The sequence below is a fragment of the Capricornis sumatraensis genome, chromosome 3 (genome assembly GCF_032405125.1).
Source record: "Capricornis sumatraensis isolate serow.1 chromosome 3, serow.2, whole genome shotgun sequence".
Classification (NCBI taxonomy): Eukaryota; Metazoa; Chordata; class Mammalia; order Artiodactyla; family Bovidae; genus Capricornis; species Capricornis sumatraensis.
This window is the reverse complement of record NC_091071.1, coordinates 179238694-179472500: the sequence shown is the minus strand read 5'-3', so window position 1 is coordinate 179472500 and position 233807 is coordinate 179238694. Positions and strand designations below refer to the sequence as shown.

General features: G+C 59.1%; 1 protein-coding gene across 10 annotated transcripts; it reads left to right on the top strand.

Annotated features, from left to right (window-relative positions):
- Positions 1–64617: 64617 nt before the first annotated feature.
- ARHGEF10L (Rho guanine nucleotide exchange factor 10 like) lies at positions 64618–212409 on the top strand. 10 transcript variants are annotated; one of them, XM_068966878.1, is made up of 30 exons: positions 64618–64660; positions 92706–92781; positions 101013–101221; positions 107922–107928; positions 108424–108445; positions 114850–114938; positions 116556–116639; positions 121345–121514; positions 126604–126720; positions 130001–130109; positions 132679–132785; positions 135648–135725; positions 136856–137035; positions 137359–137475; positions 138707–138799; positions 139545–139718; positions 145248–145393; positions 147489–147503; positions 147726–147907; positions 151237–151352; positions 151782–151909; positions 153201–153301; positions 160560–160681; positions 165859–165945; positions 167512–167738; positions 169898–170052; positions 182101–182249; positions 201111–201285; positions 209789–209911; positions 211282–212409. In XM_068966878.1, exons 2-30 carry the CDS (start codon positions 92748–92750, stop codon positions 211818–211820), a joined length of 3855 nt encoding a protein of 1284 aa, XP_068822979.1. In that variant the 5' UTR covers positions 64618–64660; positions 92706–92747; the 3' UTR covers positions 211821–212409. The 10 variants fall into 10 exon arrangements, with proteins under 10 accessions (XP_068822979.1, XP_068822978.1, XP_068822983.1 ...); XM_068966877.1 differs by lacking the exon at positions 64618–64660 and having other exon boundaries at positions 92449–92781; XM_068966882.1 differs by lacking the exons at positions 64618–64660; positions 126604–126720 and having other exon boundaries at positions 92449–92781.
- Positions 212410–233807: the final 21398 nt, after the last annotated feature.

Genomic DNA, 233807 nt, shown 5'->3' with positions numbered 1-233807 from the left:
TGGAAGGAAAGTTATGACCAACCTAGACAGCGTATTGAAAAGCAGAGACATTACTTTGCCAACAAAGGTCTGTCTACTCAAGGCTATGGTTTTTCCTGTGGTCATGTATGGATGTGAGAATTGGACTGTAAAGAAAGCTGAGTGCCAAAGAATTAATAATGCTTTTGAACTGTGGTGTTGGAGAAGACTTTTGAGAGTCCCTTGGACTGCAAGGAAATCCAACCAGTCCATCCTAAAGGAGATCAGTCCTGGATGTTCATTGGAAGGACTGATGCTGAAGCTGAAGCTGCAATACTTTGGCCACCTGATGTGAAGAGCTGACTCATTGGAAAAGACCCTGATGCTGGGAGGGATTGGGGGCAGGAGGAGAAGGGGACGACAGAGGATGAGACGGTTGGATGGCATCACCGACGCGATGGATGCGAGTCTGAGTGAACTCCCGGAGTTGGTGATGGACAGAGAGGCCTGGCGTGCTGCAGTCCATGGGGTTGCAGAGTTGGACAGGACTGAGCGCCTGAACTGAAAGGGTAGACATGTGGCGCTTAGCACTTGCTGTATAAAGGTTTTGCTGCTTCTGCAGAGTTTAACTTGGTTATTTAAGCCTCATAATGGTTCTATGAAGTCGATGGTCTTTTTATCCCGCTTTCCCAGATGAGAAAGCTGAGGCACCGAGGTCGGAGGCTTGGCCAGGGAGAACGCCCCTCTGGTGCTTCCAGACGTTTCTGCTGCCCCAGAGGCAGGCCCTGGGCTCCAGCTGCTGTGTGTCGTTTGGGGAACTGTCCCCGGGAAGAAGGGAAGTGGCGAAGGGCAGGGGCTGCTCTTGTGAGTTTCTCTCCCCTTTGTGCTGCCTGTGGTTCAGTCCTGCAGACTGCCACTGCAGCTGCTCTGCCCAGGCACCTGGCTGCTCGGGACGGGAGGGCGTGCGGGGGCCCGTCCCGCCACCGCAGCCACCGTGGGCTTCACCCCAGGGTGGCATTTCTTTCCTCAGTTAGAAGTCTTAGACGGTGGCTATACACATACATAAAACATAACACTGACCATTTTAAGCATTCTGATTTTTTTAGAAATGTTTTGTTTTTCTGGGCCTCAACGAGCCGCTTGTGGGATATTGGTTTCCCGACCAGGGATGGAACCCAGGCCCTCCTCGGAAATGAGCGTGGGGAGTGCTAACCGTTAGACAGCTGAGGGGTCCCCGCGTTAACCATTTTGAAGTGTTCAGAGCAGCAGCGTCGAGTTCAGTCACATTGTTGAGTAACCTGCACCACCAGCCATCTCCCCAACTTTCGCGTCTTCCCAGACTGAAACTGCAAACCCGCGAAACAGTAACGCCCGCCTCGGGCCACCTTCCTTCTACATTCTGTCTCCGCAGCTTTGACTGCTCTAGGACACTCACGTAAGTGGACGTGATGGACAAAAAAAAAAAAAAGTCATTTTGAAATATGGAGAGGACGCAGAGATCACTGAAGCGAAGAGCGGGGAGAAGGACGTGCGATGAGCCGCCCCTGTGTACATGTGTGGCCGCTCACAGCAGCAGTTCCTGGGAGCCATCAGAGCAACCGCTGCGGTGAGTCGACTGTGCTTTAGAAGAAAGCAGCAGCACTGCTGTGCTTCATGGCAGGGGCTCTAGCACGCTGAGGGCGATGCGAGATCAAGGGGGCTCCTGTGGCTAAGACGCCATGCTCCCATTGCAGGCGACTCAGTCTCGACTCCTGGTCGAGGAGCTAAGATCTGGCACGCCAAGCAGTGCAACCAAGAAAAGGTGGGGAATAAAAAGATCATGAACTTGGCACGGCCTGAGACCAGACTCGGTGGACTTAGTTGAAGACATTTTCCAGACCTGTGAACGGGGAACCTCTTTCCTTCCAGTTTTATGGAGATGTAACTGACATACATGGGCTCCCCTGAGAGCTCGGTTGGTAAAGAATCCGCCTGCAATGCAGGAGACCTCAGTTCAGTTCCTGAATTGGGAAGATCTGCTGGAGAGGGGAGAGGCTACCCACTCCAGTGTTCTTGGGCTTCCCTTGTGGCTCAGCTGATAAAGAATCTGCCTGCAATGAGGGAGACCTGGGTTCGATCCCTGGGTTGAGAAGACCCCCTGGAGAAGGGCTACCCACTCCAGTATTCTGGCCTGGAGAATTCCATGGACTGTATAGTCCATGGAGCCGCAGAGTTGGACACGACTGAGCGACTTTCACTTCATTTCCCGATTGACATACAGCGCTGGGTAAGTTTAGGGTGTACAGTGTCATGATTTGACTCGCATCTGTGGGACTTTAACCAACCAGCTGCAGACCCAGGGCCTCGCTTGGGCGTCTCCATGGTGGTGCTTTTCCACGGTTCTCCCGTGAAGCACTGCGAACCCCGTTTGTGGCACGGAAAGCCCCTGACTTCACACTCAGAGACCCACAGGCTGTGTCTCTCCGCCGCCCCGCCTCCCCTGACCGGCCAGCTAGTGACTCAGCCAGGCAAAGACACCTGATATCCGGGCCCACCTTTTGGTGGGTGCTGAGCCGATAGACACAACCAAGCCAAAAATTGGGAAGAAGGATTTATTCCTCAGAGCAAATAAGAAGAACCCTGGGGATCTCTCCCAAAGCAGGGTCTCCCCAAACAGCAAATTTGGGGACGTTTTAAGCTAAGGGTAGATGCCGATGCATGACAGGGCTAGAGTGGAGAATTCAGCGCAGAATTGGGGCGAAGGTTGACAAGAGTCCGGGCTCAGCTGGTTGAACTCGGCATCGTCCCATCCTCTACCTGGTGGGGGCCTTGGCTCCCGCAGAACGTGCCCATGTATCCTTATGTGGGGCCTCCCTGGTGGTCCAGTGGTTAAGACTGCACTCTTCCACTGCAGGGGGCATGCCTTTGATCCCCGGTTGGGGAAATAGCATCTAACAAGCTTCTAGGTAAGGTCAAAAAAAAAAAAAAAGACGTGTTATTGTGTAAATCCCTTGAGGAACCGGGCCTGCCCCGAGGCTGCCCTGTTGCTTCTGGCCGGCTCCTCCTTCATTTCTGCATTCTCTCCCTTAAGAGCTTTAATTACTGGGATGGGCTCCTGCGCTAGCACCGTGGAATGGCTTAGGCCAAGATGGGTTCTCTCATGTCAAGAAAGCCTTTCCTGGCTCTCTTTGTCCACGGAACTCCGCTACCTTACCTTCTTACAGTAATGTCTTCCCTCTGAAGAGCTTTATTTTTAAAAACTGAAAGACAGCCATTTTGGCTGGTTTTGTTGTGGTGATGACCTGTGAGAGTACATCAAGGAGCAGCGGCTGAACCTCAAATTCTCGTTGCTCCGGGGCTGGGCCCTCAGAAAGCAATTTAGTTCCTGCCCAGGAGGGACCCAAATGCCAAACACAGATGGATCAGGGGCCCAGAACAAAGCTGGCAAACAAAGGGCAGCTGTTTTGAGAAATCATCATAATTAAAGCTACCATTTCCTGTGCTTTTTCTAGGAAATGTTGAGTACTTAGCACACATTATTTTATTGCAATAAGGCATTGTTCCTTCCGGGAGACAGAAGCTCAGGGAGGTGAACTGATTAAGGTAAGCTCACGTTTGGTAAAGAGAGATAACGATGGTAATGATGGTGACTGGTATGGATCGGGCAGTTACTGGGTGCTGGGCTAAGTTTAATGTACTACATGTGCGTGTGTCTGCGAAGCCCCTCAGTCGTGTCCGACTCTTTGCGACCCCATGGACTGTGGCCCACCAGGCTCCGCTGTCCATGGGATTCTCCAGGCAAGAACACTGGAGTGGGTTGCCATGCCCTCCTCCAGGGGTTCCTTCCCAACCCAGGGATTGAACCGGGGTCTCCCACTTTGCAGGCGGATTCTTTACTGTCTGAGCCGCCAGGGAAGCTGTATGTAGCATGCGTGTATCCGTTATGGGTATATGCGTGCATGCACATGCCTGCTCAGTTATGTCTGAGCAATCCCATGGGATATGGCCCGCCAGACTCCTCTGTCCCTGGAATTTCCAGGCGAGAACACTGGAGTGGGTTGCCGTTTCCTTCTCCTGGAGCAGGGAGGGCCTCTCTCAAGCAGCATCCGTGATCCTGGGGGGCTCTAGGACTTGACCCTACGTCCTCCACACCACCGGTAGTTAACCTTTGGCTCACCCTGACCCCTGACCTCTTTGCTGAGTCTAAAGCCTTCCCTCTTCCCAGCCACTCTGTACTTGTATAACACTATCCATTTGTGTGTGTGTGTATATATATATTTAAATCTATCTATTTATTTGGCTGCCTCGGGTCTTTGCTGCACTCAGGATCTCCCTTGCATCTTGCAAGATCTTTCCTTGTGGCCCAAGGACTCCCCAGTTGTGGTGGGCAGGCCTGAGAATGCGGGGGCTTCCATAGTCGCAGCTGGCGGCTTAGGCTGCTGTGTGAGATCTTCGTTCCCTGACCAGGGATCGAACCCTCATCCCCAGATCGCGAGGGACCACTGAACCAGTGGGGACGTCCCAACACTGGCTGTTCGTTCTGGGCGGACCTGAGTTTGACCTCAGCCTGGAGCTGGGATGGGGGCCTTCGGGATTGGCTCCTCCCCCTGAGAACCGCGGGTCCTCCTGACTCCACCAGGGGCGGCCCCTCCTTTCCCAGGGCGGAGAGACGCTCTCTGGACAAAGCCTGAGAGACGGGCCGGCTCCTCGCACGTATTTGTAGGTTTGGCCACAGTCTCCACGCGTTCGGTATGGTGGAAAAAAGGGGCCCCATGTGTGAATTTTACACCTGATCTCTCTTTTTAAGAGCAGTTTCAGCATTTTTTGGAAACTGCTTTTTCTACCTTCCAGTTCATTCGTGCCAGCTGGGAGATTAACCCTTTGCTCTCCCATCCCTCTCTTCCTCTAATGGAATCCTTCCCTCCCTCCCTTGCTTTTCTCCTTAAGACTCTCTCCACCAAGGGGACGTTTACATGCAGTGAAACGCATCGGTGCTGAGGCACAGTCTGATCAGTTTTAAAAAATTTTTAATTGGAGGATAATTGCTTTACGGTGTTGTGCTGGCCCCAGCGTGAACAGCGTGAATCACCTATGTGTCGGTCACTGTCGTGTCCGGCTCCTTGTGGCCCATGGACTGTAGCCCACCAGGTTCCTCTGCCCATGAAATTCTCCAGGCAAGAGTACTGGAGTGGGGAGCCGTTCCCTTCTCCAGGGGGACTTCCCGACCCAGGGATCGAACCTGGGTCTCCTGCATGGCAGGTGGATTCTTGACTGTCTGAGCCCCCAGGGAGGCCCCCGACCGACTGTAAGTACACATGAATACCCCCTCTCGAGCCTCCCTCCCGCTGCCCGCTACCAGTCCAATCAGTTCTGACAGTTGCATATGACAGGGTAGGTCTCACCCTTGTCAAGGCATGGACCGTGCCAGTCACTCCAGAAATTCCCTCTGTTCCTTCTCTTCCTCGTGCACCTGGAGGAGGACTCTTGCCAGACGCCTGGCCAAACACCTGGGTGGCTCAGCGCCTGTTCTCCAGGGTCCTGGGGCGAGGGTCCCCCAGCGTTAACCTTCACCAAGCTGCCTGGATTCAGACTGGGGACCCAGGTAAGGGGAGAGAGGCTAACGAGAGATAGAGAAACAGCCCAGCAGAGGGCTTTCCTGCCAAGTGGAAGGTGCCTGGAGGAGGCCTGGAGCCCAACCCATCAGGTGTGCGTGTGCCTGCGTGTGTAAGACCTGGGCACGACGATGCACGCGGCTGAAGAGGGACTGCCCCAGACACGGTTCAAAGCTGTGAGGAGGACGTCCCTGGGGTCCAGCTGCTACGACTCCGTGCTCCCAATGCAGGGGCCCAGGTTCCGTCCCCGGTCAGGGAACTAGACCCCAAATGCCGCCATGAGGCTGCTGGAGCAGGCGAAGAAATGAATGTCAGAAACGATGGTGGCAATGGGGAGAGACTATCGCAGTATGCAGAGGGAATGAATGACCTCGACTCTGAATGCATCACAGGTGGGGTGGGAGGGGAGGGGAGGTGGTTTCAGGAGTGGGTTTATAGCCAAGGAGCGGAGTGAGGCAGGCCAATCGGTTTTCTTTAACAGTGACCCCTACCAGGACGGGGAGGCTCCCCTGATCACTCAGGACATTTATTTGCGCCGGCCCAGGAGTATTTCCACTAATGGGAGAGCAGGCGGCCCTGTATGTAAATTATTTGGGGGGGTGGGAGTTGGGAGGTAGAGATAGGGGAGGGGACGGGGGAACGCAAAATTAAAATGTAAGCAGTGTTCGGAGTTAAGGTGAATATCTGAGGATTAACTTGATCTGAAGGGGAGCAGAATATCCTACCCCCAAATAGGCCATTTTGGCATATTGATTATTTTGAATGAAACTTATTTGAGAAACAGCCAGTGCAAGAAGGACACTCTGCCTTTCTCGGTCCCCTGAGAGAAGGAAATAAGTCTCCCAGGTGGAGTGTGCTCCCTCAGCGAGGAGGGCCAACGGAGGCATCTTATCGCAGGAGGGAATCCAGGGCTGAGAAGGCGGTGTAAAGAAACCTTGTTGGGCTTCCCTGATGGCTGAGCGGCAAAGACTCTGCCTGCAATGCAGGAGAGGCAGGTTCCATCCCTGGGTTGGGAAGATCCCCTGGAAGAGGGCACGGGGTCCCACCCCAGTGTTCTTGCCCGGAGAATCCCATGGACAGAAAAGCCCAGTGGGCTGCAGTCCACAGGGTCGCACAGACTCGGACATGCCTGAAGCGACTGATCGCGCGCGCATAAATGAACCTTGATGCTTCCTCACTGGTTTATCAGCCCAAGCCCAAGCTTCTGGGTCTTGTCCGTCCTTCCCAAGCTGTTTCTTTGTCTAAAGGTATCGAGGCTTCCTGCTTCCGTCACTGCTATGAGTCTCATACTTTCCTGAGTTCCTGTACATATGAAATTAAATTTGTCTTTCTCCTGTTCATCTGTCTTATGTCAGTTTAATTATCAGACCCGCCAAAGAACCTAGGAGGGAAGAGAGGAAAAGTTTCCTTCCCTACGCGTGCTTCCCTTCCCTTCTTCCACCTGTTGGAAGTACTCCTTTGACCGTTATTTATGGGGCCGCGAGCCACGCACTGTTCTGGCACCAAGGATGCGGCAGTGGCCGATGCAGAGACAGGCCCTGCGCTCACGGGCTTCCGTGTGTCGTGGGGAGATGGACGGCGTGCAGGCCCTGGTGGCTGAGCGGTGAAGAATCCACCTGCAAAAGCCTGCCAATTGCAGGGCACATGGGTTTGATCCCTGGGTCAGGAAGATCCCCCCAGAGAAGGAAATGGCCACCCACCTCAGTATTCTTGCCTGGAAAATCCCATGGACAGAGGAGCCTGGCAGGCTACAGTCCACGGGGTCACAAAGAGTCGGATAAGACTTGATGACTAAACAAGGAGAGACAGTAAACAAGATAAAGACGTGACTTGTGACCTGACTGAGGGAAGGCTGCTGCTAGTGCGAGGGGAGGAGGAGTGCCGTGTGGAAGGGTTATAGTTGCAGACGGGGCTGCGCAGGGACGATCTCGCTGGGAGGGAGACGTCCTGGCTATGGAGCTGGCCAGGAAACAGAAGGATGCCTGTGGGAAAACACTGCGAAAAGGGAACAGGAGGCACCAAGGTCCTGAGGTAGGTGCGTGCCTCCTGTGTTGAGCATCCACAGTCAAGAAGGCTGTGTTGTTGCGGGAAGGGGGACCCCCCTTCCAGGGCCCGAGAGGGGGTTCTCCCGCCAGGCTCCTCTGTCCATGCGATTCTCCAGGCAAGAAGACTGGAGTGGGTAGCTGTTCCCTTCTCCAGGGGATCTTCCCGACCCAGGGATCCAACCCGACTTCCTGCATTGCAGGCGGATTCTTACCCGTGTGAGCCTCCAGGGATGCCCGGGAGATGCAGATAGGTCATCTAGGGCTCTGGCATGTACTCTGAATGGCAGGGCAGCTCCTGGAGAGCACTGAGCCGAAGACGGACATGCTTCTCTTATCTTTCAAGTGGATCCCTTTGCTGTGTTGAGAAGGGCTGACAAAGGTCCACACAGTCAAAGCGATGGTTTTTCCAGCAGGATGTGAGAGTTGGACTGTGAAGAAAGCTGAGCACCGAAGAACTGATGCTTTTGAACCGTGGTGCTGGAGAAGACTCTTGAGAGGCCCTTGCACTGCAAGGAGATCCACCCAGTCCATCCTAAAGGAAATCAACCCTGACTATTCGTTGGAAGGACTGATGCTGAAGCTCCAATACTTGGCCACCTCTCCGAAGAACCGACTCATTAGAAAAGACCCTGATGCTGGGAAAGATTGAAGGCAGGAGGAGAGGAGGGCAACAGAGGATGAGATGGTTGGATGGCATCATCCATTGACTCAGTGGACATGAATCTGAGCAAACTCTGGGAGACAGTGAAGTGCAGGGAAGCCTGGCGTGCTGCAGTCCATGGGCACAGAGTCAGAGGCACAAAGGACTAGTCAGAGTCGAACACGACTGAGAGACAGAAGGGGGTCGGCAGGGAGATCAGTTAGCAGACCGAGGTGAAATCTAAGGAAGGGCCGCGCACAGGGAAGGTGGTGAGAGAGGGTCGCCTGGAGATGCCGTTGGAAGGTGACACCGTTTGCGCTCATTGACTGCAGGGTGCGGGCGAAGAACAAAAGGATGTCGGTGGAAACACGGAGTCCTTGTCATCAGCGGGGAGGGGAGCCCCGCCCGGTGGCAGCAGGTTGAGCTGGGGGGGTAAGAGGAGAAAATTGGAAGAGGGACCCTCCTGGGAGCTCAGTTTGGGACCTGCTGGTGTGAGATGCTGTTGGACACCAAGTGGAGAGTTTGAGCAGGCAGCTGGCTCTCAGAGTCCGGGGCTGGGGAGAGGCTCAGAGGTATAAACATGTGAGTCATAGCTTCGGCGTAGGCACACTATTTAAAGCCTTGAAATTACGTAGGAGCTTCAAAGGAATAAAACCTCGGATAATAGCATTGGAAAGCGTCTCAAAGTTCTGCCCATCTGATGCTCGAGTTTTACAAGGAAAACAGTGGAGCCCAGAGAGGGGAGGTCCCTGGCCTCAGGCCACACAGAGAGCTGATGGCGAAGCTAGGGATGAGGCCTTGGCTCCTTGATTGCTGAGCAGAGCCTCTTTCCCATACCCATCTGTCACCGCACTTTTTATGATGGAAAAGGTTCCCGGCCTCTAACCCTTTGCCGTTTCACTTCATGGCAGAGCTCAGGAGGTCATCAGAGAGCTGAGATGCTAAGATGACCCCTTACAGCCACCTGGCAGGTGGGGGACGAGGGACTTCCGACCCCTGGTCCAGCGCCCCTTGTTCCCCAGCCCCTTCTGTGCCCCCTCCTGCAGGAAGCCAGCTGTCCCTCGTGCCTGGACCATCCCTGGCTCTTCTCCGTCCTCTGCTCATCTCACCTCGCACTGGGCTCCGGGTCTCTGTCCCTTTATGTCTGTTTAGTCTTGACGAAGGTTCTCTCCTTGGCCAAACTCTGCGCGGGTTCCTCTGAGCTGTCCTGTCGCGTGGGTCTGACTTTGGGCTTGCTTCTGCTCTGTCCTGCTTTCTCAAGAATCCTGCCAAGTTAGTTCAGCCAGGATCTGCCCCTGATGTCTGGTCACCCCTGACATCTGACTGGGTGCCTCTCCTCCACCTCCTCCCGCTGATGTCACATCGCCCTGACCCGCCTTCAGCAGGAATCCTGCCAGGTCTGTGTCATTCAGTGGTTTATAACAACACATATACATTAGGCTTTTCTCCTGCTCCTGGCACAGAGCTCTAAAACCCTCGTCATTTCTTATAAAAGAGCCATGGGGGCATCTTTTGTTATAATATTTACTTTTGTTACTTAGTTCCTGAAATATTGAATAGCTCCAGAGGAATAAACCCTGAAGGAATTGCCCACTCAGTACTCCTGCCTGGAGAGTCCCATGGACAGAGGAGCCTGGTGGGCTACAGTCTACTGGGTCGCAAGCGTCGGACACGGCTGAGTGACTAAACCGCCACCAGCTGGATAAAGGAAATGGATGTCTTTTGTTGCTCATAACGAGCTCCTTTCAACCCATACCTGACTTGATGTTAATAAGGTGGCTTTTGGAAAGCCCCTAAGGACGGGGGCTGGTTGCCAGGGACGCCAACTAAGATTAGAAGGTTGGCACTTTCAACCCCGCCTCTCAGCGCCCCTCCTGTGTACCGGAAGGGGAGCGGTTCAGGAGACTGAGTTCACTTCGCAATGGCCAGTGGTGGAATCAGGTATGTGTGTGTCATGACGCCTCCATAAAAGCCCAGGAGGGTGAGGTTCAGAGTTTCTGGGCTGGTGAATGCAGGACGGTGCTGGGGTCGCGGTGCCCCCTCCTCATATCTCGCTTTCTGCATCTCTTCCACTGGGCTATTCCTGACCGGTGTCCTTTTATAATAAATCATCCAGCTCCAGGAGCTGGTGATGGACAGGGAAGCCTGGCGTGCTGCAGTCCATGGGGTCGCAAAGAGTTGGACACGGCTGAGCGTCTGAGTAACAACAACATAATAAATCGGGCGCCTGGTAAGGAACGCGTTTCCCTGAGCTCCGTGAGCCATTCTAGCCAATTATAAAACCCAGGGCGGGGCTTGTGGCAATCTCTGATTTATGGTCTGTGGGTCAGAAGCACAGACAGCAACCTGGACGTCAGTTAGTGTCTGAAGTGTGTGTGAGTGGCTTTGGGTCTGAGCCCTTAACCTGTGGGATCTGATGCAGATTCTAGGTGACCAGTGGCAGGGTGGAGTTGAACTGGTGGGCTTGAAGCTGGTGTGGGAGAATCGCGTGGTTTCGGATCCTGCCTCCCACTCCCAACACACACACCCCACATTTGGTGAGAGTGCAGAAGTGTTCAGAGTATTGTGTGTGTGGCTGGGGGGTGTAAGGGAAAACAACAGTGGGTTTTTTCTTTATAGTCCTGAATCCCCCCAAGCCCTGCTGCTCCCTCTTAGGAATTTTCTATCCTCAGACCCCACCCCCCGCTCCTTGGCTATACGCTCCCACTTCTGGTTGTATTCTGAGTTGAGAGTTGGGGGATTTCTTCCTCTTTTAGTCACTAAGTCGTGTCTAACACTTTTGTGACCCTGTGGACAGTAGCCCACCAGGCTCCTCTGTCCATGAGATTTCCCAGGCAAGAATACTGGAGTGGGTTGCCATTTCTTTCTCCAGGGGATCTTCCCGGCCCAGGGACTGGGCCCAGGTCTCTTGCATCTCCTGCACTGGCAGGCGGATGCTTTACCACTGAGCCACCCGGGAAGGCCTGTCTTGCAGTAGGCCCTGAATAAAATCTGCCCATCTGTTCTGTAACAGGTGCTGTGCAAATGCTTTCTTTTACAGGAGGAGCCGTCTTGTAGGCAGGGTGTCTGTGATGATCTTGCAGGAATAACCCCCCAGGGGCGGGACCCTGGTGGTTGATCACGTTTGTAAACTGCACGAGGCCTGGCCCAGCACCGGGGATGTGTGAGTGGCCCCGAGAAGATTTGGAAGGTCGACCTGCCCAATCTGGTGGTCCACATTCATGCTTTTGGGGTGACATGTCTGTAGCCACTGGTGAAGGAGGACGTGTCCAGTAGCCTTCTCTGTCCCTCAGGCCAAGGCTTGGGTGTGAGATAGGCATTTGGGGGTATTTTTTTAAATTGGAGTATAACTAACGTATAATGCCGTGTTAGCTTCTAGTGTACAGCAGAGTAACTCAGTCACACATATTCTTCCTCACTGTGGTTCCTGGCAGACGAGGGACGCGGTTCCCTGTGCTCTGCGGCAGAACCCCTTTGCTTATCTACCGTGTGCGGTCCTGTCGTGGGTTAGCAGCGTCTCTGCTTAACCCAAACTGCTCCTTTATGCTCCCTCACCCGCCTTCCCCTCTGGCAACCGTAAGCCTGTTTGCTGTTTGTGAGTCTGTTTCTGTCTTGTGAATGCATTCATTTCTGTCGTGGTTTAGATCCCACACATGGGGAATAGCTCATGCCGTCCGCCTTTCTCTGTTTGACTGGCTTCACTTAGTGTGATAATCTCTAGGTCCATCCATGGGGCTGCAGATGGCATTTATTTCATTCTTCTTTACGGCTGAGTAGTATTCCTCATCTGGAGGAGGGCATGGCAACCCACTGCAGTGTTCCTGCATGGAGAATCCCAGGGACAGAGGAGCCTTGTGGGCTACAGTCCGTGGGGTCACAGAATCGGACATGACTGAGCAACTAAGGGCATACTATATACACATCATATACTTCAGTTCAGTTCAGTTCAGTCGCTCAGTCCTGTCTGACTCTTTGCGACCCCATGAATCGCAGCACGCCAGGCCTCCCTGTTCATCACCAACTCCCGGAGTTCACTCAGACTCACGTCCATAGAGTCAGTGATGCCATCCAGCCATCTCATCCTCGGTCGTCCCCTTTTCCTCCTGCCCCCAATCCCTCCCAGCATCAGAGTCTTTTCCAATGAGTCAACTCTTCGCATGAGGTGGCCAGAGTACTGGAGTTTCAGCTTCAGCATCATTCCCTTCAAAGAAATCCCAGGGCTGATCTCCTTCAGAATGGACTGGTTGGATCTCCTCGCAGTCCAAGGGACTCTCAAGAGTCTTCTCTAACACCACATTTCAAAAGCATCAATTCTTCGGTGCTCAGCTTTCTTTACAGTCCAACTCTCACATCCATACATGACCACAGGAAAAACCATAGCCTTGACTAGATGGACATTTGTTGGCAAAGTAATGTCTCTGCTTTTCAATATACTATCTAGGTTGGTCATAACTTTCCTTCCAAGGAATAAGTGTCTTTTAATTTCATGGCGGCAATCACCATCTGCAGTGATTTTGGAGCCCCAAAAATAAAGTCTGACACTGTTTCCATTGTTTCTCCATCTATTTCCCATGAAGTCATGGGACCAGATGCCATGATCTTAGTTTTCTGAATGTTGAGCTTTAAGCCAACTTTTTCACTCTCCTCTTTCACTTTCATCAAGAGGCTTTTTAGTTCTTCTTCACTTTGTGCCATAAGGATGGTGTCATCTGCATATCTGAGGTTATTGATATTTCTCCTGGCAATCTTGATTCCAGCTTGTGCTTCTTCCAGCCCAGTGTTTTTCATGATGTACTCTGCATAGAAGTTAAATAAGCAGGGTGACAATATACAGCCTTGACGTACTCCTTTTCCTATTTGGAACCAGTCTGTTGTTCCATGTCCAGTTCTGACTGTTGCTTCCTGACCTGCATACAGATTTCTCAAGAGGCAGGTTAGGTGGTCTGGTATTCCCATCTCTTTCAGAATTTTCCACAGTTTATTGTGATCCACACAGTCAAAGGGTTTGGCATAGTCAATAAAGCAGAAATAGATGTTTTTCTGGAACTCTCTTGCTTTTTCGATGATCCAGCAGATGTTGGCAATTTGATCTCTGGTTCCTCTGCCTTTTCTAAAACCAGCTTGAACATCTGGAATTTCATGGTTCATGTGTTTCTGAAGCCTGGCTTGGAGAATTTTGAGCATTACTTTACTAGCGTGTGAGATGAGTACAATTGTGCAGTAGTTTGAGCATTCTTTGGCATTGCCTTTCTTTGGGATTGGAATGAAAACTGACCTTTTCCAGTCTTGTGGCCACTGCTGAGGTTTCCAACTTTGCTGGCATAGTGAGTGCAGCACTTTCACAGCATCATCTTTCAGGATTTGAAACAGCTCAACTGGAATTCCATCACCTCCACTATCTTTGTTCGTAGTGATCCTAAGGCCCACTTGACTTCACATTCCAGGATGTCTGGCTCTAGGTGAGTGATCACACCATCGTGATTATCTGGGTCGTGAAGCTCTTTTTTGTACAGTTCTTCTGTGTATTCTTGCCACCTCTTCTTAATATCTTCTGCTTCGGTTAGGTCCAGACCATTCTGTCCTTAATCGAGCCCATCTTTGCATGAAATGTTCCCTTGGTATCTCTAATTTTCTTGAAGAGATCTCTAGTCTTTCCCATTCTGTTGTTTTCCGCTATTTCTTTGCATTGATCGCTGAGGAAGGCTTTCTTATCTCTTCTTGCTATTCTTTGGAACTCTGCATTCAGATGCTTATATCTTTCCTTTTCTCCTTTGCTTTTCGCTTCTCTTCTTTTCACAGCTATCTGTAAGGCCTCCTCAGACAGCCATTTTGCTTTTTTGCATTTCTTTTCCATGGGGATGGTCTTGATCCCTGTCTCCTGTACAATGTCACGAACCTCATTCCATAGTTCATCAGGCACTCTGTCTATCAGATCTAGGCCCTTGAATCTATTTCTCACTTCCACTGTATAATCATAAGGGATTTGATTTAGGTCCTCCCTGAATGGTCTAGCGGTTTTCCCTACTTTCTTCAATTTAAGTCTGAATCTGGCAGTAAGGAGTTCCTGATCTGAGCCACAGTCAGCTCACCTCTTCTTCATCTATCAGTGGGCATTTAGATTCCACATCTTGGCTTCTAGCTGCTGTGCACACCGAAGTCATGTATCTTTTTGAGTGAGAGCTTTTCCAGATACAGAGTATAGGAACTTTCACCTCTCATTGTGAGTAAGCCCAGATCAGCTTCCCCTCTCAGCGCCTGGCCCTTTGCTAAAGAATTTTCCTCCCCACTTAGCACCTGTGATTTGTCGTCTTCCTTGGGCCCATGAGGAGCTCTCACTCCCGTGCTTGGGCCACTGCGGGCGTTTTGCAGACACTGCGGGCACCTGGGCCGGCAGGGTTTGTCGTGGGGCGGTCCTGTGCATTGCAGAGCACTGAGCAGTGACTCTGGGCTCGGCCCACTAGACGCCAACCGCACCTGCTCTCAGTTACAACCGCCGAACTTGTCTCCAGACTTCGCCAGCTGTTCCCTGAGAGTAAGAGTGCGTCCTCCTCCACTTGAGAACCCCGGAGTCACTGGGAAGAATTGTTTTCAGCTGTGGGAGCAGGAAGGGGGGTGGTGTGGGGCCCCTCCGGGGGAGGTGACCAGAACCAGATGTATCGCTCTGACCGTCGCTGCAGCTCACTTGCTGGCCATGTGTTTTGTATCTAGAGGGGCCCCAGAGACTGCTTTCCCATTGTCTTAGAGGTGCTGGCAAATTCTGAGAAGGACCAGACTCCTCCGCGCAGTGAAAGGTGATGACACATGTGGGATGTCTGGATTAGTGAGAGGAAAGGGCCGCTTCCTCAAAGGGAAGGGGAAGAAGGGGAGTCTGGGTTCTGATCCTGGCCCAGCTCTAAATGGCTGTGTGCCTTCAGGGCAGTCACTTCACGTCTCTGAGCTGCGAGGATCAGGTGCACCCAGGGAGGAGAGGTGCCCAGAGGAGTGTATAGTCAGCATTGGTCTGCCCAGGAAAGGCAAATTCCCCGTTTTAACCCTGAACGCCGCCGCGCGTGATGGCCGGGCTTCCTAATAGCTTTGTGATGTTGAACTGTGTAAAACCGAAACCAAATGTAAGGATCCTCTACCCAGTGTTAGGTGTGAGGGTAAGTGAACGGTCGGTACTTAACGCAGTGCGAGCTGCAGCGGGGGCCAGGACATCGCCTCTTTCCAGGAAGAAGAATCGAAGAGCCGGAAGAGCGCCCGAGAGCGCATTCAGTGACTTCGTGGTTCGTGCTGAACTGACTCAGATGCTCTCGGAAAATTTGATGTTTTCTTAAAAACATCGGGGGAGATGAAGGAAACCCTGATGCACAGGGCAGCTTTTAAAGCAAGGCTGGACAGCTAAGTTCCCTGTCCTTTGTTAGCAGCGTCGGCCCAGTGAACCCGCCTGGGCCCCTGCAGACCCCTAGTGAACAGGTCTATGTTACTAGGGTGGAATGGGGTTGGAAATCGCACCCAGGTTTGCAGGAGGCACAGTGACCATGGAAAGACTGGAAGTTGCTTTGAACGGGACCAAAGAGAAAATAACAGGTTACTTCTCTCTTAACTTGACTAATAGCGACTGAGAAAAGTGAGCCAGACCCACTGAAGCATTGGTCACCCGGGGAGGCAATGGCAGCCCACTCCAGTGTTCTTGCCTGGAGAATCCCAGGGACAGGGAGCCTGGGGGGCTACAGTCCATGGGGTCGCAGAGAGTTGGCCGCGACCGAAGCGACAGCACAGGGCTGATCGGTTTGAGGCTCTTTTCTTTTTGGGCTCGGACTGGACGGGCCAGTATCTGCTTCTGGGGAGTCCCGGATTTGAAGATCTGAAAGAGCCGGATTCTCTCTCCCTCCATGGCGTTCTTTCTCCCTCCTCCCCTCTGTCTTTCCTTTCAAACGGAATTTTATCTGTTTATTTGGCTGCTCCGTGTTTTAGCTGAGGCATGCGGGATTTTTAAGTTGTAGCATGTGGGATCCAGTTCACTGACCAGGGATCGAACCTGGGCCCCCTGCCCTGGGAGTTGGGAGTCTCAGCCACTGGACCAGCAGGGAAGTCCCTTCTAATTGAAATAGAATTAATGTACAATGTTGTGTTGGTTTCAGGTGTACATCAAAGCAATTCAGTTCTATATATGTATTTATATACATGCACTTTTCAGATTACTTTCCATTATAGGTTACATTACCGGATGTTGAATATAGTGCCTTTCGCTGTTCAATCACTCCTTGCTGTGTCTCTATTTTGCGTATGGACGTGTGTATCTATCTGTTCATCCCACACTCCTAGCCCCTCCCTCTTCGCCTCTCTTTTCCCCTTGGCTACCATGAGCTTCTCTTCTATGTCTGTGAGTCTGTTTCTGTTTGGTGCATAAGTTCATTTGTATTAATTTTTAGATTCTACCTATGTGATATCATATGGTATCCATCTTTCTCTGTCTGACTTACTTCGGTTAGTATGATAATCTCAGGGTTTATCCACGTTGCTGTAAATGGGAACATTTCACCCTTTTTATCACTAATCTTCTAACATATATATATATATATATACACACACACATATATGTGCGTGCGTGTGTGTGCGTGTGCGTGTGCATATATGTGTGTGTTAGTCTCTCAGTCATGTCTGACTCTTGGCTTCTCTATGGACTGTAGACCGCCAGGCTCCTCTGTCCACAGGATTCTCCAGGCAAGAATTCTGGAGTAGGTTGCCATGCCCTGCTCCAGGGGATCTTCCCAACCCAGGGATCGAACCGGGGCCTCCCGCCTCGCAGGCGGATCCTTTACCGTCTGCGCCGCAGGGAAGCCGTCACCGCAGCTTCTTAAACCGATCATCTGTTGACGGGCACTCTGTTGTTCCCACTTCTTGACTGCTGCAGAGAGCGCTGCTATGACCACTGGGGTGGGACCCCGCTATTTTAAGGACAGGGAGACTGAGGGGAGACGAGGAAGGAGGTCAGGGCCGCGGCAGTGGGTGTCGTGATGGAGGCCACGTTCCAGAGTTCCAGACCGGCTGCTGGGCTTGGTCCTTGGGGTGTCGCAGCGGACCCCCGTCCTTCACCTCTCGTCCTTCACCTCCCGACACAATCTCCTCACCTTTAGGATGGGCGCGTTGCTGCGGCTGGCTCTTGCTGGAAGCCTGTAGGCGAGCTGCCCTGCCCAGCAATCCTGAGCAGCAAACGTCAGCATATCAGGAGCCCGCAAAACCATGGCTCAAAGCCACGTGGCCCTCAAGACTCTGTCCAGACAGTTCCTCCTCTGGGCTCACCTGGTTTTGAAGGGGATAAGAAACGCAGCCAGGGATTGGCCATCCTCAGGGATTGCTCAGAGCAGCGGTTCTCAAATCTCAGCATCACTTGTGGTGGGTGGTGTGAGGGGGGGGGAGCTTATTTGGTAATCTGCATTGCTAGCAAGTTCCCAGGTGACAAGGTGCTGCCAGCCCCCCCGGCTCATAGACCAGCACGTTCTCCAGATGGTTAACAGCCTCCTGCAAACCTGTGGCTTCAATTCTACCTGCTTGGCCCAGCTCCTGGCCCCGCCCCCTGCCTACTCTGGCCTGGGGTTCCTCTTCTGTCCTTACGTGTGGTTCTTATCTTTCTGGACTCACTAATACCTTATCATTCTGTAAGGTAACAGCTCAGATAACATTTTCAGCTTTTTAAAAGAAATCATGGTCAGGATGGCCTATGCTAATTGCCCTGGCCAATTAAACCTAAATTGTTTTGGCCTCCTGAATCAGGCTACCCCATTGCTCTATGCAGATCACCTTCTTCAGGAAGCCCTCCAGGACTGCTCAGACCCAGCAGGTGTTTCTTCTGAGCTGTCTGCTTACCACTCTCATAAATGGGCCATTTCCTCTGAGGGGACTGTGGATCATGTCCATATTATCAGGGCAAGAAAGATGCATCCCCAGTCCTCTTGGCGTTCTTTTCATTTCAACCAGCAGAGGGCGGCTCAGTACCACAATTCTACCCAGCTGGGTTCAGCCTTGAGGGTGAATAACCCAGACCTTCCTGTCCTCAGAAAGCCTTGAAGCAAAGGGCAGGCGTTGAGACGACCTGGTTATCTCATCTGTGGTTAAGTGCCGGGACCTGGGTCTGGACATTTCTAGCGGTGTGATCTTGGGCTTTGTGGCTCACCCAGCTGGCCCTCAGTTTTTCTCTGTAAATCGGCTACAGTAATGCCCCATGGAAGTTTTTGAACACTGAATAGATTGGTCACATGGCTTGTTTAGCCCAGAGCCCGAGTCAGGCTTAGCACGTGCACAGGTGACCATGGGCTAGTGATTGCACCTCTCTGCACCTCAGTTTCCTCATCTGTAAAATGGGGATAATTCAAACTACCCCCTTGTGGACTACCGGCCCAGCTCCCTTTATCATTGTTATTGATGATGATGGTGGTCAAGCCTCGGTATTTAACTGTTCCGTTGTTGCTGCTTGTGGCTCCAGATTAAAGGCTGTCCCACCCGCTTTCCTGGCTCCTCCTGCTCTCCCGGAGCCGTTTCTGCTGGTAGGGGCAAGATCAGCACCCCAGCTCTTCCTGGGAAGAGTCTACTGAGTTCCTGGTGTGCGCTGGGGCGCCAGTTGGCATCTGGAAACTTGGATTCCCTGAACGTGGCTGCAGCTCAGGGCAGCAGTGTGAGTCCGGGATGATCCAGGGTGCCCCCACACCCACCCCACAGAAACCGAGCCAGCCCTGAGCCCCTGAACCGGCCCTGCTCTCTGTGAGGGGCCGGGGGGCGGGAGCAGACAGCTGGGGGGTAGTGGCCGGGTCAGCTCTGCAGCCAGCGTGGGAGGCAGGGGGAGCCTGGACCTCCGCTCTCTCTCTCTCCGTCCACACGGTGGGGACGATATGTCCTGTCTTCTCCCTTCCTTTCAGGGCAGGCTGGCGGAGCGACATCCTTGTCCAGATGTGGGGGAAAGCCCAGTCTAGAGCAGCTGACCTGGCTTTGCACCCTGGTGCCAATGAGCTATGTGGCGCTGAGCAAGCGGCTCCAACGCCCTGGGTCTGTCTCCTCACAGTGAGGCTGGGGGACTGAAAATGGCACGCATGTGTTGTGTGTGCTTGCTTTGCTCTCGATGTTGTTATTATGTTAGAAGCCACATGGCCTCCTGTGCAATCTTCAGTTAAAGAGGACGAGGTCGTGTTCCCCAGGCCAGCGCCTGGGCCTCCAGCGGTGTCCACTGCCCTTTGTTTACAGGATTTCCCTGAATCCTCATCGCAACATCATTGTCCCGGTTTATGGATGAGAAGACTGAGGCTCCAGGAGGCGGAGTGACTTGCTGAAGAGCCACATGTGCAGAACCAGCTGACCCCGGGGTGGGGGAGAGGGCCCGGGGCCCGGCGCAGTGCCTCCCCGGGGGTGGGGGAGAGGGCCCAGTGCCTCCCCGGGGGTGGGGGAGAGGGCCCGGTGCCCGGGCGCAGTGCCTCCCCGGGATGGGGGAGAGGGCCCAGTGCCTCCCCGGGGGTGGGGGAGAGGGCCCGAGGCCTGGCGCAGTGCCTCCCCGGGGGTGGGGGAGAGGGCCCGGGGCTCAGGCACAGTGCCTCCTCGGGGGTGGGGGAGAGGGCACAGTGCCTCCCCCGGGGTGGGGGAGAGGGCCCAGGGCCCGGGCGCAGGGCCTCACGGGACTTGCCCAGCCCTGGATGCAGCCCCATCCTGCCTGTGCTGCTCAGTTCAGTGCTCAGCACCCATGGGCGCCGTCCACCGGGCAGACCCCTCTGGTGAAACCTGGCCCCAGGGTTGTCCCTCTGGGCCACAGCAGCGGCCGACCACTGACTTCTGGGAGGAAAGCTCTGTAGCTGGTAATGATCCATAAATGCCCACCCCTGGCCTCTTGGGAACTGGTTCCCCTCAAGCCTTTGGCTTCGGTCCCCCCTCTGACTTGCTTTCTATTTCTGCAACGTCTTGAGTGTGCCCCAGCTGTTTGTGCTGTGAATTTTATTCCCAGAATGGCCTTGAGCTTGATAGAAGAGAGGCGCGGTAGGAATCTAATAAATGCATGGGTGGCCAGGCAAATAGATGTGATTGAGTTGTGCCGCTGAACCTCTTAGGAGGGGTCAGATCCTTAGAATACTGTTCGAGGGCCTGAGCAGGAAAGGGAGGAGGCACGAGTTCAGCACTTGACTTGAGCCGAGGTTAAGAGACAAGACGTGCTTCCCTGTGGCTCAGAGGGTGAAGAATCCGCCTGCAACGCAGGAGACCTGGGTTTGATCCCTGGGTCAGGAAGATCCCCTGGAGAAGGGAATGGCAACCCACTCCAGTATTCTTGCCAGGAGAATCCCGTGGACGGAGGAGCCCGGTAGGCTACAGAGAGTCAGACATGGTGGAGAAGCATTCAGTTTCACTCAGTTTAGAGACAGGTTGGCATAATGTTGAAGTACCAGGCCTGCATTCAAATCCTGGCCCAAGAGGGCCGCCATGCTTTGATTCCTTCTTGGTGTGGATCAAGTTTACACTCCTTGTCTTAACCTATGCAGAGTGAGGGCACGTGGCTGCCGAGCCAGGGTCTCGGGTCTTGCCCCCTGCATGTCCTCTCTCTCGGACCTCTGTAATCTCCACCTGAGACCAGCGTGTGCTGGAGGCCGGGGCCATGGAGAGCGGCCCGAGACAGGCTGCTCTAGACCGGAAGACGGCAGATGCAGGAGCGAGTCGAGTCTAGCTGAGATCAGGCTTGGTGCAGGAGCCCTGCTTCCCTGGCAGTCCAGTGGTTGAGACTCTGCTCCTCCAAAGCAGGGGACACAGGCTCGATTTCCGGTTGGGGAACCAGGATTCCACACGCTGTGCAGCGTGGCCAAAAAACAATGACAAAACAAGCCACCTCCAAATCCTAGCAACTGAAAACAAGAAAGCTCGGCTTTCCACTACTTGTTGATGGCCCATGGGCTGGGGCTTGACGCATCTTGGCCGTGCAGAGACCTGGGCTGCTGAGGTCCCCGTTCTGAGTGGTGCTGAGCCGGGCACGGTGCCGGGACTCAGAGTCTCAGCTGGTGACGGAGCGCTCAGCCCAGAAGTGACGTGCGGGGCGCTCACAGCTCAGGGGCCCCACCCACCCAGGGGTCAGGAAGTGATCCTTCTTAGCAGGAGAGAGCCGGAAATATTGGCTGAACCAAGGTCGTCAATGGTGGCTATTGTTTCCTGCTCTTCAAGGCCAGGGAGTGGAAAAGTGGAAACAATAAGAGAAGCGGTGCTAATAGCAGCTCTGTTTACTGAGAGCCCGCTTCACGCCAGGCACTGTGAGAGGCCAAACGCGTGTCATCAAGCCCTCACTTCCACAGTGGAGCACGCGGCTCCAGGAGCCACACGGCCGGCCTGGGGCTCCAGGCTGGTGGCGGAGCCTGAGTCCAGACCCAGGGCTCTGAAGCTCACTGTCTTTCTAGCAGACCGTGTGGCCCCTTTTCAAAGTCCCCAGAGGTTGACCAAGGCGCATTTGAAAGAATGCCCAGAGGTTAGGCAAGGGCCAGACCAGGCTTCCATAAACAAGGCTGGCCAGGCAAGGCTGTCCCTGGGCTCCCACCAGTCGCCATCAGAAACCCAGAAAGCGCCTGTTTGTGCACTTTCATTCCCCTTGCCCCTTCCGGCTTCGCAACACACTGTCTCTCTGAGGAATTCCAGATGAGCCCGGTTCAGGACTTTCTTACCGCATTGGACTGAAGGCAGGCTCCTCCCCTTTGCAGAGCTGTTTGTAACAACTGTCCTCAGTTACCACACTCCCGTGCTGTTCGCCCGTGGGTGTCAACTGCTTCATGAGCGTTTTCTTACGGAAACCTCTCTGCAGCCCTGTTACCAGCTCCATTTTACACAGGTGGGATCAGAGGCTCAGAGAGGTTAAGTGTCCTGCCGAGGTTGCCCAGCTGGTGAGGACTGCGGGCCCGGCGGCCTGGCCCCACAGCCTGTCTCTTCTCTGTTTTGGGGACTGTGCTGGGCCCTTGCTGCACTGCGTGGGGCTCTCCGGTTGGGCTTGAGGCTCTGGAGCATTGGGGTCAGTAGTTGTGGCGTCCTGGCTTAGCGGGCTCCAAGGCACACGGGATCTCGGTTCCCTGACCGGGGACCACACCCACATCTGCCCTAGAAGGCAGATTCTTAGCCACTGGGCCCCAGGGAAGCCTCCTGACACCCTCACTTTTAACCGCTAAGAGGGCTTTAACGTCTCTGAACTCCTCTTCCCCCAAACACACATAGCCCCCAAACCTTCACGGCAGAATGCAACCGTTTTGTGATGCTGACCGGCTCAGGGACTTGGACAGGTACAACAGGGAGAGCCCGTCTCTGCTCTGTGCTGTCTGGGGCCTCGGCTGAAAGGCCTAAAGCCCAGGCTGACTCGAGAGCAGGCTGCTGGAATCGTCTGCTGGCAGCTGATCCCGGCTGAGACCGGGGTTGTTGACTCCCGACCTCGTTGTGCAGCTGGGGCTTCCTCACGTCGTGGCAGACCTTTGGTCTCTGTCTCACGTGGTGGCTTCAGGGCTGAGTGGGAGCTAACAGGACGGAGGCACACGCCCTCGTCTGAGCTGGCAGAATCACTTCTGCGGCGTTCTGCTGGCTGCGCAAGGCTGCCCAGATTCAGGCGCAGACCCTGTCTCTCCACGAGGGGAGTCAGAGCACTTGTGGGCATGTTTACAAGCTCCACGTGGCCTGGCCGTGGAAAGCTGGGACGGTGAGTGTGGAACCCTAATGGGGCAACGCAGACTCGGGTTAGCGCTGACCTCCAGCAGCCCATCACTGCTTCTTGGCCAAACAAAATAAAAATTTTCCCCCTATTTATTTATTTAGGCTGTGCGGGATCTCAGTTGCCGCGCACAGGCGTTTCTAGTTGTGGCACGAGTGCTTAGTTGCAGTATGTGAGGCCTTCGTCCCCTGAACAGGGATTGGACCCTGGCCTCTCCACTGGGAGCCCGACTCTCAGGCAGGGGAAGCCCCTTGGCAGGGCTCTGGGGCGTGCTGGTCCGGGAGGACATGCTCCTGGTGGCCAGCAGGGGGCGCCCAGCAGCCCTTGGCGTCCCCAGGTTAGCGGAGGGCAGGAGAGGGCGCCTCTCTGGACGCTCTGCCCCCACTGCCCAGCAAGGAGCTCTGGCAGGGACCCCAGCTGTGTCCACACCCCTCCCTACGGACCCCAAATGGGCTGTAACTGGTTTTCCTTGCTTCTCACCGGCTGCGCCAGCTCCACGAACCCCCTGGGGCCGCAGTCCAGGCGGGGCTCCAGCACTGGCTTTGCAGCCTGGCGGGTCACGAGCTGGGACAAACCACACCCCCGGTCTGGACTTCGGGCTTCCCCAGAGGCGAGGCCGAGGCGGCTGGGCTCCGTCACCCTCTGGTTTCCAGGACTCCAAGGAGCACCTGCATTTCTTAGGGGAACGCTCCCCTCCCAAGACCCCTGCAAGCTCCTTGGGGACAGATGGTGTCGTCTAGACTCCGGGCAAGGCATTATCCCGGGCTTCAGTCTTCTCATCTGGAAAATGGGGATGTCATCTGCCTCAGGGAGTCATCGGGAGGTGGACAGGTTTACAGAAGCCCTGGCACCTTAGTGGATGGTCACTGACAGCTTCCTGCCTTCTTTCGTTCCTGCAAGAAGAGCCCAAGGAGGCAGATTCATGAGTCACGAGTCCCCTCGGGTCTCCTGGGGGCTCGGGGAGAGTGCGGATGTTTGAGTGCCGGCCGTCACAGTGGCTAGACACAGAGTTCCAGGAGCAGGCCTCCCGGACTGCCTTCCAGTGGTTCCAAGGATCTGAGGGAGGTTGCTGAGAATACCTCTTGTTTTTACAAAATGACTTGCCCTCCCAGGCCTGTGCCCACGGCCCCCTGTGTGGGTATTATCTTGGATGGCAGGTGGGCATCAGGCCTAAGGCCCACAGGAGACACTGAGGTCCGGGGAAAAGACTGGGGACTTTCCTGGAAGCATTAACAGCCAGCCTTCCTGGGAATGGGCACCCATGATACATGGAGAAGCTCATCCTCCAGCCGCGAAGGGCATCGCCGTTCGTGGAGGGTGAGGAAGCCCTCCCTGCCATCACGGCTCTGCCAGATGGGAGCCCGAGTCGCTGGGGCTCCTGGAAATTCCTGCCTGCTCTCCGCCCCCGCACTGCCCACCCCTGGAGGGTGGGCCTTGCTCATCCTGGTCTCTCCTTCCTGCCCCCCCAAGCTCTCCACGTCCCCAGGCAGGGCTGGGGCAGCCCCAAGGGTCTCAGCTTCTCTTTGTCGGCGGCTGACGTTTGCCTGCAGGGTGGAGCTAAGTGTCATGAGACTCTAGCTGAGAACCTCTCTTGGCAACAGAGGTCACTCATCTTTCTCGCCGTCCCTTCCTCCCAGGTTTGGGCTGTGACCCCGAGGCCTGTTTGCAGGTTTGAAGACACAGCGTCAGTTCTTTCTCTTTGGCTGTCCCGGCTCTCAGTTGCAGCGTGCAGGGTCTGGTTCCCTGACCAGTGGTCGCACCGGCCCCCGACGCTGGGAGCGCAGACTTGTAGCCACTGGACCACCAGGGAAGTCTTGCGGCATCAGCTTTTGGAAACACAGCCTGTGGCGGCCGTCCAGAACCAGGGGCTTCAGAGGCAGAGGGGAGAGCGAGGCCTTGGGGCGTGGAGTTGCCAGGAGGGGCCACTTTTCAGGGAATCGGCCGTTAAACTTCTCAGGACTCGGGGAGCCTTGCCTTGGGTGCCACAGGCCTGAGGGCTGAGCGCCGTGTGGCACTGCAGGTGCCAAGTAGGCTGTGATGGCACCTGGGGGCACCCTGGCGGCTCAGCCCTCCCGTGGCCCCCTTGCCTTACCCGTCCGCTGTACCTGGGCAGCCCTTCAGTTTCCCTGCGCTGGGCCTCTTGCCTTGCCTGTCTCCTGCAGTAGAGAGGGGCTGGATCCTCCCTTCTGGGCCCAGACAGTTGAAGAGATGGCTCCAAATGGCAGTGCCACCAGCTTTCTGACCTGGCAGACTGCCCCCACCTGGATGCCACTGTCCAGACCCCAGCCTGGGATGGACCTCCGTTGGGCTGACATTTGCCAAGTCAGGCCCAGACTGAACAAAACAGAAGCTTCAATCCCAACTCTGCCTCGTTCTGTCTGTGTGACCGCAGGCGAGACTCAGATCTTTCCGAACCTCAATGTTCTCATCTGCAAAACGGGAAATACACTAACGAACCTAGACCAGGTCGTGGGGGTGAGTCCGGGTGGCACGGTGCTGGGGGCGGGGCAGGCGCTTGGCAAATCCAGCTGCTGGGTTCTGGCCCCTGCAGCTGCCTGAAGCTGAGGCTTCCCCACTTGTGCCCCACCTGGAGCCTCCCGCCTTCTTGTCAGTTCAGGACAGTCAGTGTCGACGGGGCAGCTGAAAGCCTGAACTCCAGCGGGAGACGTTTAATCCATTATGCGCATTTGTGATGAACTGACCTGAGACTTTCAGTGAGTCTGTTTAACTAACAGGTAAGAATCATCTGGGGCTTCCCAGGTGGCAGAAGTGATAAGAAGCCACCTGCCAATGCAGGAAATGTAAGAAACGCGGGTTCAATCCCTGGGTCGGGAAGATCCCCTGCAGAAGGGAATGGCCACCCACTCCAGTGTTCTTGCCTGGAGAATCCCATGAAGAGGGGCCTGGTGGGCTACAGTCCACGGGGTTGCACAGAGTCGGGTGCGACTGAGCGGCTAGCGCGCACACACACACTCACACACACACACACACACACACACACACACACGCATACTCTTTTTCTCTTATAGGCTATTACAAAATCTTGAGTATAGTCCCCTTTGGTATATAGTAGGTCCTTTTTGTTTAAATGTTTTATATACAGTAGTGTGTATATCCAGTGTTCTTGCCTGGAGAATCCCAGGGACAGGGGAGCTTGATGGGCTGCCGTGTGAGGTCGCACAGAGTTGGACAAGATTGAAGCTACTTAGCAGCAGCAGCAGCAGCAGCAGCAGTGTGTATACATTAATCTCAAATTCCTAACCTATCCCTCCCTTCTTCCCCTTTGGTAACTCTAAGCCCGCTTTCTGTTTCTGCGAGTCTACTTCCTTGTAAGTTCCTGTGTATCTTTCTTTCTTTTAGATTCCATACGTAAGTGACGTACATAAGTGTCTTTTTCAGTCTGGCTTACTTCACTGAGTATGATAATCTCCAAGTCACTTTCTCAGATTTCTCACATTTATTTTTAATTCACTCAGTGTTACTTAAAGCCCTGGGATGTGCCTGGCTGTAGGCTAACTGCTGAAGTGAAGTGAAGTCGCTCAGTCGTGTCTGACCCTTTGCGACCCCATGGACTGTAGCCTACCAGGCTTCTCCATCCATGGGGTTTTCCAGGCAAGAGTACTGGCGTGACTTGCCATTGCCTTCTCCAGGGGATCTTCCTGACCCAGGGATTGAACCTAGGTCTCCCGCACTGCAGGAAGACGCTTTACCCTCTGAGCCACCAGACTGCTGAGGGTACTGGTAAACCAGACAGGTGGGCTCCTACGTTCATGAAGTTTCAGCAGAGTGGAGAGCGCAGACAAAACCTGAGCAAACACAGGGACATTACACACTGCTGCTGCTGCTGCTAGGTCGCTTCAGTCGTGTCCGACTCTGTGCGGCCCCGTAGACGGCAGCCCACCAGGCTCCCCCGTCTCTGGGATTCTCCAGGCAAGAACACTGGAGTGGGCTGCCATTTCCTTCTCCAATGCATGAAAATGAAAAGGGAAAGTGAAGTCGCCCAGTCATGTCCGACTCCCAGCGACCCCATGGACTGCAGCCCACCAGGCTCTCCGTCCATGGGATTTTCCAGGCAAGAGTACTGGAGTGGGGTGCCATCGCCTTCTCCGACATTACACACTAATAGTTACAAATTGCAACAGTGCCTTGGACGGAACAAACTCCTTTGCTTACTAAAGCTTAAATAATCCAAAGGTAAGTTTCAGCCTAGCCCATGGAAGGTTTTCCTGGGGCATTACAATAAAAATGGTGATAAGCACGGCAGCGTCCATAGACATCAGTGGCTGGCTAAGGTTAAGTACGTCGGTGAGTGCTTTACATAAACGAGCTCACTCACTCCCTATGATGGCCCTCCTGGTCGAGTGTCATTATCCCCATTTTACAGATGAGCATACCGAGGTCGAGGGGTCAAGTGAGTTGCCCAAGGCCACACGGCTTGCTGAGGAAGCTGGATTCCAACTTGGGCTTGTTTGACCCATCGCTGTTGTAATTAGACTCCACCCGTGCGGGCTGGCCGGGCCTCCTGCCACACTGTTAGTCTTGCTGGGCCTGCGCAGGGAGCTCTAACGCTGTGTGGCCGGAGCACTCGGAGAGCGACAGGCGAGAACTGACCCTGTCCCCTCCCTTGAGGACGAGCTGGGAGAGGGGACGGCAGGGCAGTGAGACCTGCGGTTGCTAATGTCCAGGCTCGGTCCAGAGACTTGTCTCTCTCTGGTTCTTGGCCCCACTGTGTGGCTTGTGGGATCTCAGTTCCCCGACCCGGGACTGAACACAGAGCGCCTGCATTGCGAGTGCGGAGGTTTGTAATTTTAATTTGAACTGCACTGGGCTTTGCTGCTGGGCGCGGGCGTCCTCCAGCTGTGGGCAGAGGCTGCCCTCCAGCTGCAGAGCGCAGGCTTCTTCCTGCAGTGGCGTCTCTTGTCGCAGAGCTCAGGGGTCTAGGGCCCGCGGGCTCCGCAGTTGCGGCCCACAGGCTTAGCTGCTCCGTGGCACTTGGGGTCTTCCTAGACCAGGGATGAAACCGTGTCCCTGGCATTTCCAGGCAGATTCTTAACCATGAGATCACCAGGGAACCCAGAGTTCAGTCTTAGTCCCTGGGTCACCGGGGACGCCCCAGAGGCTTGTCTCTCAACAAATGGGAGCAAATGACGTCCGTTTCCGAGATGCACCATCCTTCCACCTGGAAAAGCCCACCTGGCCTCGAATCTGCTCGCAAAACCTGGGTGGAGACGATGGGGTCGGGAGAGGGAGCCCCGGCGGGGCATCCACGCAGCCCCGACAGCCAGCTTGTCTCACGGCCTCGACCTTCCACCCTTTCAAGGCTGTGGGCAGGTGGTTTAGGAGGACGGGAAGCCAGTGTGGAGGAACCCAGGCTCAGAACCTGGGCTTCCCGCTTCTAGTCTGCTCTGCCCTCCACAGCACCAGCCCTCTTCTCCTCATGGATGAGAGCCTGGGCCGTGGAAATGAAAATAAACCTAGACTGAAATTCCAGCACCCGCCCTAGTTGTGTGACTTTCGGCAATTGGTTCACTTTTCTGAGCCTCAGTTTCCTCATCTTTCAAATGGGCATAATAAGCTCCGCCTCTCAAGCTGTTTGAGAGATTAAATGAGATGGTGTATGTCAGAGTATTTCACCCAGCTCCTGGTTGGCTATGTAGTCTTAGGCAAGAAGCATAAAACTGAATCCTAGTCCCCTGGGAACATGGGGTGTTGGCATGTCCCCAGCTGATGCAAACAGCAGAACAGAGCACGGTCCACAAATGTTCTTTCTCTGATTTTAACTCGTGAGTGCTTCTCAGGCAGCGCTGGTGGTAAAGAACGTGCCTGCCAACGCAGGAGATGTGAGTCTGGAGTTTGATCCCTGGATTGGGAAGATCTCCTGGAGCAGGAAATGGCGACCTGCCCCAGTGTTCTTGCCTGGAGAATCCCATGGACAGAGGAGCCTGGTGGGCTACAGTCCATAGGGTCGCAAAGAGTTGGACACGACTGAGCGGCTTAGCACACACGTGAGTGCTTACCCCTGTGGGAGATGAGAGACTATTGTGTCTTCAACTCGGCTGTTGGAAACGTCCCAGAACCTGCAACATCACTTTGGATGTGCTCAGCAGAGGCACATTCATCCTCTGAGGGTGGGTCTGGTGTTTGGAATTAGCAAGGAATCTTTTGGACCCAAGGCTGCTGACTTTGGGTGGAGATTTGAACTGGGAAACGCTGACAAGGGAAAACTGGAATTAAAATGCAGGGGGTGGGGGAGGGGGGAGGGTGGAGAAAGAATTTCTTTCAGGGAGGGCTGTGGATCTAATTTAAGCAGTTTTAAAATAAATGTGTGGAGGATGGTTCTCTGATGGGTCAGGAAGAGATGCTTGGGTTATGTAGGCCTTTTTGGGGGCTGACCTTGAGCAGAGGATGACGCCCCCCCAGAAGTAACTGTCCCCTGATATTTGACCAAGATCCTTTCATTTGCAGGTACAGAGCCCTGCGAGAGTGCGCTTAGGCAAAAAAGGAACATGTATTCTGAGAATTCAGGGGTGTCTTAGAAACCCAGAGAGCCTGGCCTTACGGGAGCTGAGACCGGGAACTGGACAGGGGCTGGGAACCCAGGCAGCACCACCTGTCTCTACTCCTATGGTCTCTCTCTGATTTGAGTCTGTGGTGAAATATGTGTAACATGGGGCTTCCCAGGAGGCTGAGGGGTGAGGAATCTCCCAGGAGGCTGAGGGGTGAGGAATCTCCCAGGAGGCTGAGGGGTGAGGAATCTCCCAGGAGGCTCAGGGGTGAGGAATTTGCCTGCTGACGCAGGAGCTGCAGACGACGTGGGTCCAACCCCTGGGTCGGGAAGATTCCCGGAGAAGAACATGGCAACCCACTCCAGTGTTCTTCCTGGGATAATCCCATGGACAGGGGAGCCTGGTGGAGTCCTTGGGTCATAACTGAGTGTGCACTCGAGCATGGGCAACATCAAGCCTGTTTGTGTGACCATTTTGAAGTGCACAATTTAATGGCCTCAGCTGCGCTTGCAGCGTTGTGTGGCCGTGGCCACCGTCCATCTGCAGAACGATTTTCATCGCCCTTGATGCGAGCTCAGCGCCCCTGAAGAGCAGCTCTCCGCCCTCCCCATCCCCCAGGGACCACCGTCCTACCTTCTGTGAATTCTCCTGTTCCCAGTCCTCCATGGAAGTGGCCCCATGATAACACGACCCTTTGTGTCTGGCTTATTTCACTTAGCACAACGCTATTGAAGTTCATCTACTTTGTAGGTGTGGCAGAATTTCATTCCTTTTTAAGGCTGAATAATACGCCAGTCTATGGATGGGGCCACATTCTGTTTATTCATCCATCCATCTGTAGACATCTGGTGGTCTCGGCTTTTTGGCTGTTGAGAAAACACCCAGAGCATTGTCTCATCTCTGCTCCCCCTCTGCGTCTGGGACTGGGTTTCTCAGCGTCGCTGGGCGCGTGGCAGAGGGTGGCCGCCCTGCAGCATGTGAGTCAAAAGTGCTCAGTTTTGGCCTCCAGTAGAGACCCGGTTCCAAATTTCCGAGGCAGAGACTGTGAGTGTTGGGTGTGTGCGCCGTGGGGTTTCGTGGTGACAATGTGGAATCCATCCTCGGGAGCGGGGAATGGTTCTGAGAAAGGAAATGGGAGTTGTTGGGGACTGGGCCAGAGCGCACACAGACGGAAATGTCCCCACTTTGATGAACCTATCTGGAATTTAAAAGTCAGAAGACTCAGAAAGATACTGCGGTAATTTCTGCATACTGAGGCTTATTGTTTGTGGGGGGGTCTCTGTAAGTCACCCTGGACACTGGTTAGGCTGCCAGCTTGACCTGGCCTGGGGGCCTGCTTGCCTTGGAGGCCAGTTGGCTGCAGGTGTGGGAGGAGGGAGTCTACCCCAGCTGCTCGGGGGCCGGTGGTCGCTGATCCAGCCCTGACTCCACTTCAGCACCCTCACTCATCCTTCGGCCCCTCAGTAGAGTGACTTGTACCTTTTCCAACTTCCGTTTTGTGAATAGGAGCCACTGACTAATTGACATGGGGCACGTCTCTTGAAGGGTGGCTCAGCAGGAAATAACCCGCCTGCAGTGCAGAAGGTGCGGGAGACGCGGGTTCGATCCCTGGGTCGGGAAGATCCCCAGGAGGCGGGCACGGCAACCCGCTCCACTCTTCTTGCCTGGAGAATCCCATGGACAGAGGAGCCCGGTGGGCTGCAGCCCACGGGATCACAAAGAGTCGGACACGGCTGCAGTGAGTGCGCATGCACTCGCACACGTCTCTTGACGTTGAGAAACCTCAGCTTCTTAGTGACACAGTGGCTGATGACCCTGTCTGTTTTCTTTAGCTGTTGCTGCAGGCGTCACGTGAAACTGATCGCCACGGGGCAGGGGTGCTCCACCCGGCAGTCGGTCCCCCGGGGGCACCTGGTAACATCTGGAGACACTTCTGGCTGACACACCTGGGGGAGTGGGTACCGCTGGCATCAGAGGAGCTGCTAAACATTCTGCAGAGCTCAGGACGGCCCCCACAACAAGAGTTAGCTGGTCCAGCATGTTCGCCTCACCACGGCTGAGCAACGCTGCTCTAGAGCCGCGAAGACTCATTCATGCAGCAAGCCTTTTAAAATATTTTTCTTATTTACTTATTAGGCTGTGCTGGGGTCTCAGCTGTGGCACTCAGGAACTCTAGCTGTGGCATACACAGTCTTGGGCTTCCCTGGTTCCTGGAGTGCAGGAGACCCAGGATCGATCCCTGGGTCGGGAAGATGCCCTGGAGGGGGGCATGCACCCCACTCCAGTACTCTTGCCTGGAGAATCCCATGGACAGAGGAGCCTGGCAGGCTACAGTCCATGGGGTTGCACAGAATCTGATACGACTGAGTGGCTAACACTTTCACTTGCATTTTGCACACTCTTCGTTGCGGCCTGTGGGATCCTGACTGGGGATGGAACCTGGGCCCCCTCACTGGGAGCACAGAGTCTTAGCCACTGGACCACCAGGCAGTCCCTGCAAGCCTTTCTGAGCATCTTTCGGTGCTGGGCTCTGACGGGGGGAGGAGGGAGGTTGTTGAGGCTGTAAGAACGGGAAGGACCCCGCCCCTCCCTACTGTGGGGCAGGGCAGAGGGTCTGGCAGGTAGCGGGCACTCAGATTCTGTTTTTAGCCTCAGTCGGTGGAAAGCTTGGCATGGGGCTGTTTAGAGCCTGCACAGATGGCGGCGCAGACTAGGGGTAAAGGGCTCGGAGGGGGCACGGGGCCTTTGGAACACTGGATCAGCGAATAAATCAGCTGCTGTGGGTGAGCACAGCCCATGTCGGCAAACAGGTGCTTCCAAGTGCCGCCCTGCAGCCTCGCCTAGCAGAGCGTTGCTTAGGAAACCGGTTACCATGTTGATGGCAGAAAGCAAACCTCCCTGAACTTCTTGAGGGACCAACAGTTTGGGAAAAAGAAGTGGAGGTGAATTCATTGAGCGTTTTTCTGGACTCATGGCTTTTCCTCAACTAATATTCAGCCCCTCCTCGGCCACTGGGTCTTGGAGATGGGCTGGGAGAGGAGGGGCCAGAGAGGCAGGGGAGGAAGTTCCAGAAGACGGGTGTGTCGGGGGTGGCTGCTCGGGCTTTCAGACAGAAACACCCGGAGCAGCCCTGGCCTCTCCCATCCTCTTTCCACGACCCTTGGTGCTGCCACTTCTGGGGGACGAGGCTGCTCTGCTGGTGATGAAGGCCGTGCCCTCTGGGGTGGGGCTCCGGGGGTGAGGACACAGCTTCCTGGTGGGGCAGCCTCTCCCGGGCCAGCCTGAGGGAATGTGCTGGAATGGAGGCAAGGGGCGTGTAGGAGACGGTGCCTCCTGTCTCAAGACCCCAGATCCAGAATCAGGCCTTCCCAGCCCCAGCCAGGCCCGCCAGCAGGGAGAGCCCTCCTCTTCTGCACGTCTGCGGCAGAAGGGCCTTAGCTTTTGCTCGCACTTTAAGTCCAATGATAATAAGGAAGCTCTAGCCGTGGAGGCTTCCCGCTGCCCCCAACACCGTCCTGCGGGCTTTCATTCTGCATTAGTCCCCTTCCCGCCTTACAGCTGGCTCCCGCTGGACGCGAGCCCAGGCCGGCTGACTCTGGTCCAGAGGTGGGCAGCCTCCCGGGGATCCAGTGGGCCAGGCCTGCTTACCCTCTCCCATGGGGCAGGAGTTTTGATCCTTCTTGGGTTTGCTGAGCCTTTTGTGCCCCAAGCCTCTGTGCTCACCAGAGGCTTCTGCCTCTGTCCGCCCATGATTCAAGATGTTCATCTAGGGACTTCCACAGGAAATTATTCATCGAGTGGAAAGAGCAAAACCCAGGGTTTCTGTTCTCATCCTCTTCATCGTCTAAGGCGGGGATCGGCAGGCTTTCTCTGCAAGGCCAGGGAGCAACTGGTTTTGACTTTGCAGACCCTGTTCTCTCTGTCACCACTCCCAGTTTTGCCTTTGTCTCTCCAAAGCCTGCCCAATGTTTTGAAGAGCCAATGTGCATGCCCCTGTTTCGATAAAACTTTATTTACAAAAGCAGGTGAAGGGCCGGATTTGGCCCAAGGTAGATTGCCGGCCCCTGATCTAAGACCCCGGAGCCTTGACTGTCAGTGTCCTGCAGCAGAAGGTGGAGAAAGGTCCAGCTCAGGTTTGGAGTGAACTGCAAGCTGTCCATGAACACGTTACAGGCAGGGGCTGGTCTCCTTTGAGACCCCCTTCCTGGAATCTCAGGAACACACAGTTGGGGCAGTGTTTGTGGTTAGGTGACCTTTCCCTCGATGACCAGATACTCATGCTGTTCATCAGCTCAGCAGACGTTTGACTAAAACCTGGAAAGTGACTGACACGGACAGTGAGAACGCAGCCGGGGCCAGCCTGAGCGTGCCGTCCTGCTTTCCGGAAAATTCATCCCCTGTTGGTCACCATTTAGTCTATCGGCTTGCAGCCGGGACTCGAGAGCCTCCATTCCTACAGAGTTTCACGCAGTTCTCACGGGCATGCTGTCATAGCGGGACTATTACAGCTGTTGCAATTGACCAAGGGCAAACAGGCTCGAGAGACGGGCATGCAGCTGGAGAGGGCAGGGATTCAAACCCGAAGTGCTTCGACTTGAGAGTCACGCTCCTGCACGCGCCTGTGGCCTGTGCCCCTCTCCAGGCACGCACGCAACTGCTGGGGCCCGGCCCTTCTGCTCAGGCCCCCTCAGAGGCGGCCTCCTGCCTGCTCACGCCCCGCCTCCCTTCTCATCCTGGCAGCTTCCTGGTGCTCCCAGCTCTGCCCAGTCCTGCCCTGCCCTGCCTGGCCTGACTCAGTCTAGCTCTTCCTTGTGGGCTGCCAGGGGCCGCCTCCCGCCCGCCCGCCCTCCTGCCCGCCCGGCAGGTCTGGCAGGTGAGTGATTCATGCACCTGGGCCCACTGCACACCCCGCGCAGGGAGCCAGCGGACGTGACCTCCAGGCTCTGGCCAGCCCAGCCAGCCTCTGCGACGGGCGAGACCCTTCCCTGCTGCCGGGGACTGCGCCGTCACCTGCGCTCCCTTCTTCCTCAGTCGGAACTGGACTGCACAGAATCCAGGTCAGGCTTTCGGGCTGCAAGCATCTTGGCCTCTCGCTGAGTCGGAGCAGGATGCTCTGGAGGTCACTGGGTGTGTGTTTCGGTCTCTGCTGCTGTTGACACCCCTGGGCTCTGGGCTCGGGGACACCCCGCTCCCTGGCAGGTGGCGGTGGGGCTGGGAATGGCTGGTGCTGGACTCAGGGAGGAGGACTCTGCTGAGGGCCTCAATGGACATGACTCACGTCCTCAGTGGGTCTGTGCCCTCTCCTGCCTCGTCCCATCCTGGCCGCCTTAGCAGGGAGCAAGGCACTGTGTGTAGTTTCACGGGGGCGATTTCATGAGCTCGCAGTTGGAAGCCTTTTAAAGGTCACCCCTTATGGTCAGGTTGAGGGGAAGCCTGGCCTGCATGTGTGCGCAGTGGGAACCTTCCCCAGCTCCCTTCTTGGGGTCAGAGTGTGACCCTTGTAGCTGGATCCGATCTAGTTCAAAGGCATCAACTGCCTGCTGGGCAACCTGGGGTCGAAGGGGAGGCAGCGACTGCAGGCCACACCGCGGTCGGGGGCAGCGTAGGGGCCGGACATGCCCCGGGCAGCGCCTGCTCCTCTGTCTGTGCCCTCTCCCGCCTCATCCCATCCTGGCCGCCTTAGCAGGGAGCAAGGCACTGCGCGTAGTTTCATGGGGGCGATTTCATGAGCTCACAGTTGGAAGCCTTTTAAAGGTCACCCCGGCAGCCTGGCCCCGAGTCTCTGACAGGTGGCCATTCAGCCCCTGCTCAATGATCTCCGGCTTTGGAGAGCTCACCGTCTTTGGAGGCAGCCTTTCATCTGCGTACGCACTGTCCGCCGAGGGCTAGCATCACACTTGCTGGGTGCTTCCTTTGTGCCAAATGTTTTGCTGAGGGAGTTACATGGATGAGCTCATTTAGTCTTTCCAACACCCCATGAGGTAAGTCTTATTATCATCATCCCTGTTCATAGCTGAGGAACCAGGCCCAGAGAGGTTAAGTAACTTACTCAAGGTTTCCCAGCTTCAACAAAGGGAGCTGAGATTTGAAGCCAGACAAGCCTCGTTCCAGAGGCCAGCTGACTCCTCAGCTCCATTTCTTGGCCGTGGCCAGGCGATGAGGAGGCTTCCCAGGGCGGGAGTCACGCTGAGCAAGCATGGGGAGGCTGAGGTTTGGCCTGGGGGCTGCAGACGACTGGGATCTCTCTGGCTGACCTCTCAGGGGAGGGGTGAGGCTCAGAGTGGCGAGGTGACCTACTTGAAGCCTCAGAGACGGCGGAGAGTCAGACCCTCCCCCCGACTTCAACAGAGTGTACACCTCCCCAAGCCAGCCCAGAAGATCCTGGTATGTCCGGATGCTCAGGGCTGTCTGCGTGAGCCTGCCTCCCTGCGTAGTGGCCCTGAACCAGCGTCTCTTGAGGCTCATTAGGGGACCACCCTCCCTTCCATCCCCCTGAGCACTGAGCTCCCGGGCATCAATGCCACCCGCCCTCCCAGCTGGGTCTCCTCAGTCACTGGGACTGTAGGGGCTTCAGGGGGCGATCGGCCCTGCCCCATTCCTGTCCCCCCACCTGGGAGGTGAGGAGAGCCCCTGGTGCCTCCTTTCAGGGCTGGGACAGTCACACGGGGAAGAGGCCCCCAGGGTAACTCCTTTCTGTCCTCCCGCCTGGCCACAATAAGAATGGCAAGCAGTGCTGACTCCTGGGCCTGCCACCGCGGCTCCGTCTCCACCTGTCCACCACTTACCACATGCTACGCTCTGGGTCAGGTAGCCCCCATGTCATAGCTTGCTCAGGTCTGAAAACCCCCATTTGACAGATGAGGAAGCTGAGGCTCAGGGAGGGGAAGTCACTTGCCCAGGGTCGCACAGCTGACCAATGGCACGGAGATCAACAGCAGAAGGTGGAAAGCTCGCATCCTCCAAAGTTGCGTGCTGCGTTCACCGGGCAGCCAGGGCCAGGGTCCGGCGTGGTCGACTTCAGATTTCAAGCTTCTCCCACGTGGCACCTCTGGGCTGGGCTGTGCTGTGGCGGAGCTCGAGAGCCGAGTTCTGGCCGTGTTCTGCTTCTGAATAGTACAGGACCTGGGGCGAGCCACCCAGCCTCTGGGGGCCCGGGTCACCCCTCCCTGGGGACAGGAGCTGGTCACTTCTTTCCTGCAGATTCACTGAGGACTGCGGATTGAAGTCACGGCTGAGAAAGCCTTGCACACCTGGACACAGGGAGCTCCTTGGCGGCCCAGTGGTTAGGATTCGGGGCTTTCCCTGCCCCGGCCCCGGTTCAGTCCCTGCTCAAGGAGCTGAGGTCCCTCAAGCTGCACAGCACGGCCACAAACAAACAAAAAACGAAGCAAGCAAATCTTGACCCAATACCCATGCAGAGAGTGAGTGTGAGGACAGGTGACTCCCTCAGCTGCGTCTCCCAGCCCCACTGTGCCTGGGGCAGCCTCGCCGCTGAGTTCCCACAGCTGCCTCGGGGTGTGGAGCACAGGCCGGCTCTGCGGCAGAGGAGCCGAGACTCAGGGCCGTGGAGCCGCAGGCCTGGCAGGCGGGGCAGCCGGGCTTTGTCCCTGGAAGCGAGCCCCCATCACTATGAGAGGCAGCTCCTGGGGAGGGGGTCTCCTGGGGTGCCCGGGCCTACCCTTTGGTCTCAGGAGATCAGACTCGCCGAAGCGGTCCGGGCGCTTAGGGGGTGGGCCTGGGCAGGCAGGCGGGGGGAAGGGGGGCGAGTGAGATGGATCCCTGCTCAGGCCTCTCCCGTTGGGTCGGCCCTTCGGCAGAATGAGGGGGACCACCCTCCCCCATCCTTCCTGCTCTCAGGGACAGAGGCGGCTCTTGTTCCAAGGGGACAGGAGAGGAGGGAGCTCTCCTGAGCCTTCCAACCTGCCCTGCAGGGAGCCCCAATCCCGCCTCCTGGCCTGGCTCAGCCCCTGCAGGGAGCTGGGAGGGGGGCCGTGGGGTTGGGTTGCCTTCAGCCCACTTCCTCCCTCCCCGCCTTTCCCATCCTCTGCTTCTCCTCCTGAGCGGTGTCGTCATTACATCTGATAAGCAGCCCTCCGTTCTATCTGATAAGAGGGGTTCCAAGGCCCTGGCCTGTTTCAGACTGCTGGGGGGCGGGGCACCCCAGGCTCGGAGCCAGGAGGTGGCCGCTGCACCCACTCCACTCGTCAGGCCCGGAGCCGCCTTGAACAAAGCCTTTACCCTCTCTGGGCCTTGGTTTCCCCTTCGGTGAAAGGAGGGGTTTGGCTTGGAACATCCCACAGGGCCCTGCCAGCCGGAAAGGCTCTCACTTGCTTGAACGGGAGCCCTGAGGGGCCGTCCGAGCTTCCTGCCAGCTCTCCCCAGGACCCGCGTGGTCCAGGGAGCATGTGGACATGGGGGCCGCTCGCTTCTGACACAAGGAGGACCCGAATGCGTGTGTGTGCGCTAAGTCGCTCAGTTGTGTCCGACTCTTCGCGACCCCAGGGACTGCAGCACGCCAGGCCTGCTTGTCCAACACTATCTCCCGGAGCTTGCTCAAACTCATGTCCGTTGCGTCGGTGATGCCGTCCCACCATCTCATCCTCTGCCGCCCCTTTCTCCTCCTGCCCCCGGTCCCTCCCAGCATCAGGGTCTTTTCCAGTGAGTCGGCTCTTGGCATCGGGTTGGTTATATGTGTACACGCAGCTGGTTCGCTTTATGTGCAGCAGAAGCTAACCCGACAGTGTGAAGCCGTTACGTGTGCTGTGCCTCTTTGCTCAGGTGTGTCCGACTCCTTGCGGCCCCGTGGATGGCAGCCCACCAGGCTCCTCTGTCCATGGGATTCTCCAGGCAGGAGTACTGGAGTGGGGTGGCATTTCCTCCTCCACGGGAGCTTCCTGACCCCGGGATCGAACCTGCATCTCTTGCGTCTCTTGCATTGGCAGGCGGGTTCCTTACCACTACCGCCACCTGGGAAGCCCGCCGAGGACCAGAGTGCACTCCGTCGAAACCCTCTCCCACTCTGTCCCGCTGGATTTCTGGAATAAACCCAGGGTACCAATGTTTGTCTGACCACAGGGGAGGGGCTGCCTGAGGCTCTTCCCATCTTGTTGTTTGTAGAAAAAGTCTGTCCTTTGGGGTGAGAAATTGGGTTCAAATCGCAGCGCCGTCCCTCCTGACGGTGTGACCTGGGGAGAGCTGCACCGTCTCAGCTGTCACATCTGAAGGGAAAGACGATGACACGGAGCTCACTGAGACCTCGCGAGGGCTGTGAGTCCTCCCAGGCGGCGCACTTGACCCGAGAAGAGCAGATGCTCACTGAAAGGGCGCACCTGTTCCTGGCACCACAGCCGTCTGGCGCCTCGTGGCTGCAGCACGACAGGATGCCTCGGGGCGCGTCCGGGGCCTCGATGCCGCATTCCCTGCAGGCGAGCAGGTGTCTCCAGGTGTGACAGCGTGATGAGGCCCTCCTTCTGGTCTTCCTCTTCCTCCTTTTTTTTTTTTTTTTGTATTTGTTATTGGAGCAGAATTGTTTTGTGGCCTTTTCATAATGTCCATGGTGTTCTCACGGCAAGAACATTGGAGCGATTTGCCATCTCCACCTCCAGTAGACTGCGTTTTGTCAGAACTCTTCACTATGACCAGTCCGTCCGTGCACAGCATGGCTCATAGCTTCGTTGAGTTATGCAAGCCCCTTCACTGCAACAGATCTGTGATCCATGAAGGGGTCATGAAAGGTAAGAGAAGCTATGGCAAACCCTGAGAGTGTATTAAAAAGCAGAAACCTCACTTTGCCAACGAAGGTCCCTAGAGTCGAAGCTAGTTTTTTCCCAGTAGTCACGTACGGATGTGGGAGTTGGATCATAAAGAAGGCTGAGCACCAAAGAATTGATGCTTTTGAACTGTGGTGTTGACGAAGACTCTTGAGAGTCCCTTGGACTGCAAGGACATCCAACCAGTCCATCCTAAAGGAAGTCAACCCTGAGTGTTCACTGGAAGGACTGATGCTGAAGCTGACGCTCCAATACTTTGCCCACTTGATGTAAAGAGCTGACTCACTGGCAAAGACCCTGATGCTGAGAAAGACTGAAGGCAGGAGGAGAAGGGGACGACAGAGGATGAGATGGCTGGATGGCATCACCGACTCAACAGACATGAGTTTGAGCAGGCTCCGGGAGTTGGTGGAGGACAGAGAGCCTGGCGTGCTGAATCCAGGGAGCTGCAAAGAGTCTGACATGACTGAGCGACTGAACAACCACGTAACTGTTTCTGGTGTTGTGCTCGTTTCTGCTGTGTGACGAAGTGAGTCAGCCACACGCACGCATAGACCCCCTCCCTCCCCCCCTCCCCGCTCTCCAAGCTGAGCTCCCTGTGCTTACAGCAGCTCCCCACTAGCTGTCTGTTTCACAGGTCAAGGCCACTTTCCAGTTCACCGCCCCCCCCATCGTGCTCCTCTTCCTCTTTCTTAAAGCTGCTCTGGAAACTACAAAACTGCGTAATAGTGGGGAGGGGGAGCCTGCTGCACAGCGGCCTCAGCCCACGTGTGGCTGACTCAAAAGACTGATCAGAATTCACACGGTGTGAGGACCTGTGGGTCAGGGTGAGATCTCAGTTAACTAGAGAGCAAGCCACCTACAGCTCAAGGCTTCTGGAGGGGGCTCCTGCCTTCTGAAGACAGCACCAGGGCAAGGGTTCGGGCCACCTTTGCTCAGACCCCAGGGTCTGGCCCAGCTCTGTTCCTCAGCTCAGCCCTGGAGCCACAGGGCGGGCAGCTTACCGCAGAGGGCACACTGCGTGGCGGTCCCTGATTCAGAGACTCGGGCTTGGGGATGGAGCGGATGGAATTTCCTGGCCATTGGTGGCTTCTGGGAAAGAGGGAACGTGCCTGGTCAGTTCAGATAGTCGCTCAGTTGTGTCCAACTCTGCAACCCCATGGACTGCAGCAGGCCCGGCTTCCCTGGCTGTCATCTCAAAACTCATTACCGAAAAGATAGTTTTTCTCCCTTCCCCCAAAGATCAGCATATTCTTCTCCGCTTTTCCTGGGATCCTGGCCAGGGGATTTTCCAGTTAGCAGAGAAACCACATCCACCTTCCTCCTGCTTCACGGAGGGGGTGAGCGGCTGGAAGTGGAAGAGCGACTGTCCTCCAGCTCTTCTCCTCTGGCTCATCAGCTGCATTCAACCCTCCATCGTCCATCCACCCATCCACCCACCCATCCAAAGGCCGCTTCCTGAGGGTCTCTCTGTGCTGGACACTGCACTCTGGAGATACAAATCTGCAGAACAGACATCCTACCCTTCGGGAGAGGATGGCACGGCAGGGGTGACAGACGGCTTAGAGAATTCAGTGCCTGGGCAGCTACATGGCCTTATCTGTTCATCAGTTTCCCCAGCTGTTGCATGGGATGGCCATAGTCCCTACCTCCTGGCATTACTGTGGCGCTCTGATGAGATAACACACGCAAAGAGCTGGCCCAGTGCCTGGCATGGAGTAAGATGCTCAGTAAGCGTTAACCGTGAGAACGATGCTCATGAGCGCGATGAAGGCAGTGATGACTAAGCTCATGGGAAACAGTGCCTGGCACTCACGTGAGCAACTGTGCACATCCGTGAGCTGTTCTAGGCAGGCTGGCTTTCCTTGGTGGCAGCAGCAGGGAACAGGGGAAGGTAAGCAAGGGCAGGACCCAAGCCAGCTTCTCAGGGTGGGGCAGCCCATGAGTTAGTCATCTCAACAAAGCAGCCATAAACGCTGGCCATGCCACCCGGTGGCGGGGGCTGGGGGTGAGTCTGAGGGCTTCTCCAGGAGCTGGAGCCAGCACAATTGCCTGTCCGGTTGGTCCAGTTAGGAGTTGCTTGTGAAGCACCTTAGGCTGAAATCAGCCAGGAGCTGGAGACTGCCTCTGCAGGGCTGGGGCAGACTGTCTGGAAAGCTCCCAGAAGCTGAAAGGGGGCCGGGCAGCCAGGGCAGCAGAGGCGGGGATGAACCCCAGCGCTGCAGGCTCGGGGGGTGGGGTGCCGTGGATGCTGTCCCAGGGAGGGCAGCAGAGATGGTCAGGAGGTCCCGGGGTTCCCCACGGGGCTGACGGGGGCTGAAGATGGCAGTCTCACTCACTGCTGTACCCCCAGCTCCTGGAACAGAGGCAGGAGGATCTTAGGCACCTAACTGGGGAGCAGACTCGAATGCACGCTGTATGGTCAGGCCACCCAGGATGGTTGCTGTCTGGCTCTCCGAACATCCCTGGCTTGACCCGTCCCTGCTTCTCCTACCCCTACTCACATGGCTGACTTTCCTCTCACTCACAGAGCCTAATCTGTCCACGCCTACATACTTGTCCCCTGGCCCAGTTAGTGGCTGTCCTAATCTTCAGATCAGAACATCTCCACCATCACTGAACAAAGAAACTGAGGCTCAGAAAGGGGAAATGCCCCTGGCAAAGGGCATGCGGGGCGTGATCCTCTGCTGGTTTCTGGGTCACCGGTGAGCCATCCTGACATCAGTTCCCCACTAACTAGGAACCTCTCCCTCTCAATCCGCGGGGAGCGAGACTGCAGCAGGTACTGCCTGCCGTCAGCCGCACACAGCGGGGCGCTGCTCCAGGATCCTGCTTCGGACGTCTGAGATCGCCCATCTATTAAGCCATTAATGTTTGTCACTGACTCTGGGCTCTTTCTCTGGTCTTGAGGCTGGGCTGGTACAGGGCTTCCCAGCCTGTGGGGTGCAGCCCAACACGCGTCACGACTCTGTTGGATGGTCTGGTTTAACCACCAAGCGGGTGTGCCCATAGGAAGCAGTGATCCCGGAATCCACAGAAGTGGGTCAAATCCTAGCACCCTACTTACCAGCTCTGTGGGGCCGTGAACAAGGCATTCCCCTTTCTGAGCCTCAGTTTCTTCATCAGCAAGACAAGAATTGCAGTGTCAGCCTTGAGGGTGGCTAGGAGATGGTGAAGGGATTTAGAAGTGACGGCTGTCGTCCTCTTCCACGCATCTGGGGTGACATCCGGAGCTCTGAGTTAGGACCGTGGGACTGGGCTCGTGGGGATGGAGTGTCTGCCGAACCCCGCATTATGAAGTCTTGGGGAGGTGTGGTAGCTGCACTCGGATGGACCCAGAAGCCATCGCTTGCTTGTTGTGTGACCTTGGGTGGGTTGCCTACCTTGCTGTGCCTAAGTTCCTCATGTGAAAAAAAGGGGACCTTGAAAGCAGCTATTCCAGAGCGTTCTTGCAAGAGTAATTGGGGTCATATGTGAAAGGCACAGGGCCTGGCATAGCTCGGTAAAGGGGGATTTCCTGCTCTGTAAAGGGAGCTAGGTTTATCACTGGTGGCGTTGGTGGGGGAGTGGGGTGAAGGGGCTTGGTGAGCATGAATGTGAGGCACACGAGGGGCTCTGGTCTCCCCTGAGGGAGGGGCTGGGGTCTGCCCCTGCTGTGTCGGGAGTCCCAGCCCGCTGTGTCTCTGCTGGCAGAGCCGTCCTGTGAAGGCTCTGAGGTCCCAGATGTCCGCTTCCAGGCAAAACCCTGAGAAACGCAGTGGACTTCATCCCTTGAGGGACCTTAGCCCGAGCCCACAGGGAATGGGGCAAGGAGCAGATTTTGAATTTAAACCCCAGCTCCTCCACTCTGCCACGCTGCGACCCTGGGCGAGTCACTTAACCTCTCTGGGTCCATGTCCGTATTCACAGAACTGGACAAAGCCATCTTCCTTGCAGGGTTCCCTGGAGGCCGTGCACACTGTGGGTTCTATGTAAAAGGGAGTGATTTGTGCAGGCTCCACAGAGGGCGAGGGAGTAGCTGCTGATGGACGCTGGGGCTGGTCCAAAAATCCAGTCTATGGAACTCCTGCCTGCAGCTTCTGTTGCGCTGCTAATGGGAGTTTATGTGAAGGACACAGCGGGATAAGGGCCCATTGTTCCGAGTGGGGACAGTTTTATGACTCTTAGAAAGTGTCTTTCATCTGGGAGACCAGGGAGCGTATGGAGCCTCCCAGCCCTGGGCGGTGAGACTGGGGGGTGCTGAAGGCCCTGGGGCCGGTGCCAGGCCACAGCCACGGTCAGGCCCTCCTGCTGGCATGGGCCGAGGCCTCCCTGGAGTGTCACCGTGGCCTCAGGCTGCCAGCTGCCACGCCTCCCTTTGCCCAGGCCCGGGACCATCTCTCCTGGAGACCTGCTGTCTGGCCCCTAGTCTGCAGCCCGGTCTGCAGAGGCTGGAGGCTCACAGGTCTGCAGGGTTCCCTCTGCTCCCTCCGTCAGCTGCCGGCGCCACAGCCTCTTTATGCTTATGGCAGCTTCTAGAATAGGCCTTGGACTCTGTCTGCTGTCAGCTGACCGGCAACTCTCCCTGCCTGGGAGGCTCGCCTGGCCCCCAAGCCCTGGGCAGGGGCAGTAACCTGATGCCAGGAAGCAAAGACCTTGTCTCTCTGTCCTTTCCGACTCCTTGGCCAGGGGCCAAGCAGAGAAACCCAGCCTCCCCTTGGCTCAACAGACAGCCCTGCGCTCTGCCTACTTCTACCCTGCGGAGGCTGCAGACAGCACAGCGAGCGGATGGCGCTGGCTGCCCAGCTTCGAGCTGCGGGCACACGGGGTCTATGGGGTCTGGACTGATGGGCAGAGGGTCTCTATGTGTTTCTAGGTGCCTTTGGTGGCCCGGTCTGGCACTTCCCCCTTTGTCTTTTCCCTTTTGGGCGATGAAGAAAGGCTAGAGCAGGATGTTTAGATATGCAAATTGTCCCAGAATCCCCGCTCATCGTGCAGCAAGACAGTGGCCATAGGCAGTGGGCACCAGCCGCCTTTTATGACTGGACTAAAAATCCACTCAGGTAAGTGCAAGTGAAGTGTGTCTGTGGGGGTCTCTGTAACGACCCCAGTTGCTGGGATGGACGTTGAAGGCTAAGACAGAATATCAGTGTGCCTCAGTTTCCTCATCTGTAAACCGGGGATAAAAGTCCCTGCTTTATAGGGTTGCTGTGCGGGTGAAGGGAGTTAACACATGTTCGCCGATTAAACAGCGGCCAGCAGAGAGTGCTAGGGAAGTCCGCTGTTACTGCTGCCGCTGCTTTTGCTAACGCTAGCTGATCTCTGTCTCCCTGTCTTTTCTCCAACTTCACTCTTTTTTTTTTTTTTGCCTTTGCTGTGGCGTTTCTGGTCTCCCAGAACCTCAGCTGGAACTTGGCTGAGGTTTGCTGCGGCGTGAACGCGGCCCTGGCTCTGCCCGGCTTTCAGGCTCAGCGCCCTGCGGTCATTGGACTGACTCTCTCTCAGCTCCGCAGTTAGGAATTCCTGGGTGAAGTGAGCTGATTGGCCCCGCTTTGGTCAGCTGTCGACGCTTTGACCCAATCAGGTGCTCCGGGAAGGAGCGGGGCGGGGGCTGGGGTGGGGGTGAGGGCCTGTCCCCGCACGTGGCTGCGCATGTGTCCTGCCGCATCGAATCCAGCCTCTTCAGAGGCTGAGTTGTAAATTTTTATGTGAGTTGTAAATGTTTGGCAGGAATATCATGAAGTGGTGGTGTGTCTTTTTCACCGAATCACATCAGGAGCCTCATGATGTCCAAATGTCCCCAGACTGGTCATGTTAACCCAATCAGACCACTGGGTGAGGAGGAGTCTGCCCAGTTTCTTTGCCGTAAAGTTGCCCTTTCCCTCTTTGCAGTTAATAACTATTTCATGGGAAAGTACTCTGGGTATGCAAATAGCATTCCTAGCTTTCAATTTATTCATTTACTTATTACATCAGTGTGGACTCTCGGTTTCCTACTGTGTTTAGTAGAACATGAATCGTTACAATTATTACTTATTTCAATGCTTAAATTGCCCTCGGTTTGGCTAGTGGAGGTCTGTCTTGTCAAAGCTATGGTTTTTCCTGTGGTCATGTATGGATGTGAGAGTTGGACTGTAAAGAAGGCTGAGCGCCGAAGAATTGATGCTTTTGAACTGTGGTGTTGGAGAAGACTCTTGAGAGTCCCTTGGACTGCAAGGAGATCCAACCAGTCCATCCTAAAGGAGATCAGTCCTTTGGAAGGAATGATGCTGAAGCTGAAACTCCAGTACTCTGGCCACCTCATGCGAAGAGTTGACTCATTGGAAAAGACCCTGATGCTGGGAGGGATTGGGGGCAGGAGGAGAAGGGGACGACAGAGGATGAGATGGCTGGATGGCATCACCGGCTCAATGGACATGAGTCTGAGTGAGCTCCGGGAGTTGGTGATGGACAGGGAGGCCTGGTGTGCTGCAGTCCATGGGGTCGCAGAGTCGGACACGACTGGGCGCCTGAACTGAACTGAGCTTGGCTAGTGGAGCCTCTTCTGAGTTGGTTTCTGTGCCCTTTTGCTGTGTCCCCATCACTTGTTGAGCAGTTTATTAATTTCTGGCCCAACAGTATGCTTCAGGCACAGCTTGTTCTTCCCCTGGAGTCAGTCATCTCTCCAAGGAGCTTTGGTCTCTTTCAGCAGAGAGTGCTATTTGGAATCCATGACCTGGCTGCAAAGTGTGTTCGTTGCGACTGGGTATCCCTGCTCCCAGGCTCTTTCAGGGGACAGAGCTCTGATCTCACACCAAAACTTCCAATTCCAGTCTAACACCACAGAATTCATTCTACTTCTCTCCCTTTTCATATTTGTCATTCCTTTAAACAGGGTTTGAAGTTTGAACTCTCGACTACCACTACACTAGGCTGTCTCTCATCTCTCATCAAAAATATTATATAGGATAAGTATGCTTATGATACTGTGGTATCAAATAGCATATGTATCTAATTCTGTCAGTGAGATGTTGAAAAATCTGTTAGACTGTGTTAGATCAATCCTTCAAAATCCTACAGGATTCAGTTCAGTTCAGTTCAGTCGCTCAGTCGTGTCCGACTCTGCGACCCCATGGACTACAGCACGCCAGGCCTCCCTGTCCTTCACCAGCTCCCGGAGCTCACTCAGACTCATGTCCATCAAGTCCGTGATGCCATCCAGCCATCTCATCCTCTGTTGTCCCCTTATCCTCCTGCCCTCAATCTTTCCCAACATCAGGGTCTTTTCCAGTGAGTCAGTTCTTCACACCAGGTAGCCAAAGTATTGGAGTTTCAGCTTCAACATCAGTCCTTCCAATAAAAATTTAGGATTCCTTTAGGATGGACTGGTTGGATCTCCTTGCAGTCCAAGGGACTCTCAAGAGTCTTCTCCAACAACGTAGTTCAAAAACATCAATTCTTCAGCACTCAGCTTTCTTTATAGCCCACCTCTCACATGCATACATGACCACTGGGAAAACCATAGCCTTGACTAGATGGACATTTGTTGGCAAGGTAATGTCTCTGCTTTCTAATATGCTGTCTAGGTTGGTCATAGCTTTTCTTCCAAGGAGCAAGCGTCTTAATTTCATGGCTGCAGTCACCATTTGCAGTGATTTTGGAGAACAAGAAAAGAAAGTCTCTCACTGTTTCCATTGTTACCCTATCTATTTCCCATGAAGTGATGGGACCAGATGCCATGATCTTTGTTTTCTGAATGTTGAGCTTTAAGCCAACTTTCTCACTCTCCTCTTTCACTCTCATCAAGAGGCTCTTTAGTTCTTCTTCACTTTCTGCCATAAGGGTGGTGTCATCTGCATAACTGAGGTTATCGATATTTCTCCTGGCGATCTTGATTCCAGCTTGTGCTTCATCCAGCCTGGCATTTTGCACGATGTACTCTGCATAGAAGTTAAATAAGCAGGGTGACAATATATAGCCTTGACATACTCCTTTCCTGATTTGGAACCCATCTGTTGTTCCATGTCCATTTCTAGTTGCTTCTTTACCTGCATACAGATTTTTCAGGAGGCAGGTCAGGTGGTCTGGTAGTCCCATCTCTCTAAGAATTCCCCCTGCCATCTCTTTAAGATAGAAAGGAGCAAAAGGGTTATTGTGCTTTTACAGGCACTGGGACTGATGGGAGGGGCTGAGGGTCCTATGGAGAGTGGGGGGCAGCACCCCCTGCTGTCTGTGTCCAGCCTTCTGGACGTGGGTGTCCATCACCCCCAGCGGTTGTTTTGGGAGAACTTTGAGACTACCTCCCTAAGAAAAAGAGCTGTTCAAACTGTCCTCTCCCTTACACCAAGGGCCAGAAAGTGGTAGCTCAGGAAAGTCATTTCCTTCTCTACCTGAGCCCCCGGAACCACCTCCAGCTGCGGCTACGCCTTTGACTTCAGCGTGTGTGTGTGCTAAGTCACTTCAGTCATGTCCAACTCTTTGCGACCCCATGACTGTCGCCCACCAGGCTCCTCTGTCCTTGGGATTCTCCAGGCAAGAATACTGGAGTTGGTTGCCATGCCCTCCTCCAGGGGGTCTTCCCCACCCAGGGCACAAACTGGCATCTCTCACGTCTCCTGCACTGACGCCACCTGGGAAGCGCCACCTCAGGTTCTTTCCCCACAAATGCGGGTCTTGCCTTGCAAGAAAACTAGAAGGCATTGAGGGGACGGCTCAGTGCATCCCAGCTCCCTTCAAGATGCCTGTCCTACTCAACAGGGACAGCAGTGTTATGGAAAGAGGTTTCATTTTGGTAAGAGATTATCCTCATTCATAATCAAAATGTGACCCAGCATCTCTTAGAGAAGGGTCTGTGATTGGTTTGATGGCATGGGAAATAAGAACCAGCTGCTTCACTCACACTCTCTCATTTATGCTGCCTGTGCAGAGGCGGCATCTAGGCTTGGGAAGCCCACTTTCCCATCCACCCATTTCTTTCCTGATCTGCTACAAGGCTGGGCTGATGGCACTCGGGCTGGGCTGGGAGGCAGAGGCAGGAGCCCCGGGTTCTCACCCTCGCTGTGTCGTCCGTTTGCTAAGCGACCGTGGCCAGGCCGCTGAGCTTCTCTGGCCAGCAGAAGACAGCGCTGTGCCCTGGTCCTCCTCCCTCGCCCGCTCGGCAGTGGAGCCCAGGGAGAAGAGTGCCATCCCACCCAGATGTAGCATTCGTGATTATGCTTACACAATGGATCCTGCACCACCAGAATGCTCGGCGAGTGTGAAATTTTGGTTAATTGAATGTTCTGGGACATGGAAACAGTCCCAGAAATCCTTTTTGTTCCTTTTGTGGCTATTGAAAGCCACTCGCTCATCTATTTAGCAAATATTTGCCTCGTGCTTCCGCTCCATCGGGCTCTGTCCCAGGTGCTGGGGACTCCAGCCTGAGAGAGGCAGCAGGGTCCCCGCCCCTGAGGGCTCACACGCCGGGGGAGGCCATGGGGCAAATCCCGCACGAAACACTGCAGGAGGGCGAGGGGGAGGCGGTAGGGCGCGATGGGAGCCCGGGAGCCCCGTCTCGGGCTCTGGAGAGCAGATCCTTGAGAAGGTGTGGTCTTTTGGAGAGCATCCAAAAGCCAGTGTCTTGCGGGGCGGGGGGCAGGCGGGGGGATGCGGTGTGGAACAGTACCGGCATCCCAGGCAGGAGGAACGAAGGCAAAGGCCCAGGGAGATGCCTGCCCCTTTGCTCGTGCTCGGAGCCCGGCGTGGCAAGTTGGGCAGGTGGGAGAGAAGGGGTGCGCACGTGTCAGGGCGGGATGACGGAGACAGCGAGAGCGCAGGATTGGCCTGGCCTGTGCCTGCCCGGTGGCTCAGCTGGTAAAGCACCTGCCTGCGGCGCAGACCCGGGCTCGATCCCTGGGTCGGGAATATCCCCTGGAGAAGGAAACGGCAACCACTCCAGTATTCTTGCCTGGAGAATCCCATGGACAGAGGAGCCTGGTGGGCTACAGTCCAGGGGGTCGCAACGAGTTGGGCACATCTGAGCGACTACTTCTGGGGCCTGGCCTGGCCTAGAAGGGGAGGGCTGGGGGCTCATTTATTCTCGAGTATGTGTCTCCATGCTGTGATTGTCTTCTCATATAAGTAGAACATAGAGAGAAAATGAAATGAAAACACTAATTCACAGAGGGGTCAAGGTCAAAAGGGTGACACAGGGCTGGGAGGGACGGTGACAAGTGGAAAAACGCAGCTCTTTTTATGGGGCCCCGGCCCTTCGGGGCCTACAGAGTGTGGCCCAGGGGGCCAGGCATCAACAGATCTTCAGATGTGTTAAGAGAAGCCAGCAATCCAGCAACTTATGGGAAACCTCTCAATTGTTAAATATTGGGAGCTAATTAACAACAATAACAGAATCACTGTGGGCAAAACAAAATGCTTCTGTAGGCTGCATCTGTTCTACGAGCTGGTAGATTGCAATGCTGGCTCCAGAGGGTTCTACTGATAAGGGTCTGAGGGTGCTCACTTGGTGTGCTTCTAACCTCTGCCGGGTTTTGGGGACACAATGGGAGCCTGAGGTATGGCCTCCACCCCCAAGCTTGAGTCATAGCTCCCCCCAAGACAGTTCAACTGCCCCGGAGACAGTTCAAGTCAGTACCTGCCCAGAATCAACTAACAGAAACAAAAGTGCTAGCGGAAGCAACTAACCAGAGGATGAAGTGCTGGAGAGCTCAGCGGGAGAGGTGGTTGGGGAACAGGGGCCATGTGGAGAGGCGTCCTGGAGAAGCTGGGCCTTCTGTTAGATCTGGGAAGAGGGTAGGCTTCAGTGCAGCCAGACATGGGACAGCTATTCCAGACCAGAGGACTCAAGAGGGCTCAGGCCCAGGAGGGAAACAAGCCAGCCAGAGAGGGGATTGGAATAGGTCTGAACGGTTGTGGATGCAGGCCCGAGGGCTTGTACTGGTTCTTTCTGTGCCAGCAGAATCCGAATGTCTAAATTCTGGTCCAGGGCTTAATGTCATGAGCTCTGCGGTCACCTGATAGACACCTGAAGATGTCCTTGCCGCTTCTCTCGCATTCCGGAAGCCTTCCTCCATTGTTTATTTGTCCCAGGAACGGACAATCCAGAAGTGCGGGGGGCCTTGCCTGTTTCACTCCACGATGTCTTCTGTGCGCCTAGAAAGATGTCTGGAAACATAATAGTGTTAGTCGCTCAGTCGTGTCCAGCTCTTTGCAACCCTGTGGACTGCAGCCTGCCAGGGTCCTCTGTCCATGGGATTCTCCAGGCAAGAATACTGGAGTGGGTTGCCGTTTCCTTCTCCAGGGGATCTTACTGACCCAGGCTCTCCTGCATCTCAGGCGGATTCCTTACCATCTGACCTACTGAGGAAACCTGGAACATAGTAAGTGCTCAACAAATATTAACTGGCTACACACTCTGAGCCGTGTTGCCCTGGGCCTGGGGGTTAGGATGACTCTGTGAACAGCTCTTAAGACAAGCTCTATGGGGTTTATGTTCTCGTGTGGAGGCGGACAATAAACAAGCGACCCCAACAATGAGGAAGATGATTTCAGAAAGCGCAGACTGGTGTGGCCTGTCTCCCTTGACTGCAGAGGCCTGTTATCTGTGTCTCCTCCTTGTTGAGGGGGCAGGGCCGCGGTCTCTCTGGTTCCTTGTTTCATTCCTAGCCCCTAAGACTGCTGCTACTGCTACTGCTAAGTCGCTTCAGTCGTGTCCGACTCTGTGTGACCCCACCAGGCTCCCCCGTCCCTGGGATTCTCCAGGCAAGAACACTGGAGTGGGTTGCCATTTCCTTCTCCAATGCATGGAAGTGAAAAGTGAAAAGGAAGTCACTCAGTCGTGTCCGACTCTTCGCGACCCCATAGACTGCAGCCCACCAGGCCCCTAAGACTGGTGCCTGCCAAACAGGGAGTAGTTAAAAGAAAAAAATAGTGCTTTTTTTTTCCCCCCTCTGGTTGTTTGAATGAATAAACACAGGCCAACACAGACTCCAGCCTGCATAACACCTGTGCCCTCTGGAGGCTGCAAAACTCATCATTATCAACCCGAGTAATTGCTGATAAGCCTGAGTGTGAATTTCTTTGCAAATAGGGAGGTTGCAGGGCAGTGTTTAACAACAGGAATAATCTTAATTAATGGCCTGATAGCTGTAATTAATTGCATCATATCCGGAGGTGTCTTTGGATTTCTGAGGGGGAGTAACTAGTGTTTGGCAGCTTTGGGAGCTGGAAGGGAGCGTTGTGCTAGGATCTCGGGTCTACCACTTCCTTGCTGGGTGGGCTTTGCCAAGTCACAGCTCCAAGCCGCGGTTTTCTCGTCAGGAAAATGGAGCCACATGGCAGGCTGGATGCTGAGCTCAGAGCCCTCACTGCCTGCCGCTGCCAGTGCTGTGGTCCTGAGGCTGTTACCAGAAACGTGTGCAGGGCTGGTCGGAGCCCTCAGGAGGCCCCTCTGCGGCTGAGACTGGATGGGGGCCATCGCAGGTCTGCCTTCTCGTCTGGGGCCAGCCCGGGCATCCTCACCCTCCGGGGAGAGCCCGGGGCAGACTCCTGGAAGGAGGAGAAGCAAGAATGGGCGCGAGAGCCCTCCCGGGAGGCCTGGGAGGGCGAGGCGACGCGCGGTGAGCGGTGAGGGAGTGGGGCCCTGTGTGACCGGGGGGGGGGGGGGGGGGGGGGGGGGGGGGGGGGGGCTCCGCGGGCGGGAGGGGTGCAAGCCGCGCGGCCGCGGGGGAGCTCCGGGCGCGGCTCGGGGCGCCCGGCGCGCAGGGGTTAAGCGGTGACCTCAGCCGCGGCCGCGCGGGGGGCCGGGGCGGCGCCGAGCGCGGGGCGGCGGCGGCGGGAGCCGGGCGGCGTGGCCTCGCGGCGGCCAGCGGCGGCGGCGGCGGCGGCGCGGGGCGGGGCCGGCCCGGCCATGGGCGCCCGCGGCCGCCGGGCAGCTGAGGCGCGGCCGCCGGCGCCTTTGTGAGCGGCGCGGACAACAAAGGCCGAGCGGTGAGTGAGCGCGGCCCGCGGCGGGCCACCCGGGCCGTCCACCCCGCGTCCCCGGGGAGCCGCCCGCGCGTGGCCGGGCGTGTCTCCGCGCGGCTCCGGGCCTCTGCGGCGGCTCCGGGGGCCGCGGCTTCTGTCTTGAGTGTGGGCGTCAGCCCTGGGTCCTGCGGCGCCGGCACCCCCGAGCGGGCTCCCCCGCGGCCGGCTCTGGGCTCCCCGGGCGTCCGGCCCTCCTCACAGCCCCGGCGCGGCCTTTGTGCATCAGCGTGTGCGTGTGGGTGTGCGGGTGTCTGTGTGAGCGTGTGTGTGTCTGTGTGCCTGTGCGGGTGTCTGTGTGAGCGTGTGTGTCTATGTGCCTGTGTGTTTCTGTGTGTGTTTTTTTTTTGTGTGTCTATGTGTGTGTGAGCGTGTGTATCTGTGTGCCTGTGTGTGTTTTATGTGTGTGAGCGTGTGTGTCTGTGTGTGTCTCTGTGTGTGTCTGTGTGTGTGTCTCTGTGTGTGTCTGTGTGTGTGAGTGTGTCTATGTGCCTGTGTGTTTCTCTGTGTGTTTTTTTGTGTGTGTCTGTGTGTGTGTGTGTGTCTCTGTGTGTGTGAGCATGTGTGTATGTGCCTGTGTGTGTTTTATGTGTGTGAGCGTGTGTGTCTCTGTGTGTCTCTATGTGTGTCTCTGTGTGTGTCTGTGTGTGTCTGTGTGTGTGTCTGTGTGTGTGAGCGTGTGTGTTTATGTGCCTGTGTGTCTCTGTATGTGTCTATGTGTCTGTATGTTTTGTGTGTGTCTCTGTGTGTGTTTCTGTGTCTCTGTGTGTGTGTCTCTGTGTGTGTCTGTGTGAGTGTGTGTGTCTGTGTACCTGTGTATGTCTCTGTATGTGTCTATGTGTCTGTGTATGTTTTGTGTGTGTGTGTCTCTGTGTGTGTCTCTGTGTGTGTTTCTGTGTCTCTGTGTGTCTCTGTGTGTCTCTGTGTGTCTGTTTGTGTGAGCGTGTGTGTGTCTATGTGCCTGTGTGTGTGAGCGTGTGTGTCTCTGTGTGTGTCTCTGTGTGAGCGTGTGTGTGTGTATGTTTTGTGTGTGTATGTCTCTGTGTGTGTCTCTGTGTGTGTTTCTGTGTCTCTGTGTGTGTCTCTCTGTGTGTCTGTGTGAGCATGTGTGTCTGTGTACCTGTGTATGTCTCTGTATGTGTCTATGTGTCTATGTTTTGTGTGTGTGTGTCTGTGTGTGTATGTGTCTCTGTGTGTGTGTCTCTGTGTGTGTGGCAGGCTCTGTGGGGACAGCTCGGGAATTCTCACTCGCACCCAGCGCTTCCCTCCCTCTGGTTCCCGCGGGCCTTTAGGTCCTGCTGTCCCTGTGGTTGGGCTCCCCGCGCACCGGGGGTCCCGGGATTGGGAGGGGTCAGGGAGCGCTCTTCTTGTTTCTGCTCGGGCCGGCCTCTCCCACCCTGGAGCCCTGCCTGGAGGCGGAGCAGGGCGGCCTCCTGGAGGAGGAGAGTGTGGGAGGCAGGCGAGGACGTCGGGGCCGCGGGGAGGCCGCGGCCGGAGCGCAGTCAGGCCTGGCCTCCGCTGGAGGCGGAAGACGTGTGTCCGGGGTGGGAAGGCGAAGACCAGCCTGCTGGGCCCCCGGGCTGGTCCTGACACGGAGGCGCCCCTGACGCAGCGGGGCCAGGGGGCGGTGCTTCCTCCCTGTCCCAGGCGGGGACCCTGGGCAGGGGGTCAGGAAGCCCCCGAGGCAGGGTCCTCGGGCCATGCGGGGCGCGGTGGTGGGGAGGGGTCCCTGGCGCTGAGACTGGCTCAGAGCCCTCGGCCCTGCCGGGGCTTCCGTCGGGGGGCATCCCGCCCCTCTCTGGCTGCTGCCCTCCGCTGCTCCCCAGACGCCGGGACAGAGGGCAGGCCGCGCGGCTCGTGAGCGCTCAGCCCTTCCCTGCGGGCCCTCTGTCTGTCCTCCCAGCACGGTGCCCCAGAGCGTCCGGGCTCCGGGGATGTAAGCCGCGCACCTGTGACTGGGGTGAAACCTCTCTCAGGGGGCTCCAAACCCTTCCCCCGGCGCGCGAGGCCTCGGCGGGGGCGGCGCGGGGGCGCGTCTTTCTCACTCCGCTGCCCTCCGGCCTTCCCATCAGGGCTCCCGGCTCCTGGCTGTTGCCTCTCTCAGGAAAGCTGGTCCCGTTCTCCCCTCTTCACGTCTCTCTCAGGGTCCTCCTCCTCTCTGGGCAGCAGAATTGCTGTTGGTGGCGCTCATAGAGCCCGCACTGTGGCCGAGTGGGTTTTTACCTGCCCTCCGCCCATAGACCTGTAAGCCGACGAGAGCAGCGTCCAGGTCTGTCCTGATCAGCAGGCCTGCCGCACAGGAGGTGCTCAGTAAACCGGTGCTGATCACAGGGATCACCAGGAACTGATGGTTCCTAAATTGTGCTGTTTCTCAGTTTAGCTTTGAAGGAGTGTGGGGATTCCACTTGGCGGGCTTCCTGGGGCCCTGGTACCAGGTTCATTTAAGAGGAGGGCCCACTAGGTTCCCTGGTGGCCCAGATGGTAAACAATCCGCCTGCAATTCGGGAGACCGGGGTTTGATCCCTGGGTTGGGAAGATCCCCTGGAGAAGGGAAAGGCTGCCCACTCCAACATTCTTGCCTGGAGAATCCCATGGACAGAGGCTACAGTCCGTGGGGTCGCAGAGTCAGACAGGACTGAGAGACTAACACTTATTTAAATAAACGGTAAGCCAACAGATAAATGAATAGATCTTTATGGAGCCTGGTGTGTGCCAAGTGCTGGGCTAGCTGGTGCGCATGGGTCATCTTTTAAACAGTGGGAAGGAGCAGAGTGGAAAGAATATAATCTTAGATTGGTTTTGAAAAGATAAAGTGGATGATACATACCGCGTGTATGCGTATAACAGTAGCTTAGATTTACGTTGCTCTTCCCATGTACTCTCTCTCTCTGTTTCTGCAACTGCTCCGATAAGTTAGGCAGTGAAGCTGCTCACACCCATTTTACAGGTGAGAAAGATGAAGCTCAGCGTTTAAGTGACTGCCGAAGGTCACAGTTAGTGAAGGACTCAAGCCGGGGTCTTCCTGACTGCTCAGGCCTTGCTCTCTTCTGCAAGCTTGTCTTTAGTTCCTCTGGATTCCCGTCTGCTGTCTTTGTCCTCAAGACCGGGAAAGACAGTCAGACTCGTAGACAGGGGAGGGGCCCAGAGTTCTCCTGCCGCCCCCATGGGCCGCCCGGGCCCAGCTCAGCTCCTTCCTTGCCTTGTGTCCCCAGAGAGTTCCTTGGTTTCTCTTTGCCTTGATGGAGGGCGTTAGTGTCACTTTCCACTGGAGGCCTAGTCTGATGAGCTCCCAGAGTGGCCTGTCCCCACGCAGCCTGTGCCTGGCCTTGGGTAGTCGTGTGCTGGACTCAGTTTGTACCAAAGTGCTAGAGCCGATAGCTAAATTTTAGCATTTTGTGAGCTGGGCTGTTAACTTGCAAGTTTATAGTATATAGTAAACTGGCTGTAGTGTATAAATTTATACTTAAATAAATTATCCTGAAATCAAGGGTAATAAATACTCAAACTATAGTACTTCCTCATTATTTCAGTTTCTATTATTTGTGTTTGTGGTTATCTGTATCTTTTGCATGTATACATGTTTCTCTCTCTATATATATAGATATATATAAATATATATGATATGTATCTATGTATATGAATATATATATATAAATATATACCTATGCAAATTTCCCTCAACTTACGATGGGTCCTGATAAACCCATAGTCCTTTGAAAATTGAAGTTGAAGGAATTCCCTGGTGATTCAGTGATTAGGAGTTAGTGCTTTCACTGCCAGGGCCCAGGTTCCATCCCTGGTCGGGGAATTAGGATCCTACAAGCCACATGGCATGGCCAATAAATAAATAAAACATTAAAAAAGAAGATATCATAAGTCAAAAATGCATTTAATACACCTAACCTACATTATAGCTTCGCCTCACCTATCTTAAACAGGCTCAGAACACTCCCATTAGCCTATAGTTGGGCAAAAGCATCTAACACAAAGGCTGTTTGTCATAGAGTGTTGACTGTCTCATGCAGTTGATCGAACACTGGACTGGAAGTGAAATGCAGAATGGCTGTCTGGGTGAAGAGTGGAGGTAAGCGTCTGGGCTGTTTACCCTGGAGACCGCGGGTCTGGCCGGGAGCGGGGGCGTGCTGCCCTGCCCCGCATCACTAGAGAATGTTGTCCTGCACACACCGCCAGCCGGGGAAGAGGCCCAGGCTCAGAATTCCAAGTGCAGTTTCCACTGAACGTGTATTGCTTTCACACTGTCGTAAGACTGAAAAATTGTAAATGGGGCCTTCGTCGGTGGGGGCTGTAACGTCTACCCAGCCGCTGCCGCCCGTCTCCTCCCAGCTCTGGGCTCAGTGGTTCGCCTTGTAGCTTGAAACTGGCCACCGTGAGAGAATTGGATGGAGCAGTAAAGAACCCACCTACCGAAGCAAGAGACGCAAGACACCTGGGTTCGATCTCTGGGTGGGCAAGGTCCCCCCGGTAGGAAATGGCAACCCACTCCAGTGTTCCTGCCTGGGGAGTGTGGGCGGAGAGTTGGACACGACCGGGCGACGGAGCACACGAGTGTTTACAGCACAGAAGCTGGGGACACTGGAAATCAAGCCGCCCCTCCTTCCCCCTCTGGAGAACCAGGGGTGAGACATCCACCTGCATGCCGTGTGGCTCTGGCAGGGGCTCCCCGGGCACAGCCCCTCCCTGGAGCTGGCATTCTGGCGTGGCGACACGCCATGGTCCTCACAGGAGCAGAGTGAGCATGGCAGCTCACCCCAGGGCGGGGTCTGCCGGGATGGCAGGGCTACACTGAATAAGTGGCCCTCAGATGAGCTCTGTACTTCAGACACTGAGCACTTACCTTCCCAGGCACGTGGGATACAGATACGTTTCAGTTGAGAACCTGCTTGGCCACTGATGGGAAAACCACACTCAAGACAGCCCAGGTATCTGGGAGGCCAAGCGGCTGGCGCGCCCGAGAGGCCGTGGCCACGCTGAATAGCTCGGGGCTGGTGAAGGCATCATGGCTGGGACGCAGGTGGCTGGCGCTGCCTGGGGCTGGCTTTGGCAGCAGTGGGCAGGACGCATCCGTATGGAGTCAGGGGCAGAGCAGAATCAGACTGTCGAATGGGCAGGCTGTAGCTCTTGGACAGTCTGAGCGCCCTGGCTGGGAGAGGGGTATGTGCCCAGCTACATACAGGAGGGTGTGCAGAGTGCGGCAGAAGAATGGGTGGGGAGAGGCAGGGGTCTGGGTGGAGGGAATAGCCAAGGCTGAGAAGCATGAGCTATTGGAAGCTTAGTGAGCTAGGACTCAGTGAGCTAGGAGTCTGCAGGGCTTGCGACAGAGCAGGGCAAGTCCTGAAACTTTCTCAAGTCTGAGCGCCCAGCACCATTGGGGTACCTGCAAAGGAACCCGCCACACCTCCCCTTCCAGGGGCGTCCTGCTCTGTGGGTCACCCGCTCCCCTCAAAGTCTTCAATTTGGAGGTAGTTTCTTGTTATTCCCTAAGCTTGCTGCTACCAAGCATCTGTGGCTGGTGGACTCTTAAAAAAAGATTTCCATTTTAATATCAGGCTAAAAAAAGACAGAATTGGGAAGGTGTGTCTGCTTCCTTCTGTTCACCCCAAAGATAAAAGGAAGGGTATTATTAGGTTATTATTATTATTATTATTAGTTAGGTTATTCAGTGCCTTTTTTTTCGGTTTCAACTTGTGCCATGCGGGATCTCATTCATTGTTCCCTGACCAGGGATTGAACCCAGGCCCGGGCACTGGGAGAGCAGGGTCTTAGCCGCTGGGCCGCCAGGGAAGGCCTGGTTATTCAGAGCTTTTGATTGCTCTGCTGCTCCTGCCCTTCATTTAGGCAGATAATCAGGAGCTTGGATTTTAAAGACAACTCAGGCTTATATTTTATGGAAGACATTTTTCATGCATCGATTCATTCAACTCCCACACTGAGCTTGCCGGTGGGTACCATTACTTCATCTTATAGATGAGGGAGTGGGTTAGTTGCTCAATCATGTCCGACTCTTTGCAACCCCATGGACTGTAGCCTGCCAGGCTCCTCTGTCCATGGGGTTTTTCAGGCCAGAATACTGGAGTGGGTTGCCATTCCCTTCTCCAGGGGATCCTCCCATCCCAGGGATCGAATCCTGCATTGCAGGCGGATTCTTTACCATCTGAGCCCCACAGATGAGGAAACTGAGTCTTAGAAAGGTTGAATGACTTTCCCAAGGCCACAGCGTAAAGGGCAGGTGTCAGACCTGGTGGGCCCTGAGCTCTTCCTATAGTCCCGCTCTGTTCCGTCTCCTTTCTCGCTTTGAAGAAGGGAGGCGGTGGAGACTGACACACGTCTGCACTCTCACACACCCTGCCCTTCACTGGAAGGGGATGTGTGTCTTCTCACCCACATAGCTGTGTTCATCACCCTGCAGTTTAGGGTCAAGGCCTGGAACAGAACTCGGTGCTCAGAGGGACCGCTAGGCCTGGCGTCTGGAAAAAGCAGATAATAACGACTGGTATTTTGGAGAGTGCTGATGGCCGTAGCTCTTACTGACGCGTGGCAGGCTTGGCGGTGGGCACAGGGCTCAGGGAGCTCGTTCCACCCTGACGAGTGGGCTGTGTCCTCAGCTCCCCTTGCAGCTCGGGTGGGTTATCTCACCTGCCCAGAGGATCGGACGCAGCCCTGGCTCTCACCCCTGTACCCTGGAGCCATGCCACTCTTTTTGGGGCCTGGCCCAGCTGTGCCCCCGAGGACCCCTGGCAGCGGGACGCACACACGGTGGGGACTCGGGGCAGGTGATGGGTCGCTCGACCAGAAGTACAGGTTGTGCCCACCCTGGGTCAGAGTCTGCGCCGAGCCACAGGCTTCACCTTTCCCTGACCTGCTGGCCGCAAGCAGCCCTTCTGCCAACGGGTTCATCTTGCCACCAGCCTGCTAGGAGGGCGGCTTGGTCCAGGCCTCCCCGCTGCCTTCGTGCAGGGACAGCCCTGGTCCGGGGCAGGGTGGGTGGCTTGGGATGACCCCTGTGCATGGCTGTGCTTGGGGCTTGAGGCGGGACGGTGTTTCTGGGGCTGAGCCCCCTGCTCCCCGAGAGCCTGGCCCCCACAGGACCCCCGTCCAGCGGCTCCTGATTGGGCGCGTCTGCAAGTCCAGCCCTGAGCGGGAGGCAGGAGCCGGCTCCCTTTGCTGACCTCTCTGCACTGTTTGAAGTGGCAGGCTTGGCGTGAGCTTTAAAAATGTGGGCTTTTTATTCAATTTCCCTACGAAAACAATGGTTTAAATTAAGTAGAGGAATAACGGTCTCTGGAAAGTGAAGAAGAATATTCCTGAACCCAGACATTACTCAGAACCTTTGAATTTCTTTTAAGTCAGGGTTTATTTTACTTTTAAATCATGCATGTATTATGTGACCATTGACGAAAACTTGGAGAGTTCAGGGAGAAGACGTTTAAAGTCGCCCTTTGTTGCGCCTCCTGAAGACAACCTCTCTCAGCACCGCGGTGTGCGGCCTTCATTTCTTCAGCGGTTCACCTGCTCAGTCGGCAGGTGCCCCTTCAGGACCCACAAAGGGCTGGGTCTGTGCAGGGCAGTGGTGCCCTGCTTCCCGCCAGGCCTCTTTCTCTGCCGCACCTGTGTCGGCCCCTCTGTATCGGTTTCCTCGTCTGTAAAGTGGGGTCACACAAGCATGCTGCTCAGGACCGTGCCTCGCCCCCACCTGAGCCTGGCAGGGTTGCCCGCCGTCGCCACAGTGAGAGGACTTGCCCTTGTGGGTCTTCTGTGCTGGCGGAGGAGGCAAAAGCCAGAGAAATCGAACAAGGCAACAGACTGAACGGCGTGTCATGAAACTAGCACCGCGAAGGGAGCAGTGTGATAGGGCGGGGGTAATGGGGGCGGGGATAATAGGGGGCGGGGATAATGGGGGGCGGGACGGGGATAATGGGGGCGGGGATAATAGGGGATAATGGGGGCGGGGGTAATGGAGGCGGGGATAATGGGGGGCGGGGCGGGGATAATGGGGGATAATGGGGCGGGGATAATAGGGGGCGGGGATAATGGGGGAGGGGATAATGGGGGCGGGGATAATGGGGGGCGGGGATAATGAGGGGGCGAGAAGGGGCTGCCTGTGGGACGAGTGGTGCAGAATCTGTCAGCCCGAGGCGGTCAGGGGGCCTCTCTGAGGGGAGGCATTTAAGCTGAGTCTTTTTTAAAAAATGTTTTATTTTCAAATTTTGGGCCATACCACGTGACAGGTGGGATGCTAGTCCCCAGGTCAGGGATTGAACCGTGCCCCCTGCATTGGGAGTTTGGAGTCTTAACCACTGGACCCCTGGGAAGTCCCCAAGCTGAGTCTTGAATGACAAGGGGACCCCTCCCCCAGCACAGAGCAGAGAGAAGTGTTCCAGGCAGGGGCACAGCAGATGCAAAGGCCCCGAGGCCAGAATGATCGGGCTGGTTCGCAGCAGGCGAGGGGAGGGAGCAGTGTGAGAGGCCATGGAGGGTCCTTCTGATCACAGATCATGGCAGGAGATTGGGATGGTTAATCCAGGTGCAACAGGAAGCCGTTGGCAGTTTGTTTCCCTTTAGTTACCCGTGAATACTTTATTAAAGAAATATGATCCCCAAGATTTCAGCTATTAACAGCACTGGAAAGAATTTTACCTTTTTTCAGATAATTTATTCAGAAATAAACTGAGTGCCTATGACATGGAAGCTCTGGGGTGGGTGCTGGGGGGTGAGGGCCTCACGCACGGATGGGAAAGGGGAAGCCCTGCCTGCAGGTGGCCGTGTGCCCCCAGCCGTCCCTCCAGCCCTCCACGGCCCGCTGGAGCCTCCTGGGCTCCGACGTACCTCGGGGAAGGGCCCTCTGGCTGCAGGAGGAGAACCGGCCCAGGGGCCGGGTGGACTTGGGCCCAGGAGAAGCTTGAGCGTGGCCGGGGTGTGAGTGGAGGCCACGGGTCTGGAGAGAAGTTGTTGCATTCAGGTTGCTTACCAGAAAAAGAGTCAGCTGGAATTTCTGGTGGGTTGGTCGTGGGGTGGTTGCCGCTTCCCTGGTGGCTCAGACAGTAAAGCGTCTGCCACAGTGTGGGAGACCTGGGTTCGATCCCTGAGTCAGGAAGATTTCCTGGAGAAGGAAATGGCAACCCACTCCAGTATTCCTGCCTGGAAAATCCCATGGACGGAGGATCCTGGTAGGCTACAGTCCATGGGGTTGCAAAGAGTTGGACACGATTGAGCAACTTCATTTTCCTTGGTCATGAGGTGAGGGAAAGAGAGAAATCAAGAGGAGTCCAAACTTCTAGAATCTTCTTTTGAATGTCTAGGTGGATGGTGATGTGATTAAAAAAAGGTGGTTCAGAGGAGGCTGGAAGCATAGCTTTGGAGAATCCAAGAATCTAATTGGGTTCAGATTTGAGAAACTGGCTGAAAATTCCAGGCGCAACGTGGGGGCCCCTTGCTTGGGTGTCGGTAGCATAGAGATGGTGCAGGTGGGACCATGCAGGGGTCAGGGGGATCCTGGAGGCTGGGAGGAGGCAGCTGGGCACTCCGGGAAGGGAGAGTGGGGTGTCCAGGAAGATGGCACGATGCCTGGGACCTCCGCAGCGCAGAGCTGGTGGTTGCCAGGGCTGCAGGCTGTTGAGAGTGCAAGTCAGACCAGATGGAAGCACAGAGGCGGTGTGGGCCTGTATTGCAAGAGCACCTTTGGAAGACTGATGGGGCTGGAGTCTGAAGTGGGAGTGGGTGAGGGGCCAGGAGGGGACCAAGTGTCGAGATGCTGGCCAAGCAAAGAGGGGTTGGGAAAAGATGTCCCGGGGGAGGGAACTGGGGAGACCCAAGGGAGTGGTTTGTGCTGGGGGCCAGGCCTGCTTCAAGAGGGGACAAAAACAAAAAAACTTGTTTTTTAACTTTTTGGCTTCACCCTGAAGCACGTGGGATCTGAGTTCTCTGACCAGGTATCCTGGTCGTGCACTAGAGGTTGCAGGCTTAATCACCGGACTGCCAAGGACGTCCCCAGGAGCCTGTTCTTTAGGCAAATGAGAGAGGGTGGTCCCCGGTGTGACGAAGCAGGGGTGGTGGGCTGAGGCGCTGGGCCCTTGATGGGAGTTCAGTTCAGTCGCTCAGTTGTGTCCAATACTTTGCAATCCCATGGACTGCAGCATGCCACGCCTCCCTGTTCATCACCAACTCCCGGAGTCTACCCAAACTCATGTCCATCGAGTCAGTGATGCCGTCCAACCATCTCATCCTCTGTCGTCCCCTTCTCCTCCTTCCCCCAATCTTTCCCAGCATCAGGGTCTTTTCAAATGGGTCAGTTCTTCACATCAGGTGGCCAATGTATTGGAGCTTCAGCTTCAACATCAGTCCTTTCAATGAATATTCAGGACTGATCTCCTTCAGAATGGACTGGTTGGATCTCCTTGCAGTCCAAGTGACTCTCAAGAGTCTTCTCCAACACACAGTTCAAAAGCATCAATTCTTTGGTGCTCAGCTTCCTTTATAATCCAACTCTCACATCTATACATGACTATTGGAAAAACCATAGTTTTGACTAGATGGACCTTTGTTGGCAAAGTAATGTCTCTGCTTTTCAATATGCTGTCTAGGTTGGTCATAGCTTTTCTTTCAAGGAGCAAGCATCTTTTAATTTCATGGTTGCAGTCACCATCTGCAGTGATTTTGGAGCCCAAGAGAAGAAAGTCTCTCACCGTTTCCATTGTTTCCCCATCGATTTGCCATGAAGTGATGGGACAGGATGCCATTATCTTAGTTTTCTGAATGTTGAGTTTTAAGTCAGCTTTTTCACTCTCCTCTTTCACTTTCATCAAGAGGCTCTTTAGTTCTTTGCTTTCTGCCATAAGGATGGTGTCATCTGCATATCTGAGGCTATTGATATTTCTCCTGGCAGTCTTGATTCCAGCTTGTGCTTCCTCCAGCCCAGCGTTTCTCATGATGTACTCTGCATAGAAGTTAAATAAGCAGGGTGACAATATACAGCCTTGACTTACTCCTTTCTGTATTTGGAACCTGTCTGTTGTTCCATGTCCAGTTCTAACTGTTGCTTCCTGACCTGCATACAGATTTCTCAGGAGGCAGGTCAGGTGGTCTGGTATTCCCATCTCTTTCAGAAGTTACACAGTTTTCCATCCCAGCTCCTTGATGGGACAAGGGAGATGGGGTAGATTTGGATTGTACAGAAGGAAGGTTGGAGACAGTCCCAATGGACAGCCTCATGTTTCTCAATAAAACCTTGAGCGGAGGGTGGTGAGGTCAGCCCACCAGGACTGTGAGGGTGAGCATGGGCAGGGTGCGGGCCCCCCGGGAGAGGTCATTCTGTAGCCCATGAAGGAACAGGCAGAGATGCCTCTGACCCCCGTTGTGTGGCGAGAAGGGAGCAGAGAGGTCAGCGGCTGGTCTGAGATGGCTCAGTGGGGCTAACCCCCGTTCCCTGACTCCACGGGGTCCATGTTCTCCGGGTGGCAGATGAGGGCAGCGTCTGAGCCGGTCGGGAGGGTGGTGTCCAGGCGCTCGGAGGACCCTGCGGCAGAAGCTCAGCGCCCCGTCACGCCCCCCTCCCACTTGCCTTCCCCAGAGGTCAAGTGCAAGGAGCCCCCTTTTCCTGCCAGACCGAACTCCGCCCCCCGGGGGGACTGACTCCCCGAGCCCTCACCATGGGTGAGCTGCGGGTGCTGTTCTGTGCTAACTCTGCAGGGGCGGGGAGAGGCCCGAGAGGTGAGGTGCCCCGCGGCAGGGGGTGAGGGCACCCGGCCAGCGAGCCGGCCGCCTCCCCCCAGGGCCACCCAGCTTGCAGCGGAGGACGCCGGGGCTCAGGGTCGGTCACTGTGCTGCCGCTTGCTTGTCCTCGCCTTCCTCCCGCCTGGCGCGTTTGTGTCCGACACTTACCAGGAGCCGGGTGCTGGGCTCGCAGCTAGAGATGAGCGAGATACGGTGATCACGTGTCTGGGGCGGGTGTGGGGACAGGAAGGTAACTGATGGTGGGGGTGCGCCTGACCCGGCAGAGGAGCTCAGGGAACTACCCCGCGGTGGGGGAGACCCGCAGAGGAGCTCAGGGAACTACCCCGGGGTGGGGGGGTGCTGGGCGGAGCAGGGAGTTGGTGAAGGAGAGGAGGTGGCCCCGGTGTGCTCAGGGGCTGGGTGAGTGCACTGTACCTCCCGCCTGGCAGAGGAGGTGTGGCCCAGGGCTCCGCCTGAGAACCCACCGGCTCACTAGGAGCTCACAGTTCAAGAGTTTCAGTCTGGGGAGGGACGTGATCAGTGTGCTCAGAACTTTCTGTCCTGGGTGGAGACTGCCTTGGGAGGAACAGGCGAGGCCAGGGAGGCCTCAGGGCTGTCGCAGGCTCTCTGACTTGGGTCATTGTTCGGACTCTGCTGCCTCCTCCGTGCTTCCCAAACTCTGTTCACTTCCCTTGACTAAAGAGGTTCCTGAGACGCAGAGAGGTTAAGCAACTTGCCTGAGGCCACACAGCATGGCAGGGCACCCAGGTACTGGTTCCTCAGCCGGAGTCTCAAGGGTGGAAGCAGGTGGTGAGTAACTTGCAGAGAGGGGCTCGCCGGAGTGCCACGGACCATCATCATCCGCAGGCCCCCTCGTGCCTTTAAGTGTTGCCCTTTGGCGTCTCAGAGGACGGGTGGTGCCCCTGGGGGGCCGGGGGAGGAGCTGGGTCACTGCTGGTAGCTGGGAACCTGCCTTCCCAGTAGCCGGAGCCGTGTTTAAGCAGTTTCATGGGGCATTGGCTTCCTCCCCAGTGAGTGATTGGAAAACTCTCGGGCTGGGCCAGGTCATGTGAGGCCTGCAGGGGCGGGGGCGGTCTCAGGGCGGAGGGGGCTGGGGGCCCCGGCTGTGTATTACTGATGCCAGGAAGAGGCCTCCTCCTGGGGGCGGGGAGACATGGGGAGGAGGTCCCAGGGCCTGGTCACTTGGGGCAGCTGTCTTGGCTCTCTGGAGTCTTGCTTTGCCCCACCTGTGAGGCAGGGATGGTACTAAACGTGCTTCCAAGGGAGTGAACACATAAGCAGTGTTTGCTGAATGTGCCAGGCCGCACGCATTGTCCTCTTTTGGCTCTCTGTGGGAATCTTTGCAGGTTTGTAGGGTTATTATCTCCATTTTACAGATGGGGCAGCTGAAGATCAGAGAGGGTAAGTAATTTGCCCAAAGTCACACAGCTCATCAGTGACGGAACGTAAACCTTGGTGTGCCTGGCTCTGGAGCCTCCCCTTGAAGCCCCTCTGGGCCCCATCAGACTTCCTTGGCAAATTGCCTGATGGAGACCCGAGGGGCTTCTGCTTTCTGGCCACCCCACTTTGGGGGCACCCCAAATCTGGTCCAGCCCCTTGAGCTTTATCACAAGGCCTCAGAGCCCCAGTGGCCCAAAGCCCCTTGGTCGTCATTTCAGGAGCTTCCCAGGTGGCTCAGCGGTGAAGAATCTGCCTGCCGATGCAGGAGACGCGGGTTCGATCCCTGGGTAGGGAAGATCCCCTGGAGAAGGGAATGACAACCCACTCCAGTATTTGCCTGGGATTCCATGGACAGAGGAGCCTGGCAGGTACAGTCCACGGGGTCACAGAGAGTCGGACACGACTGCAGGACTAAACAGCAGCATCATTTCACAGCCACTTGGGGGCAGCATTTCAGAGAGTCTGACCCTCTGCTCTTTCACTGCGCAGGGCCTCAGGAAGAGCCCTGGGCTGGGAGCCCAGCACCTGGGTTCTACTCCCACCCCTTCCTCAAACCAGCCAGGAGAGCTTGGGCAACATTTCACCCTACCCCTGACTTCACCCTCAGCCTCAGTTTTCTCTTCTGCAAAACGGGCAGGTGGAGACTCTAGGGTCTCTTAATTTACAGGTGTGAGGTTTCTGGTTTCCGGGTGTCTGCAACAATCAGGCGTTTGCCACTGTCCTCCTACTCCCCATTCTCTGTCCCTTGAGGGGAAGGGGGGACTGGATTGAGAAAACCTCTCAGGGAGCCGTATAGTTAGATAGCGCTTATGGTGTGAGCACTGACGGGGCACCGCTGTGTACCTGGCCCGGAGTGGGCCGCTTTATGTGTAACTGAGCGGCAGGCTCCCTGATACCGCGGAGCTGGGTGTTATTGGCTACGCTGCAGATGTGAAAAGTGAGGTCTAAAGAGTTTGGCTGGCTTTCCCGAGGGCCACACCATAGTTACCTGCATGCGAGGGCTGGACTTAAACGCCCAGGGGCAGCGGTGGGGGTCTGTGGGGGATCGTCTTGCCTCTCAGCCCATCATATGGAGCTTTGGGCAAAACCTGCCCTCTGGGTCCCACCCTGTCCACCCACCCTGGAGCAGTGGCGATGGGGGCCCGATCTGCAGACACTCGCTGGATGAGTCACAGTGGAGATGTTGACGGGACCACGTCCGGGAGAGCAAAACCGTGCTTAGTCCGCTGTTGGCCAGAGCTCAGCCTCACGGGCAGCCCGGCCCTGGAGCGCAGGCCGCGACCGTGTACAGAGCCCAGGGAGAGCTCGGGGGCGGTGGGGGCTGAGGGTGGGACAGTGGGGTTTAGGACTGGAAGGGCCTTCTGGGATTATCCAGTCCCCTCTCCTGATTTTACATACGGGTCGTCTTAGCCTGGAGAAGGGCTGTGGCCTGCCCCGGGTCCCACAGCCAGTAGCGGCAGACCCAAGAGCCGCAGAGGAGTGGGAAGCTGGATTCGCCGCCGCACCTCCTGGGCGAGCTCACAGGGGTGACTTCCTCCTCCCACTTCCCGCCCCCTGTCCCCCCATCCCCCGGCCTCCCATCAGAAGCCCTAGAGCAAGAACAATGACAGTAGATGAGGGATCTTTTTTTACTAAGGATTTCCGCTGCAATTTTCTTTTTAAAATTGGAGTATAATTGCTTGGCAGTGCCGTGTTAGTTCCTGCCGAACGGTGTGAACCAGCTGTGTGCACACACGTCTCCGTCTTCAGCCTGCCTCCCGCCGCCCCGCCCCACCCCCAGGCCACCCCAGGGCTCCGCACTGAGCTCCCGCGTGGCGCAGCAGCCTCCCGCTGGCTGCCTCCTGCGTGGCAGTGCGCATGGTTCGGTCCCGCCTCCCCGTTCGCCGCCCCCTCCCCTCCCCTCACTGCGTCTGCGGTCTGTCCTCTGTCTTGCTGAGAGGAACCCTATAAGCACGCTGGGTGCCCTGGGGACCCTGGAGGCGGCTGCAGGCTCACCCCCCCACCCCCCAGCCCTGTGACTTTGGGCAAGGCCTGTAATCCTCTCGGCCTCCAGCTTGCTTCATCTGTGTCACGATTTAAGCAGACTCTGGAGTCCTAGCGCTTTGATTTCTGCTCTGGTGCTTCGTGGTCTGACCACCGAACACGTTTTTCCTTTTTTTGCAGTAAGACTCTATTAGCGTATTTCAGGACACAGGTGTTCCCCCAGAGCGCTTGTGCAGACGGAGAAACGCTGATGTCGGTGGTTTCCCAGGACAGTTTAAACTCAGGCCCTGTGGACTGATGGCTCAGTTTGGGGAGCCTCCCTACTGAGCTTGATAATGTGACCCTCTCCCGTCTCCCTGGGGTCCATACCAAACTGTTCCTGCTCCTTCCATTCTCTGAGGCCCCCTCCTCCCTGGAGCACAAGGCGCTTTATCACCATCCATGGTGGAGACGGCAGGAGTCTTCCGAGTAAAGCCATGCTGTCTTCCAGGGGCCATAGGGCTGGCTGAGGTGCTCCGCTCACCCGGAGCAGACTTGGAGAAGGGGAGGCAGGTGGCCAGGCCGTGGGGAGGCTGGAGCGCGGGCCCCTGGCTGCCGGGCTGGCTCTGCCCCTCACTCGTTGCTGACCGTGGACAAGACGCAGGCCTCAGTCCCCACACCTGTGCGATACGTGGCTGCGTACAGCGCTTTGCTGGTCCCCCGCAGGGCTGATGCTCTGAGCAGTGGGCGCACTTGTTGTTTGGTTTTTTTGACCATATGGCACGCAGGATAGCGCCCTGACCAGGGGTCGAAGCTGCATCCCCTGCAGTGGAAGCACGGATTCTTAACCAGGGAAGTCCGTGGGAGTGGGCACAGTTGGTACCTTCCCTTGCTGGGTTCTTGGAATCATCCAAGATGCCCTGGTTTTCTTTTTTTGACCGCGCCATGTGGCTTGCAGAATCTCGCTTCCTGGATCAGGCATTGAACCTGGGCCCAGAGTCCTAACCACGAGGCCACCAGGGAACTCCTAAGATGAGCAGATGGGAACTTTTCTCTCTCAAGATGTTAGATGTGCCTTAAGGTGCCGGACGCAAGCAGGTGCCCTGAGCACCCTGGGGACCGGGAGTCAGTAATTCTCATACGTTCGTGCCGCCATCGCCCCGACAGCCTGCAAAGAGTGCCCATTCTTGAGCCTCACCCCAGGAGACTGTAAGCTTGTAGGCTGGGGTTGGACCTTAGAATCTACATTTTAAAAAGTCCCGCTTTCATTCAGGTTGTTCTGAAGTCAGTAGTCCAGGGGCCACACTTTGAAAAGGGCTGTTAGACTCTCTGAGTCGAAGAAGACTTAGGAGCCTGACAACCTGCCAGGCGTAGTGCTGGCTCCGTGTGACCCTTCCCTGGTCACAGCCTTCAGTCACCAGCTACTCTGCTTCCCACAAGCTCGCATTTCCCAAGCCTGGCCGATTATCAGCATCTCCAGGAAGCTTTAGAACAAAATGTGAATTCTTGAGTCTAGCAAGAGAGTTCCAGAAAAACATCTATTTCTGCTTTATTGACTATGCCAAAGCCTTTGACTGTGTGGATCACAATAAACTGTGGAAAATTCTGAAAGCGATGGAACTACCAGACCACCTAACCTGCCTCTTGAGAAACCTGTATGCAGGTCAGGAAGCAACAGTTAGAACTGGACATGGAACAACAGACTGGTTCCAAATAGGAAAAGGAGTACGTCAAGGCTGTATATTGTCACCCTGCTTATTTAACTTAAATGCAGAGTACATCATGAGAAATGCTGGACTGGAAGAAACACAAGCTGGAATCAAGATTGCCGGGAGAAATATCAATAACCTCAGATATGCAGATGGCACCACCCTTATGGCAGAAAGTGAAGAGGAGCTAAAAAGCCTCTTGATGAAAGTGAAAGAGGAGAGTGAAAAAGTTGGCTTAAAGCTCAACATTCAGAAAACGAAGATCATGGCATCTGGTCCCATCACTTCATGGGAAATAGATGGGGAAACAGTGGAAACAGTGTCAGACTTTATTTTTTTGGGCTCCAAAATCACTGCAGATGGTGACTACAGCCATGAAATTAAAAGATGCTGATTCCTTGGAAGAAAAGTTATGACCAACTTAGATAGCATATTCAAAAGTAGAGACATTACTTTGTCAACAAAGGTCCGTCTAGTCAAGGCTATGACTTTTCCTGTGGTCATGTATGGATGTGAGAGTTGGACTGTGAAGAAGGCTGAGCACCGAAGAATTGATGCTTTTGAACTGTGGTGTCGGAGAAGACTCTTGAGAGTCCCTTGGACTGCGAGGAGATCCAACCAGTCCATTCTGAAGGAGACCAGCCCTGAGATTTCTTTGGAAGGAATGATGCTAAAGCTGAAGCTCCAGTACTTTGGCCACCTCATGCGAAGAGTTGACTCATTGGAAAAGACTCTGATGCTGGGAGGGACTGGGGGCAGAAGGAGAAGGGGACGACAGAGGATGAGATGGCTGGATGGCTTCATGGACTCGATGGACGTGAGTCTGAGTGAACTCTGGGAGTTGGTGATGGACAGGGAGGCCTGGCGTGCTGCGATTCATGGGGTCGCAAAGAGTCGGAGACGACTGAGTGACGGAACTGAACGGAACTGAACTGAACCCTTAGCGATTCTAACCCAGCAGATCTTGGCTGGGATCAGAGGTCACCGTGTCTAGAAAGCTCTCCAGGTCTTTTTTTCAGTTGCTTGTCATTCTCTGATGCAGTACTCTAGGCCCAGGGAGGTGTTCAGGACGTAACTGTTAGGTCAGACGTGGCCTCGGACACCATGTCACGTGTGCCACAGCCTGGTGAAGGGGCAGAGCCATCGCATAGGGATGTTCAGCCAGATGGGAGACGTGTCTAGAAAACGACTGGGTCAGACTAACACCTGGGCAAAGCTGGCTGTTGCTGCTGTCCCGTCGCTCAGTCATGTCCGACTCTTTGTGACCCATGGGCTGCAGCACGCCAGGCTTCCCTGTCCTTCCCTATCTCCCTGAGCTTGTTCAAAGTTATGTCCATTGAGTCGATGATGCCATCCAACCGTCTCTGCCTCTGTCTGGCCTCCCTGGTAAATTCCAGATTGAAGCAGAGTCCTGAGACCAGAGGTCTTGGGTCACTACTTGTGGACCCCTATCATTTTTCATTCACTTGTTATTTTATCTACCCATCCATCCATCCATGCATCCATCCATCCATCCATCCATGGATCTACTAATCCACCTGTTTCTTTACCCATCCACCCATCACTCTTGAATCTCTCCCATGTGCTGAGGGCTGCACTGGGCACCGGAAGGACAGATGTAGAAAGCACTGTCTCTGCCCTCAAGGAGCTCACTGTCTGGTGGGGGAGTCAGAAAACAAAGCAAATGATTGCAGTCTGGAGTGTTAGTCTCTCAGAGGGGTGAGTGGCTGGCTCCCCCAGTGGGCCTCTTGGAAGATTTCCCTGAAGTTGGTTTGTGTTAAGGTGCAGAATGTAGACGGGCGGGTCCGAGGCAGATGACACAGGGCACAGCTTCCAGGCCGAGAAAGGGTCGGGGGGAGGCAGGTCAGTCTCACGTCTGCAGGCGCCTCCCTCGGTCCCGGCCTCCCCTTCACAGGCCCACACTGGTCTCCGGGGCCTTTTGGAAATGGGTCATCATCCGAGGGGCTTGGAGTCTTCAGAGCTGGCTGCTGCAGGCAGGGCCTCTCACTCGTCTGTAGGGTCATGGGAGGGGCCTTCCTTCCCCCACCAGCCTGGGCCTGGGGGCCTGGAGGGACTGGGGTCCATCACCCCTCCTGGCCCAGCTCCCTACCCCTCCCACTTCACGTCCCCACTTGGTTTGAGTTCTCAGGGCTGAGTGATTCGGGCAGGCCTGATGCCCTGGAAGATTTGGGTCATAAGCAGGTGAATATTAACCACGGAGTCTACTCCCAGGGAAAACCTGTTTGGGCTGGCTGCCTGGAGGACCGCCAGCTGAGGGGCGGGATGGGCAAGCACCCTCCAGCGGGGGAAAGGGCAGGCGCTCCGTTCCCCATGACCGCGCTCGCCTGGCGCTCCTGTCCCGCGGTCAGCAGCGGCGGTGTCTGGGGAGGAAACCGAGGCACAGCGAAGGCAGGAGGTCTGCCTCGGTCTGAACAGCCGGGGCGGGGGGGCCTGGAGCTGGGCCGGGAGGGTCTCCCGGCAAAGCCCTGCTTTCCACACTGGGCCCCCAGCGGTTTCTCCACTCCTCCGGGGCCACGCCACGGTGCTGAGGTTTGCTCTCTGACTCCGCTGAGCCGGGGCCTCAGGGTCTCCTTTTGCCAGGTGGGGGCAGGCTGGCATGGGCTCCCTGGCAGGCAGGGCCGGGCCCAGGACACCTGGATGCAGTGATTCTGCAGGTAGAATCCCAGGGAGCTCTTCTTTGCAACGTACAGAGTTCTTCTGGGGCCTGGGCATGGCTGTGGGACTGACCGCCCCGCCAATCACCTAAGCCTTCTCTGGGGGACCCTGTGCAAAGGGGACACCCAGGCCCCCCATCCCTGTCCCCCGGGAGCTGACCTGCAAGCAGGAATGAGGACGTAGGGTGGGGGCTTCAGGAGCTGGTCTTGCTAGCTTTGTGAGCACGGGCAGTGCCTTCGTCTGGCTTAGCTGCCACAGCTCCCTCTGAAAGATGGGAACTATACCTCGTGCCTCATCAGGCCATTGTTGGGGTGGGGTGAGACTGTTCCCAAAGCTCCTGGTGTAAAGTCGGTGCTCAGCTGCGCACCCTCCTCAGGCCCTCAGGGGGTAGTCTTCTCAGGCTGAGAGTGACCCACAGGTCTGAGAGGAGCTTCCTGGTGAGGCTCGCAGCCCCGGAGCGTGAGGTCGCCCTGCAGGCATTGGGGATGGTGGTGGCTCCGCACTGGGACGGGGGGATGTGGGTCAAGCTTTGTCCAGGAGGGAGCAGGAGGCTGCCTTTGGCTTGGCCCTCCCCCACCAGCCCCGCGGGCAGTAGCAGCCCCAGACCCTTGGCCCTTCTCCCAGACCAGACAGTCAGAGCGTGGGAGAGGAAGTGACTTGTCTTGCGCTGGTGGGAGTTGGTGGCAGAGACAGCCCGACCCCTCGCCCAAGGCCCACGGGTCCTGACACTGCTCTGTCAGTTGCTGGGGCCGCGGCCCCCGGGCCTGCCCCAGAGCCGGCTGAGACCCGGATATTCTGGGCCGTGTGACTCACAGGCTGGCCCTGCCTCCGCCAGCATGCTTTGGGTATTCCTTTCTTTGCTTTTCCTTAGTAAGGTTTCCCGCGGTGCTCGCCCATGCTTTCTTGGGGCCTGGAGGGGCAGTGGCTTCACCCCGGGAAACGTGTTCTGGGGGGGCTGCTGGACGGCCTGGGCTCAAACCTGGGGACGTTCGGAGGGTGGTGGGCTCTCTGTTCTCCAGCTGCCTGACTTGGGGCAGGTCACTGCGCTTCTCTGAGCCCCCGCTCTCTGGCTTGGTTCAGTCCCACCCACATTCATTGAGCCGCTGTTGGCTGCTAGGTGTGGCGCTAGGCCTTTCGGGTAGAGCAGCAAGCAGACTCAGCCGCGGGGCTCTGGGAGCCTCGAGAGAGAGCGGCCCGTCCCGTGGGGACCGGGCTGGTCCATCCGGAAGCGCGCGTGAAGCCCCTCACCCAGCTCCTGGTTTTACTAGAAGCTCCGCAGTCCAGTGAGTCCGAGTCTGAGTCTGTGCCAGTGAGAGCAGTTGCTGGGCTTCCTTGTCCATTCCTGTCACTTGGATTTCACACTTGTGAGCAGGAAAGCGCAGGACCTAATTCTGGAGGGACAGCCTCGCTCGTCCATGCACGTGGGCAGTGTGAGTCAGCGTCCCGAGGGTGAGCTGAACCTGCCGTGTTCCTGCGTGTGCCCTGACCTTGGCGAGGAGGACGTGCGACCCAGGTCACATCGAAGGCCGTTCACCCCCTGGCATGTAGTGGGCACCCAAGAAGTGTTGGCTGAGCTAAAGAGGGGGACCATGGCAGCCTGGGACACCTCCTAACAATTGACACTCGGAAGGAGGGCCGGCTTATGAGTGTCCATGCAGCCGGGAGGAGCCTGTCCTGGGAAACTCCCCAGGGCTGAATGAGGGCAGGTTCATCCCTTTCTAACGGGAGACCACCCCGGTGGCTCGGACTGTAAAGAGTCTGCCTGCAACGTGTGAGATCTGGGTTCGATCCCTGGGTCGGGAAGATCCCCCGGAGAAGGAAGTGGCAACCCGCTGCAGTATTCTGGTCTGGAAAATCCCATGGACGAGGAGCCTGCCCTGAGGGGGTCCTGCCTGATGTGTGGTGGTCCTCCCCCCAGCAGAGGGGAGGGTGCTGGCTGGTACCCAGCAGGCACAGTGGGGCCTGAGTCACGGCTGTCCCTGCCTGGGGGCCTGCTCTGGTACTGGGCTGGGGGCTTAAGGGGTGAGGGTGAACCCCTGAAGCTGTCTGCCTTCAGCTCCCAGGTGGTTCCTGGCGAGAATGTCACCCGAGACTTACTGTTTGTGTCCTGCTGCCTTGGGAGGGGCCCGCTTATTGAGGCTCTGCTGGGGACAGCGTGGCTAGACCCCTCGCTGGGGCCTTGGCGGGAGCACTCTGTCCACCGGTCCCCCAGCTTCTCCTCTTGACGTGCTGCCCGTGGGGGCCCCGTCCCATCAGCGCCCCCCGAGTGGGGTCCTCCCGGTCCCACCCGCTCACCTGAGTGCTTCCCAGACAGCAGGGGAGCCCAGTGCAGGGTGCCTGCTCGAGGCTGAGGGATGAAGGTGTGACTGTCCCAGGGGTTCGAGGCACAGCCCTGCAACCAGGTGGCCGGGGGTCCAAGCCAGGCTCCCCCGTGTGTTGGCTGTGTGACCTTAAGCCCTTTTCTTACCCTCTCTGTGCCTCTGTTTCCCAATCTGTAGAATGGGAGTGCTAAAAGTTCCTCTCTCGAAAGGTTGTTATAAAGATTGTCGTGATCACAGGACTGAAGGGCCTGGAGTCGCTCTGGGCCCTTAGCAGGAATGACTGCGTGTCAGGTGCTCCTTCTGGAACTCGCTCCTTGATGGCGCCGGGCCTAGTGCCTGGGCCCTGGATTCCACCCACTCAGCTCTGCCTGCAGGGGTGAGCTCCTGGGCCAGGTCGCTGGAGAGAGGCGAGTTGGGGCCGCAGAGGGGCCCCCGACTCCTGGAAGCCCCCTTCCGCCTCCCTCCCTCCTTCCCTCCTGCTCCAGGGCGTGCAGACATGAACTGTATGTGGTTTCCCTCACTGTTTCAAGGACCATCAGCCCCCCGTCTGTGTTCAGGGCCACTCCCAGGAGTCCCCCAGGCCCCCAGGTCTCCCCCGCAGAAGCCCCCCGTCTGCTTTCGACCGTGGGTGCCCAGTCGGTTCACCTTCCCCTGCTGGTCCACGAGCTTCGAGTCTCGGGGCCGCGTCCGTCTTTCTCACCACCGTGCCAGCCCAGCGGGGCTGCACCTGCACGCAGCTCGCTGAAGGTGCTTGGTGAGTAAGCCGTGCACCTCGGCGAGGCTGGGGGTCGGGTGGGGGGCCTCGCCTCTGGCCCGGGACAGCGCTCCGTCTGGTGGTTTGTTCATGAAATCAGTGATGGCTGCGAGGTACCAGAAACAGTGCTGGGCGCTGAGCCCGGGATGGGTAAGGCACGGTCCTCGCTCTGAAGAGGCTGCCCTCTCTCCCCACTTCCTGCCCGCTGCCCACGTCCTGTGTTCCGGATGCCATGCCAGGTGGTGGAGGCGCACGGAGACGCAGGCCGTGGTCTCTGCCCCGAGATCCACGAAACGGTGCAGGTCCTTTGCAGACTTGGAGCCTGGTCTTACCCGCCATGGAAACTGGTGGCGGAGACTGGTCTCTGTGTCCCTGTGACTGATAGCAGTAAGGTGACCCAGAATTAACAGGCCAGGGTCTGCTCTGACCCTCAGAGGACTTGACCAGACGCCCCGTGACCAGGGGTTTCTGCCTTGGCCCCGTGGACGCCGGAGCCGGACGATTCTCTGTTGCGGGGCTGGGCTATGCGGAGCATCCCTGGCCTCTGCCCTCTGCATGCCACTCGCTTCCCCTGCCCTCCCAGCTGTGCCAACGCAAATGCCTCGAGATGTTGCCACATGTCCCTGGGGGGCAAAGTCATCCCCGTGGAGAGGCACTGCCTTAGCTGGATCCGTGAAGCTGTAATTGTGTAAGCCAAATGGAATGGAAAATTTGAAATCCAATACTGCCTCCCTCCAAAACAAGCAAAAGAGGAAAAAAAAAGCGCCCACAACATCCCGTATTCCTTGGGTTTGGCTTAAAATCCAAACATCCGTTGGGAGGTGGGAGGGCCCTTGGAAGCTGGAGCAGCTGTGAGCTTCGCCGCCTCTGGGGAAATGGGCGGGGCCATTGCCAGGCCCGGTCCTCCTGTTCTGAGCAGCTGCGATGTAGGGCAGGCCATCCAGTAACCACGTGGAGTTCATGGGACCAGCATCAACCCTTGGAGAGTTGAATTGGAATGTTGGACTATTGCCCTCAGTCTCAGCTTGATCAGTCGTGTCTGACTCTTTGCAACCCCATGAATCATAGCACGCCAGGCCTCCCTGTCCATCACCAACTCCTGGACTTCACTCAGACTCACGTCCATCAAGTCCGTGATGCCATCCAGCCATCTCATCCTCGGTCGTCCCCTTCTCCTCCTGCCCCCAATCCCTCCCAGCATCAGAGTCTTTTCCAATGAGTCAACTCTTCGCATGAGGTAGCCAAAGTATTGGAGTTTCAGCTTTAGCATCAGTCCTTCCAATGAACACCCAGGACTGGTCTCCTTCAGAATGGACTGGTTGGATCTCCTTGCAGTCCAAGGGACTCTCAAGAGTCTTCTCCGACACCACAGTTCAAAAGCATCAATTCTTCGGCACTCAGCTTTTTTCACAGTCCAACTCTCACATCCATACATGACCACTGGAAAAACCATAGCCTTGACCAGACGGACTTTTGTTGGCAAAGTAATGTCTCTGCTTTTCAATATGCTATCTAGTTTGGTCATAACTTTCTTCCAAGGAGTAAGCATCTTTTAATTTCATGGCTGTAGTCACCATCTGCAGTGATTTTGGAGCCCCCAAAAATAAAGTCTGACACTGTTTCCACTGTTTCCCCATCTATTTCCCATGAAGTGATGGGACCAGATGCCATGATCTTCGTTTTCTGAATGTTGAGCTTTAAGCCAACTTTTTCACTCTCCTCTTTCACTTTCATCAAGAGGCTTTTTAGCTCCTCTTCACTTTCTGCCATAAGGGTGGTGTCATCTGCATATCTGAGGTTAATGATATTTCTCCTGGAAATCTTGATTCCAGCTTGTGCTTCCTTCAGCCCAGCGTTTCTCATGATGTACTCTGCATATAAGTTAAATAAGCAGGGTGACAATATATAGCCTTGACGTACTCCCTTTCCTGTTTGGAACCAGTCTGTTGTTCCATGTCCGGTTCTAACTGTTGCTTCCTGACCTGCATACAGATTTCTCAAGAGGCAGGTTAGGTGGTCTGGTATTCCCATCTCTTTCAGAATTTTCCACAGTTTATTGTGATCCACAGTCAAAGGCTTTGGCATAGTCAATAAAGCAGAAATAGATATTTTTCTGGAATTTTCTTGCTTTTTCGATGATCCAGCGGATGTTGGCAATTTGATCTCTGGTTCCTCTGCCTTTTCTAAAACCAGCTTGAACATCTGGAAGTTCATGGTTCATGTATTTCTGAAGCCTGGCTTGGAGAATTTTGAGCATTACTTTGCTAGCATGTGAGATGAGTGCAATTATGCGGTAGTTTGAGCATTCTTTGGCATTGCCTTTCTTTGGGATTGGAATGAAAACTGACCTTTTCCAGTCCTGTGGCCACAGCTGAGTTTTCCAAATTTGCTGCATGTCAAGTGCAGCACTTTCACAGCATCATCTTTCAGGATTTGAAACAGCTCCACTGGAATTCCATCACCTCCACTATCTTTGTTCGTAGTGATCCTAAGGCCCACTTGACTTCACTTTCCAAGATGTCTGGCTCTAGATGAGTGATCACATCATCATGATTATCTGGGTCGTGAAGATCTTTTTTGTACAGTTCTTCTGTGTATTCTTGCCACCTCCTCTTAATACCTTCTGCTTCTGTTAGGTCCATACCATTTCTGTCCTTTATCGAGCCCATCTTTGCATGGAATGTTCCCTTGTTATCTCTAATTTTCTTGAAGAGATCTCTAGTCTTTCCCATTCTGTTGTTTTCCTCTATTTCTGTGCATTGATCACTGAGGAAGGCTTTCTTATCTCTCCTTGCTATTCTTTGAAACTCTGCATTCAGATGCTTATATCTTTCCTATTCTCCTTTGCTTTTTACCTCTCTTCTTTTCACAGCTATTAGTAAGGCCTCCCCAGACAGCCATTTTGCTTTTTTTGCATTTCTTTTCCATGGGGATGGTCTTGATCCCTGTCTCCTGTACAATGTCACAAGCCTCAGTCCATAGTTCATCAGGCACTCTGTCTATCAGATCTAGTCCCTTAAATCTATTTCTCACTTCTACTGTATAATCATAAGGGATTTGATTTAGGTCATACCTGAATGGTCTAGTGGTTTTCCCTACTTTCTTCAATTTCAGTCTGAATCTGGCAATAAGGAGTTCATGATCTGAGCCACAGTCAGCTCCTGGTCTTGTTTTTGCTGACTGTATAGAGCTTCTCCATCTTTGGCTGCAAAGAATTATCAATCTGATTTCAGTGTTGACCATCTGGTGATGTCCATGTGTAGAGTCTTCTCTTGTGTTGTTGGAAGAGGGTGTTTGCTATGACCAGTGCATTTTCTTGGCAAAACTCTATTAGTCTTTGCCCTGCTTCATTCCATATTCCAAGGCCAAATTTGCCTGTTACTCCAGTATGAAAAGGCAAAATGATAGCATACTGAAAGAGGAACTCCCCAGGTCAGTAGGTGCCCAATATGCTACTGGAGATCAGTGGATAAATAACTCCAGAAAGAATGAAGGGATGGAGACAAAGCAAAAACAATACCCAGCTGTGGATGTGACTGGTGATAGAAGCAAGGTCTGATGCTATAAAGAGCAATATTGCATATGAACCTGAAATGTCAGGTCCATGAATCAAGGCAAATTGGAAGTGGTCAAACAAGAGATGGCAAGAGTGAATGTCGACATTCTAGGAATCAGCGAACTAAAATGGACTGGAATGGGTGAATTTAACTCAGATGACCATTATATCTACTGCTGTGGGCAGGAATCCCTCAGAAGAAATGGAGTAGCCATCATGGTCAACAGAAGAGTCCAAAATGCAGTACTGGATGCAATCTCAAAAATGACAGAATGATCTCTGTTCGTTTCCAAGGCAAACCATTCAATGTCACGGTAATCCAAGTCTATGCCCCAACCAGTAATGCTGAAGAAGCTGAAGTTGACGGTTCTGCGAAGACCTACAAGACCTTTTAGAACTAACACCCAAAAGAGATGTCCTTTTTATCACACGGGCCTGGAGTGAGGTCTCAGTTAAGCCCTGGTGTTCTCCTCCACCCCGCAGCGCACACCCTGGTTTTTAACGACGGATTCATGTGCGTACGTGTCGGTCTTTGCGACCCCACAGACTACATCCCGCCCGGCTCCCGTGTCCATGGGGTTTTTCAGGAAGAATACTGGAGTGGTTGCCATTTTCCTCCAGGGGATCTTTTCCACCCAGGGGTTGAACCTGCATCTCTTGGGTCTCCCGCTTTGCAGGCAGGTTCTTTGCTTGCTGCACCATCAGGGAAGCCCACAGTGATGGATTTATGTGACTGTTAAGCATCTGCCTGCCTGTGGGGTTTGTGGACTTCAGGGAGGCAGGAACCGAGTTCCCAGAACCTTCGTGGCACCTGGCATGCGGTCGTGCTGGGTCAGTTTTTGTGGAATGATTAGGAGACACTGTTGGGTGGATCCAGGAGATAAAGCCTGGCTTTCCTGGGAATGTCCCTGGTGGTCCAGTGGCTAAGCATCCGCCTCCCAGTGCAGGGAACGCTTGTTAGGGAACTAAGATCCCACCTGCCTCGGGGCACCTAAGTCACAACAAAGACCCAGCTAGGCTGAAAAGAGAAGCCTGGTTTCCAGCCCTGCCCTTGAACACTGTTAGGTCCCCAGAGGAGGGCACGGGGCCTGGAGAGAGGTCTCCTGTGTGGGGCACACACGAGGAAGGGGGACCCTTCATCACTCTCTTCCCGGCTTGCCTTCTCATGGGAAAGGAGATGCTGTCTCCGCCCCTGACTGAGACCTTGGCCACAGGACAGACCTCAGGTGAACCTGGCGAGGGGCTCAGCCTAGGCAGGGAGTGCACAGGCGTCTGTGCTGGCATCCACCGTCCATCCCCCAGCCCACGCCAGTGTGGCACTGTGGAGCGCCTGTTCGGTCTGCTGGCTGCAAGCAGGGAGGAGAGCGCTGGATCTTGCCTTCCCAGGTCTGTCTCTTCCCACAGGTCAGTTGAGGAAGCTCCTGATATGGTGTCAAGTGACAGGCATGGGCAGCCGTGGCGGGGGGAGTCACTGTGAGCTTGTTGCCTGGAGGGGGCTTGCTCTCCCTGAGTTTAGCATTTGGGTTCGAGCAAGGAAAGCAGCCTGGTATGTGCGTCTCTCTGCAGGCCGGGGGCTTTGCATAAGGCCAGCGTCCAGGTGGCTGGACTGTCTCCCTGGCGCCGCACACTGGGTCCTGGAGGTCGCCGTGTTTTGCCCCAGCTGAGGAGACTCAGCGCCGCTGCGTCTTCTTCTTCCCTGGCTGCGACCTCTCTTTCTGGAATCTGGACCTTTTCTGTTTGGCTGTGCCTGGTGTTAGTCTCAGCACACAGGGTCTTTGCTGAAACACCCAGGATCTGCACTGCAATGCACAGCATCTAAGTCCCTGACTGGGGATCGAGCCCGGGCCCCCCGGCCCTGGGAGCAGAGGCTTTCTTAACCACTGGGGCACCAGGGAAGCCCCTGGAGTCTTGACTTTGAAGGGGGCAGGTCGCAGGTGGAAACTCCGTGGAGCCGAGTATTCGCCTCAGGCCGGGCCCAGCAGTCCCTGAGCCCGTCAGTGGGCAGCCCTGGCTCTCAGTGGGGTCATGGCCCAGTCAGACGCTGCGAGAGGGGCTGCCCCCTTCTCATCTGGCTCTCACTGGCCCAGGAAGGCTCCCGATGACAGTGATGGGGAGGGCCCGGGGACCACTCAGCTCTGCCTGGGACCCCTTCCTTGTAAATGGGGCTGCTGGCCAGTTAGAGGGAGGTGCTCATTCATTCACTCAACAAACATTTGTTGAGCACCTACTGAGTTCCAGGCTCTCCTCAAGGCATTTTATGTGAATTATTATCTCAGTTACTGTTAAAGTGTTAGTCGCTCAGTATTGTCTGACTCTTTGCGACCCCATGGACTATAGCCTGCCTGGCTCCTCCGTCCATGGGATTTTCCAGGCAAGAGTACTGGAGTGGGTGAGTGAGTGAGTGAAGTCGCTCAGTCGTGTCTGACTCTTTGCGACCCCGTGGAGTGTAGCCCACCAGGCTCCTCTGTCCGTGGGATTTTCCAGGCAAGAGTACTGGAGTGGGCCGCCATGCCCTCCTCCAGGGGATCTTCCCGACCCAGGGATTGAACCTGGGTCTCCTGCATTGTAGCTGGATTCTTTACTGTCTGAGCCACCAGGGATATCTCATTCAATCCTTATGAAAGCCCTGTGCAGTGGGATCTTTAGAGTTTTCCTGTGGGAGAGGAACCAGGGAGAGACTGGTGGAGTAGCATCTCTGTCATAGTGAGGAAGTGACGGGCCGGCCGCTGTCCTGCCGGGGACTTCCGGGTGGTTCAGTGGATCAGACTCCCACTGGGCAGTGGGCGGGCTCGGAGCTCGCGCGGCGCCCCGCGCCAAGGGCTGTGAGGAGGGGCACAGGCATCCTCTGCGGGGCGGGCTGCGGGCTACCGGCAGCGTCTGAGCTGCCCCGCCCCCTAGGGGTCCAGTCACAGGCCTGCTGAGCACCGCACGGCTGTGCTCAAAGCTGAAAACGAGAGGACTGGTGTTTGGGACGGTACCCCCCCCCCCCCCCCCCCCGCCCCGGGGTCAGAGTCCGGGCTTTGACTCCCTCCCAGGACAGCAGGCTTCAGGGCCAATCTGTTTCACGGTTGAAACCACCTCCTTTCCCGCCGAGCTCCTCCAGCCCAGCCTCCTCTGCTCTCTGCCCTGAGCCCCAGGCAGCCTCTGGGAGGCGAGACGTTCACCGCAGGGGTGTGTGGCGATGGATCCCTTGGTCTGTTGAGGAAGAGGCAGCCGCTACAGGGGACAGACGTGGCCGGACGTCTCCACCTGGGGCTTCATCACGGATCGGCCTCTGATGACCTTGACTGTGAATGGATCTCTTTCCGTCCCTAAGCCTCAGTTTCTTCCTCTGTAAAATGGGCTGATTCCGTCCCTTGTGGGTGCCCCGCCCCCTTTAGAGCTTTTCTGTCCCTCCCTGGCAGGTGCGGAGGACAGGGAGCTCCTGGAACACACTCACGTCTTCCCTGCGGGAGGCTGTGGCACACAGTTAAAGGGGCGGCTTGAATCTCAGTGCTGCGCCTTGGGGCTGAGGCCTCTGGGTCCCCTGGAGCTCCGCACGGGGCATTTCAGGAGACCCCAGATGCTGCCCAGACAGCTTGCCTCGCCTTGCCGCTTTGCTGGGGTGGGCTGAGCTATTTTTTAGCTCCGAGTTCTGCACGAGTTATTTCTTCCTGCCCAGAGCTCTCTCTGGGATAAAGTGACAGCCTCTTCGCCGAGGGAGGCAGAGCTTGGGGCAGAAGAGGAGGCTGGAGCCAGGGTGGACCCCTGTGGGCCGCTACCGGGAGGCTCCCTCCACGCAGGCAGACTGCCCGTGGGGGCTGTGTGACCCTTCGCGGGAGAGCCGGGCGTGTGCCAGGGTCCCTCACCTGCCCGCCAGAGCAGCCGAGGGCTGCAGCCACGGCCGCCTCAGGGTCCCGTCCCCTCTCCCAGCCACGTGCTCTGGACTCACCGGAGCAAGAACCTGGTCTTTGGGGAGCGAGTTGGTAACAATGGTCCCGCCCACTGCACCCCTCCTCTGATCACCGCCCGGGGCTCTTCCCAGGTGGGTTTTGGGGAGCCGCCTCCTTCATGGCTTGGCCCTGAGTCTGTGCAGTTCTCTGGGAGGGGCCGTCCTGGCTGAGGCTGGGTTCTGCCGGGCCTGGCGTGCGGGCCCCTGGGCCTCGGCTGCCTCCTTCCCGCCCCTGAGGGTGGAGGTGGGGCAGGCCTCGGGGCTGGTGTGGACTGGCCTTCCCTCACTCACGAGAAAGTGTGTGTCGAGGTCTGCTGTGTGCCAGACGCTGCTCCAGGGCCGTGGATAGAGCGGTGGGTGTGAACGATGACGTCACGTTTTGGTCAGTGCAAGCAGCTGGATGTATAGACGCCTGGAGGGTTAAATACCACGAAGACGAGGAGGGCAGAGGCCGAGGACACGGTGTGCTGTGGGCACGCGTGTGCTGTTGGAGAAGCGGGTGCTTGGAGGGCCTCTGACAGCGGCTTTGGAGCAGAGCCCCGACGCGGTGCAGGAGGTGCTCCTGGGTGTGACTGCGGAAGAGTGTTTCGGGCAGAGCAGCCAGCCGGGGCAGGGCTGCTGGTGGTCCAGTGGTTAGGGACCCACCTGCCAATGTAGGAGACACCAGTCTGCTCCCTGGACCGGGAAGATCCCACGTGCCACGGAGCAAGGAAGCCTGGGCCCCACGACGATGGGCCTGTGCCCGGAGCCCGGGACTACAGCTGCTGAGCCCGTACACCCTGGCGCGCATGCTGCACAAGGGAAGCCACCCCAGTGGGCAGCCCGCACACTGCAGGGCAGAGGCGATCCAGGCGGCAGTGGGGACCCGGCACAGCCAGGAACAAGCAAGCAAAGCCGTCAGCGCGGACGCCCTGAGGTAGGGCGTGCGAGAGCCTGCACGTGGCCCTGGTGACTCTGGAGGAAAAGCTGTGGAGAGAAGTAGGGTTTTCAGTCAGGGAGGGCGGGGAGGGACTCATCAGGTGGGGTCTTGTAGGCCAGGGTGAGGAGTCCGGTTTCCACCGTGAATGAAGTAGGCATTTGAGGGTTTGAGCAGAGGAGTGACTCGGCTGCTGGTTGGGAACAGAGTGTGTCGGGCGAGGGGTGAAGGGGGAGCAGGAGGCCCGTCAGGGGCTGTGCTGATGGCCCTCAAGGTGATGGTGCTTTGGAGGGGGTGGTGGAAGGGGGAGTGGCCAGGAGTGGTCAGATTCTGGACGCATCGGGAAGGCAGAGCCACCGAGGTTGGTGGATGGGAGGCACGCAGGTGTGAGGGGCAGAGGAGCCAGGGCTGGGCCCGAGGGGTTCAGCCCACGCCCGCGGCAGGCTGGAACTGCCGCCAGCTGAGCTGGGACGCTTGGGAGCAAGGAAGGCAGGTGTCGACCCTGGAACGCACATGCTGAGTAGGCGCACTTCTGGGCAGAAGTCTGGAGCTCCTGGGGAGGTCAGGCTGGCAGTGTGACCGTAGAGGTGGTCTTTAAAACCATAGAAATGGGATGTTCCTGGTGGGCCAGTGGCTAAGGCTCCAAGTGGCCCAGTATCTGGAGGTCCTTGGCCCTTTCTGCAGCTTGGACCATCGATCCTTCGCCACGTCCAGTTCTGTTAGCTTGGAGTCAGACAGACCCAGACTGGAGGCCTGGAGTCAGTCCCCTCCGCTTCCTGGTCCCACCTCGTGTTTCCTGGGCGACTTCGGGAAAGTTACTTCCCCAGTCTGAACCTCAGCTTCCCCATCCATGAGAAAGACCTTTTGGTCTTCCCTGGTGGCTCAGATGGTAAAGAATCCGTCCACAGTGAGGGAGACCTGCGTCTGATCCCTGGGTCCCGAGGATCCCCTGGAGAAGAGAAAGGCTGCCCACTCCAGTGTTCTGGCCTGGAGAATCCCGTGGACTGTATAGTCCCTGGGGTCACAAAGACTCAGACACGACTGAGTGGCTTTGGCTATTCACTTTTTCCAGCCTGGAAATGCTCTGCTGACGGTATGATATTCTAGAGCCACGCTGGTACTGCATTGCCCGCGAGGTGGGCTTTGGGTGGGGAAACTGAGGCGCAGAAAGGTGAAAGGGTGGTGCAGAGTCCATGCTTCCATGTGTGTGTGCGGGTCCATCGCGTGGGCCGCCCAGGATGTGACCAGGGACCCAGAAGGCTCCGATCGGCAGTTTTTCTCCTGGCCCTTTAGCCTGGGGCCTCCTGCCTGGACTGGCTTGCTGGGGACGAAGGGGTTAATGTGCTGGAGGCAGAGGTGGGGGGGTGCCTGGAGGAGGAGGAAGGGGAGAAAGAAGGGGAGAAAGAAGGGGAGGGGCTGTTCTGGGGGCTGTGCTGGCTCTGGTTTCCTAGCAACAGCCCCCACGAGTCCCTGCCGCCAGGGGCCTGGTGCGATCCTCTGCCCGGTGGCCCCCTTTGGGTGGCTGTGGAGGGGAACTGCCCCCCACCGGTCCTGCCTGGGGATCCTGGACCCGGAGCGCGCCCAGGAGGTCAGTGCAGGGAGAGGGGACGCTCACCCGGGGCCGAGACAGGGCCTCCATTGTCCGAGGCCCAGCCACTGGCCAGCCTCACCCCTGCCCGCGGCAGGAAGCCCACTGAGCGGCCTGGTGCCCAGCGGGCAGGGAGCGGAGCTGGCGCTGCTGAGCCTCCAGCACTTGAGGCTCCTGTCCGTCACCCCTGCCCTCAGCCACAGTCCGTCTCCGTGACGCCCAGTCCGCGCTGCTCTCCCGTGAGAGCCGCCCTGCGCCTCCCCGCGCACAGCCCAGGGACTCGGCTCAGAGCATCTGTCTCTCTGCCCCCTTTTCCTTGCCTGTTGTGGGAGCCCAGTTGGGCAGGGAGTCTGGTGCACGGCAGAGCTCAGGAGATACCCACGATGACCACTTCCAAGGCGATCGCTGTTTGATCTCATGGGTGGCAAGGGTCCCGGAGGTCAGGCCGGGCGTTCTTGCGTTTGGGCAGCCTGGCCTCCGTGGAGCGATCAGCAGGACGGGGCAGTGGAGCCCCGGGAAGGGGCCTGAAGTCTGTGAAGGCCCCTCGGGCGCCGTCAGACGTCTCTCCTCCTGGACTGGCGTCTGACGGGCGACGAGAAGCAGAGGGTGAGTGCCTGCCTGGGTCTAGCCGGAAGGGCAAGCTGCAGGTTCAGTGTCTGGAGCTGGTCTCTGCGGCCTCAGCGGAGCGCGGTCCACGCATCTCATCGCGCTCTGTCCGGGGCTCTGAGCCCTGGACGTGTCCTTGCTGTCGCCCCGCCGGTGTTTTCTCGGCTAAGCCCCTGTCTCTCCAGAGCCCCCGTGAGCCAGCGCCCTGCAGCTGGGGGAGCTGCGTGCGTCATCCTCCCGGCCCTGGTCCTTCTGGGCAGAGGACCCCTGGGGGAGCGGAGGTCGCCTGCCAGGCCGTGGCCCTCTCCCGGGGCAGGGGCGCCCCAGCCCCCGGGCTCCTTGGTGAGGTGCCCTGGGCAGATGCAGGTCCTCGGCTCTGTTCAGTGAGTGCGTCTCCACAGTGGCCTGTTTGCAGGCCCTGCTGCAGCCCCTGAGAGGAAAGGAAGCGGCCAGCCTAGACAGGGAGACAGTTCCGACAGGGCAGCAGGCGTCCCACGGTCAACTGTGCTCCTTGGAAACAGCCTTTCTCTGGCGGCACACGTGAGCTCCCAGTTCAGGACTGCGAGCCGGAGCGCAGGGCTGGGGGCTTTCTGGCCACACCACGCGGCACGTGGGGGCCTGGTTCTCTGACCCTCAGCCCCTGCCTTTGAAGCGTGGAGTCTTACCTGCCGGACCACCAGGGCAGTGCCCCCTGCAACAGGCCTTCTCAGTGTCCTTTAGAAAATTACTGTGACCGTGCTGGTCTCCGCTGCCGTGTGCGGGCCTTCTCTGGCGTGGTGGACTGGGGCTCGTCGCTGCGGCCCCCAGGCGTCTCCTTGCCGTGGTGCATGGACTCTGGGGCGTGTGGGCTCAGAAGCTGTGGCTGAGCTGGGCTTCGGTGAGTGGGCTCAGGAGTCGTGGTCCAGGGGCAGTTGCCTCGAGGTATGTGGAATTTTCCTGGGCTGGGGATCAAACCTGTGTCTCCTGCCTTGGCAGGCGGACTCAACCGCTGGACCTCCAGGGAAGTACCCCCTCCCCCAGCAACACGCACAGGTATTTTTCTAAACCAAGCTTGGGAACCACTGCATAAGATGAGTCTGCGGAGGCCTCGCAGAGGAGCAGAGTCTGGGTTTTAAAGGTTGAGTAGGAGTTTGCCTATTGGCTCTGAGAGATCTCACTGGAGGGAATAAACAGACCGAGCAAAGACCCGGAGACACAGAACAAGTGGGCTCAGGGATGAGCCTGAAGCTGGAGCGCTCAGGCCAGGCCTGGGAGCTGCTGAGTTGGCTGGGAGTTGGCGGGTGGGGGCGTGGTGGTGGGGGTGGTGGGGGGGTGGGGGGTGGGGGGGGTGGGGGGTGGGGGGGTGGTAGGGGGTGGGGGGCGGTGGGGAGAGGGGAGCAGGGGGAGTTGGGTTTCATTTTGAGGCGACAGGGAAGAGCCTGAGGGTGTGTACTTCGGGACAGTAACTGTGACGGCAGAGTAGGGGGTGGGCCAAGCTCACAGCTGACAAGGGCTGAAAGCAAGCATGGCCCCTGGAGGGTGTGGCTGCAGCAGGGCCCTCCCATCCCATCCCAGTCTCACCTCTGGTCCAGCACTTTCTTCCTGGCTTCCAGGAGATGGACCCGGTGCCTCTGAGGCCAGAGTTGGCGGGGAGGCCAGGCCAGAGCCTGGCCCTTGTTTGGCTCTGTAGGACGGGCTGGCGTCTCCCCTTCCTCTGGAGAGTCTGCAGCCCACCCTCCCCTCCCCAGCTGCACTCTCCCTCCAGCGTCCAGCCTTCCCGGTCATCACCCTCCTGGCCTGATTTGTGACGATCAGAGAGGCTTGCTTATATGTTTCTCTCGGCCTCATTCGGGCGAGTGGACTGGAGTGGGAGGTGGGAGATGGCCCAGTGCTACAGAACCCGCCTGCCGGTGCAGAGACGTTAGAGACCTGAGTTCTACCCTGGGTCGAGAAGAGCCCCTGGAGGAGGGCATGGCAACCCCCTCCAGTATTCTGGCCTGGAGAATCCCATGGACAGAGGAGCCTGGCGGGCTACAGTCCGTGGGGTCGCAGAGCTGGACACGACTGAGCGACTTAGCACGCACGGCCAGTTTCAAGAGCTAATGAGCAGGGCCCAGTGCAGGCAGCCCAGAGGATGACTTCCTGCTGGGCCTCTGGGTTGGATGGACCTTGAACTCTAGAGGAAGGGCAGGCTGACGAGGCTTTGCTTAAATTAGAGCCTGGGAGACACCTGCTGTGGCGAGCAGGGCTGTTGAGGGTGGAGGCAAGTGTGAACGCGGCTGCTCTCGGGGTTCCGGTCGCTGAACCTGACCTGCTTGGTGGGCACACCCGGAGCCGGGCTGGCCCTTTGCTTCTCTCTCTGCCTGAATGAGCTTGAGAAGCGCTGCCTGGTGGCTTCTCTGGCGGTCCAAGGGCTAAGACTCCAAGTTCCCAATGCAGGGCCCCAGGCTTGATCCCTGGTCAGGGAGCTGGATCCCACGTGCTGAAACTAAAGATCCTGGTGCTGCAACAGAGACCCGGTGCAGCCAATGAAAATATTAACAAACAAAACAAATATCAACAAAGCACAGCCTGCTTCTGGCCGTGCTGTGCGGCGCCGCCAGAAAGCGCCGTGTGCAGGGCGGTCTGCGTGCCTGTCCAGTGCTGGCGGCCGTTTTGAGAGAGCGATGACCCCCAAGAGCAGAAAGTCTCCTCTGACCCGCCCACCCACGCGGAGGGCTGTGAACGGCACCATGGCGACGGTGGCCAGGAGCACCGAGAGCTACACCCACGAGCGCCGCAGCCCCGGGGTCAGGGGCGCAGGTCTCCGCGGGGCGGGCAGGGGGGAGAGGCTAGATTGTAACGGTGGCGAGTGGCGGAGCTGGGGTGTGACCTCTGATCCACCAATGGGTTCCACCCTTTCCGCGCCACCTTGAGGCCACTGTCTGCTCCGACCTGTGATGTTATTTAGCCTTTCTGAAAATGAGAATGCTTGGGGCGTCCCTGGCAGCCCAGTGGTTAGCACTTTGGCTTCCATGGCGGGGGCTGGGGGCCTGATCCCTGGTCAGGGAGCTCAGAGCCGAGATGCTCACGGTCAAAACACCAAAACGTGAAAGAGAAGCAATACTGTAACAAATTCAATGGACTTTAAAAATGGTCCACATCAAAAAAATCTTTAAAAAATGAGAACGCTTATCTTCATCTTCCCTGCTTGTAATGCTCGCTGTAGAAGAGCTCCAAACTTCAGAAGAACGGACGGAGAGTGGGGAGGAAGCCTGCGGAGCCCTGCACCCTAGTGAGCACTGCTCACGCCCCTTGGTGCACTTCCCCCTGCCCCACCCTCCCTGCGCTTTAGGGGAACCCCTGGATGTGGGCCATCCGAGCCACTCTTGGTTTTCAGTCGACTTCCCTCCCCAGCCAGGCCGCCTCTTCTGCCAGAGACCAGCCGGCAGGAAGGTTCTGGGTCGCTTTTCAGAGAGAGGCTCGTTTTAGGGGCATCACAGCACATTTCTCCTGGCTCAGCCTCCCTCCCTGAAGCTTCCAGGCCACGCGCAGCTCAGGGGAGACCTTGAAGAAACTAAGCAAGGCACTAGTCAAGCAGCCCCACCTGCTTCTTCCACACGCTCACACCCATGCCCCGCTCCTGGCCCTGCCAGCCTGTGGCGTCCTCTGAGCGGGGGCTGTCCTGCCCACTTTACGGAGATGTAGCCCGAAGCCCTGGGGAGCCAAGGGGAGGCCTGAGGTCCCACCGCGCAGATGAGGTGGAACCCCGCCTGTAGATGGGTCTGACTTCGCCCAGGTCCCCGCAGCTTGAAGCCCTCGGGTTCCCCCCGAGCCTCCTCCAGGGTCTCTTGTGCTCCTGGGGTGTGGAATCCAGACACGTGGTCCCAGTCACTGGTTCTGTTTTGGTGGTGACATCAAGAACGGGCATCTTGGCACCGACCGAGACTGCCAGGGCTCTGAGGCTGAGCTCGGGTGCTGCTGGGAGTCCCGTGGGTGAGGCACCAGGACCCCAACTTTATAGACGAGGACACTGAGGCTCAGCTCACCTGCCAGTGGGGAAGACACTTCCAGGCTGGGTCCCAAGGCAGAGCTTAGTTGTCACAGCCTGTGCCCTGGATGCTAATGACAGCCGAAGAATGGTGGGTCCCAAGGACCCTTCCAAGAGTGTAACCTGTATTTACTCTTAATTTTCTTGAGGACCCCACGAAGTCGGTCCTTTTTAATCCCCATTTTGCAGATGAATAAACTGAGGCCCAGAGGTGGTGTTAAATAGCTCATCCGAGTATGATAGCCCCTGAGCAGTGGGGCCTAGGCGGTATCAGGTAGCTAGCCTTGAACTCTGTGCTGACTGCTGTGCCAGGAGGGTCTCTCACAGGGCCCCTGGCTGCTTGAGCCTGCCCTCCTCACTCGCTCGCCCTGAGCCCTGGCACACACGCACAGAACGGTCGCCGCGGGCTCTGGGTGTGATGGGGGCTTGGTGGCGTGTGTCCTTGCCTGGGGAAGAGAGAAGTGAAAACAGATGTCTGTTTGGCTACTCGAGTTAATCATTGCGCCTTGGGCTGTGTGCTAGGTCGCTTCAGTCGTGTCCGACTGTTTGCGACCTTATAGACGGTAGCCCGCCAGGCTCCTCTGCCCATGGACTTTCCCAGGCAAGAACACTGGAGTGGGTTGCCATTTCCTCCTCCAGGGCATCTTCCCAACCCAGGGATCGAGCCCACATCTCTTAAATCTTCCCCAATCCTTTGCTGAGAGTTTTCAGCGTGGGACTGAAAGACGCAGTCACGCACTTTGTGGAAAGCAGTTGGCTTTTAATCAGAATGGAAAGTGCAATTCTCTGACCCAGCCCATCCCGCCTAGGAGGGTGCGCCACAGGTTCATGCATCCATGGCTCAAGGCCAGGTGTGTGGAGAACAGTTTATAGCATCAAAGCCTGGAAACAACCTCGGCGTCCCCTCCGGGATTATGTCAGTCGCGGGAGACACCGCCCCCAGCACTCTGCAGGCATTAAGATGCGAGACCGATGCCGATGCGCCTGCTGTTCCGAAGTGACCCTGGAGCTTCTCCAGCAGAAGCAGCAGTTGCTAGGGCTCCTGGGCGACGCATTGGTCGAGTCTGCCGTCCCCCTGCGGCGGTTGCGGGTTCAGTCCCTGGTTGGGGGGCTCCTGATAGGTCCCCACATACTGCACGTGGCCAAAAAGGAGGAGCTGCTGAGGGAAGTAAACCAGACAGGGAAAGACAAGTATGTCGTGTCACTCATGTGAAGTCTTAAAAAACTGACACAAATGAATTTTTTAACAAAACAGACGTAGACGGCAAACTTACAGTTATCAAAGGGGAAAGCGGGGGTGGACGGCTAGATCAGGGGTTTGAGACTGACGCGCTACTGTGTGTAAAAGGGGCTTGCCCGTGGCTCAGGGGCAAAGAGTCCGCCTGCGCGCAGAGGACAACGCAAGAGGCGCCGGTTCGATCCCCGGGTTGGGAAGATCCCCTGGAGGAGAAAATGGCTACCCGCTCCAGTACTCTTGCCTGGAGAATCCCATGGACAGAGGAGCCTGGTGGGTCACAGTCTGTGGATCGCCAAGAGCTGGACCCCACTGAATTGACCTACGTGCACGCACGTGTATTAAATACATAAACAGTCTGTATAGCACAGGGACCCATTCGATATTGTGCAAAAACCTATAATGGAGAGAATCTGGAAACGAATAGATATGTGTGTGTGTGTGCACACACACGTGTGCCTGAGTCACTTTGCTGCACACCGGAGCATCGTGAATAGACCGTGTGTGTGCTAAGCCGCTTCAGTCGTGTCCGACTCTTTGCAATCCCATGGACGGTAGCCCGCCAGGCTCCTCTGTCCGTGGGATTCTCCAGGCAAGAACACTGGAGTGGGTTGCCATTTCCTCCTCCAGGGCATCTTCCCGACCCGGGGATCGAGCCCACGTCTCTTAAGTCTCCTGCATTAGCAGCCGGGTTCTTTACCCCTAGTGACGCCGGAGAAGCCGTAAATAAACTAAACTTGAGTTTTGAAAAAAGTGGTTGTACCACAGGGAAGGTGCAGTGTGCTTCCTTCTGTATGAAGCAAGGCATCTGCACAGATGGACAGGCTGGTGCACACACGGCATAGTTCCGGAAGGATTCACAGAAACGTGTAACGGCGGTCACTCCTGGGGAGTCTGAGAGACTGACTTCCATTGTACAGCCTCAGCCTCTGTGTTGTTTGGACTTTGAGAGACAGTGGACACGGTGGTTATATAATGAGCACACGCGGGGCTCCATGGACTGGATTCATGCCCTGGCTCTGCCGGTCACCAGCTGTGTGATCTTGGGCTACTTCACTTATCCCCTCTGGGCCTCATTTTTGTCCTAATTTGGATGAATAGATATTAATATTTGTAAAGCGCTCAGAATAAGGTCTGAGGTATAGTAGGCACTGCATAGATGTTTGCTATTATTAATCAATTGCTATTTATGTGCATTCTATTTTTATTTAGAAAGCCAGCTATTGTAAACAGAGGCTTTAGGGTTGGAAAGGAAAATAGGCAGGCAGCCAGTCTGCAGCAGGCACTGATTAAAAAGGAGGGTTTGGAGCTTTCCCTCCAGGGTTGAGCCCCTCCTCCTCAGGGACTTCTAGACAAAGTGCCCCCAGCTCAGACTCAGGGGTGCAGAGAGGGAGTGGGGAGAGCTCGGGCGGGGCACGCCTGGCAAGGTTGCTCCAGGGCCCAGGAAGCCCAGAGGAGGCTCTGGCGGCTCGGTGGCGGGCTCCTCCACTGTCAGGCCTGGAGATACTGCCCCCTGCTCCGAGCACTTGGGGTCCGCCCCGATCTGGAGCCACCTGCGTCCACGAAGCCCTTTCCTTCCCTCACACCCACGTGCCCACCGGCCAAGCTCGGGGGCAGCACAGGGGGAGACGAGAGAGAGTGGACGGCCTTCGGTGGGGCCCGTGGGGCGGGGGTGGCTCTGGGGCACCCATGGTGACCAGGCAGCCAGGCGCAGGAAGCGTCCGGCCCACGCCTGTGACCCTTCAGGCTGATCCGGTTCTGGAACGCGGGGGCTGAGCACGATCCTGGCATCCGAGGCTGGAGCTCCCCTGCTGGCCAGAGGGGCCACCTGCGAGCCCAGCTTGGCGGCGTGGGCTGGGCACAGGGAGGCCTGGGCCGGGTGGTGGGTGGCCGTCCTGCAGCTGCTGGTCTCTCTGTGGGTTAATGATTCACCGTGCTTGCGCCGTCCTGGGCTCCCGAAGCTGCTGGGAAATGGGCTGAGAGCGGCCGGCTGGCAGGCACCCGTCGGTCGTGAGCCGGTGACCCCTCTCTGTGGCTGGAACTTTGGCCTTGAACGCCCTCTAATCAGATTCCTGGCCTTCTTTTCACAGGCGAGCGGCTGGACAGTGCTGGTCTGAGCTGGGCCCCATCTGATGGCTTCCTCCCGTCCTCCGCAGGCTGCCGCAGGTACGGTCCTCTTGCCCAGCGTCCACCCAGGGCCTCTGACCCTCGGTGTGGATCTGGCCCCACGGGCGGTTAGCTGGATGCCTTGGGCCAGTGGCCTCTGCAACAGGGAAATGATAGGAAGTGGGCTCTGGGCAGGGGCTGGAGACTCTTCGCCTGTCCACCTGAGGGCCCCTGGGGAGATGAGCAGAACCTGGGACTGTGGCGTCGTCGGGGGTAAAACTAAGAACTGAGAGTAGGAGGTAGGGGCTGGGGGCGCTGCCCATCCATCTCCATCTGCTGAGGTTCCCAAGCCGGGCCGTCTGGCCGTGGTGGGGTGGCCAGAGTCAGCAAAAAAAAAAAAAGGAAAAATACATACTTATGCTGAAAAAAAATGTTTCATAGAAATTCAGTTTGATGTCCTGTATTTTTACGTGGCGATCCTAACACTGGGGGCTTGGATGGTGCTGGTAGATCTGGGCCCCGGAGGAGCTGGGCTTGAGGCCGTCTGTCCCACTGGGCCCAGCCTCCCGTCCTCTCGTTCTTCCTGGGGGACGGCCGACGGCAGAATGGTAACGAGCAAGGGCTGCTTCTCGAGTCCAACCAGCCCAGCGGCTTGGTGTCTCTCTGGCTGTCTCATCGCCCACAAGCGCGGTGTTAATAACGACAGCCTCTTCCGTGATTGCAGGGTTTAGGTACAGGTGGGGCTCCAGCGTGTGCTAATCAATGGCTCACTGCCTGGGAAATGTCATCACTGGGGCGTTGGCAGGACCGGCTGCCCGTGCCCCGCTCTGAACCCCGGGGCCGAGCCCAGGAGGAACCTCTTCCCCCTTGAACCTCCGTGTCCTTCTCCGCAGGGTAGGGGACCAGCATGGTGGGCCCGCCTCCTCCATAGCGTGGGCTGGCTTCCTGGGTCCCGGCCCCCTAGACTCGCTGGGGGCTCACTGGGGTTGGCTCTGCGGGGAAGGGGAATGTCCAGGAACATCACAGGTGTGTGTGGCTCCGCCCAGCCCTGCCGTCTGTCTGTCTGGGTGGGGAGAGCGCAGTTCAGCTCTCAGTCACCCAGGGACGATGGGCTGTCTGACTTTCCTTCTGATAAGGCGCCACGGCTGGTTGCCTGGGTCTCAGGATCCTGGGAACAGCGTCTGGGGGAAAGGGCATTTCCTGATTCATGGTTCCAGGATGTCCCCGCTCCCCGTCATCAGCAGCCTGCACCCTTTCTCCTCCACACCGAGGGGCCAGGCGTGCAAACTGAGGGCAGAATTACCTTATGATGAAATCAACTCAGTTTCATTAAGCAAGCATTTGGTGGGTGTATCTGATGTTACAGGCTGACATCTGGTTGAAGCAGGCTCTTGGCCACTCTTTCCGATTCTCTGAGTGCTTCGCACCGTCTTCCCAAATAAATTCACCCCCGCCTTGCAGCCGTGTTCTTACCCCGTCGTCCTCAGTCGCGTCTCCGCTCTGACTGGGCCACTCACTGTTGCTCTCTGCTCCTGCTGTGGCCCCGGCCGCCCCCCAGCCTGAGCCTGTCAGGCCCTTGCTCACCCTCTCGGGCCCCATACAGGGGCAGCCTGGTGCCAGAGCTGTGCCCCAGGCCCTGGCGGGCTCAAGCCTCTCCTCTCTGTAGCACTGACTCAGTCTTCGGGGTTTTATGTTTTCCTCTGGTCAGACCTGCCTGCCTCGCCCTGCAGTGAACTCCTTGACATTGAGGGACTGTGTCTCACTTTTGTTTCAATCTTCTGGCCCAGGGGCTCCTGGGAACAGTTCACTGGATGCTGTACAATCTATATGGTCTGACCAGCCCATCCTAAAGGAACTCAGTCCTGAATATTCATTGTAAGGACTGATGCTGAAGCTGAAACTCCAATACTTTGGCCATCTGATGCGAAGAACTGACTCACTAGAAAAGACCCTGATGCTGGGAAATATTGAAGGCAGGAGGAGAAGGGGACGACCGAGGATGAGATGGTTGGATGGCATCACCGACTCGATGGACGTGAGTCTGAGTGAACTCCGGGAGTTGGTGATGGACAGGGAGGCCTGGCGTGCTGCAGTTCATGGGGTTGCAGAGAGTCGGACACGACTGAGCGGCTGAACTGAACTGAACTGAACTGAACGATTGCTGGGCTGACCGAAGCTATTTGCTTTTTTTTTTTTTTAATTTAGTGTTTACTTGGCTGCGTCGGGTCTTGTTGCGGCGCGCGGCCTCTCTGTCGTGCAGGCAGGAGCTTCGGTTGTGACGCGTGGACTCTCTCGTTGTGGCGACTGGCTCGGCCGCGTGGCGCACGGGCTTGGCTGCTCTGCAGCGTGTGGGAGCTTGGCTCCCTGACCGGCTCCCTGCACCTGCTGCATCGCAGTGTGGATCCTTAACCGCTGGGCCACGAGGGAAGTCCTGCTGTTTGTGCTCAGCTGGCTCGGTAAAGAACCCGCCTGCCAATGCAGGAGGCCCAGGAGATGCTGGTTCGGCCTCTGCGGGGGGAAGATCCCCTGGAGGAGGGCATGGCAACCCACTCCAGTATTCTCGCCTGGAGAATCCCTTGGACAGAGGAGCCTGGGGGGCCACAGTCCATACGGTCACAAAAAGTCAGACACGACTTAGCAACTCAACCACAACAACAGCAAAGAGAGAAAATAGAAAAGTAACCTAAGTCCCTGGACACAGCCTGGGGGCTGGGTCGCCTGGGGCTGGGCCTCGTCTGTGGATAGGGAGGCGGCCTTCATCCCACCTGGGGTCAGAGCCTGGGCTCTATGACTCAAAGCAATAATAACAGTCATCACGATGACGACTGGGGCTTCCCCGACGGCTCAGTGAGTAAAGAGGCCGCTTGCAGTGCAGGAGACACAGAAGATGCGGGTTTGATCCCTGGGTTGGGCCGATCCCCTGGAGGAGGCAATGGCAACTCACTCCAGTACTCTTGCCTGGAGAATCCCCCGGCAGGGGAGCGTGGAGGCCTACAGTCCAGAGGGTCACACAGACTCAGGCGCGACTGAGTGAGTGAACACAGCGACAGGGGTAACGACACGACAGTGCTGATGAGCAGAGCCGCGGTCCTGAGAGGCGCTCACGCTCAGCCTGCGAGCCCCGGGCTTCCGGGTCGTGAGAGGCGCTCGCGCTCAGCCTGCGAGCCCCTGGCTTCCGGGCTGCCCTAGTGTGGGCCGGTCCATCCTTCCTCCCAGCGCTCTGTCAGGCAGTTACTCTTGCTGTTCGCATTAGACGGACCGGGAAACTGCAGCCTGAGGGTGAGATAACCGGCTCGCACCCAGCAGCCAGTATATAGGAGAGCTGGGGTCTGAACCCAGGCTAGTCACTGCAGGGATGCAGGCTGCGTGCAAAGGGAATCCTTCCCACCATCCGCCCAGCGGACTCAAGTGGGCAGGACCGTGGGCCCTGAAGCCTCCTTGGTCAGGACAGGTCTGACTCTGGTAGTCCAGAAATAGTCGTGGGCAGGGACTTCGTGGTCACTTATTCCAGTATTTTTAAAAATAACTTCCTGTATTTATTTGTTTTCGGCTCTGCTGGATGTTCCCGGCTGTGCGGGCTCTCCTCTAGTTAGTAAGGCGAGCCGAGGCCTCTCCCAGGTTCTTGCCTGTGGGCATCTCAGTTTTTAATTGTATTTTATTTTCTTTCTTTACGGCTGTGCTGGTCCTCCCGGCTGTGCGGGCTCTCCTCTAGTTGAGGCGAGCCGAGGCCACTCCCAAGTTCTGGCCTGTGGGCTTCTCTCTCTCTCTTTAAAATTCTATTTATTCCGTATTCACACCTGTGCTGGTCCTCCCGGCTGTGCGGGCTCTCCTCTAGCTGCGGGCACAGGCTCCTCCCCGCAGCGGCCTCTCTCCTGGCGGAGCACAGGCCCCGTCCAGCTTCAGCAGCTGCAGGTGCAGAGGCTTCGTTGCCCTCTGGCATCTTCCCAGGCCAGCGGTCGAGCCCCTGGCCCCCGCGTCAGCAGGCGGACTCTCAGCCACGGGACCACCTGGGTGTCCGGGCTCCTCGCCGCAGTGGCTTCCCGGGTCGTGGAGCGCCGGCTGCAGGGCGCCCAGCAGCACGTCAGCAGTGGCCGGGCAAGGGCTCAGTGACTGGGGCCCCCGGGCTCCCGAGCACGGGCTCAGTAGCTCCACGGCACGTGGGATTCTCCCGCACCAGAGACTGAACCCATGTCTCCTGCACTGGCAGGCAGGTTCTTCGTCACTAAGCCACCGGGAAGCCATATTCCAGTATTTTTTAAATCATTTATAATCGCAGCCCACAGACCTGCCGATAGGAGCGTACGTGTGTGTTCACCAAGTCCTTATTCCATGCCTGTCATGTGCTGGGCACAGTATCAGATGCTGGGAGTACACAGTGACTGAAACACCCGCCCTCAGGAGGCGTGCGCTCTAGTAGCGGAGACAGACAGAAAGATGGGGAAAAGAACATGCCACATGCTGATAAGGGCCGCAGAGATAAGGAAAGTAGGCAAGGCGCCTCAGGAGCCCTAGCTGTCACCGTGGGCAGCTCTGGTCCCCTGGAAGCCTTGGTGGGAGGTGACAGGTGGTAAACAGACCTGGAGGCCCCCGAGGGCGGGAGACACTCCCTGGGGCAAGGGCGGCCTGGACCCCAGGACTGAGGTGCAAAGGTCCCGAGACAGTAGCAGAGCGGCCGCTGGCGTGGCCCAGCAAGGAGGGCCACACGGCTGCAGGGGAGTGAGCAGGGCTGAGTGTTGGGAGGGTCTGCGCTACAGACCGTATGTGTGTGTGTGCTGAGTGCATAAATCCAGAACGGAAGGGTCGACAGCAGCCTCCAAAGTAAAGCCACGTGTGAGTTTATTAATAGCATGGTGGTGGCTGAGCCGTCAGGTCAGGTCTGACTCTTGCTACGCGATGGGCTGCAGCCCGCCAGGCTCCTCTGAGTGCAGTCCTCCGGGCAAGAGTCCTGGAGTAGGTTTGTCGTTTCCTTCTGCAGGGATCTTTCCAACCCAGGGATCGGACTCGGGTCTCTTGTGCTCAGGCGGGTCTCCCGCGTCGCAGGCGGATTCTTTACCGACAGCCACTAGGGAATTAGTGTTATAAAATTTTAAAAAAGATCTTCTGTAAGCAGTTCATAAAGCAAAAAGCTTCCCGGGAGCCCCCTAATTGATTTTATGACCCACCAGTGGGTTGAGAACCGTTTGAAGGTTACTAATCTGGCCTCTGGCACAGCCTCTGGATCTCCTCCTGAATTCAGCATCACGGGACCAAGAGTGCAGGGGCTCAGGAGAGACTTCCAGGAGGCCACTGGGCTGAGCGGAGGGTGGGAAGCAAGGCAGACCAGGGTTCAAACCTGGCTCCCCACTTTCAGCTGGTGACTGGGTGCTTCGCCTCACCTCGAGAAATCTCTGTGGCCTCGTGTAAAGCGGGGGTGGTTGGGAGGCTTCGGCAAGAGTCCCGTGGGCTCATCGCAGGCCCTGAGTGTCTGCTTGTCCGCCGCTGGGGGAGGAGCTCGTGCCCCTGGCCACGTCACCGCCCAGAGGAGTCCACCCCGACGGCCTGGGCCTTAGGGACCCCCCAGCTCCCAGGAGCAGGGGCTGCATCCCCGCCTCCTTGGTCTTGTTTGGGTCATCACCCCCGGGAGTCAGGGAGGTGGGGTGAGCCCCGGCTTTCTGCTGTGCTCACACAGCGGAGGAAGGGGCTGCTGCTTTTTCTTCTTTAAGATTTTTTTTGATGTGGACCATTTTTCAAAATGTTTTTATCGAATTTGTCACAATATTGCTCCTACATTTTTATGTCCCCCCCCCCCCCCCCCCCCCCGCTTTGGTCACACGGCACGTAGCATATTAGCTCCCTGAGCAGGCATCGAGCCCACACCTCCTACACTGGAAGGCAAAGTCTTAGCCACTGGACCGCCAGGGAAGTCCCCGAAGGGGCTTCTTGAATTTCATACACTTGCACCTGAAACATTGGGCTCTGGAAACCCCCCCAGTCACTGTGGATTTTTGGGTTTTTCTGGTCAGAGAGACTCCCAGAATCTGGTAGGCCCATCTGTCCATCCGCTGGTCTGTCCACTTGCCTCTCTGCTCCATCCACCTCCCCACCCACTTGCTTATCAAGGCATCTATGGACAGCCCTGTCCTCAGGGATCTCGGGCTGGGAGGGGCCAGAAAGTACGATAGGTGTCATTGTGTAACACGGGGGCAGTGTGCCGAGAGCTGGGGCAGTGTGCCAAGAGCCACGCATGCTCCAGCGCTTCTCCACTGGGGGCAGTTTCGTCCCCCAGGGGACATTTGGCTGGCAATGTCTGCAGACACTTTTGGTTGTCACAGCTGGAGGGCAGAGGCCAGAAAGGCTGGTACACCTCCTGTAGCGGCCCCAACACAGAGACCTCGCAGCCTGGGCTGAGAAACCCTGACCTACATCTTGGGTCACATTCATGGCAGCTTTATCAGGTAGGTGCCCTTTCATCCTCTGCCTTACAGGGGAAGAGACGAAGGTTCAGAGAGGTGAAAGGCACTCGGACAGGACCCGGCGGGCCCAAACCTCATGCCCTGAACTGTGTGACGGGTTGTGAGCGGGCTGCTCAGGGCAGCCCAGGGGTGATCAGCTTTAGACTTAACCCAGTCGCTCTGTCCTTGGGTTTTAGAGTGCGTTTGGACGAGGTAGCTTGTTCAGTCCCTAAGTCGTGTCTGAGGTTTGTACGAGCCAGGGAGATGGGCTAAATGAACACTTGAGGTTCTGTTTGGCGTCAGATTCCAGGAAAGAAGTCTTCCAAGGAAGAAGACTGGGAGGCCTCGGCCAGATGAAACGGATGGGAAGGCGAGGGCTTGCGATGCCCTTGAGGATGGAGAGTCCATTTCTTCACCCGTTTAGTGAAAGTTTCTGAGTTATCTCTGTTAGTTGCTCAGTCGTGTCAGACTCTTTGTGACCCCATGGACTGTGGCCCGCCAGGCTTCTCTGTCCGTGGAGTTCTCCAGGCAGGAATACTGGAGTGGGTTGCCATTTCCTTCTTCCAGGGATCTTCCCGACCCAGGGATCAAACCTGGGTCTCCCACACTGTGGGCAGATTCTTTACTGTCTGAGCCACCTGGGAAGCCCCAGATTCTACTTGTTGACTAAGAAAAAATGCACAACTTAGAAACTGAGAACTGTGTTTTACTTGGAGGACTTGCTGAGGACTGGAACCCTGCAGGACGCTCTCAGGCAGCTCTGAGGATCTGCAGAGGACAGTGAGGAGCCAGGATGCATGGGAGTGTTCGCAACGAAGACCAGGGCATGAGACCCTCAGAAGATCACTGTTCAGGAAAACCAGGCCCCTCAGGCTGATGAATTCAGCACTTTTCAGTGTGTGAGAGATGCAAGAGGCTGGGCTTGTCGACATCACCTCTTCGGAGTGCGCTTCAGCTCTCTGCAGCCGCGTCCTGGTCTTTCCCCCGAATCCCCCCAGGGCGCCATCCGGTGCCGCACATCTGATGCCCTGATGGCTGCCGCACGCTTTGTTTACCCACCTGGCTGGTGACGTTCATCTACATACCCCAGGCCGGGACCTGTCCCCTTCAAGGGGGCAGAACAAATCGTCACACATGTTCCAGGAGCAGATGAAGAAACCAGGAGGCAAAGACAGAGAGTGGATGCGGGCAGGGGGCCGTCCCTGCCCGAGTTGAGCTTTGAGGGACGACGAGGCAGACCTGGCCCCGAAGGGTGTCTCCCAGGAGGGAGAAGCAGGCTCTGAGGCCGGGAAACCCTCCAGGCTGGGAGCGCGGCCCCCAGCCCCGCCGCAGCTGGTCTGTGCCCTGGTACCCCAAACTGGCTGTCTTCAGGCTCCAGACACTTCCAGACAGCTGCTCCCTGCCCTGTGCACGCAAAACACAGCTCAGGGTGCCCAGCAAGCCTGGCTGTGCTCATTTGCATGTATGCAAAATGCACAGATGGAAATGCACATGTGGAAACACACCCAAAGGTGTGTGCCCGACCCCCCGCCCCCGGCAGATGCATTTACGAACTCCCGCTTGCTTACAAAATAGGGAAATGGAAAGCAAGAAAGTCAAAGGCCCCCTTGCATTCGAGCCCAGATGCACTCACCTCGGAAGCTTGTCCCTGCCCTCCGCCGACTGCCCGTCTGTTTAGAGTCCTGACCCAACCCCAGGCCACTCAGGAGACAGGAGAGCCCCTTGCCCTCACGTGGGTTTGATCTCGTCCCTGGGACCTGCCCTCACTTGGACCCCAGCTGCTCCCCACTTGCAGCCGTCTCTCTGGACCAAACACAAACGCGGAGACCCTGCCACGGGCTAACTCCTCCTTCCTTCCAGGAGATCGACTGCTTCCCGGAGGCCCAGGCCCCTCCCCCGAGGCGGAAGAGGACCCTGGCGAGGCCTTTGGGTTTGACGACAGCGAGGATGACGAGGACATCAATGCCGGCCCCGCCGTCCCAGGCACAGCGCAGGAAACGGAGGCAGACACACCCCTGACCCACTTGGACTCCGCCCCCGTCGCCGGTAAGGTGCTCTGGGAGCCTGATGTCTTCACGGCTCAGGGTCTGCAGGACTCCAGGGGGCTCAGGGCCGCCTGGAGGCTTCCAGCTCCCCGTGATGCCGCCTCATGCTGTCCCCAGGACGCGGGGACCAAAGAGAGACCGCTGGGCGGAAGCTGCGTCCCGTCGCCTCCCTTGGGCCCTGGAGATTCCTAGCATGCCTGCAGCATCTGGTGCGCTCTCGCATGGCGAAAATGGAAGCGACTGGCCGTTGGTCGTGCTTCGGGGACAGTTACTGCCCAGGGCTTGTTTCTCCCAAGCTCCCCCTCCCCGCAGCTCCTTCCAGGGAGTCACCCCAGCCGGAGCAGCCTCTCCCAGAGCCCTGTGGGCGGGAAGGCCCCGATAAGACCCGTGTGAAACCAGCCTCTGTCCTCAGGAGGGACTGAGGACTAAACCAGCAGGAATTTCCTGCAGGCTTGGGGGCAAGGAGCTCCTTGGGGAGCTGAGGGTGGGGGCAGGCAAGAGCTGGCAGGGGGACCAGTTCTGGTAGAATGTGGGCTGTGGCCACAGGGTGGGGTCCGGCAGGACAGGCAGGGGAGCTTAATGACAGTGTGGGGCTGGGGGAGGCCGGGGAGGGGGTGGGGTGTGCTGAGTCCCTTGGGCCGCCGGGCTCATGGATGCTCCTCTTCACCTCCCGCAGACCTAGAGCCCAAGCCAGAGCCCGCACGGCCTCAGACACAGTAAGTGAGCCTCCTTCCTTTGCTTTGGCGGCTGGGAAACGGGGAGAGACTGGGCGGGAGGTGTGAGAAGGGGTGGAGCTGGAGCCACGGGGGCTCAGGGCAGTCCTTGGCTAAGGACCTACTGGGCCAGAGGGGAGAGGTCAGTCCTGAAACGTGTTACTTTTTCCTTTATTTTCCCCACAAGCCTGTGAAATAGAAAGCAGGTCTTGCTCCACACCCTGGCTTTGTCCTTTGCCAGCTGTGTGTCTGGAAGGAGTCACAGAAACACTCCAAAGTCAGGTTGTGTGTGTCAGTCACTCAATTGTGTCCAGTTCTTTGGGACCCCCGTGGACCGCAGCCCGCCAGCCTCCTCTGTCCTTGGAGATTCTTGAGGCACGAATTCTGGAGTGGGGTGCCATTCCCTTCTCCAGGGGATTTTTCCCGACCCAGGGATTGAACCCGGGTCCCCTGCGCTGCAGGCAGATTCTTTACCATCTGAGCCACCAGGGAAGCCCCCAGAGTCACACTGTTGGTAAGCAAGATGGAAGCAGTGAAGTGTCCCTTCCGCTGGGCTGTAGCTGGGAATTAACAGGCCCGCTGGCGTGGTCTTTGCCGTCGCTGTGTATTCTGCTCGCTTTCCTGTGACTCGTCGGGGACTCTGCCCCTCTCCGCCTGGGAGCCTGCCTGAGGCAGGGCAGCCTGATGGCTAGAAGTCTGGGTGTTACGTCATCCTCTGGGCCCAGCGCTGGCCACAGTCCTGGTGTCAGTCTCAGTCTTCCAGGCCTTGGTTTTCTCATCTGTAAAGTGGGCCATTGTCGCCTCCACAGAAGAATGAAGACCTGTTGGGTCAGACAGCCGGAGACACTGCAGGCACCCAGTCGAGGCAGTTTTACCACTGTTTCGCCTGTGGTCTGGGCAAGTTGGACGGTGCCTCTGGGGGTTGGGGGCCATGCAGCCCAAGGCCTCTACGAGCTCTGGTCACAGCTGCTCACTACCAGACTTTGGGGGCCTGGGGCTTTAGAGAGTCCTTTCCCCTGGCAGCTCAGATGGTAAAGAATCTGCCTGAAATGCGGGAGACCTGCGTTCAATCCCGGGGTCAGGAAGACTCCCTGGAGAAGGGAATGGCAACCCACTCCAGCATTCTTGCCTGGAGAATCCCATGCACAGAGGAGCCTAGTGGGCTACAATCCATGGGGTCTACAGTCCATGGGGTCACAAAGTGTGGGACATGACTGAGTGGTCACACTGCTAAGGAAAGCCTCAGTGGTTGATGGCCCCGGCATCTGGGACCTTGAGTTTAAATCCTGGTTGCTTGGGTTGGGAGGTGGGCATGATCTGAGCCTCCTTTTGTTTTCTGGGAGTGAGCTGAACCTGGGGAGCTGACCCTCAGGCAGGTGTTGCCAACCTGGAGGTGCAGGCTGTGGCCGGGAGCCCCTGGAGCCGAGGCAGTTCTGGATGAAAATTCAAGCCTAGGGCAGCTCATTTGTGCTCATCTGCCTGTTGGAGTGGGTGGCCCCGGGAGGGTTTCTGCTGGGCCTGCCCCTATGTGACTAATTACGTCCAGAAGTAGGAGCCAGGCGCTCCTCCCTGATTGGAGACCTGAAATGAATCAGTGCTTCCGCACTGGCCTGGCAGTCCCTTCCTGGGTGACCTCCCAGGGGTTGTGTCCCTCCAGGGTGAGCCAGGTATGCAGCCACCTGGAAACTCCATCTGGGCAGGGATACAGACACGCCCAGGTGGGACACAGGAGACGGGGTGCTGATGGGGAGGGGCTGGGGAAGGGAACGTGAATTCACCGGTGGAGAGAGGGAAGGGGTCTGTGTATACAAGGAAGCCGCTGAGCGGGCACGTGTGTGTGTGTGTGTGTGTGTGTGTGTGTGTGAAAGAGAGAGAGAAAAGTGGTGTGGGCAGCCAGCCAGGGCTCCCCTCCCAGGGGGCTGGCTCTTGGCTTTTCTCCGGCCACCCTCATTCCCTGGTCTCTGGGTCAGGACGCGGCTTTTCTCCAGCCACCCTCATTCCCTGGTCTCTGGGTCAGGACGCGGCAGCCCGGCCTGGCCCTGCCCACCTCCTCAGTGTGTCCTGGAGGCTTGGTGACGGTGGCCAGAGCGGGTGTCTGGCCGGCACTGGCCCCACCCAGGGGCCTGGTCGCAGCGGCCCCGGAGCTGGTGCAGTTCTCTGTCGAGATGGTCCAGCAGGTCACCGGGTTCTGGGCAGGAGCCCAGCCTCCGCTTTACCCACCACCCGCCCTCCACCTGCTCCTGGAGTCAGCCTAGCCCCCGTGAGCACCAGCTCCCGGAGCTTCCAATCCTCCCTGAGCGCTTCACCAGCCGGGTGGCTCTGCGCTGCCTGTGAAGGTCTCCGAGCCCCAGTTTCTGCCTCTGAAAGGTGGAAATGGCATCCTGAGGAATAAGAGGCTGGTAGGGGGAAGCACTCAATAGCCACACCGTGTTTGCTCCTGCCCTGCTCCCGACCAGCCTGGATGTTCCCAATGCCATGGCCGGGGCGCAGAGGCCCTGTGCACCATGCCGCTGACTCCTGGCTGGGCCTGCAGCGCCAACGGCTGTGGGGGCGCCGGTGGTTAGAGACACCGCCTGTCCGCGCAGGAGACGTAAGAGACACAGGTTCCACCCCCCCGGTCGGGAAGACCCCTGGAGGAGGGCATGGCAACCCACTCCAGTGTTCCTGCGGGAGAATCCCATGGACAGGGGCCTGGCAGGCCACAGTCCATCGGGTAACAAAGAGCCAGACACAAGTAAGGGGACTTAGCATGCATGTGGGGAAGCATCGCTTTGAGATCCCTCACTGGGGCAAACACTCACGGCCCCCGCGGAATGTTGACATCACTGGGAGTCCTGAGACTTCCAGTCCAGCCCCTTCTCTGCAGACCCAGAGACCGAGGGGCGGGCCTGCCCCCAGGCGGCCAGGGAGCCTCCTCCTCCAGAGTCTCTGCTGCTCCCAGCTTCCCTCCCTCCCTTCCTGGTCTCCGTTCACTCAAGCTCCAGCCCCTTCTCGGGACGGTGAATGTCCACTCTGGTCTCCTCTGGGAGAAGAGCCAGTCCAGATTGCTTTCCTTTGTTATCCGAGAGAAAGGGGAAAAAATTCTTGATTTTCTTCCTTTTCAAAAAAAATGTACCCCAACCTAGTCACTAAGCAAACATTGCTTTGAAAAAAACCAAACTCCTGAGCGGAGGACATTTCACCTCTTTTCACTGCGTTTCCTCCACGGTCCCTGCCCCGAGGCTTGGAAATGGCCTTGGGCTCTGCCTGGCTGCCTGCCTGCCCTCTGGAGCCGCGGGGCTGCCTGACTCCTGAGCCCGTTAGAGTCACTGCCCCCATCCGGCCGGGCTGCTGCCTCAAGGTGAGGGAGGGAGGCAGGCAGGGCCACTCCTCACCTTCCGCATCCCAGGCGGGAGCTCGGAGTGTGAAGTGAGGCCTGGAATCCGGGGTTCCAGGGCCCGGGAGCTTGGTTCTGAGCCTCACGGAGCTGGCCTCAAGTCTCACCTGTTACTCGCCAGCTGTGTGTCACTGGGAAAGTTGCTTTCTGAAAGTTCTTTCTTAATCAGTAAAACGGGGGTGATAGATCGGTAACACGGGGATAATTCTGTGAGGTGCACGTAAATCAGCGTTTATTCGGTGCTGTATCCTCCTGGCACGTGTTGGCTGCTCCAGACGTATTTGCTGCTTCCAGGTCCTGGTCTGAATGTGATGTTAGGGAAACTCGTGGGGGTCTGCCTCAGAGGAGTCAGCAGCCCTGGGTCTGATCCATCTCCCTGACTGTCCTACAGAGGATCACAGCTGGGCCAGCTGGGCCTGTGTTACGAGGACGCCTGGGGCCGCCGGGGGCGTCCGGTGACCTGGGCAGGGCCACTGGGTCCATCTCTGGCCTTGAGGCCCGAGGACTTCCCGGTCCCTTCACCTGGAGGGGGGGCGTTGCCTGCTGGAGGCGGCCAGGCTGATGGGGAAGCAGAGTTGAGGGCATTGATGCCACTGTGCTGTGCCAAGGCCCCTGGGGCGATTTCAGGGTGGTCCCCGCCTCAGTCCAGGGGTGAGATGGCTGACTGCGTCCACCCTTCACAGTGCCCGGCAGGCTGCGGCCGCCTTCTCTCTCCACAGTGGGCCATGCTGGCAGATGGCAGCAGCAGCAGCAGCTGATGACAATAGTAGTGACGGTGGTGACGGTGTTCACTGCGTACCCGGCACCAAGCTCAACGCCCAGTCCCATTTACGTCTCCCCTCTCTCGGAAGTGGCCAGTTTCTCACCCATTCACACGTGGGGAGAGCTGGGCTCTGCCCCCCGGGAGTCAGACAGACCTGGGCTGCAGATGGATTGTGCCCGTCCATTCACCAGGGCTTCTCCGAGCAGAGGCCAGTGTTCGACCATCACACTGCCCGCAAGGGTACACTGGCGACTCCGGGTCCTCGCTCAGGACCCCAGACCTTGGTTCTTGCTGGGGGATGTGGCCGGCTCCACATGGACAACCCCCTTCTGTGCGTGTTTACTGGGCGTTAAGAACTCTGCTTCCTGTGAGAGCTGACTTGACCTCTCTGAGCTCTCGGGAGAGTAGTTTTAAGCTGTCACTGGAATGACACATAGACCCCATCTGGGGAGCCAGGCAGAGTGGCCTCGACTCTGCCTGTGTGCGTCTGTGTGGGGCCCTTCCCTTGAGATGGAAGCAGTCGGGCAGCCCTCCCCTCTGGCCCACACGGGGTCCTGTGGTGGTCGCGGGTGGGGTCTCTCCTGCACGGTGGCTTCGAGGTGGGGGTGGGGGTATTTTGCTTGCTGCTTGGTCCTCACGGCTTGGCGCGGAGCCAGTCCAGGGCCGGGGCTGAAGGGATCCCCGTGGAATGAACGAAGGTTCCGATGGGCAGAGGGGCAGGTAGGGTCTGCAGGGCGATTCTCAATGTCTGTGAAAAGGAGACCGAACTGCGGAGGCAGAATCTCTGAACCAGCGGGGCGAGGACGGGCCAGCGGGAAGGCAGGCCTCCAGCGGAGGTGCCGGCCTGGCCGGTGCTGTGGTGTCAGCTGCCTCCCGGAGCGCTGAGCTGCATGTCTGCCGTGTGCTATCTCACCTCCCGGTGGCGCAGCCCCAGGCAGTGGGGCCACTCCTTGTGCCCATTTTGCAGATCAGAGCTGAGGCTTAGAGCACGGAAGCAGTTTGCCCGAGATGTCGCTGGTCAGTAGCGGGGCTGGAGCCGTCTGACTGCAGAGCCATCCGTAGTGGAGCTTGTGGGGTCGGCCTTTCTGGTGCACTTTGAACCCCGTGAACTCAGGGGTTGCTGGCTTCCTGTTTTCCTGGACGCAGGCTGCCTCTCACCCCCGAGCCCTCTGGATTTGTTTGCTTTTCTTGCCGGGTTTCACTGCCGTCCCCACAGCCCCCCGTGGCCTTGGCATTTCCTGTTGGCTCCGGCCTGGCTACAGGGACTCAGTGGCTCCCAGGGGCCCTGTCCTGCCCCTTCCTGGCTTATCCAGACAAGATGGACTGTGTTGCCCACGGGCTGGCATCACCTGGGTGGGCCCAGCGGGATCGCGAGGATTCCCATGCGGGGGGCGGGGCAGGGTCAGAGAGGGATCGAAAGATGCTGCGCCTTGGCTTTGAAGACGAGGAGAGGCCACGAGGCAGGGCTGCTCCAGAGGCCAGAAGGAGACAGGGAGCAGACTCCCCCTAGAAGCCCCCAAGGAGCCGGCCCTGCCAGCACCTTGCTTCTGCTGGTGAAACGCTCTGTGGGCGCCTGACCTCTGCGGCAGCCAGATAATGCATCGGTGTTGTGTGAAGTCGCTAAGTTTGTGGTCATTTGTCACAGCCGCAGTAGGAGACCAGCGCGGCAGCCCTGGGAAGAGGGGCTGATCGTGGGTCCCCTTGTGCAGCCCCAGAGAGGCGCCCGCATAGCTCCGAGGAGCTCGAGCAGCCGGTGGTGGCGTTGGGTTCACAGCCAGGGGGTGGGGGGCGGGCAGGGGCTCTATCTGTTCCTCCTCCGGAGCCCCCTGCCCACCCAAGTCAGCTCTTCAGCTCCGTCCTCCACCCCTCCAGCCTGCCTGTCTGTACTGAGTGCCTGCCGCGTGCCAGGCACTGTGGTGACTAAGGCGGATAGGGCTGCCCCCGGGGGGCTGATGGGCGGTGCCTGGGTGCGTTTATCACCTCTGGAGCCGTGTAATAATGGCCTGCACGTCTTCTGCACGTATTACTCACCAGGCCCTGTTCTAAGAGACTCGCCCCCCTCCATTAATCCTAAAGACACTCTGGTGGGGGCTCTGTCATCCCCGTTTTATAGGCACAGAGAACACACATCATCAGCCTGAGGTCACGGAGCTGGGAGGAGGCAAAGCCTGGGTGGCACCCCTTCAGCTTCCAGACCCTTCCAGCATGGAGCTCTGCGCTCCCGCAGGGATCTGGTTTTGATCCCACCCGCCCTCCACATCCCGGGACCTGGTCGTTGTCTGATCTGCCTAAGCTTCCGTGTGGTCCCTGTGAAGCGGAGGCTGGATGAGACGTGAGGACCAGACGCTGTCAGCGAGCTGCTCACCTCACTCAGCGTCTCCGAAGGGTGCGGGTGTGTCCGGGGCGGCTCCAGGCCACCGAGGGACCCTGTGCCGGCCAACATCCAGCGTTCCCTGGGATGTTTGCCTCCTCCCTTTCTTTCTCTTAATTTCTGTTTTTGGTGATAGTTGTGCATATTTATTATAGAAAAGTTGGGAAGCACAGAAAATGGCACACTAAGAGCAACCTTTAACGCTGCCACTGTGTTCCTGCTCAGCTTCTTTGCTTTGTCTATAAAGCGCGCGCACACACACACGCGCGCACACACTCACACACACACACGCGCGCACACACACACACACTCACACACACGTGCACACACTCACACGCACACGCACACACACACACGTTTTATGGGCCCACAGTTTTATTGCGCGTGCTGTTTCCCGGCTCACCTGTTGATCTAATTACAGAGGGTGAGCGTTTTCCCACGGGAAGCTGTCTTCAGCACCCCACAAGGCTCTTGGCTTGCTAGGGGAGCTCTGTCTCTCCAGGGTGTGACCTCAGAGTGGACGTCAGGGAGGGTGAGGGTGCCCCCTTGGACAGAGGCTGGGTCTGTGCAGTGGGACCAGGGTCGAGTGTTGATGAGGTTCCCCGGGGGTCTTGGTGCTCACCCCCAGTGAGGGCTGTCTTATAGACACCACGTCGGGGGCCCCTCCTCCGACTTCCCTGGGGGTTCTGCCCCGCTCTGCTCATTCCATAAGTGGATGTGTGACCATGTTAGGGGGGTGGCACGGGACAGGTGGGCCCAGGACCCTTCCGTATGTGAGGGGTGGCCGGGCTGCAGTGTGAAGAGATGAACGCGTGCAGGGACCCCGTGACCAGAGGGGGTGGAGGCGGGGAGGGGAGAGGGAAGTGGTGTCCTGGGTGTTTGGGGGACTTATCCTTGCCAGATCCTCTGCCGAAGTTTTACAGGCCTTCTTCACCTACTTCTTCTTGGAACCCTAAACGGGAGGTACTGCCGCCCCATTTCACAGATGTGGAAACCGAGGCGCAGACTGGGGCTAAGGGCTGGACGTGTGTTATCACTCAACCCTCACGGCAGGAAGCAGGGCAGCTGTCCACCGTCTCGCGCGGCAGCTCCGGGACATTAAGCCACTGTCCTGGTCTGCAGCCATGTGGCGGAGCTGCAGTCTTATCCAGGGCTGATGGCTCTGGAACGTGTGTCTCTTCCCCCTTAAGTCTGTAATTCCCCAGTTCTCAACCCTGTCGGCACATTGGAGCAGCAGGGAGCTTTAAATATACAGATCCCTGGGCCCCTCTGGACCAACAGGACAGAATCTCGGAGGCGGGGCCCCGAGTCTGCATCTCAGAGGAGCTTCCCAGGGGACTGCAGTGGGAGCCTTCTGCCCAGGTGATTTCCAGGGGCCTCCTGGCTTTAATGTGCTACACGAACGAGAAAATGGCCCGGGCTGACATCTGGCAGCAGGCTTCACCCGGGCCAGCTGGGTTTGCCTTTCTTCTGCGTCTCTTGGATTTCGGGACCGTGGGAGTGGTGCTGCTGGAGGGGTCTTTCTCCAGGGGGTGATGCTGGGAGTCGGGTGTCCGGCAAGCCCCGCCGCCCCAGCCCTCCCTGCCGTCTGCTGCAGACTGGGTTTGCTCGAGGCCTTATAAGGCTTATGTTATTCTGGTCCTTTCAATCCCCAAAGGTGGAATTCTTTCCTTTTTCATATTTTTCATACCTTGTCCTGAAAAGGGCTTCCCTGATAGCTCAGTTGGTAAAGAATCTGCCTGCAATGCAGGAGACTGCAGTTTGATGCCTGTGTCGGGAAGATCCCCTGGAGAAGGGAAAGGCTCCCCACTCCAGTATTCCTGGGCTTCCCTTGTGGCTCAGCTAGTAAAGAATCTGCCCACTATGTGGGAGACCTGGGTTCGATCCCTGGGTTGGAAAGATCCCCTGGAGAAGGGAAAGGCTCCCCACTCCAGTATTCTGGCCTGGAGAGCAAAAGGCATCAGGAATAGTGTGTGTGTTTGTGTGTGTGTGTGTGTGTGCCCAGCCAGCCAGGATCCTCAGATCGTACTGATCTTGGGGGTCTTCTCCCTGACAACTCACTCTGTGTAGCCTCTGGGAAGGGACCTTGGGAATCTGCTGAGCAACTGGGCCCACCAACAGTGAGGCTGGGGTCACTGCCATTCTCAGAGTGGGGCTTCCTGCCTTTGAAATAGGCTGGGAGGGACTTTCCTGTGGTCCAGTGGGTAAGCCTGGTTAATGCAGGGGGCCTGGGTTCCATCCCTGGTCAGGGAACTAGAGCCCCATGCCACAACTAAAGATCTTCAATGCCCGGTGCCCCAGTTAAGACCTGGTGCATCCAGATAGATTTTAAAAATAATAAATAAATGCATAAAATAGGCTGGGGGGGCAGGGGCATCTGTCATCACTGAGTGTCCCCTGAGTGAAGGGGCTGATGGAACGGGGTGGCCAGGACAAAGCAGGTCCCTGCTGTCACAGGACACTCACTCCCCTCGTCCCGGGCTTGTCCCCGGAGAGAGAGGAGGTGGGCTCAGAAGGTGCCTTGAGCTCCGCGGTGTCCTCCTAAGTCTGAACGCCGCCATCAGGGGCCTGGGAGACGGCTCTTACCCGTCCCGCCTCCTCCTTTCTGCCCAGCCCTCCTCCTCGGTTCCTCTCTGTGGACTTGGCTCCTCTCCTTGGCCTGCAGGTGACAGTGGCCTCACCTTGTAAGACGGTGTCGTCTTAGTAGCTGGCCTTTCTGCACCTGCAAGCCGAGAGGCATTAGACGTGCAGGAAGCTCAGATAAGGGCGAGATAATTGGCCTCTTATTGCTTCTTTATGGCTCTTTCATTATCTGAAACCTTTGGGGAGGCCCCAGGAGGAGTGTTTGCCCGCAGGGAGAATTAGATTTTCCTGCCAGGCAGCAGCGGGGAGGGGTGGCCCTGGGTGGGCGCAGGGTGGGTGGGGCATGGCCATGGCAGGCAGCCAGAAAGGCCAGGGCGGGTGGAGGCCCCCAGCCTCATCTCCTGCCATGCCCACTTGCTTCCCTCGCCTGGGGGGGGGGTGTCTTCCCTCCCCCCGCCTGGTGTGGGGGCAGCAGAGCTGGGGTCCAGGACAAGACTTTGCAGGTAAATGGCAGCTCTGGCGCTTGCTGGTCAGGTGATCTGGGGCAAGCTAACTGCCTATTCTGAACCTCGCTTTTCTCACCTGTAAGACGGTCGCAGTAGGACACGCACGTGTCCTCAGGCATTCTGCAGAGCCCTGGGTGCAGAGGAGATACTCCAGCGTGCAGGGCAGGGGGGTGGTCTGTAGCCAAGCCTGGGAAGGCCTGTCCAGCCACGGGCACCGGCCTCTTCCCTCCTTAGGGGCTCCTGGTCTCTCTGCTTCCCTGGGACAGTCAGGGTGGGCGTGAAGGTGACTGTCAGAGCCCCGCTTCTCCACCCAGGAAGCCAGGACTGGTGGCTTGGCAGCTGCTCAACAGAAGCCCGAGTCCAGACCAGCATCTCGAGTTGAGCCAGTGGCTCAGACCTACGCTGTCCTGTTCAGGGGCTACTAATCACATGTAGCTATTTAAATTACTTAAAATGAAATGAGATGAAAAAATAAGTTCACTGTGTTTGGTAATGTGCAAAACAGAGGCTCATATTTCCAACCCCACCGTGGCTTTTAGTATGTCATAAAATATTTCCAGATCCATTCTAAAGCCGTCTTCCAGATCCATTCTAAAGCCGTCTGCCTTCACCCGCAAATACCCACATCCGTTCTCGACGTCACCTTTTGAAATTACCCAGGGCCTTCTCCCGTGTCCTGTAGTGGAGACGCCTTGGTGCTGGGTGTTACGATTTCTCCGGGATGAAGACTTGAACTTGTGTCTCTGACTCTGTCTACGCTGAGTGCTCTTTCTCTCTTTCTGAAACAATGGGCGGGAGAGTAGTCGAGCAGACTCAGTGGCCTTGTGACAGCGAAGCTGTGCTGTCGGTGAAGGCCTGGTGAGAAGAACGCAGACTCTGCAGGTGGACAGCCCAGGCTGCAGGTCCCAGCTCCCTCGGATGAGCCGTGTGGAGCCATTAAGACATCAAGAGGCTCAGTTTCCCACCTTAGAGTGAGGATCACGCTGCCTGCCTCACATGCATTCCTGCGAAACGAGAGGCGCGGACATCGGTGACGCACAGCGCCTAGCGTGAGCTTCCAGGTCGCTCGTCGTCATGGTTACCACTCAGCACAAACTGTTTTTTAAACTTCTTATTCTGCATCGGGGTAGAGCCCGTTAACAATGCTGCCATAGTTTCGGGTGAGCAGTGAAGGGACCCGCTCATACGTAAGTTTGTTCTCTAAGTCCGTGAGTCTTTCTGTCAAAACAAACTCTCAGGCCAAACTCTTGTGTTGGGTTCAGCTGGAATGGTTTGGTTCCGTCTGAGCTTATCTGAGTGGCTGGACGCAGCGCTGTGAGGCCATCTCCAGGTTAAGAAGGCTGTTAGGGACCAGGGCTCAGGTGGCTCCCTCCAGACCAGCCCTGGCCCATCTTGACCTTGACTTGCCGCTGACAGAAAGCGTTACCCCAGGGCTGACACGTGCCCCTCACCCCCCGGGGTGACTGCTCACTTCTGGCAGCAAAACTGGAGTTGAGATGCTTCTCCCATAGTGCCGGAGCTTAGGCCTGCGCCGTCCTGCTCGCGGGCCGCTAGCCACGTGTGGCCGCTTAAAGTTAACCAAAGCGAAATAAACGAATAGTTAAGCTCCCTCGCCACGCGAGTTCCACAAGCTGCCTTCCGCGTGCTCCGCAGCCACGAGTGGCTCCCTGGCCAGCAGAGACGCGGCATGTCCCATCGTCACAGCCGTCTGCCCTGTCACCTGAGACGCAGTCCTGAGGGCCCAGCTTCGGGACCCAGCAAGCTGGCTCCACTGTCCGGCTCTGCCACTCGGGGGCCCTGTGCTCCTGGGCAGGCTCCTCTGCCGACCCCTGCAGAGCAGGAAGGATGCCAGGATCTGCCGAGAGTCACTGGGAAGGCGAGGCCAAGGGCGGCCAGCGGGAGGGGTTCTACACCTGACTCTCCCCCCCCTCCCCCCCTCCCCCCCTCCCTCCCTCCCTCTCTCCCTCTCCCCTCCCCCTCCTACCTTCTGGGTGGCAGATGTGGCTTTTTTTTTTTTGAGCATGGGCTTTATTTTATTATTATAAAATACTTATTTTATTTACTTTTGGCGGTGTCAGGTCCTAACTGTGGCCCACAGGCTGTTTTTTGTGGCACAGGCCTCTCTCTAGTTGGGGTGGGCGGGCTCGGTGGTCGTGGCCCGTGGGCTTAGTGGCTCCTCGGCGTGAGGGATCTTAGTTCCCCGACCAGGGATCGAACCTGTGTGCCCTGCACTGGACGGTGGGTGCTTAATCCACTGAGCCACCAGGGAAGCCCCCGGAGCTTGGGCTTTTAAACAACCCAGGCAAACCCTGTCCACCTTGGGGTGGTTTCAGGTTTGCGGAGACGCCGCGAAGCAGGCAGAGCTGCAGATACCCCCCTCCCCCGCCTCCCCCATGGCTGACGTCCCCCACGACCACGGGCTGCGCGTCAGAACCAAGAAACCAGCGTCGGCTCCTCACCCCTCCCCGGACTTGTGGCTGCACCGGAGCCTCACCCGTCCCTCCGCCTGCGCCGCTTGTCTGTCCCAGGACCCCACCAGGGCTCACGCGGCCTTCCGCCACCGTTCACCCTGCTCTGCTCTGTGACACTTTTTAGTTTTTCACGATCTTGAGAGAGTTGAGGCATAAGGGGCAGGAGTTTTACAGAGATGCCCCCAGCCAGGGTTTGTTTGGCGTTTTTCTCACGATTCGCCTGGGGTCATGGGCTGGGGGCCGAGCCCCGCGGGCTGAGCACCCTGTCGTGTCATCTCCGGGGACGCGAGGCCTGTGCGGTGTCCCTGGGGGTGCTCAGCTGACCACTCGCCCCCGCTGGACTCCGCTCTTCCCCACTGCGTCCCCTTGGCTTCTTTGCTCCAGGAAGCGCATCTCTGGTCCAGCCCATGCTCAAGCGTGTGTGGGGATGAAGCCCCGCTCTCTGTGTGCAGCCTTTTGAAACTTTGCAGGTCCTTGTCATCCACATGCATCCCCACCCCCAGTCATAGCCTCCGTTTTGTATGCGGAGACTGGGGACACGGAGATTCCCCCTGGGTCTGCCCTGGATGAGGAGAGTCAGGGCGCCCTGGCCAGGAGCACATCTGATCCTTGTCAGTTATCACTGTGAATACATTTGACCTTTATGCTCTTGTAAAGCAGCAGTCGGCTTTGCAATGCCTTCTAAAGGTGAGGACGCCAGGAGGGGAAGGGGTTGTCCGTGGCCGACCCAGCCCTGGCCTCCCCAGCCTTTCTGACTCCCGGCCTTGGGGGTGAGTGGCCCTGTCACCTGGTGAGGAGCTGCCCGAGGCTTCGAGGAGCCTGCTGTCCCGCCCTCCTGGCTCACGGCCCTGTTTCTCGGCCCGCAGGAGGCCAGCCGCCGTGAGCAATGGGGACGCCGTGGACGCAGCTTTCTCCGAGGCCCAGCGCTCCAGCTGGAGGCGGAAGAGTTCCCGTCGCAGTAAGTGCCCCTCCCCACCCTGCCCCCCAGGTCTCAGCCCCAGGAGGCTGGTGCCAGGAGAGGCCCCCTTCTCTAGGCCGAGGAAGCTGATGTGGGCTCACGCTCCCGGAGGGGCTGTCCTCGCTACGTGGCTTTGGTGGCAGCTGAGGCAGACGGGCCACTGCCCACCCATGAGACTCGCCCCTTTTGCCACCCTGGAGCCATGGTCCCAGAGTAGATCACACACCCAGCTGTCCATCTGTCCCCCTCCCCCACAAGCTCCTGCAGGTCGATCTGGGCAGCGGGTGTTCCCCAGTGCCCAAGACGAGGGGGTCCCCCTGACAGCAGTACCAGACACATGGGTGGGTGCTTACTGTGCAGAGGGCAGGTGCCAGGAGGAGGGTGGGAGCTGAGAGAGCCCACGAGGCCTGAGGCAGAGTGCAGAGAAGCAGGCGCCAGGGCCAGAGTGTCCAGGTCGAGGGCAAGGGGAAGCCTGGCACCAGGGAAGCAGTGAGCCATGGTGTGGTGGAGGGGAGAGTCTAGGAGTGAGCAGGGCCCGGTGAGGCTGCCATCTCCCCAGGTCCTCCCAGGGTGCGTGGGGAAGGCCTTGGAGGCCCTGCTTCCTGAAGGCGTCAGAGAGACAGCCATGTGGCCACGTCTGCATTTCAGCCACATCACTGATACTCTGGGAGAAGGGAGTGGGCTGGAGGCTGTCCAGGGGAGGCAGGTGACGTCTGGAGCTAGGGACCTGGAGAGAGCTGGGCAGGTCTGAGGGCCACTTGGGAGGCAGCATCTGTGTTGGTGGGGAGGGGGCGGTGAGGGTCCTACAGGGCTTTGGGGGCCCTGTGACCACAGGAGGCAACTGTCCCTGGAAGGCCTGTGGGGTGAGGACAGGCTCCCCGCAGGGGTGGGGGCTGGTTTTCCAAAGCCTGTCTCTGCAGGGCTGCATGTCCCTAAAGAGGGCAGAGACTGGGCACACAATTTTAGGGGGCAAGACCTCTGTAAATACTCTTTCGGGAGCTGCTAACATGGGCAGGGTGTGTGCTCTGCCCTGCTCACAGTCTACCCAGCAAAGTGTTAGGAGAGTATCATGCTCATTTGCTGATTTTTTTTTTTAACCAGTCAGGACCCCACTGGCTGAGTTTTGGGGGACTGTCCTTAACCCCACTCTCCAAATCCCATCATCCCCTGCTCCCTGCCATCCCGTGTATTCAGGGTGGCTGCCTTGCCCTCCCCCACCGCTGGGTACCAGGTGACTCCTTTGGGGCAGTCCTGGGGGCCTGGGCGGCTGAAGAGGCTTCCGGGGCCCGGCCCGGGGCTGGGTCCGCTTAAGGCTCTCTGCAGGTGCCATCAGCCAGGTGCGCAGGCCTGCTGAAGCAGGCGGGGCTTCCGCGGCCTCTGGGAGGGCTCCTTGGAGGCCTTGGGGCGGGAAGAGGCAGCTGTCCCAGTCTTCCGAGAGCAGTGGCCGGCGGGGGCTCCCCAGGGGCCGGGCTGCAGGCTGCTGGCCCGTCTGGGCCGCGGGGACGCGGGCAGGCGGAGCGAGCTGCCGGCTGGCGCAGTCCTGATGTCAGTCTGGCGGCCGCCTCCCGCCGGGCGCCACAGCCTCATTCGTGCTCCCTCCCTGTCCTTCTCTCGCAGTCGAGCGGTTTACTTTCCCCGCCCTGGAAGAAGATGTGATTTACGACGACGTCCCCTGCGAGAACCTGGACTCCCAGCAGCCGGGTAAAGCCTCTTCTCTCTGGACAGAGTGGGGGACGGAGAGGGGAGGCGGGGCCTGGCGAGGGTCTCCTCTTGCACTTCCTCCCCGGCCCCACCCAGCGCATGGCCCCTCCTCCCTGTTTTTAAAAACTGCTGCAGTCAAACCAGGAAAGTGGGAGACGGCTGCGGGCTGGCCGGCCTGGGGCGGGGCTAGGGCTGCATGGGCAGGGCTAGGGCCTCAGGGGGCGGGGTTATGACTTCAAGGGGAGGGGTTAGGGCCAAGGGGGCGGGGTTAGGGCTCCATGGGGGCGGTATAGAGCTTCCAGGGTAATAATATTGGGGCTTCAAGGGGCGGAGTTTGGGCTTCTCTGGCCGGGGGTTGCTGGGCTGTGGATACCCGACTGTGTCCGATTCTTTCCTAAGTCGTGTCCGACTCTTTTGCAACCCTTATAGACTGTAGCCGTCAGGCTCTTTTGTCCAGATTTTCTTGGACAGATTTTCCACTGGAATGGGTTGCCCTTCCTTCTCCGGGGGATTTTCCAGACCCAAGGATCGAACCCGTGGCTCCTGCCATATTTCCAGCATTACAGGCAGATTCTTTGAGCCACTGGGTTCTGTGGATCCCCAGGCAAGTCATTCACTTCTCCGGGCCTCCATTCCTCCTGAATATGGGTTAATAGTTCAGACATCCCAGGTCTATTGGAAATGACAGATTGTTAAAGCTGAATGCAGCAGGGAAGGCCTGGGAAAGCCTGGGCCCTGCTCTGGAGACAGGCCCCTGGTGGGCTGGGAAGGCAGGGAGATTGTGGCCACAGAGGGTGCGCAGGGCAGAGGAGGATCAGTCTTGCTGGCACAGGCCTGCATGCTCATCCGGCTAGAGGGAGGACTATCCAGGGAGGAGGGGTGTTTAACATCCATTCACCATGAGAGCATCTTTGCTTGAACACGCCGGCGGCTCTTCATGGTTTATCTCATGTAATTTGGTTTGAAACTTTGACTTAGGCCGTGTGTGTCTGTGTGTGTGTGCGTGCGTGCATGCATGCTCAGTCACTCTTTGAGACCTTATGGATTGTAAGCCGCCAGCTCCTCTGTCTGTGAATTTTCCAGCCAAGAATACTGGAGGGAGTTGCTATTTCTTACTCCAGGGGATCTTCCTGACTCAGGGCTCGAACCCACAGCTCTTGCATCTCCTTCACTGGCAGGTGGATTCTTTGCCACTGCACCGCCTGGCAAGCCCCCTGACTTAGGGCATCACTTCCTATTCTCCAGTGTTGCTCCCTCCAGAGGCAGGGCTGGGATTTGAGCCTGGGGCATTCGGACTCCAAGTCCAGTGTCTGTGCCTTCACTCCAGAGGATTTGGATGGCGTTTTATGACAGATGAAGCACAGTTGCTCCCCCTCTTCAATCACCCTGAGAGATTGGTTGGGTAGGGCCTGTGCAGTCACATCAGAGAGGGTTAAGCCACCAGCCCCAGATCACAGAGCCAGAATTCAAGTAGACATCTGTTTGGTCCTGCTTTTTCTACGACACGATTCTGCCTGTCTTCAGCGGCTCCCCATCTCAAGCCCCTGCATTCGAGGAGCTCCTAGTCTGACAGGGGCAACCGTAACCATGCTGGGGCAGCGTCTGGTCCAACAGGAGAGCCGCAGAGGCAACAGGACAAGGCCCAGGGTCCCCGGAGGCCCACTCCTGACGCCCGTCCCAGCACCCGGGAGGCTGGGCCTGTGACCCATGCATCCACTTAGCAAGCTCATCCCTGGAGGAGCCCGGAACCCTTTCCTGCTTGTAGCTCTCTCGGATCTGGAAGAGTGGGAAAGGATGGCTATAGGAAGGTCCCAGAGCCGGGAGAGCTGAGTGGCCTGAGGCCACTATTTGGCCCCTTTGGGCTGTTCCCTCCTGAATCCAATCAAGCCAGCCATTACTTGGTCACAGTCTTTGCTGGGCACCCCTGTGTGGGGATGTGGCATGTCCTGCAGTTTACTCTGAGATGGGCAGGAGCAGGTGGCCTAGAGCCAGCTCCAAGCCTGAAACTCAGGACCGGGGTCCATGCCCTGGGACACCCGCTCTCCCTCAAGGCTGTGGCCGGTCCTCAGCAGGTGCACCCCACAAACAATGCTCTTATTGTGGGCGTCATACCTGCTGAGGCCCAGCACTGACCTGTGTGGCCTGTGGGCTCAGTGGGCCCTCCACGGGGAGGGTGTCCACTGGGGTGCAGACCACACAGGCCAGGGGACACACAGCCCTGGGTTCTTACCTGGGTGCTGCCATTGATTCGGGCACAGGGTTCTGTGCTTTGGGCGTCGGCTTCTTCACATGAAATCAGAATATCCTCTTGACCTTGTAGGACTTCGGGAAGGGTGGCACCACAGAACTTCTGCCTAACCTCTCGGGCCCCATTCGATGCATCTGTAAAACTGGGCAGTACTAGCTTCCTCCTGGGGTTCTCGTGAGGATACCACAAGGGGGTTGGTGTGGAGCCCTGAGTGGGTGGCGATAAGTGCTTTGAAACAGAGGCCGTGATCTTGAGCGTTAGTGAAGCCCGAGGCACCGGCTGGGGCCGGAGGTGGGGAAGCAGACCTCTGTGAGGTCCCTGAAGACTCAGAGATTTGGTGACTGTGTCTCCACTGGAGATAGTGTTTCTCAGTGAGCCTGGGGATCGTGAGCGTGGCCTCTGTGGAAGGCAGCGTGGTGGATGGATGGAGCCCCCTTCCCGCTCACTGCCTGACTTGGGGCTCCATTGATCTCATTTGTCTGATAGAAAGAGGTGGTAGTTCCCGGCCCCAAGGGCCACTGGGAGGACCTGGCATGTAGTTGTAGGTGGCCGGGGCCAGAAGGAGGGCAGGTGGGTGCCTCGTGGTTCCTGCTCCGGGCCGCCCCAGGAACCGAGCTCTGCCCCTTGGCTCCTGGGTCGTGGAGCCTCTGCTGCAGTAACCGGACAGTCACCCCAGGAGAGGCCACAGCCTGGTCTCCAGCCGCTAGACTCCCTGGAGACATTGGGCACTATTATCTTTTGCTGAAAAAATAGCTCTGTGCCCCCTCCTGATCCTGGGACCAGAGTCTCCAGCTAAGCCCGGTGTGTCTGTTCTGCTCTTTGGCTGACAGTCTCTCCAGAGCCCTCACCCCCAGCTGCCCTGTGTGGGGAGGTGGAGGCTTGGGGGTCAGTGCGGAGACACTCAAGCCCACCCAGAGCCCCCATGAGTCAGGACCAGCTGCTCTTTGCTGGGTGCCTGCCGCGTACCAGGCTCTTGGCTGAGGGCTTTTCATCCCTGTTTTTTATTTCCTTCACCTTTCAGCTTATTATCCCCATTTTGCAGAGACAGCTCTGAAAACCAAAGTTCTCAGCTCTTCAGTATGTGCGGTTTCTGAGCAGATTTTTTTCTTTTTTAAATTTTAAACCCGTTCCAGTGCTCTTTCTTCTGAGCTGACAGCAAGCATTCTCACCTTCGTGCAGTTTTGGGAGTCTGGTCTCACTTCTGTGTGGCCTGTGGTTTAGCTATTCTCCAGGCAACAGCCCAGGACGTGAACCCCGTCAGTGAAGTGGAGGCTAGGCTGGGACCCTGCGTTCTGGGCCCAGGAAAGTGGATTTCCCTTCTTGGAAGCAGCGTCTCAAACCCGAGTTTACAGGGGCCACAGAGGGCCCTGATGGTGCCTGTGCCTCCAGGCCAAAGGACTCCGAGGTCTCTGTCTCCCAGTTTCCCGCGAGTCGGTGGAAGAGGGAACACTCCTGGATGATGGGCCAGGCGCGCCCCCTACTGGGCCTTCATGGAGCCTCACGGGGAACTCAGATCTGGGGCGAGGGACCCCAGTCATTCAATGGTCCAGACCGTCTTCACTGCCCGTGTCCCTCCCCCCAAGGGTGCTGGGGCCAGAGTTGAGGGCCTGAGTCAGGACTGGGTCCTAGGTCTTCTCTTTTCCACTAAAAAAATGCCAAAGAGGCCCAGAATGAGCACTCAGATCCTGGAAAGGTGATGCCAATAGTGGGAAGAAATTTGTTTTTTTAACTTTCATTTTCTACTGGAGCAGAGCTGATTAACAATGTTGCGTTAGTTTCAGGTGTGAAGCAAAGTGGTTCAGTTACACACGCGTGTGTACCTGTTCTTGACCACTTTCTGTTCCCATTTAGCTTATTAAAAAGTGTGGAGCAGAGTTGTCTGTGCCATAGCGCTTCCCAGGTGACTCAGCGGTAAAGAATCTGTCTGCAGTACAGGAGACGCGGGTTCCATCGCTGGGTTGGGAAGACCCCTGGAGAAGGAAAAGGCTACCCACTCCACTTTTCTTGCCTGGGAAATCCCATGGACAGAGGAGCCTGGCGGGCTACATAGTCCTTGGGGTCTCAACGGGTCGGACACGACTCAGGGATGGAGCGCGGACGTCTCTGCTGTGCAGTAGATCCGTGCTGGTCACCTGTTTTAAATGTAGCCGTGTGTACATGTTCCAGACTCCCATTCTGTCTCTCCCGCCAGGAGGACGCTGTGGAGCCTGTTGTGTGCCAGGCGCATTTCTTGTGTTTTCCTGCATTTTTCACGCCCTTCTCACTCTGCGGGATGGATGTTGTGTTCTCCTTGCCCCCCGCTTATGGACCAGGAAGCAGAGCTAGAGATCCACCCTGACTGCCCCCACCCCGCTGCCTGCACGCACCCCCCCCACCCCCACCCCCAAGTTCAGAAACGGGGTCTGCTGGGCTTGGCCTCGGGACCTCCGCTCACCAGCCTCGTCTTTTGGCCAGCAGAGGCGGAGAGGAACCAGCCCTACGAGGATGTGCACCAGGACAGGGCGCCCCGGGAGCCGGAGGACCTAGGCTGGAGCTCCAGCGAGTTCGAGAGCTACAGCGAGGACTCAGGCGAGGAGGCCAAGCCAGAGGCAGAGCCCACCAAGCACCGAGTGTCCTTCCAGCCCAAGGTGAAGGGACGGGGCATCTGCGGGTGGTGAGGGCCAAGGCTGAGACTCGTAGCTGAGCCTCAGTGACTCCCAGGAAGGTGTTGGGGGGAGAGAGCAGTGGCGCGGGCATCCTGCGACAGGAAACGACCCACCCACCCGTATTGCTGGCTGGCCACAGCAGCCGAACTGAGAATGGGCGTGGCCAGCGCCTGTGCTGAGAATGGGCGTGGCCAGCGCCTGCGGCAGACCCGGCAACTGATAAGGATGCTCACGAGCTCAGATCCGGCTTCAGAGTCCTCCTCATCGCGGCGCTTGGGCAGCCTGACTGATGGATGAGAGCTGACACGTGCATAGTGGAGAAGAGCCGCCTGCCAGTGCAGGAGACACGAGAGACGCGGGTTCCACCCCTGGGTCGGGAAGATCCCCTGGAGAAGGGCATGGCAACCTGGAGAATCCCAGGGACAGAGGAGCCTGGCGGGCTACGGTCCATGGGGTCGCACAGAGTTGGACATGGCTGAAGCGATTTAGCACGCACGTGGATCAATTCAACTCTGCTTCTCAGATCAGTCCTAGACCCCATAGCCCTCTGCCCTGGGGAGGTGACCAAGTGGGCTAAGACAGCCACCAGAGGACTTCTTTTCCAAAGCCTTTCAAAGTGCCAGCCATGAGCTGGTAGCTTCTGGTGTTTCCTTCTGGAACAGTTCATTCTGCTGACCTCACGGAAGCAGCCACGCAAGCCAAGAGGGCGGACTGCCTGGCTCCTCCACTCTTGTGACAGCCGTGCCCACCATCTGTTCTGCGCTGCTGCTGTGCGGTCCCCAGGCTGTGTCTGACTCTGTGTGACCCCATGGACTGGCTGTAGCCTGCCAGGCTCCTCTGCTCTGTAGGAGCCACTGAAAGGCAGCCTGCATCCATGCTGAGATTTGGGATTTAATGGGAGCCACTTCGCTGAGACAGGCCTGCCTGACCAGAGGTGACTGGGTCCCTCGCAGGTTCCTTTTTGGAAAAGACCGGGGCAGGCAAGTGGGCTGAGGTGTTAGCGAGTCCTGCCCACAGGGAGGGCAGCGACCAAGGCAGGGTCCTCAGGCCTGGGCTGGATTATGAGCGGCGTCCAACTCCATGTTCCAGAGGGCCTCCCACCCCTTTCCCAGTTTGGGGATGCCCTGGGGGAGAGGGGTGCAGGCCAGAGCAGCACCCACACCTAGGAGTCTTCAGACAGACTTTACTCAGATGAAGAGAGCACCCCCGTCCTCGGGAAGCCAGGGCCTGAGCAGGGGTCCCCTGGGCCCCTGTCTCCTCAGGCAGATTTTACTCAGATGAAGAGGGCGCCCCCGTCCTCGAGAAGCCAGGCCTGAGCAGGGGTCCCCTGGGCCTCGGTCTCCTCAGACAGACTTTACTGAGATAAAGAGGGCACCCCCGTCCTCAGGAAGCCAGGCCTGAGCAGGGGTCCCCTGGGCTACGGTCTCCTCAGACAGACTTTACTCAGATGAAGAGGGCGCCCCAGTCCTCGGGAAGCCAGGCCTGAGCAGGGGTCCCCTGGGCCTCGGTCTCCTCAGACAGACTTTACTCAGATGAAGAGGGCGCCCCCGTCCTCGGGAGGCCAGGCCTGAGCAGGGGTCCCCTGGGCCACGGTCTCCTCAGACAGACTTTACTCAGATGAAGAGGGTGCCCCCGTCCTCGGGAAGCCAGGCCTGAGCAGGGGTCCCCTGGGCCTCGGTCTCCTCAGACAGATTTTACTCAGATGAAGAGGGCGCCCCCGTCCTCGGGAAACCAGGCCTGAGCAGGGGTCCCCTGGGCCACGGTCTCCTCAGACAGACTTTACTCAGATGAAGAGGGCGCCCCCGTCCTCGGGAAGCCAGGCCTGAGTAGCGGTCCCCTGGGCTCCGGTCTCCTCTTGGCTGGTCCCCACGGCAGAGCCACAGAAAGCGGCCTTGCCCTCTTGCAAGTTCAACCACCAGAGAAGGCGCCAGAGAAGTCGAGCATCTCTGGCGCCTCTTAGGGTGCGGGTGGGGCCTGGGGGCAGGAAGACCTGACCCAGGCTCCAGGAATCCGTGTGCTCTAGAGGAGATCCAAGTCCAAACGGTTTGTCAAAAATGAAGGAAAACAGGCCTTTTTGTGAACATGAGCCCACGTTCCTCTGGCTGCCTGCCCGACGCAGGTCGGATTGGATGGGCCTGATCACAGGAGGCTTCCAAGGGAGGCGGCTGGGAGCCGGGGGGCAGGAGCCGGAGGAGAAAGGGGTCCCTGGTGGGAGGAAAGGCCCAGGCGAGAGCTGGGGAACGGGCCCCTTCCTGCTTCTGCCCTTGCAAGGTGTGAAGCCACCGCGCCCCCAGGGGAGCCTCCTGAGAGGAGGGTGGGCCCTGTGTGCCCAGTGTGGCTGTGGAGAGTGCGGGCAGGTGGGACTCCAGGCCTGGGCCAGCCCTTGTCCTCAGCCTCTGGCTGTCCCTCCGAGTCCCCCGTGGCCGTGTTCCTGGCCCCCTGCCTTCTTGCTGGGGATCAAGGGGAAGCGTCGGGCTCTCTTCGTGCAGGAGGCTAGGGATGTGGAGTTTGGCCTCTCCCATGGGCATCGGGATCACAGTGGCAGGTGGTTGAACTTGCAAACGCTGGGGCCTCACTCCCAGCTCCAGGGCTGGATGGGGCCTGGCCACCTGCTTTTTAACAGCCCTGGGTCCCCAGAGGTGGCCGGGGGCCCACAGAGCGCTCTGAGAAATGCTGGGAGAGCCCTCAGCTTGGCCTGGCCACAGGTGGGCCCTGAAGGCCTGCCTGTGGACCCTTGTCCCGCACACCCTCCAGCTCTTCCTCAGCACAGATGGTAGGGCAGCATTCTGGCAACTTCTCACCGCGAGGCCTTCTTCCCTGGCCTTGGGCCCGGCCCACCTCCTCCCTGAAGAGCAGGTCCCTGTGGATGGTGGAGGGCTTTTCCTCTGATAGCCACCTCTGCCCAAGAGACCCCCAAGCCCCTCCTGAGCTGCGGGGGCGCGTCTGCCCCCACACCTCACACGGCAGCTGCTGCATGTCTCCAGGGCCCTCTGCTTGCCTGCGTGCTGTGCGCTCTGGGGCCTCGGGCAGCAGAGATGGCCTGTGTTGAGTCCTGCCCTCGGGGCCTGGCGGGCCTGGCACCCTGTGCAGCTGTGAAAGGGCCAGGGCAGCCCCTCCTGCAGGGGTCTGGCCAGGCCAGCCCTCGGCGGGCGGACTGTTGCCGAAGAGAATGACTGAGGGTCTGCAGCATGACTCCCAGAAGCCCCTGACCAGACCTAAGTGGAAGCCTGCTCGCGGTTCGCGAGGGCCACGGTCAGCGGGAGGTGCCTTTTCCAGCTGTGAAGTGAGCTGCACTGCACGCTGTTCTGACTGGGACTTCTTCATAATTAAGATGGCCGTGGTCTGGCCGTCAGAAGCCTGGGCAGCAGAGCGTGCTGGGAGCTCAGCTGGTTGACTCCCATCTGGCCACTGCAATTGACCTAGTCCTTCTGACCCTCGGGGTCAGAGAGGCGGAGGTCCGGGGCCTTCATGACTGTGTCGCGTCAATCTTTTTTGCAGATAAAACAGGACTCCAGTTTTTTTGGAGTCTGAGTAACTCTCAGGACTTTCCCCGTCCCACTACTTCTTTGCATATCAATAGCGAACCTTCGCCCAGTGTGGTACAGCTTACGGAGCAGTTTCATTTATTGTTCCTGAGACCTCAGAGTGGTTGGTATCATTTGCTTTAAGAGTCTCATTAAAAAAAAAAGAGTCTCATTTTGTTAGGATCAGAGAACCTAAGCAACAGAAGCTCAGAGAGGTTAAATGACGTGGTGAAGGCCACGCAGCCCGTAAGTGGTAGAAGTCCAACTCAGCATCACATTGGGTTGGAAAGAAAATACCGTGTCCATTCATTCATCCATCCGTCCATCCGTCCATCCAACTGTCCATCCATTCAACAAATATTGGGCACTTAGTATTTGAAAGACGGTCCAATAATACCAGCTTCCATTCTTTTGAACACTCACTAAGCTCTAGGTTCTGTCTGCTTTGTCTGTTTAACCTTAATGATACTATGAGCTGGTTCCTATGGCCGCTTTACCTGTGAGGAAGCTGTCACTCAGCGAGGTAGAGACTCTGCAGCTGTTAGGCGGGAGCAGATTTGAAAGCAGCCTCCCTGCCTCTTGCTCAAGCTTTGGGTCCCTCTGCTCCTCTGCTTTCCCCTAAGCTCCAGTCTTGCTCTTCTCTGCACTTTGCCAAATGCAACCCTTGCTCCTGCAGTTCACGCATTTGAGTGGCTGTCTGTTCGCGCATCTCTGTCCATCTCCCCAGGTAGTATGAAGCCAGTCAGCCCCCTGTCCTTCCATCCAGTCGCCCGCCCCCCTGCCCCGAGCTGCTCCTCCCTCTGTCCGTCCACCCTTCCTCTAAGTGACCACCCAGTTCGTCCTAGCCCTTAAGAACCCAGAAACCAAATGTGCACATCCCTTCCCAACCTCACGCCCAGTGACGTCACATCGGCAGCCTGAAACTGTCCAGGGCGCGCGTGTTTGCACCATGGAAATACGACAAAGCAGGGCGCTTTTCCTGGAGAACCACTGGTTGACTGTTCACCAGCAAAGCACTGCTTCCGTCCACTCACTAATCCATCCACGTTTTTATTCATTTATGAGTGTCCGTCCGTCCCTCTACCCGTTTGCCCAGCTGTAGAATCATCCATTCATCTGCCCATCCATTCATCTGTGGGCCTGTCCATCCACCATCTGTCTGTCGCCCACCCAGCCAGCCACCTACCACCCTTCCATCTCAGAAACTCACCAAGAGCTTCCTATGTCAGGAGCCCCACTCTGGGCCCCCCGGATGGGGAGATAACGGAGACACAGCCCCTGTCCTCTGAGCGCTGGGAAGGGGCCTGGGCTGTCCGCCCCTGCCGCCCCCAGCTCCTGAGCCCCGACCCCCAGCTGGCTGGCGTGTCAGGCTGGACGCTGCTGCAGCTGACCCCGGCAGCAGCCCACTGGACCCAGGCCCCCGTCCCGCTGCCGCCAGCTGTCTCTCCGCGGCCTCACCCGAGTCTCCTTTCTCCTGTCGCTGTGTCTGCCCTGCTGCCTGCCCCACCCCTCACCTGCTCCTTCTGCTTGGCCGCCCGGGGCTCCAGCTTTCTCCAGACCTGACTAGGCTAAAGGAGAGATGCGTCAGGACTAAGAGAGACATCCTGGCTCTCAGAGTCGGGGGCAGAGACATGCAGGAGCTGAAGCACAAGTGCGACTGTAAGGTACTGTCTGCCTGTCCCCCCTAGTCCTGGGGCGCCGGGCCGCAGAGGGTGGGATGCCGCGAGCCCCGGGCCCTGCTGGCGCCTCGCACCCGTTGCCTTGGCTGATGCCGCCGGCCGGCTTGCTCCTGTCCACGTCCTCGCCTTTCTTTCTCTCCACCCTTCAGTGACCCCTTATCCATCTATGGGAATTCCTGGGTGGGCTCTCAAACTTCAGCGCCCTCAGAATCCCCTGGGTGCTTTGAAAAACACACATTCCTGAGCTCCACCCACGAAGAGCCTGGTTCTGCCAGTCCAGGCCGAGGCCCGGGAATCTGCAGATGGGATGACTCTGGCTAGGTGGGTCTGGGTTACACCTTGAAAAGTGTGACTGTTGGTGATGTTTAACATTCCTCTCCCTCTGAGCCATTCAGAGAGCTCCGGGGTTAGGAGGCCAGAGCGAGAAGCCTCAGCACCGCTTCTCAGCTGGGACTCCTGCCTCAGCGTGAGGGGGATGCTGCTGACAGCGGTGGATTCTATTCACTGAGCAGCTACTGTGCGCCATGGGCCCTGCAGGCCTGGATCTGAGTCCCAGTCCTGCCCCTGGCTCACGGTGTGGTCCCAGGCAGGCCTCTTGATCTCTCTAAGCTTCAGCTTCCTTGCCAGTGAGATGGTGGCAGTGAGAGAGCCGGCCCCCGGGGCGGGGGGGTGGTGAGCTCAGATCTGTCTGCTGCTCGGTGCTGTGCTGGGCGCTGGCCCAGAGCTCAGAGCGTGTTGACTGAGGGTACGTGTGTGTCTGACCCTTTTCTCCCCGGGCTCTCGGGAGGCCGCCATCCTACCGCTGCTCTTTAGTGTCAGTGAGGCCGGTGAGTGGCTGGTGGTCACAGCAGCAGTCAGCTGCTGAGCTGGGACTAGAGCCTGGGTCTGTAGGAATCAGAGCCTGCTCGCCCTCCGTCCTGTGGCCTAGCCCATTCCTCAGAACGGGAGGCGTCGCTGGAGAAGGGAGAGAGGCGCTTTAAAGTTTGCAGGTCCCGTATTCGGAGCCCCTCTGGGAGCCCGTCCTGGGGGCGGGGGCAGGTGTGACTTCTCAGGGAGCCTCAGCCCAGCGGTGGCAGAGAGTGTGTGGAGGGCGGTGTGCAGGCCAGCGTGCTCTCCCGGCCTGTCCCATCCTCAGCGCCGTGCGATGGTGGAGGGCGGTGTGCAGGCCAGCCAGCGTGCTCTCCCGGCCTGTCCCAACCTCAGCGCCGTGCAATGGAGGGCGGTGTGCAGGCCAGCGTGCTCTCCTGGCCTGTCGCATCCTCAGCGCTGTGCGATGGTGGAGGGCGGTGTGCAGGCCAGCGTGCTCTCCCGGCCTGTCCCAACCTCAGCGCCGTGCAATGGAGGGCGGTGTGCAGGCCAGCGTGCTCTCCCGGCCTGTCGCATCCTCAGCGCCGTGCGATGGTGGAGGGCGGTGTGCAGGCCAGCGTGCTCTCCCGGCCTGTCCCATCCTCGGCGCCGTGCGATGGAGGGCGGTGTGCAGGCCAGCGTGCTCTCCCGGCCTGTCGCATCCTCAGCGCTGTGCGATGGTGGAGGGCGGTGTGCAGGCCAGCGTGCTCTCCCGGCCTGTCCCAACCTCAGCGCCGTGCAATGGAGGACGGTGTGCAGGCCAGCGTGCTCTCCCGGCCTGTCGCATCCTCGGCGCCGTGCGATGGTGGAGGGCGGTGTGCAGGCCAGGGTGCTCTCCCGGCCTGTCCCCCGAGTCGGCCCGGGTCGCCTGTCCTCAGCGCCGTGCGATGGTGGAGGTGGCAGGTTGACCCAGTAGATTGATGCCTCTTGCATGTTTGCCCGTTGCTCTTTTTTTTTTTTTTGCCCAGGAAGAGCTTCTGATGGTTCCCCCAAAGACCGCTTTGGGGATTCCTAGGGCAGCCCCCGCGATGGCTCTCTGCTGAGACAGGAACTGGGCTCCTGGACCAAGGCCTCCATCTGGGAGTCATGACCCCCCAGAGGAGGATGGGCATCTCTGTGCAGTTTCTGGGGTCAGCGTCTGTCTCTCTCATTAGATTCTCACAGGCACGTGTGGTACCCCCACCATCTCTCCAAAAGGCCAAGAATCGCTGCTCTAGAGTCAAAACATTTAGGTGCAGGGAGGGGCCCGGGAGCTTCCCTTCCCTCCCCAGCACTACACCCCTGCTGGCTGTTGCTTATTTCCAGAGAGTTGGCTTGTTCTGAAAGCCTGCAGCCTCAGCGCCTACTGGGTGTTCAGCAAGCCTTCCTGGCCCAGACCCTTGAGAAGTGCCAGGGCCCCTACAGTGGGGACCAGGAGATGGTTTGGAGGATGGTGATAGTGAGGGCAGAGTACAGGGCCCCCAGACAAGTGCTTCCCACTTGCAGCAGAGAGCTTCAGGGAGGAGGCGGTTTCCTAGAGCTACGCTGTCCATTATGATGGCCACGTGGCTCTGCATGTTTAAGTTAATTAACGTTAAGTATCACCAGGACTTGAGGTCCTCCATTGCACCATTCAGCTCTCAGGTGCCCAGTGGTGACCTGTGGCTGGCAGCTGCCTTGTTGGGCAGTGGGGTTGCCCTGCAGAGACTTCCAGCACTGGCCACGTGTTGGGGAAGTGGCCTTGCTGGGGGTGAGGTGGCCGGGCTGAGGGGACAAGGCAGTGGGTTAGGGGAGGTGAGGCTGCCACCCCCATCCCTCCCGGGCCTGTGCCCGCCCTGGGAAGCTGTGCCCGGCTCTGTGGCGCCCAGCCTCCCCGGTTCCCAGGCAGAGGCTTAGCAGAAGCGTGGCTGTCTGGGCGGGAGAGGGGGAGGGGGTGCCCCCAGTGGGTGGAGGGAGCCGCTGTGGTCGTCGTCAGCCCTGAAGGGAGCCCGGGCACTTGTGCCGCCCATTACTGTCCGTTCAGTCCTCAGGCCCTGGTGGGTGTTGGGGGAAACTGAGGCTCAGGGAGGTTGAGTGTCTCGTCTAGGGTCGGGTGGCCGGGGGGCGGTGGGGCTGGAACTTGAACCAGGCCTAGAACTCCAGGCCTTGAGGCTTTTCCCCAGTGTTGCACCATGTCCTTAACTGGACCCCCAAGGGAAGAACCTGGGTGAGGAAGTCCTCTTGCCCTAAGAGGGTGATCCCAGGGAGACCCCCCCACGACGTGAGCCCCCTCCCAGGAGGCCTCGGGGCGGCCCCGCCCTTGGCCTCAGCTGCCGGCGCCCTGGAAGGGGGTAGGCTCCGGGTTCCCTGTGTATGTAGCCCGGGCCAGTGGCCCTGGGTGGTGGCGAGTGTCCCCAGGCCTCCTCCCGCGTCCCTGATGAGCCCCTCTGCCTTTGCCCAGATGACCCAGCTCATGAAGGCAGCCAAGAGCGGGACCAAGGACGGGCTGGAGAAGACGCGGATCGCCGTCATGCGCAAAGTGTCTTTTCTGCACAGGAAGGACGTCCTGGGTAAGGCGCCGGGGCAGGCTGGGCCAGCAGGCACGCGGGGCGAGGTTACCGGGTGTCCGGGCTCCTCTGATGGTGGGGCCAGGGCCTGATCCCCACAGGCGCCGGCTTGCTTTCCAGGCTCTAGCAGACGGGCCCTGTCTCTCCTGGGGACCATGGGCCTCTCCCTTCAGCATCCCTGCCCTCAGCCTCCTGCCTCTCACACTCACCTGGCCTCATCATTGTTTTTTTTTTTTTTCAATATTTATTATTTGGCTCAGCTGGGTCATCCCTCAGTGGCATGAGGGATCTTCATTGACTCATGTGAGGTCTTCCTTGTGGCGAGCTGGGTCTTTTTTTAGTTGCAGCTCTGGGAGCTTTAGTTGGGGCTTGCGGGATCTAGTTCCCTGCCCAGGGATCAAACCCTGCTCCCCGGCCTGGGGAGCACAATGTCTTAACCGCTGAGCCAGCGGGGAAGTCCCTCCCGACCTCGTCTTTGAATGTGGCTTTGTCCATTCACCCGTCTCTCCACCAGCCAGCGTTCATGGAAGCCCTGCTAAGTGCCGTGCTCCAGGCTGAGTGCAGGGACACTGTTAGATGAGTTGTCCCCAGGAGCGCCCGGTACAGTGCAGGGGGCAGGCGTGCAACAGGAAGTGGCAGCTGCTCAGTGGGGCACCATGGCGAGAGTGTGGCGAAGTGAGTCTGGAATGTGGGAATGAAAGATCCGGGCTGAGAGCAGAGGCGAAGCAGGCCCAGGTCTCTCGGGCAGAGGCACAGGGTGGGGACGGGCACTTCTGGCCGAGGAGCCAGCGTGGGCGACGCTCCGGAGGTGGGGAGAACGAGACATTCAAGAAGTCAGCATGTGCGGAGTGTCTGTTGGGGTGCCAGGCACCCTGCTAAGAGCTTTGCGGTTTCTCATTCAATCCTTATAAGCACCAGAGCAGTGCAGAGGGCTGTCTTGTTCCCACCTGGACATGAGGGAACAGGCACAGAGTGGGTGAGTGTCTTGCCTGGGGACACACAGGCGTGGAGGGGACGGAAGAGGCTTCCTCTGGCTGGAGTGAGGCTCAGGGCCCCGTGAGCACGGGTGTCCACGCCAGGGAGGATGGTGAGGCTCTGCACCCTCCTGAAATCTGCACGTGAGCCTCCTATGCCTCGGTTTCCTCGTCTATACGTTGGGGCTGATCGGGTCTGTATATCGGGGGACCTCGGGGGGATGACCGAGCGGTGCGTGGGGAGGACCCAGCACAGCTGCTCGCCCCTTGCGGCAGGCCTTCTTCCTGGCGGAGCCCCAGAAAGCAGGCGCTTGGTGCTGGGACAGCATCTTGGTGACCTGGCTGCTGCCATGGTGCCACGGCCTCCTGGCCGCGTGATCTTGCCTGGTCCTTCCCCTCATCTGTGAAACGGGCTTAATCCCGCCACGGCATGTGCTCGACTGCAAGCTGTGCGGGGAGCCCCGGCCCCGATCAGGGAGGGAACGCTGGGCTGGGGAGGCCTTCCACATCCGGAGAGGCCTGGAGCTGGGACGGGGCGGGCAGGCTGGCTGGCCGGAACGGTCCCTGGTCACCCTCCCCATCCCCGGGCCCTCCCCACCCCGCCTGCAAGCCCAGAGCCTTTCTTAAAGTGACCCTCCCACCAGAGGCGTTATTAATAGCCACGGCTGGCTCGAATCACCGGCCAAGAATGTTCCCCCGGGGCGCGTGGGGGAAGAGGAAGCCGCGGGCCGGACGGCCGGGCTGGGTGCGGGGCCGGGCCCAGGGGGCCATGTGGGCCGGGCAGGGGGCCCTCCCCCGCGCCCACCCCCCTGCGGCCGGGCGCGGCCCGTCCTCCTCCTCCTCCTCCATCTCCTGCTCAGGTAAGGCCCGCCAGCCTGTCCCCGCCCCGCCCCGGGCACCTTTCCTCCCGCTTCCCCGGTGCCGCCTCCCGCGGCCCCAGTTGCTGACCCGGCTCCCAGGGCCACAGGCTGCAGGGGCCCGTGTCTCTGGGCCCATGTCTGCCGCTCGGGGCCCCGTGTCCCCGGGCCCATGTCTGCCGGTCCTGGGCCCGCACTCTGCCTGACTCTGCCTCTCCGCCCGAGCCTCTGTCTGCCGGCTCTGCCCTTTGAGAGCCGCCCCCACTCGCGTCCGCGTCCTCTGCTGGACTCCAGCTGAGCCTTTTCCCTTTTGGATCTCTCTTTTGGTGGGGGGGAAGATGAAAACACAGAGCCAAACTGCTTGTTCTCACAGCTTGCTTTCTTCCCTCTTTTCGGCGTCCAGAAGAAAACTATTTTTAGTGCCTGGTGATGGGGACATGGGCGGCCTGGCCTTTGGCAGGCAGAAGCGGGCGGGTCTGAGCAGGGACAGGGACTCGGCAGAGTGGGTCCTGAGAGTTGAGCCCCTGTGGCCTTTTCCCCCCCTCGCTCCACTGCGCCTCACCTCTGTGTCTGGGCAGGCTGTTCCCCAGAGGACGTGAGCAGGGCTGGACCCCCGAGGCGCTCTGAGGAGCTGCTCGTCCCAGGGCCCTGGGCTGCGGCGGGGGCGGCTCCGGCTCCTCGAGTCTGAGCAGGTGCGTCCTTCTCGCCCAGCATGTGTCACTAACCCAGCTCCCTTTGCAGGTGACTCGGAGGAGGAGGACATGGGGCTCCTGGAGGTCAGCGTTCCGGACATCAAACCCTCAGCCCCGGAGCTGGGCCCCATGCCAGCTGGCCTGACCCCGCAGCAGGTCTGTGGGGGTGCAGGTGTCCTCAGGGGGTGGGATGGCGGCTCCCAGCCTGCTGCCCGGGGCCGCACCCGTCTGGGTCTGGAAGGGGAGGTGATGGTCAGTGGCAGAGCCCAGTTGGGCAAGGGGCCTCCTGGGACCCCACTCGACCTGCCACACAGGCTGCCCACAGTGGACCCCGTGGGTCAGCGCTGCCATGCCAGGTGGGGCGGGGCTGCCCCTGGCACCCTTGCTGCCCAGGCTCGAGGCAGCCAGCACAGCTCCTGCAAAAAGAACAAAGGTGTTGGAAGAAATGGCTGCAGTCAAGAGAGGGCTGGGCAGCACCGAGCTCACCCAGCTCAGAGGGGACCCTGGGGGCGCCTGGACCCCCGCCTGCCCACCTGTCATCAGCTCAGACCCCAGAGTTGCTGCAGGTTTCCCAGGAGCCTGGCTCTTGGGTGGTGTCTTCTTTCTCCCGGAGGGTCACATCGAGATCGGGGCGCCTGTGCCCTGGGGCCCCACGTGGCAGAGCCATGACTGAGGTCCTCTCCATGGCTGGTTTTCCCCTCTATGAGGCTGGGAGGCGACCCTGCCTCCCTCTGGTCATGAGGGCTCTGGGCAAGACGCGCTGGGGCAGCAAATGCATCGAGCGATTGGCCGGGTTGGCGTTGGCAGGACATCCTGGTGTTGCACCCCTTTTGAAAATGAGAGATTTGGCCACACTTCTTGTCTCGGGAACCCGTCTGCCTCCTTCCTTCCCTCTTTCTCCTGCTGGGGCCCTGGCAGCATCTGGGCGGTGGCCCCCAGCCTCCTCCCTGGTGCAGTGAGTCACCGTCAGAGTTCAGAGCCAGGCGGGACCCCAACCTGCTCGCCCAGCAGCCGGGCTTCCCCTTTCTGGTGTCGGCAGGGTCGGGAGCCTCTTGCATTTCTTGGAGCAGCGATGTTAGTTGTTCTAGCCAGTGGCTCTCAGCGGACTTGATTTTGCCCCCAGGGGACATTTTGCCATGTCCGGCATGCTTTGGTGCTCACAGCTGGGGGTGGGGGCCCCTGGAGTCTACTGGAGAGAGGCCAGGGGCGCTGCTGGCCACCCGCGGTGCATAGGACCGCCTCCCACGTCAGCAGGCGGAGGCCGAGGGTTGCTCTGGGCACCCCTGGGGACTGGGAGTCCTGGACAGAGCGTCCGTTTGCGGGGCGGTGGCCTGGCTTGTCACACAGCCAGGGCGTGGGGGGCACAGTCAGGCCCAGGCCAGGCAGGGCGGTGGGGAGACAGGCACAGGGTGCCCCAGCATGGGGAGGGATGGTGGGGGGCACCTGCACCACCGCACTCAGGATGGCTTGGGGGCGCGCTGGGGGTCCCCTCCTGGGCTAAGGTGGGCAGGCTCCCCCCTCAGACACTGCTCGCCTATGACACCTTTCATAGGCCCTGTCCCAGCTTTGCTGCACAATGGGGTCACCAGGGAGGCTTTAAAAAGCCCCGCTAGCCAGGTGGCACCGCAGAGCAATTCAGTCAGTGTCCAGGGACCCCCGTGTGCAGCAAAGGCCCCGCCCCCGCCCCCACCACCGTGTGCTGCCGTGTCTGCGTGAGGGCTTCCTGAGTGGGTGCTGGTTGGGCTGCCCCCGGGGAGGCGCTGATTTGGGCTGAGATGGGCAGAAAGGGGAAGGGAAGGGCTGGGATGCTTAGCCTGAAGCAGAGTCCACTTGAGCGGGTGGGGGGACATGCTCAGGACTGTCTTCTGGGAGAGGGGTTGGTTAAGGATCAGATCTGTAAGTGGCGGGAGCTGAGATTTCATTTCCGTCTAAGAAAGAGCTCTGTACAAGGGTGGTCCAGAGACGGAGGAGGCCTCCCGTCCTGTGGGGGAGCATGGTGGTTCCCCATCCCTGGATGGGCGTGCAGAGGCCAGGCAGGACCCAGGAGTCCCTGTGCCCCCGGACCACATGCTGCCATCTGGGGAGCACGGGCACCTGTCTGGGGTGGGTGGGCAGGGGCTCTGGGAGGTGATGCCAGCTGCCAGGCTCCAGTGGGCCAGGAGTGGCTCTGGGAGGTGGTGCCAGCCTGCCAGGCTCCAGTGGGCCAGGAGTGGCTCTGGGAGGTGGTGCCAGCTGCCAGGCTCCAGTGGGCCAGGAGGGGCTCTGGGAGGTGATGCCAGCTGCCAGGTTCCAGTGGGCCAGGAGTGGCTCTGGGAGGTGGTGCCAGCCTGCCAGGCTCCAGTGGGCTAGGAGTGGCTCTGGGAGGTGGTGCCAGCTGCCAGGCTCCAGTGGGCCAGCCTGCCAGGCTCCAGTGGCCCAGGAGGGGCTCTGGGAGGTGATGCCAGCCTGCCAGGCTCATGTGCCAGCTGCCAGGCTCCAGTGGGCCAGCCTGCCAGGCTCCAGTGGGCCAGGAGGGGCTCTGGGAGGTGGTGCCAGCTGCCAGGCTCCAGTGGGCCAGGAGGGGCTCTGGGAGGTGATGCCAGCGGCCAGGTTCCAGTGGGCCAGGAGTGGCTCTGGGAGGTGGTGCCAGCCTGCCAGGCTCCAGTGGGCTAGGAGTGGCTCTGGGAGGTGGTGCCAGCTGCCAGGCTCCAGTGGGCCAGGAGTGGCTCTGGGAGGTGATGCCAGCCTGCCAGGCTCCAGTGTGCCAGCTGCCAGGCTCCAGTGGGCCAGGAGGGGCTCTGGGAGGTGATGCCAGCCTGCCAGGCTCCAGTGGGCCAGGAGTGGCTCTGGGAGGTGGTGCCAGCCTGCCAGGCTCCAGTGGACCAGGCGTGGCTCTGGGACAGACAGCTTCCTGCTGCTCCGCTGGCTCTCGTGATCCTCTCCCCATCTCCTGGTGCCCCGCCCACAGCCGGTGCTCGCCCGGGCGCCCTTGGCACCATTGGCACGGGTGCTGACTGACTATGCTCTCTGCCTGACCAGGTGGTCCGGAGGCATATCCTCGGCTCCATCGTGCAGAGCGAGGGCAGCTACATGGACTCTCTGAAGCGGGTCCTCCAGGTACGACTCCTGGGGCTTCAGGATCCCCGCGAGGGGCATGTTACAAGGAGTGTTTGGAGGCTGTGGGCATTTTTCAAGGGAAGGAGCCAAAAGCCAGTGTTTCTGTGGGGCCAGCAGGACCTCCGAATGGGGGACACAGAATTTCAGGTGCCTTGGTGCTCACGGGATGACTGGGTTTTCTGAAATGACGTTGGGGTTCAGTGAGATGAGGTCTGTCCCGTGGCGCTCAGTTGCGTCTGACTCTGTGGCCCTGCGGATTGCAGCCTGCCAGGCTCCTCTGTCCGTGGGATTCTCCAGGCAAGGATACTGGCATGGGTGGCCATGCCCTCCTCCAGGGGATCATCCTGCTCCAGAGATCTGACTCTGGTCTCCTGCACTGCAGGCAGGTTCTTTACCATCTGTGCCCCCAGGCCTGGACCTGCGACTGTGGGTCCTCTGGTGCCTGGGAGAAATCCTGCTTCCTCGTCCCTCTGGGATCCGGGGGAGGGGCCACAGCTCCCCACCGTCTGGGGGCTCCTGGGGTGGCGTGTCGGCCTCACCCCCTCCCTTGCCATCAGAATGCCCAGGAACTGCTGAGTAGACCCTTGCATGGCCAAGGTGTGCCGGCCTGGTCTATTTAGTTTACGTTCCTGAAACAGTGACTCCGGGATGTTGTGGGCTGTCTGTAAGGACCCCGGGGAGGGCATTGTTGGGGTGGGAGAATGCTCCGATCACTCCCTTCCCCTGCCGAGTGTGGATCCCCAGTGGAGGGGCCCAGACCCCGGGCAGGTGGAGACAGGCTGCCCCGTGTTTCTGTCAAAGCCGGCTGGAGACCGTGGCTCTCGGTCTCGCTGTGACGCCGCTGCCACTGCTGGCAGACTGGCTCAGCTGTGGGCGGAGCCGATCCGCGCCAGCCCCTGGGGCCTGCCTCCGTGGCGCCCCCTGCAGGCTGGCGTCTCCCCCAAACCCCAGCTTCCGCCGAAGTCTGCGTGTGGGCTGTGGACGGTCGAAAGGCTCAGGCGTGCTGCGTTCACGGAGACCCGTCCAGGCGGGGTGCGGAGCGCGGGCTGAGTGCTCCGCTCGGCCGCGCCCGGGGCCCTGAGGGCCGTGGCGGCGGCCTCGGGGCGCTCACCCGCCTGCCGCCGCCGCAGGATTACCGCAACCCCCTGATGGAGATGGAGCCCAAGGCGCTGAGCGCGCGCAAGTGCCGCGCGGTGTTCTTCCGCGTCAAGGAGATCCTGCACTGCCACTCCGTGTTCCAGATCGCCCTGTCCTCCCGCGTGGCCGAGTGGGACGCCACCGAGAAGATCGGCGACCTCTTCGTGGCCTCGGTAGGCGTCCCCAGGCCCCCTCCCCGGCCCGCCGAGGCGCACGCCGCCGCCCTGACGGGCGTCTCCCTGCTCCCCGTGTCCACGCCCGCGGGGTCCGAGGGTAGCAGCGCCCCTCCCCGGCACCATCGCCTCCCCCCGAGACCTGGTGTCTGCGCCTCTCGCGCCCTGTCCGCTGCCCTCACTGGGTGACAGGTTTCCTGACCTCCAGGGTAGCCGAGACCCCCGGGAGCGGAGGGCTGTGGCTGCGGGGAGGGTGGAGGTGCTCCCCGCCCACGCCCTCGCCTGGATGTGACCCTCCCTGGCGGGGCCCACGCCTCTTTCAGTTCTCCAAGTCCATGGTGCTAGACGTGTATAGTGACTACGTGAACAACTTCACCAACGCCATGTCCATCATCAAGAAGGCCTGTCTCACCAAGCCCGCTTTCCTCGAGTTCCTCAAGGTGGGCCTGAGGGCGGTCTGGGGCTCCTCCCAACAGAGCCCGGCCATGGCGGGGGGAGCGGGGGCGTGGAGGGGTGGGGAGGGCAGTGGGGGGCAGGGAGGCCTCTCGGGAGGGGGGTGCTGTCCACCCTTTCTCTGGTCCAGGCGCCTCTTTTCTTTCCTCTGGGGCATCCCCAGTCCCACGGGAGATGAGCCCCTGCTCCCCGCCCCCTAAGGGGGTGGTCGAGAATTAGAGGGTCTGTAAGCCGCATGGGATCTGAAGCTTTGACAGGAAGAAGGGGGCCATGACATCTTGCTGGTGGGGGCTGGGCTTGGGTGGGTGTTCAGGTGGGACTCAGTGCTGCGGGGTCCTGTGGAGAACAGGCTATAAAGGACTAAAGGCCTGGGGTAGCCATGGGGCCACGTCCCCACCCCCTCCTTGTTGCACAGTCATGATTCAGACGGAGACCCTGCCCAGCAGAGGACACAGGTGGGCCAGGACCCCCAGCCTCAGAAGACACACCCACAGTCCAGATCCCAGAGGAATGGGGGGCTTTCTCAATGGGGTGCCACCTGTCGCGGGTCCTGGGGGGATGGTGGGGTTGAAACAGGGAGACGGGAGAGTGTCTTCCAGGTACCAGGGCGGTGGGCAAAGGTCAGAGGCAAGTCCAGCTGGATCCTGGGCACGGGGTGCCCGGGAGAGAGGCGCAGAGCCTCTGAGTTCAGTTTGAGTAGATCCGGGCCTCAAGCCCAGGGCCTGGGATGTCATAGTGCACGCAGTGGGGTGCCGCTGAAGCTTTGGGTGGAAGCGGAGGCAGGTGGGGACGTCCCTGGGTTGCAGGGGCCGTGTCAAGGTGGCAGGTGTGTGGGTGGTGTGGTGGAGACAAGCGATACCCAGGGCAGTGAGAAGCCCCATGCCCACCCCGCCCCGGGACCGGGCCCGTTCACCTTACGTGGAGGGAAAGGTGGTCTCAGCTCCTTCCAGAGGCCTGGCCTCTGGAATAAACGGCTGAAGGTCCTAGTTATTACGCTTTTGGTCCAGAGACCTTAATGCGCTGCTCCAGGCCCCCGAGGGTGTGGACCCCATGCTGGCAGGGACCCCTGGCTGCAGACCCAGGGTCCTTCCTGGCTCTTCCCTCCGGCCCGAAGCTGACCAGGGTCCTGGGGAGAGGAGCCCGGGTCGGCACAGCCGTGCCCCGGGTGCCAGGCTCTCGCCAAGGACGCTCAGTGAGTGACGCCGCCTCCCCCAACAGCGGCGCCAGGTGTGCAGCCCCGACCGCGTCACGCTGTACGGGCTGATGGTGAAGCCCATCCAGAGGTTCCCACAGTTCATCCTCCTGCTGCAGGTACCGCCGCCGGCTCTGCCGCCGCCGCCGCCCCGCAGGATGCAGCTGGGGCTGGTGCATGCCTGGTGGGATCGGGTGGGAGGCCTGGCTCTGCCCCAGCACCCAAAGCCCTCACCTGGGCCGTGCAGGGTGGGCGGGGGCTCGGCCCCCGGCCGCGCTTTCCTCGCCCCTGGGGTGGAGCCCATTCAGTGGGACCGCATCCTTTCCCTCCCCTGCTGGGAACCTGGTGACGGGTGCAGACAGTCACCCATGACGGTGGGGGGCACATGGAATCCAGTGCCCTCAGGGCCCCTGGCAGGGCGGAGAGGCCCTGTGAGGGCTTTGGTCTTGGTGCTCCAGGCTTCCCGAGAGAGTGTCAGCCCCCACTCTGGGCCCCAAGAGCTTGGGACAGCCCTCCTGATTGCCGGGGGTCCTCGTTCAGGAGGTGAGCCCCCAAGGGCCCCAGCAGCGTCTTTCCTCTGTCCTCAGAGTGGACAGCTGCAGGAGGGGGTCTCGTCTCCGCACACTCTCCATCAGTGAGTCAGGGCTGGGTCTACCCAGTCACGTGACTTCACGTTCTCACGCGGTGGCTGTTTCTTGAGACCTTGCTCCCTGTCAGGCCCCAGCTCCCCGGGCTCCTCCTGGCTGGGTCCTTGTCAGGCTGGGTCTCCGTGGGGACTGTGGAGGCTGAGGCTGTGGCCCCAGCCAGCAGAGGGTCTGCTGGGATGGGGGGGTCTCAGTCCTGGCTCCCCCTGGGCCCCCACAGGACATGCTGAAGAACACGCCCAGGGGCCACCCGGACAGGCTGTCGCTGCAGCTGGCCCTCACGGAGCTGGAGACGCTGGCCGAGAAGCTCAATGAGCAGAAGCGGCTGGCTGACCAGGTGGCGGAGATCCAGCAGCTGACCAAGAGCGTCAGTGACCGCAGCAGCCTCAACAAGGTGGGTGCCGGCCCCCGCCCGACGCCCCTGTCACCCGCCTCCCGGCGCCTCCAGGTGGCTGAGAGGGAGGGGTGGCTCCTTGCTCCTCTGGGGTCCGCAGACCTTACCTTGAACGTGTGAAAGTGAAAGTGAAAGTGAAGTCGCTCAGTCGTGTCCGACTCTTTGCGACCCTGTGGACTGTAGCTTACCAGGCTCCTCTGTCCATGGGATTCTCCAGACAAGAATACTGGAGTGGGTTGCCATTTCCTTCTCTGGGGATCTTCCCGACCCAGGGATTGAACCCGGATCTCCCAAATTGCAGGCAGACGCTTTAACCTCTGAGCCACGCTAACCTTGACCATAAATCTTTTTCCCCCCAATATTTATTTATTTATTCCGATGGTGCTGGGCTTTGTTGCCCTGTGGACCTTACTTTGACCATAGTCTCTCTTTTCCCCCTAATATTTATTTATTTATTCCAGTGGTGCTGGGCTTTGTTGCCTTGTGGGCCTTACTTTGACCATAAGCCTCTCTTTTCCCCCCTGATATTTATTTATTTATTCTGATGGTGCTGGGCTTTGTGGCTGTGTGGACCTTACCTTGACCATAAGCCCCTCTTTTCCCCCTAATATTTATTTATTTATTCCGATGGTGCTGGGCTTTGTGGCCGTGTGGGCTTTCTCTGGTTGCAGCGTGGAGGCGTCTCTTGCTTTGGAGCACGGGCTCTCGGGGGCTCAGTTGCCCTGCGGCCTGTGGGATCTTCCCAGACCGGGGGTTGAACCCGTGTCCCGTGCATCGGCAGGCGGCTTCTTAGCGCCTGGACCTCCAGGGAAATCCCGAGGACCAGTCTTAACTAGAAACCCCTGCCGTCCACCCCGACATTAGTTACCACTCAAGCGTTTTTAGGATAAAAGCTGATTTTATTTAGCAGTAGAATTGCCAGTAAAGACGCCTGAAATGATAGCCTAGTAGTATGTTTAAACGACTGGGCCGTGGAGTCAGAGTCTGCCTTTGAATCCGGATTTTGCCACTGATGTTTACTGTGGGGAATCACTCAATTCTCTGAACCTCAGTTGCTTGCTCTGAAACCCTTCTCTGAAATGAGTTTGACAGCACCTGACCCTTAGGGCTTCTGCAAGGCCAAGGAGAACACTGGCAAAGTGGCGGACCCAGAGTCCTTAATGCAAGGTGGCCCTTGTCATTATTAGTGTTATTTTTTAAAAAGAAAGACCAAAAAACAAACAAACAAACCATGCCGTATTTTGAGATTGCAACTTAGAAACATTCTAGCAAAAAAATCTTAACTTTCAGATGAGTCTATTAGAGAACCCTGTTTTTTAAACTTATTAATTTTATTTTTGGCTTTGATGGGTATTCTTTGCTTTTTTGTGTTTGTTTTTTTTTTTTTAATTTGCAGTGCTGCTCTTCACTGTGGTGCGTGGGGTCTCATTGTGGGGGCTTCTCTTGTGGGGCACAGGCTCTGGGCACTTGGGCTTCAGTAGCAGCAGCTCACAGGCTCAGCAGTTGCGGCTCATGGACCCTGGTATACGAGGCCTCAGGACCTGTGGTTCCAGGGCTCAGCGGTTGCGGCTCGTGGCCCTGGGACACGAGGCCTCAGGACCTGTGGTTCCAGGGCTCAGCGGTTGCGGCTCGTGGCCCTGGGACACGAGGCCTCAGGACCTGTGGTTCCACGGCTCAGCGGTTGCGGCTCGTGGCCCTGGGACACGAGGCCTCAGGACCTGTGGTTCCAGGGCTCAGCGGTTGCGGCTCGTGGCTCTAGAACGCGGCACTCAGCAGTTGTGGTGTGTAAGCGTAGGTGCTCCAAGGCACGTGAAGTCTTCCTGGATCAGGGATCGAACCTGTGTTCACTGCATTGGTAGCTGGATTCTTATCCACTGTGCCACTAGGGCGGTCCCTAGAGAACCCTGTGTTTAAAACACAAAGTTGGTACAAGAGACTCAGTCACCTCCCGGAGTCACCTGTCGGTGATCTTCAGTCCTGTGTCTCCTTGGCGGCTTGTGGCATGCACAGCCTGCAGCTGCACCCGCATCCGGGAGGTCCCCAACCCCGGGCTCCACCCCCTTTCACTCAGTAGAGGGTGGGACTTGGCCCTGATGGTGTGCGGGGAGGCGACTACGCCCCAGGACACTTGGCAAGAACAGAGTTGTTCTCTGGGGAAGGGACATCGTGTAGGGTCACAGGAAGGTGTTCAGATCATCCGGGGGAGAAACAGGGAGCCTCCTGGCTCTGTGCCCCCAAAAGCAGAACTAGGGCCAGTGACTGAGGTCAATGGGATTTCAAGCCACAAGGGGAGGACTTCCTAGTGTTTGTTGAGCGTCACCATGAGTGCCTCCCCACGTGGCCCGCGCTTTACAGCCTGTGATGCTCTCTGACCTTCACTGTGATCTTTGATCTGTACCACAGGACCGCGGAGCAGGGCCCGGACAAGATATTCTAAGCTTCGGGGTCCTGCATCTTAAGACGGTCCCACCTCAGGCCAAATTCAGTCTGCACACGTGTGCTCAGGCCCACACAGGACTTCTAAGAAGATGAAATTGGTTGCCAGCATTTAGAAATGGAGAAGCGTCCCACAAAATTTAGACTTGTTCATCTTCTCCAAGGGTTGGAAGAGCTGGCATCTTGGCCCACCTTCCCACGTGGGGCCGGTCAGCTGAGTAGCAGCTGCCCATGCCCCCTCAGTCCCCATCTGAGTCTTTCCCCCGAGGTTACCTGCTGGCAGTTGGGTTTGCTCCACGTGTTCCAGGAGGATAGTGCTGGGAAGAAAGATAGGGCAGGAGAGGAGCCCCCGCCCCGGGGTGCCTTGTCCAGGATTGCCCAGGGTGGGCCTGAGGCGTGGGGGCATCCCTCCTCGCCACCCCAGGCGGGGCGGCCCCAGCCCTCTAATTCGGAATGCCTCTCAGGAAAGCGACTTTGGCCTAGTCACAGCTGCACGCTGCCGCCTGAGGGCCCGGTCACGGCCGCGCGCTGCCGCCTGAGGGCCCCGTCACGGCCGCGCGCTGCCGCCTGAGGGCCCCGTCTCGGCCGCTGGCGCCTGAGGACCCCGTCTCGGCCTCGTGCTGCCGCCTGAGGGCCCCGTCTCGGCCGCTGGCGCCTGAGGACCCCGTCTCGGCCGCGCGCTGCCGCCTGAGGATCCTGGCGCCTGAGGGCCCCGTCTCGGCCGCACGCTGCCGCCTGAGGATCCTGGCGCCTGAAGGCCCCGTCTCGGCCGCACGCTGCCGCCTGAGGATCCTGGCGCCTGAAGGCCCCGTCTCGGCCGCACGCTGCCGCCTGAGGGCCTTGTCTCGGCCGCGTGCTGCTGCCTGAGGGCCCCGTCTCGGCCGCGCGCTGCCGCCTGAGGACCCCGTCTCGGCCGCGCGCTGCCGCCTGAGGACCCCGTCTCGGCCGCGCGCTGCCGCCTGAGGACCCCGTCTCGGCCGCGCGCGGGCGCCTGAGGACCCCGTCTCGGCCGCGCGCGGGCGCCTGAGGACCCCGTCTCGGCCGCGCGCTGCCGCCTGAGGGCCCCGTCTCGGCCGCGCGCGGGCGCCTGAGGGCCTTCACGCTTGAGAAGCACCTCCTCCCGTCCCCTGCCGCCGCTTCTCTTCCGCATCGTGAGCGCTTCTCTCGCTTCGGCTTACGCGCCTGTGGGGTCGCCTGGGAGAGGAAGCCCTTCTTAGACCTGCGCGGGAAGGAGCTGTGCTCCCCTCTGTCCGCCGGGGGGACACCCAGGCCGCAGGAGGCCAGGGAGACCTGTCTGGAGCTGGGAGGGGACCGAGAGCCCCGAGCCCGAGTTTCCCGCCGTCAGGGGGCCGTGGCGGGGGCCGCGCAGCGCGCCCTCCCCGGCCAGGGAAGCTGGTCCCCGGCGTGGTCTTGGCCGCTCTGAGCCCAGCGCTGAGGTTTCCCCCTCGCCGCCCGTCCCCCAGAGAGAAGTGGAAACGAAACTGGGTGTGCCCAGAGCGGAACCGTGTCGGCTGTTTCAAAATGTGCCTGCTCAGGACCTGGCTGCAGGGGGCTGCTTGTGCAATATCCGAGCTTTCTTTGGTCTTTTGTTTTATCTGCTTAACTGGCAGGAGGGTGGTTGCCAGAAAGCAGGGGACTTTCCTGTCCCGCGTTCTGGGTCACGGCACACGTGGCTGTCTTTCTGGGGCCTTCTGTCTTCAGGGTCCCAGCTGTGTTTTCACAAGCCGGTGGTCAGCTGGGTGGTGGAAGTTGTGAGGTGGGGGAGCCCAGCCTTTGCAGTCATGGGGACTCCTGGGGCCCCCCGAGATTTTTGTGTGTTGGGAGCCATGGGCCTTTCCCTGACTCCCCTCACCCCTAGCCTGGATCTGGAGGGTGTGTGGCCAGCTGCCTCGTGCTGCGGACCGTGCGTGTGGCCCGGCTCCAGCCTGCCCTGCTGCTCAGCCAGCACGGGGTCTTGGCAGGCCGCTTTATGTCGGGAATGTCTGCCCCTTCATCTGAGAATGGGGGGCCTTGGGGCATTGGAGCTGGTGCGAGGAGAGTTGGGCTCTCTCGTGGCGTGTGGAGTAGCTCAGGGTTCCCTGCTGCCCCGAAAGCCATGGTTCTTCAGAGGATGGCAGAGTGTTCTCTCCGGGAGAGGAGTGACCGCCCTTTTCCTTGTGAGGATGGGGAGGAGGGAGTTGGCTGTTACGAGAATGAACTTGTCTGAATACTCTTCTTCTTCCCCCGCAAAACCCCTTCTTAGCAAAGACATGTTTTCCGAGGGTCCCTGGCTTTGTTGGTGGGCCTGTGCTGGCTGGTGTCCAGCCCAGGATGGGCGCACGCCTGCCTGGAGGCGTGAAGGTCTTCGACCTGGTCAGCGTGGTCCGAGGGCTGCCTCGCTGGCCAGCAGAGCCCTCCCAGCCCCGCACGAGGCCTTCCCTGAGGCCCGTGGCCGACGCGGGTCAGCAGGTCAGGGCGAGGAGCGGGACCTGCCTTCAGGCCAGGAGTCTGCCTGCTTGAGGCCGCGAGAGCCATGGGGACAGGGGCCATCTGTGGGCTGTCCCACCGTGGGGCAGCTCGCTGGACGTCACGCAGGGCAGGCACTTAGAGGGGCCCCGCATTTGGGTTAATGCTCTGCTGTCAATGTCTTGAAGTTCTTAATAATTCTGAGTGAGCCCCGTCCCGGGCTCTGCAGGTCACATAGCCAGAGTCACATGTTTCCTTGGCGGTGTGAGCTTTGGTGCTGTCACCCACTTGACAGCCGAGGGGGCCAAGGTGTGGGCAGGCAGCCCAGCACCTGCCAGGGGGCTCCACGGCGTGCCTCGGAGCCAGGGTCGGCGTGTGGTTCTGTGCCCTGGAGCCGTGCTGCCGACAGGGATGGAGCGGGGCTGGCGGGGGCTGGCTCGCCTGAGCAGGGTGCTGGCCGCTGGGGGGCTGGCGGTCAGTGCCTCTGGTCCCCAGGGGTGGAGGGCGTGGTCCTGCCTCACCCTCGCCCCTCCTGGCCGCGGTCCCCTTTGGGCGTGGAGGGACCGCCCTGGGTATTTGGCGCAGTGATGTCTGTGGAGCAGCCCGTGAGCAATGCTGGTGTTGATCTTGCTTTGTCTGCTCCCCCAGCTTCTGACCTCGGGTCAGCGCCAGCTGCTCCTGTGTGAGACACTGACGGAGACCGTGTATGGTGACCGCGGGCAGCTGGTCAAGTCCAAGGAGCGCAGGGTCTTCCTGCTCAACGACATGCTGGTCTGTGCCAACATCAACTTCAAGTAAGCGGGCCTGGCCATCACCCCCCACCCCGGGGATCCCTCCCATCGCACCGCAGTCTGTCCCAGCCAGGGTCCCGCATGAGCCTGGCTGAGGTCTCCGACTATCCGACTTCCTCTTCATCTCTCTTTGCCTCTATATCCCTGGTCCCCAGAGCTAGGAAGCACCTGCAGAGGTCACGGGGGGCCAACAGCTGGCCCCTGCACAGGGTGGGCTCTCCTGGAATTCTGTCCTCAGGATGGAACAGCCTGCTGAGTTTTGACCACTTTGAAATCCAAGAGGGTCTTCCCTGTGTCCAGACCAGGTCCCAAATCCCTGCTGTAGCATTATTATTTTTATTTTTGGCCACGCCGTGCGGCATGTGGGGTCTTAGTTCCCAGACCAGGGATTGAACCTGTGCTCCCTGCGTTGGGAGCCGGTGGTCTTAACTGCTGGACCGCTAGGGAAGACCCCCAAGTCCCTGCCACTTTAAGTCAAGTAGGTTTTCCTCTGGCTAGATCGCAGTGTTTTTAGCACGAGGCTTTGCCTTTCCCACCAACCCCCCTCCCCCCCCAATGCTGGAGCCTGGTTTCCTGGTTCTGGGTCAGAGGTTGCAGAAATGACTGGGGCCAGGCCGCCGGGCCTGGCTGGAGTTGGGACTGGAGTTAGAGCCCTGTAGTGGGGCGAGGGCCATGCCTGAGGCCTGAGTCTGCAGACTTGTGGCCCGAGGGTTGCAGTAGCCTTCCGGAAATCTTATGTCTGGCTTCTCTGGGGAATTCACAGAAAGATTGAGACATCCAACTTCTCTTGAAAATGGAATATCCCACGTTCTGGGCCCACACTGCCCGGGACCACATGGGCCTGCGTCTGGGCTGTGTGAGCCCTTCACTGGGCCTCCCCACTGATCTGGGTCCCTCCCATCTGCTGGTCAGTCCTTTGGGCATCAGGGATCGTGACCCTTGACCCCGTGAAGGCCAGTGGGACCTTTCCAGCCAGACTCTTAGCCCTGCCAGTGGAGGAGAACCTCATTCCTTGCTATTTGGCAGTGCTTTCAGAAACCCTGGAAGCAACAGCTGGCAACAACACCCCAGACCCATGGGGAAAGAGTCACCCACACTCAGGTGTTGACCCTGCCGGGCTCTCCTGCTCGCTCAGCCTCTGCCCCCTCGTCTGTCTGTCTGATTGTCCTTCCGGCACTCACTGAGCCCTCAGTTGGCGCCTGTCCACAGGTCTGGGTGGACTGGCCCTGGCAGGGGCCTCAGGCCAGGGAGCCTCTGGCTCAGGTCAGTGCGGCTCTGCCGACGACTGACTCTCCATGCACTCACTCAGCCACTCTCTCATGCAAACACTGTAGTTTTTTTATTTTTTATTTTTCTGACTGCACCGTGTGCCATGAGGAATCTTACTTCCCTGACTGGGGATTGAACCGGAGCCCCCTGCGTGGAGGGCTCAGCATGGAGTCTTAACCACTGGACTTCCAGGGTGTCCCCGAGCTCTTTACTTAAGTCCTGTTTGCATCCTGGGCTCCATGCAGGTGCCAGGGGTCTGACCGACACCCTCTCTGCCCTCCTGTTGCTTGGAGCCTCCAGGGTGTGTACGTGTGATGGGGGTGTTTAAAAGTGACAGCGTTAGTCTCTCAGTCGTGTCCAACTCTTTGTGACCCCACGGACTGTAGCCCGCCAGGCCGCTCTGTCCATGGGATTCTCCAGGCAAGAGTACTGGAGTGGGGAGCCATGCCCTCCTCCATGGGCTCTTCTAGACCCAGGGATCCAACCGGGATCTCCTGCATTGCAGGTGGATTCTTTACCCTCTGAGCCACCAGGGAAGCGATGAGGGTGTTGGTGGCCCACATTTGGGGGTCATTTTGGGTAACTTGGGGTGAGTCATGTGACCTGTCTGAGTATCAGTATCCTTTTCTGAAATAAGGCAGGCTTCCTAGCAGGGGCGTGGTGGGAATAGGGGGCGATGGAAGGCTAGCGTCCGGCCTAGGGAGAAAGCTCTCCACGTGGTACCCCTCCGCCCTCACATGGCCCAGCCCGGCGGCCGCCCCCCAGGGGGTCTCAGCACCTGCAGAAATTGCTCAGTAACAATAATGACCCTTCTTGTCTTTTTCCTCAGGCCTGCCAACCACAGGTAGGGGTTCCGAGGCTCGGGGTGGGCGTGCGCCTCTGGGGCTGGCCTGGGTACCCCAATGCTTGCACCTCCCCCGCTGCCCGCTCCACCTGCTCGGCTTGGCCGAGGGCTGTGCTGGGCTGCGAGGTGCCTGGCTGAGCGGACGTGCAGAGGAGCGGCTCCGGGCTGACCCTGGGGCGGGTGCAGCAGGCTCTCCAGGGCCGTGTCCTCTGTCCCTGGCAGGGGCCAGCTGGAGATCAGCAGCCTGGCGCCCCTGGGGCCCAAGTACGTGGTGAAGTGGAACACAGCGCTGCCGCAGGTGCAGGTGGTGGAGGTGGGCCAGGAGGGCGGCTCCCACGACAAGGACAACGCGCTCATCCAGCACGCTGGTGCCAAGAAGGCTTCGGCTGCAGGCCAGGCCCAGAGTGAGTGCCCGACCCCGCCCCGCCCGGCCCGGAGACTTTTCCTGCCATTTGTAGCTGTGCACAAGCACGCACCCATGTCCCTACTCGAGAGTGCAAATGCAGCCCCCCTGCATTCACCCCTCCACCCCCCAGCCTTGTACACCCTCACACGCATACATACACATGCACACACGGGCGTGACACGCAGTGACCTTGGATCCGAAAGCACGACCTCTAGGGCCTGCCTGGCCATTGCCTGCCTCCCTGTGGGACTGCAGGTTGCCTGTCTGTTCTGTGAGGGGCCCGGGTGGCCTGTTCCCAAAACCCGCAGAGCTCAGGCTCAGGGTGGCCTGGTTGTCCTGGATCCTCCTTCCCTGCCCTGACCGTCCCCTCAGACTCTGTCCGGTGACGGGGACAGTGAGAACTGGGGGTGACCAGCTCCCCGTCCGTCCGCTTCCTCCGTCTCCTGCTGCTGCAGACCTCCTGGCTGCCCTCCCTGTCCTGCGTGCCTCCCTCCCTGGGCCGACTCTTCCAAGTGCACACCAGAGCTGTGTGTCCCCCTGCACCCGAAGTGTGCTGGTGGCTTCCTGCTGCCCTGGGATGAGGCCCGGCGTCCTCACTGAGGCCCGCACACCCCTCCCGCCCCCTCCCGCCCCTGCCCACCCCCGCCTGCCCTGGCCTCATTCCTGGGGACTGAGTGCCCTCCTGCCCCAGAGCCTTCTCCCGTCCTCTGCCCTTTTCTGCGTGTTCTGCTGCTCTCTGGATTTTGTCTGGCTGCCCTGACTCATCTTGGCTCAGGTTACACTTCCTCCAAGAAGCCTTCCCGGTTCCTTTGGGCTGGCCAGGGGCCAGCCCTGTGCTCTCAAGGCCCGGCTGTGTTCTCACCTCTACGGCGATGCTCTGGTTGCCGTCTCATCTCGCCCCTTGGCGTGACTGTGGTCCTCTGCCTGGGTGTGTGGTGGATGTTCACACATATTTGCCGAGTGAATGGAGGAGGCAACTGCGGGGCAGCAGGAGGGCCTGACTCTTGGCCCTCCCCACCAGCCCTGTCTCACCCTAACCCTGGGGGTGCCTCTGAGGCAGGGGTCACCACACACTCTTGGCCTCAGGGGGCCGTACTCGCTTTACCCGCTGGGTCTGCCTCCCCAGGCCTGGGAGGCAGGCAGTGGGGGCTGTTCTGTGTTCCTGGCTGGCTGTTCACAGAAGCCCCCCAGGAGGGGCTCCTGGCCCGCCTGCCCCCCTCAGAGGCACCTCCAGCCCAGGTTCTGCTCCACTTTCCTGGGACCACTTGGACTTCTGCTCTGGGACCCCTCCTCCAGCCACTGTTTTATCTGTGACCGCATTTCTCAAAGTAGAGGGCTAGGGTGCCAGATCCCCTTCAAAGAGGAGAGAAGAAATCCTTGTTGAGCCCCAGTTGGCCTTGGATGAATTTTTATCATATTGTTATTCAAATACGTGCAGATCTAAGACTAGGTACAATATTAATAAACTTCCTATGCTCACATCCCTTTAACAACCATAACATCTAAACAGAATCACAAGCAGAATAGAAATGAAAGTACAAAACGATAAAATTCAAATTAGCAGCATTAATGGGACGTGATGGATGAGGTGGTTTTGCTGGAATGAAGTCGCTCTCTTACGGGCCGAGTTCTCTTGAGCTCTCAGCGCCTGTACCCTAAGGGGCCTCGTGGTGGTCCCCGTTCCCCTCCAGCTCGTCTCGCTGGGGTCTCTGCGGAGCCCTCCTCTGCCCTTCATTCGGTGGGAGCCTGTCTCTTACGCCCACGCCCACCTTGCCCCATGTTCGTTGCCTGGTGGCCAGCACACGGTACCAAAGTCCACGTGGCTCCAAAGTCAAGAAGCCCTCACCCCGGGCAGCAGGCCGTGGGTTTCTTCCTTTCTTCTTTCCTGAACACACCATGAGGTTCCTGGGATCTTAGTTCCCTGACCAGGGATAGAAGCCACGCCCCCTGCAGTGGGGGCAGATTCTTAGCCCCCGGGTGCCAGGGAAGCCCAGGGTGTGGCTTTGCAGCCCTTGCGTCCAGGTGACCGGGGATGAGCCTGTGAGATGGTCGTCCGGATGAGAGCCCAGATTGCCTGCCGCCACCCTCCCCTGGGGCTCCACGAGACCGCAGCTTGGCTGACGCAGCGTGGAGAACGCAGCCCGGCTCCCCTAGCCTCGCGTTTAGAGACCCCCCCCCGCCCGTCCAGTCCTGTGGGGCCCCTGGCTCTGTTTCTCGGTCCTCCCCTCAGGGCCTCGACACTGCAGTTGTATCATCCCGAGAGATCTGGGTGCTGTCACCCCCATCCCGCCTCTGTCCCATTGCCCTGATACCTTCCTCCCTAGTACCTCCCACTATCTCCTTAACTGACGCCTCCGCCACCCTACTGAGCTTCCCAGGCGGTGCCAGTGGTAAAGAACCCGCCTGCCAATGCAGGAGATGGAAGAGACACAGGTTCCTTCCCTGGGGCAGGAAGATCCCCTGGAGAAGGATATGGCAACCTACTCCAGTATTCTTGCCTGGAGAATCCCAGGGACAGAGGAGCCTGGCGGGCTACAGTCCACAGGGCTGCACAGAGTTGGACACGACTGAAGCGACCCAGCACGCACGCGACCCCAACCAGGTCGTCAGCTCCACGAGGACAGGGGCCTTTACTGTCTCGCGCCGCGCTGTCTCCAACACACACAGTCGAACCTGCCGCAGAGCAGGCTCCTAGAGCAGCTGTGAGCTGCTGGCCGTTCATGGGCTCCCTTGGCATGGCTGTCTCCCTTCACGGCGGCGCTCACCTTCCTCCTGGGCCCACGAGGGCTCCTCGCCACTCCTGGCACAGCTGGCTCTGTCTTCTGATCTTCTGTGACCCTGTGCATAGACCGAGTGTGGGCCAGACCCCAGGCGCTAGACTCCCCCGACTGGGGTGTCCCCGCTAGTAGAGAGAGCCTGGTAGTGTTTCCTTCCTTATCGTGAGTGCCATATCCCCAGGGCGACAGCTCTTCTTTTCTTTTTGAAGATGTGTTCATTTCATTCACGGCTCTGCTGCCGCCCGCCCGTGGGCTTTCTCTCCTCGTCTGCGCAGGGCTCCTCTCTGGCTGTGGTGTGCGGGCTCACTGCAGCAGTTTCTCTTGCGGAGCGCGGGCTCTGGAGTGGAGGCGCGTGGGCTCGGTTGTCCCGCGGCTTGTGGGATCCCCCCCCCCCCCGGCCCGAGCATCCCCCGGGTCCCCTGCCCTGGCCGGCGGACTCTCGGCCGCTGAGCCCCCAGGGAGGCGCGGCAGCCCTTCGCCGCTGTAGTGAGCGCCTGCTGGGGTTCCTGTTGGTGCCTTCCCCACCCACAGGGTCTCTCTCTCTGCCCAGATAAGGTGTACCTCGGGCCCCCGCGCCTCTTCCAGGAGCTTCAGGACCTGCAGAAGGACCTGGCCGTGGTGGAGCAGATCACCCTCCTCGTCAGCACGCTGCATGGCACCTACCAGGTACCCAGCGCCGGCCTGGGCCAGCTCCCCTCTCTCGGTGCCCGGCGTGCCCTGGCCTCGGGGCCCCCCAGCGGTGCCTGGTGACACCCCTGTGGCTGCTGGGAGTAGTGTGTGGTCTGTGGTCTGGGCGGAAGCCTTGGTTCCGGTTGAGCGGGGCCCGGCTGTGGTCATCTCTCTGTTGTTCCCTGTACAGAGCCTGGTTTGTCCCGCAGCGTTTTCCCAAGCCTCACCCCAAGCTGGGAGGGTGTGCCCCTTTCAAAGGAGGGGTGCTGGGGGTGTCAGAACCCAGGCCTGGTGCCCGGGAAGTGGCCGAGTGCGCGGACCCCTGCTCCTCTCCCCCTGGCGGGCCCCAGCTGCCCTGGAGTCGTGGAGGGTGGCTCTCGGGGACAGCGGGCTGTGTGCTGACGTCCTTGGCTCCCTCCGCCCTAGAACCTCAACATGGCAGTGGCTCAGGATTGGTGCCTGGCCCTGCAGCGGCTCCTGCGGGTGAAGGAGGAGGAGATCCACTCAGCCAACAAGTGCCGCCTGCGGCTCCTGCTGCCTGGGAAGCCCGACAAGTGAGAGGAGGGGCCGAGGAGGGGCATCGGGTCGTCCTGCTTGGGGCTGGGCTGGGCTGGGCGGGGGCTGGGCCCGGCATAGCTGTTCGCGTACAGAGCAGATGCTCATGGCCGCATTGATGAATGAATGAAGGACCCGTTCGTACCCGGGTGAGCCCGCCCTCTGTTGGGCTGCTTGGACACTGCCAGCGGTCGGTCGACCCTGCCATCCCCTGGGGCCAGGTGCAGCCAGCCTCCCCTAGATGCCTTCCCAGGAGCTGATGCTCCGTAGACCCACACCCGTTCCACAGGCGTTAGTGGACTTGACGCAGAGATGGAGAGGGAGCAGTGTGGTTCCCCACTCTGCAGATGGGGAGGTGGGGCTCAGACGTGGGAGGCGGGGCTGGGTTCTCAGGGTCCTCACTCCCAGGCCTACGCCGGGTGGTGAGCGGTCAGAGCCCAGTCTGTGACCCGCTGGGTCTGTTGCACAGAGACAGACACGACTGAGTGCACGCATGTGTGTGTGGCGGGGGCAGGCGGGGAGAGGCTTACAGGCTCCGTAGCTGCAGGGCACGGGGGACTGGAGCCCTGGGTGGGGGCCTGAACCTGCACGTGGCCCTCCCACTGGCTCCTGGCACCCTGCTGAGCCGCCCTGTCCCCCCTACCCCGTGCCTCCTCCTCCCCACGCCCCACGGATGGCTCGGGACCCCAGGCCCACCCGCCTCTCCAGGCTGGGGTGGACCACAGGGGTGAGACAAGCTCAGAAACAGTGAAGGCGTCCTTCCGCTCCGAGGTGAGGTGACGAGGACAGCAGGGACCTCTGTCCCCAAAGCCTGCACACACCTCCGCTCACTCCCTCCTTCATGCATTCATGTATCGTTCAGCGGACATTACCGAGCAGCTGTCCTACATCAGGGGCCAGGAACAGGCCCGAGTCACAGGCTCTGGGCCAGGCGTGTGCAGGTGGCTGGCGAGGCCTGCGGATGGCTGACCAGTTGGGCCCAGGGGGGCTGCTAGAGTTGCAGCCTACAGAGGCCCAGACCCCTGTGGCCTTGCTGGGCTCCTGGGCCAGGCTGGGAGGCTGTGGCCTGTCACCCTGGGGACCTGCCTGTCCCTGCAGCTGTGGTGGGTAGAGGAACTCTTTCCCCAAGAGACCGAGGCTTTGCCAGGCCACCAGCCCCTCTGGCCATGCTTCAATGCTCTGCACAGACTGCGCTCCGTCTCCAGGGCTGGTGGGGGCGGGAGAGGGGCTGGCGGCCTCCCAGGGAGCCAGGCCCCATTCCAGTGCTCATGCCCTGCTCTCTCACTGAAGGTCCGGCCGCCCCATCAGCTTCATGGTGGTGTTCATCACCCCCAACCCCCTGAGCAAGATCTCCTGGGTCAACAGGTTGCACCTGGCCAAGATCGGACTCCGTGAGTAAAGCCCTAGGGTCGGGGTGGACAGCGGGAGGTTTGGGGTGTGTATATGTGTGAGCACGAGGGGAGCGTTCAGTCTCGGGGGCCACGGAGGCTTCAGAGTGAAGGGGGATGCTGTAGTGATCTTGAACATGTCACTCCCCTGCTCGGAGCCTCAGTTTCCCCATCTGTAGAATGGTGGGAGTTGATGGAAAGTTAATTAGTCTGGAAGAGGAGAGACTGGAGAGTCACCACTAAGGGTTTTTTTTGGTGAGAATGATGAAAATGTCCTCAAACTAGAGAGTGGTGATGGTTGCCCAGCTGTGTGACTATACCAGTGAAATGTACTCTTTATTTAAGGGGTGGATTTTTATGGTAGCTGAATTATATCTCAATAAAGCTGTTGTAAAAAGAATGGTGCAGGTTAGATTGAACTGATTCTCACCCGGAGGCCTCTTTATCCTTCTTTCCTCCTGTTCTGTGTGGCCCTTAGTCGCCCAGTCGTGTCCGACTCTTTGAGGCCCCACTGGCTGTAGCCCGCCCGGCTCCTCTGTCCATGGGGTTCTCCAGGCCAGGATACTGGAGTGGGTTGCCATGCCCTCCTTCAGGGGATCCTCCCAACCCAGGGATCGAACCGAGGCCTTCCGCACTGCAGGCGGATTCTTTACTGTCTGAGCCACCAGGGTCTTTTCTCCTATGCATCCCCTATGAAATAGTGGACATTTCTATTTATAAAGTGTTTCCTGTGTGGCGAGCCTTTTCCTAAGCATTTTACACATCTCTCTTTCATTTCACATTTCACATTCGTAGTAACACCATGAGGCAAGTCTGTTGTGAACCCCTTTGCACGCTTGGAAGTCTGAGGCCGAGAGGCACAGCGGCTTGCTGGAGCTCGCACAGCAGGAAGGGGCTCCGAACCTGGGCAGGCGGCCTTAGAGCCCACTCTTAATTCCTGTCCTCCTTCCTCAAGGTGGTGAGCTTCTGTCTGCCAGACTACATTCATTAAGCTATAAGCACTTTATTTGTGCTTTTTTTGAATTGACAAAAGGTCTGGTTTGTTGCTGATCAGAACCATTACTGTCTGTGGCATGCTAGAATTCCCATATGCTGATTCCAGTCAGCAGCAGCGATTTGGGGGGTTTTATTTTGTCTCGGTTACTAGTATGATCTTTTTCGAGATAAGTATTCAATATAAATCTCCAATAGACTTAAAAATGCTGCTGGGAAGGGGTCAGAACCTTTTTCAAAGGCTTTCATCAATTAAAAAAAGTATTGAGGCTCTACAGTTATTTGAGAGGATGAGATGGATGGCATCACCCACCCGATGGACATGAGCTTGAGCAAGCTCCGGGAGTTGGTGATGGACAGGGAGGCCTGGTGTACTGCAGTCCGTGGGGTCGCAGAGTCGGACCCGACTGAGCGACTGAACAACAGGGCACGGGAGGAGAGCAGCGAGCAAACAGGCCACTCACTGTTCTCAAGGAAGTCGCAGTTCACAAGCGCAGGCGGGGGTTTACGTGAGGAGCAAACCGACGGGGCGGGGCTGGGTGGAGCTGCGAGGTGGGTGGAGCTGACTTGTGACCGGCAAAGGGCCTGGGGTCTGGACTGGTCAGGGCCGGCTCTGCGGAGGTAACCTCTGAAGCTGGGCGGAGGTCTCGGTCCAGTGAGCCGGGCTGTACAGCAAGTGCAAAGGTCCTGAGGTGGCCAGAGCTGGTGCGTAGCTGGTGTGAGGGGAGGCCGGTGGAAGTGGGGAGCGGGTTTACTGGAAAGCCAGGGTGAGGTGCACGGAGTTCCTCTAGAAGCCTGGGGGCTTGGTTGCCATGCTGAGAGCCGGAGGGTGGTGCGACCTGATTAACGTTTAAGGGGATCATCTGGCTGCTGCGCAGAGGGGCCGTGGAGGGGGCGGTTGGGGGTGTAGGAGGGGAGTTGGGGATCGCAGAGGGGGTGTTGGGGGTGCAGAGCGGGCGTGGGGGGCATGGAGGGGGCGTGGGAGGTGCAGAGGGAACGTGGGGGGCACAGAGGGGTCATTGGGGTGGTGGAGGGGCACGGAGGGGCCGTGGGGGGTCACGGAGGGTGTGTGAGGGGGCATGGAGGGGGCGGTTAGGGATGGAGGGGAGTTGAGGGGCACAGAGAGGGTGTTGGGGTCGTGGGGGGCACAGACCGGGCGTGCGGGGCACGGAGGGGGCATGGGGGGCGCAGAGGAGGCGTGGGGGGTGGAGGGGCACGGAAGGGGCGTGGGGGGTCGCGGAGGGGGCATTGGGGGGGTGGAGGGGGTGTGGGGGGTTGCGGAGGGGGTGTTGGGGGGGTGGAGGGGGTGTGGGGGGTCGTGGAGGGGGCGTTGGGGGGGTGGAGGGGAGTTGGGAGCGTGGGGGAGTGGAGGGGCACGCAGTGGGTATGGGGGGTGCACAGGGGCCGTTTGGGGGTGCAAGGAGGTAGGGGAGGGAACAGGGAGGAGGCCTGGGCTTGGAGGAGCCGGGTTCGGGCCCTCCGGGGTCTGGTGCTGACCCGCACGGGTCTCCACGGGTTGTTCCTGTGACCAGGAGGCCTGCGGACGGTGGAGGAGGGGTTTTAAGCCGAGGGTGGTGGGGATTCTGGCTAAGGTGGCCTGCCTGCTGGGCGTCGGCCGTTTGCTCCGTTCTCCCCGCCCGTGGGGGCGGTGTCCAGGGCCTGAGCCCCATGTGTGGACCTGTGCCCATCTCCCATCTGAAGCTGAGATGCTTTGCCAAGAGGGCCCCGGTATTGGCGGGAGAGGCGCTCGCTAATGTGAGCAGCTCCCTTCTCCTCGGCCTGTGAAGACACGGCTGACTTATCTCCACCCGGTTTCACTGCAGCAAAAGTTTTAATGGAAAGAGTCATTTGAAATCTTATTTGAGTGCCTGGGTTCCCCTGGGGCTTGAATAATTTGGTTCTTTTATTTTGCCAGTTTGTTTTTTTATCTGCAGTGCCTGGTGCAGGAGAGGGGTGGGAAATAATATGAGCCTGTTAGAAATAGAATATGTTAAAAACATACATTCACAAAGGATGTTATTCTTTTTTTCCCCTGTATCTTCCTCCCTCCCTGAGCCCAGTGTGCCGAGATCGTAATCCACCAAAGACTGAGAGCAGAGGGCTGGGCAGGGGCTGCTGGGGACTGGGATGGGGGTCAGTTCTGCCCTTTGGAAGGGCAGGGGTGCTGGGGGGTCTGGGGACCCCATTGACACCCAAGTGTGGCCGCCGCTGTGCCCTGCTGCCTGAGGAAGGCAGGCTCTCTCCCTTAACCCGGCCTAGAGTCCCCTGGGCCTCTTCCCATGCATCTCGGGATCTGAGCACCATGTGAAGTGGACCCAGACTGTGTGGGTTCAGTTCCCAGCTCTCCGGCGTGCCAGCTCCGTGATCTCGGACAGACGATTTCACCCCTGCATGCCTGGGATTCTCCATCAGAAAATGGGGATGTTCCCAGGGTGTCAGCTGGGCTGAGCGTAGGGGAGATGGTGCGCGGAAGGGGCAGCCCCCAGGAAAGGGGTCTCTGCATCTCCCGGGGGGAGTGGCTGTCCTGGGGTCACATTTGGTGCCGAGGGGCCAGGACGCCCTCCCCGTCCCTGCCAGTTAGCCTCTGTTTGTTAAGGCTCAGGAAAAGGTTTGTTGACAGGAGGCCCTGGAGGTGGGGGTGGGGAAAGGACAGGGTGGGGCTTCTGGCTTCCCTTCCTGCATCCCCCCAGCCCCTGCGGCTCCGAGTGCTGAGCCTCTCCCAACGCGGCCTTCCCTGTCCCCACCCCTGGAGGGCCTGGGCCAGGCAGACCCCAGGCCAATCCCCCCGTCAGAGTCAGAGAAACAGGTCCCCAGTGGGTCTGCGTTAACCCTCAGCCATCAGAGGGCGGCGCCAGCACCTGCCCAAGCACTCGGCGGAAGCAGGAGGGCCGAGGGTGCTGGCCCTGGAGCCCCTCTTGGGTTTACCCCAGCTGGGTGACCACGGCCACTGCCCGGCCTCCCCAGACCCCAGTCTCTGCAGGGGCGAGGTGCCCAGACAAGACGCGTGTGGGGATGCCCGTGGCCTCGGTCTGCAGCGTCTCCATGGAGTGGGCAGGTGTGACAGGGGCCTTGGGTTTAGCGCGTAGAGCGGGGTAGGCTGGGCTGTCTGCTGGGGCCACCATGAGGGCGAGGGTGCAGGGCCGAGCATGGCAGGAGTGGGAGGCAGGTAGGGCTGGAGATGCTGGGTAGGGCCGGCCAGGGTGGGGGCTCGGCCCCGGGGGACGGTGGCGGTCCAACCTCAAGCATAGTAGTGGGCATCCTCTTCACCCTGAGAACAGTGATCGTAGTGGATTCTATTTCTTTTTTAAAGAATATGCTTTAAAGAATTATTTATTTCTTCGGCTGCGCCGGGTCCGGGCTGAGGCAGGCTGCTTCGTTGCAGCGGGCACGCTTCTCTCTAGGTGCGGCGTGTGGAAGTCGGTGGTTGCGGCGGGCGGGCCTTGCTGCCCTGCGGGATGTGGGATCCCAGTTCTCTGACCAAGGTTTGAATCTCTGTCCCCTGCTTTGCGAGGTCAATTCTTCACCACTGGGCCGCCAGGGAAGCCCCTGGGTTCTGTTTCTTGAGTGTCTGGTGCCCACTGGATATTAGTGTATAGTCTTTCCAGGCTCACAACAACTCTTAACGGGTGGAATTATTTCCCCCATTTTCCAGACGAGGCCACAGGCTCAGAGAGGTGACATGCGCTTCTCTGAGCCACACAGGGCCCTGCTGGAAGAGTCAGCCTCCTGCGGCCGGCGGGCGGTCCCGAGGGCTCTGGGGCACGGGCATGGGCAAGGACCCCAGAGTTGGGTGGGTGCTGGTGGACACAGCTGATGCTAAATAAGGCCCCACGTGATGTCAGCTGGAAGTCGTGGCTTTCCGTGTCCAAGGAGGCAGGCTTCTGATTCGGTCTCAGCCGCCCCAGTTTTGTGATGGAACGATGGCAGCGGCAGATGGGGAACAACAGCCCCAGTTTCTGTTAACGATCCCAGTCGCAGGCAGGGAAGGCACCATCTGGAAGGAGAAGGTCAGATCATTAAAGGAAGAGACGGGATAGATTGCCAGGACTCCGCGGGCTGGGAGTACGTGGGGGGAGGGGAGGACGGAGCTCGGGCGACGGTGGTGGGGGAGTGCACGCTTCCACTCATGGGGCTCCGGGCGGGCAGGTGGGCTCGGGCTGCTCTCCCGGGCCCCAGCCTGCCAAGGCGGGGGGCTGGCACCTTGGGCCCGTGTGGCTGTGAGCGCTTGAAAGCAGGGCCAGGCTGCAGCTTCGCCTGTCTTCACTCACTGCCCGGGGCTTTGTCCAGGGGTGGTGGGTGGTCCTAATGTGAGAGGCTGCGTCCCCAGGGCTGGCGGGCTGTCTCAGCTCCCCCCTGTCTTGCGGGTGCTGTGCAGGCTGCCTCCGGGGGCTAGCTCCTTGGCTCCTGAGCCGTGTCTTTGACCCCCCTCCCCCGGCCCCGTGCAGGTGGGGCGGAGACTCTGAGCTTGCCTGCTGGCTGTGGGAGGGTGTGTGGGCAGCGCCCTGGAAACTGTGAAGTGCGGTGCACACCACCATCCACTTACAGAGATGCGCGTCCTGGCTCAGCTTGTCCTTTCCTAGGTGGCCTCTCCTCCCCAGAGGCGGGAACCAGGGCCAGTGGAGCTCTGGGGGTGCCCCTGGCCCACTCAGGGAGGGAGCTCTTTGCTCAGAGACTCCGTTGCTTGAGGGGGTGGGCAGGCACTGGAGCCTCTGCCTGAGCGGGAGCTGGTTGTTCGCAAATCCCTGCATTTGTGAACATCCTCACCTTCTCAAAGAGCCTCGGCCCCTGCCGCCTGGATCCAGCACGCCCACGTCGCCTTTCTCTAGTGGAGGTGGCAGTCTTAAAGCCCCTCCTGCGGTGTGATTGACATACAAAGAGCCACGCGCGGTTCGTGTACACGGCTGGGTGAGTTCAAAGCTGAGCATGCCTCATGAGCTGCACTGCCACAGTCTACGCCCTAGACAGGTGCGTCCTCTGCAAACTGCCCTGCCGCCCTCTGCCTTGTTATTGGTATTTGCGTGTGTGTGACAAGAACACTTACCATAAGACCTATCCTCTTAGCAAATGTTAAAGCACACGGTGCGTGCTCAGGTGCCTCAGTCGTGTCCGACTCTGCAGCCCCATGGACTGTAGCCCTCCAGGCTCCTCTGTCCGTGGGATTCCCCAGGAGAGACTACTGGAGTGGGTTACCATGCCCTCCTCCGGGGGATCTTCCCAACCCAGGGGTTGAACTCGCGTTGCTTACGTCTGCTGCATTGACAGGCGGGTTCTCTACTGCTGGCACCAGCTGGGAAGCCCAAAGCACGTCATACAGAACTGTTAACTGTAGGCCATACAGGGGGCCATGGGATTTATTCATCTTGTGAAAACAAAGCTTCGTGCCCTTCCCAGTTGGCCGTCTTTCTCCAGCGCTTGCTCTGTGCTGAGTGGGGCTCAGGGAGGTGACTGCTCTTGGAGGCCATCGTTCTGATTTGACTGATCTGGAAAATGGGGCTCGGGGGTTCATGCCACACAAGGCGTGAGAGTCCGCTGTGCGTGCTTGCCCTGTGGAGGATGGCGTGGAGCAGAGGAGGAGGCGTGGGAAGTTTCCGCCTTCATGGAAAACGGGTGTAGTGGGAGGCCGGTGGATACACAAGGACACGAAACGCACGTGCACATGCATTCACGTGTATACACACGTGTACTTGTGTGCGTATACACACGCACACAGAGGGAAAAAGACGCAAGCCTGTTAATAAAAGAGCCAGAAATCGTGGCTAGGGCCATTGTACACACCCGCAGGGCTGAGACAGAAAGCGATGGAGGTGGGGGAATGGGGCGACCGTCAGTTGAGGCCTTTCCGAGAAGGCGGGGGCTTAGCGTCATCCTCAGTGAGGAGCGGAGCCGGCCCTGGAGAGGGCGGAGGGCAGAGGGCAAAGGGCAGAGGGCCACCCTCCTGCGGGGTCGTCCTGTTTCAGCCGCCAAGGAAAGCCTAGCACAGGCGGGCCTGCTGCCGGGGGTGAGGCTGACGGGGAAGGAGGGTCCTCGCAGCTCTTCGGGAAGAGTCTGGATTTTATTGCAGGTGGACGAGGACCCGGCAGAAGAGGGGAACCGCGGGGTTGGGGAGAGGCTCAGCAGGACGGCACTGGCTGCGTGGGGAGGGCGGGCTGCAGGGGCAGCAGTGAGCGTCCAGCCGGCAGGGTCAGCACGTGGGTGCCGGCTCCCAGGCCTCATGGACCACTTCGTCCTGTCTCTCACCGGCCCTCCCCACCCCTGTCCTTTCGCCCAGGGGAGGAGAACCAGCCGGGCTGGCTGTGTCCGGATGAGGACAAGCAGAGCAGAGCCCCGTTCTGGTGCCCGATCCTGGCCTGCTGCGTCCCCGCCTTCTCCTTCAGGGGCCTCAGCCTGCAGGTGAGTGCACGTGGGGGCGGCTGGAGTGCCCGGGGAGGGTGGGCAGGGGCGGGGAGGGCCAGGGCAGGGGAGGCCCGGCTGCTGCCCCAGCTTCTCCACGTCAGGCAATGGGGTTGCTCTCGGGGTCGGTGTCCCCCCCAGAGGAGGGGGCAGGCGACCTCTGTGGGTCAGGGAACCGACAGTTGCGTCGGTCTGAGCTAACAGACAGCAGCGATGTGTCAGCTGATAGCATGACGCCCGCTCAGCAGACAGGCTGGAACGCACCCGGCCGGCTGCGCCCTGCTTGGGAGGCTTCACCTCTCGCGATGTTGCCGGGGCAGCCGGCTTTGGCTCCACAGCCATCACCCCTCTTGAGTGTTTTGCCATCACTCACTAGTTTTATTATTTATAAGAACCCCACGAGTAGATGTCTCTAGGTCTCCTTCACAGGTAAAGGCTCAGGTGACATGATTTTTTTTTTAATGTCATGGCCGGTGAGGACGACAGGAGGAATAGTAATCTGGTTCCCTGACGCCTGCGGCCCTGGCCGGAAGCGCAGGCAGCTACCACCACCTCCTAGCCACCCCTCAGCAAACGAGCGGAGAGAAAAGAGTGCTGCGTGGCATAAAGAGAATAAATCAGATACAGTGAAAACAGAGACGGGGACACGCAGTTAGGGGGTCAGAGAGGGCCTCTCAGAGGAGGTGGCGTATAAACTGATCCCCTATTGGTGAGGAAGACCCAACCATGAGAGGGCCCAGGGGGAGAACGTTCAAACCAAACAAACCGACACAGAAGCCTGCATTCGGAGCCGTCGGGGCAGCTGGCCGTGGCTCCGGGAGCCAGCAGGGGAGGCTGGGCTCTGAGACCCGACAGTGGGTGAGCTGGCTCAGCTGGCCTTGCAGGCTGCATCGGGTTTGGATTTCATCCTCGGAGCAAGGAAACACCAAGCGTGGCTCTAAGCAGGGGACCAGCGGGACCTGGTTTGCCTTTTGAAAGGATCCTCTGACACTTCCGGCCGACGTGTGGGAGGGAACTGCAGACCAGGAGGGGCCAGGACAGGAGGCTGAGACCCTCGCAGAGCTTGGGGTCCCACTGAGATGGGGCGGCGCTTGGTGCAGGTGGAGGGAGGCCGGGGTGAATGGAGACCAGGGCGGCTGGGGCGAGGCGAGAGAGGCACTGATCGTTAACGTAAGTGATGTTTTATTGCAGCGCTTAAAGAAAAAACTCAGACCAGCCCACTGTGGGCTTGGCTTGCCTGCCTTTTTTTTTTTTAAAGTGAATAAAGAGCCAGGATTAGGGTAAGCCAGCGTCCAGTCCTGTCTTTCTTTCAGTTCTTGGTAATTATTCACCAATGATGTTTTGCGTGTGTGCGGGCTAAATTTTTATTGTAAGAGCTTATGTTGAAACCTTTTCTTGATGTCTGAGTATTGCGGTCCCCCTGACGGGGTGCCCCCGGGGTGAGGTGCTGGTCCTGGCCCTGGTGGAGGCAGTGGGCGGGGGGACCTGGGGACAGGTTTGGGCAGTGCTCTGGGCTTGGACTGGCTGGACTGGTGAGCAGGTGGGGCTGGGGGTGAAGGAGACGGAGGACTCGCCGGGTCCCTGGCTGCCGCTCCTGAAAGCTGGGCTCAGTGGGGCGCTGGCCCCTGTGCCGCAGCCTGATTTAAGGGCTCATGGGTCAGGCTCCTCCCAGTGAGCCTCACGCCTGCCCAGCGCCCGCAGACAGAGGCCCCGGCGCTGTGCTGGGCTCAATCACTCGGAGGCAACACTGAGAACGACGAAGACGACAGTGACCTCACTTAAGGCTCTTTAGTCTTGACAACCACATGTCGTGTACGGATGTGAGAGTCGGACTCTAAAGGAAGCTGAGCGCCGAAGAATTGGTGCTTTTGAACTGTGGTGTTGGAGAAACTCTTGAGAGTCCCTTGGACTGCAAGGAGATCCAACTGCAAGGAGGGCAGTCCTGGGTGTTCATTGGAAGGACTGATGCTGAAGCAGAAACTCCGGTACTTTGGCCACCTCATATGAAGAGCTGACTCATTTGAAAAGACCCTGATGCTGGGAAAGATTGAAGGCAGGAGGAGAAGGGGAGGACAGAGGATGACATGGCTGGATGGCATCACTGACTCAGTGGACATGGGTTTGAGGAAGCTCCAGAGTTGGTGATGGACAGGGAGGCCTGGCGCGCTGCAGTCCACGGGGTCGCCAAGAGTCGGACCTGACAGAGCGACTGACCTGACCTGACCTGAGTCTTGACCACAGGGGGCGGGTCCTTCGGGGACACGTCTGCAGCAGGCCCCACCCTGGGCCTTTCCCGGAGGTGGACTCTGTGACCCCCAGCCGCCCTGAGTCACTTGCTCGTGGCCCTGGGAAGGGGAGTGCCCTGGCCCTTGCCCCGTCCTGCTCCTCCCCCACTGTCTCCCCGGCCTCTGTGGGCCTCCAGTCCTGACCCCGTTACTAAGGAGCTGCCTGTGGGGTCCTGCCAGCTTGTGCCCAGGGGCGCAGCCTGTGGGCCGTGGGGCGGAGTCCAGTCCCCCTGCCTGCGGCTCTCCTGCCCCCGAGCAGATCCCATGGAGCAGGATGCATCATCCCATCTCCCCCCAGGACTCAGGCCTGCCCTGTCAGGTCACAGCCGGGGTGGAGGCGTCCCAGACAGGCTGCTGCCCCAGGGCCTCCCTGAAAGAACGCCCCACAGCCCCAAGCGGGGAGTCACCCGCCTCCTGTCACTGAGGGGTCTTCCCCATGTGAAGCCCTTGGGGCTGAAAGCACCCTCAACCCCACTGGTGTCGTGGCTTGGGGGTCTTTCCGATGGCCTGGTTGCTGAGGTGGTAGGAGGTTCTTCTTGGACTTGGGCTCCACCTGAGCTGCAGGCCTGTCCCTGGAGGGCAACGGGGGGCGCTAGGGGAAGGCTCAGGGCAAGCCCATTTCCCCCTTTGGGCTGAGGTTCCGTGAGAGACCTGCCAGGGGAGAGGGGCTCGGGGCCTGGGAGGGCTGCTGCCTGCTGCAGGCAGCTCTCGTACACAGGTGTCTCGGAGGCCTGAGGGCTGCAGCCCAGAGCCGCAGGGGCAGGCTTGTGTGGGCCTCAGCGCACCAGCAAGTGGCCTCAGTGCTGGCTGCCACCCCCATCAGCCAGAGTGACCGTCGCTGGGTCCCTGTCCCCTGACCCTGCCTCAGCTGCCGGTCTGGGACAGCCCCTTCCCACAGTGCTGTTCAGCTGATGGAGTGAAGCGCTAACGTGTCCCACCAGAAGCCCTCCTGACCAGTGACCGCTGCCGGGTGTCCAGCCCCTGCCCAGGGCGTTAGGCCCACCATGTCTAGCCAGGGCCCTGCCGAGGTGCCCGGGTCCCCGTGACCACGAGGAGCTGGTGTGGGGTCACCAGCTGGCAGCACTTCCCCGGTGGCACCAGTGGTGCAGGAGCCTAAGAGGCGTGGGTTGGATCCCTGGGTCGGGAAGATCCCCCTGGAGGGGGACGTGGCAACCCACCCTAGTAATCTCGCCTGAAGAATCCCATGGACAGGGGAGCCTGGTGGGCTCCACAGGGTCGCAAAGAGTCGGACACGACTGCGGTGGCCCGGCACGCGTGCTGGTAGCAGCTGTGCCGGGACTGGGGCCTACTGCCCGCACCAAGAGCCTGCTGTGCTCTGCTCTGTTCCGCGTGGGGCTGCTTGGTTCTCGGAAGTCAGCTTCCCGTCACGGACGGCCCTTTTGGGTCCAGAGCCTGCCCCGTTCAAGGAGCCTTTGAGTCTTTGCCCCCGTCTCGGGCCCAGGCTCTGCTGACTTCCGGCCCTCTGGGGTTGCCATGGAAACACCCAAGCCAGGCTGTGGTTGCCCCAACCCCAAATCCAAGGGGACAGGAGCAGGAAGGGCCAGGCCCTGAGCGGGCTGTGGCCCCCCCAAGAGGCGGGGTGAGGGGGCAGGGCCTGAGGGCGCCTGGGAGCCCGGCCCAGCCCATGCTGTGCCCAGGAGGCCACGGCCTCCAGCGTGCTAACTGAAAAGAGCACCTCAGCCCTGATTCTGCCGTTCCTTGCTGTGTGATCCTGAGCCACTCACGTCCCCCTGCCCTCCAAGTTCACGTTTGCCAGCCGCTCAGCTCACTTTCCCTTTTCACTTTCATGCGTTGGAGAAGGAAATGGCAGCCCACTCCAGTGTTCTTGCCTGGAGAATCCCAGGGACGGCGGAGCCTGGTGGGCTGCCGTCTATGGGGTTGCACAGAGTCAGACACAACTGAAGCGACTTAGCAGCAGCAGCAGCAGCAGCAGCACGGGGGCTGCAGGAGGTGACCCCTTTGGGTCCCCTCAGCTGTGGCCCTTAGAGGCTTCCTCGTCAGATCACCCCAGTGGGGCTGGGACAAGGAGGCCGCGGGCGCCAGCAGAGGGCAGCACCTGCCTACTCAAAGGCCTGCCCTGCGGTGGCTGCTTCCTCTGGGGGCGGGGAGGGGGGGCACCTCCGCGTTCCCCAGCCAGCCTCCTCCTTTGATCTGGCTGGAGTTTCCAGCAAGGCCCCTGAAAGGGCCAGGCCCTTCTCTCACACTGCCGTCCTGGCCAGAGACATGGACGGCAGATTTAGTTCAGGAACAGGCCTGAGGGCCACTGGCGTGGGGTTGGGGGCCACTGATTCCGAGGAGTGAGCAGCCAGCGGTCCTCAGTGACAGCCCCACACAGATGGAGCCCCCAGACTGCGGACCAGCCCTCTGGTCCTGGCGGGGTTGGCCGAGGAGGGCTCTGTTGGCCCAGGACCCCGTCCGCCGTGCTGCTCGGGGGACACGGGGGCTGAGGATGACGGTGGGACCCCCTCCGCTGTGCTGCTCGGGGGACACGGGGGCCGAGGGTGACGGTGCGCGCCGCCTGCGTGGCCTCGGGCAGCTGTTTGTCTTCTGTGGACCTCGTCTTCCCCGCGTACGAAATACAAGGGGTGCACTTCATGGTTTTCAACAAAGCCCAGTTTGGAAAGAGTTTCATTCAGGCTCCAGAAGGTTCCAGGAGGGCAGAGGTCCCCTGTGAGTGCCTGGGGGCTGCCGGGAGGAGCCTGCCTCTCCCTGGCCCCGCCCTCAGGGGCCTGGCTGGGGGCCTGAAGGGGATGCAGGAACCGGCAGGTTTAACAGCCCCTGACAGACGGTCCAGACCCAGGTCGTGCTGTCAGACGTCAGCCTCTCCGGCCCCTCGGTGTTCACCCCTGTGTGTGCCGTCTGTCTCTGCAGCTCGGGGCCCTGGTCCACAGTCCCGTCAGCTGTCCTCTGCTGGGCTTCTCGGCTGTCAGCACCTCCCTCCCACAGGGCTACCTCTGGGTGAGTAACCCCCATGTTCAGCTGGGGCCTGGGGGCATGAGAGGGGGAGGCACCTGGGGGACTGCTGGAGGAAGCGGCCAGCCCGTGGGTGGCACCTGGGGGGCTGCTGGAGGAAGCGGCCGGCCCGTGGGTGGCACCTGGGGGGCTGCTGGAGGAAGCGGCCGGCCCGTGGGTGGCACCTGGGGGGCTGCTGGAGGAAGCGGCCAGCCTGTGGGTGGCACCTGGGGGGCTGCTGGAGGAAGCGGCCAGCCTGTGGGTGGCACCTGGGGGGCTGCTGGAGGAAGCACCAGGCCCGTGGGCGGCACCTGGGGGGCTGCTGGAGGAAGCGGCCAGCCTGTGGGTGGCACCTGGGGGGCTGCTGGAGGAAGCACCAGGCCCGTGGGCGGCACCTGGGGGGCTGCTGGAGGAAGGGGCCAGCCTGTGGGCCCCGTTTTGCACACCCTCACCCAACGCGGTCTTCTGGGGACTTCCACGGCAGGCTCTGTGCTCAGAGCTGGCACGTGTGACCTCAGCAGGAACAACAGAAAGCCAGGGGACCGATCAGAGAGTCGGATTCTTGCGACTGGCCTTGGTGCTGTGATGGACATGAACGGAGCAGTGCAGGGTTTCTGGATGGCTGGTCTTCCCCCCGGGCGTCAGGAGGCAGGGCTGCGCTTCTCTCTCAGAGATTCCAGCCACCGTTCTGCACCGGGGTTCTGCAGAGCCTGCCTTGATCTGCATCGGTGCTGTGCTCCCCATGTGGCTCACGGTGCAGACTGTGGCCTCCCATAGGTTTCCTGAGGCTCCAGCCTCACCACCCCTCCAGTCAGTCTCCAGGCATTTAGGCCAAGAAAGTCTGGCTCACCCTTTAGGGTCCAGCCCAGCCGTCCCTTCTGAGGGTGATTTCTCCTTCACTGGTCTCCAGTGTCCAGTAGATACATCACCCATCCACTGTCCTTCCATCCACCCGTCTATCTGTTATCCTTCCATCCATCCATCCAGCCTTATAATCATCTGTTCACCTACCCATCCATCCATCCTTTCACTCAGCTAGTCGCTCTCCCTTCATCCAGCTGTTGATCCATCCATCCATCCATCATCCATCAGTCCTTGTAACCAGCTGTCCACCCTTCTATCCATCCAGTCACCCAGTCTTCTATCCCGTCCGTCCGTTCTTCTGTCCGTCCGTTCTTGTGATCATCCATGCATTCAGCCGGGATATAATGAGTGTCTACCATGTGCTAAGTGCAGGGGTAAACTGAAGGAGACAGGGCAGAGTGTACGCTCGCTCTTTGTTGCTTCAGATTTACCTTAAAGATAAGGAAATAGAAAGCTGGCTCGGTACCTAGTCCATCTCAGCTCTTTTCCTGATTTTCTTTGGGCCCAAATCTAACTTCTTGTCGTGGCAGCTGGGAACAAGTGGCCTTCAGTGACAGCAGGATACCTGTGGGCAGGAGAGGGCATGTTTCTCTTGGTGCCTAAGCCCCGTGACAAACAGATGCTCTGGGTGGGTCAGCGGGGGCAGGGTCTGCGTCTGCGTCCGCCCACGAGGCGCTCACCTGACGGCCCCTCTGGTCTCTGCCGTAGGTTGGAGGCGGGCAGGAGGGTGCGGGGGGCCAGGTGGAGATTTTCTCCCTGAACCGGCCCTCGCCCCGCACGGTCAAGTCCTTCCCACTGGCGGCCCCCGTGCTCTGCATGGAGTACATTCCAGAGCCAGAGGAGGGCGACGGCAGAGATGGAGACAAGGGCTGCCCCGCCGCTGACACCTCGGCCGGGGTGCACCCCACCATCTGCCTTGGGCTCCAGGACGGCAGGTGAGGGGCCTGGGCCAGAGTGGGCTGGGCACCCTGGGCACTGCCCCTCCAGCTTCGCTCCTCACCCCCAACATGCGGTGCCCCTGGTTGGGAGCAGGAGGCGGGGGCCAGTAGCAGGAGGTGGGGGCCCGGAGTGGGAAGTGGGGGCCAAGAGCAGGAAGAGGGGACCTGGAGTGGGAAGTGGAGTCCAGAGCGGGAAGTGGAGGCCAGGAGCGGGAAATGGAGGCTTAGAGTGGGAAGTGGGGTTCAGGAGCGGGAAGTGGGGGCCAGGAAGAGGAAGTGGGGGCCAGGAGCGGGAAGTGGGGGCCAGGAGCGGGAAGTGGGGGCCAGGAGCGGGAAGAGGGGGCCAGGAATGGGAAGAGGGGGCCTGGAGTGGGAAGTGGGGGCCAGGAACGGGAAGAGGGGGCCCGGAGTGGGAAGTGGGGGCCCGGAGTGGGAAGTGGGGGCCCAGAGCGGGAAGGGGGCCAGGAGCGGGAAGTGGGGGCCAGGAATGGGAAGTAGGGGCCAGGAGCGGGAAGTGGGGGCCAGGAGCGGGAGGTGGGGGCCCAGAGCAGGAAGTGGGGGCCAGGAGTGGGAAGTGGGGCCCAGGAATGGGAAGTAGGGGCCAGGAGTGGGAAGTGGGGAGCAAGAGCAGGAAGTGGGGTCCACAATGCCCAGCCAGTGTCAGGAGCTGCTCACACTTTACCCAGGGCCCTTCAGGGGCTGCTCTGTGCCACCCGGCCCCCTCCTGGTAGTGTGGTGCCACAGGCGGCGCGGGCTTCGGTGTCGGCAGAGCTGGGTTTGGGGCCTGTAGGTCCTTGTGCTGTGTGACCGCTCTGAAGTGGTGTTACCATCCCCCACATGTGGGGCTGCTGTGAGAGCCCACCAGGACGTGGGCCCCGTGAAGACTTCAGGCCCCTTTGCTGTCACTGCCCTCATCCACCTGTCTGTGGCCTCAGCTGGCCTTGCAGGGCAGGTGAGGGTGCAGAGTGTGCCCAGGTTATGAGGCCTGCCGGCAGAGGGGGCTCCCCCCTTGTAAGACCTGCCTGGAGCTGGTGAGTTAGCAAACACTTCCGCGCAGCAGCGGCCACCCCGGCAGAGCAGGCCCAGTCATGTGGACGGAGGGTGAAAATTCTTCCCGTTAACTGGACTGTGAAGGCGGTTGTGGAGAGGACCCTGAGATGGCCCCACACCCTCATGCCTGCCTGCTGCCCGCACCCCTGCACCCTCATGCCTGCGTGCTGCCCGCATCCCTGCACCCTCATGCCTGCCTGCTGCCCGCACCCCTGCACCCTCACGCCTGCCTGCTGCCCACACCTGCGGCAGCGTCCGGGGGCGTTGTGCATACCTGCCATGTGCTGCTCCTAGGCCAGGAGTGTGAGCCTCATAGGGGCCCGTGGCCCGCAAGAGCAGCCGGGGGAGGAGCTGAAAGCTAGTATACTTAGAACCAGCTTGGAGGCACTAGAGGCTTCATGCTGTCCAGGCCTGGGTTCACGGAACCCAGGGGCCTGGTGAACTCGTTTTGCTTTTTATGAGATCAAACTGCATAAAGTTATCATTTTAGCCATTAAAAACCGTGCAGTTCAGTGGTTTCCAGGACATTCCTGATGGGTAGCCATCACCACTGCTTAGTTCTGGAACATTCTTGTCATCCCCCGGAGCCTCTGGGTCACCTCGTGTTCCCTGCCCCAGCCCCTGGGACCCACTGATCTGTTCCCATCCCCTGGTCTGGATTTGTCTCTCCTGCTCATTTCATACACAGACTCACCCAGTGTGTGGCCTTTTGTGCCTGGCCTCTCTCATTCTCCTAACATTCTCAAGGTTCATCCAGGCAGTACACACGCTGGGACTTTGTTCCTTGGTATGGCCGTGAGGTAGGCATCACGGCCCCATTTTTCAGAGAGGACTGAGGCTCAGTGGTCCAGGCCAGCCAGCTGGAGGGGGACAGTCAGCTGGGTTTGCCCTTAGATGTGACCCTGAAAACCGTCCTCCCAGCCCCCGGCTGTGCTGTGTCCAGAGCCCCATTTTCCGTGGCCCCGCCCCATAAAGGCTGCCCATGGAGAAGTCTGAGTGATGGCCTGGTCACGCAGCGGGAGGCAGGCTGAGCTGGTGGAGGTGGGGGCTGGAGCCCTCTCAACAAGAGGGCGGGGGGCTGACTGAGTCACCGCCTCTCCCTGCAGCGTCCTGCTTTACAGCAGCGTGGACACGGGCACCCAGTGCCTGGCGGCCTGCCGGAGCCCAGGCCTGCAGCCCGTGCTCTGCCTGCGACACAGCCCCTTCTACCTGCTGGCCGGCCTGCAGGATGGCACCCTCGCTGCTTACCCTCGGACCAGCGGTAAGGATGCGGTGCTGGGGGTGCTGGGAGCTCCCCTGGGCCCTGACCGAGAGTCAGATCCAGGACCAGAGAAGCTGTGGGAGGCAGACCAAGGGGGCAGCTCAGCACAGAGTCCGGGAATCGAGGTGCTGGAGAGACTGGAGGCCCCTGGTCCCCATCGGGGTCCCCAGAAGGACGGGCCGCTCACTGTCTTACGGACAGCTCAGCCCACTGCCAGGAGACTCTGCTGCACAGGAAGCGAGTCTCTGGGCTCAGAGAGACCTGGCTTCATATCTGGGCTCTGCCCTGATGACAGCAGTGTCCGTGGGCGAGCAGCTGCTCCTCCGTGCCTGTTTCCTCATCTGTAAAACGGGGATAATGGTAACACCTGCCACTCATAGGTGCAGGTGGGGGTAAGCATTTCAGTGAAGGCAAGTGTAGCGCCCGGCATAGTCGGTGCCCAGTGGGGTCAGGCGCTTTGGTCTCCACTGTTTGATCGAGCCGTCAGTGGCACAGACGATGTCGTCTGGAGGGAAGGTGGGCAGCATTTGAGCTGCTGTGCTCCAGGACAGGGTGAAGTGGTGCGGTGTTTTAACTCTCACCACGACCCTCGAGAATGACCTCCTCCTTATGGATACTGATGCTGAGGTGCAGGAAGGGATATGGAGTGCTATGGTCCCCGTCCTTTGTGGCTTGTTCAGCTCCCAGTCCAAGGACAAGAGCAGGAGCGGAGGGAAGCAGGTCCAAGACCAGCACCCCCAGAGGCTGCTGTGCCTCAGCCTCAGCCTTCTTGCTCCGCCCCCCCGGCCTCTGATTGCTGTGTCATCGCAGCCTGTTGCAGCTTATAAGCAGATATTTGTACTGAGGCTTTTTTTTTTGCCACTTGGCACTGTGTTGGTATTTTAAACTAACTTTTGATAAGGCATTTATAGTTTTTAATTAAAGGGGGTAGAGGGAGGGGAGGCGATCCCTCTCCCCGTCAGACACACCGTGTGTGTGAAAGTCAGTCCAGGCTCAGATCTTCGGCGAGCTACACCAAGACTGCTGGAGAGATGGCCACCCTCTGGCTCCTGTGGGAGTCTGGGAGCCTGGCCCAGCCTGCTCGGCACCCCCCAGTCCCCAGATGGGCTGCCTCGGGCCCTTTCCCTCTTGGCTCCTGACTTCAGTTTGGGAGTGCGGGTTGGGAGGAGGTGGGCAGGTTGTATCCGTGTGCCGGGCCTTCCATGACCGAGCAGCTTCAGCAGCCGAGTTTACTGACTGCCATTCTGGACACTGAGGTCTGAGAGCACGGTGTCCGCAGGGCCATGCTCTCCCCGGAAGGCGCTGGGGAAGGGTCTGTTCCAGGCCTCTCTCCCGGTTTCAGGTGGTTCCTTAGCTTGTGGCAGCATAACCCCCATCTTCCTGTGGGTCTCTCTTTGGGGGAGCCTGTGTCCAGAGAACCCCTTGGACTCAGACCCCCACCCTCCTCCAGCGTGACCTCATCCTAATCAGTTCCATCAGCACCCCTACCAGCACACAAGGTCATGTGCTGAGTGCTAGGGGTTGACACGTGAATGAATGAATTTGGGGGACACAGTTGAAGCCATCGAGGGTTGGGGTCTAACCACTGACTTTCTGCCTGGGGTTGCTCAGATCCAAAAGAGCCACTAGGGACCGTTGGACCCAACACCCTCATTTTCTGGGTGGAAAGGGACTCCCCGGAGTCCCACAGGTGAGCCAAGAGCTGAACCTCAGTGTCCTCCCAGGACTGGAGTCCTCTCCAGCTTTCAGGGGGCTTTGGCTGCTCTAGGCAGAGTGGGGTGCCGTCTGGGCTGGAGGAGGGAGTCAGAGTGCTCTGGCAGCCATCCTGCCGTTAGACATCTGTCCCCCAGATGTTTACTGAGCGCCCACTAGGCCCCGTGGATGTGGTGGCCAGCAAACCGGACGTGAGCCCACCCGCACAGCTTACAGAGGAAGACGAGACAGGTTCATGGATGAGCGAGCAGGCAGGAAGCTGATGGTTGTACACGGCGCTGATGGTCCTAAGGGGAGGTGCAGGGTGTCGGGGAGGGCCTGGCCCACTGTGCCCAGGGAGGGACCCCGAAGCTGAGACTGAAGAGGCGCGTCCAGCAGCTGTGAGATGACTGAGGATTCCAGGGTCCCCGGGCCACCTAGAGCCCTGGGCAGTCAGAGCTGGGGGCCTCGGAGCCCAAGCAGTGCGGCCGTGGCAGTGTCTGCAGCCCTCAGGGTCTCTGCTCATCTGCGTTCATTCATTCCTTCCTTCCCTCACTCACTCAGCAAGTACGCGTTCATGAGGTGCCAGGTGCACCACCCCTGTCCATCCTGTGTTTGGGCACAGCTGCCTGGATGACCTCTGGCCGCTGGGGACGGGGGCCACAGTGCCCTGCCGAGGAGCCAGAAGACAGGGTGCGTGAGGGCTGGACTGAGGGGTCAGGCTGTCGGGATCGGGTCCCACTGCGAGAGACTGGACCTGCTGCTGCTTCTACTCTTGGGGACTCAGTTTCCCCACCTGTAAAGTGGGTGCGAATTCCACCCCTCAGCACAGGGTGGCTGTGAGCGCCAGGGGCAGCCAATCACAGGTGCTGGCATGGAGCTTGGGGACGGACGCGTGCCTCTCCCGCCCACCATCGTCATTACAGTCATGACGACTCCTGGGGTGTTGGCTGCCCCTCGGCTCCCCTCGGCCTCAGGAACTGTCGCGACCACTCCCGGGGTGTTGGCTGCCGGCCTCACTGACTGTTGGAACCACGTCCAGGGTGTTGGCTGCCCCTTGGATCCCCTTACCCTCAGGGACTGTCGCAACCACTCCCAGGGTGTTGGCTGCCTCTTGGCTCCCCTCAGCCTGAGTGACTGTTGCGACCACCGACTGGGTGTTGGCTGCCCCTTGGATCCCCTCACCCTCAGTGACTGTCGCGACCACTCCCGGGGTGTTGGCACCCCCTCGGCTCCCCTCGGCCTCAGTGACTGTTGCGACCACGCCCAGGGTGTTGGCTGCCCCTTGGCTCCCCTAGCCCTCAGTCACTGTCGTGACCACGTCCAGGGTGTGGGCTGTACCTTGGATCCCCTCACCCTCAGTGACTGTCGCGACCACACCAGGGGTGTTGGCTCCCCCTCGGCTCCCCTCGGCCTCAGTGAGTGTCCCGACCACTCCTGGGGTGTTGGCTGCCTCTCGGCTCCCCTCAGCCTCAGTGACTGTCGCGACCACTCCCGGGGTGTTGACTGCTGGCCTCACTGAGTGTCGCAACAACGCCCAGGGTGTTGGCTGCCCCTCGGAACCCTCAGCCTCAGTAACTGTCGCGACCACTCCCGGGGTGTTGGCTGCCCCTCGGCTCCCCTAGCCCTAGGTGACTGTCGTGACCACGCCCAGGGAGTTGGCTGCCCCTCGGAACCCTCAGCCTCAGTAACTGTTGCGACCACTCCCGGGGTGTTGGCTGCCCCTCGGCTCCCCTCAGCCTCAGTGATTGTCGCGACCATTCCCGGGGTGTTGGCTGCCCCTTGGCTCCCCTCAGCTCAGTGACTGTCGCGACCACACCAGGGGTGTTGGCTCCCCCTCGGCTCCCCTCGGCCTCAGTAACTGAGGCGACCACTCCCGGGGTGTTGGCTGCCCCTCGGCTTCCCTCAGCCTCAGTGACTGTCGCGACCACTCCCGGGGTGTTGGCTGCCCCTTGGCTCCCCTCAGCTCAGTGACTGTCGCGACCACTCCCGGGGTGTTGGCTGCCTCTCGGCTTCCCTCAGCCTCAGTGACTGTCGCGATTACTCTGGGGGTGTTGGCTCCCCCTTGGCTCCCCTAGCCCTCAGTGAGTGTCGTGACCACTCCCGGAGTGTTGGCTGCCTCTCGGCTCGCCTCAGCCTCAGTGACTGTTGCGACCACGCCCAGGGTGTTGGCTGCCCCTTGGATCCCCTCACCCTCAGTGACTGTCGCAACCACTCCCGGGGTGTTGGCACCCCCTCGGCTCCCCTCGGCTTCAGTGACTGTCGCGACCACGTCCAGGGTGTTGGTTGCCTCTCGGCTCCCCTCAGCCTCAGTGACTGTCGCTACCACTCCCGGGGTGTAGGCTGCTGGCCTCACTGACTGTCACGATCACGCCCAGGGTGTTGGCTGCCCCTCGTCTCCCCTAGCCCTACATGACTGTCGAGACGTCGCCCAGGGCGTTGGCTGCCCCTCGGCTCCCCTCGGCCTCAGTGACTGTCGCGACCACTCCCGGGTGTTGGCTGCCCCTCGGCTCCCCTCGGCCTCAGGGACTGTTGCGACCACAGCCGGGGTGTTGGCTGCCCCTCAGCTCCCCTCGGCCTCACTGACTGTCGCAACCACTCCCAGGGTCTTGGCTGCCTCTTGGCTCCCCTCAGCCTCAGTGACTATCGTGACCACTCCCAGGGTCTTGGCTGCCTCTTGGCTCCCCTCAGCCTCAGTGACTATCGCGACCACTCCCGGGGTGTTGGCTGCCCCTCGGCGCCCCTCGCCCTCAGTGACTGTCATGACCACGTCCAGGGTGTTGGCTGCCCCTTGGCTCCCCTAGCCCTCAGTGACTGTCGCGACCACTCCCAGGGTGTTGGCTGCCGGCCTCACTGACTGTTGCATCCACGCCCAGGGTGTTGGCTGCCCCTTGGCTCGCCTAGCCCTCAGTGACTGTCGCGACCACTCACGGGGTGTTGGCTGCTGGCCTCACTGACTGTTGCAACCACTCCCAGGGTGTTGGCTGCCCCTCGGCTCCCCTCGGCCTCTGTGACTGTCGCGACCACTCCCGGGGTGTTGGCTGCCGGCCTCACTGACTGCTGCGACCACGCCCAGGGTGTTGGCTGCCCCTTGGCTCCCCTAGCCCTCAGTGACTGTCACAACCACGTCCAGTGTGTTGGCTGCCCCTTGGATCCCCTCACCCTCAGTGACTGTCGTGACGACGCCCGGGGTGTTGGCTGCCCCTCGGCTCCCCTCAGCCTCGGTGACTGTCGCGACCACTCCCAGGGTGTTGGCTGCCCCTCGGCTCTCCTCGGCCTCAGTGACTGTCGCGACCAGTCCCGGGGTGTTGGCTGCCCCTCGGCTCTCCTCGGCCTCAGTGACTATCGCGACCAGTCCCGGGGTGTTGGCTGCCCCACGGCTCCCTTTGCCCTCAGTGACTGTCGGGACCACTCCCGGGGTGTTGCCTGTCCCTCGGCTCCCCTTGGCCTCAGTGACTCTCGCGTCTACTCCTGGGGTGTTGGCTGCCCCTCGGCTCCCCTCGGCCTCAGGGACTGTCGCGACCACTCCCGGGGTGTTGGCTGCCAGCCTCACTGACTATCGCGACCACGTCCAGGGTGTTGGCTGCCCCTTGGATCCTCTTACCCTCAGGGACTGTCGCAACCACTCCCAGGGTGTTGGCTGCCTCTCGGCTCCCCTCGGCCTCAGGGACTGTCGTGACCACTCCCGGGGTGTCGGCTGCCCCTTGTGTCCCCTCAACTCAGTGACTGTCGCGATTACTCCGGGGGTGTTGGCTGCCCCTTGGCTCCCCTAGCCCTCAGTGAGTGTCGTGACCACTCCCGGAGTGTTGGCTGCCTCTCGGCTCCCCTCAGCCTCAGTGACTGTTGCGACCGCGCCCAGGGTGTTGGCTGCCCCTTGGATCCCCTCACCCTCAGTGACTGTCGCGACCACTCCCGTGGTGTTGGCACCCCCTTGGCTCCCCTCGGCCTCAGTGACTGTTGCGACCACGTCCAGGGTGTTGGTTGCCTCTCAGCTCCCCTCAGCCTCAGTGACTGTCGCTACCACTCCCGGGGTGTAGGCTGCTGGCCTCACTGACTGTCGCGATCATGCCCAGGGTGTTGGCTGCCCCTCGTCTCCCCTAGCCCTACATGACTGTCGAGACGTCGCCCAGGGTGTTGGCTGCCCCTCGGCTCCCCTCGGCCTCAGGGACTGTCGCGACCACTCCCGGGGTGTTGGCTGCCCCTCGGCTCCCCTCGGCCTCAGGGACTGTCGCGATCACGTCCAGGGTTTTGGCTGCCCCTTGGATCCCCATACCCTCAGGGACTGTCGCAACCACTCCCGGGGTGTTGGCTGCCTCTTGGCTCCCCTCAGCCTCAGTGACTATCGCGACCACTCCCGGGGTGTTGGCTGCCTCTCGGCTCCCATCAGCCTCAGTGACTGTCGCGACCACTCCCAGGGTGTTGGCTGCCTCTCGGCTCCCCTCAGCTTCAGTGACTGTCGCGACCACTTCCGGGGTGTTGGCTGCCTCTCGGCTTCCCTCGCCCTCAGTGACTGTCACGACCACGTCCAGGGTGTTGGCTGCCCCTTGGCTCCCCTAGCTCTCAGTGACTGTCGCGACCACGTCCAGGGTTTTGGCTGCCCCTTGGATCCCCTCACCCTCAGTGACTGTCGCTACCACTCCTCAGGTGTTGGCTGCCCGCCTCACTGACTGTCACGACCACACCCAGGGTGTTGGCTGCCCCTCGTCTCCCCTAGCCCTAGGTGACTGTTGTGACGACACCCGGAGTGTTGGCTGCCTCTCGGCTCCCCTCAGCCTCAGTGACTGTTGCGACCGCGCCCAGGGTGTTGGCTGCCCCTTGGATCCCCTCACCCTCAGTGACTGTCGCGACCACTCCCGTGGTGTTGGCACCCCCTTGGCTCCCCTCGGCCTCAGTGACTGTTGCGACCACGCCCAGGGTGTTGGCTGCCCCTTGGCTCCCCTAGCCCTCAGTGAGTGTCGTGACCACGTCCAGGGTGTTGGCTGCCCCTTGTATCCCCTCACCCTCAGTGACTGTCGCGACCACTCCCGGGGTGTTGGCTGCCCCTCGGCTCCCCTCGGCCTCAGTGACTGTCGCGACCACTCCCGGGGTGTTGGCTGCCCCTCGGCTCCCCTCGGCCTCAGTGACTGTCGCGACCACGTCCAGGGTGTTGGTTGCCTCTCGGCTCCCCTCAGCCTCAGTGACTGTCGCGACCACTCCCGGGGTGTTCACTGCTGGCCTCACTGACTGTCGTGATCACGCCCAGGGTGTTGGCTGCCCCTCGTCTCCCCTAGCCCTACATGACTGTCGAGACGTCGCCCAGGGTGTTGGCTGCCCCTTGGCTCCCCTCGGCCTCAGTGACTATCGCTACCACTCCCGGGTGTTGGCTGCCCCTCGGCTCCCCTCGGCCTCAGGGACTGTTGCAACCACTGCCGGGGTGTGGGCTGCCCCTCGGCTCCCCTCGGCCTCAGGGACTGTCGCGACCACTCCCGGGGTGTTGGCTGCCAGCCTCACTGACTGTCGCGACCACGTCCAGGGTGTTGGCTGCCCCTTGGATCCCCATACCCTCACGGACTGTCGCATCCACTCCCAGGGTCTTGGCTGCCTCTTGGCTCCCCTCGGCCTCAGTGACTGTCGCGACCACTCCCGGGGTGTTGGCCCCCCTCGGCTCCCCTCGGCCTCAGTGACTGTTGCGACCACTCCCGCTGTGTTGGCTCCCGCTCGGCTCCCCTCGCTCTCAGTCACTGTTGCGACCACGTCCAGGGTGTTGGCTGCCCCTTGGATCCCCTCACCCTCAGTGACTGTCGCGACCACTCCCGGGGTGTTGGCTGCCTCTCGACTCCCCTCAGCCTCAGTGACTGTTGTGAACACCCCCGGGGTCTTGTGCCCCTTGGCTCCCCTCGGCCTCAGTGACTGTCACGACCACTCCCGGGTGTTGGCTGCCCCTTGGCTCCCCTCGGCCTCAGTGACTGTTGCGACCACCGCCGGGGTGTTGGCTGCCCCTCGGCTCCCCTCGGCCTCAAGGACTGTCGCGAGCACTCCCGGGGTGTTGGCTGCCGGCCTCACTGACTGTTGCAACCACGTCCAGGGTGTTGGCTGCCCCTTGGATCCCCATACCCTCAGGGACTGTCGCAACCACTCCCAGGGTGTTGGCTGCCTCTCGGCTCCCCTCAGCCTCAGTGACCGTCGCGACCACTCCCGGGGTGTTGACTGCTGGCCTCACTGACTGTCGCAACCATGCCCAGGGTGTTGGCTGCCCTTCGTCTCCCCTAGCCCTACGTGACTGTCGAGATGACGCCCTGGGTGTTGGCTGCCCCTCGGCTCCCCTCAGCCTCAGTGACTATCGCAACTACTCCCGGGGTTCTGGCTGCCCCTCGGCTCCCCTCGGCCTCAGTGACTGTCGCGACCACTCCCGGTGTGTTGGCTGCCCCTCGGCTCCCCTCGACCTCAGTGACTGTCGCGACCACTCCAGGGGTGTTGGCTGCCCCTCGGCTCCCATCGCCCTCACTGACTGTTGCGACCACTCCCGGGGTGTTGACTCCCCCTCACCTCCCGTCAGCCTCAGCGACTGTTGCGACCACTCCCGAGATGTTGGCTGCCCCTCCGCTCTCCTCGCCCTCAGTGACTGTCGCGACCACTCCCGAGGTGTTGGCTGTCCCTCAGCTCCCCTCCGCCTCAGTGACTGTTTCTTTGTGCCCTCACCTTGGCCTCAGAACCCCGAGGACCCCTCTGGCTTTCTGATCTGCCACCCGCGGTGGGGCACGTCTGCCTCTTTGAGGTGTCTTTGCTGTGACTGGGCCTTGGTCTCGGTTCACCTGGTGTGTGCGCGTCCAGGCACAGACAAACGGGCTGTCATCCCGTCTCGGCATGACTTTGGAGGTGTGGATGCCTGTTCTTGAATTGTGAATGGACAGCTGCTGGTGGGCAGGCAGAGCAGGGAGTGATGGACCCCCCCGCCGGCTCGAGGTGGGCAGGGGGCTGGCCCTGCCCAGAGCGCCCGCTGATCCCGACTGAAGTCTTAGACCGGTGGCCTGTGAGGCTGGAAAGAATCTTGGAGGCCAGAACTCCAGGGTAAGAGGTGGTCTGCTTGTGACGTCTGTCACCTCGTTGACCACCAGGGGTGAAAGTGACGGTGAAGGTCGCTCAGTGGTGTCTGACTCTTTGCAACCCCATGGAACTCTCCAGGCCAGAATACTGGATTGGTAGCCTTTCCCTTTTCCAGGGGTTCTTCCCAACCCAGGGATCGAACCCAGGTCTCCCGCATTGCAGGCAGATTCTTTACCAGCTGAGCCACCAGGGACACTCCAGGGAACTGAAACAAACCCAGGGAGGCACCAGGGTTGATTCAGCAGAATTCCATCCCCTTGGGTTGCAGGTGGGAAAATGGAGTCCCAGCAAATGAAAGCCTCTGGTTCAGGGTCCTACCATGGGCCCCGAATCAAGGAATTCCTGTCCTGTGTTCTTTTTGATATAATGATGTTGGTATTATTAAATCTTTTTTCTTTTTAGAAGCATTTTTAATTGGAGGAGTAATTAGTTGGAAGCTTTACAATGCTGTGTTGGTTTCTGCCAGACAACACATGAACCAGCTGTAAATATATGTGTGTCCCCTCCCTCTCGAACCTCCCTGGCATTATTACATTTAATCTGTTAATCATTCTGTCCTGAAGCCAGGTCTCTTAGGAGACACCCAGCAAGTGGAAGGGTGGTCAGGACACGTGTGACCCTCAAGGGTATCAGACACGCCCCCCTACCCCAGGCAGGCGCTGTCCCAGGAGGGCAGAGGGCACGAGGGCTCAGGGGGGCCGTCGCTGCTCCCGGGGAAGGGCTCGTGTGTCAGCTGCCAGGCCTGGTTCCAGCATCCCTGACCGCTGCCTTCCTAACCGGCCGAGTGGCGGGTGTTCCAGCCTCTGGCCGCTGGGGGGCGCGCAGAGCCCTGCTTTCTGTGGCTCTGGTTCCCTGCGGGGGTGGGGTCTAAGTCTGCTGTGGAGGCCTGGCTGCCTGTGGTCACTCTTCCCTCCTGGACTCCAGTCCTGGGCCTGGAGATCTTTGGAAACTCTTGGAACCTGAGAGAGCAGCCGGGAACGGGGCCCAGGGTCAGCTGAGCTCCAGCCCTGGCTGGCCCACACACCCCAGGGGTGGCTGTGCACACGTCCCGGCCTCCCCGGGTCCCTGCCGTCGCGTGAGTCCGGGGAGGTCCGCCTCGAGGCGAGGGACAGCCAAGGGCCAGAACTGACGCGTGGCCAGTCCTGCCCTGCCGGGTGGTCGGGACTGGTTCTTTCAGCCCCGCGCCTCAGTTTCCTCAGTTGTAAAACAGGGAAAAGAATAGAATCTTCCACCCAGGCTGATGAGAGGTAAGGAGACAGTTCATGGAAAGAGTGTCCAGCATGCTCACGAATAACAGAATGTGGCGACCGCCGTCTGCGCTTTCCCTGCGCTAAGCGCGCCCGTTTCCTTCCTTTGAGCCCGGCCGCATCTGCGAGCGTGGGTGTGCTCATCACGCCTGCTTTACAGCCTAGGAAACTGAGGTTCCCAGTGGCAGCGGCGCCTGTCCAGGTACGTGCAGAGGTTGAGAGGCTGCAGCCAGGACTCCAGCCCAGCCTGCTTCCCGCGTTCACGGCTGGGAAGAACCGGATGTGTGTTGGTTGGGCAGGGGTGATGGGTGTGTGTCTGTGTGTTTCCCAACTCAGTGGAGCTAGGAACCTTCTAAGTTTAAGAGGAGCTGAAGGGGAGAGGAGGACCTGTTTCACGAAAGGGGAGGATGTGGTAGGGGTGGAATCTGCTCTGCCGCCCAGGGGTTCCTCTGCAGACAGTGGTGCCCGTCACGCCGCCCAGCAGCTGCCTCGGAGGGACGGCCTGTGCCAGGGCTACTGTGCACCCCTTCTAGGGACCCTGTGGAGGAGGGTTGGGGGGCCAGGCCCTGGCACCCAGCCCAGGCTCCTTCCTCCACCACCCGCCCCTCATGGGTGGGCCCCACTTCCTGCTCAACCCTCCTGGCCCACCTGGCACGCTGGCAGGACAGGACAGCCACGGGGCTTCTGTGTGGCATCAGGTGTGACTTCAGAGAAAAACCCATCTCAGTGGACATTGCTTGCATCTCAGGGGAAATCCTTGGTCTGTTCCTGGGTGAGCTGAGCATCCCTGGGGTGGGCCGGGGAGAGCGTTCCATTCCACGCTGGGCCAGATCCCTTCGTCTGTCCATCTTCAGGGATCATGGGCTGAGGGCCGGGGGCCTCTGAGGACTTCCTCCTCCCACACCTGGGGTGGTGGCATCTCTGGAGGAGGAAGGTCATCGGAGATCTCAGTAGAGGTGACAGAGTGCCTTGGAGTGGGTGAGAAGGTCTGTGAGAAGGCAGGACAGTCTCCGTAAGTTACGGTGTCTGAAAAGTCCTCAGAGACAGTCTTGTTGGTGGCGCTCTCCGCATCCTCCAGATGGGGAGACTGAGGCCTTGAGAAGGGGAGAGACATTCTCAAGGTCCATAGTGAGCTGCTAGCAGAAGCAAGGCCAGGACACTTTCCACCACGTCATGCTGCCTTCTTGGCTGGGCTCTCTGGATGCTGCCTCTTCCAGGAAGCCTCCTTGGTTTCTTGGCTGGGCTGTCTGGATGCTGCCTCTTCCGGGAAGCCTCCCTGGATTTCCCCTGTGCAGAATTGGTTCCCTCCATCTTAACGGTTCTCAAGGTCCTCTGTACATGCCTGAGTGCTTGGGCAGGGCACTTTGTGTGGTGGCTGCTGATTAACCTTATGGTCTCGCCGGCCAGTGGGAGTTTTCTTGAGGGCAGGGTGTGTGTCTGATCTATTTCTTCTTCTGCAGCCCTGAGCACAGGGCCTGGCGTGGAGTTGGTGCAGACTCGGCGTGCGGTGGGGTGAAAGCAGAGGGCAGGGGAGAGGAGGAGAGAGGAGTGGGGAGTGCTGCAGATGGGAGCAGGGGCTGGGGGGCAGGGCTGGGGGCCTGGAGGAGCTGGGCCGGGAGGAGCCTGGAGCCGGGCTGGGAGCAGGGGCTGGGGGGCAGGGCTGGGGGCCTGGAGGAGCTGGGCCGGGAGGAGCCTGGAGCCGGGCTGGGAGCAGGGGCTGGGGGGCAGGGCTGGGGGCCTGGAGGAGCTGGGCCGGGAGGAGCCTGGAGCCGGGCTGGGAGCAGGGGCTGGGGGGCAGGCAGGGCTGGGGGCCTGGAGGAGCTGGGCCGGGAGGAACCTGGAGCCGGACTGGGAGCAGGGGCTGGGGGGCAGGGCTGGGGGCCTGGAGGAGCTGGGCTGGGAGGAGCCTGGAGCTGGGCTCGCACCCCCTGGGGGCCTGGTTCCCAAGGGCTGGGGGGCCCTGACCTGTCTGCTGCCCCCCACCCCTACCCGCCCCCGCTGACCTGCCGGCTTCCTCTCCCTGCAGGAGGCATCCCCTGGGACCTGGAGAGCCCGCCCGTGTGCCTGCCTGTGGGGCCGGGACCTGTCCGCGCCCTGCTGAGCCTGGAGGAGGCCGTGTGGGCCAGCTGTGGGTCCCGGGTCACCGTCCTGGACGCCACCAGCTTGCAGACTCAGGTACTGGCCCTGCCTCGCAGCTCGTGGCCCCGGGGGCCGTTTCCAGGCGTCCCCTCCACTGACCCCTCTCACACCCTGCCCTGGGCTCCCGGGGGTGTCTCAGGGTCGCACGGGGAGCCGGGATCCCCGCGGGGCCACCCCCTGCCCCCCCAACACGCTCCCTCAGGGCTGCCGAGAGGGGAAGGGTCCCGCCTGCTGGGCAGTGGGCTCGCTCCTCTGTTGTGTCTGCTGCTTCCCGGGGAGGTAGGGCTGGGGGTCCCTGTGCCCCCAGGGATAGCCCGGACCTGGCTGTGCTGAGGGAGTGGCTGGTGCAGATGCTGGCACTCAGGGCCCCAGGCTCTTTAGCCAGTGTGGACCCCATGGGGAAGGGGCGCTTGGCCAGCACTGAGGTCCTGCCTCATCCCGCCGTGAGTGCAGCCAATCCTTGGCCACTGTGATGCAGGCCTCGTCTGGGGGTCCTTCCTGGCTCAGCCTGGACCCTCTCCTGTCACTGACCAACAGCCATGCCCACCCCCTTCACCACAGCCCAGGCTCCACCCTGCGTGGTGTTTTGGCAGTGACCCCTGTGGCTCAGAGATTAAAGCGTCTGCCTGGAATGCGGGAGACCGCGGTTCGATCCCTGGGTCGGGAAGATCCCCTGGAGAAGAAAGTGGCAACCCACTCCAGTATTCCTGCCTGGAGAATCCCATGGAGGGAGGAGCCTGGTGGGCTACAGTCCGTGGGGTCGCTAGGAGCCAGACACGACTGAGTGACTTCACTTTCACTTTTCACTTTCATGCCCTGGAGAAGGAAGTGGCACCCCACTCCAGCTCTCTTGCCTGGAGAATCCCATGGAGGGAGGAGCCTGGTGGGCTGCCGTCCACGGGTCACTGAGAGTCGGACTCGACAGAGCGACTTCAGTTTCTTGTTGCTTGCTCTCCTTGGGTCCCCAGCGTGGCATCCAGGCCCGGGGGCGCCTCAGCCTGGCCCTGCCGCGCGCCTTCCTGCCAGGACCATCTTTCCTCGCCCACTCGGTCCTGCCTCAGCTTACTCAGCAGCCAGGCAGTCTGGGCTGGATCCCGGATGACAGGTCCTGGTTTGGCAGGTGGAGACCCTGAACCCAGGGAGCTGAGGGTGAGCCCCGAGACCCGGGGTTGATCCTCCGGGTCCCTGTGTTAACTCACCGTCTCTGTTGAAGCTTGAGGTTCAGCCTTTGCATCCGTGCCTTCCCAACTCAGCCTCCTGGTCCTGGCCCTCATCTTCTGGGGTCTTGGGGCCCTGGTCTGTGAGCCCAAGTTTTCCTGCCCCTTCACCAGGGTCCCTTCGCCTCTGTGTGAGGTGATGCTTGGGAGCCCCAGTCCTGGCCAGGGAGGTGTTTGGTTACCGGCCCTTTGGGGTGCTGGAAAGGGAGGTGGGGTGGGTTCTGCCCGCAGCACCTTGGACAGCGGCGAGAGGCCGCGCCGTGGGCGGAGCCAGAGGATTTGGGTGTGGAGCTGCCATCAGGTTTTGAGAAGTGGGTGGTGGCTCATGGTGAAACCTGGCCTCGGCACCACCCCCCCCCCCCCCGCGCCCCGCCCCGCCCCTCCTCCCCCACCCCTGCCCCGCCCCACCCGCCTAGGCTTGCACCAAGGCACCAGGGACCTTTGACCTCACTGCTGGGGCGGGCTCTGGGGGGGGGAGCCAGGGAGGGGCCCACCGGGAGGACACTGTGTTGGCCCTCCTCTGTGTCTGGATTTCCTGGTCCTCCTTCTCCCTGGCAGATGGGTGGGGACGGGGTGCCCTGACTAGCTGCAGCCCAGACCCCCTTCCCAGCCCTGCCCCATCACTGCCTTCAGGGGCCTCTCACCTCCTCAGCCTTCTGGGAGAAAGATGACCAGGGGAGGTGGCTCCCCAGGGCACCCGGGGTCACTGATGGGCCTGGATCTCAAGGCATTTGGGAGGAAGAAGGATAAGTGCCCCCTGCATCCCCCTGAGCAGACCCCTGCTGTCCTCTTGCCAGGCCCAGTGTCTTCCCAGGTTTTTTCTGGGCCTGGGGAAATGGCAGCCCACTCCAGTATTCTTGCCTGGAGAGTCCCAGGGACGGAGGAGCCTGGTGGGCTGCTGTCTCTGGGGTCGCACAGGGTCGGACACGACTGAAGCGACTCAGCAGCAGCAGCAGCATCAGCAGCAGGGCCCCTGCTCAGGGCAGTGGGGGATGGGCCCCGTTAGTGTTGCGACCGCCTAACTTGCCGCCTCCCTGACGGGTGTGTGGTCTCTTGGGGAAGTCAAGCTGCTCCTTTGGAGTCGCTGGTGTTGGTGGGGTGGACTGTGTGTCCGCATCGCGGGTCTGCCATCCCCTCACTTCACTGGCTGGGAGGCCCCCTTCTGCCGACAGCCGTCCCAGGAGCTTGAGACAGATGGACGAAGGGAAAGACAGGGCCCAGGCGTGACCCTGCCCGCCCTCACCCGATCACACCACTCACCCGATCACACCCCTCCACCAGCAGCTGCACCGTCCTGCCCAGGCCTGCAGCTCAGCTCTGGCCCCGCCGTCCCCAGGGTGGAGGGGCCACAAGGTTCCAGCGCGAGGCTGCAATGATTTAAGATTAGTTTGGACCACCCACTCTTAAGAAGGGGATCAGTGTGGCCCTTGCCCTACTCTGCATGCGCGAGGGGGCATCGGGCGGGCCCTGGGTGCGGGGAGGCAGGCCCTGGGTCGGGGCAGGCGGGATGGAAGAAGAGGCGGTGGCTGAGGAGGCCCTGCCGCAGGGCGAGACGGGGCCTGGAAATGGAAAAGTTTGTGCAGACGCAGGCGGGCGGTTCGCCTTCAGCACACGCCATCCTCCGCACAGTAACGAGGAGACCGCCATGCATGTTTAATAGAGCCTCGCTCCGCGGCTCGGAGAAGAGGAGGCCGGCCCACCTCCGCACAGGGCTCTGGAGCAGCCGTCTGGCTGCTGCTAGTGACCACCAGACCCAGCCGGGGGCTCCACGCGCCCGGCCAGGGGACTGGCCTCCGGCTGGGCTGCTGTCCAGGCTGCCCTGCGCGTCCTCACTGTGGGGCATGCCTCCGCTTAGAGGCCATTGTGCCAGGCCCTCCTCCAGGGCAGGGAGCTCCCCTGGGGACTGGAGATCCTCCAGGCCAGGGGGCCCAGGAGGGTCCTGGCAGCCCCAGTTGTGGTTGCCCGGTTCTGGGCCGAATGTGAAGACATGGGGGTTCATTCAGAGACTGTGTCAACACTAAGGTGCTTTCCGCAGTTTCTCCACCACCAGGAAGTAAAATAATAACCAACACACACTGAGTGCTTAGCATGGACCCGGCCTGGGGTTTAGCGTTTTACATGTCTTAGCCCAATTAACCCTCAAACCACCCTGTGAGGTGAGTACTTTTATTATTCGTACTTTAACCGATAAGTGAACAGAGGCCCAGAGAGGGTCAGCGATCACCCAAAGTCACTCAGCCAAGAGGAGGCCGAGGTGGGATGGGAGCCCGGGCGTCCGCCTCTGAGTCTGCTCTGAAGCCCCGGGTCGGCCACACGGGGGCAGAGGGGCGGTCTTCCTGAGCCGCACCGTCCGCCGCAGCGTCCGCCAGTCTCTGTCGTGTGTGAGTCTCGGGCGACGTCATCCGTTCAAGTACCGCGTTGACCAAAAAGTTCGTTTGGGTTTTTCTGTAACCTCTTAACCTCCCTCCACCAGCGCAGCTCCTGGGCCAAGGATGTGCCCTGTTCATTTCCTGGCGTCTGTCTGGCTCCTGCAGTAGGTGCTCTGAGTCAATGGTCCTGGAAGATGGATAGGAGGTGTCCTGACCGGCAGGCCTTAGTGCAGAGAGGGTGGAGGGGCGGGCTGGAGGGAGACCTCATCTCAGCTCTTCAGGAGCTCGGAGCAGGGCTGGGATGGTCAACGCCGGCCCAGGAAGAGGAGGCCCGGGATGGTCAACGCCGCCCCAGGGAGGGCAGGCCCGTGGGGGCAGGCCCAGGCCCTGTGAGGGCCCAGGGGAGGAGAGAGGGCTTCCAGACCAGGGAGGAGGGGCGGGAGCCGGGGAGGTCTGGGCGGGGCAGGTGAGCGGGCCTGATGGAGATGGGGGCTTGGGGGTGGGGAGGGGCAGGATGGCTGTGTGGGTGGGGGGCTCCCGGAGCGGCCCTGGGCTGCCGTCCCCATTAGGCCCGCTGGCCTCGCAGCCGCCCGGACCCTGCGGAGCCCGTGGCGCGGCGCCCAGCCCGTCTCTGCGGTGGCCGCTTGCCCCCAAACTGCTTGTTCAGCCCCTTGATCCCCGCGGAGGCCTCGGCGAGGCCTGTTAAATGATAATGTAGCTCACCAGGGCCTGTGTCAACACCGCATCCTCCGTGTTCATTATCTCGATTGCCACCTTCAAAGTCTAATCCAGTCGTCTGGAGTTCATTTTAACTGATCGCTGGAGGGGACGCGGGCTGTGGGATGACTGTTGCATCTTAATTAAAAAATAAAAAAGATTCAGGACAGGAGGCCTGAAGCTTGTGGGGCGCCCTCTGCCCAGCCGGCGTGGTCAGGCACCAGGGGAGGGCGGGGGTCTCCCTCACCCAGCTCGGGGGAAGGTGGCAGTCGCAATGGGCGGGGGCGTTGGCAAAGGTGCTGAGCTGCGGGTGGGTTTCCTGCTGGGCCCCTTGTACCAAGGGGAACGCCCACTGGAAGGCAGGAGTCTCTGGCCTCTGCTCCAGGCCCCGCTGGTCCCTCTGCCGCCCTCTGAACGTGCCAGGCTCCTTCCGCCTGCAGGCCTCTGCCTCAGCTCTTGCCCTGCCTGGAGCAGGAACGCTGTGCCCGCGGGCTGTCCCTTGGGCGGCTCCTTCCCGTCCCCCCACCTTGGCTCAGCAGCCACCTCCTTGGTGGGCCCTGCCCTACCTCCACCCCAGCCAGGGTCTGTACTTGCCAGCGGCTTCACTGTCCCCAGAGGACTGGTCACTGTCTGCAGTTGTTACCCAGATGGCTGCTGTCTCTCTGCACCCACCTGGCCGTACGCAGATGAGAGCAGGGAGAGGCCTGGTCTTTCTTTTTTTTTCCTGGCAGGATCTTAGTTCCCTGACCAGGGATTGAGCCCATGCCCGCTGCACTGGGGGCGCAGAGTCCTGGGCACTGGCCCCGGGGAAGGCCCACGGCCTGTCTTGTCCACCAGAGCTTCCCAGGGCCGTGTCCACGCCAGCCTCTCAGTCAGTGCTGCTGTGCATTTGCAAAACCGCCCCACAACCCCGGGCGGGTCGGCAGCATGGCTGCCCGCTGCCTTACATGTTCTTTTGGGGCCAAATGTAGAAAATCTGGTTGGGAGGCAGCCTGGGGCCCTGGGGCTAGCTGGGAAAGCGCCCTGGGAGGAGTTGGGCCTCAGAGGACGCGGGTCGGGGAGGGAGGCCGCAGTGGAAGAGGCAGGAAGGGGCCCGGGGAAGGGATGGGGCAGAGGGTCTGGAGGTGAGCAGGGGCGGGTCCCACTCGACAGCGGCCACCAGCGAAGGGCAGAGGGGCTCAGCAGGGGCACAGCTGTGCCCCCAGCCTGCCCTGTGCCGGCCTTTGCCGCTCCCCTTCTTCCCAGTCCCTCCTGGGTGCCACTGCAGCAAAACAGGCCTGGGGTCGAGGCTCCCCCTGCCCTGCCTAGAAAGTGCTGGAACGCAAGGCGTGTTGCGTCCAGTTGGGCCCCGGGCCTGGCTCCTGCCCCACAGGGCCCTCGTGAGAATTGATGGGGGCAGCTGTCATTTGGCTCTGACCCCACTGCCCCCCAGAAGCCTGTCTGGACCGCCTCCTCCCCACCTTTCGTGGGCACTGGGTCACACCTCGTGACTTGCATCCACAGCACCAGCATCAGGCTCCTCTGCTCCACAGCGCCTGACTTTTGGGGGACGGTTAGTGGGAGCTTAACCGATGGAGACCCCGTGGGACAGGACCACGTCTGGTGGGCTCCCACAGCCCCCACCACACGTTCCTGGGGCTGGGAGCAGGCTGACGCATGCTCGGTGAAGGGCTACGAAGACAGCAGGCATTTCTTTTCCTTTCCTTTTTTAACTTTTTTTGGCCATGCCACGTGGCCTGTGGGATCTTCCCCAGCTGGGGTTGAACCTGCGCCTCCTGGATCAGAAGCACAGGGTCTGAGCCACTGGATGCCAGGGAGCCCAGGCAGAGGGCGTCTCTCTCGGGAGGTGGGCTCCGTCTGGGGTGGGTCAGCGGCCAGCCGCAGAGCTCCACTCGCCGCGGAAGGCGCCTCCCCACCTGCACGCTGTTGGCACTCCGGCCTCCGGGGGCCCAGAAGCCCAGCGCCGCCTGCCCGTCTGCCTCCCCGGCACCTGGGTGCTGGCTGTCGACACCAAGGCGCGCCAGCGAAGAACCTTCCCTGGCTTTCTGGACACCAGCGCCCGCCAGACCTCCCCCTGCGCACCCCCACACCCACCCGCCTTCCCCACCCTTGGTTTTCACATTTAGTGCCCAAACTTAGTTTGCATGTATTAGCTGTTGTAAATCTATCATAACAGTGTGGCGCGGCATGAATAATGCATCACTGGGCTGTATTAGTTTTCCGTCTCCTATCTTATTTATGACATGAAACGGGTGGGAATTTGCAAAAGCGAAATGCAGGCGCAGGGCTTTTTGGGTAACCGTATGCAAATCGGCGTGAGGGGCGGGAAGATTCCCTAAGCCCGTGGGTGTCCAGGGGGCCTCCGAGGCCGGACTCCCAGTGTTCAGGCCGCTCAGGCTTTTGGGTCAGGGGTCCTGTTGCTCTACAGAGTTGTCTCAGTTCAGCAGGTTTAATTATTATTATTTTTTTACATGTCTGTCATCGTTCATTGTTATCATCCTGTTCTTTTTGCTTTAATTAAAAGTTGGCAGGTGAGACTTGAGAAATCGATTTTCTAAAGGTTGCACTCCAAAGGGGTGCAAGTGTTTTCTCACAGCATGAAGGACTGAGGTTAGATGCTCAGAGAGACTTCCTTTCAGGACGCGTATGGAGGATGGAGTGTAGGCCTGGGCCTGGAGACTCTGTGGGGGCTTCCTTCCTAGGGGGGCGCTGAGGGGTCGAAAGGGGCTCCTGGCCGTGGCTGTGGCCTCTGCCCTCAGGTCTGGGGCTGTGGGGATCCACCTCGAGGATGCCAGGCAGGGCTCGGGGAGCTTAGGGGCCGGGGTCTAGCTCCCCTTCTTCTCACCAAGATTGCAGGGCTTTCTTCTAACAGCTGGTCTCCCCTTGTCGTGAAAGATGTAGGTTGAGGGAAGGATTTCATGGTTTTAAAAAAAGTAGTTTGATGCTGTTGGCCGAGGGAACAGGTTCTAGCAATCCGTGGAGGGAGGAAAGGGAGCCGGTGGAGGGAAGGTGGGGGGGTGGTGGCAGGGGTGATGGCGGGAGTGCAGCCTGGGGACTGAGGCGGGCGGGCGGGCGGGCGAGGGAAGGCGGTGGCTGGAGGGCGGCTCTCTGCTCCCGGGCCCTGTCCCCCTGCGGCGCTGGCTGTCAGCGGCTGTTCCCCTGCACGCAGCTCTCCCGCACCCCGTGCCCCCCACCCCCAAGGTTCTTCCCCCCCCCCCCCCCGGGCCCTGCCCCCCAGCGGTGCTGGCTGTCAGCGGCTGTCCCCCTGCACTCAGCTCTCCTGAGCACCCCCCTCCCCGGGTTATTCCCCCCACCCCGCCGCCCCCAGCCCTGCTGCATAATTAGGGGAGGCGACACCATAGGAGCGGGTATCCAATGCCCTGGGATTTGGCAAAGACACAGCGTGCCGTGGATGGACCCACGGGATGCCAGGCCTCGGGCTGGGCCTTAGCACAGTGGAGACTGGACGCCCGGGCAGGAGGGATCACACGGGGAGAGGGTTGGGCCGGTGCCCGGTGTTCAGGGTGAACACGGTTGGTCCTGTGAGGGCCTTAGCAAGCCCAGGTGGGGAGGATCTGCCCAGTGGGAACTTCGAGAGACGTTGCTTGCTGCCCCTGCCGTGGTCTGAGTGGGCTTAGGCGGTGGGTCAGTGCGAGTTCGGGAGCTGGCTGGCTGGTTCCAGTTCCTGGCTCCAGTACCAATTGCCTCAGCTTCCCCACCTCTAAAATGGGGAGAAAATTATAGAACCTGCCTCAGGACTCGGCATCGAGATGCAAATAAAACTCCCAAGTCCTGCCCGGTGAGGAGTCAGCGTTCGTTTTGTGGTAAATGCAGGACCTCCTCAGGGTCCCAGGGACCCCCCAGGAGGTGGTGGGCCATGCCCTCCTCCAGGGGATCTTCCTGACCCGAGGATGGAACCCGTGTCTCCTGCACTTTCCGGCATTGCGGGCGGACTCTCCACCTGCCAAGCCACCCGGGAAGCCCCGGTCCCCTTGCCCCCACATCCAGCCCCCTTGGGACGGGTCCGGCTTCGCCTCGGTCAGTGTGCATCCTGATCTCTCGGGACCCCTGCGTCCAGGGTGTGGGTCTGCATGTGGTCTGAGACACGGCCCTTCCCGGAGCCTCACCCGCAGGAGGGTGGGACGCTGCCTGGTAGGGCCCGCTCACCTTCTGTTCTGAGCCCAGGGGCCCTGGGGTCCAGGCTGTCCTGAGCATGGGCCCGTGGGTTGAGCGGGTGCCGTGGGTGCCGAGTGCGGGCCTGTGAAGGAGGGGTCTGGATTAGCGCCATGTGGACTGGCTTGGGCAGGGCAGGCGGGCGCAATGCCATCCGTCCCTCGGGGCTGGGATCAAAGCCAGGCCTCCATGGTGGACCTATCTGGAAGGGAGCTTCCTCACGCCTCGCCCTGCTCCGGCCTGACCACCCGAGCTCCCTCTGCCCTGGCGGCTCCAGCCTCCACACCTGCTCCGGCTCTGGCAGCGGCCCCATCCTCTCGGACCAGCCCCCTGGTGCAGCTGTGGTGAGGGGGTCCCAGGGTGACAGGCAGCCCTCTCCTGCTCCCCGTGGGTTAAGGCTGATGGAGACTCACCCAGAGGCTGGTCCAGGCTCTTAGTGAGGAGGAGCCTGTGGAACCTTTGCAGTGGTCCTCCGATTGAGCCCGCTCAGTCACATCCCGCTCTTTGCGACCTGTGGTCCCCTCATTGCCCCCCTTCTCAGTGTGAGGAGGGGGGAGACAGGCAGGAGACGTCCCAGCAGAGGTGAGTCAGGTGTGTGCTCAGCCCCGCGCTTCCGGGATGTCGCTGCCCCTCTGAGTCCTGGTCTGGCCTCCCCGGCTGACAGCGGCTCCGGGCGCCCGGGCGCAGCAGGGGCCAGTCTTCACCTGGTCCCGGCTCCCTCCTCCGCCTCTGTGCTGCGCCCGCATCTATAATTGAAGGAACAAAAGGAAATTAGATAGGACCGGCGAGGAGAGTATCTGCAGCTCTTGCTCTGAGACGTTTCTAGCTTCCCGGGTGGATTTCAGTTTGCGTTGGTGGTTTTCGCTTTGTTGGTTTTTGTCCATTGTTACCGTTTACTTTCACTGTGATTTATCACAGGACGTTGACGTTGAGGTTGAGTTCTGTTTATAAAGACAGAACTTCTAAAGACAGAACGTTGCTTTGGCGGCAGCGGGACAGCCTTCCTGCTGGGGCCGCTTCCTGCGGGTCTCGCTCTGGGTGAGGTCACGGTGGCAAAGGGAGTCTGCACCCACCTCCTTATGTGCCTCGTGATGAAGGCACCTCTGTTGTAGGAATTTTTAACTTTGGAGGGTGAGTGGTTTACAGACTCTTTGGAGATGTTGGCAAAAACTATTGATCATCTTTCTAGAAAAATGTACCATGCACACCAGATTTTTACACAGTGAATTCGAAAATGGCTTGTTAAAGACAGGTTTGGGACTGGCTGTTGGTCTGGGGGCAGGGATGTTGTCCATCACTCTATCCCTTGTAGATTCTGGGGTGGCCCTGAGCCAGGAGACCCCAGCACTTGTTGAAGCCTCTTGTTATACAGGAATGGCCTCGTCCCCACTTTACAGATGAGTAAACTGAGACCCAGAGGCTTTAACGGACTTGCTGGTAAAAGGCAGAGGTGCAGGCATGCCGTAAGCCTCCCTCCTGGCACAGGATCCCTTGGTCTTGATCAGGTCAGATTCTGGAAGCAGAGTGTTAAGCTTTGGACGAAGCCCCCAAAAGGTGTCTGTCCATGGAGGTCAGGTGTATGCTGTGGAGTCCTGTAAATGGGTGACCAGCTGTCCCATTTTGTCCAGACAAGGTGTTGGACTCCCAGCGCTACAGCTGGGGCCTGTCTGGGCATACCGGGGTGAGTGTGGCACCCTGAGTTGGAATCCTGGCTTTCCCCCCAAATTTTCCGAATACTGCACCTCTGTGAACAGCACTCAGCCTCTCAATTTGTTTTTTTCCTGCTGTGCAATGTTGGTAAGAGTAAGACAGATAAGGGAAGAGTATTGTGTGCTAATTGCTTTTAAAAGACCACCTCTGGCCGCTCAGTGCAGCGGCTCCGAATGTGACCTCTGGTCTCAATCCCGGGGTGTCCCCTGGCAGAGTTGATCCCACAGCTTTCTCAGAGCCTCAGACATGCCTGTTAGGAGAGGGTGGAAGGTGATGCCCTCCTCCTGGGTTGGAAGCGATTTGGGGAGGTGCTGGTCGGTGCTCCGTGGGTGGTCTCTGGGCCTATGACGGGACCTCCCAGGTGAGTGGGGACCAGGAGGCAAGGACCCCTTCAGGCCCATGCCCTGTGGGGCACTCGGCAGGAGGGTGTCGGGGGACAGCCCCACGCCCCCGCCCTGCCCAGCGGATCGCCTGGGCTCACCCTGTCCCATCCTGGGTTCTTTCCCTCTTCTTCCATGAAGACCTCCAGGGAGATGAAGTGCCCCGCAGGGCGCGGACAGTTGCGCTCAGTGGGCAGTAGCCTTGCCTGCCTCCTGCTTTTCCTCCGTAGCTCTCGGCCCCCAGAGCCCCCGGCCCCCTTCCTGGCTTTGTGGCGTGCTCTCAGCCCTAACGACTTGGAGTGCTGAGCTGCTCAGCCTGGGAATTTATGGAAACAGGCCCAGATGCGTCACCTGGAGGCGCACAAATTGTGCAGGAAGTGGCTGGGCTGTGTCAGCCCTGTCTGGGATGGGACTGCTCACCTGAGACCCTCCGAGCAGCGGTCTGCAGCGGACGCAGGGAGAGGGTGACGGGCCCGGCCCCATGGGTGCCCGTGGGACCCCGTCCCCGTCCCTGCTGCCTGCCCGCTCCTGCCCGAAGCCCTGTGTATGGGGTGCTCACGGCCCGCTGGCTGTGTCCCGTGAACCAGCCGGCACCCTAGACAGGTTCTCCCAGCTCCATGACGATCGAGAGAGGAGACCCAGTTACCCCGTAGAGACGGGCTGGAGCCGTGAGGCAGCCCCAGGCCCTCCCCTCCAGCTGCCAGCCTTTTTTTTTTTTTTTAATAACTCCCCCCACCCCTACACAACTTTTATTTTTCAGTTTTTATCAGAGGATAATTGCTTTACAATATCATGCTGATTCCTGCCACACAGCAACATGAATGAGCCTCAGCTGTACGCATGCCCCCTCCGTCTGGAAGCTGCCCCCGCCCACCCTGCCTCCCCCGCCATCCCAGGGTCCCAGCGCTGGGCTCAGCCTGCCGGCCATCTCATTTGCATATGGGGGTATGTGTGTGTTTCTACGTCTCACCCATCTCACCCTCTCCTTTCACCGCCAGGTCCACAAATCCATGCCTATGTCTGCGTCTCCTCTGCTGCCCCGCAAACAGTTCACCAGTAGCATCTTTCTAGGTTCCACAGGCAGGCGTTAACATGCGGCATTCGTCTTTCTCTTTCCGCCTTACTTCACTCTGTACGATAGGCTCTGACGCATGTACCCCACATCATACGTAAACACACACACCGTTTGGGACAAAATCATTAAGAAGCCAGTTGCAGATGTCTTCACCCGCCACACTAAATACTTCAGCAGGGCCCTCTTCCCTAGCTTCAAGAGCATTATCGCGCCCAGGAACCTCGCATGGATCTACTGCCCAGGGACCCATTTTCCCAGTTTGTCCCCAAAGCACCTTCCACAGCCGCTCCGCGTCGCCACCTCCAGCAGCCGGCTGGGAATCCCGTGTTGCATCTGACGGCCGTAGTTCTTTTGTCTCCTTTTGGTTTTCAAATAGCGTTATGTGTTCGTTTTCTTTTGGCTGCCCTGGGCCTTCGTTGCCGTGCTGGGGTTTTCTCTAGCTGTGGGAGCGGGGGCTCTGTGGCGGCATGGGCGTCTCTCCAGGGCAGCGGCTCTGCTTGCTGACCATGGGCTCTGGGGCACGTGGGCTCGGTAGTTGAGGCTCTCAGGCTTGGTTGCTCTGAAGCATGTGGGGCCTTCCCGAATCAAGGATCGAACCTGTTCTCCTGCCTCGGCGGGCGCATTCTTCACCCCTGAGCCACCAGGGAAGCCCTCGTCTCCTTTCAATCTAGGGCAGCTCCCCCCCTTTTCCTGTGTGTGGTCTCCGCGAGAGTGACTTTTTTGAGAAGTCCAAGCCCGTGTCTTGTCCAAGGTCCCACCAGCTGGAGTTGCCCCACGGTTCCGCCCTGATGAGGTGGGAGCGTTTGGCCAGGTTCTCTGCAGGGAAGCAGGGCTTTCCCGTCACATTGCTGGGAGGTGGGGATGGTGTAGGCTGGTCCCATCCTTGGTCTCTTGGTTGAGGTGGGCTCTGCCAGGTGTCCCTGTCATCAAGGTACCAGCTTCCCTTTGTAATTACTGCGGGTAATTCTGGCAAAAATGGGAGGATACCCTGTTCCTCAGCGAATTTTCACTGCACACTTCTCTTTAAAGAGGATTGTCCTTCACCCCACGTAACTACCCGCCTTGACTACCACTTCAAATGCACAGATTATTTTTAAGGCCGGGTGAGCTTTCATCCAGGACCACGGTTACTATTTTTGATGCTCAAACGGTCTCAGATTCGGCCACGAGGCGCCCTAGTGCCGGCTCCTGGGTCCTTCGGATGCTCCCCACCACTGTTTGGTCACCCCCTTGCTTTCTGCCTCTGAAGACGCTCTGTGCAAACCTGGCTGTTCCCCTGCCCCAGTCAGCATTTCTCCAGGGCGCCCTGCCTGTTTCCCTTTTGTGTGGGATGGTGTTTAGAAACCAGGAGGGGGTGTGCTCACTGCTGTTGGGGTGTCATTGCTGCCAGACATGGTTAGTGCACAGGGCCAGGGAAAAAAATTCTCAAGCTCATACTGATACCTCTAATTCAAATCCAAGGTCACAGAGCTCTCCTGCCGCCTCTCACGCGACGCTTGACTCTTGCTGTTTACCCCCCTCGCCCCCCTGTGTTGCTTAGTCGAGTCCAACTCTTTGCAGCCCCATGGACTGTACCCGCCAGGCTCCCCTGTCCATGGGATTCTCCAGGCAAGAAGACTGGAGTGGGTTGCCTTTCCTCCTTCAGGGGGTCTTCCCGACCCAGGGATCTAAGCCTCATCTCTTGCGTCTCCTGCGCTGGCAGGCAGACTCTGCCACTGCCGCCAGCTGGGCAGCTCCGCCGCTGGCCCTGGGTCCTGAAGACAGAGTGTGCCTCAGCCACACAGTGTGGCTCCAGGATCACTGTTCTGCTCCAGCACCACCACCCAGCCTGCTTAGTAGAGCTCAGGGCTTCTTTGTGGGTCGTCTTGTCCGTAAGGACCGAGGTTGTGTAGGCAGAGGGCAGAGTTCCCAGCCTACTTGAATGGATTCTTTTCTTTGTGGGTGTGACCATGTTCCTATAAGACTAGATTCACCAAAACAGGTGTCAGGCTGGTGTAGCCCGAGGGCCACTGTGTGCAGACTTCTGGTCCAGGCTCTCACGCTAACGGAGCAGCTCCCGGTGCCAGGGAGGCAGCCGGTAAATAGCCTGGAACGCAGGGCCCGTGGGTAGGAAGCGCTGGGCCTCCTGGGGCCCAGAGGAGGGGCATGACTGGGCTGGTCGTGCAGGTGGGCCGGGGACCTTCTTCAGGGACAAGGCAGGTAGAGGCCTCTTAGGCGGTAAGGTAGCGCCCCACTTCTGGGCACCCCCCAGACTGGTCAGAAATTAGAGGAGGGGTCCAGAGTGAGAAGGGGAAGCCACGGCCTGGACTCGGGGTGCCAGGCAGGTAGCGTTTCATCCAGCTTTGGTGGATGGCCTGGCTGCCTCCCGGGGAAGGATTTCTGAGCTCCTGTCTCCAAACACAGAATGTTTGGGAAACAAAATGAGGTGTGTGCCTCTCAGCACTGAGCCCCTGCCACCCAGGGGTGCTGCACTCAGCGCCCTCAGCCCCCTGGGGACCCACGGTGCCAGGGTGCCAGCCATCCCCGCCCCATGTGCCCAGGAGGCCCAGCCAGGGCACCCAGACCCAGCTTCCCCCAGCAGGCTGCTGGTGAGGGCAGGGGTGCTGGGGGGGCGGAGGTGACTGAGGAGTGAGGTGGGGGCTGGGGATGCCGCTGCTCCTGCCCATCCCTGCCCCCCACCCCGCCCCTGCCCTGCCTCTCCACTGGACTTGGCAGGTTTGCACAGGCCTCAGGCAAAGCCCTTTGGGCCTGGAGACAGACTTGTTACGCCTCTGGAGAAATGAGTCTGGATTTCCGCTGCTGACTTCTCTTTTAATTAGATTCCGACAGCAGCATGCAGGGCTGACTGGCTGCAAAGTCAGGGGCAGCTTTCTGTGGGCCCAGGTCTCTCTACGCTTGCAGTGCAGTCTGGCTTTTTCGGAGTCAGGAAATGCTTCTGACCTCCCTTCAGGAGCCAGGCAGTAGTCTCGCAGCACGCGTGTGAGCACGCACCCCCCTTCTGTTGGTGTCTGTGTGTTTGTGTATCCGTGTGTGAGTGTGTGCGTGCTGGTTTTCAGAGGAGTCTGCAGACAAAGCCTGCTGGGGGCCCCTTCCATCCAGCTGCCCTGTCCCTTTCCCCGTCTGCCTCTCTAGGTGGCACTGTGGATCTGGCCACAGAGTCTCATCTGCGACGGGGCTCTGGCTCCTCTGCTGGTGGAGGGGTCTCCTGTTGGAACCCTGTGCCCTGCCTGGGTCTGGGCCTTCAGGAACACTGAGCGCGGGCTACTCCGGGAAGATAACCTCCCACCCCACCAAAAGGGGTTCTCTCTTTGAAGAAGAGCTCCTCTAGAGAAAGGAGCTTCCGGCCAGCGCTGCTGGGGCTGAGTGAGAGGCCAGAGACGTGGACGTTCCCCTCCTTGCCCCGCACCACATGGATGGAGCTGGCCTTCTGGAGGCTGTGGGGGGCTGGGCCTCCCCCTCCATCCCTGGGGCTCCCTGGCCGAGCCTCCAGGCCCGGGGCCTTCTCGGGGGCTGGGGAGGGCTGCTGTGGAAGGAGGAGCAGAAAAACGCCCCACAGAAGGCCCTAGTCTGAGCCCCCAGTCTGCAAAGGGGGGAGGCGCTGCCTGGCCTCTGAGCGTGCCTGGCCTGATAGCAGACCCCTCCTCACCCCCAGGCTGATATGAGACCCCCTCCCTGCCCCCGGCCTGATATGAGACCCTCCCCGGCCCCGCCCCCGGGAACCCCCACTCCGATGGACGTGACACGTTCCCACCTCAGAGGAGCTGTAGCTTCTGCCCTCAGGCCCCATCAGGACCCTGGACTTTGACCCCGGCCCGCTGGGCCGCCCCACCTGGCTGCAAAGCCCTGCTGTCGGGGCCAGGCTCAGAGAGCACCATCTCGTCAGCCAGCTCGCAGTCTTGCCCGCCGGGGCCCTGCGTCCTGATCAGGGTGCGCACCGAGCTCACCAGCCTGGCTCCCCCTGGCTCCCTGGTGGAGACCCCTGGCCCCAGCTTCTCTATCGCGGCAGGAAACCTCTGGTGGTCTGAGCCGGGTTGGACCTGGGGCGGAGCCAGGGTTGGGGCGATTGCGGCATAAGAAACAGAGGGCCTTATTGCCATTTCTCATGTGCTGAGCCCGAGCGAGGCCCAGCGTCCCTGCCTGCCGCCACATAGCTCTCACCCCCAGCTTCTTCCCCAGGTGAACCTGAGCTGGTCACTGAGCAGGCCCGGCCCCGCCCTCACTTAAATCAGTCTAACTCTCCGCGGGGGCCCTCAGGGCTGCCTGAGGCCTGGGGTGACACGGCCCTGACTGCCTCTCCGTCCCGTGTCTTGCCGCAGCGCTCCCAACAGACCCAGTAACGCGGCAAGTCCAGTCCTGCCCCAGGGCTTTGGCGCTTGCTGCGTCCTTTGCCCAGAGTGTTCTCTCCCCTACCCCATGTCGCAGGTACGATTCCTCTACGTTTGATAAATGCTCCTTCCTAGGGAGATTTTCCTTGGCCACCTTGTCTTAAAGGGGTCTTGGTGTTTTCCTGTGCAGTGGTTAACACTACTGGGAGTAATCTCTATTTGTCGTGACTGGGTGGGCTCCTTGCTTATCTTGGTCACCACTGTATCCCCAGCATCTAGACCCACGCCAGGCATATCATAGGGTCTCCAGAGCATCTGGTGGATGGAGGAGGCTGTATGAAGGACTGGGCTTGTGCGAAACCCTCCCTCACCCAGAAGTCCCTATAACCTTTATGACAGACTCCACCTGCAAAAGGGGAGGCGGAGGCGCCAGCCTGGGGAGTTACTGAGGAAAGGAGATTTAACAGCAGGGCTGATTCCATGCCCATGTTCTAGCCAACATCTAGAGTCGTGGGCTCCACCCAAGACCTGTTCTTATAGGAAAAAAAAGGAAAAACAGAAAGGAGGAAAGTCACCATGTTCTGCCCTGGAACAATCCTCACTGTGTAGGCTTCACCTCTCCTGGCCCTCCCCTCCCCACCCCCTCCCCACCCCCTCCCCACCCCCTCCCCTCCCCACCCCCTCCCCTCCCCGCACCCTCCCCTCCCCTCCCCGCCCCCTCCCCTCCCCACCCCCTCCCCACCCCCGCCCCTCCCCACCCCCTCCCCTCCCCGCCCCCTCCCCTCCCCGCCCCCTCCCCTCCCCACCCCCTCCCCACCCCCTCCCCTCCCCACCCCGCACCCTCCCCTCCCCTCCCCTCCCCTCCCCGCCCCCTCCCCTCCCCACCCCCTCCCCACCCCCTCCCCTCCCCACCCCCTCCCCTCCCCGCCCCCTCCCCTCCCCGCCCCCTCCCCTCCCCGCCCCCTCCCCGCCCCCTCCCCACCCCCTCCCCTCCCCGCCCCCTCCCCTCCCCGCCCCCTCCCCTCCCCGCCCCCTCCCCTCCCCTCCCCGCCCCCTCCCCTCCCCGCCCCCTCCCCTCCCCGCCCCCTCCCCTCCCCGCCCCCTCCCCACCCCCTCCCCTCCCTGCACCTTCCCCTCCCCGCCCCCTCCCCACCCCCTCCCCTCCCTGCACCTTCCCCTCCCCGCCCCCTCCCCACCCCCTCCCCTCCCTGCACCTTCCCCTCCCCTCCCTGCACCCTCCCCGCCCCCTCCCCTGGTTCTGGAGGTGGCCCTTTTTGTTTCTTTTTGTAATAACTGCGGTGCATTCTCGCTGTTCTGTGTTCATCACCCATGATGTTGAATAGATGGACGGCCCACTGGGGGACGCGCCAGAGCCACCTGACTGTCCCCAGTGGTCAGGCATCTGTCTAGTCTGCTCTGGTGGGGGTTGTTGATGTTTAAGTAACAACCCGGTATCGTAGTTGGATTTCAAGCATCCATCCATTTGCTCTGTGATCAAATTTCACTGTGTGCTGAGGTCTCTGCCGGGCACGTGGAAGGGCCTGAGGCTCAGTGTCTGTCCTTGGAGTCCATGGACCAGAGTGGAGAGAGCCAAGTGTGGCCAGAGGGGCATAGATGTCACCGGGCTGGAAGATGGCAGGCAGAAGGCCAGTGCAAGGGTGCCTGGGGCGGGCCTCGTGGGCGCCGAGTCTTCAGGTGCTGAATCCCAGCAGGGCAGTGGGCGATGTCTGTTGCAGGCAGCCCATCGCGAGAGTGGTGACGGGGCTGCAGCGCGCGTCCTGAGCGTCCTTCGGGCCCGGGCTTTGGTTGGACAGGGAAGGCGGGAGTTGGGGCAGCGCTGGGCCTGAAACGCTGAGTTAGGGAACTTGGATTTTCTCCTGAGGTGGATGGGAAGCTGGGTGTTTATCTTGCTTTGCAAGAGTTATTTTTTTAAGATCAAACTGTTTAAAGGAAACTCAAATCGCACGGAAGGTTTATCTGGAAAGGCCCTTCCTCCCGCCCTCTCCCCCTCTGCAGTCCTGCTTCCTGAAACGCTCTCACCTGTCCTGGGTTTAGACCATCGGGCGCCTCCCTTGTGACTCCTAGCTGTCTGCGCCCGTTTCTGGATCGGTCCCGTCTGGACACACGTCTCGCCTCCCTGCGGTGAAGGTGAGGTTTGGCTCAGGCCGCCTGCCTCCCTCCCAGGAGTTCTGTTCTATCGGTGCCTTTGTCGTTGTTCAGGCGCGCAGTCGTGTCCGCCTCTCTGCGACCCCGTGGGCCGCAGCACGCCAGGCCTCCCCGTCCATCACCGACTCCCGGAGCCTGCTCAAACACGTGGCCTTTGCATCGGTGATGCCATCCAACCATCTCATCCTCTGTTCTCCCCTTCCCCCCTAATCTTTCCCAGCGTCAGGGTCTTTTCCAGTGAGTCGGCTCTTCTCATCAGGTGGCCAAAGTATTGAAGCTTCAGCTTCAGTCTGTCTAACGAATATCGAGGGTTGATTTCCTTTAGGATGGATGGGTTTGATCTCCTTGCTGTCCAAGGGCCTCTCGAGAGTCTTTTTCAGCAGCACAGTTAGAAAGCCTCTTCTTCTTGTGCCTCTGTACCGTTAGAGAATGTGCGCAAGCCGCCACTTCCTCTCCGTAGACCTGCCGCCCTGTCCTTCCCTCGTGTCGCGGTCGAGCCTGGTGTGTGCGTGTCTTTCCCTGTCCCTCCTTCAGTGCTATCCCGAGGGTAGCTCGAGCTGGGCCACTTAGAAGTATCGACTCCCCAGGAATCAACGGACACAACACACCAGGAGTCACCCCGCCTGTTGTTACGTGTTTACCAGCACACCGGTGTGCGGCTCCTGAGGTCCCCTCCCTCTGACCTCGTTTAGGGGTTGGGTGAGCTTGGCCCCCAGAGGCTCAGCCAGCCGGCCCGTCACAGGCAGCGCCCCTTCTGTGCTGCAGCAAAGCTTCGAGGCGCACCAGGACGAAGCCGTGAGCGTCACGCACATGGTGAAGGCGGGCAGCGGCGTCTGGATGGCCTTCTCCGCTGGCTCCTCCATCCGCCTCTTCCACACCGAGACACTGGAGCATCTGCAGGAGATCAACATCGCTACCAGGACCACCTTCCTGCTTCCAGGTGAGACCCTGCCAGCCCGGGCGGGGGCCTGTGGCCGGGGGAGCGGACGTGGGGAGGCGGCCTCCAAGCTGGGCCAGCCCATCTCACGAACCCTCGAGGCAGCCTTTCGTCGGCCTTGAAACCCGGCCCCCCGGGGGAAGCAGCTGGCTGAGGGTTCCGACCCAGGCCTGCCCTCCGGAAGCCCTTCTGGCTGTCCCCACGGCACAGCAGGTCGGCACCTGCGGAGGCAGGCTCCAAGTTCAGGGACTCCCGCGAGCCAGGTTGCCAACACGCCATGTCGGGCAGAAGGCCGGGCCCACCTATACCGGCCTCTCCTCAAACCCAATTCTGCCTCAAATCCCCTTCAAAATGAGCAAAGGGAAAGAGAGATGCCAAATGCGGACCTCTTTCCTTAGAGGTCTCTACAGAAAGGCAGGGGTCTCTCTGAGTCTGCCCTCAGGGTTTGGGTCAAGAGGAGGGCGAAGGCCCTGATGTCCTCTGCTTGGAGCCGGTGCTTCGTCCTGGGGACCGTTTGTCGGACTCACGGAGAGGGTTACGATCTGGGCGCACCCGGCACCCTGCCCCCTGCCCAGAGTCTGCCGAGGCCTCCGTGGAGTTGGCCACAGGCCTCGCCCTTAGCGCTGATCACTGTGAGCCGTGCTGGGAGCCAGGACAGACGCGTGCTCAGGGCCCACCGCTGCCCCCAGCCAGAGCAGCCCTCAGGGCCAGCAGGCCTCAGCTTGACCTGCCCTCGAGTTTCCACCAGACAGACTGACCCGGAGCCGGTCTGGGAGGATGCCGGCTGGGCTGGGGGCAGCAGCTGGGAAGGGCCCCAGGGCCGGGGATACAGCGGGTGTGGCGGGCTGGCCCGGAGCTGATGGTGACAGGGCCCTGGCAGACGGCCGCCGCAGAGGCTGGGAGTGGCCTGCGCTGAGCCGGGGGCCCGGGTCCTGCCTGGTGGGGCTGGACAGAGGGCAGTCGCGCCAGCCAGTGCCTCGGAGGCTGCAGGGTTCCACCCCAGCGGCCTGGTCCCTGACTCCACACAGGCTGCCCAGCGACCACCCCGGCTCCTGCTCCCCCCAGCCAGTCTCACGGGCCAGTCCTCAAGTCCAGACGGGTGGCCGTAGCAGGGGATGCTCACCAGCAACACGACCAACGGCAACCGCGACAGTACGCACTGGCTGCACCCCGCCAGGAGCCCTACACTGAGCTGGGTGCCGAGGGTCTCTACGCAGTCGGGACCTCACTGTCCCCATTTTTCAGATGCAGAAACTGACGTTCATTCGGCAGGGTAAAGCGGCTGTCCCGTGGTCGGACCGGGGGTCATGTCAGGTTGGACTCAGTTCAGAGCCTCGCTGCATGTAGCGGGGGAGAGGTGGTTTCAGAGGCGGCCAGGGTCCCGGCTCGGCCACTGTGGGGTCACAGCGGGTCTCTCTGCCTTGCGGAGCCTCTGGTCCCTCTGTGGCGTGGGCAGTGGTTCCTCGCTCCAGGTGTATATTGTCAGGAAGATGCCTTGCTTAGGCCTGGGTCATCCGTGAGGAAAAGAGACGCCTTTCTAACCTGCCCCCAGGGTGTGGGGTAAGGGCTCGGGGGACCTTTGTCATGGGCCCTCCCTCTCTCCCTCCCTCTTTGCTTCCCTCCCTCGCTTCTTTCCTTTTTTAATTTTTTAGCTTCAGTTTCATTGTCTCTCATAGTGTTTAGCCATTATATGAGGTAAATCTATTTTAATTACAGTAAAAATTTCTCAGTATCACAGAAATATTTCCACATCTGTGCTGATAGCTAAATTATTTCACATTAGTGGAACAATGGGGAAAAAATGGATAACATTATGGGCCTTTTTCATCTTCTCAGTGAAGTCTGGGGGCGGGGGGGAGTGGAGCAAAGTAGAGAAAGAGTCGAGTGTGTCCAGCGGCCAGGGGCAGGCTTTGTGGACTGACCTGCTGCGGGTGGAAAACCAGCAGCTCCTGCTGCACAGCTGCCACCTCCCGGCGGGTTTAAAACGTGTCTTCAAGTCCAGTGACTGACTTGTTCTTAGCAGTTCAGTTCAGTTCAATCGCTCAGTTGTGTCCAACTCTTCGCGACCCCATGAATCGTAGCACGCCAGGCCTCCTTGTCCATCACCAACTCCCAGAGTTCACTCAGACTCACGTCCATCGAGTCAGTGATGCCATCCAGCTATCTCATCCTCTGTCATCCCTTTCTCCTCCTGCCCCCAATCCCTCCCAGCATCAGGGTCTTTTCCAATGAGTCAGCTCTTCGCATGAGGTGGCCAAAGTACTGGAGTTTCAGCTTCAGCATCAGTCCTTCCAAAGAAATCCCAGGACTAATCTCCTTTAGGATGGACTGGTTGGATCTCCTTGCAGTCCAAGGGACTCTCAAGAGTCTTCTCCAACACCACAGTTCAAAAGCATCAATTCTTCGGCGCTCAGCCTTCTTCACAGTCCAACTCTCACATCCATACATGACCACTGGAAAAACCATAGCCTTGACTAGATGGACCTTAGTCGGCAAAGTAATGTCTCTGCTTTTGAATATGCTATCTAGGTTGGTCATAACTTTTCTTCCAAGGAGTAAGCGTCTTTTAATTTCATGGCTGCAATCACCATCTGCAGTGATTTTGGAGCCCCCCCAAAATAAAGTCTGACACTGTTTCCACTGTTTCCCATCATGGGAAATAGATGGGGAGCAGCTGCTGCTGCGTCACAGTTAGTTACCCTTAAAAAAGAACTTCCCTGGTGGCTCAGACCGTAAAAGATGTGCCTGCAATACAGGAGACCCGGTTTCCATCCCAAGGTCAGGAAGATCCCTTGGAGAAGGGAATGGCAACCCACTCCAGTGTTGTTGCCTGGGAAATCCCATGGACAGAGGAGCCTGACCAGCTACCGTCCACGGAGTCGCAAAGAGGTGGACACGACTGAGTGGCTGACACGCACAGAAGAAGGGGCGATCGTCATCGTGAGGATGACTGCAGACAGGCAGCCGGAGTCCCCATGGGTTGAACGACCAGCTTCAGGTCACTCTGCTGAGGGGCCCAGAGCCAGGACCTGGGTCGCAGCCGTCTCATGGGCTAACCGGGCGGCCTCTCGCTTCTCCAGCTTCTATTTCCCCATCTGTTCGACGAGGGCCTGAGATCGACGAGGGCCTGAGATCGCAGCTGAGCTCGTGGGGCCAGATAAGAGCCCAGAGTCAGGCCCCGCCAGCTGCGTGACCAGGCGCTCCAGCCCCACCTCTCAGGGCAGGCACGGGTCTTCACCCAAGTGGTGAGGACAGCGCCCCAGGGTCCCCAGGTGTTACAGCCCCGGGCCTCCTCCCCACGGGCCTGGCCCTTCCTAACACCGGGAGCCGCAGGTGTTACAGCCCCGGCCCCTGCGGCCCAGGAGGCCCCAAGCCCAAGAGGAGCCAGCCCTGGGTGGAGGGGGCCTTCACATCCACCCCACACTGTGTCCTGGTGGAAGAGCAGAGCAGGATTCTTAAATTCTTTATTACAGATACTTGTAGAGGGCTTTTAGGTATTTTTTTCCTCCCCCATGCCACCAAATGAAATAATTGCGTAATTGCTAATGAATTTCTTCCTCCTCCTAAGTGTGGTCTTTTTTAAGGGCGTGTTAAAAATTCATCGCGCTTCCTTCCCCCGGACCCTTTTCCTTCACTCGCCTCCCCAACTGGTATTAATGCAGTTTTGAACTTAAACTCCCTCCTCCTCTTAACTAGGCAGGTCATTAATAAAATGTTCTCCGAGAGCCTGTATATCTCCAGATAGAGGGCTTGGGGGAGCTGAGCACGGCCGCATTAAGTCTCTGTGATAAAATATTTATCCACCATTAGACTTTTTTTCCCCTTTCGGACGGTTTGTGAAGTGCCTTGCTCTTTTCCTCGAGGCAAAGCGGGAGGAGGAAGGGCCGGAAGGAGGTCTGCAGACGAAGTCCTTTCTCCATCCGGCACCTCCTGCGGTTTCTTGCTGCCTTCGTCTCATTTCCCGGTGTCTGTGGCCCGGGGGGCTCGGGGGAGGGGAGGGCATCAGGAAATGGTCGCTTGCTGGTCCTAAGGTCCCCGGGGCCCTGGAAAAGGGGGGAGGCTTGTAGCATGGGGACATCTGCCCCCGCCCCTTCTCTTGGCTTTGATTATTTCGTGGATTTCTGGCTCTGATGGAGCTGATCTTAAAACATTCGGGTCTAGGTCCTTTTAATTATCACATTTTCCTAATAGCCTCCATTTATTGATTGTATATTATGGGCTAAGAGCTGTGCTCAGCTGTGTGTATCTATATTATAGTGTGTGGGTATATATTTGTATATTTATATACACACAGTGTGTATTATATACGTACATAAAATTTCTAATAATCATAAAATTGAGCAGGGATGTGTGTTGAGCGATGGTAGAAAGTGGCTATCGATTCACGCAGCTGGCAAGAGCCGTCAGCGCCCGCATCCTTGCTCACTTCTCTGCTTTCATTCATTCATCCTCTCATTTAATCACAGGTCCTTTTAAAAAGCATTTATTGAGGTAGAGTTGATTTACACTGTTACAGAAGTTGCAGGTGTGCAACGTAGCGCCCTTCTCCAGGGGATCTTCCCGACCCAGGAGTCGAACCCGGGTCTCCCGCATTGCAGGCAGACGCTTTACCATCTGAGCCACAGGGAAGCTTCCTGAAGGGCCGTGCGCCTTCACAATCGCTGTGAAGTATCGGCTGTATTCCGCGCGCTGTGCAGTGTGCGCTTGCAGCGTATTTATTTGCTGCCAGTAGTGTGTGCCCGCTAGCCACCTCTCTCCTGCCCCTCGTGCCTTTGCTCTCCCGACCGGTGACCACTGGTCATTCTCTGGATCTGAGTTCTCAGATCCTCTTCACGTGTCCGCCAGGAGCCAGGACATTTGATCCACTAGCTGGGGAGTCCGTTTGACACACAGAGAAGCTGCTGCCCTCAGGAAGCTTACATCTGGGGAGGCAAACAGTGCAAGGCACAGAGAACACGAGAATCCCAGAGCTTGAGCAGAGTCTCGAAGAGAAGACGGGAGGGGCTCGCAGCCGGGGCCTCCTGCACTTCCTGAGTCCCAGGGCTGGGCCACCCGCTGCCGGACGTCCCAGGAGCCGGTCCTGGGGGTGGGGGGCCTACACTCCCTGAATCAGTGTGGGGGTGGAGAAAAGTCCCAGCTCCCCCAGCCCAGACGCTGGCTGTGAAGTAGCCCGACACGCCGGCTTCTTTCCCCGGCTCTGGTTTGCATTGGCACATGGAATCAACACCATCAATGTGACCTGTGGAATCTGCATCCTATCCCCGGACTCATATCCCGCTGCCCGCCGACAGCTCCACTTGGGTATCTAATGTGCGTCTCAGATGACACCGAGTCCCGAACTTGGACGTCCCCCCAGCCTGCTCATCTCCCATCCCGGGCTGTCTGCAGCGCTGGCTTGCACTCGGCTGCTGGACGCGAAAGAGCTGGGAGATGTCCTTCCTTCCCTCCCCTCCCCCCCAGTCTGTCCAGCGTGTTGGTTCTCTCCATCTCCCTGTTACCACCGCGCCTCGGACGCCATCATCCCTGCCTTGCTCGTCTCTCTGGTCGCTGCACCCACCCCATCCTCTGTCACGTTGCAACCAAAAGGCCTCACTAAAATCAGGGTGCACTGCTCCATTGCTCAGACCCGCCAGCCGTGCCTCGTCGTGCTCACAGTGAACAGTCCCCGCCCTCGCCACGGCCCGGCCACCCTCCGACCCGTCCTCGGTCATCTTGCAGCACCTGGTCCCTGTACTGTGCTGGCTCCATCCTCTGCAGAGCCGCCGGCTCATTCCCATCACCGGGCCTTTGCACGTGCCGTCTCCAGAGCTCCCCTCGGGTCTTGGCGTGGCTGCCTCACCTTGTCATCAGATCTGGTCTCCTGGCTCCTGCCCCCCACCCTCCCAGGAAGCAGAGTGAGGCACGAAACCTGCGACTCCTCCCACCCACTCTCTGCCTCATCACCTCCTTGGAATTTCTGCCTGGTGTCTACACTCCTTGTTTGTGTTTCCACTTCCTCCGTCCCCTCCCAGGGCTGCATTAATATGGGTGTGTGTGTGTGTGTGTGAGTCGCTCAGTTGTGTCTGACTCCTTGCGGCCTCATGGACTGTAGCCCACCAGGTTCCTCTTGTCCATGGGATTCTCCAGACAAGAATACTGGAGTGGGGAGCCATTCCCTTCTCTAGGGGATCTTCCTGACCCAGGGATGGAACCCAGGTCTCCTCCACTGCAAGCAGATTCTTTACCGTCTAAGCCACCAGGGACGCCCTCATTAATGCGGCAGCTTCCATTAAAGTTGAAGGGAACTGAGATCACAGACTCAGTCCCTCGGTGCCACGAGTCACGTCTCAAGTGTGAGCAGCCACGAGTGACTGATGGTGACCGAACTGGGCAGAGAACGTTTTCACTGTCATAGAAAGTTCCAGAATGTCTGCTCCTTAGGAGCAGAACTTTGTGCGGTTCCCCCTCTGCCTCCAGCACCAAGTGCAGTGTCCCCCACACAGTAGGTCCTGGGGATGTGCTGGGGTGCTGAGTGGGTGGGCGGGCGATGGTGTCAGACCAGTGTGTTAGGGAACGCTGTGTGACCCCCAGGTCAGCAGACCCTCCTTCTGGGGTGACTGGGAGCCGGGGGATATGCCGGGGTGCTGAGTGGGTGGGCGGGCGATGGTGTCAGACCAGTGTGTTAGGGAACGCTGTGTGACCCCCAGGTCAGCAGACCCTCCTTCTGGGGTGACTGGGAGCCGGGGGATATGCCGGGGTGCCGAGTGGGTGGGCGGGCGATGGTGTCAGACCAGTGTGTTAGGGAACGCTGTGTGACCCCCAGGTCAGCAGACCCTCCTTCTGGGGTGACTGGGAGCCGCACAGTCCGCTCTGGGGCTCTGCAGAGGAAGTCCGCCCACACGCAGGTGTGGAACTCAAGCAGTTTGCTCAAGTGTAGAGAGGCAGGGACTTCCCTGGAGCTCGGATCAAGGAGGTTAAGATTCCGAGCTTCCAGCGCAGGGGCCGCAGGTTCAATCCCTGGTCAGGGAACCGAGGCCCCACTTGCCATGAGGCATGGCCAAAGAAAGAGCAGAGAGGCCGTGTAAAAGCATTAGGCTGTAATAAGTGCCAGACTTGAGCTCTGCCCCCCCACCCCGCCCCGCGCTCACCAGCCGGGTGACCGCTTTGGACCTTAATATCCTCATCTGGAAAATGGGCACAGCATCCAGGTCGCGCTCACCTCTCAGCTGCTGCAAGGCTTGTATCGGGCTAGGGCAGTGTGTGAAGTGCTTTGGAACCTGCAAGGCAGTATTTCTCAGAGTGGCCCAGGGCCAGCAGCCTGGGTGTCCCTGGGAACCTGCTGGAAATGCGGGCTTGAGCCTCCCCTCTGGGGTTGGCCTGTGGGTGTCGGCTCTCCTGCTGGTGCTGACGCAAGCCCAGCCTGAGAACCCTGTTCCGAGCATTACTTCACATGTTGTGGTGTGACTTGGAATTTGAGGAGAGACTAGGTCTGTCAGTGGGCAGAAGGATCCAGGCTGGAGGTGAGACAGCCCTTTGGGAGGGCAGGCCTGGGCCCCCAGCGCCTCCCTCACGCCCCTTCCTGTTGGGCGGAATTGTCAGCAGCAGAGAAGCAGTGATGGTGGCCGGCACCCACCTGCGCGTGCCCTGTGCCAGGCTCTGGGTTACGTGATTCCCAGCCGCTGGCTCATTGACTTCTCAGGACGAGGTTGTGAAACGCCATCACTGTCGCCTTGTGCAGTGAGGGGACCTGGGCACAGACGGTCGTTGTTTCCGGCCTGAGGAGGTGGAGCCAGGAGGTGGCCGAGCTGGGGTTTGGACCCGGCGCCGGCGCCTGGAGCCCTGCTCTCAGCCCGGGCTGTGCGGCCCACACTGCCCCCTCCCCAGAAGGGCACGGGGCCCACCTTCCGCTGCCACTGCTCCCCATCAGAGACAGAGCTAGCCAGGGGGCGGCGACAGGAACTGGTCTTCAGAAACACACCAGTTCCCGGCTCGGGAGCCCATTCGCCACGGGGCCCAGGACTGCATCTGTGCCCCTGCCAGAGGAAGGCCCGGGCGGGCAGGATGTCAAGGCCGGGCTGGAACCCATGGGGCTGCCAGCTCGTCCAGACCCCTCCCCACACATCCCTTCTGCTCTGTCTGCGTCACCCTCAACCTGCACCTCCCCCGGCCTCTCTCTGCTCCCCAGCCGGCCAGTTATGTTCCCGGCATGGGGGGGGCCCTCAGCCTGCACCTCGTGGCAGGTGAGCCGGCCACTGCATCAAGAGCTGATGTGGGCCGGCACTGTGGCATTCCCTCAGTGTATCCCCAAGGCAGCCCCGCTTTACACAGGAGGGACCGGAGGCTGGGTGACCGAGGGCCAGACCCCAGCCAGGTCAGCCTCCCAAGCCCCACTCCTAATCTCAGGGCTGTTCAGCTTCTCGCTTGTCTCAGGAGAACAGCCCGAGGGGCCGTGCCCTCAGCTTCGGGGACCCCATGCACTGCCACCCCCAAGAGGACCTGCTGCTCACGCTGGCTTCTCCCTCCGCAGGCCAGAAGCACCTGTGTGTCACCAGCCTCCTGATCTGCCACGGTCTGCTCTGGGTGGGCACCGACCAGGGCGTCATCGTGCTGCTGCCGGTGCCTCGGCTGGAAGGCATCCCTAAGATCACAGGTGAGAGCCGGGAGTCAGCTGCGCGTGGCCAGGGGAGGGTGGGCCTTGTGCCCAGAGGTGTGCGCTCTCTTCTGATCGGGGTCACCGGTCCATTCCCCAGTGTCCTCTGTCACTGTTGGTGGCTCCGTGGAATCAGATCACGGGCCCGCAGTCTCCTTGCAGCTCTCCTATCTGAGGCAGTGGGCACAGGAGGCGCGTGGGCCTGATGGTTTGAGGACTGGCCGAGACCCCCAACTAACAGGAGAGGTTCTGCCGCCCGCCTCCTGCTGTCGCCACAGCAGCTTCCACGTGTCCTGGCTCCAGAGACAGAACTAACTGAGGGCTCGCGGGGACGGAGGTCCATGTGCCGCTGTGTTTGCCTGGGTTAGAGGGGGGGCTGCCCTGACGTGGTGCTGGGATCTAGGGTCTGGAAGACCCCAGAGCTCTGGGCCCCGTCTCTGCCTCAGCCCTGAGTGATGGATGATGAAGTGGCCTCTTCCAGCTGCTGCAGGAGGGGAGGGCTGAGTGCAGTGGGGGGCAGATGCCCCGAGGGAGCCCACCCCCAGGTGGACCGCAAGCCTCTCTGCCCAAGAAGACCCTCTTCCTAAACTGCGGGACTTCCTGCTTTCCTGGTCTCCTCACGAGGTCATTTTTCTCATCCCCGGATCCATCCTGGGGTCGCAGGCGTGTGCTGGGCAGAGACCCTCCCGCACGTACTGACAGCCTGGTCGGGGTGGTGTAGCCAGCGCAGCAGGTGCTATGATGGCAGGCGTCCTGGGGCCGGCGGAGCAGACAGGACCGATCATCTCTCGTGGGTGAAGGCAAGAAGGGAGCCCTGCGGAGGGGCTGAGCTGGGCTTCGAGGCCAAGGTGTTGAGTCAGGCAGGTGCGAAAGGCTCTCTGGGCAGAGGCAGTGGCTTGGGCAAAGGCATGGAGACGTGAGGATGGCCCAGGCAGGGAGCTGCAGGTGCTTCCACACCAAGGTTCCCATGTGGTTGATAAGATTTCTTGTGTTCCCCTTCTCCACTCTTCCAGAGGAAGTAGCCCTGGAGCATGGCAAGCCCTCCTCCAGACCCATGGCCTTCCGGGAAGCTGCAAACGTAGATGGCAGTAACCCAAATAAGCCAAAAATGAAACCCAGGAAGTTCTCCAAGAGACTCAGTTCAGTTCAGTTCAGTTGCTCAGTCGTGTCTGACTCCACAACCCCATGGACTGCAGCACGCCAGGCCTCCCTGTCCATCACCAACTCCCAGAGCTTGCTCAGACTCATGTCTGTTGAGTTGGTGATGCCATCCAACCATGTCATCCTCTGTCGTTCCCTTCTCCTCCAGACTCAATGGGTCTTTAGAACTCTGGGCCTTTGTGCCCCTTCTCTCTGTCCCCTTCCTGCAGGGAAAGGCATGGTGTCGCTCAACGGGCACTGTGGGCCCGTGACCTTCCTGGCTGTGGCCACCAGCATCTTGGCCCCGGATATCCTGCGGAGTGACCAGGAGGAGGCTGAGGGGCAGCAGGCCGAGGAGGACAAGCCAGACGGGCCGGCTCCTGAGCCAGCGCCAGTGCCCGCGAGCCACGTGGGCGGGGAGCTGACCCGCAAGAAGGGCATCCTTCTGCAGTACCGCCTGCGCTCCACCTCCCACCTCCCGGGCCCGCTGCTGTCCGTGCGGGAGCCAGAGCCTGCAGACGGCTCGGCCCTGGAGCACAGTGAGGAGGACGGCTCCATCTACGAGATGGTGGACGACCCCGACGTCTGGGTGCGCAACCGGCCCTGTGCCCGTGACGCCCACCGCAAGGAGATCTGCTCCGTGGCCATCATCTCTGGAGGGCGCGGCTACCGCAACTTTGGCAGCGCCGCTGGCAGCCCCGGGAAGCCGGCCCCGTGTGGGGAGACGGACAGCACCCTCCTCATCTGGCAGGCGCCCTTGATGCTGTAGCCCCGCCCAGGTCACCGTAGCCCCGCCCAGGTCACTGTAGCCCCGCCCAGGCCACTCGGTAGCCCCGCCCAGGCCACGCTGAGGCAGGCCTGGCTGCCGCCCTCAGCCTGCAGACTCTCAGCCTGCAGTGGGCCCTTGCGGCGGTCCAGAGTCCCCAGGGAGCACTGGGTGGCCTCGCCCTCAGGGGCCTAAACGGGGCCATGAGGACAGGCCTGGAACTCTGCCATGTACCTGAGCAGAGCAGAGGGAAACCTCTTCCTTTTTAAGAAAAAAACAATTTCAGTGTTTAGGGGAGTGGTTTGGGTTTGGGGAAACAGAGGACACCTCCGGAGGAGATGGCCTTCTTTTTAAAAGCAAAAAACACAAAACACAAAACCTCACAACTCCCTGGCAAGCCCAGCGCCTCTTGTCTGGGCCCAAGCGGGGCTCATGGGCGGCCACACGCCCCTCCTGGAAGGGTGCGTGCGTGTGAGTGTAAGAGAGCGTGTGGGCTGGTGTGTGAATATGTATAAATACGTATATATGGTGTATATTATATGTGTATAAATGGAGTCTGTACATATCGGAGCTCTGGGAGATGCTGGAATAAAAGGCAAGAATAATGGCGGTGCTTGGGTTGCGGGTTGTTCCTAATTTTGTTTTCTTTGAGATGTGATAACCTAGACAGCATATTAAAAAGCAGAAACATCACTTTTCTGACACAGGTCCGTCTAGTCAAAGCTATGTCTTTTCCAGTAGTCGTGTATGGATGTGAGAGTTGGGCCGTAAAGATTGAGGGCCGACAAATTGACGCTGTAGAACTGTGGTGCTGGAGAAGACCCTTGAGAGTCCCTGGACAGTAAGGAGATCAAACCAGTCCATCCTAAAGGAAATCAACCCTGAATATTCATTGGAAGGTCCGATGCTGAAGCTGAAGTTCAATGCTTTGGTCACTTGATGCGAAGAGTCCACTCACTGGAAAAGACCCTGATTGTGGGAAAGATTGAGGGCAAGAGAAGGCGGCAACAGAGGATGAGATGGGTGGGTGGGATCACTGACTCAGTGAACATGAGTTTGAGCAAACTCTGGAGACAGGAGAGAGTCCTCTGGAGAAGGACAGAGGAGCCTGGCATGCCGCAGTCCATGGGGTCTCAGAGAATTGGACACGACTCAGTGACTAAACAACAGGGAAAGGGCAGCTGTCACTGTCCAGGTTGTTCTGGAACCAGCGGGAAGGATTGAGGCTAGGCAGTGTGAGAACAGGCCCTAGAGCTGTGCTGTTTGGCACAGTCGCCGATGGCCTCGTGTAGCTATTTTTTAATTAAAATGAAATATCGCAGATTTTATTTATTTTTCAGTCCCATTAGCCACATTTCTAGTGTGACTTGAGGTGCCGCACACACGAGGTTTTATGCCAACCGCATTCGACAGCACAGATATGACTGTTTCCATCACCTCAGAAAGTCCTCTCCTGCTAGAGGGGGGGCTCTTGGGAGCTTCTTTTCTGAATGTTTCTGGAAGAAAGGACTGGGCCCCGGCTCTGGAATGGTGTGGAGGCACAGGCCTTGGCCTCTATTGGGAAAGCCTGGGAGGGAAAAAAAGATGAGGGCTTCACCGTGTGGAGAGGCGGGGGCTCTGCGGCTGTTGCTATGGGCAGTAGAGCTCTGCGGGGAGGGGCCTGAGACCCCTGGGGGTGAGGGAGGGTGGGGTGAGCTCCAGGGGCGGAGCAGAGCCCACGCTGAGGGTGGGATTGGCAGGTCGGGCCAACCCTTGGCTTTTCTTGGGTTTCTAGAGCTGCCTGCAGGAAAAAACAAAAACCAAGCCCAGCCCACCACCCCGAAGGGAAGCGTCTCCGCCTGTCCGCCCGTCCATCTCTGTTCTCGCCACGTGTCTGTCCGACCCCCACCCACGCTCCTGTCCTCCCCTCCATACTTACCGGTGCCAGCACTGGCGTGCAGGGAGGAGGGAAGCCGAGGGCGCAGGCAGGCCTCCCGAGGTGGTGTCACACGGCTCGGTGTCTGTGGGAACCCAGGGCAAGAGCCGCCGAGGAGGGACATGTCAGCTGGGCCCTGACCAGCTGGTGGGGTCCCGCCCACTGGAGGAGTCATTCCCTCGTCCGCTCCTCTCACACGCCCCTCGAGCCCTGCGGCTCTCGGGCCCGTGCTGGCCGCTGGAGCCACAGAGGTGAGCAGCCTACAGCCGTGACGGTCCCCAGGAAAGGCATGTGGAAAGGGAGGGCGGGGGCGTGCCCGTGCGCCAGGGCTGAGGGAGGGCAGGGTGTGCGGAGGAGCGCGGGAGGCCCTCCCGCGGGAGCGGGCTGCCTGGGGGCGGCCTGATTCCTGGAGGGTGAGTGTCCAGTGTGGGTCCCGGGGAGCCTGACCTGGACGCTGACCAGCTGCATCTGGTCCAGACGCACCCACCCTCTCTGGGCCTCAGTTTCCCATTTTCTATCAAAGGGAGTCTAACTACTGTCCTGCCCACCTCTAATGGGAGAGGAGGGGCCTTGCTAAGTACAAGTGGGATAAAGATCAGGTCTTCATCTCATTGCTCAGGTTAATTGAATGCCCTGTCTGGGTGGGGCTCTCAGGGGGAGCGGGACAGGACTTTTCCTGGGACAGTAACTGTAGGTAGAGTTTGCTTGGGACAATGGACAAGCCTGCAGCCTCAGATCTAGCAGGCCTGTGTTCACATCCAGCTCTGCCAAAGCCCCGCTGTGTGTCTTTCAGAGCATCCCTTCACCTCCAGGTCTCAGTTTCCTTATCTCTAAAATGGGGATGCTGAGACCTTTGCAGGAGTGCCAAGGACAAGTGGTATTAATAATACTTGTTTCCAAGAAGTCCATGGGAAGCGCTGGAAAGACCCTCCCCCGGCAGCTCTGTGATGATTCCGTGTGTCGTCCTACTCAGCCTTGCTCCAAACGACTTGAGGCAGACTGTTCATATTAAGAAGTCCCTCCTCTTGTGCAGGAGTTAGCGTCTGAGAGCTCTGCGGTTCTGTTAGATCTCGGCCCTGCAGCCCACTCAGCAGAAGGGGGCCCGGGAGATGTGGCGGGGCCCGTGAAATCCGTCACCGAGCAATTGACTGACTCCGCTACTGTAGTGAAATTATCATATCAGTCAACAGCTCATCGCAAGCCTCTGACAACAGAGAGAGGGGGAATCGGGGGAGTAGGAAGCAGCTCCCGAGACGCGAGGAGGACGTGCCTCGCATAGGAGAGGAGACCCTGGCTTTAGATTCTGATCAGAGTAATAGTAACCACAAGCGCTCGGGGTGCCCCAGCTCGTTTCCTCCTCACAGCCGCGCCTGGAGAAGCTGCTGTTTGCCTCGTTTTGCAGGTAAGGGATCTGAGGCCCCCGGAGGTTAAGCAGCTTCCCGGAAAGGGTCAAGGCCAAGGACAGAGGTCTGCCTGCCGCCAGAGCCGGATCTGAGCCACCAGGCGACTCTGCCCAGGAGCAGAACTCGGGAGACAGAGCTCCAACTGTGCTTTCCGCACTCACTAGCTGTGTGACATCAGGCATGCGCCTTAACCTCTCTGTGTCCCAGCAAGGGGATAGTAAACAGTCCCTGCCTTGGGAACCGAGTGCCTTTCATTCAGTGTTTATTGAAAACCCACTCTTCCCTGACAGCTCAGTTGGTAAAGAATCCACCTGCAATGCAGGAGACCCCGGTTCAATACCCGGGTCGGGAGGATCCCCTGGAGAAGGGAAAGGCTACCCACTCCAATATCCTGGCCTGGAGAATCCCATGGACCGTACAGTCCACGGGGTCACAAAGAGTTGGACGTGCCTGAGCGACTTCCACTGGTGTGCCAGGGCCTGCGTCGAGGTGGACTGGGTGGGCTGGTGAGCCCGACACTGCTCACGTCTGCCCGCTCCCCATTCTGCAGGGAGGCAGATGAACCGACAGTGAGATGCGTCAGATGGCGGCTGTGCTCTGGAGAGAGATGGCGCGGCGGGGGTGGGGGTGGAAAGTCCCGGGGAGGCCGCGGCGGTGTTAACCAGGGCGGCTGGGGAGGCCTCACTGAGCCAGAGCCACAGGAGGAGCGCACGCGAGGCCGCAGAACGTTCTGGGTGGAGGGAGCACCACGTGCAAAGTGCAAGGGGGCCGCTGGGGTGGGGAGGGGCACCTGGGAGGCGGGCAGGTCGTGGGGGCACCTTGCCTTTTCTTGGTGACGGGGAGTCGTGGGAGGGTTTTGAGTGAAGAACTGACGGCCTGTCTCTGGCTTTGTAACAACCTCCTGGTTGCTAAATGGAGGGAAATGCGTGGAGGCAGAGGTGGACGTGTGGGGGCCAGGAGACCACCAGGAAGCTGTTGCCGCAGTCTAGGTGCAGGATGCTGGTAGCCCGGACCACAGTGGGTGTGCCTGAGGTCAGGGTGGATGGGTTCTGATGCTGGAGCATCCGATGAGCAGACACAGCCTCTAGACAAGCCCCTCATCGAGAGGTAGCTATGAGCCGGACCCTCTCCCAGCTGGGATTCTGTGCAGCTGCTGATCGGGGATCTCGGGCTGCTGGGAGACTGCTCCCCGCTGGGCACCCCAGCCTGTGATCCCTCCCCATACACCCAAGGACACTCACCCCCTGGGCCCTCGCAGACCTGGGGGCTGAGACCCTCCCCTGCCCTGCAGTCAGCAGCACTCTCCCGCCCTGGTGGGCATGTCAAGGACACAGACCTCTGCCCTCTGCCCACAGCTCTGTCTCCCTTCACCTCCCTGGCTTTCTCCTGCCTGTGAGAGGCCCAGGGTGTGGGTGGGGAGTGCGTTTCCCACCCCAGGAACCCAGGTAGCATCCATCCTCAGACTTGTTCCCTCTGGTTGGCCTCGTTTCTGACTTGCCGATGGAGATGGGACTTCTGGCCAGGAGAGAGAAGCTCTGGGGCGTGGGGGAGCCTCTGGGCTCAGACAAGGAGCTTTGATCTCGATTAATAAAAAGAAGTGGCCCATCTCGAGTTTCCCCAGAAGCAGATCCTGAGATTAGGATTTTGATTCCAGTTGGGGACACTGAGGGGGCCGTGAGACAGGGACAGAAGTCAGAGTCGGGTGTGTTAGCTGAGCAGGTGACCCGTGCTGGGGAGCTTGGGAGACACGCAGGGCTTCAGAGTTGCCCTGGCTGCGGGGTGAGGATGCTGGCATTTATCCCCACCTCTCAGCAGTAGTACCCTGGGTGGATGCTGCTCCCAGGGCTATTCATCTCAGCCCTCCAGCCTGCCTCACTGCTCAGCCAGAGAGAAGGTCCTGGGCTGAGCACCCCCCTTTCCCCCAGGAGCATGCATACAGCCCAGTAGAGCTGGCTGTGACTTTTACAACTTTGAAATGGTTTCTTCCCCAGCAGAGGCAGGCTTTCAGGAAGATAATCTTGCTACGGACACAAAAATATCTAGCTAGGACCTCAAAGCTGGTTGTTTCTTCTGGGTTTCATCCCCCTCTGTCTCAGCTTAGGCTGCTATAACAAAAGACCATCTCTGGGTAGCTGAAACAGTTCCTCTGTCCTGGAGCCTGGGAAGTCTCAGATCAAGGTGCTGGAGGATTCAGTGTCTGGGGAGAACTCTCTTCCTGGCTTGCAGGCTGCCTTCTGGCCGTATCATTACGTGATGGAGAGAGCAACTTCTGGTTTCTCTTCTTACAAGGGCACTAATCCCATTGAGGAGGGCCCCACCCTCAGGACCTAATAACCCCAAAGGCTCAAATACAGTACCATCACATTGGGGATCAGGGCCCACATTCAGCCCATAACACCTTCCCTTTCTTCCCTTGCAACACACACACACACACACACACGCACACATGCACACGCACGCACACACACGCACACGCACACACACACACACTATCTGGCAGGCATGGGGGCAGGCAGGGAGATGTAGCTGCACCACGGTTTATCGGGGATGAAAATGAACCTCGGGCTTATATCTCGAACACATCACCTTGCTACACAACCGGGCACCTTTGGGCTAGAATCACTGGGGATATAAAATTGTCCCTTTCCTCATGGAACATGCAGTCCAGCAAGCAGGGTGCTGGTGCCAAAGAGATTTAATCGAGGGAGGCTTCCTGAAGGCAGTGAGGTGTCGTGCAGCAGATATGGACGTGGGAGTGATGCAGGTTTGCATCTGAATCTTGGCCCTATCATGTATTTATTATGTGGCCTTAGACAGGTGACAGTCTTCTGTGCTTCTGGGCCCTCAGCTGCATGAACGGGCCAATAGCGCCTCCCTTGCCGCTGGCTGTGGCGGCTTGGCAGTGTCAGGTGGCTTCTGGGCCCTCAGCTGCGTGGACGGGCCAATAGCGCCTCCCTTGCCGCTGGCTGTGGCGGCTTGGCAGTGTCAGGTGGCTTCTGGGCCCTCAGCTGCGTGGACGGGCCAATAGCGCCTCCCTTGCCGCTGGCTGTGGCGGCTTGGCAGTGTCAGGTGCTGGTGTCACTGTCACTTCTGTGTCTTGCAGTCATGCTACCACACCTGCAAGCATGAGGTCAGCGACTCTTCAGAACTGACCGGGCGGGGGGTGAAGAAGGGAGGCTCAGAGGGTGCAGCAATGTGCGGTGCACCAGCCCGGGGAGGGAGTGAGGATGGTGGGACTGAGGCCTGCCCTCCTGGGGCATCTGGTCCAGGGAAGGGCTAGGGATGGGGTAGGGGCCGGGTCTGGGCTCTGGCCCACGCTCTCCTGGCCTGTTCCCAAAGCCAGGATTCAGCCCTGGAGACCTCAGTTTTCCCTCCCTGAGGCGAGAGCCGTGCCAGGCTCCTTTTTGCTGTGTCAGCGGGGAGCCAGCCCTCCGGCCCACCGCGTGCTTCCCGTGACACTGTGAAAGCCCAGCTGTTGTTTAGTCTAAGTTGCGTCCATGCTTTTGCAGCCCCATGGACCGTAGCCCTCCAGGCTCCTCCATTCATGGGATTCTCCAGGCAAGAATCCTGGAGTGGGCTGCCGTTTCCTTCTCCAGGGGGTCTTCGCAGAACAAGGATTGAACCCGTGTCTCTTGCATTGGCAGGTGGGTTCGTCAGCACTGAGCCAGCAGGGAAGCCCATGGGAACGCCCTGTAGTCACACATATAAGCGAGGGGCCTGCCCTCCTGTTCCCCCGGGGCTCTCAGAACCTCCGGAGCCTGCTTTCTTTAGGCTGCTGCGCACGCGCGTGCGTGCTCATGAGGGTGGGGTTCACACAAGGTCAGCTTCCACCACAGAACATGAGGACGCAAACGACACCCACCCCCCAGTCTGATGGGTGAGACAGAGCCTGCCCAGCAAGTTCCCAGCCTGACGGGGAAGGGATCCTTGTTCGTGGGGAGCGCCCAGTCTGATGAGGGGCTCATAGCCCCTCTCACCTAGCCCTATGCGGCAGCTGCTAGTTCAATGGAGAGACATGGGCCTGCCCTAGGGATCCCCAGATCTGATGGGGGACCCCCAGCCCAGCTCCCGGGGACCTGCCATGTTGACGGGGAAGATCCAATCTCTCCCCAGGAGGAGACCCTAGTCTGAAGCGGGCATCCATTCCCACCCTTGGAGGATGCTCCGGTCGGATGGTGCGGACGCCCAGCCTGAAGTGGGAGCTGATCCCTTGCCCTTGGTGAGCTCCCCGCCTCTGAAGGGGGAGGCAGGACCCTCAACAGTGAAGAGATCTGATGACAAGACCCACAACAGAAACTTTTCCACAACACAGACCTAATTACAGCGCTGCTGACCTGCTCTCAACTCCTCATTTACACTTTCCTGGGGAAACGGCAAATAGCAAGAATGTGTAAATTGAGAAAGATTAATATCATTACCTGAGCTATTTCTTGTCATCTTTTCATATCAACAAAAATCACAAACCTTTCCTGGGGAGAAGCCTGGCCATGATGGACTGTCTCGCCGAGGCAGGCAGCTGGCTTCTTCTTTGCAGGAAGCGGAGTCTTGCAGACGCCCCGTTCTGGAAGCCAGCCCTGACAGATGGTTCGGCTGTGTGGTGGAGAGGGCGCTGGGCCTTGAGTCCGCAGATGTGGACTCGCGTTTGGTCTCTGTCACCACTCTGCGTGTGACTCGGAGGTCCCCACCTCTGTGAGCTCAAGTCCTGCCCAGTACGAGTCTAGAGGCACTGACCACAAGTCCAGACACCGTGTTCAGTACATTATAACCTTGATGGCAAGGAATCGGTGCAACCCCTCCCCTCTCAAGGACCTTCTGTTATTATCCCCACTTTACAGATGAGAAAACTGAGGCTCAGAGAGGTGCCGTCACTTGCCCAGTGTCAGACAGCACAGGAGAAGATCCTAGGGCTGTGACTTTAGTACTTGCTTTGTCATTCAGCCGCTCAGTAGTGTCGGACTCTGCGACCACGCGGACTGCGGCACGCCAGGCTCCCCTGTCTTCACTGTCTGCCAGCGCTTGCTCAAACTCATGTCTATCGAGTCGGTGATGCCGTCCAACCATCTCACCCTCTGTCGTCCCCTTCTCCTCCCGCCTTCAGTCTTTCCCAGCATCAGGAAAGGAGTTGGATCCTCACATCAGGTGGCCAAAGTATTGGAGTTTCAGCTTCAGCGTCAGTCCTTCCAGTGAACACTCAGGACTGATCTCCTTTAGGATGGGCTGGTTGGATCTCCTTGCAGTCCAAGGGGCTCTCAAGAGTCTCCCCAGCACCACAGTTGGAAAGCCTTGGTACCCACAGCCTGCCACCCCGGCCCCGCCCTCTCCCTGTGCCCCCGGAGGACAGAAGGCTGAGCGCAGGGGCCCAGGTGGCAGTGCGGCCACAGGACGCTCGCGGGCCTTTCGCTTCAGTTTCCTCTTCCAGAACATGGGGCTAGGAAGAGCACAGACTGCGTCAGCTGATTTGAGGATACCGAGTTAACTCATCCAAAGCACTCTAAGCAGCCCCTGGCCCAGGGTTGGCTGGCTCGTTATCCTCTCGCGCAGGGGCCTTGCCAGGCACCTGTATCTGAGATGCTCCTCTTTAGAGCGTTAAGCGCCCAGGCACGCCATGGGCCCTTTGCGCCTTTCTTGGAGACGCAGAGCTCAGAGGACCCAGCTGTGTGCGCAGAAGGTTCTGTTGGTCTCCTGTCGTAGTTCACACGGACCCTGGTACTCGCACCAAACGTTTTGGGAAAACACTGTAAGGGCAAAGTGTGGTGAACTCCGTACTGATAGACATCCCATTGTGAGCCACTTAAGGGGTCCAGAAAGCAGTTTAGGGCTGCAAGGAGATGAAACCACTCCATCCTAAAGGAAAGCAACCCTGAATATTCACTGGAAGGACTGATGCTGAAGCTCCAATACTTTGGCCACCTGATGCAAAAAGCTGACTCATTGGAAAAGACCCTGATGCTGGGAAAGACTGAGGGCAGGAGGAGAAGAGGGCAGCAGAGGATGAGACGGTTGGATGGCATCACCAACTGAATGGACATGAATTTGAGCAAGCTCCAGGAGATGGTGAAGGACAGGGAAGCCTGGCATGTTGCAATCCATGGGATTGCAAAGAGTCAGACATGACTGAGTGACTGAGTAACAGGTCTGCAGAAAACATATCTGTGTCTAAGCAAGCAGTTCCCAGGAGCTGGCGTTGTTCAGGGCTGGGCACCAGGCTGTGGGCGGGGCTCCAGAGCAGGCAGTCCCTGCCTTCCCAGAGCTGAGCCCCCAGCCTCACGGACAACACAGGTGTGAAATGAGAAGGTCTGTGGAGGCCAGCATGTAGGGAAGAGGATGCTCCACACCCGTGAGACGCCAGCCCAGCAGGAAGGCCTCAGTTTCTCCTGTTGCGAGATGGTGATAACGGTTCCTTTTCCCCGGCTGCTGCCAGGAGTGAAGGAGCCGTTGTGGAAAGTGCTCAGCACAGGGCCTGCTCACTCAGTGGCAGCTTTTCTCTCTTTCTTTATTTTTGGCTGCACTGTGAGGCATGCAGGATCTTAGTTCCCTGATAACCAGGGATCAACCTGTGCCCCCTGCATCGGGAGCCCGGAGATTTAACCACTGGACTGCTAGGGAAGTCCTGGCGGTCCCTCTTTTTAATAGAATGATATTAACAATGGGCCTGGTCAGTAGTGAGCATGTAGGTATGTGGGTAGGGAGATGGGACTGGGGGGCATCCCCTTCCGGTCTTGGGAGAGATCTTGGGAGCCAGCTGCAGGGAAACTGGGCATTACTGTGAAGCTGGATGCTGTTGGTAAGCCCAGGGCTGGGGGCTTCTGGTTCCAAGTGTTGGGGGGTGGTCTGTGGCTCAGGGTAATCAGGGATCCCTCAGCTCCATTCCAGAAGGCCTCCAGGGTTCTTTGAGCCTGAACCTAACTGACTGACAGACATGATCTTTTCTCCCTGTTATTTCTGCTAAATTAGGTGACCAGGCCTTTTTCTCTGGCAAATCCAGGGACACAGAATTGCATGCTATTTTGCATAAATCAGGGACTCATTTGCATCCATTTGCATATTCCTCTGGATATGAGGTTCAAGAGGCGCAAACTCAATGTGCGTGAAATGAAATAAGTATGTCGAGTTCAACCTCTTTGAGTTGACCTGAACCCCACAGGCAGGGATGGAGGAGCTCAGAGGGGCCAGGGCTCCCTGGGGTCTGTCAGATCAAGGAAGAGCCCTGGGGCCAGCTCTTTGCAAGGATGCTCAGGACTGAGGCGGGGAGGAGGGCTTTGAGCACAAAGCTTCTCTGAGCCCAGAGAAGCTGACTCAGCTGTGGTGAAGCCGCAGGGCAGGGGGCCTGGGGGCGCAGCGCGGGCCTGGGGCGCAGCGCGGGCCTGGGGACAGGTTGCAGCCCTGCTCATAGGGCTCCCTTGCTGAGCGCCGACTTTGTGCCAGGCGCTGTATTAGCTACTCTACAGGAGTCCCCGTTCTCATTATAGCTGAATGAGGTCAGTTATTATCAACCCCATTTTAGAGATGAGGAGACTGAGGCGCAGAGAGTGGAAGGGACCTGTTCAAGGCTGCAGGTCCTGGAGACCCTGGACTCTAACACAGGCCAGTTTAGTTCTATAACCTTTCTTTTCTGATGAGGGAGAATGAGAAACCCGACCACTGGCAGCTCAGAGTGCCCCTTGGAGCCCCCAAACATCTCTTTCCCAGGGCTAGACCCTCTCCTCTCCTTTCCCCGTGTTTCACTGGACTGCTTTGCGGGGAAAGAACTGTAGGAGCACCTGTGTCTTCAGCATGCTTGGTTTCCATGGCAGCAAGGGTACGACAGCCTCCATCCCCCATGGGGAGGGAGTGGCTGGGTAGCTCCCTTGAGGGAAGGAATGCCAGGCCCAGCCCTGGCATTAGGCCTGGCACTGAGCAGGGCCTCTGTGAGTACTTCTGGAGTTAATTCAAGCTGAGTGGACACAGGGGGCATGCCTGCCACCACTGTTTGCCCAGCCCTCCAGAAATGGGTTACTGTCCGGGGATGGGTTCCCCTTGGGGGACGGGTTCCCCTCAGGGGATGGGTTCCCCTCGGGGGATGGGTTACCCTCCGGGGATGTGCCAGGGTCCAGCCCCAGCAGGATCCAGGGGTTCACTCAGGATGGACGTAGTTGGCAAGAGAGAGAGAGAGATGGGGAGACCAAGCTTAGGTGGAGCAGGTCTGTAACTTTATTTTTTAAAAGAGCTTTTATACCTTGGGTTGTACATAGAGGGGAATGGAAGACGCAGAGTCACGCAGGGTCAGCAGTTCTGCCCCTTATCGAAACCAGGCTTTCTTTCTGCATACCTTTCCATATACAAAGGTCTTATGTGATTTACATCATCTTCTGGCCTGGAGGCCTGTTAACATTTTATGACCCTTTTTTCTGATAAAGGTTTGTCAACCAGAAAACTTCTTTTCTCTAAAAGTGTTTTTTCTAAAGTCTGGCGCCACTCTCAGAAAGTACTAAATAAAGTTACATTCCTATGGGGCAAAGGTGCAGTGGGTTATAACAAAGAAAAAACTTACTAAATCAAAGGTCTAATGTTGCTAACGCCAAGGCTACTACTTATTTTCCCTACATACCAACTATATTAACTAATATACTCCCAGGCACACAATGGGTAAGGGATATGGAAACTTGGCAGCAAGCACTGGCTCGACAGTGAAATCTCTCACCAGCACTCTTCTAATACTTTTTACTCCTCGAAGAGCTCTATGCCTGTTAAGACTTTAGAATGTTTACGTCCCCTGCCTTTCATGGTTGGGAGGTTGTGAACAATCACGTGCATTAGTTGTAAGAGTATGGATAGACCTGCCACGCAAGTTAGAATGCTAACAGAGGGTTTGAATGGAAACATTCCTTTCATGCCCAGGAGACTTATCAGCTAGAGCCCTAAGGTGATTTCCTCCAGAGGAAGGTGGTCGGGGATAGCCCCCTGGTAATGCCAGAAGAGTTGGTGGAAGCACAATAAACAGTAGACAGACAGATTTTGGTGTCCGGGTAGATGCTCGAGCAGGTCCAGGGAGTCCCTCGAGTCCTGATCCGCCTTGCCTGTCAGGTCTCTCCTCATGACCTTGTCATGGTTGGGATCTCATGTGCTGGCTCCTGGCAGGGATGGGTTACCCTCGGGGTATGCGGGTTACCCTCCAGGAATGGGTTCCCCGCCTGGGGACGGGTTACCCTCTGGGGATGGGTTCCCCTCCGGAGAAGGGTTCCCCTCAGGGGACGGGTTCCCCTCCTGGGATGTGTTACCCTCAGGGGATGGGTTACCCTCCAGGATTGGGTTCCCTGTGGGGGACGGGTTCCCCTCGGGGGATGGGTTACCCTCTGGGGACAGGTTCCCCTCAGGGGATGGGTTCCCCTCAGGAGATGGTTTACCTTCTGGGGATGGGTTCCCTGTGGGGGATGGGTTCCCCTCCAGGGATGGGTTACCCTCTGGGGACAGGTTCCCCTCGGGGGATGGGTTACCCTCTGGGAATGGGTTCCCTGTGGGGGACGGGTTCCCCTCTTGGGATGGGTTACCCTCTGGGGACAGGTTCCCCTCAGGGGATGGGTTACCCTCGGGAGATGGGTTACCTTCTGGGGATGGGTTCCCGTACGGAGATGGGTTACCCTCCAGGGATGGGTTACCCTCTGGGGACAGGTTCCCCCCTCAGGGGATGAGTTACCCTCGGGGGATGGGTTACCCTCCGGGGATGGGTTCCCCTTCAGAGATGGGTTTAGATGCTGAAGATTCTACATCACTTCTCTCGTGGAGACGCTTCTTTACCTTTCTCTGAAATCTGAGTCTGTCTTTCTATTCGACAGTGGAGTACGATGGGTGTGACGCTATGCCGGTTCCAGGCCTGATAACTTCTTCTTTCATTCTTTTGGGAGCCCTGAGCTCCCGTGTGGAAAGTCCGGCTCCCCTGATGGAGGGGTGGCTGGGAAGACCCACAGAGTCAGAGAGGCCCTGAGGGGGTCCTGCTGACGGACGCCACGCACACAGGTTACTGTCTTGCACCCGTTTGCCGGGTCAGGTCCCCAGATGACGACAGATCCAGGTGTTGTGTCGAGCAGAAGACCCACAGAACTGAGCCCCGTCAACCCACAGAATCATGGCAGATCATCACAGAGGATGTTGTTCTAAGATGTTAAACATTGGGGCAGTTTGTGTTACGTGACCACATGCCTCCTCCCCTTCTGGTAATAAAGCATCCTTGGGGGATGCCCTTTCACCTGCTCACCCGGGAGGTGGTACCAACCCTATTAACACCTTGTTCCTTCAGTCCCAGGAAGAGTTGGGACCCAGGCCTAGTCTAGATAATATTAAACCACATGGCAATAGTGATTGTCTCGTAGATGGCATGTGACCCTAGATGAACCAATCAGGGCCCTTCCTGGGGCTGATATTAGATGAACCAATCAGGGTCCTTCCTGGGGCTGATATTAGGTGAACCAATCAGGGTCCTTCCTGGGGCTGATGTTAGGTGAGCCAATCAGGGCCCTTCCTGGGGGTGATATTAGGTGAGCCAATCAGGGCCCTTCCTGGGGCTGATATTAGGTGAGCCAATCAGGGCCCTTCCTGGGGCTGATATTAGGTGAGCCAATCAGGGCCCTTCCTGGGGCTGATATTAGGTGAGCCAATCAGGGCCCTTCCTGGGGCTGATATTAGGTGAACCAATCAGGGCCCTTCCTGGGGCTGATATGCTGATGGTGGTGAGAGAAGCTATGTCTTCTGCATTTGCTGAGCTGGGGTGAGGTGACCCCAGAAGCTGTCTGGGGCCCCGTTCCCCACCTGCCTCCACATGCCAGCTGGACGTGGGTGGATCCCAGCTGTGGTCTGAGAGGAACACAAAGGTGGGACAGCGACATCACCGGGCCGGCTCTCTCCCTGGACTTTATAGTTGGATGAGTTACGTGTTCTTTCTCTTTTAAACTGGTTTGAGGTTTCCGTCACTTGAACCAATGGGACGCATCACACCGACTCTATTTCTTGGCTTTAAATGGCTTGCGCCGTGTTGTTCTGTCTCAGAGGCTCCATCCTCATGGGAAAGGAAAGAAAAGGTGAGCCTGTTGTGACCAGGGCTCTGGTGCTGGGCGCTCTGCTCTGTTCTGGTGCTGAGCACTTGCCGCTGCCTGCAGGGGAGGTGGCCCCTGGGCATTTGGCAGGGTGGGGGCAGGTCACAGGCCGAGTGGCAGACCCCCCACCCATGGCATCGTGTGGCAGCTCTGCTCGGGTGCAGAGCAAGGCAGAGACCAGGCGGGAAGGAGGGGGCAGGTGAGGGAGTCCCATTAATTTTTCCAGCCTTAAATCAATTTAATGGGAGCCTCCGATGACTCTGATTTCATTTTTCATTTTCACCATTACAATTATCAGCTGATAATACCGGCAGCTCAAGCTTGAAATGGGACAGCAGACTAGAGGCTGTCAGAAAGGGAACAGGACCAGATCACACCAATTATCTAATATTTTGCTAATTAGACACTCAACGCATCTCTCTCATTTACAACAAGGGGGAAAAAAAGACCTCGCGCTATCATTGTTATTCTTCTTTGCTGATCAGCAGTTATCACATACCCTAGCTTGGGGATTTTACATCCCAAAGAGAACCTCCTTTTCCCAGTTCCTTCATCCCCACAAAACTGCGTCCTGTGACATCGGGGAGCTCCTGAAGCCACCTTTAGCCCTTCTTGCTGCTCTGGGGAGACAGTGCAGGTGGTCCTGGTGCGCTCAGCCCCCGGGGGGTGACGCAGTGTCGGACGCAAGATGCACGGTGAGAGGCTCCAGGCATCTCCAGACCTCAGAGCAGGGGTTCAGAGGAGCGCCCGTGGGAGGAGTTGGACTGGAACGTTGTTCAGTCCGTCTAGTCAAGGCTACAGTCTCTCCAGTGGTCATGTGTAGATGTGAGAGCTGGACAATAAAGAAGGCAGAGCACCGAAGAATTTTTGCTTCTGAACTGTGGTGTTGGAGAAGACTCTTGAGAGTCCCTTGGGCTGCAAGGAGATCAAACCAGTCTATCCTAAAGGAAATCAACCCTGAATATTTACTGAAAGGACTGATGCTGAAGCTGAAGCTCCAGTACTTTGGCCACCTGATGGAAAGAGTTGACTCATCAGAAAAGACCCTGATGCTGGAAAAGACTGAGGGCAGAGGAAAAGAGGGTGACAGAAGATGAGATGGTTGGATGGCATCACCAACTCAATGGACATGATCTTGGGCAGACTTCGGGAGATGGTGATGGACAGGGAGGCCTGGCGTGCTGCAGTCCATGGGGTTGTGAAGAGTCGGACTTGCCTTGGCAACGGAACAGCAACAACCAATTGTTCAGAGTCAGAAACCCTCCTTCCCGTTTACAGATGGGGAAGGGGCACAGAGGGGGTGTGGCCCAGCTAAGGAGCCAGAGAAGGTTCCAGCAGAGCTGTGCCTGGGCCCTGGCTCTCCTGAGCCCAGTCCACTAGGCTTTCCACTCACTGCATATGGCCAGTGTGAACGCAAGACTGTCAGAGTCTCCTGTGCAGCTGACAGTTGGTTAGAAGGAAAACACGGTCAGTGAGTGTGTTCGTGACAGCCTACCCGTCTGCAGGCCCGCACGTCTACATGGCCACCCCTCTTTAGCACAGAGGGTGGCAGGAAAAGCTTAGATTTAAGGTCAGAAAAACCAGATTTAAATCCTGCATCTACCACTGACCAGCTGTGTGATGTTGACCAGATTCTTCAACCTTTCGAATCCCGAAGGGAGCAGAAAGCCCAGAATGAGAGAGGTCTCTTGAAAATCAGGAGTCTACTGTTTATCCAGCAGGACCATTTTCCACATGGACACACAGAGTCAGGGACAGGGCTTCACTGTTTCATTTCAGTAATAATAGTATCTGCTACTCTGTGCTAAGGACCCACTGTGTACTCTAAAGGAAAGGAAAGTGAAATCACTCAGCGGTGTCTAACTCTTTGTGACCCCGTGGACTGTAGCCCACCAGGCTCCTCTGTTCATGGGATTTTCCAGGCAAGAGTACTGGAGTGGGTTGCCATTTCCTTCTTCAGGGGATCTTCCTGACCCAGGGATCAAACCCAGGTCTCCTGCACTGCAGGCAGACGCTTTACCCTCAGCCACCAGGGAAGCAGGTCCCTCAGTCATGTCTGACTCTTTGTGACCCCATGGACTATATAGTCCATGGAATTCTCCAGGCCAGAGTACTGGAGTGGGTAGCCATTCCCTTCTTCAGAGGATCTTCCCGACCCAGGGATTGAACCCAGTTCTCCCACATTGCACGCGGATTCTTTACCAGCTGAGCCACAAGGGGAGCCCGAGAATCCTGCAGTGGGGGGCCTTTCCCTTCTCCAGGGGGTCTCCTGACCCAGGGATTGAACTGGGGTCTCCTGCACTGCAGGCGGCTCTCAGGGACGTGCCTGTCCTCTAGGTGCTTGTCAAATACTTTGTGTGCATCTCGTTTCACCGGGGCTAGCAAGTGGGATTGCCACGTCTCTTCTACAGTGGGGAAGACCGAGGCTCTCAGCGGTCAGGTGACTTGACTCCTGCGGCACAGGACAAAGCAGGGCTTGTTTCCCAAGCCCATTAGGACAAGAATGTTTCGCCAGGTCCTTCAGCCTGAGGATGAAATGTATGGCGGTGAGGGGCGGGGTGGGGGCCGTCGAGGAGGGGACAGCAGGCCCTGGAGGCACCGGCCACAAGCCCTTTGACCTGTGCCTCAGTCCTGATCCTTGAGCTCAGGGCAGCGGCTCTCAGAAACACGGTCGGCTCTGCTCTGCTGAACTTATTGTCTTTATCAAATTAATATATGCGAACCAGTGTGACCACCTAATTAAGACATTTCCCAGGGCCCTGTGCTGGCTGCTTAATGATGTGCAGGCAGCTGGCCTCATGTTCAGAGAGTCCTGGGGTGTCAGGGCCTGACCCGACGGCGGTGGGGCTCCCGCTCCACCACGGTCCGGGGCTGGGAGGGCCCAGCTCCGTGGTGGCCGCCACTCCTGGCGGGACTCCGGGGCTTCTCGGGAAGTGGGTGAGCTGTGTTCTGCAGGGCCTGAGTCCCTCAGAGCTAATTGGTAAGTGATGAGGAGAGACTTTCTTTTGTGCCCACAATGGCTCAGCCCTGCAGCAGAATGCCCCCAGTTTGGTTAATGAACTTCTTTTCTGTTTGGAAATGAGATTTCTAAGATGGGAAAGGAGGGCAGGCAAGGGAGGCCGCGGCAGTGTTCTAGGCGAGTGAGGATTCCGCTCGGAGTGGGGAGGTGACGTGGCTGAGGGAAGTGCTGGTCCTTAGGAGGTGTGATGGATGGATGGGGTGGGGAGGAAGTCAGGGATGGCATCCTTGTTTCAGGTTTGGGCAAGCGGACAGAGAATGGTCAGTCCTGCCAACACGTTCATTCATTTACCCATTCATTCACTGATTTATCCAACACCCACCCGCACGCACGCACATTGCTCACCTATTTGCCAAGTCCTGGGAGCCAGGTCCTGGGAATAACCCTACTGAACAAAGTAGACGGAGCGTGTCTGTCCCCACAGAGGGGGCCACGTAGGACTCAGTCTTAACCTCGAGAGCCATTTAGACTTGCAAAACCTGCAGTCTTGGGTTCACTGAATCTAAAGTTAGACTCTTCACTACAATTCCTTTATGTGAGTGCTGACTTCACGTAACATCTCAATCCTTGCAATGACCCTGAGAGGTGAGTTCTAGCGTTGGTAGCCCCGTTTTACAGATGGTGCCAGTGAGGCTTAGAGTGTTTCATAAGACAGCTGCGAAATGGCTGAAGCCAGAATGGACCGAGGCCTCCCCTCCTCTGCTGTGCTTCATCTTACACGTTGTGGTACCTGCCGACGGGCCTGTCTGAGCATCCCAGAGCATTCTCCTTGCTCCTCGGGGCCCTCTATGGTGTGTCCTGAACGAGGCAGCCTCCCTGGGCTCCACGCTCTTTCTTGTCCTGAACCTCGGCCCCCAGGACCCTCCACCCCAGCTCAGCCCCGCCCTCCTCACCCCAGCTCAGCCCCGCCCTCCTCACCCCAGCTCAGCCCCGCCCTCCTCACCCCTGCTCAGCCCCGCCCTCCTCACCCCTGCTCAGCCCCGCCCTCCTCACCCCAGCTCAGCCCCGCCCTCCTCACCCCAGCTCAGCCCCGCCCTCCTCACCCCTGCTCAGCCCCGCCCTCCTCACCCCAGCTCAGCCCCGCCCTCCTCACCCCTGCTCAGCCCCGCCCTCCTCACCCCAGCTCAGCCCCGCCCTCCTCACCCCAGCTCAGCCCCGCCCTCCTCACCCCTGCTCAGCCCCGCCCTCCTCACCCCTGCTCAGCCCCGCCCTCCTCACCCCAGCTCAGCCCCGCCCTCCTCACCCCAGCTCAGCCCCGCCCTCCTCACCCCAGCTCAGCCCCACCCTCCTCACCCGTGCCTCTCTGTCCCCAGGTGACTGGCTGCTTCTCTTCCTGTCTCAGCCAGGCTCTGGAGCAGGCACCCCCAGCCCCTACTCTTTGCCTTCCCTGTTACTCCCAACCCCCTGGGTCTGCCTACGGTGACTGCAGAGCCCTCTTAGATCACAGGAAGGAAGGAATGATGCTGAGAAAGCAGCGGTAATCGCTGGTGCTGGTGGGGGCTTGCTCCATGCCAGGCCTTGCCTCATTTGACTTTCCCAGCATGTTAATCCCCACGGGTAGATGCTGTCGCCACTTCCATCCCGCAGACCAGAAACGAGGCCCAGGGGCGCGCAGCTAGTAAGCGGCCGAGCTGGGATCTGAACCCGGGCCTGTGGCTCAGGAGCTCACACACTTAACCAGTGCTGTGTGGAGACAGGAAGCTGGGTGAGGAATCCCCCCGGGGCGAGGCTGCAGAAGATGAGTCTGATCTGCAAACAGCTGCCTGGTTTTCAGCGAGGGGAGGCGAGGGAAGAGCCTGGAGGCCTGCTGATGGAGCGTGCGAGCGTGTGCTGACTCTGTGTGACCCCCATGGGCTGGAGCCTGCTGGGCTCCTCTGTCCGTGGGGTTCTCCAGGCAAGAATACTGGAGTGGGTTGCCGTGCCCTCCTCCAGGGGGTCCTCCCGACCCAGGGATCGAACTCGTGTCTCTTCTGTCTCCGGCACTGGCCGTTGGGCTCTTTACCACTAGCACCACCCGGGAAGCCTCTCCTTGGCTGTGGTTCTGTCTAAATGTGGGCCTGCGCCCATCTGATCATTTCAGACCCGATGATCACAAACAAACAAACGGCAGCAAGCATCAGTCACGGCCACTTTGCCCCTTCCTTCTGTCCCAGAATGAACACTGCCGAAAGCTGCCTCCTCCGTGCTCAGCGCCAGCCCTGCCCCCAGCCGTGATGTCAGCGTGGCTGCCCCTGGGATCCCCGTCTGGTTTGCCTTTAAATTTTACAACCTTGTTTATGCAACTCCAGGCCTGTGCATTAAAGACCGCATGCTCCAGTGAACGTCCGTGGCTGAGAGGGCTCGGAGTGGGCAAGGGCGGGGCCGTGTGTGGACGGCGTCAGGGGTCTGCTGCCTCCTGGAATCCCTCCCCCGGCTTACCCACTAAATCTTTCTCTTGGGCATCACTTGGTCCAACCGTTGCCCTGCTCCGACCATGCAGCTGGGGTCTGGGCACTGCGTTAAGAGTCGGGGTAGGGACTTCCCTGGTGGTCTCTATGCTTCCAATCCAGGGGGCACGGGTTTGATCCCTGGGCTGCCCAGGTTTCACTAGTGGTAAATAATTCAATCTCTGGGTTGGGAAGATTCCCCTGGAAGAGGAAACGGCAACCCACTGCAGTATTCTTGCCTGGGAAATCCCATGGACAGAGGAGCCTGGCGGGCTACAGTCCACGGTGTTGCAGAGTCGGACACGACTGCAGTGACAGCAGCTTCAGGTAACTAAGATCCCACACGGTGTGGTGAGGATTTAGGTGTAAGGAAGGAAGAGGCAGGCTAGGATGGGGATGGCCGGGGGCCCACCAAGCCGATGTGTGTTTTCAGGCAAAGCCTCTTGGAGAGCCAATCTACCTGATCCTGTTGCAGGGCAGGGGGCTCTGGGGTCCAAATTACATGTTTGAGTTGGTCTTGGCTGGCAACCTGTCAGTCACCAGCCAAGGGTTAGCCTCTGGCACGCAGAGTCCCGGGCAGCTCCGCGCCTGCAGACCTGAATGAAGCAGCCCATTCTCTGAGGGAGAGCGGTGGGCACAGGTCCTGGGGGGCAGGGTCGGCGAGCAGGCTCGCGAAGGGGCTCCAAGCGGTCTGTGGGAGCGCCCGACAGCCTTCACGACAGTGTGGACGAGCTCACAAGCGGGGGCAAAGGACAGCCCGGCCAATGAGGCGATACTGGGTGGCACTGTGGCCGCTGATGGAAGCCGCTCATGCCTGTGAGTGCTCGCACCCCATGCGGCCTGTCTCCTGACCCCTGATGGTCCTCCGGGGTGGACGCTGTTACCATTATCCTCCTTTCACAGGGGAGGCCATGGAGCGCAGAGAGGCTGTGCCCCTTGCCCGGAGGCACACAGCTGGTCAGGGCGGAGGCAGAGCTTGGGCCCTAGAGCCTACACTTAAAAATGAAAGTGGTTCTGGGCTTCAGGGAAGCTCTTACGAAGAGCCATTAGCGCAGCCTGGTAGAAGGTCAGGGAAGTCTTCCTGGAGGAAGGCGTTCATGCTGCCAGCTTCTTGGACCCCGTTTTTCCTGTTGATTGGCCATTCAGCAGTTATTTGCTTGCTGCTGCAAGCCCCAGAGGGCCCCAGAGGGCAGGACCGGGAGGAATGATCCCCAGGGAAGGACGCTCCCGACCCTGGGAAGACGAGGGGCAAGGGGCGGGAAGGGTGTCGCTGGAGCCTCACCCGAGGGGGGGAGGGAGTCGCAGGCCTACGTGGGGACCGGGCCCACCTGGAGTGCGGGAGGCGGCCTCGGGACAGCCCTGGCGTGTGGCTTTACCACCTTCCGTTTCAGAGGAGACCGAGGCTCAGAGGGGCTGCCGGGCATGGGGCAGGGAGGAGCAGAAAGCGAGGTGGCGTCCAGAGGCGCTGGGGGCTGCAGAGTGCGTCCCCGCTGACCCGAGGTGCTTGTAAACTGTCGCCTCTGCCTCCATCAGACTCGGAGGACAGCCTCTGGCCTCCGTGTGTCCTCAACACCTAAGAAGCTCCAGCCCCTCTTGGAGGCACTGAAGTCCTGCAGGGAGGTGCCTGCCGCCTCCTTTTGGCCGTGGAAGCAGAGTCTGGGATCACCCATGAAGGACCGGGGATGGGGACACGGCCGGCTTCCAACACCTCCATGGCCTCCAGCAGTTGGTGACCCTGCTGTGGTCCTCTGAGAGCCTCAGTGTCCTCATCTGCACAATGGGTGTCCTAAGCCTTTCAGGCCGTGTAGGGGGCCGTGTAGGGGGCCTTGTAGGGGTCAGGGCTTCCTATCTGAGGCCGGAGAGACAGACGTGGGAGCCGAACACCCATCAGTTTGGCGTAGGCAGCCCTGGGCAGGGCCTGTGACGGGGAGGGAAGCGGGCCCTCTGCCTGCCCGTGTCTCTTGGTCCTGACCCTAGGGGGAGGCTCCTGACACTGGGAAGAGCCCGGGCTGCCAGTCTACCGCCTCCCGAGCCCAACTTCAGACCTCTGGTGAGCTGCTGAGCCTCCCTCCCCGAGCCCAGGCTTCTCCAGAGTTCAGGTTCCGTCGCCAGAGCTGTTGCGATCCTTAATTCCTGTGTCTGAGGGGGAGGGAGTCTCCCT

Coding starts and splice junctions, on each gene's coding strand:
- ARHGEF10L (XM_068966878.1), top strand. CDS start 92,748: ATGGCTTCCTCCCGTCCTCCGCAGGCTGCCGCAG. Junction 114,939..116,555: donor GCGGAAGAGTTCCCGTCGCA/GTAAGTGCCCCT, acceptor CTTCTCTCGCAG/TCGAGCGGTTTACTTTCCCC. Junction 137,036..137,358: donor GCGACCTCTTCGTGGCCTCG/GTAGGCGTCCCC, acceptor CGCCTCTTTCAG/TTCTCCAAGTCCATGGTGCT.